We start from the raw sequence: 246,126 nt of genomic DNA, 5'->3' as shown, positions 1-246,126 counted from the left end.
AGAGACCCATGAAGAATTATCTTCTGATAATTTTCACCCCTTGTTTCTACACTTCTGTGGCTCCTGGCAAACTTTCCCATGAGGATACCACTCTATTGGTCTTTCTTATTTTATTTTTTTGGACAGAGAGAGAGGAACGATAGGGCCAGATAGGGACAGACAGACAGGAAGGGAGAAAGATGAGAAGCATCAATTCTTCGTTGTAGCTCCTTAGTTGTTCATTGATTGTTTTCTCATATGTGCCTTGCCTACAGAAAAGTGAATGACCTTGGGCTTCAAGCCAGAGACCTTTGGGCTCAAGCCAGCGACCATGGGGTCATGTCTATGATCCCACGCTCAAGTCAGCAAACCCGTGCTCAAGCTGGCGAGTTCACACTCAAGCTGGATGAGCCCGTTCTCAAGCCAACAACCTTGGGGTTTCAAACCTGGGTCTTCTGTGTCCCAGTCCAATGATCTATCCCCTGTGCCACTGCCTGGTCAGTCTTTATTGGTCATTTTGATTAATCTGACCACTAGAGGCTGGGAGCAAATCCATTCAGTTTGTCTCAAAGAGCATTGAATAAGGCTAGTATCAACAGGATTCCAAGTACTTATAGCAGTTTGAGGCCAACCTGTACTCCTAGGGGTCCAGGCCCAATCCTCTAAACAAATCCCAAAAACCATCAGGATCTACTTCAGCTGCTTCCTAGGTTTTGGGTTTTTTTATATATTTCATTAATTTTAATGGGGTGACATTGATAAATCAGGGTATTTTTTTCAGAGAAAACATCTCCAGGTTATTTTGACATTAGATTATGCTGCATTCCAATGACCCTAGGTTTTGTTTGTTTTTTCTGTGTTTTTTTTTACAGGAACAGAGAGAGAGTCAGAGAGAGGGATAGATAGGGACAGACAGACAGGAACAGAGAGAGATGAGAAGCATCAATCATCAGTTTTTTGTTGGGACTCCTTAATTGTTCATTGATTGCTTTCTCATATGTGCCTTGACTGCGGGCCTTCATTAGACCCAGTAACCACTTGCTCGAGCCAGCAACCTTGTGTCCAAGGTGGTGAGCTTTGCTCAAACCAGGTGAGCCCATACTCAAGCTGGCGACCTCAGGATCTCAAACCTGGGTCCTTCCGCATCCCAGTCCGAAGCTGTATCCACTGTGCCACTACCTGGTCAGGCTAGGTTTTGTTTTTATATTGACTTCTCCCCTTGGCTCGAGGCATTAATCTAGGCACAAGAGGATGTCTTAGCAATTGCACATACCTTGCCATGATCTGCATGGCTGACATCTAGGGCAATTATATTAATCATAACAATGCTGAGCAGTGAGTTGAAGCTGACTGGAATGCCTTCTAGGGCCAATGTGATATCATTGGTCTCTTCAGCTAAATTTAGGGCAAATTTTGTTCTATATCTTCTAATTAGATGGTTCTTATTATAAGAATAACTGCCTGCAGGTTGCATACAGGTAACAAGTAAATTACCTCTGTTGGTCAAATAACTTTTTTATTTTTTATTTTTTTTATTCATTTTAGAGAGGCAAAGGGGAGAGAGCAAGATTAAGAGAGAGAGAGAGAGAGAGAGAGAGAAGAGGGAGGAGCAGGAAGCATCAACTCCCATATGTGCTTTGACCAGGCAAGCCCAGGGTTTTGAACTGCCAACCTCAGTGTTCCAGGTCATCACTTTAGTTTTTAAATATGATATATATGTAAATATATATATATATTTTTATATATATATATATATATATGTTTGCTCACTTATAGTTTGTATTGGGTGTGGAGGACAAGCTGTAAGCAGGTTGGGTCGTTATAGCCTAAGGCTTAGTTGTTGTTGTTGTTTTGTTTTGTTTTTCCACAGAGACAGAGAGAGTCAGAGAGAGGGACAGATAGGGACAGACAGAAACAGAGAGAGATGAGAAGCATCAATCATTAGTTTTTCGTTACTACACCTTAGTTGTTCATTGATTGCTTTCTCATATGTGCCTTGACTGTGGGGCTACAGCAGACCAAGTAACCCCTTGTTCAAGCCAATGACCTTGGGTCCAAGCTGGAGAGCTTTGCTCAAACCAGATGAGCCCGCCCTCAAGCTGGAGACCTTGGGGTCTCGAACCTGGGTCCTCCGCATCCCAGTCCAACGCTCTATCCACTGTGCCACTGCCTGGTCAGGCTAAGGCTTAGTTTTTTTGTTTGTTTGTTTGTTTTTAATTTATTTATTTTTTACAGAGACAGAGAGTGAGTCAGAGAGAGGGATAGACAGACAGGAATGGAGAGATGAGAAGCATCAATCATTAGTTTTTCATTGCGCGTTGTGACACCTTAGTTGTTCATTGATTGCTTTCTCATATGTGCCTTGACCATGGGCCTTCAGCAGACTGAGTAACCCCTTGCTGGAGCCAGCGACCTTGGGTTCAAACTGGTGGGCTTTTGCTCAAACCAGATGAGCCAGCGCTCAAGCTGGCGACCTCGGGGTCTCGAACCTGGGTCCTCCGTATCCCAGTCTGATGCTCTATCCACTGTGCCACCGCCTGGTCAGGCAAGGCTTAGTTTTAAGACTAAGCTTTTCCCCACACCTTTGACTGATTGCATGATGTGGGGTGATGCACTTTCATAAGGAATCCCATTATGCCTCAGATAAGTGACTTTGTATTAGAGACTTCCTTATTTGTATATTGGATTAAAGGTTTTGATTTCTACACTATAAAATGGGGGCAGACCAGGAGCTTGCTCTCTTGGTTCCTGAGATTAGCATTAGAGAGGAGAGCAGAGAGAGGCCACATGGAGGAGGCCAGGAGAAGCAGCCAAGATGGTGGAGTGCTGAGTGAGAAGCCAGTTTGTGCAGTTTGTGCAGAAGGAGATGGGAAACAGAGATGAATAAGGCTGGTGAGCTAGAAACTTTGATTCTAGGAAACTCGGATAAGTCAGTAGGTTTGTGAGCACTGAATGAGTGGGTTTTGGAGCCCAGTGTGTGTTTTTACTTGCCCGCTGAGTGCAAGCTAGGATTAAAGATGATGGCCCACCAGTTCTTGGCTCCATTGTTTCATTACCGTCTGTCCGAGTTTAATGTGAACCTGCATGGGCCAGGCCGCTGTGATGGTGGCTGTGCCTACTGGCTTTGCACCCTCTTTGCAAAAACTCCAAGTAATCAAGGGCACCCTCATTTTATTTTTTTTTATTTATTTATTTTTTTTATTTATTTATTTTTTCTGAAGCTGGAAACGGGGAGAGACAGTCAGACAGACTCCCGCATGCGCCTGACCGGGATCCACCCGGCACGCCCACCAGGGGCGGTGCTCTGCCCACCAGGGGGCGATGCTCTGCCCCTCCGGGGCGTCGCTCTGCCGCGACCAGAGCCACTCTAGAGCCTGGGGCAGAGGCCAAGGAGCCATCCCCAGCACCCGGGCCATCTTTTCTCCAATGGAGCCTTGGCTGCGGGAGGGGAAGAGAGAGACAGAGAGGAAGGGGGGGAGGGGTGGAGAAGCAAATGGATGCTTCTCCTATGTGCCCTGGCCGGGAATCGAACCCGGGTCCCCCGCACGCCAGGCCGACGCTCTACCGCTGAGCCAACCCGCCAGGGCCAAGGGCACCCTCATTTTAGATAGTTCTATGTGTGAGCTGAGGACTCTGTGATCTCGATGGTGCTTCCTTAAACACTTTGATTTCTTATGACCACCACTAAGGTGCAAGCTACTGTTTTTTCAATAGGAGGAAAATCACCTAAGAAGTACATCACCTAAGAAGTACAGTCCCGGGGGGGGTACATGTGGTATACTTGGAAAGAAAGTGTTTATAATTATTGGAGCTGTCCTCCAATATGATTTACATTAGTTGGGGATTGTTGGGCAGATAAAATGTATTATGCTCACTTTGTTAAAGATGGCGCTGCCCACGTGAAGGCCGTTGCCCAGGTGATATTAATGTGTGTCTCTGTGGGTTGTGGGCAGGCAGGATCCTTGTAGCCTGGGGCTTGGTTTTAGGACTAAACCTTTCCCACCCTTTTTGATGTGAGGTGGTACAATCCCATCATGCCCCAGATAAGTGACTTTGTATTAGAGACTTCCCTATTAAAGGTTTGGATTTCTACACTATAAAATAGGGGCAGAATGGGAGCTTGCTCTCTCGGTTCATGGGATTATTACCATGAGAGAGCAGAGAGAGCAGAGCAGAGAGCAGAGAAAGGTCACGTGGAGGAGGCCAGGAGAAGTAGCCAAGATGGCGGAGTGTTGAGTGAGAAGTCAGTTTGTGCAGAGTTTGTGCAGGGAGAAGGAAGGAGATGGGGAACAGAGGTGAGTCAGTCTGGTGAGCTAGAAACCTTTGATTCTAGGAAACTCGGATAAGTCAGTAGCTTTGTGAGCACTGAATGTGAGTGGGTTTTGGAGCCCAGTGTGTGTTTTTACTTGCCCTCCAGGTGCAAGCTAGGATTAAAGAAGATGGCCCATCAGTTTTTGGCTCCGTTGTTTCTTTTTTTTTTTTTTTGCCCCCCCCCTTTTTTTTTTTTTTTAAGATTTTATTTACTCATTATAGAGAGGGGAGAGAGAGAGAGAGAAAGGGGGAGGAGCAGGAAGCATCAACTCCCCTATGTGCCTTGATCAGGCAAGCCCAGGGTATTGAACCGGCAACCTCAGAGTTTCCAGGTTGACGCTCTATCCACTGCGCCACCACAGGTCTGGCTAGAAGAAAGGTTTTATTAAAGGAGGAGACTTATTAAATATGCCAGCCACATATGGCTGACACGGGGCATGGCAGACCCAAATCGTGCATGCCAAGTATATTTCAGAGGCTGGTTATATACCCTTTGACTACATACAGGTTGGGGGGCATGACAGCATGACACAATCATTAACAAGATTATAACATTTGTCTAGGGGATTTACAAAGAATGTTAAAACTTTCAAGGTAATACAATCAAAGACCTTCACAAACCTTTTAATATCTATCTCTCCACCTTTGCCTAGAGGTACATGTTAATCTCAGATTCCAGGAAGGGAGGGAAAGCCAAGATCAGTGTAGGGTGGAATGTAAATTTTGTCTCTAATTGAAAGCAAAAGGGAGTTCTTCAGATAACCTTAATCCTTTCAGAGAACTTAACACCAAATGACCCTAGTTGTCCTTGTAAGTCAGGAGACTTGTATATTCTTTTTTTCCTCCATTTTCTAAAGAAAGGACAGGAAAGCCTGACCTTTTCCTCCTAGAATAGTGTTGGGCAGATAAAATATATTATGCTCACTTTGTTAAAGATGGCGCTGCCCATGTTGAGGCTGTCACCCAGGTGATATTAATGTGTGTTGGGGGCTGGCTGTGGGCAGGCAGAATCCTTGTAGCCTGGGGCTTGGTTTTAGAATTAAGCCTTTCCCACCCTTTTTGATGTGGGGTAGTACAATCCCATCATGCCCCAGATAAGTGACTTTGTATTAGAGACTTCCCTATTTTGTATATTGCATTAAAGGTTTTAATTTCTACACTATAAAATGGGGGCAGAATGGGAGCTTGCTCTCTGGGTTCCTGAGATTAGCATTAGAGAGCAGAGAGGAGAGCAGAGAGGAGAGCAGAGAAAGGCCACGTGGAAGAGGCCAGGAGAAGCAGCCAAGATGGCGGAGTGTTGAGTGAAAGGCCAGTTTGTGCAGTTTGTGCAAGGAGAAGGAAGGAGATGGGGAACAGAGGTGAATAAGTCTGGTGAGCTAGAAACCTTTGATTCTAGGAAACTCAGATAAGTCCGTAGCTTTGTGAGCACTGAATTTGAGTGGGTTTTGGAGCCCAGTGTGTGTTTTTACTTGCCTGCCGGGTGCAAGCTAGGATTAAAGATGACGGCCCATCAGTTTTTGGCTCCGTTGTTTCTTTACCAACTGTCTGAATCCAGTGCGAACCTGCATAGGCTGGGCGGTGGCTATGATAGTGGCCCTGGCCTTGGCTACTGGCTTTACAAATAGCAATATTAATTTTGCAGCTTTTTGGAACCTTACAACAGGGGCACAAGTTGAGAGTGCCTCCATTGTGGCCTACTTGCTGGTTGGTTGGCCTTACGGTTGCTAGTTCAGTTTGAATAATTGAGTCTAGTCTTTGTTTATGGAGAGACTACCTACAGGCAAGCAGTCCAAACTGTCCTGTTTGCCCATGCCACCAGCTGAGTGGCATTCATCTAATCCACTGAATAACTAGTGAGGGCTTTAGGAATTGGAGTGAGAAAAAATATCTAGAAGTGCTAACATGTTTTGCATGGGAGGTGCAAGAAATGGGACATTCTTTGCTATTTTCAACTGGCTTCTTCTTATTAAAGAAGAACAACAATCAACAGTGGTCAGAGCTATGTGGTACTATACAGGAGACCCAGTTAAATGTAGTGTTTGCTAGTTCAGGAGAACCTTACCTGAGTTTCTTCCTTCATGAAGGATCTCTCTGAAAGATGGAAGACCATTGATCTTTCTCCCTCTTTCATGCCTCCCGAGGTCCAGGATGTTTCTTTCCCTGAGCCATACTGTTTACCTCTACCACCAAAAACCCAGTGCATCCCATTCCAGTAGCTGTAAATTCACCTTCTTCCATTCGTGCCTGATTCACACGCAGACCTTTTGTACATAAGGTTAAGGCACAGAAGCGATGACATTTTTCTAAAACTTAAGGAGATGCATTATGTTCCCTATGTGGACTTCCATAGGCCATTATTAAGAGACTAGGAGAGCAATGTACTCAACCTATCTTTTTTTTTTTTACCCTCCCCCATCCCTCTCCCTCTCCTCCCCCCCCATAACCCCCACACTCTTGTCCATGTCTCTGAGTCTCATTTTTATGTCCCACCTATGTATGGAATCATATAGTTCTTAGTTTTTTCTGATTTACTTATTTTGCTCAGTATAATGTTATCAAGGTCCATCCATGTTGTTGTGAATGATCGATGTCATCATTTCTTATGGCTGAGTACTATTCCATAGTATATATGTACCAAAGCTTTTTAATCCACTCGTCCTCTGACGGACACTTGGGCTGTTTCCAGATCTTCGCTATTGTGAACAATGCTGCCATAAACATGGGGGTGCATTTCTTCTTTTATACAGTGCTATGGTGTTCTTGGGGTATATTCCTAACAGTGGGATAGCTGGGTCAAAAGGCAGTTCGATTTTTAATTTTTTGAGGAATCTCCATACTGTTTTCCACAGTGGCTGCACCAATCTGCATTCCCACCAGCAGTGCAGGAGGGTTCCCTTTCCTCCACATCCTCACCAGCACTTATTCTGTGTTGTTTTGTTGATGAGCGCCATTCTGACCGGTGTGAGGTGATATCTCATTGTGGTTTTAATTAGCATTTCTCTAATGATTAGTGATGTTGAGCATTTTTTCATATGCCTATTGGCCATCTGTATGTCCTCTTTGGAGAAGTGTCTATTCATTTCTTTTGCCCATTTTTGGATTGGATTGTTTGTCTTTCTGGTATTAAGTTTTACAAGTTCTTTTTTTTTAAAATATTTTATTTATTGATTTTTTAGAGAGAGAGGAGTGAGAGAGAGAGACAGAGAGAGAGAGAAGGGGGAGGAGCAGGAAGCTTCGACTCCCATATATGCCTTGACCGGGCAAGCCCAAGGTTTCGAACCGGCGACCTCAGTGTTCCAGGTCGACGCTTTATCCCACTGCACCACCAAGTTTACAAGTTCTTTATAAATTTTGGTTATTAACCCCTTATCAGATGCATTGTCAAATATATTCTCCCATTGTGTAGTTTTCTTTTTATTCTGTTCTTTTTTTTTTATTCCTTTTATTTTTATTTTTTTGTATTTTTCTGAAGTGAGAAGAGAGGAGGCAGACAGACAAGACTTCCACATGTGCCCGACCGGGATCCACCCGGCATGCCCACTAGGAGGAAATGCTCTGCCCATCTGTGGCATTTCTCTGTTGTAACCGGAGCCATTCTAGTGCCTGGGGCAGAGGCCATGGAGCCATTCTCAGCGCCCGGGCCAACTTTGCTCCAATGGAGCCTTGGCTGCAGGAGGGGAAGAGAGAGATAAAGAGAAAGGAGAAGGGAAATGGTAGTGAAGCAGATGGCAACTTCTCCCATGTGCCCTGGCTGGGAATCAAACCCGGGACTTCCACATGCCGGGCCGATGCTCTACCACTGAGCCAACAGGGCAGGGCCTTTTTATTATGTTCTTATTGTCTTTAGCTGTGTAGAAGCTTCTTCTTCTTCTTCTTTTTTTTTTAGAGAGGAGAGAGAGAGACAGAGAGAGAGAAGGGGGGAGGAGCTGGAAGCATCTGCTCCCATATGTGCCTTGACCAGTGTTGGGCGGATAAAATGTATTATGCTCACTTTGTCGCCCAGGTGATATTAATGTGTGTTGGGGGCAGGCAGGATCATTGTAGCCTGGGGCTTGGTTTTGGGATTAAGCCTCTCCCACCCGTTTTGATGTGGGGTGGTACAATCCAATCATGCCTCAGAGAAGTGACTGTATTAGAGACTTCCCTATTTTGTATATTGGATTAAGGGTTTGGATTTCTACACTATAAAATGGGGACAGAGCGGGAGCTTGAGCTCTTGGTTCCTGGGATGATTAGCATGAGAGAGCAGAGCAGAGAGGAGAAAGAGGCCACGTGGAGTAGGCCAGGAGAAGCAGCCAAGATGGCGGAGTGCTGAGTGAAAGGCCAGTTTGTGCAGTTTGACGCTGGTGAAGGAAGGAGATGGGGAACTGAGGAAAATAAGGCTGGCGAGCTAGAAACCTTTGATTCTAGGAAACTCGGATAAGTCAGTGGCTTTGTGAGCACTGAATGTGAGTGGGTTTTGGAGCCCAGAGTGTGTGTTTTTACTTGCCCGCCGGGTGCAAGCTAGGATTAAAGACTATGGCCCACCAGTTCTTGGCTCCGTTGTTTCTTTACCGACTGTCCGAATCCAATGCGAACCAGCATGTGCCAGGCGGCTGCTGTGATAGTGGCCCTGGCCCTGCCTGCTGGCTTTACAACCAGGCAAGCCCAGGGTTTCGAACCGGCGACCCCAGCATTTCCAGGTTGACGCTTTATCCACTGCGCCACCACAGGTCAGGCCTGTGCAGAAGCTTTTTAGTTTGATATAGTCCCATTTGTTTGTCCTGTCTTTTATTTCACTTGCCTGTGGAGACAAATCGGCAAATATATTGCTGCGAGAGATGTCAGAGAGCTTACTGCCTATGTTTTCTTCTAAGATGCTTATGGTTTCACGGCTTACATTTAAGTCTTTTTATCCATTTTGAGTTTCTTTTTGTGAATGGTGTAAGTTGGTGGTCTAGTTTCATTTTTTTGCAGGTAGCTTTCCAGTTTTCCCAACACCATTTTTTGAAGAGGCTGTCTTTACTCCATTGTATGCCCTTACCTCCTTTGTCAAATATCAGTTGTCCATAAAGCTATGGGTTTATTTCTGGGTTCTCAGTCAACCTTATTTTTTTTTTTATAATTTTTATTTTATTTATTCATTTTAGAAAGGAGAGAGGGAGAGAGAGAGAGACAGAGAGAGAGAGAGAGAGAAGGGGGAGGAGCAGGAAGCATCAACTCCCATATGTACCTTGACCAGGCAAGCCCAGGGTTTCGAACCGGCGACTTCAGCATTTCCAGGTCGACGTTTTATCCACTGCGCCACCACAGGTCAGGCTCAACCTTATCTTATGCACTAGGACCACATCAGTCCAAACAGGAAAATCCAAAGAGCTAAACCAGAACTAAGTTGAAATCTTAAAAATATATTTTTTTATTGACTGATTTTAGAGAAAGAAGGAGGGGGATAAAGAGAGAGATAGAGAGAATGAAACATCAATCTGTTTGTGTAAGTGCCCTGACCAGGGATCAAATTGGCAACCTCTGTACTTCAGGACAATGTTCTAACCCAGTGGTCTCCAACCTTTTTTGGCCCACGGACCAGTTTAATGTCAGAAAATATTTTCACAAACCGGCCTTTAGGGTGGGATGGATAAATGTATCACGTGACCGAGACAAGCGCCAAGAGTGAGTCTTAGACGGATGTAACAGAGGGAATCTGGTCATTTTTAAAAAATAAAACATCATTCAGACTTAAATATAAATAAAACGGAAATAATGTAAGTTATTCATTCTTTCTCGGCGGACCGGTACCAAATGGCCCACGGACTGGTACCGGTCTGCGGCCCAGGGGTTGGGGACCACTGCTCTTACCAACTGAGCTATCCGACCAGGGCAAGTTTAACTGTTAATGTTCCAACCAGGTCAACCTGCAATTTTCATTAGAGAATATAAAGAAGCATTATGCCCAGGGTAGCACTCTGGATTTTCAATATAGTTTTATAAACTCCTACCCCACCCTCCTTTTGTCCTTATCATTACCTAGGAAGTGGCCAAGAGGAGATGATCTCTTTCTGGGGACAGCCACATTCAGTGACTAAAATACCCAGTATTAAAATGTATGAACTGCCTGACCTGTGTGGCGCAGTGGATAAAGCGTCGACCTGGAAATGCTGAGGTTGCCGGTTCAAAACCCTGGGCTTGCCTGGTCAAGGCACATATGGGAGTTGATGCTTCCTGCTCCCCCCCTTCTCTCTCTCTCTCTCTCTCTCTCTCTCTCTCTCTCCCTCTCTCCTTTCTAAAATGAATAAATAAATACAAAATTTAAAAAATGTATGAACTAGGAAGAGGTGAAGGATATAAAGAAAGTCTTTTGAGATGACTGTGGATAGTAGCACAAAAATTTCTGAGTACCTTGGCCATTAGCCCATTGTTAAGAAGTTTTTGCAATAAAAGGTACACTACTGTCAGATTGCAAATGGTCCAGAAAGCCAAAACAGCCAAAAACATGACAGATTAGAGCTACAAGGGTGTGGCTAGAGTCAGTTGATTAGACTAGACCAGTAACAGCAAAGCTGAAAAAGTGTCAACAGTGGTGAAGCAACACCAATAGCCCTGAGAAAGGGTCAAAAGTCCAATGTAATCAATAAGCCAGGAGTGGGCGGGGGCCACACTCATGCAGTGTGGCCTCATTCTTTGTGAGATAAATGTGTCATCTTTTGTCAGGAGTCCAAGTCTGGCAATCACTGGTAGCCTCTGCATCAGAAACATAGATTCCTGTACCCTGCCCACTCTGTGATGATGGGTGTGGGGCCACATCCAGTACAACGATGGACAGAGGCAGCAATGGTGGCAATCAGGGCGGCACAAAGCTCTGTTAGCAACTTGACTCTAGTCAGTGTCATTGGAATGGCCCCTACCATGGACATCTCCATGAGAGACCAAAGTGGTTGGGTCAGCAGTTGCGATTTGTTTCTACACTTCATATTCCCACAGAGGAGGTGTTTTCAATCTGCCAGTCTGTAGTTTTCCAAGTACAAAAAGGTAGGCCATTAGCAACAGCCAAAGAGTCAATACAAATAAGGTTCATCAAGAGAACTATTGGTCAGAGATAAGAGAGTGGCCTTGAATTCTAATCACTGAGTGTAGTGACCATGTCTACCTTTGGTTCTATTTTTTTTGGGGGGGGGCATGAATGGGTCCTGTATTCTCAGTTTTGTACACATGTAGGATTTGGAATCCTACTCTGGGGTGATTGATAAACACTAAGTTCTTTGGTAAGCAACTACAGGTCCTGGCTTTCTTTTTATTTTATTTTTTATTTTTTTGTATTTTTTATGAAGTTGGAAACGGGGAGGCAGTCAGACAGATTCCCTCATGCGCCCGACCAGGATCCACCCAGCATGCCCACCAGGGGGAGATGCTCTGTCCATCTGGGGTGTTGCTCTGTTGCAACCAGAGCCATTCTAGCGCCTGAGGCAGAGGCCACGGAGCCATTCTCAGTGCCTGGGCCAACTTTGCTCCAATGGAGCCTTGGCTGCGGGAGGGGAAGAGAGAGACAGAGAGGAAGGAGAGGGTGAGGGGTGAAGAAGCAGATGGGCACTTCTCCTGTGTGCCCTGGCCGGGAATCGAACCCGGGACCTCCGCACGCCAGGCCGACGCTCTACCACTGAGCCAACCTTTGGTTCTACATGTTAACACTGAAGTTGAACAGCCACAGCAGATCCAAGACCTCCTAACAGGTTTCAGTGTAGCTCAATCAGTGAATCAGGCCCAGGCATTTAGTGGAAACCCTGAATTGAGACCCCCATTGAGTAAGCAGCTTTGCTTTCAGGTAGAAAAGTCAGAGGAGAAGGCAAATGATAAAGTTTTTTCCAGGGGGATAGCTGCCACTTTACAGCCAAGATGCCACTGGGCCTGAATAGCAGCATTCTTGAATATCTCCTTTCCATTTGACAGCAAGGCTTATTGAGCCCTTCCCACCTTGGTAGTCATTCAGTCCAAGTTGACTCACTCCTAAATGGAAGTATTAGGCTGAGTCACAAAGCCTTTATCAGTCAGTCAGGCATTCAGTTTCATCAAGAGCTCAACAGCAAGCTAAGAGCTGCTTTTCAAAAGGGCTGTATGTGGTAGCTATGTCAGAGATGCTCTAAGTCCAGAACCCCAGGGCACCTCTGGATAGAGGCTGCCTCCTCTTGTCAGAGGCTCCAATTGGAAAAATCATCAGTCCTGTAGACTTGGAGCTCAAACTGTGGCGCCTCAAAGGCACTAGCGCTTCTCTACTTGCAACTCTTCCCAATCAGGAGAATCTCCTCTGGCATTTAGGGAATGAGGGAACACAGATACACATCAATTCCTACTATATATTCAGATATAAAAGTAACAATAAATGAACTGGCCTGAAGGATGCCACCCAGAAGGTCACTTTAGCACTCCTGGGTTCATCCTGCCTGGGCCTCACTGGCTGTATCCAGAAGCCAGCTCCCACATGGGGCTGGGAGAAGGGTGCTGAGCTCTTCCAGCCAACAGAGCCATACAAGCTTGAGTTCCTCTCCATCCCAAAGTTTCCCAGCATACTTGCCAGGCAAATAGACCTTTGGTTTCCCTTGCTGACAGGGAAAACCTGGCCTCTTTCCTAATCACCTTTCTTTTAAAGCAGCTGAAGCTGGGGTAGAGGAGGAGGGATGGACCAAGAGGCAGGAAGGACGGTGACTTGTGTGCCAGAAGCAAGGTGCAGTGACTCTGTTTTAAGCAGTGCAATGGCTGGTGCAGCATTAACATACTTCCAATGTTCCCAGTCCACCCAAAGCTCTTGTAAAGCCAGGAGCCGCCATCGTGGCCATTCACATGCAGGTTCGCATTGGATTCGGACAGTCGGTAAAGAAACCATGGAGCCAAAAACTGGTGGGCCATAGCCTTTAATCTAGCTTGCACCCGGCGGGCAAGTAAAAATACACACTGGGCTCCAAAACCCAGTCACACTCAGTGCTCACAAAGCCACTGACTTATCCGAGTTTCCTAGAATCAAAGGTTTCTAGCTCACCAGCCTTCTTCTCCTCAGTTCCCCATCTCACTCAGCACTCTGCCATCTTGGCTGCTTCTCCTGGCCTCCTCCACGTGGCCTCCTTTAGCTGCTGGCTCTACTCTCTCCACTCTCTCATGCTAACCTCAGGAACCAAGAGCCAAGTCCCGTTCTGCCCCCATTTTATAGTGTAGCTTCACAACCTTTAATCCAATATACAAAATAGGGTAGTCTCTAATACAAAGTCACTTCTCTGAGGCATGATTGGATTGTACCGCCCTACAGCAAAAAGGGTGGGAAAGGCTTAATCCCAAAACCAAGCCCCAGGTTACAATGATCTCCAACACACATTAATATCACCTGGGCGATGGCCTCTTTAACAAAGTGAGCATAATACATTTTATCTGCCCAACAGCTCTATATTAGGCAGCCAAGTTATCATTTGCTCAAGCTTTTGCAGCCTTAGCAACTCTGGCAATCACAACTACATTTTCCAGATGTGGTTGGAGTTCGTCCTTTGGCTGATGACCTTTGAGGAGTCCACCTTAATCTGGGAATTTTCCGTTCCCTTATCAAAATAACATCTCTTAAATTCAACATAGGTGCTTGAGGGAGTTTTCCATGAAGGCAGGGCTGACTGCAAGAAGTTATCTAGATTTCTTTGGGTCTGTTTTTCAACCTTCAGTAGGTTATCTCTCTAGCATTTTTAAACCTAACTTGGGGCAGTAATACTAAATGTCTCCATTATGGTTTTTGCAGGAATTAGTCTGCCTCAGGAAAATATCTCTAAGAAGGTCAAAGCTCCTTATAGCAGTTTGAATGTATTGTAAAAAAAATAATAATAAAACAAAAAACTCTGAGACTTTTTACTGTCATCTCTGGATGGATCTAAGATTAGCATGATAAACTGAGAGAAGAGTTGAGCTGAAGGACAGCCTAGCTGTTGCCATTCTTCAAAAAAAAAAAAAAATTTTTTTTTAAATTTATTCATTTTAGATGTGAAAGACTCCCAATGTGCCTTGACCAAGCAAGCCCAGGGTTTCAAACCTGCGACCTCAGCATTTCAAGTCGATGCTTTAATCCACTGCGCCACCACAGGTCAGGCAGCTGTTTGTTTGTTTTTGTATTTTTCTGAAGTTGGAAACAGGGAGGTGTTGGGCAGATAAAATGTATTATGCTCACTTTGTTAAAGATTACGCTGCCCACGAGGAGGCCGTTGCCCAGGTGATATTAATGTGTGTTGAGAATCCTTGTAGCCTGGGGCTTGGTTTTGGGATTAAGCCTTTCCCACCCTTTTTGATGTGGGGTGGTACAATCCAATCATGCCTCAGAGAAGTGACTTTGTATTAGAGACTTCCCTATTTTGTATATTGGATTAAAGGTTATGAAGCTACACTATAAAATAGGGGCAGAATAGGATCTTGCTCTCTTGGTTCCTGAGATGATCATTAGAGGAGAGAGCAGAGAGGAGAGCAGAGAAAGGCCACGGGGATGTGGCCAGGAGAAGCAGCCAAGATGGCGGAGTGCTGAGTGAGATGCCAGTTTGTGCAGAGTTTGTATCTGGGATAAGGAAGGAGATGGGGAACTGAGGAGAATAAGGCTGGTGAGCTAGAAACCTTTGATTCTAGGAAACTCGGATAAGTCAGTAGCTTTGTGAGCACTGAATGAGTGGGTTTTGGAGCCCAGCGTGTGTTTTTTGCTTGCCCGCCGAGTGCAAGCTAGGATTAAAGACTATGGCCCATCAGTTTTTGGCTCCATTATTTCTTTACCGACTGTCCGAATCCAATGCGAACCTGCATGAGCCGGGCTGCTGTAGTGGTAGCCCTGGCTACTGGCTTTACAGGAGGCAATCAGACAGACTCCTGCATGCGCCCGACCGGGATCCACCTGGCATGCACACCAGGGGGCGATGCTCTGCCCATCTGGAGCATCGCTCTGTTGCAACCAGAGCCATTCTAGCACCTGAGGCAGAGGCCATGGAGCCATCCTCAGCGCCCAGGCCAACTTTGCTCCAATGGAGCCTTGGCTGTGGGAGGGGAAGAGAAAGAGGAAGGAGAGGGGGAGGGGTGGAGAAGCAGATGGGCGCTTCTCCTGTGTGCCCTGGCCGGGAATCAAATCTGGGACTCCTGCACGCCAGGCTGATGCTCTACCACTGAGCCAACCAGCCATGGCCTTAACAAGGTTTCTATGCCCACCCTGTCATCTCCCAAGCCAACTAGCCAAGGTTCTAAAAATCTGCCTGGTTTCTGCCCATAGCAGTTGAGAATTTCCCTTTCATGTTTAATGTAATGCATGTTTCTGCCACTGTTGTCTGACAGAAGGCAACACTTATTAGTTATTACAATAGCATGAACCTGAGGCTGATCTATTATTAACCTCACTTGCCCAACTTGCAAGCTGGCAAGTTAACTTGCCACAATTTCGTGAATGTGGACAGAAGACACAGGCCTCCTAGATCAAGGACAAAAGACTCTGTTACATCAATGGAAAAGTATCAGCACTGTCATACACTTTTTTTTTTTTTTTACAGAGACATTGAGAGAGTCAGACAGGAACAGACAGACAGGTTGAAGAGATGAGAAGCATCAATCATTAGTTTTCCGTTGCACGTTGCGACACCTTAGTTGTTCATTGATTGCTTTCTCATATGTGCCTTGACTTCGGGCCTTCAGCAGACCGAGTAACCCCTTGCTCGAGCCAGCGACCTTGGGTCCAAGCTGGTGAGCTTTTGCTCAAACCAGATGAGCCCGCGCTCAAGCTGGTGACCTCGGGGTCTCAAATCTGGGTCCTTGGCATCCCATTCCGACGCTCCATCCATCAGCATTCAAAAGAAATGTAAATTTTTTTTTTTTAAGTAAAAAGTATGATATGGTAGACCCGTAGGAGTTCCAGGATATGACTACCCCCTTTAAAAAAAATTTTTTTTTAAATTGACCTTAAAATGTTTGCTGAGTACACTTTAATAATACCTTAACTTTCAAGATAGTAAGCATGACAAAATACAGTGAATGCTTTTGCTCCATATGCAGGAGCATTTTCAGTTTAGCCAGTATAGGAAATCCAATAATAGAACAATGCATACAGACAATGAGCTATAACATGCTTAGCAGCCTCTCCTGTTCTGACAGGTTACTATAGATCCGAAATATGTATCCACTGTAGTGTGGACATACGACTGTTTGCCAAATGAAGGTTTATGAGTAACATCCATCTGCCAAGGTTGTCCTGGTAGGGGTCCTTGAGGGTTAACACTAAATGAAGGGGCAGTATAGGACCCCTTGGACAGGATTTCCCAATCTGCCGTGCTACTTCCCGAGAAAGTTGAAACTGTTTACACCGGGCTGCAGCGTTCTGGTGATGAATAGTATGAGACTGACTTGCTCGGTCTGTCATGGTTGCTCTATATAATTTTCTTTTGGGTAGCTTGATCAACAAGGGCATTCCTAGGCCCTGGCCGGTTGGCTCAGTGGTAGAGCCTTGGCCTGGTGTGCAGGATTCCCGGGTTCGATTCCCAGTCCGAGCACACAGAAGAGGCGCCCATCTATTTCTCCACCCCTCCCCCTCTCCTTCCTCTCTGTCTCTCTCTTCCCCTCCCGCAGCGAAGGCTCCATCGGAGCAAAGCCACCCCGGGCACTAAGGATGGCCCCATGGCCTCTGCCTCAGTCGCTAGAATGGCTCTGGTTGCAACAGAGAAACACCCCAGATGGGCAGAGCATTTCCCCCTGGTAGGCATGCCAGGTGGATCCTGGTCAGGTGCATGCGGGAGTCTGACTGCCTCCCCATTTCCATCTTCAGAAAAATACAAAAAATAAAAAGTAAAAGAAAAAATACAATAAAAAAAAATAAAGATATAAAAAAAAGGGCATTCCCTTGTGCTAAAGCTCCAGGGAGCATGAAATGAGCTTGAGTATGTCCTATGAAACATTGAGCTCTATGTTGACATATAAGTCTTTGAAGGAGGAGGAACTGCTGAAATAGTTCATCAGCTTTTGTCCCTAAGACAGCAGTCTTTATAGTGGAAACACCATTAAGTAAATATTTGCTGTCTGTCTATATATTAAAGGGGAAATATGGCAAATGCTGAAAAGCCATGATCTTTGTGCCCCTCCCCTCCCCCACCCCCTCCCTCTACTCCCCCCACCCTGTAACCCCAACTATTTTATCTTAAGTGATATCTTTTCAAATTTTTTTTATTTTTAATTTTTATTTATTTATTTATTTGTATTTTTCTAAAGTTGGAAACGAGGAGGCAGTCAGATAGTTAGGGACAGACACACAGGAACAGAGAGAGATGAGAAGCATCAATCTACCCCAAAAAATTGAAAACATTTATTTGCAAAGATATATGCACCCCTATTTTTTTTTTTTTTTTTTACAGAGACAGAGAGTGTGTCAGAGAGAGGGATAGACAGGGACAGACAGAGAGTAAAGCAACTGATTTGATACTTCTAGCTCCCCGCTCTCTGCAAAATAAAAAAAGAAAATCTTTAAAAAATATATTTGTGATAGCTTACATTTTTTTTTTTTTTTTTTAGAGAGAGAAAGAGAGAGGGATAGAAACAGACAGACAGGAACAGAGACATGAGAAGCATCAATCATTAGTTTTCCGTTGCGCATTGCGACACCTTAGTTGTTCATTGATTGCTTTTCTCATTTGTGCCTTGACCATGGGGCTACAGCAGACCAAGTAACCCCTTGCTTGAGCCAGCGACCTTGGGTCCAAGCTGGTGAGCTTTGCTCAAACCAGATGAGCCCTTGGGTCCAAGCTGGTGAGCTTTGCTCAAACCAGATGAGTCCACGCTCAAGCTGGCAACCTCAAGGTCTCAAACCTGGGTCCTCAGCATCCCAGTCCGATGCTCTATCCATTGCGCCACTGTCTGGTCAGGCTCCTAATACACTTTTAAATCTTCCATCCCCTTGTATTTTAGGAATGTGTTTCTTCAGATTGAGTTTACTTTATTCACAATGCCCAACTTGAAAGCAGTTCTAGTTCAAATAAAACTCCTTTAAAACAGGCTTCCATATAAAGTTCTTTACTTACAGGTGTTCCAATAATAATATTATTTGGGAAGGTTAATGCACTTTATCCGAAGAAAGGGTATATGGAGTTGATGTACTTGTAGATGGTTGGTAATTTTTATAAGTAACTTATTATTAACCTTTGAAGTGCTTTTCTTTGGTAATGGTAATTTCCAATGATTTTGTATCAGTCTACTTTAATTTTGTGTGTGTGTGTGTGTGTGTGTGTGTGTGTGTGTTTTAACACAGAGAGTCAGAGAGAGGGATAGATAGTGACAGACAGGAATGAAGAGAGATGAGAAGTGTTGGGCAGATAAAATGTATTATGCTCACTTTGTTAAAGAGGCCGTTGCCCAGGTGATATTAATGTGTGTTGGGGTGGGCTAAAGGCAGGCAGAATCCTTGTAGCCTGGGGCTTGGTTTTGGGATTAAGCCTTTCCTACCCTTTTTGGTGTAAGGTGGTACAATCCTATCATGCCTCAGAGAAGTGACTTTGTATTAAGAGACTTCCCTATTATGTATATTGGATTAAGGGTTTGGATTTCTACACTATAAAATGGGAACAGAGCGGGAGTTTGGCTCTTGGTTCCTGAGGTTAGCATGAGAGAGCGGAGAGAGTAGAGCCAGCAGCTAAAGGAGGCCATGTGGAGGAGGCCAGGAGAAGCAGCCAAGATGGCGGAGTGCTGAGTGAGATGCCAGTTTGTACAGAGTTTGTATCGGGATAAGGAAGAAGATGGGGAACTGAGGGAAATAAGGCTGGTGAGCTAGAAACCTTTGATTCTAGGAAACTCGGATAAATCAGTAACTTTGTGAGCACTGAATGTGACTGGGTTTTGGAACCCAGTGTGTATTTTTACTTGCCCGCCGGGTGCAAGCTAGATTAAAGACTATGGCCCACCAGTTTTTGGCTCCATGGTTTCTTTACCGACTGTCCGAATCCAATGCGAACCTGCATGGGCCGGGAGGCTGCTCTGATGGTGGCTCTAGCCGTGGCTCCTGGCTTTACAAAAGAAGCATCAAATCATCAGTTTTTCGTTGTGACACCTTAGTTGTTCCTTCATTGCTTTCTCATATATGCCTTGACCACGGGCCTTCAGCAGACCGAGTAACTCTTGCTGGAGCCAGCAACCTTGGGTCCAAGTTGGTAGGCTTTCGTTCAAACCAGATGAGCCTTGGCTCAAGCTGGTGACCTCGAGGTTTTGAACCTGGGTCCTCCCACATCCCAGTCTGACGCTCTGTCCACTGCGCCACCGCCTGGTCAGGCTTGTATCAGTCTACTTTAGATAATCACTGTTTAAATACAAATCTACATTTTATAGTTTCAAGAGTTTTTTGTAGAACATTTACTTTTAGATCTTAAAAATGTTTTAGAGATGTAAAAAAAAACCTTTTATTTTATAGATAAAAATATCAAGGTGAATTTTACAGGTGAAATTGAAATTCTGTGAACTTCATGATGCTTGAGAAGTATTTTAAAAGCTGTTAATAGAAATGACTAATATGTGTATCAGATAAAGCAGTGCTAATGTAATAATTATCCAAATTTAACATGCATAAGCCTCTCCTGGGGAAGTCTGTTAAAATTTTAGATACCAGGCCCTGGCCGGTTGGCTCAGCGGTAGAGTGTCGGCCTGGCGTGCGAGGGTCCCGGGTTTGATTCCCGGCCAGGGCACATAGGAGAAGCGCCCATTTGCTTCTCCACCCCCCCTCTTTCCTATCTGTCTCTCTCTTCCCCTCCCGCAGCCAAGGCTCCATTGGAGCAAAGATGGCCTGGGCGCTGGGGATGGCTCCTTGGCCTCGGCCCCAGGCACTAGAGTGGCTCTAGTCGCGGCAGAGCGACGCCCCGGAGGGGCAGAGCATCGCCCCCTGGTGGGCAGAGCGTAGCCCCTGGTGGGCGTGCCAGGTGGATCCCGGTCAGGCGTATGCGGGAGTCTGTCTGTCTCTCCCCGTTTCCAGCTTCAGAAAAAATACAAAAAAAAAAAAAAAATTTTAGATACCCAGGCCCACGTCCAGAAATAATGATTCACCATGGTTTTAGTAAAAACTGAAATTATGTGTTTTTAACAAGTACCACTAGGTAAGTCTAATTCAGATGATCTGTAAACCAGTTTAACAGATATAGTAGAATAAAACAATACAAAATTCTAGCACCTGGCTCCATTATTGTCACTGGGTGATTGTATAAATCACTGTCTATTCTTTTTTTTTTTTTTTTTTGTATTTTTCTGAAGTGAGAAGTGGGGAGGTAGAGAAAGACTCCTGCATGCACCCAACCAGGATCCAACCAGCATGCCCACCAGGGAGCGATGCTCTGCCCATCTGGGGCGTTGCTCCATTATAATGAAGCCATTCTAGCACCTGAGGCGGAGGCCATGGAGCCATCCTCAGCGCCTGGGCCAACTTTGCTCCAATGGAGCCTTGGCTGCGGGAGGGGAAGAGAGAGAGAGGAAGGAGAAGGGGAATGTGAAGAAGCAAATGGGCGCTTCTCCTGTGTGCCCTGGTTGAGAATCGAACCCAGGACTTCTACACGCTGATGCTTTACCACTGAGCAAGCTGGCCAGGGCCTTCACTGTCTATTCTTTATGAACTAATTAAAAATGTGTTGTTTTTTCCTGTAAGTAGCATTTGACTTTCATGTACAAATATGCCCTCTTCTTATTTCCATAAAATTGTTATGAAATCCAATAAAACCTATCTTGAATTTTAATTGCTGATGTGTCATGCTCTTTTACTACTATAAGGCTGATAAAAGGAGGTGGAGAAGCCGATGGTTGTTTTTCCTGTGTGCCCTGACTGGGAATCGAACCTGGGACATCCACATGCCAGGCTGATGCTCTACTGCTGACCCAAAAGGCCACAGCTGTTTTATTCCAATTGATTTCAAACTTATTTGTATCTCTAGTACAACACCTTGCCCATAATAAGCTATCAATAATTCTACTGAGCATGACCTGTGGTGATGCAATGGATAAAACATCAACCTGGAATGCTAGGGTGGTGGGTTTAAAATCCCAGGCTTACCTGGTCAAGGCACATATGAGAATAAACTACTACAGATTGATGCTTCCCATTCTTCCCCCTCTTCTCTAAAATCAATAAATACAATAATAAAATCTTTAAAAAATAATTTTACTGAACATTTAGGAGACTGAAAATCTTAGTAATGATATTAAAAGGAAATGTCTGAGCAATCAATTTAACAAAAGAAATCAGTTCTTTTTATTTATTCATTTTAGAGAGGAGAGTAAGCGTGTGAGAGAGGGTGGGAGGGAGGGGGAGAGAGAGAGAGAGAAAGAGGAAGGAAGGAAGGAAGGAAGGAAGGAAGGAAGGGAGGGAGGAAGGAAGGAAAAGAAAGAGAGAGAGAGAGAGAGAGAGAGAGAGAGAAAGAAGGGAGAAAGGAAGGGAGGGAGGGAGGGAGGGGCAGGAAGCATCAACTCCCATATGTGCCTTGACCAGACAAGTGTAGGGTTTCGAACTGACGACCTCAGCATTCCAGGTTGATGCTTTATCCACGGCGCCACCGCAGGTCAGGCCACCAATCTTTTAATCTCTTACTAGAGCCCTGGCTCATTGGCTCAGCAGTAAGCATCGGCCTGCAGTTTGAAAGTCCTGGGTTCAATTCCCAGCCAGGGCACACAGAAGTGCCCATCTGCTTCCCCACCCTTCCCCCTCTACTTTCTATCTCTCTCTTCCCCTCCCACAGCCAAGGCTCCACTGGAGCAATGTTGGCCCATGCGCTGAGGACGGCTCCATGGCCTCTGCCTCAGGCACTAGAATGGCTCTGACTGCAGCAGAGCAACGCCCCAGATGGGTAGAGCATTGCCCCCTGGTGGGCATGCCTGTTGGATCCTGGTCGGGTGCATGCAGGAGTCTGACTGCCTCCCCGCTTCTAACTTCAGAAAAATACCAAAAAACAAAAAAACTCTTACTAGATAAAGCTTTTCCTGTTTAAACTGATACACTTACATAAAAGTAATAGATTAAGCATAGGAATGGATACATCAATCAAGAAAAAAAGAAAAAAGAATTCAGGCCTGACCTGTGGTGGTCCAGTGAATAAAGCGCCCACTGGGAATCCTGAGGTCGCCAGTTTGAAACCCCAGGCTTGCCCAGTCAAGGCACATAATATGGGAGTTGATGTTTCCTGCTCCTGTCCCTCTTCTGTCTCTCTCTCTCCCTCCCCTCTCCAAAAAATGAATAAAATCTTAAAAAAAAAAAAAAAAAAAAGCATTCAGGCGGGTAAACACAGCTATGAATAATATAGTACTCCAGAACATATCCAGAATAAAAGAGGATGATCAATGAAGTTTTTTTTGTGCTCAGGTGATACTAAACCAATATACACTAGTAAAAAATATGTTGAGTGTCTACCATGTGCCAGGCACTGTAAGAGATGCTAGATAATGTACCGCATGTATATTATGTACGCAGATAAAGCAAATAGTATGCTCTAATAATTCAGTTTGTTAACTACTTGGGTAATTTAATTATTATTGAAACTATTCTGATTTAAGTTGTCTAGCTTGCTCATACAAGACAGCATTAGAAATTTGATTTTGTTCATCACTGGGTAGAACAATATGGTATCATGGAATATTACCATATGTATTTAATGAGTTCATTAGGTTCTTATGGTACCTAGTCCTGTTTGTGGTTTTTTCTTTAAGATTTCATTTCTTGATTTTAGAGAGAGGAGAGAGAAAAAGGGTGGAGGGGAGGAGAAGCGAGAAGCATAGTAGTTGCTTCTTGTATGTGCTTTGACTGGGTGAGCCCAGGGCCTCAAGCTGGTAACTTCAGCATTCCAGGTCCACTTTGCCACCAGTCAGGCAATACCTAGTCTTAGGCAAGGTAAAATTAGGGAAAAACTATCTCAAAAAGCTTTACCACTTAATTATACAATTTGTTAGCATCGCCTCTGTGTCACACAGAGGACTAAGCACTGAGAACATACGGAATAATAAATAAGTCACAATTCTTTGCAAGGTTCATGTGACCTTTTGGAAGAAGCCAGACATAGAAACAAGAATGACATTATGTATGTTTTCTTCAATGACTGTCATAAAGTGGAGTCTTTCATGTAATGATGGTTTTGGAGGCCAAGACCAGTATTTATGTGTTCATCTTTCTTATACAACCAAGAAATCCTTAGTATTTTAAACACTTTTTTTATTTTTATTTATTTATTTTTTACAGAGACAGAGAGTGAGTCAGAGAGAGGGATAGACAGGGACAGACAGACAGGAATGGAGAGAGATGAAAAGCATCCATCATTAGTTTTTCATTGCGCGTTGCAACACCTGAGTTGTTCATTGATTGCTTTCTCATATATGCCTTGACCACGGGCCTTCAGCAGACCGAGTAACCCCTTGCTGGAGCCAGCGACCTTGGTCCAAGCTGGTGAACTTTTCCTCAAACCAGATGAGCCCGCACTCAAGCTGGCAACCTCGGGGTCTCGAACCCGGGTCCTCTGCATCCCAGTCCGACGCTCTATCCACTGCGCCACCGCCTGGTCAGGCAATCCTTAGTATTTTAATAAATCATATCTGTACTTCACTAATTACACTGAAAAATAATCCCATAAACTGTTTTGGTAATTGATTATATCAATGAAAAATCTCTCATTTCTCATCTGTACCAACATTGTATTCTCAGTGTGTTGCATCTCTGTCCTCAAGCTAGATTGTTCTTTAAACAAATATTTCAGCCCAGATTGTTTCTTCTGCCTGGAATGCTTTACAACAAATTTACAGAAAAATTATCTATTCTCTAAAAACTATCTCATGCAGTTTTCTCAGTTATCAAACAATGTCACATTCTAGTCTGGTAAATATTTTTGCTGTTGTCTTTACCCACCCATGAGAATTATGTTTCCCCTGAGAATAAGCTACTTGAGGATATCAACCATTTTCACTTCTCTTGTATGTCCCACAGGTTTAGCATGAAGAAAGTGCTGAGTAAATTAAATATTTACTGAATTTAAATATTCATTAATTGGTTGTGCCATAAACAAAAATAATACTTCCACATTGTTTCTGAAACTTAATAAAGCAAACATATCAATGGAAGAGTAAATTAATTTTATTGACTGATGAAAAACTAAAGTGATAAGAAGTATGGATAGTAAACAACAACCATTGCATTCAGCTGGAATTCTGTTTTTCTTCTTTTCAATTTTATGCCAAAAGAACAAAAAATTATAGACTGTGAGTAAGCTAGTTGTTTTAAGTATTTCTTCAACAAAAACTGCTTAGCTTTGCAGTTGCACAGCTTTAAATATATACATTTTTCCAAAACCCTGAAAATTTAAACTTTTGTGTTGACCTCAAAGGCTAATGGAATCACCTACACTGGTCGAATTCAGAGTTTCTTTTCCCTTTTCTGCCACCCTGTAAAGAAAAATAGGGCAAATTATTCAGGAAATACCATTTGGGGGGTATTTTCATTTTAAAAATATATAAAACCAAAGGCATTTTTGAATATGAGAATAGAGCAATTTCTTTTTTAGTTTGTTGCAAATTTGAGCAAACTAAGTTATTTTTACAGGGTTATTTTTACAAATGGTTAAAGTAGTTGAAAACAGGTCTATTTCAACTATCTAGAATTAGTAAGATCACTGATATCTTATTTTTTAGAGCTCTTTTAGACTGTCTCAGATTGTTTTTAAAATAAAAATTTTAATCAGTACTAAAACAATTTATTCCATATGATCAGAAAATTTAGTAATTCACTTCATTGCCCTTTTAGGTAATTCAATTTCTAATGCAAGTTTTATCTAGTTGTCTTTTTATCAGACAGCATTAAAAATCTGATTTTGTTCACCATTGAATTAAAAAGTAGATAATACTTTTCATATTGCTCAGTGACATGTATATGTATTTAATCTGCTTCAATTAAAGCTCCATCTGTGGTACTTGACTTGGGTCAAAAAAAGAAATGTAGCTTAAAAGACAAAAAGTATTTTACATTAATTAATGTAACTTTTTTGCCTTGTTCTGATTTAAATAGTAAATACTGCCTGACCGGGCGGTGGCGCAGTGGATAGAGCGTTGGACTAGGATGTGGAAGACGCAGGTTCGAAACCCTGAGGTTGCCAGCTTGAGCACGGGCTCATCTGGTTTGAGGAAAAGCTCACCAGCTTGGACACAAGGTGGCTGGCTCGAGCAAGGGGTTACTCAGTCTGCTGAAGACCCACGGTCAAGGCACATATGAGAAAGCAATCAATAAACAACTAAGGAGTCGCAACGAAAAACTGATGATTGATGCTTCTCATCTCTCTTGCCGTTCTTGTCTGTCTGTCCCTATCTATCCCTCTCTCTGACTCTCCCTTTGTCTCTGTAAAAAAAAAAAAGTAAATACTTGTAGAAATATGGAAAGTACAAAGTTACAAAGAAAAAAATTAAAATCATCTGTAACTACTCTACCCATTTTAACCATAAACAATGGTTTGATCTATTTAATAATTTTTTTTTCCTCCATTTTTATAAACTATGGCAATGGTCCCCAAATTTAGTTGATTATTAGAATCACCTGAGTAGTAATATTTAAAATTCTGATGTCCAGACTGTCACAGATCTATTTATTCACAGTTATCAGGAGTGGGCCAAACTATCTGTAATTCAAAAACTCCCAAGTGATTCTGATGATCAGCTAAGTCTGGGAAATACTTGTCTGTGGAAAATGCATTTCTCAAAATGGTGGTTACATTGTGAGCATATAAAACCCAGGCCCATTAAGTAATGGTGGCAGCCTCTCTTTTGTTTTTTATTATCTTTTTTCTACCTATGACTTTTACTCTTGGTGATCAAAACTTTTTTTTTTTTTTTTTTTTACAGAGTCAGAGTCAGTGAGAGGGATAGATAGGGACAGACAGACGGGAACGTAGAGAGATGAGAAGCATCAATCATCAGTTGGTTTTTTTTCGTTGTGACACCTTTAGTTGTTCATTGATTGCTTTCTCATATGTGCCTTGACTGTGGGCCTTCAGCAGGCTGAGTAACCCCTTGTTCTAGCCAGAAACCTTGGGTTCAAGCTGGTGAGCTTTGCTCAAACCAGATCAGCCCGCACTCAAGCTGGTGACCTCGGGGTCTCGAACCTGTGTCTTCCACATCCCAGTCCAATGCTCTATCCACTGTGCCACCACCTGGTCAGGCAAAACATTTTTTATATCTATCTTTGTTTTTAAAAAAATCAAGTTGAAGAACGCTGTTATTCGCTCTTGACCAAACACAAGTTTTGCAAGGATTCATTCAGAGAAAGTATAAAGAGGTTATGCGGGACTTGAGCTGTGTAATGATATTAAAAACAAGATTTATTTTCTGATAGCAGAAAAATAAAAATGAATTCACCAAAATACTTTCTATAAGGTAGATACCCATTTTACATTGGTATCAATGTTATACAGTTTAAAACTTACCTTCTCAACTAGATTAAGAGATACATACACAAAAAATATTCAAGGCCCTGGCCGGTTGGCTCAGTGGTAGAGTGTCGGCCTGCGATTCCCGGCCAGGGCACACAGGAGAAGCGCCCATCTGCTTCTCCACCCCTCCCCCTCTCCTTCCTCTCTGTCTCTCTCTTCCCCTCCCGCAGCCAAGGCTCCACTGGAACAAAGTTTGCCCAGGCGCTGAAGATGGTTCTGTGGCCTCTGCCTCAGGCACTAGAGTGGCTCTGATTTCGGCAGAGCGATGCCCCAAGATGGGCAGAGCATTGCCCCCTGGTGGGCATGCCGGGTGTATCCTGGTCGGGCGCATGCCGGAGTCTGTCTGACTGCTTCCCCATTTCCAGCTCGGAAAAATACAAAAAATAAAAAATAAAAAAATTCAAGAATAATATTCAAAGCCTCCCACGCAAATTCTCCTTCCTAGACTGATGAGATGTCAAAGCTGGTGCTAAACAACTTTTATGTTCTCTAGGCTACCAGTGGCTTTCAAACTTCTTTGACTATACCCTCACATTAACATGTTTTACATCATGACTTAGACACACATATGTACAAATAAATATATGTGTTTATATATACACACATAGACATACACTGAAACAACGCACTGATATTTTTTACTGCTTCATCAAGAAAAAAATGCTGAATGTCAGCTGGTGAATACAGAAGAAATGATAGAATTAGAAAAATCACTATTTTGCTACCACTAAAATAACTGCTGCAAATATCACCAATGGATGCTAAACCATTGGTAAAAGGATAATCACACAATCTCAAAGTATCATTCCACATATCATTTATTAATTACAAAGGGGAAAATATACTTTTACAATGAAGGCATCTAAAAGATACTGCTGTACCCAAGTGATTAAACTTACTATATAATGGGACAAATGTCATTTTGTGCCTTCCCTTGATATGGCATGTATGCTACATCATCTATGTAGCATAGATATTTTTCTGAAATGCTTTAGTTATTGCTGTATATAACAATATCTAGAAAACCTTAATATTTTCTAATGTAAATTATGTAACGAATATAACATTTTTAAACAAAAACAAAATTATTAACATTTCTGGTGAATAAATTATTAACTAAGAACAAAACAGTACAGCTATTGTCACATAGTATCTGTCCAAATATATTATTTGTGATAAAAACACTTTCAAAATTACCAAAGCATACCTGATATTTGGCTAATTCTGCCTGTAAAACTTTCACTTTAGATCTTTCTTGCTCTAATGCAGCATGAAGTGAAGTCACCTGTAACCAAATATTCCATTTTTTTAAAAAGACTTTGTCTTTTTAGGCGAATATCTTATTCTTTTTTGTTTTAGCTTTGTTTAACCATATACGTATTTTACATTCAATGTCATTTTGTATTAGTTTCAGGTGGACAGCATAGTGGTAAATCATATACTTTACAAAGTTCCCCTTGATATTTCCAGTACCTGCCACCTGGCACCATATATATAATAACCTTAATTATCAGCACTTATTCACAATGATTTTTGACTATTGGGTAAATGAGTAACATAAGAGAACCCCTCCTCACCACCTCAATTTCAATTAGGCATTTTACTTAGCTACATATTAGAGACAGACAGGACAAATTCACTGTTATAAGGCCCCAGAATAAGGATGGGAAGAAGAGAAAGTCAAGTCCAAGAGTAGAATAAGGCCCTGGCTGGTTGGCTCAGTAGAGAGAGCATCAGCCCAGGGTATGGACATCCCAGGCTCAAATCCCAGTCAGGACACACAAGAGAAGCAACCATCTGCTTCTCTTCCCCACCCTCTCTCCTGTCTCTTCCTCTTCTCCTCTCCCAGCCAGTGGCTTGACTGGTTCAAGTGTTCGCCCTGGGCCCTAAGGATAGATCGGATGGTCGAAGCACATCAGCCTCAGGTGTTAAAAACAGCTCGATTTATTCAAGCATTGGCCCCAAATGGGGGTTTCAGGGTGAATCCCAGGCAGGGCACATGTGAGAGTGGGTCTCACTGTCTCCCCTCCTCTTACTTAAAAAAATAGAGTAGGATAAGTTCTGTTTGCCCCTTCTATTCCTATATTCAGAGTCCACATCAACTAAAACACAACCTAATTTTCCTCTATTCTTCAGGACATACCTACCTCCCTTACAAAGTAAATAGACTTTATTCATTTGCTATTACATAGTAATAGTGAATTATAATTTATGTCATTTTCTTTTTTTTCTTTTTTATTAAATTTGTTGGGGTGACATTGGCTAATAAAATTATATAGGTTTCCGTTGTACAATTCTATAATACATGACCTGTATGTTGTATTGTGTATTCACCAAGTCATATCGCTTTCTTGCAGTGTTGGTAGGCTGTATTTCTGTTTAGTCAGGTTTCACAATTCAAGACTAAAAAACAGCCTAAGAATATCAGTCTTATATACAGTTTTCCTTACCTGGATAGTCAGCTCATTCTTGATGCTCTGTGATTCATCAACTTGCAAAAGTATTTCTGCTTTATCTTTCACTGACAAAAAAGGAAAAAGAATAGTATAATCTTTTCAATCACTCATACAGTTTAACACTAGTTTAAGAACCAAGACAGCAATGCAGTCAGGGAAAGATTAATTTTCCTCATACTTAATGATATATTTCTTGACCCTAGAGATAGCTCTTACTTTTCACTTGAAAATTCTGATAATTATCACCACAGTAGTTTTCTTGGAAATTTTACATTTTCTGTAGTGTTAAAAATATTAATTGTACAGATATAATGAAAAAGTTTTCCTATCTGCAGTAATAAGAACAAGGACAAGAAAATAAAAAATTTCACACAGGGAAAAAATAAAATACCTTGACTAATCTTCAAGATTAAAAAAAATTAGAGGCCCTGGCCGGTTTGCTCAGTGGATAGAGTGTAGGCCTGGTGTATGGATGTCCCAGGTTCAATTCCCAGTCAAGGCACACAAGAAAAGTGACCATCTGCTTCTCTCCATCCCTCTCCCCCTTCTCTCCTTCTTCCTCTCCCTCAGCCAGTGGCTCAAAAGGTTCCAGTGTTGGCCCCAGGCTCTGAGGATAACTTGGTTGGTCCGAGTGTATTAACCTTGGGCACTAAAGATAGCTTGGTGATTTAAGCATTGGCCCAGATGGGATGACAGGTGGAACCTGGTTAGGGCACCTGCAGGAGTCTGTCTTACTATCTTCCCTTCTCTCACTCGAAAAAAAAAAAAAGTAGAGTGTTTCTGTTTGTTTTGTTAAATTGTCAGGGTAAGCATACCAGGAGGCCCACAAAAATTATTTTTATCTGATAATTCATATCAATAAAGCACAGTAAAATCAAGGTAGCTCATATGATTATAACTTACCATATCACATCTATGGTCTCAGAACGATTCATTGAGGGGTTTTTTTTCCTCTTTGGGGGAAGCAAGAGATCTGTATTTTGGCCCCTAAAGTTTCCTAAGCATTAAAAATCTCTACATGGCTGACAAATTCCATGGTAATGGCCATTGAATAAAAACTAATTCCTCACAAGCTAAGAGAGACTGAAGAGGAGAAACTATAATAACAGTAAAGGGAGAAATGTTTAAATATTTTGAGTACTGATATCACCACTGCTTGACCAATATAAAACTGTAAATCAAGGGCCCTGGCCAGTGGCTCAGTGGTAGAGCGTCAGCCTGGTGTGTAGGAGTCCCAGGTTCGATTCCCGGCCAGGGCACACAGGAGAAGCACCCATCTGCTTCTCCACCCCACCCCCTCTCTCCTTCCTCTCTCTTTCTTCCCCTCCCGCAGCCAAGGCTCCATTGGAGCAAAGCTGGCCCAGGCGATGAGGATGGCTCCATGGCCTCTGCCTCAGGTGCTAAAATGGCCCTGGTTGCAACAGAGCAACGCCCCAAATGGGCAGAGCATCGCCCCCTGGTGGGCATGCCAGGTGGATCCCGGTCGGGCGCATGTGGGAGTCTGTCTGACTGCCTCCCCGTTTCCAGCTTCAGAAAAATACAAAAAAAAAAACCACCTGTAAATCAAATCTATTTTTCATAGTTTAATATGATATGAAATAAGGTGTAACACTATATCAAGAAGCAAGTCAGTCTGTCAGAATCAACCTGGGAACTGTTATGAATTATACTTTCTACTCCTCCATCTCTAGAATTAAACACACACTAAGAACTAGTGATTTTTAATCACTGTGTAATATTTTAATTACACTAACTTCTCCTATGTTTATTTCAATGACACTGATGTTTTAGAAACAATCTGAACATAACAGGAATTTTGCATTTGCTTAAGCACAATATTGTGAACACAGAAAACTGTACCCACGTACACATTTCAAATACTTACCATCTACCTTAGTTCACTGTGTGTTAAGAACCACACCAACTTTCAAGTCTTCCATAACATAACACACAAGCGATAACCTTCTGAAGCCTACTTCTGCAAGCAAACTAGGTTGTGTTTAATCATTTTAACATATATAAAACTGTTGTACTATTTTTATTTATTTATTTTGTTGTTGTGCTATTTTTATTAGATTCCCATATTTTTTAAATATGTCACTGATAAAAGCTTTTGAGTGTTGTATGCTTCTAACTTCATTTTCCCCATAGACTTTAGGCTTTTCACTGTGTGATTTTGCAAAGGCTGGTGATTTTCAGGAACACGAGTTGCATTAACAAAACTGACTATACTTATATCATAAATGCTAGAGTATATATATATATTCTAATATACTATTCATGTAATGGTCCTATATCAAATGGACTATGGACACTGATTTTTTTTTTTTTTTCATTTTTCTGAAGCTGGAAACGGGGAGAGACAGTCAGACAGACTCCTGCATGCGCCCGACTGGGATCCACCCGGCATGCCCACCATGGGGCGACGCTCTGCCCACCAGGGGGCGATGCTCTGCCCATCCTGGGCGTCGCCATGTTGCGACCAGGGCCACTCTAGCGCCTGAGGCAGAGGCCACAGAGCCATCCCCAGCGCCCGGGCCATCTTTGCTCCAATGGAGCCTTGGCTGCAGGAGGGGAAGAGAGAGACAGAGAGGAAGGAGGGGGGGGGGTGGAGAAGCAAATGGGCGCTTCTCCTGTGTGCCCTGGGCTGGAATCGAACCCGGGTCCTCCGCACGCTAGGCCGACACTCTACCGCTGAGCCAACCGGCCAGGGCCTGGACACTGATTTTATTTACTGGTATTAATCCATTACTGATAATAAACTTTTACCAGTTAATTTTCTCACTTTTTACAATGTTTCTTTAACTAAAGAATATTTATTTTACATATTTAAAAAATCATACATTCGCCCTGGCCGGTTGGCTCGGTGGTAGAGCATCGGCCTGGCGTGCAGAAGTCCTGGGTTCGATTCCCGGCCAGGGCACACAGGGGAAGCGCCCATCTGCTTCTCCACCCCTTCCCCTCTCCTTCCTCTCTGTCTCTCTCTTCCCCACCCGCAGCCAAGGCTCCATTGGAGCAAAGATGGCCCGGGCGCTGGGGATGGCTCCTTGGCCTCTGCCCCAGGCGCTAGAGTGGCTCTGGTCGCGACATAGCGACGCCCCGGAAGGGCAGAGCTTCGCCCCTGGTGGGCGTGCCGGGTGGATCCCGGTCGGGCACATGCGGGAGTCTGTCTGACTGTCTCTCCCCGTTTCCAGCTTCAGAAAAATGGAAAAAAAAAATCATACATTCAATGATACTCATAGTTTATTCAATGAGAATCATACCTTGTAAACAATTACCTTATTTTTATAATTTTATTCATTAGATGATCTACATGAACTCAGTAACATGAACAGATCTAAATGAAACTCAGGATGTTGGTATATAATTGTCCAAATGCCTTTCCTCATTATTCTTTAGAAAATTTATAAAAAATAAATCTGAATCTGTTTCAAGACAACATACTCTGTTCAATTGAACAAGATTTTTGGTTGTTACTCATATTGTCTTGATAACTGCTATTTAATAATATAGTTTAAGTTCTGGTCCAACAATTCCACCCCCAGTATCTTCATATTTGAGACAATGTTTTGGGTCTGGATTATTTATTATTCAAGGTGAGTTTCATAATTTCTTAAGTACTATACAGTACTCAGAACAGCTATATTTGATATTTCATTAATACTTATTAACAGGGAGAATTGTTGATTACTCTTATATAGTCAACTCGGAAGATTTTCTCATGTCCTTCTCTATGTCTTCTTTTATGATTTAATTTCCTTTGAAAAACTTTGTATTAAAAATTAATTTACTCTTTCCTGTCATGAATGGAAGATTTTCATAGAAGTTTCAGGTATTACTAGGTAAATATAATCAGGAATTCAATTGAATTGTGGGGATTTTCATATAACATCAACTTTACTAGTCTTATTATCTCTGCTCAGTTTTGACTGGTTTCTTGGCTTCTTACTGCTGACCTACAGCTAAAAGTTTAGAGCAGCAGAAAATATATAAAGAGCTGGGGATCAGGAAGAGTTGAGGATTAGGTAAACCTAAAATGAGACTGGCCAGGGGGTGGTGCAGTGGATAGAGTGTTGACCTGTGACGCTGAGAACCCAGGTTTGAAACCCCAAGGTCACAGGCTTGAGCGCAGGCTCATCTGGCTTGCGAGTGAGATCATAGGCATGACCCCATGGTCGCTAGCTTGAAGCCCAAGGTCTCGCTGGCTTGAACAAGGGGTCACTTGCTCTTCTGGAGCATGCCCTCCCTCTTCCCGTCAAGGCTCATTTGAGAAAGTAATCAATGAATAACTAAGGTGCCACAACTGTTGTGTTGATGCTTCTCATCTTGTTCTCTGTCTGTTGTCACTGTTCCTCTCTCTTGCTAAAAAAATAATACCCTGGCCTGACCTGTGGTGGCATAGTGGGTAAAGCATCAACCTGGAATGCTGAGGTCACCGGTTCAAAACCCCGGGCTTGCCTAGTCAAGGCACATATGGGAGTTAATGCTTTCTGATTCCCCCCCCCTTCTCTCTCTCTCTCTCTCTCTCTCTCTCTGTCTCCTCTCTCTAGAATGAATAAATAAAATCTAAAAAAAAAAACAAAAAAAGAACAAACCTAAAATGATGGTAGGCCACCTTCTTATCTAATAATTAAAAAGCAGAATCTTGGCCCTGGCCGTTTGGCTCAGTGGTAGAGCATTGGCCTGGCGTGCAGGAGTCCCAGGTTCGATTCCCGGCCAGGGAACACAGGAGAAGCACCCATCTGCTTCTCCACCCCTCCCCCTCTCCTTCCTCTCTGTCTCTCTCTTTCCCTTCCAGTGCAGCCAGGGCTCCACTGGAGCAAAGTTGGCCCGGGCGCTGGGGGTGGCTCTATGGCCTCTGCCTCAGGCACTAGAATGGCTCTGGTTACAACAGAGTAACGCCCCAGATGGGCAGAGCATCGCCCCCTGGTGGGCATGCTGGGTGGATCCCGGTAGGGTGCATGCGGAAGTCTGTCTGACTGCCTAAAAAAAAAAAAAAGGCAGAATCTTTATGCAAATGTTATTCTTGTTTTCCTGCTAAATGTAGTCCCATAATTCATAAGAACTGAAATCTCAAGCTTTCTCTAAAATGAGTAATTGTAAACTTGGATGATTCTTAAGGTGCTGTAAGAGTGACTTATAATAATAAAGGTGTTTTGTTTTTGTTTTTGTTTTTGTTTTTTACAGAGGCAGAGATAGACAGGGACAAACAGACAGGAATGGAGAGAGATGAGAAGCATCAATCATTAGTTTATTGTTGCGCGTTGTGACTTCTTAGTTGTTCATTGATTGCTTTCTCATATGTGCCTTGACCGCAGGCCTTCAGCAGACCGAGTAACCCCTTGCTGGAGCCAGCGACCTTGGGTCCAAGCTGGTGAGCTTTTTGCTCAAGCCAGATGAGCCCGTGCTCAAGCTGGCGACCTTGGGTCTCGAACCTGGGTCCTTCCGCATCCCAGTCCGATGCTCTATCCACTGCGCCACCACCTGGTCAGGCTAAAGGTGTTCTTTTTGTTTGTTTGTTTTTTTACAGAGATGGGGGGGGAGGGATAGGGACAGACAGAAACAGAGAGAGATGAGAAGCATCAATCATCAGTTTTTCAATGCGACACCTTAGTTGTTCATTGATTGCTTTCTCATATGTGCCTTGCCCGTCGGGCTACAGCAGACTGAGTAACCCCTTGCTCAAGCCAGCGACCTTGGGTCCAAGCTGGTGAGCTTTGTTCAAACCAGATGAGCCTGCGCTCAACCTGGCGACCTTGGGGTCTCGAACCTGGGTCCTCTGCATCTCAGTCCGATGCTCTATCCACTGCTCCACAGTCTGTCAGACTGTAATAATAAAGTTACCTGCAACAATCCAGTCTATATCACTTGGGAAAATCTTTCTATTCTGAGTTAATAAATCATATATCTTGAAAAATTATCTTCAAATATTTTTTAAGATTAACTTTTAATTATAAAATCACAAATATCACTTACTTTCACCTTCCTGAAGCATTTTCAATAACTGTGCATTTCTTGCTTTTACTTCTTTATACTTTGCCTAATAGTCAAAGAAAAACAGATTTAATTTTTTAAAGTAAAATGATATAATTAATGAGTCACTATCAATTTATGGAGCTGTGAGTTCTCAGCTTGCTCAAAGACAGAAGTTCCTTTTGAAAGAAACAGGATGGGCCCTGGCTAGTTGTCTCAGTGGTACAGCATCAGCCCAGCATGGGGATGTCTGGGGTTTGATTCCTCTCATCAGGGCACACAGGAGAAGTGACCATCTGCTTCTCCACTCCCTCCCTCCTCTCTTTTTCTCTCTCTTCTCCTCCTGCAGCCAAGGCTCAATCCGTTCTTGAGGAAAGGGAGGGAAAGGGAAGGGGAAGGGGAAAAGGAAGGGAAGGGAAGGGAAAGAAGAGGGTAAAACAGGATGGAGGAAAATGTATTCAGACCTGTCTACTACTTAACTTAAATCCCTGGCATAATAATAGAAATTAATATTACAGATGATTAAAACATTAAGAAGAGAAGGATAAAAAAAAAAGAACGATCAGGGCTGGAACATGATTGTTTTTCTACTATTACATATGCAAGGCCCCAAAAAACACCTGAAATAAATAAAAAGATTTATTTTTAGGAAGGAATAGAGTAATAGGTGAGTTTATAGTTAAAATAAATTGTATAAACAACAAGCGCTAGCAAGCATGTGGAAAAATGGGAACTCTTGTGCACTGTTGATGGGAAAGTAAAATGGTATAGCTGTAATAGAAAACAATTTGGTGGTTTCTCAAAAAGTTAAATGTAGAATTACCTATGACCTAGCAATTCCATCCTTAACTATACAACCAAAAGAATTAAAAGTAGACTCAGATACTTGTACCTCAACGTTCATAGCAGCATTATTCACAATAACCAAAAAGTGGAAATAATGCAAGTATCCACCAACATATGAATAAACAAAATGTAGTACAGATATACAATAGAATATTATTTAGTCATAAAAATAAATGAAATTCTGACACAGCTAAAACATAGGTGAACTTTGAAAACATTATGCTAAGTGAAATGAGCCAGACACAAGAACAAATTTTGTAAGATTCTACTTATAAGTACTCAGGCCTGACCAGGCAGTGGTGCAGTGAATAGAGTGTCAGACTGGGATATGGAGGACCCAGGTTCGAGACCCCGAGGTCACCAGCTTGAGCACAGGTTCATATGGTTTGAGCAAGGCTCACCAGCTTGAGCCCAAGGTTGCTGGCTCGAGCAAGGGGTCACTTGGTCTGTTGTAGCCCCCCTGTCAAGGCACATATGAGAAATCAATCAATGAACTAAGGAGCCGCAAGGAAGAACTGATGTTTCTCATCTCTCTTTCTTCCTGTCTGTCTGTCTGTCTGTCCCTATCTATCCCTCTCTGATTCTCTGTCTCTGCCACACACACACACACACACACACACACACACACACACACAGAAGTACTTAGAATAAGAAAAATCAGAGACTAGAGCTTATAAGGGGAAGAAGAGGCCCTGGCAGGTTGGCTCAGTGGTAGAGCTGGCTCAGTGGTAGAGCGTCGGCCTGGCATGCAGGAATCCCGCGTTCGATTCCCGGCCAGGGCACACAGGAAAAGCGCCCATCTGCTTCTCCACCCCTCCCCCTCTCCTTCCTCTCTGTCCCTCTCTTCCCCTCCTGCAGCCAAGGTTCCACTGGAGCAAAGTTGGCCCAGGCGCTGAGGATGGCTCTATGGCCTCTGCCTCAGGCACTAGAATGGCTCTGGTTGCAACAGAGCAATGCCCCAGATGGGTGGAGCATCGCCCCCTGGTGGGCATGCTGGGTGGATCCCGGTTGGGCACATGCAGGAGTCTGTTTGACTGCCTCCCAGTTTCCAACTTCAGGAAGAAAAAAAAAAAAAAAAGAAAGAAAGAAAGAAAGAAGAAATAGGGAGCTGTTTAATGGGTACAGAGTTTGTATAAAATAATGAAAAAGTTTAGGAAACAGATAGTGGTGATGGCTACACAACATTATGAAGGTAGCTAATTGTACAGTTAGGAATAGTTAAAATGGCATTTTTTTAAAAAAGCTTTATTCAATTTTTAGAGGGGGGTGGGGAGGAGCAGGAAGCATCAACTCCCATATGTGCCTTGGACCAGGCAAGCCTGGGGTTTAAAACTAGCAACCTCAGGGTTCCAGGTTGACACTGATCCCGCTGTGCCACCACAGGTCAGGCTAAAATGGCAAATTTAATGTTATATATTTTTTACCATAAAAATAAATTATCATTCCAATTTTATAACATTAATGAATTAAAAAAACCTAAACAGTATAAACATTATTTCTATCAAACATTAAACAGCCTGACCAAGTGGTGGCACAGTGGATAGAGCATCGGACTGGGATGCAGAGGACCCAGGTTCGAGACCCCGAGGTCGCCAGCTTGAGTGCGGACTCATCTGGTTTGAGCAAAAAGCCCATCAGCTTGAACCCAAGGTCGCTGGCTCCAGCAAAAGTCCTCGGTCTGCTGAAGGCCCGCGGTTAGGGCACATATGAGAGAGCAATCAATGAACAACTAAGGTGTTGCAACGCTCAATGAAAAACTAATGATTGATGCTTCTCATCTCTCTCCGTTCCTGTCTGTCTGTCCCTATCTGTCCCTCTCTCTGACTCACTCTCTGTCTCTGTAAAAATAAATAAATAAATAAATAAATAAATAAGAAACATTAAACATATTTATATATAAGAAAAACAGAAAATGCACAGACTACTAGTTTACAACAGTAAATAAACACAAACCTCCCACTGAGTGATCACATTTTTAAGCTTCTGGATTTCAGCATCTTTCCTTTCAAGTTCCAACTTTAGTCTTTCAATTCTTCCATCTTTCAGAACTACTTCCTGAAGAAAGAAAAACAACTATTTTAGAACTAAGATAGTCTGCTAATTCTTATTTACAATATTCTTTCGTGAAAAGTTTCAGAAGAAAAAAATATTCCAACTTTTTCAATTTTAATTCATTTTCTACAGCAACTTAAAACACTGTTGACTATATTTCCACTTCTAATCAATGATGTAATTGTAATTATGTACAATGCAATCAAATAAGATACGTATAATTAATTTCAAACTATAAATTGGAGTAATATCAGGGCTTTGAAATGACATGTCTATTTTTTTTTAATATTTATTGATTTTTAGGGAGAGGAGGGAGAGAGGGAGAGGGAGAGGGAGAGGGAGAGGGAGAGAGAGAGAGAGAGAGAGAGAGAGAGAGAGAAGGGAGAGGAGCAGGAAGCATCAACTCCCATATGTGCCTTGACCAGGCAAGCCAGGGTTTCAAACCGGTGACCTCAGTGTTCCAGGTCGACGCTTTATCCCACTGCGCCACCACAGGTCAGGCGACGTGTCTATTAATAAACATATTAGAAGTTGGCCCTGGCCAGTTGGCTCAGCGGTAGAGCGTCGGCCTGGCGTGCGGGGGACCCGGGTTCGATTCCAGCCCAGGGCACATAGAGAAGCGCCCATTTGCTTCTCCACCCCCCCTCCTTCCTCTCTGTCTCTCTCTTCCCCTCCCGCAGCCAAGGCTCCATTGGAGCAAAGATGGCCCGGGCGCTGGGGATGACTCCTTGGCCTCTGCCCCAGGTGCTAGAGTGGCTCTGGTCGCAACAGAGCGATGCCCCGGAGGGGCAGAGCATCGCCCCCTGGTGGGCAGAGCTTCGCCCCTTGTGGGCGTGCCGGGTGGATCCCGGTGGGGCGCATGCGGGAGTCTGTCTGACTGTCTCTCCCTATTTCCAGCTTCAGAAAATTAGAGAGAAAAAAAAAAAAAAAAAGTGCCCTGTGGCTTTCAGTCAAGATGACAGCATAAGTAAACCCAGTACTCACCTTTTCCCACAACCACATCAAAATTACAATGAAACTACAGAGCAACCATCTTTCAGAACTGAAATCTAGCTAAACAGAGACCCTATACCTAGGGAATTAAAGAAGCCACATCGAGACAGTTAGGAGGGTAGAGAAACAATGTGCTGGTCCCACACTTGTGTGATGAACAGAAATCTGGAGGGACATCTCGGCTGCGGAGGTCCCTCCTGAGGGGCAAGGCCCCCCAGCTTAGTGTTCCAGTGGCAGGAAGAGAAGTCCCCATAACTTCTGGTTGTAAAAATCAGTAGGGATTGGCCCTGGCCGGTTGGCTCAGTGGTAGAGCGTCGGCCTGGCGTGCAGGAGTCCCGGGTTCGATTCCCGGCCAGGGCACACAGGAGAAGTGCCCATCTGCTTCTCCACCCCTCCCCCTCTCCTTCCTGTCTCTCTCTTCCCCTCTCTCAGCTGAGGCTCCATTGGAGCAAAGTTGGCCCGGGCGCTGGGGATGGCTCTATGGCAGCCGTTCTCAACCTGTGGGTTGCGACCCTGGTGGGGGTCGAACGGCCAAAACACAGGGGTCGCCTAAAGCCATCGGAAATAGATATTTATTTTCTGATGGCTTTAGGCGACCCCTGAATTTTGGTCGTTCGACCCCCGCCAGGGTCGCGACCCACAGGTTGAGAATCGCTGCTCTATGGCCTCTGTCTCAGGTGCTAGAATGGCTCTGGTTGCAACAGAGCATCGCCCCCTGATGGGCATACCAGGTGGATCCCCATTGGGCCCATGTGGGAGTCTGTCTGCCTCCCCATTTCCAACTTCAGAAGAAAAAAATCAGTAGGGATTGAGGCTGAGGTAGACAGAGGGCTGAGGGAGTACCAGGCAGTTCTTTTTTTTTTTTTTTTTTTGTATTTTTCTGAAGCTGGAAACGGGGAGAGACAGTCAGACAGACTCCCGCATGCGCCCGACTGGGATCCACCTGGCACGCCTACCAGGGGCGACGCTCTGCCCACCAGGGGGTGATGCTCTGCCCCTCTGGGGCGTCGCTCTGCCACGACCAGAGCCACTCTAGTGCCTGGGGCAGAGGCCAAGGAGCCATCCCCAGCGCCCGGGCCATCTTTGCTCCAATGGAGCCTTGGCTGCGGGAGGGGAAGGGAGAGACAGAGAGGAAAGCGCGGCGGAGGGGTGGAGAAGCAAATGGGCGCTTCTCCTGTGTGCCCTGGCCGGGAATCGAACCCGGGTCCTCCGCACGCTAGGCCGACGCTCTACCGCTGAGCCAACCGGCCAAGGCCCAGGCAGTTCTTTATAAAGGGCTCCAGCACAGTTACTCTGACTCACTCCCTCTGAGCGCCACTGCTGGGGCAGCAGCTTGACAGGCGCCAGAGACACACAGGGAAAAACTGAATTGACAGCATCAGGATAAGAGCTGGGGGGGAGAGCAGGTTTCTCCCAGACAGAAGCACTTGTAGTGGCCATTATTCCTTAGGTGAGACCACCCCTTTCCCCACATAGCTAGCAGGCAGGCGCCATATCTGAGTTTCCATTAACCTGGGTAATACTGCTGGCCCTACCCTGGTGATTCCCTGAGACCCACCGACCCAACTTTCTAGCCTACCCAAACTGTTTCCAGTGGCTCTTCCATATGAATGCTTTGTCTTGGTTTAGGCTTCAGATTGTCCTATAATCTCTCAAACAAGCAGCATCTGGCCTCAGCATGCCCCATACCTCCCACTGAGTTGGGAGGCCCCAGGCCCAGCACTAGCAGCAGCTTGCCTTGGTTCACAGCCTGGCCTCACCTTGGCACCTCTAAGCCCAGCACAAGTAGCATCCATCTACAGTTTACTTTCTGGCTCATGCCAGGTGGCCCTGGACAGAATGCAGGTGGCAGCTGACCTTGGCCTATACCTCCCAGGAGGCCCCAGAGTCAGCACACCCAGTGAACAGCTTCAGACCGCATAAAAACACCACCACCTAACCACCTCCACAAGCAACACACTCAAGGGGCAGACTCAGGGGACAGCAGAGCCCTTCTGAAATAATTCTGGTTCTGTGGTGTGGGTCCCTGCACAGCTAATCCTCCAAGGTAGTTAATGGTTGCAGCCAGTACTTTCAGCTGATCAACCTGGGGGTAAATCCCTCACACTGATGAGCCAACAGCAAACAAGGCTCAATTACATGAGGATTGTGTACAGAGCCCACATGGGGGGGGGGCATACCTCGAGTGCCCAGCTTTGGTGATCAGGGAGGCTGTGTCACTGGACCCTACAGGACACCTACTACTACATTAGGCCACTCTATCAAACCTGGGAGATGTAGCAGCTCTACCTAAAACACAGAAACAAATACAGGGAGGCTGCCAAAATGAGAAGACAAAGAAACATCTTCTAAATAAGAGAACAAAACTCCAGAAAAAGAACTAAACAAAATGGAGACAAGCAATCTACTAGATGTAGAGTTCAAAACACTGGTTATAAGGATGCTCAATGAACTTAGGAGAAGAACAGTTGAACAGCATAAAAAAAGGACAAGAAAATCATAAAATGTACATGGAAACCATTAAAAAAAAGTCAGAAATAAGGATATGCCAACTGAAATGAAGAATAATTTACAGGGAATCAACAGTAGAGTAGATGAAGCTGAGAAATCAAATGAGCAATTTGGAATATAAGAAAGCAAAAACACTCCTAACAGCAAAATGAAAAAATAATCTAAAAAGTTAGGATAGCATAAGGAGCTTCTGGGACAACTTCAAGTGTATCAACATTCACATCACAGTGGTGCAAGAAGGAAAAGACAGCAAGAAACTGAAAACCTATTTGAAAAAATGATGACAGAAAACTTGCTGAAAGAAATCGACATACAAGTCCAGGAAGTGCAGAGTCCCAAACAAGATGAACCCAAAGAGACCCACACTAAAAATTATCACAATTAAAATGCAAAAGGTTGAAGACAAAGAGAGAATCTTAAAAGCAACAAGAGAAAAGCAGTTAGTTATATACAAGGGAGTTCCCAAAAAACTGTTGGCTTATTTCTCAACAGAAACTTTGCAGACCAGAAGGATTATTCAAAGTGATGAAAAGCAAGGACCTACAACCAAGATTACTCTACCCAGCAAAGCTATCATTTAGAATTAAAGGACAGATAAAGAGCTTCCCAGACAAGAAAAAGCTAAAGGAGTTCATCACCACCAAACAGGTATTATACGAAATGTTAAAGAATTTTAAGAAGATTAAAAATATGAACAATAAAATGGCAATAAATACATATCTATCAATAATTCAATCTAAAAACCAAAATAAGTGAACAAGCAGAACAGATACATACTCACAGATACAGAGAACATATTGACAATTACCAGAAAGGAGGGGAGTTGGGGGGATGGGTAAAAAAGGTGAAGGGATTAAGTACAAATTGGTTGTTACAGAATAGTAATGGGGATGTAAAGTACAGCATAGGGAATATAGTCAATAATACCCTAATTAGTATGTTTAGTGTCAAGTTATGTAATGTCGAACCACTGGGATATACACCTGAAACTAATACAATAATTTATGTCAACTGAAATTGAAAATAAAAATTATCTAAAAAATTAAAAGAAAATCTAGGGAAGTTAGGTAACTAGTAAAAAAAAAGTTTTCTGTGAAAAGTTATTAGTTTATATTTAAGACCTAAAAGAATTGAAAATTTATGGGGGGAAAAAAATAAAAAAAAAAAAGCTTTTCTCTATATCAGCAATTAGCAGGTAGAAGCTGTACCTAGAACAACCATTTTCTCCAAATAGCAATAAAAAAAAAAATCCCCAAGAGCCTGACCGGTGGTGGCACAGTGGATAGAGCATCGACCTGTGATGCTGAGGTCCCAGATTAGAAACCCTGAGGTCGCTGGCTTGAGTGCAGGCTCACCAGCTTGAGTGTGGGGTTGCTGGCTTGAGCCTAAAGGTCGATGTCTTGAAGTCCAAGGTTGCTGGCTTGAGCCCTTGAGCAAGGGGTCAATGGCTCAGCTGGAGACTTCCAGTCAAGGTAGGTATGAGAAGCAATCAATGAACAATTAAAGTGATGCAAGTATGAGTTGCTGCTTCTCATCTTTCCCCCTTTCTCTCTCTCTCTCTCTCAAAAAAAAATAATAAAAGGCTGAATTACAGAACAATGGTAGGTTATAAAACAAAAGGATAACAGAAAAAATCAAGTTAAATCTCTCCATCTTGTACCATATTCCAAAATAAACAAACTTAAATGCAAAAAATCCACTTAAAGTCATACTTTTGATAATAATATAAATTGATTCTATTGATATTTATCTAAGGATGTGAAAACAACTTATTTTAAAAATACTCACTGAGTACCTAACTGCTGCTAGGTGCCAGGTATACAATGGTGAACACAACTGAAAAGATTATTGCTCTGTTGGAACTTGTCTGGTACAGCAGAGAGATGTAACATGAAGAAATGCTACAATTAGAACTGAGGTTTTAAAGCTATAAAGAAAAAGAGCATAGTGACATAAAGAGAATGACGTGGATTATTCCCTCATGGATCAGGGAAGCTCTTTCTAAGGTAATGACACTTAAGATAATCCTTGAGGAATTGATAGGAATTGGCTAAGTAAAAAGTGAACGTAAGAGTTTTACAGGTAGAGGCCCTGGCTGGTTGGCTCAGCGGTAGAGCGTCGGCCTGGCGTGCAGGGGACCCGGGTTTGATTCCCGGCCAGGGCACATAGGAGAAGCGCCCATTTGCTTCTCCACCCCCCCCCCCTTCCTCTCTGTCTCTCTCTTCCCTTCCCGCAGCCAAGGCTCCATTGGAGCAAAGATGGCCCGGGCGCTGGGGATGGCTCCTTGGCCTCTGCCCCAGGTGCTAGAGTGGCTCTGGTCAAGGCAGAGCGACCCCCCAGAGGGGCAGAGCATCGCCTCCTGGTGGGCAGAGCGTCGCCCCTGGTGGGCATGCCGGGTGGATCCCGGTCGGGCGCATGCGGGAGTCTGTCTGACTGTCTCTCCCCATTTCCAGCTTCAGAAAGATACAAAAAAAAAAAAAAAGTTTTACAGGTAGAAAGAACAGTATGTTTCAAGGCCCTAAGGCAAGAAAGAGGCTAGAGAATTTGAAGAAAAAAAGGCCAGTGTGACCTAACTGGTGGTGGCCCAGCAGATAAAGTGTCTACCTTGAACACTGACGTCACCAGTTCGAAATCCTATGGTGGCTGGCTCTGGGAGCAGGCTTGTCAGGACAGGGTCACTGACTTGAACTGGGGGAATTAGTCACACTATCCCAAAGTTCACCAGCTTAAGCCCAAAGGTCGCTGGCTTGAGCAAGGAGTCACTGAATCATCTGAATCCCCCTGGCCAAGGCACATATGAGAAAGCAATCAATAAACTAAGGTGTCGCAACTGAGTTGATGCTTCTCATCTCTCTCCCTTCCTGTCTGCCTGTCCTTCCATTTCTCGCTCTCTTTAGAAAAAGAAATTTATCTTAGAAGTGAGGGGAAAAGTATCTATCAGCATTCACTAAAATTTATTACAACAAAAAAATGGACATCAATTTAAATGCTCAACTGTAGAATATGGCTAAATATATGGTAAATTTATAAAACCATAAACTCTGAAATCACTAAAAATGATAATATAAACTATAATGTATTAACATGATCCCAAAATTATAATGCTACATGCCAAGGAAAAATGCTAGAAGGACATAAAACAAAATTTTAATAACTCTCTTAGGATATATTATTAAAATTTTTCACTTCATTGAAATTTTTCTTTTATCAAAACTGTCTTCTACTGAGTACATAACATAATCATTTAATAATATAAAATATCATTTTAATTCTGAAAAATGAAACCACCTAAGTATTAAAATAGTATCTAGATGAATATCATCTTAGGAAAGCCTTTCTGAACATGGTATCAGAGAGAAAAGTAAAAGGATTGATAAATTTAACTTGATGAAAACTCTCTAAAAATATTGTGACAAAAATAAAAAGATAAATGAAAATCTGGAAATAGGTCACAACCCATATGACGATATATGAGCAAAAAAACATGAAAAAGAATATAATCTCAATAGTGAGCAAGAAATGTTATATCACACTGGCACATTAAAAGATTTTTTTTCTCAATGTAACTAAAAATTCGTTATTAAAAACTCAATTATTTAATATTTAAGAATTATTACTTTTTTTGTATTCATTTTAGAGAGGGGAGGTAGGGGGAGGAGCAAGAAGCATCAACTCCCATATGTGCCTGACCAGGCAAACCCAGGGTTTTGAACCAGCGACCACAGTGTTCCACGCTGATGCTTTATCCACTGTACCACCACAGGCCAGGCTAAGAATTATTATTTAATGACCTGGAACACTCACCACTTGCATTTAACTAAAAAGTAGTCTGTATAAGTTTCTATATTACTAGGAGGGAAAGTGCATAGCCATAGAAAAGTAGGGCCACAACAAAATACAGAAACAAACTTCTTGAAATGTGAAATATTTTTTTAAAAATTACTGATAGAAATCTACTAAACTGATTTCAAAACCTGTTAAGTGAGTTGACACTCTCAGTCTGAAAAGCACAGCCTGAGGACTTTAAATGTCAGGTCAAGGACACTGTAAGTCCTCGTTTAAGGTCATGAATAAGTTCTGCAACTTGAGTGAAAAGGTGTTTAACAAAACCAATTTTAGCCTGACCTGTGGTGGCACAGTGGATAAAACGTCGACCTGGAACACCTGAGGTCGCCGGTTCGAAACCCTGTACTTGCCTGGTCATGGCACATATGGGAGTTGATGTTTCCTGCTCTTCCCCCCCTTCTCTCTCTCTCTCTCTCTCTCCTCTCTAAAATGAATAAATAAAAAATTTTAAAAAAACAAAATTTATATGAAAAAGAGTTAAGTTCCTACAGAATCATATAAATGTTAAAATGAAGTAACATTGCATGAAACCACGTTATTCAAGGGCTTGCTATACTGATTAAAGTTTAAGGACACAAAAAAATAAAAGATTTGAAAAGTATTTCAAAAATTAAAATCCCAAGTCTTGAAAAACAAAAGTGCAAAGGGAAGTTTAGAGTCTAGCTATTTAGATAAAATGATAAAACCAGAAACAATAATGATGGAAATCAAGCCAAACACTTGGTTTAGAGAGTAGATGATGAGCTTGAGTTTGCATATAGTGAATATAAGGTACCCACAAACTAAAAGAGTGAAATGTGTCATTATGGCAATTAATAAAACAGAGACCTGAAGGCCATAAAAGTCAGTGGGTTTAAGAGTGGATGATTTTATCCATTGCCAGTGAAGTTGTGGAGAAATCATCCTGCTGATAGAAGACAATGTTAATAGCACATCAAGAGCAACACAGATGTTTATATTCTTTGACTCAACTACAGTTTTTAAGAATTTATTCCAAGAAAATATCAGGTGACAAATTCTAAACAATTAAAATGTTCAATAATAAGGTATGGACCAATCAAATTACAGCATGTTGAGCCTGACCAGGCGGTGGCACAGTGAATAGAGCGTCAGACTGGGATGCGGAAGGACCCAGGTTCGAGACCCCAAGGTTGCCAGTTTGAGCACGGGCTCATCTGGCTTGAGCAAAAAGCTCACTAGCATGGACCCAAGGTCACTGGCTCGAGCAAGGGGTTACTTGGTCTGCTGAAGACCCACGGTCAAGGCACATATGAGAAAGCAATCAATGAACAACTAAGATGTCTCAACGAAAAAGTGATGATTGATGCGTCTCATCTCTCTCCACTCTTGTCTGTCTGTCCCTATCTATCCCTCTATCTGACTCTCTCTGTCCCTGTAAAAAAAATAAAAATAAAAAAAATTAAAGCATGTTGATTTGACAGAGTACATGGTTTATAGAAGGGCTAAAAAACTATATTGCTTACTGTTAGTTAGAATTATTCTTAAATACCTATACAAGTGGCATTTTCCTAGGAAGGAAGTATTCAAAAATGAAACCAAAAGTTGTGCTAAGAATGGCTAACTTTGGGTTGAATTATTTTTCACCTCTAAATATTCCTGGCATAATAATGTACAGTAAAAAAAGATTTTAACCTTGACAAAAAAAGAGCTTTCTTTCTCTGAGAAAGCAATATAGTAGGGAACAGAAAGAGATAAAAAAAGAGAAGCAAGGCCCTGGCCAGTTTGCTCAGTGGTAGAGTGTCAGCCTGGTGTGCAGGAGTCCCGGGTTCGATTCCCGGCCAGGGCATACAGAGAGGCGTCTATCTGCTTCTCCACCCCTCCCCCTCTCCTTCCTCTCTGTCTCTCTCTTCTCCTCCTGCAGCTAAGGCTCCATTGGAGCAAAGTTGGCCCGGGCGTTGAGGATGGCTCCGTGGCCTCTGCCTCAGGCACTAGAATGGCTCTGATTGTGGCAGAGCGACGCCCTAGATGGGCAGAGCATAGCCCCCTGGTGGGCATGCCGGGTGGATCCTGGTCGGGCGTATGCGGGAGTCTGTCTGCCTGCCTCCCGTTTCCAGCTTCGGAAAAATACAAAAAAAAAAAAAAAAAAAAAAGGAGAAGCAGAATTATTTTTAAACGGCCTCAACCTTTCCTTCCATTATACTCAGTAACATAGTATTAGAAAAATCTTAATTATTTAAATTATAAATTATGAAATTTTTCACATATGCAAAAAAAAATTTTTTTTTTTTTGCTTTTGAAGCTGGAAACGGGGAGAGACAGTGAGACAGACTCCGGCATGCGACCGACTGGGATCCACCCCGCGCGCCCACCAGGGGCGAGGCTCTGCCCACCAGGGGGCGATGCTCTGCCCCTCCGGGGCATCGCTCTCTCACGACCAGAGCCACTCTAGCGCCTGGGGCAGAGGCCAAGGAGCCATCCCCAGAGCCCGGGCCATCTTTGCTCCAATGAAGCCTTGGCTGCGGGAGGGGAAGAGAGAGACAGAGAGGAAGGAGGGGGGGTGGAGAAGCAAATGGGTGCTTCTCCTATGTGCCCTGGCCGGGAATCGAACCTGGGTCCCCTGCACGCCAGGCCAACACTCTACCGCTGAGCCAACCGGCCAAGGCAAAAAAAATACTTTTTAATGATACAGGTAAGGTAAAAGAAAAAGTAATACAATATACAGATTAGGAATTTGAACACTGAAAACACTATGGAAGGCTCTCAAATAATTAAGAGTAGAATTACCATATGACCCAACAACTTTTCTTCTGGGTATATATGCACCCCTATTTTTTTTTTTTTTTTACAGAGACAGAGAGAGTGTCAGAGAGAGGGATAGACAGGGACAGACAGACAGGAACGGAAAGATGAGAAGCATCAATCATTAGTTTTTCGTTGCGACACCTTAGTTGTTCATTGATTGCTTTCTCATATGTGCCTTGACCATGGAGCCACAGCAGACTGAGTAACCCCTCGCTCGAGCCAGTGACCTTGGGCTCAAGCTGGTGACCTCAGGGACTCGAACTTGGGTCCTCCGCATCCCAGTCCGACGCTCTATCCACTGCACCACTCCTGGTCAGGCTGCACCCCTATCTTCACCACAGCATTGCTGATGGTGGCCAAGACATAGAAACAACCGACTGTCCTTTAATAGATGACTGGATAAAGATGTGGTACCTATATACAATGTAATACTATTCAACCATAAGATGAAATACTGCCATTTGTGACAACATGGGTGGATCTTGAGAATATCATGCTAAGCGAAATAAACCAGATAGAAAAAGTCAAGAACTGTATCATTTCACTTTATGTGGGATATAAAATGGAAACAAATGAACATACTAAAAAAACAAAAACTCACAGGCACAAACACCAGTATAGTGGTTATCAGAAAGAAGGGGGATGGGAAAGGTACTACAGGATAAAGTGGATCAAACATATGGGGACAGAAGTAAATTTGACTTTGGGTGATGGGCACAAAATGCAATATACAGATGATGTATCATAAAACTATATACTTAAAACCTATAATTTTTTTTTTAATACAGGGACAGAGATAGAGTCAGAGAGAGGGATAGATAGGGACAGACAGACAGGAAAGGAGAGATGAGAAGCATCAATCATTAGTTTTTCTTTTTGAAACCTTAGTTGTTCATTTATTGCTTTCTCATATATGCCTTGACTGCGGGCCTTCAGCAGACCGAGTAACCCCTTGCTCAAGCCAGCGACCTTGTGTCCAACCTGGTGAGCTTTTGCTCAAGCCAGATAAGCCCGTGCTCAAGCTGACAACCTCAGGGTCTCAAACCTGGGTCCTCCACATCCCAGTCCAACGCTCTATCACTGCGCCACTGCCTGGTCAGGCGAAAACCTATAAAATTTTTTTTTTTTTTCTGAAGCTGGAAACGGGGAGAGACAGTCAGACAGACTCCCGCATGCGCCCGACCAAGATCCACCCGGCACACCCACCAGGGGGCGATGCTCTGCCCCTCCAGGACGTAGCTCTGTCACGACCAGAGCCACTCTAGCGCCTGGGGCAGAGGCCAAGGAGCCACCCCCAGCACCCAGGCCATCTTTGCTCCAATGGAGCCTTGGCTGCGGGAGGGGAAGAGAGAGACAGAGAGAAAGGAGGGGTGGGGTGGAGAAGCAAATGGGCGCCTTTCCTATGTGCCCTGGCCAGGAATCGAACCCGGGTCCCCTGCACGCCAGGCCGACGCTCTACCGCTGAGCCAACCGGCCAGGGCCAAAACCTATAAATTTTTATTAACCAATGTCACTCCAATAAATTTAATGAAAAAAAATTGAACATTACTAATACTTTGGCACCCCCCATGTGCCTCTCCCTAGTCATATCCCTATACCTCTCCTCCCAAGGATATCCACTATGACAAACTATGTTTTGTCATTCAATTCCTATTAGTCTTTTTTTTTTTTTTCTTCTGTATTTTTCTGAAGCTGGAAACAGGGAGAGACAGTCAAGACAGACTCCTGCATGCGCCCGACCGGGATCCATCCGGCACGCCCACCAGGAGGCAATGCTCTGCCCCTCTGGGGCGTCGCTCTGTTGTGACCAGAGCCATTCTAGCGCCTGGGACAGAGGCTGAGGAGCCATCCCCAGAGCCCGGGCCATCTTTGCTCCAGTGGAGCCTCGCTGCGGGAGGGGAAGAGAGAGAGAGGAAGGAGAGGGGAAGGGTGGAGAAGCAGATGGGCGCCTCTCCTGTGTGCCCTGGCCGGGAATCAAACCCGGGACCTCTGCACGCCAGGCCAACGCTTTACCACTGAGCCAACCGGCCAGGGCCTGTTAGTCTTTTAATATATGATATATATATTCCTAAAATATAAACTAAATTTTCTACTTTTAGTTTCTATAAACAACATCAAACTGTTATTTGGTGATTGATTTTTTTTTAAAATATTTTTTATTTATTCATTTTAGAGAGTAGAGAGAGACAGACAGAAAGGAGGAGCAGGAAACATCAACTCCCATATGTGCCTTGACCAGGCAAGCCCAGGGTTTTGAACCGGCGACCTCAGTGTTTCCAGGTCGACACTTTATCCACTGCGCCACCACAGGTCAGGCCTGGTGATTGATTTTTTAAATTTTTCTTTTTTCTGAAATGTTGGGAACGGGGAGGCAGTCAGACAGACTCCTGCATGCGCCCAACCGGGATCCACCCGGCATGCCCACCAGGGGGCGATGCTCTGCCCATCTGGGGCGTTGCTCTGCCGCAATCAGAGCCATTCTAGAGCCTGAGGCAGAGGCCATGCAGCCATCCTCAGCGCCCAGGCCAACTTTGCTCCAATGGAGCCTTGGCTGTGGGAGGGGAAGAGAGAGACAGAGAGGAAGGAGAGGGGGAGGGGTGGAGAAGCAGATGGGCGCTTCTCCTGCGTGCCCTGGCTGGGAATCGAACCCGGGACTCCTGCACGCCAGGCCAATGCTGTACCACTGAGCAAACTGGCCAGGCCTGGTGATTGATTTTTTTAATTAAACATTACATTTTTTATATTCATCCATGGTACTAAGTATAGCTGTCAATCATTTTATTAATTTTATTACAAAAACAGTTGAGTTTTCAATATATTTTTTTTTTTTTGTATTTTTTCTGAAGCTGGAAACGGGGAGGCAGTCAGACAATCTCCCGCATGCGCCCAACCAGGATCCACCCGGCACGCTCACCAGGGGGCGATGCTCTGCCCATCGGGGCGTCGCTCTGGCCACTCTAGCGCCTGGAACAGAGGCCAAGGAGCCATCCCCAGCGCCCGGGCCATCTTTTGCCCCAATGGAGCCTCGGCTGCGGGAGGGGAAGAGAGAGACAGAGAGGAAGGAGAGGGGGAGGGGTGGAGAAGCAGATGGGCGCTTCTCCTCTGTGCCCTGGCCGGGAATCGAACCCGGGACTTCCGCATGCCAGGCCGACGCTCTACCACTGAGCCAACCGGCCAGGGCTCAACATTCTTCTTGAACATGGCTCCATGGTTTAATCTACAGTAGAATTTCTAAAACAGTCTGCCAATCATCTTTAACTTTTTTTTTTTTTTTGAGAGGCAGGGAGACAGGAACATCAAGCTGTTCCTGTTATGTCCTTGACCAGAGAATCGAACCAGCAACCTCCATGCTCTTGGATGACACTCCAAGCAACAGAGCTATGTAGCCGGAGCTTTTTTTTTTTTTTTTTTAAATCAGAGAGACAGAGAGAGAATGGGAGAGAGAAAGGAGGAAGGGAAGCATTCATCTGTTGTTCCATTTAGTCGTGCATTCACTGGTTGCTTCCTGTGTGTGCCCTGACCAGGGATTGAACCTGCAACCTTGTTGTTTCGGGACAATGCTCTTAAGTGACTGAGCTAACTGGCCGGGGCCCATCAGCCTTAACTTTAAAAGTTAATGCCAAATTGTTTTTCCAAATGGTTATACCAATTTACAATATCACTAGTAGTATGTTACTGTTCTATATCCATTACAATACTATCATCTAATTTGTATTTCCAGCCCTCCCCTTCATTTGGATTTTCATTGGCACTGTAGAAATTAATATTACCATATATAACTTTGTTCTATACTCAAAAGCCTTAAAAATTCTTTACTCTCTACTCACTAAATCATAAATCAGGCCTTTAAATCCCCAATAATCTTTTCCAACCTACTTTACCAAACTTATCTGACACTATTCTTCTCTATGATCCTTCTGTTTTAATTAAACTAGTTTATTTCACTGCCTCAATTCTTTTACTCATAGCACTCCAGTTTTCTTCTCACTTACCTCTTTATGTTCAAATTATACTGTCTTTTAAACGCTTAATTCAAAAGCTATTTTCTTCTAAGAAAGCCACCTCTAATCTCCATTCATGTGAATTACTATCACACTTTATCAGTATACCCTTTATTGAACTTACCGTTTTCTACCTTGTACAAAAATAATGTATTAAATGTGTACTGTGTCCTATAAAACAACAGCAGGTGTTCAATTTGTTGAGCAATTAAATTAATCAGTCTTAGGAAACAGGTAACATCCATTGAAGAAAGTGAGAAGATGGGAAACAGGCTTTTAGAATTAGGAACAGCCACTGTAGGAATTTGTCAAAGTCAGAAAGAGATAAATCAAAAAGACTATTAAGTAGAAATAAGAATACAGTCAAGGGCCCTGGCCGGTTGGCTCAGTGATAGAGCGTCGGCCTGGCGTGCAGGAGTCCCGGGTTAGATTCCCGGCCAGGGCACACAGGAGAAGCGCCCATCTGCTTCTCCACCCCTCCCCCTCTCTTTCCTCTTGGTCTCTCTCTTCCCCTCCTGCAGCCAAGGCGCCACTGGAGCAAGGTTGGCCTGGGCGCTGGGGATGGCTCTATGGCCTCTGCCTCAGGCGCTAGAATAGAATGGCTCTGGTTGCGGCAGAGCAACATCCCAGATGGGCAGAGCATCGCCCCCTGGAGGGCGTGCCAGGTGGATCCTGGTCGGGCGCGTGCGGGAGTCTGCCTGCCTCCCCGTTTCCAGCTTCAGAAAAATACACACACACACACACACACAAAAGAATACAGTCAAAGTTAACACTGATTTTTAGAACAGAACATTAGCACTGTTTTTCAGCAATAACTGACAGCCCAAGAATAAATGCTGCATATTGACAAGCAGGAAATAAAAGAAAATCAAGGAAGGGAAAGTGTCCACATATAAGGTAAAGAACAGGTTAATAGTTTAAGAGAAAGTAAGAAGACTAGAGGTAATGGTGAGAAACAGAATGATGCAGACTGCTGACCATATTTGACTTGCAGGCCATAATCTGCAACCCCTGCACCACAGGATAAAAGTCTAACTTACTTTTCACATAAAAATACCTTTATAATCTAAATGCAATCTATTTCTCTAGTCATAGTATTTAACGTAACTCTGTACTTAGACACAGAATTTTTCAGCTTCCTAAATATTCAATCTAACTAAGGCCTTTCATAACTCTGGGTCTTTATTTCCTTAGGCTTTCTCCATTTTTTTTTTTTTCAGGGACAGAGAGAGAGTCAGAGAGAGGGATAGATAGGGACAGACAGACAGGAATGGAGAGAGATGAGAAGCATCAATCATCAGTTTTTCGTTACAACACCTAAGTTGTTCATTGATTCCTTTCTCATATGTGCCCTGACCAGGGGCCTTCAGCAGACCGAGTAACTCCTTGCTTGAGCCAGAGACCTTGGGTCCAAGCTGGTGAGCTTTTTGCTCAAGCCAGATGAGCCCATGCTCAAGCTGGCAACCTCGGGGTCTTGAACCTGGGTCCTTCTGCATCCCAATCCAATGCTCTTTCCACTGCGCCACCGTCTGGTCAGGCAGGCTTTCTCCATTTTTGAGTTCATAGTTATTTGTCATTCAAAGGCCATTCCAAATGTCATTTCTTTATATACTTTTGACAATTCACCTGAGTGATCTATTACATTTTCTATTGAAAACCTCTTTATTATTCATCTCTCTTTTTATAGGTCTACCTCCTCCAATCCCCACTAATGGAAAGGACAATCTTTTATCCATCTTGGTATTCCTACTTCCCTACACTGGAGCCTAACAGTACCTAGCATATAGGACAAGCTCAATATATATTCATCAATGAAGGAAGTACTTCACACTTTTTTTTTATTCATTTTAGAGAGGAGAGAGAGAAAGGAGGAGGAGCAGGAAGCATCAACTCCCATATGTGCCTTGACTAGACAAGTGCAAGGTTTCAAACCGGTGACCTCAGTGTTCCAGGTTGATGCTTTATCTACTGCGCCACTATAGGTCAGGCCACACTTTTTAATATAAATTTCTATGACTAAGACAAATCATAAAGCTATAACTTAACAGAATACTGGATTCCACTGCTTATGTTTTTTAAAAAAGAAAAAAATGTATTTTAATTTTACTGTGATTTTAAGAGAATTTTCTATTTTACATGCCTGATTGTGTTCATGAGCTGCGCAATTATCTGTTCCATTATATTCTGAAAGCTGTTCTCTTCTTTTTTCTCTAATAAGAATTTTATGAACATCATCTTCCAGTCTATTGAAGAATCCTCCATCATGTGATAAAGTCTGAGAAGAACTCAATTCCTGTCAAAAATGAATTATGATTTACTATCATTCAACATGGAAGTGTATGCATTTAATTAATCTAGTCAGCCACCACTAGAAGGAAAATGAAAAAAAAAAAAAGGATAAGAGACAATCAACCAGCTAATTCTTTTCTTTCTCCAGAAGATAAACAGTAGAGACAGATTTTGAAATGTTTGCTTATTTTTGAGCTGGGTACTACTTGACTTAAAAACATTTTTTAATCCGTCTACCATACAATTTACCCATTTAATGTGCATAATTCAATGGTTTGAAATATGTTCAGAGTTGTACAACCATAACCACAATCAATTTTATGATAGTTTTATCACCCCAAAAAGAAACCCTGAATTTATTAGTGGTTGTTCTCCATTTCCTCCTAATACCTTCTACCTCCCTCAGTTATCTCCTGGGCAAGACTAATCTACTTACTGTCTGTATAGATTTGCTTAATCTGGACATCTGATATAAATAAAATCATATAACATGCGGTCTTTTGTAACTTGGCTTCTTTCATGTAGAGTCAGAGAGAGGGATAGATAGGGACAGACAGACAGGAACGGAGAGAGATGAGAAGCATCAATCATTAGTTTTTCGTTGAGATACCTTAGTTGTTCATTGATTGCTTTCTCATATGTGCCTTGACCGTGGGGCCACAGCAGACCGAGTAACCCCTTGCTCGAATGACCTTGGGTCCAAGCTGGTGAGTTTTGCTCAAAATAAATGAGCCCTCACTCAAGCTGGCGACCTCGTGGTCTTGAACCTGGGTCTTCCGCATCCCAGTCCAACATTCTATCCACTGTGCCACCGCCTGGTCAGGCTGGCAAAATGTTTTCAAGGTTCATCTCTATTATAGCATGTATCACTACTTCATTCCTTATTGCCAAATAATATCCTATTAATAGATACACCACATTTTATTTCTTCATTCATTGGCTAATGAACATTTGGGCTGTTTTCATTTTTGGCTCTTAAGAATAATGCTGTTATAAATATTCATAAACATGTTTTCAAGTCTCCTAACTATAATATATACTTCAAAGTAGAATTGCTGAGACATATGGTAACTATTTTTTTTAATTTTTAAAAATTTTTATTTATTGATTTTAATCAGAGAGGAAGGAAGAGAGAGAGAAAAAGAGACAGAAACAATCCTGTATATGCCCTGACTGGGGATGGAACTTGGTAACTCTGTTTAATCTTTTGAGAAATTGCCAGATGATTTTTCAAAGCAGCCACACCATCTTACAATCATACCAACAGTGTATGAAAATCCTAGCTTCTTGAGTCCTAACAACATTTGTTATTATCTGTCTTTCTTAATTATAGCCACTGGAGTAAGTGTGGAGAGGTACTTCACTGTAGTTTTGAATTGCATTTCTCTGATGCATCATTCAAGTGCTTATTGCACATTTGCATATCTTTTTGAAAATATGTCCACTCATATTTTTGGATCCTTTGCCCTCTTCCTATTTTTATTTTTTTCCTAATTCATTTTTACAATTATACTTTTATTTTTTAACTTAATTTACTGGATGACATTAGTTCACGAAACCATACAGACTTCAACTGTACAACTCAATAAACACCATCTGCACACAGCATGGTAGGTTCATCACCCCAAGCAAAGTTTCTGTCCATCCCCATTTTCCCTGCCTATGCCCACTTCTACTTAGCCCCCACCCCCTTTCTCTCTGGCTTTCACCACACACTGTTGTCTGTGTCTCTGTGTTATGTATGTATGTTCTTTTGCTAATCCTTTTACTTTCTTTCATACTGTCCCCAACAGCTGTCAGTCTGTTCCTTGTATCCATGCCTGTTTCTATTTTATCAGTTTGTTTTGTTCATTAGATTCCACATATAAGCAAGATAATATGGTACTTGTTTTTCTTTGGTTTATTTCACTTAACATAATAATCTCCAGGTCAATCCATGCTGTCACAAAAGGTCAGATTTCCTTCTTTTTTACAGCCACATGGTATTCCATTGTGTAAATGTACCACAACTTTTCTTATCCATTCATCTACTGATGGGCACTCGGGCTGTTTCCAGATCTTTGGCTACTGTAAACAACACTGCAATAAACATAGAGGTGCACATTATTCTTTCAAATTGGTGTTTCGGGTTTCTTTGGCTATATTCCCAGAAGTGAGATTGCTCCTTTGCCCACTTTTTAATTGGATTGCTTTTAATTTTTTTTATTTTTATTTTTGAGTTCTGAGAGTTCTTTATATATTCTGTATACAAGTCTCTTATTAAATATGATCAGCAAATATTTTCTTCCATTCTGTAGGTTGTCTTTTCACATTCTTGATGGTAGTATCCTTTGTATTACAAAAGTTTTAAATTTTGACGAAGTCCAATTTATCCAAGAAACAACTGCATAACTCAAGGTCACAAAGATTTACTCCTATATTTTCTTCTAAGAGCTTTATAGTTTCAGTCTTACATTTAGGTTTGTAATTCATTTTCAGTTTTTTCTTTGTGCATGGTCAGAAGGGGTCCAAATTTATTCTTTTGCATGTAGATTACCGGCATTGTATGTTGAGATTCTTTCTCCACCAAATTCTTTTGGGATCCTTGTTCAAAGTCAGTTGAACATAAATATACTGCTCAAAAAATACAGGATATTTCAATTTGAATATGAAGTGATAAAATATCTCCTAATTCTTGTGAGCAATGTATAAGAGTTTCTTTTCTAGACTCTCAAAAATGTCAACCAATATGGCTACCATTACGCATACCACATGCTTGATTATTTTAGCTTAAAATTGCTCAATCTTTTATAATACATTTAAAAATAATTTTACATAAGTTATATACATCAATGATAGATAAAATCTTATCATAATCTACTCAATTACATAAATCACAAAATTTACATATTTTCCAAGAAAAGCAGCATTGTCTTTCCCACTTTCTTGTCAGAGACTGAAGAAAATAAATGTTTCTCTCCCTCTCACTGGTTTTATCTATATCTTACATTCTTGAGCTATAATACTCCTAATTTTATCCATCTTAATTGAATTTGTGAGCAAATGACCCAAGAGTTCAATGATTGTTCATTCTTCCCCCTTGACACTGTTAGAAAGTGTTTGGGGGAAAATATATATATCAGTGCTTAATACATGTACAAATAACATTAAAAATCTTGGTACAGCACTTTTTATTTTCCAAAAAACTTAACACATCACTTTATTTGAATCTCATCGACACTATAAGAGGTTAATATAACAAGAATTTTTTTCCCACAAAATAATAATCATGGCCTCAGCAAAGTTAAATACCTAGCCCATGAGTCATTTTATTGCAAAGTGGTATAGCTATAACTCTAAATCTACTGTTTAAAAAAATAATTCCAGTATATTCCAGGAAGATTTCATTTCAAAGCAATAAATATAATATCCTTAAAACACTGTTGAGCTTCTGTGGAAGAAATAGCATGATAATGGGAAGTAATCAGCCTCTGGATTTCATGTCCCTAAAGACTGCAGTTCCACAACATAGAAAGAGAGGCACAATTACTGGAACAAACTGACAGCTGTCAGAGGGGAGGGGGCTTGGGGAACAGGGTGAAAGAAAGTAAAGGAATTAAGCAAAAATATATATACATTTATATATACATATACATATACATATATATACATATATATACATATATATATATATAAATAAAACACAATACATAGACACAGACAACAGCGTGGTGACAGCCAGAGGAAAAGGGAGTGGGAGTAGGTAGAGGAGGGCAAAGGGGGGGATATATGATATGTGGATAAAAAGAGAATTTGTTTGGCCCTGGCCGGTTGGCTCAGTGGTAGAGCGTCGGCCTGGCGTGCAGGAATCCTGGGTTCGATTCCTAGCCAGGGCACACAGGAGAGGCGCCCATCTGCTTCTCTACCCCTCCCCCTTCCTTCCTCTCTGTCTCTCTCTTCCCCTCCCACAGCCAAGGCTCCACTGGAGCAAAGTTTGCCCAGGTGCTGAGGATGGCTCTGTGGCCTCTGCCTCAGGCGCTAGAATGGCTCTGGTTGCGACAGAGCGACGCCCCAGATGGGCAGAGCATTGCCCCCTGGTGGGTGTGCCGGGTGGATCCCAGTCGGGCGCATGCGGGAGTCTGTCTGGCTGCCTCCCTGTTTCCGGCTTCAGAAAAATACAAAAAAAAAAAAGAGAATTTGCTTTGGGTAATGGGCGCATGATGCAATATGCAGAGGATGTTTTCTTGAGTTGTACACTTGAAACTTGTATGATTTTGTGAATCAATGTCACCCCAATAAATTCAATTAAAAAAAAAAGCCTGACCAGGCGGTGGCGCAGTGGATAGAGCATCGGACTGGGATGTGGAAGACCCAAGTTCTAGACCCCAAAGTCACCAGCTTGAGCGCGGACTCATCTGGTTTGAGCAAGGCTCACCAGCTTGAGCCCAAGGTCACTGGCTCGAGCAAAGGATCACTCGGTCTGCTGTAGCCCCCCAGGTCAAGGCACATATGAGAAATCAATCAATGAACAACTAAGGAACCGCAATGAAGAATTGATGTTTCTCATCTCATCTCCCTTCCTGTCTGTTTGTCCCTCTCTCTGTCTCTGCCACACACAAAAAAATAAATAAAATCACGAAGCCAGAGTACACAATTATTGCATTAAAAAAAAGACTGCAGTTCCAGCAGTATCCTGCCCTTTTTTTATTTTTTACAGGGACAGAGAGAGAGTCAGAGAGAGAGAGGGATAGACAGGGACAGACAGACAGGAATGGAGAGAGATGAGAAGCATCAATCATCAGTTTTTCATTGCGACACCTTAGTTGTTCATTGATTGCTCTCTCATATGTGCCTTGACCGGGGGCCTTCAGCAGACCCAGTAACTCCTTGCTGGAGCCAGCAACCTTGGGTCCAAGCTGGTGAACCTTGCTCAAACCAGATAAGCTCGCACTCAAGCTGGCGACCTCGGGGTCTCGAACCTGGGTCCTTCCGCATCCCATTCCAACGCTCTATCCACTGCGCCACTGCCTGGTCAGTATCCTGCTTTTTTGATAGCTGCTACCATTAGCAGCATGTTTATTCCAAAGGATACTTTTTTTTTGAGTCTTATTTGATGAATCATAAAATTTCCTTTAAGTCTAAGAATATAATCTTTCAAAAGATACCTTGACAAAAGACTAAAGGAAAAAGAAGCACCCTCCCCCCCAACATACACCCCAAGAGGAAAAAGACAAAAATGTGGCAAACATAAGAACACAAATTTTAAATTTAATGTCTAGCCAATTCAATTTCAATTTACCTCAAATTTTGAACACTTACTGTATGCCAAGCGTATAATGAAAATGACAGCATATGGTGGTTCTGTAAGTATAGCCCGATAGATCATTGGAACATAACTGAGAGTCTAGACAAAAGCTTTTACATTTATAGTAAATCTATTTTTTTTAGAGTAAATCTATTTTTAATGTGTAAGGTACTTCATTAAGAAAGCAAAACTGTTTTCAACAAATTGTGCTAGGACTAGATTTATACATGCCAAAAGGTGAATATGGGCTCTTTCTTCATAACATATGCAGATATTAACTCAAAAATGGATCAAAGAGAGGATTCTGGGAAGATAGCAGAGTAAGAAGCACCAGTAATCTACAGTGTGTCCGTAAAGTCATGGTGCACTTTTGACCCATCACAGGAAAGCAACAAAAGACAATAGAAACGTGAAATCTGCACCAAATAAAAGGAAAACTCTCCCAACTTCATACCTATTCAATGCAGTTCGATGTGAGCTCATGCACAGATTTTTTACCGCTCCTTAGGTAGCTATCTTGTATAGCATCTACAGACTCATCACTGACTGACGGCCTACCAGAATGGGGTTTCTCCACCAAACTGCTGGTTTCCTTCAACTACTTATCCCACCGAGTATTATTCCTATGTGGTGGCACTTCATTATAAACGCGCCGACATTCACGTTGCACTTTTGTCACGGATTCTAATTTAGTGAACCACAGAACACACTGAACTTTCCTCTGTACCATCCACATCTCAACTGGCATGGCCATGGGCTGCTCTGCTGTATATATGGTGTTACGTCATCATCTGCGCATGCGCAGATGTTGGCACATCATCCAGCAGAAACTGGGAGGGTTTTCCTATTATTTGGTGCAGATTTCACATATCTATCGTCTTTTGTTGCTTTCCTGTGACCAGTCAAAAGTGTACCATGACATGACGAACACACTGTACTTCCCCACCTACACAACAACTGTAATGGCAGAATCTGTCTGATATGAACTATTTTGGGACTCTGAATTCTAATGAAGACTTGCAATATCCAGGGGAAGTCTTAGATGGTAAACTGCAATTAATTTCAATCAATATCAGCTCTGAGCATAGTAACAGTTATGATTCACTACCTCATTCATGTAATAGGCAGCTATGTGCATGTTCTAGAGCAGCTTGCTCATGGGAGCTAGGGTGGGCAAAAATAAATTAAAAAAGTAATTGTGGCCTGACCAGGCGGTGGCACAGTGGACAGAGCGTCAGACTGGGATGAGGAGGACCCAGGTTCGAGACCTCGAGGTCGCCAGCTTGAGCGCGGGCTCATCTGGTTTAAGCAAAAAGCCCACCACCTTGAACCCAGGGTCGCTGGCTCCAGCAAGGGGTTACTCGGTCTGCTGAAGGCCTGCGGTACAGCACATATGAGAAAGCAATCAATGAACAACTAAGGTTGTCGCAGTGAAAAACTGATGATTGATTCTTCTCATCTCTCTCCGTTCCTGTCTGTCTGTCCCTATCTATCCCTCTCACTGACTCTGACTCTGTAAAAAAAAAAAAAAAAAGTAATTGTGCTCTGGTCACTGACTGCTGCTTCTGATCAGAGCTCAGAAGTGCAGACAAAGAGACAGGAGGCAGGCAGGTGTTTTTGTCGTACCCCCTCCCCATTATTGCAAAAGTCCCATTCACTCCAGCTGAAGTGACTTCCAGTAGATTTAAAGGGCTAGGGTCCTTTTATATGTATTTTCCGATGGCTTTAGGCGAACCCTGTGTTTTGGTCGTTCAACCCCCACCGAGGTCCCGATCCACAGGTTGAGAACCGCTGACCTAGAGGGTATTATGCTAAGTGAAATAAGCCAGTCAGAGAAAGACATATACCATATAATATCACTCATATATGGAATCTAATGAACAAAATGAACAAACAAGAAAATACAGACAGGCCCTGGCCGGTTGGCTCAGCGGTAGAGTGTTGGCCTGGCGTGCAGGGGACATGGGTTCGATTCCTGGCCAGGGCACATAGGAGAAGCACCCATTTGCTTCTCCACCCCTCCCCCTCTCCTTCCTCTCTGTCTCTTCCCCTCCGGCAGCCGAGGCTCCATTGGAGCAAAGATGGCCCGGGCGCTGGGGATGGCTCCTTGGCCTCTGCCCCAGGCGCTAGAGTGGCTCTGGTCGCGACAGAGCGATGCCCCGGAGGGGCAGAGCATCGCCCCCTGGTGGGCAGAGCATCGCCCCTGGTGGGTGTGTGGGGTGGATCCCGGTCGGGTGCATGCGGGAGTCTGTCTGACTGTGTCTCCCCGTTTCCAGCTTCAAAAAAATACAAAAAAAAAAAAAAAAAAAAAAGAAGTCACAAGGGAAATAAGATACTTAGAGGCAAATAAAAACCAAAACATTGGCCCTGGCCGGTTGGCTCAGCGGTAGAGCGTTGGCCTGGCGTTCAGGGGACCCAGGTTCGATTCCCGGCCAGGGCACATGGGAGAGGCGTCCATTTGCTTCTCCCCCCCCCCCTTCCTCTCTGTCTCTCTCTTCCCCTCCCGCAGCCGAGGCTCCATTGGAGCAAAGACAGCCTGGGCGCTGGGGATGGCTCCTCGGCCTCTGCCCCAGGCGCTGGAGTGGCTCTGGTCGCAATGGAGCGACGCCCCAGAGGGGCAGAGCATCGCCCCCTGGTGGGCGTGCCGGGTGGATCCTGGTCGGGCGCATGCGGGAGTCTGTCTGACTGTCTCTCCCCATTTCCAGCTTCAGATTAAAAAAAAAAAAAAAAAAAAAAGATAAATTATAAAAACAAAACATTGAATTACATAGAAGAAAACATAGGCATTAAACTATGTACCTTGACCATAGAGAACATTTTCATGAATTAGACCCAAAAGGCAAGGGAAGTAAAGGCAAAAATAAATGAATGGAATTATATTAAACTAAAAAGTTTCTTCAAAGCAAAAGAAACCAACAACAAAACAAAAAGGCAGCCAACCACATGGGAGATGATATTCACATGTAACAGCTCTGATAAGGTTTAATATCCAAAAATATAAAGAACTCACAAAACTCCGCAATTAACAAGCAAACAATCCAATTAAAAAATGGGGACCTGTGGTGGCACAGTGGATAAAGCGTCAACCTGGAAACACTGAGTTTGCCGGTTCAAAACCCTGGGCTTGCCTGGTCAAGGCGCATATGGGAGTTGATGCCTTCTGCTCCTCCCCCCTTCTCTCTCTCTCTCTTTCCTCTCTATAATGAATAAATAAAATCTAAAAAAAAAAAACAAAAAAATGGGGAGAGGATCTGAACAGACACTTCTCCCATGAAGACGTACAAACAAATTCATATATGAAAAGATGCTCATCTTCACTAGCTATTAGAGAAAGGCAAATCAAAACGACAATCAGATACCCCTCACACCTGTTAGATTGGCTATTATCAACAAGACAGGTAATAGATGTTGGAGATGTTGTGGAGAAAAAGGAACCCTATTCACTGCTGGTGGGAATGTAAACTGATACAGCCATTATGGAAGAAAGTATGGTGGTTCCTTAGAAAATTAAGAATAGAACTACCACATGACCCAGCAATTCCTCTACTGATTATTTGCCAAAGAAACCTAAAAAAATTGGTATGCAAGGACACATGCACCCTCATGTTCATCGCAGCATTATTCATGGTGACCAACACATGGAAACAACCCACGTGTCCATCAACAGAAAACTGGATAAAGAAGATGTGGTACATATATACAATGAAATATTACTCAGCCAGAAGAAGTGATGACATCGGATCATTTACAACAACATGGATGGACCTTGAGACCATTATACTAAAAGGAATAAGTAAATCAGAAAAAGCTAAGACCTATATGATTTCACACATCAGTGGGATATAAAACTGAGACTCACTGGCATGAATAAAAGTGAAGTGGTTACCAAGAGGAGGGGGGTGGGAAGAGGCGAGTAAAGAGGGACAAATATACGGTGATAAAAAATTATTTGACTTTGGGTGATGGGCACACAACACAATCAAAGTTCAAATGCTACAGAAATGTATATCTGAAACCTATGTGCTCTTATAAAGAAAAAACAATGAAACCAAAAGTTGGTTCTTCAAGCAGGCTGATTGCTTTCAGCAGGGGAGAGCTAAAAGTATATGTCAGATGTTAGTGGTGGAGGGATTGAATAAAAAAAAGAAAAAACTCAAGGACGCAAAAAAACAGTGTCATGACTAAGGGGTGGAGGAAGGTGTTGGAGTGTACGGGGGGATAAACAGTGATGAACAGAGACCTGACTTGGGGTAGTGAATACACACTACAGTGTACAGATGATGCGTTGTAGAATTGGGCACCTGAAACCCGTATAATTTTGTTAACCCAATAGTTTAATAAAAAAATAAAGTTGGTTGTTCAAAAAGATCAATAAAATTGACAAATCTTTAGCTATATAGACAAAAAAAGAGACTCAATTTACAAAAATCAAAAATAAAAATGGTTCTACAGAAATTCTGATTGTACAGAAATAAGGACTGTGAGAGTACTATGAACTGTATGTCAAATAAATTGGATAACCAAAATGAAACAGTTTAATTCCTAGAAACACAAAACCTACCAAGACTATATTCCTAATAACAGAAAATCTGAACAGAACTATAACTAGTAATGAGATTGAATTAGTAATCAAGTTTACCAATGAAGAAAAGCCCAGGACCTGTGGCTTCCCTGGTGAATTCTACCAAACATTTAAAGAATACAAGAGAACCACAGACAATACCCCTTATATAAATATCAATGCAAAATCAATAAAATACTAGCAAACAGAATTCAGCAGAATACTGAAAGCAAACACTCTGTCCAAGTTAACCCAGTAACATGCAAACTGCAAAATGCTTTATCTATATCTGCCATTTCTCTTTTGCCACACTTGGCTGCTTTGAACTTATTCCAAGAGGAAATCTAAATGACGTTCTTCTTGTTTGTTCGTTTTAAAGACAGAGGGAGGGAGGAAGGGAAGGAGAGAGGAAGAAAGAAACATAGATTCATTGTTCCACTTACTTATACAACCATTAGTTGGTTCTTATACCTGCCCTGACCTGGGATTGAACCCTAGCCAGCTGAGCTACCAAGCCAGGGCTTAATGGTGTTCTTTAAATGAGCTCTTATATTAAAGATGATATAGCATGTGTGGTAAATCTACTTTCTCCTCTTCCCTGGGGTAGGTCCTGATGGAGTCAAGTCTTGAACTTGACTTTAAAAAATTACTTAATAAGAAGCCCTTACAATGCAATTACTACTATGCTATATGCATGAGCCACTCTCACAGAACTCATAATCTACTGACAAAAACTACCACATACAATAACAATTATTAAGCATTCTTCTTTACACATCAGCAATGGCAAATACCTGTAAGCAAGCAGCCACATACTCCTCTTTTATAAATGACAAACATAATTAACTGATAGTGGCCCATTTTCTTACTGAGCAAGTATGCAGTCTCAGAATTCTTCTCAATGCAAAGCTTCGTGAAGGCCCTAACAATATGCTTGAACTAGCAGAAAAAAATAAGAAATCTGTGTGCCTCTATTATAAAAGCTGTAAAAATACACAGAAGCAGCAGACAAAACAATAAGGCTAGGATGGTTTTAGTGAGAAGGCAGAACATTCACTCATTATCCAACATTCACTTATATTACCTACCATGTGACAGAAATTAGGACTACCAGGGAAACTAAATCAACAAGATATAGTCCCATACTTCCAAGAACTCAATTTCTAGTGAAAGAGCAAAACAACAATAAAATAGGCTGGGTTTTTGTTTTTTCCAGAGACAGAGAGTCAGATAGAGGGATAGACAGGACACACAGACAGGAACGGAGAAAGATGAGAAGCATCAATCATCAGTTTTTCGTTGCGAGACCTCGGGGTCTTGAACCTGGGTCCTCTGCATCCCAGTCCGACACTCTATCCACTGCGCCACTGCCTGGTCAGGCAAAATAGGCTGTTGAAGACTATGAAGTATACACAAGGTATCCCAGGCATCTAAATAATACCATGATCAGAAAAAGCTTCCATGAAAAAGTACCTGTTTGGCTAACTTCTGAAGCATAGTCAGCCAAATAAAAATTTTAAAGCTATTGAATGGTACTAGGACAGGAATTAAGAAGGCCAGATAAAAGTGGAACTAAATAGAAAGGAGTTGCTATGAGATACTTAACCTAGAACTGACATTTAGAAAGGCAACACATTAAAATTAAAAACAAACAAAACAATGTTAAGGACCAAATAATGCTCTTTAAAAGGCATGGTCGCCTGACCAGGCGGTGGCGCAGTGGATAGAGCGTCGGACTGGGATGCAGAGGACCCAGGTTCAAGACCCCGAGGTCGCCAGCTTGAGCGCGGGCTCATCTGGTTTGAGCAAAAGCCCACCAGCTTGAACCCAAGGTTGCTGGCTCCAGCAGGGGGTTACTTGGTCTGCTGAAGGCCCGCGGTCAAGGCACATATGAGAAAGCAATCAATGAACAACTAAGGTGTTGCATCGTGCAATGAAAAACTAATGATTGATGCTTCTCATCTCTCTCCGTTCCTGTCTGTCTGTCCCTGTCTATCCCTCTCTCTGACTGTCTCTGTAAAAAAAAAATTAATTAATTAAAAAAAAAAAAAGGGCATGGTCACCCTTGGCCAGGTGGCTCAGTGGATACATCATCGTCCTGGTTCACCAAGGTCACAGGTTAAATCCCCAGTCAAGGCCCATACAAGAAGCAATCAGTATACAACTAAATGAAACAACTAAGTAAAACAATAAGTTGATGCTTCTCTAATATTAATAAAAAATAAATAAAAGGTGTGGTCAGTTGAGGTTTTTAAGAGGTATATACAAGTTATCTACTCTATTATTCAGCGTACTTGTCTAGAATTCTCTTAGGATGTTTTTCACCACACTGAGTAAAGGGTAGGGGACTGGTGTAGCAGTGGCAACCAACAGCTCCTGAACATTTAATGAAGAAAAACTGTTTTCCTCCTCTCTCCTGCAAATGTAATTTTTATTCTAATTGTTTCAGGGTGAGAGAAATTACAAAGAACTGGGACTGGAAAAAAAGTACTGAGACTAATAACACACAGTCATGAATTGTGTAGAGTGGAGAAAGGAAAAAAGGAATGATGAAATTAACCTGAGAACAAGTTTGGCTAGCAATCAGACGAATGAACAGGCAATTCAAGTAATCCTAGTCTCCCAGCAATAACTTAAAAAATATTTTCTCTTTTGAATTTTATCCAGTAAACAACTGATTTAAGAGGGGATGGGAAGATTGTATATCATTCTCCACAGAGGTTACAAATTTTAGATACCCATGAAAAAAACATCTCCTGATATTAGTGAAATGTTAAAGATGAAAAGAATTTAGTCAGTTATTCAGCATGAAATATAACAAAGACAGGAATATTTTTTAAGAGAAAACATTTCATTTTAGAGTTGAAATCAGAATATTTTTCAGATTTCTTTTTTTAAATCTCAAAAAAAACGGCTTTCCTAAATTACTAAAGCAACGGCTTAGCCATTTAAATAAATATTCTGGTCCCTGAAAGTAATTAATACCTCTAGTGAAAATGAAACATAACCTTGGTTAGTGTCAAGAATAATATGAATTTCATTTTCTTCTGACTGATTTCTTAACACATTGTTGACTGGCAATTTTACACAGAAGCATGTTACCAGCTATTTTTTCGTAATTGAGTATGAAAGTAAAACAAGCTAAATAAACTTCAGTATACTTTATTTATACATAATGAACTTAAATGAAACTTTGTACATATCTGCTACATATTATATTTTATACATATATATTTTAGTATTTTTTTGGTGTGGTATAGCAATCACCTACGGGTAATGGTACGCAACATGTTTTACAAATATATCTGGTTTCGCTGTGCTTTCCTTTTGAAACACATACTTTACACGTTCTAGTTGGATTAAACACGACGAAGAAAGATTTTACAGTATCCTTGATATGTATGTTCACACTGCGAGCATTTAGAAGATAGTCCAAGTTTAGATGGCTCAACACTGATTTGTTTTTGTTTACCGTACCTTTGATTTTGTGATCTCACGCTTGGAGGAGTGGGAAGGAGTCCGCATGAGAATATAGAACGGTCTGCTGTTTTTTGAATTTCACCCTTCAGGGTGAAGAGTCACAAATACAATAATCCTGTATTACCCTGAGTTTCAAAAATTGAAATAGTGCCAACACGAGTTAACTCGTGAACGGTCAACAATGTGTTAAAATAGTTATGTAGAAAATAAATTGGCTTTGGCCAGTTGGCTCAGTGGTAGAGCGTCGGCCTGGCGTGCGGAAGTCCCGGGTTCGATTCCCGGCCAGGGCACACAGGAGAGGCGCCTATCTGCTTCTCCACCCCTCCCCCTCTCCTTCTTCTCTGTCTCTCTCTTCCCCTCCCACAGCCGAGGCTCCATTGGAGCAAAAGATGGCCCGGGCGCTGGGGATGGCTCCTTGGCCTCTGCCCCAGGCGCTAGAGTGGCTCTGGTCGCAGCAGAGCGACGCCCCGGATGGGCAGAGCATCGCCCCCTGGTGGGCGTGCCGCGTGGATCCCGGTCGGGGCCATGCGGGAGTCTGTCTGACTGCCTCCCCGTTTCCAGCTTCAGAAAGATACAAAAAATAAAAATAAAAAAATTTATAATTATACTGCATTTACAAAGGTAAAAAATATCTTTTTTTTTTTTTTTTGCTATGACAGAGAGGGACAGATAGGAACAGACAGGCAGGAAGGGAGAGAGATGAAAAGCACCAATTCTTTGTTGTGGCTCCTCAGTTGTTCATTGACTGCTTTCTCATATGTGCCTTGACTGGAGGGCTACAGTAGAGCCAGTGACCCCTTGCTCAAGCCAGTGACCTCAGGCTCCAGCCAGCAAACTTGTGCTCAAGTTTGCTGGCTTGAGCCTGCCAACTCCGCACTCAAGCTGGTGAGCCTGTGTTCAAGCCAGCGACCTCGGGGTTTCGAACCTGGATCTTTTGCATCCCAGTTGATGCTCTATCCACTGTGCCACCACCTGGTGAGGCAGGTAGAAAATGTCCTAATCATTAGAATTATTCAAAGTGAATTTTATTACATATTAAGTTACTTAATAATAGAAAACAATTAGAACATAGCTCTAAAATAATGAAAGACAAAATATATGCTATGTCATATACCTACGGTTGTTTAAATACAATTCAGATTAAGTATGTATACTAAATAGATGAAATCTTGGTCATTCTGCCATTATTTTTTTCTTATTTTTAATAAAAAAAAAATTTAAGTCTTTATTCATTTTTTAGAGAGGAGAGAGCAAGAGAAAGGGGAAGGAGCAGGAAGCATCAACACCCATATATGCCTTGACCAGGCAAGCCCAGAGTTTTGAACTGGCAACCTCAGCATTCCAGGCCGACGCTTTATCCACTGCGCCACCAAAGGCCAGGGTTTATTTTCTTCTTTCAAATCAGGAAAGAAAAAGCAAGCATGGAAAAGGTTATATATATTATTTTTCCTCCACTAACAGTTGGGGATAGTTTCTTAGGAACAGGTATACCATTTGTATCTGATTGCTGATTCACATAAAGTGAACCCCGTTAAATCAGCGGATTTTTTTTTTTTTTTGGTATTTTTCCAAAGCTGGAAACGGAGGCAGTCAGACAGACTTCCGCATGCGCCCGACCGAGATCCACCCGGCATGCCCACCAGGGGGCGATGCTCTGCCCATCTTGGGGCGTCGCTCTGCAGCAATCAGAGCCATTCTAGCGCCTGAGGCAGAGGCCACAGAGCCATCCTCAGCACCCAGGCCAACTTTGCTCCAGTGGAGCCTTGGCTGCGGGAGGGGAAGAGAGACAGAGAGGAAGGAGAGGGGGAGGGGTGGAGAAGCAGATGGGCGCCTCTCCTGTGTGCCCTGGCCGAGAATCGAACCCGGGACTCCTGCACACCAGGCTGACGCTCTACCGCTGAGCCAACCAGCCAGGGCAATCAGTGGATTTTTAAAAACTGGAATTAATCCAAAAAAATGTTTTCCACTTTCAAACATAAAATTAATACTCAGTATATATTTGTGGTCATTTAAATTTAATATAAGAAATAGTGACAGTGGCTTGTAAATCACTTCAAAAGAATTTCTAGCATTTGTTTTACCAACAAATCAATTCTGTGTTTGCATGAATAGTTAAGGACATTATTAATATAGTCACGGAGTTGTTTAGATGCTGTTTTCATATTCATGAATTTAATTTCCCTGACTTGTCAAGCAAACGCTTGAAACAACAAAAAAATTATCAAAAACCACACATGTATTCTAAAGTGAAACCAAGGGTATCTGGCCATTTGAAAAAAATCAAGTAATGGAATTACTGACACGGTAACACATATAATAGAATAAAACTTTCCAATTATTACCTAAAGGCGGCAAAAGAACTCTTAACAATTTTTAATACTGTCCTCAGTATTAAAGGATATTTTATAGTAGTTTCATTTCCCAATTCTACAAGGTATGTAAATACCTTTTGTTTTTTTAGATTTATTCATTTTTATTAGAGAGAGAGAGAGGGGAGAGAGAGAGGGAAGGAGAGATAGAGAGAGAACAGGGGGAGGAACAGGAAGCATCAACTCCCATATGTGCCTTGACCAGGCAACCCTAGGGTTTTGAACCGGCGACGTCAGCATTCCAGGTCGACGCTTTATCCACTGCACCACCACAGGTCAGGCCGTAAATACCTTTTTAAAGCTTTATGGAGCGGCCCTGGCCAGTTGGCTCAGTGGTAGAGCGTCGGCCTGGCGTGGGGGAGTCCCGGGTTCGATTCCCGGCCAGGGCACACAGGAGAGGTGCCCATCTGCTTCTCCACCCCTCCCCCTCTCCTTCTCCACCCCTCCCCCTCTCCTTCCTCTCTGTCTCTCTCTTCCCCTCCCGCAAGGCTCCAGTGGAGCAAAATTTGCCCAGGCACTGAGGATGGCTCTGTGGCCTCTGCCTCAGGCACTAGAATGGCTCTGATTGCGGCAGAGCGACGCCCTAGATGGGCAGAGCATCGCCCCCTGGTGGGCGTGCCGGGTGGATCCCAGTCGGGCGCATGCGGGAGTCTGACTGCCTCCCCGTTTCCAACCTCAGAAAAATACAATAAAATAAAGCTTTATGGGGTCTTTATTTTTTTTTTATGTTTTTTTTTTATGGGGTCTTTAAAAAAAAGATTAACCAGTAATACTAGAAAGTTATGACTGCCCTACCCTCTAATGGTGAATGGTAAGAAAAGTGTATAATCACGTTAATCTTATCCATGAGTATAAACTATATAATCACAATTTATCTGATACTTTCTATAATTCCAAAATATCTTGAGACATGGTTTCAGAATTTTTAAATAAAGATTAAAACCCAGACTATTTCACTAAAATTTTAACTTACATGTCAAACATTTTGGCTCACAGGCACACACAAATTAGGATGCTAAAGCTAAACAATATATTCCATGCAAATAATCATATTTTTATTCTATAACAATGTATTTTATATCCTTATAATTGTCAGAAACATGACTGAGTTTACTCATGAAAAATATATGAACTGTCCCTTAAATGGCTATGTCTCAAAGAAGACTTACTGCTAAAGTATCATTCTTAAAATCAAGTGTTTTCTAAAATGAAGATGGTGACAACACTTACCTCTGTCTTTTTACTAATGTGATCTGTAAAAAAAAAAAAAAGACAGTTCACTGAAGGAAAGTAACATACAAAAATATTTTAGTATGTAAAAAATATTTAAACAAAATAATTGAAAAGAATTTCAAAATTATAATAAGTTTCAGAAGTCATTTTGGGGTTGCCTAAGACTCATCAGATTTACTTTTCAAGGGATAAGATGTTAAAATCCAGTATACATTAATTATTCATTTGTTCAGCTTAGGGACTAGGTCTTGCATCCCTGTAACTGCCACCTACAACAATGGGTATTACATTTTTTTTTTTTTTTTTTGTATTTTTCTGAAGCTGGAAACGGGGAGAGACAGTCAGACAGACTCCCGCATGAGCCCGACCAGGATCCACCCAGCACGCCCACCAGGGGGCGACGCTCTGCCCACCAGGGGGCGATGCTCTGCCCCTCCGGGGCATCGCTCTGTCGCGACCAGAGCCACTCTAGCGCCTGGGGCAGAGGCCAAGGAGCCATCCCCAGTTCCCAGGCCATCTTTGCTCCAAAGGAGCCTCGGCTGCGGGAGGGGAAGAGAGAGACAGAGAGGAAGGAGAGGGGGAGGGGTGTAGAAGCAGATGGGCGCTTCTCCTGTGTGCCGTGGCCAGGAATTGAACCCGGGACCCCTTGCATGCCAGGCCGACGCTCTACCACTGAGCCAACTGGCCAGGGCCAGGTATTAAATTTTTAAACATTTGAATTCTACATCACTTAAATTTTTGGTTTCATATAATATTTTTGGAAGGAAAAGAACCTGAGGGAGTACAAATATGTCTAAAATCTAATCACAGGATAGTATGACTGCAAAACTATACACATTACTCTGCTTTTGTGGAATAAAATAACAAGTTGAATAGTAATTTGTATCCTTTAAAACTATTAGCTAGTTTTTATTTTTATTATTTTTTAAGATTTTATTTATTTATTCATTTTCAAGAGGAGAGAGAGAGAAAGAGAGAGAGATAAGGGAGGAGCAGGAAGCATCAACTCCCATATGTGCCTTGACCAGGCAAGCCCAGGGTTTTGAACCAGCGACCTCAGCATTCCAGGTCGATGCTTTATCCACTGCGCCACCACAGGTCAGGCCTAGTTTTTATTTTTAAAAATACATAATACTTTGATATAAAAATTCTAAAAATTTATGTATACCTATCAAATGAATACAAAAAAAGAGAAAAATCACTGACATAGTAACAACATAGCATTTGTAAAAAGGAATTACAGGCCCTGGCCAGTTGGCTCAGTGGTAGAGCATCGGCCTGGCGTGCAGGAGTCCCGGGTTCGATTCCCGGCCAGGGCACACAGGAGACGTGCCCATCTGCTTTTCCACCCCTCCCCTTCTCCTTCCTCTCTGTCTCTCTTCCCCTCCCGCAGCGAGGCTCCATTGGAGCAAAGATGGCCCGGGCGCTGGGGATGGCTCCTTAGCCTCTGCCCCAGGCGCTAGAGTGGCTCTGGTCGCAACAGAGCGACGCCCCGGAGGGGCAGAGCATCGCCCCCTGATGGGCAGAGCGTCGCCCCCTGGTGGGCGTGCCGGGTGGATCCCAGTCGGGTGCATGCGGGAGTCTGTCTGACTGTCTCTCCCCGTTTCCAGCTTCAGGGGAAAAAAAAAAAAAAAAAGGAATTACAGATCGAGGAAAAGAAAGACATAAGGGAATCTACATAGATAAAAGGCTGAATGAATCTAAAGTACAAATGGGGAGGCCCTGGCCGACTGGCTCAGCAGTAGAGCATTGGCTTGGCATGTGGAAGTCCCAGGTTCGATTCCCCGCCAGGACACACAGGAGAAGTGTCCATCTGCTTCTCCACCCTTGCCCCTCTCCTTTTTCTCTCTCTCTCTTCCCCTCCCGCAGCCAAGGCTCCACTGGAGCAAAGTTGGCCTGGGCACTATAGATGGCTCCATGGCCTCCGCCTCAGGTAATAGAATGGCTCTGATTGCAGCAGAGCACTGCCCCATAGTGGGCATGACGAGTGGATCCTGGTCAGGTGCATGCGGGAGTCTGTTTCTGCCCCCCCACGCTCCACTTCTCACTTTGGAAAAATACAAAATAAAGTATTTCCAATAGGGAGCAAGCGTTTTCTATTTAAATTGAAAATGACCAGGATATCTAATATTTAATAATGCTTCTTCTGGATAGCAGAAGTTTTCCATTCTCAAGGACTAATAATGAAATAAAATAGGTTTCTTATGATTGAGAATCTAAAAGCTGAACCAGTTCTCTAAAGCACTCATTGATCAGAATCGAGTCCATAAACATAGTAAATGTCAAAATGACAAGTTTCAGGTCTAACTACCAAATTCTGGTGGGTCACACATTCTATTCGCATGTTCTACTTAGCATATAATGTGATACCAGAACTTGAGGTACAATGTGTTAATCAAGTCTTGTATAGTTTCCCTTTAACAGTATCATACTGATGTCTTTCTCAATCCATCTAATAAATTTATATAATACTTAATAAATCAAACATGGAAAATAAATCAAAAAGTTTTAAAAACATTCTTTTCATGTTTCTGTTTAGTTCTTAATGAAATATCTTACATAAAACTTTCTTACTAAAACTAGGAATTTTATTTTAACACACATCTGTTCTTTTAATCCCAAAACAAAGCAACTTTCTTGATTCTTAAATGGAAGCAATATAATCCTCTAAATTTATTCCTAACTTCATAGATTCACTTGCTTTTTTTTTTTTTTTAGCAAGAGAGACAGAGACAGCGAGACAGAGAGAGGGACAGATAGGCAGGAAGGGAGAGAGATGAAAAGCATCAATTCTTTGTTGCAGCACCTTAGTTGTTCATTGATTGCTTTCTCATATTTGCCTTGATAGGGGGGCATTGTGGGAGGAGGCAACAGCAGAGTGAGTAACCCTTGCTCAAGCCAGCAACCTTGGGCTTCAAGCCAGCAACCATGGAGGCACATCTATGATCCCAGGCTCAAGCTGGTGAGCCTGTGCTCAAGCCAGGTGAGTCCACAATCAAGCCAGCGACCTCAGGGTTTTGAACCTGGGTCCTCTGTGTCCCAGTCTGATGCTCACTCCACTGTGCCACAGCCTGGTCAGGCCAGATAGACTTTCTTTTGAATACAGTAAAGTAGGGTTTTTCTGAGATTACTGGTATGGTATTATCAATGCTCACAGAACAAATACCCAATGTATCAAGGCTAAATTCATATGAATCAATTGGGCTGCACAAACAGCTGTCCATTTGGTATTAGCACAGTGCTGTTTAAAAAATTTTTTTCTGCCCTGGCCGGTTTGCTCAGCAGTAGAGCGTCGGCCTGGCGTGCGGGGGACCCGGGTTCGATTCCCGGCCAGGGCACATAAGAGAAGCGCCCATTTGCTTCTCCACCCCCCCCCCCTTCCTCTCTGTCTCTCTCTTCTCCTCCCGCAGCCAAGGCTCCATTGGAGCAAAGATGGCCCGGGCACTGGGGATGGCTCCTTGGCCTCTGCCCCAGGCACTAGAGTGGATCTGGTCGCGGCAGAGCATCGCCCCCTGGTGGGCAGAGTGTAGCCCCTGGTGGGCGTGCCGGGTGGATCCCGGTCGGGCGCATGCGGGAGTCTGTCTGACTGTCTCTCCCTGTTTCCAGCTTCAGAAAAATACAAAAAAAAAAAAAAATTTTTTTCTGACTGTGCTGTCTAATATGGAAACTACTAGTCACATATGGCTACTAAGCATTTGAAATGTGGCTAATGCTGCTAAGAAATTTTTTTTTTAGTTCCTTTTTACTAATTTGTATTTAGGTTGCCACACATGAACCATGGCTACAATATAATACAGTACAGATCTAGGGCTCTCACCATTTCCAACATCAAAACTAAAGTGTTTTGTGGCCTGTCTAAATTTAGTGGATGGTGTCATTTCCTGTCTTCCCTTTTTGATAAAAATAAACACAGCCTGACCGGGTGGTGGCGCAGTGGATAGAGCGTAGGACTGGGATGCCGAGGACCCAGGTTCAAGACCCTGGGGTTGCCAGCATGAGCGCAGACTCATCTGGTTTGAGCAAAGGCTCGCCAGCTTGGACCCAGGGTCGCTGGCTTGAGCAGGGGGTTGCTCGGTCTGCTGAGGGCTCGTGGTCAGGGCGCATGTAAGAGGGCAATCAATGAGCAACTGGGGTGTCGCAATGCGCAACGAAAAACTGATGATTGGTCTGACCTGTGGTGGCGCAGTGGATAAAGCGTCGACCTGGAAATGCTGAGGTTGCCGGTTCGAAACCCTGGGCTTGCCTGGTCAAGGCACATATGGGAGTTGATGCTTCCAGCTCCTCCCCCCATTCTCTCTCTCTCTGTCTCTCCTCTCTCTCTCCCTCTCCTCTCTAAAATGAATAATAAAAAAAATAAAATAAAAAATAAAATGAAAAACTGATGATTGATGCTTCTCATCTCTCTCCGTTCCTGTCTGTCTATCCCTCTCTCTGACCCTCTCTGTCCCTGTAAAAACAAAACAAAACAAAAAAACAACAACAAAAAAAACCCCACAAATGATATTATAAAGAGTTTCCTGATAATAAGTTTCACTCTAAAAATTTGTATTTTAGTTTTCTAAGATGTAGTTACAGATAACTTGAGGAGGTTAACCAATAATGGATAAAATTTGAAGATACTATTCCTAATCTAGTTTAAACCAAATTATGTATAAGGACAATAATATGTTTCATGATGACTTAAAAACTACAAATGGATATTTTTATTTTCAGTGAGTTTTAGAAAAGGGACAAATTCAGAAATACAAAAAGATCAATTCTAGTTTTATGGGGTTTACTAATTGATTTTAAATAACTTTAACCCCCCCAATGGTTTATTTCTAAACATGCTTACATTCTACATTCTAGGTAGCAAATTAACAAAATCATTTTTACTTATTTTTAAAATTAGAAAGAAACTTACAACTTAAGTATACAAACACTCAGAATAGTTACTCTAGCATAACAAAATTCACACATATATTACCTTCAGATTGAAAATCTTTTAGTGATACAGTGAGAGGTTTGTCTTTTCCCTGATGATTCTTTCTTTTATCTTTTTTATTCATAACCTTTGATTGAGTTGAAGCATTTTCGGCATTTTCATATTCCTGAAAAGTATTTCAACAAGCATTAAGTTTAGTTTACACTAGTAAAATCAATTAACCAACAGGTAATATATATTTATTAGTTTTCTTTTTAAAGATAAAAGGCAAATTAAAAAAACACACAAAAGCCTGACCAGGCAATGGCGCAGTGGATAGAGCGTCAGACTGGGATGCGGAGGACTCGGGTTCGAGGCCCTGAGGTCGCCAGCTTGAGCGTGGGCTCACCTGGTTTGAGCAAAAAGTTCACCATTTTGGAGCCAAGGTCGATGGCTCGAGCAAGGGGTTACTTGGTCTGCTGAAGGCCCACAGTCAAGGCACATATGAGAAAGCAATCAGTAAACAACTAAGGTGTCGCAATGAAAAACTAATGATTGATGCTTCTCATCTCTCTCTGTTCCTGTCTGTCTGTCCCTGTCTATCCCTCTCTCTGTAAAAAACAAACAAAAAACTTAGGTTAGCCAGCTTGTATAAAACAAGACTGACCTGTTTAATTTTAATTTTTTTAGGATACATGTTTAATTATATACTCAATCTCTTGCCTCTTTTTTTTCAAGTGAGAGGAGGGGCAATAAGAGACAGACAGACAGACTCCCACATGCACCCCAACCGAGATCCACTTGGCAACCCGCATCTGGGGCCGATACTCTGTCCATTTTGGGCCATGCTTGCAACTGAGCTATTTTTAGCACCTGAGGTGGAGGCTCCACGGAGCCATTGTCAGCACCTGGAACCAATGTGCTCAAAGCATTCAAGCCACGGCTGCAGGAGAGAAAGAGAAAGAGAAAGAGAAAGAGAAAGAGAAAGAGAAAGAGAAAGAGAAAGAGAAAGAGAAAGAGAAAAAGAAAGAGAAAGAGAAAGAAGGGGGAGGAGGAAGGGTGGAGAAGCAGATGGTCACTTCTCCTGTGTGCCCTGAACAAGAATTGAACCTGGCAGATATACACACCAGGCCAACTCTCTATCACTGAGCCAACTGGGCAGGGCAAATCTCTTTCCTTTTAAACAGTAAAATAAAAACAAAAAGCTATACCTTGATCTATAACCCCTCCTTCTTCTTCTTCTTCTAACCCACCCTCTTCTTCGACATTTCTGGACCAAACTTTATCTACATTCAATTTGCTTTCTCATCACCCACCCACAACTCCTGAAATCTGACTTCTGCTGTTGTCTTATACTAAAATTAATGTCAACTTCCTTTTAAATGCCAAAGCCACAAGACATTACTTTTCAAGTATTTGTTTTTTTAATACATTTCTTACTACCACTTCTTTTCTATTTTTCTTTTTTTGTTTCGTGTGTGTGTGTGTGTGTGTGTGTGTGTGTGTGAGAGAGAGATTTATTTTTTTCTGACTACTTTTGAGTTTCCTTCACTGGCTTCTCTTTTCCCATCTCTGTTCTTAGAAATGTAACTTCTGACCCTGGCTGGTTGGCTCAGCAGTTAGAGTGTTCGCTCGGCATGTGGAAGTCCCAGGTTCGATTCCCAGTCAGGGAACACAGGAGAAATGCCCATCTGCTTCTCCACCCTTCCCCTCTATCTCTCTCTTTCCCTCCCGCAGCCAAGGCTCCATTGAAGCAAAGTAGGCCAGGGCACTGAGGACAGCTCCATGGCTAGAATGGCTCCAGCAGAAACAGAGTAACACCTCAGATGGGCAGAACACTGTTCCCTGGTGGGCATGCCGAGTGGATCCCAGTTGGGTGCATGCAGGAATCTGTCTGACTGCCTCCCTGCTTCTAACTTCAGAAAAATACAAAAAAATAAAATAAAATAAAAAACTACTATTCACCATTATGTCCTCCTAATGTATTCTTATGCTTTATACCCAGTGTTCTTCAAATCAAAGTTTACAGTTCTATATATACAATGATTTCTGTATATACAGACAACTCAACTGGGATGTTCAATAACCTTCTCCAATTCTCTAGTAAGGACTGATTCTGTACTAAGTACCTTGTTTAATGTCATCATTATCTACAGTGTAGATTCTACACAACCATCTAGGTCAGAAACCTCAGTCATCCTTGCCTATTCTTTTCTACACACTTTATATCCAATTAGTCAATTTGTCTTGTTGAATTTATCTCCTAAAGCTCTCTTTCCTTTAATATTTTATTTATTTATTTTTAGTGAGAGAGAGACACACACACAAAGACAGACAGGAAGGGAGAAAGATGAGAAGCATCAGTTGTAGCTGTGGCACTTCAGTTGTTCATTGATTGCTTCTCTCATATGTGCCTTGACTGGGGCCTCCAGCTTGCTCAAGCCAGCGACTTTAGGCCTCAAGCCAGCAACCTTTGGACTCAAGTCAGCGACCCTATGCTGAATGAAGTTGGTGAGCCTGCCCTCAAGCCAGCAACCTCAGGGTTTCGAACCTGGGACTTCAGTTTCCCAGTTTGGAACTCTATCCACTGCATCACCACCAGTCAGACCTAAAGCTCTCTTAAATCTATTCTCTTTTCCTTGTACCTTCTGTCATTTCCTCTAGTTTTTTTTTTTTTTTTTTTGCTTGATACTGCAATACTCTCTAATTATAGCCCCTCAATCCATCTTCTACACTGCTACAGTGTGATTTTCTAAAATGAAAACCCGAAATCTAAAAGTTAAAAATATTTAATAGTTCTCTGCATATGTATAAAACCTGATTTTCCTAAGTCTGCTACACAAGGTTCTTTATACCTTATTCTTCTGGTAGTATCTCTAGCAACTCTAAGTCCCTAAATTATATGCTACATTCTTTCACAGGTACACATCTTGTATACTTGCCACTCCTTCCCTGAGATTGCCAACTTTCCTCTTACCCACCCTGTGCACACCTAATACACTTAGTAAGACCCTCTTTTTTTTTTCCCTGAGGTTAGAACCAGAGAGGCAGTCAGACTCCCACATGCGCCTGACCAGGATTCACCCAGCATGCCCACCAGGGGGCAATGCTATGCCCATCTGGGGCGTTGCTCTGTTGCTGCCGGAGCCATTCTAGTGCCTGAGGTAAAGGCCATAGAGCCGTCCTCAGTGCCCAGGCCAACTTTGCTCCAATGGAGCCTTGGCTGCGGGAGGGGAAGAGAGAGACAGAGAGGAAGGAGAAGGGGAGGGGTGGAGAAGCAGATGGTCGCTTCCCCTGTATGCCCTGACTGGGAATCGAACCCAGGACTTCCACATGCTGGGCCAATGCTCTACTGCTGAACCAACCAGCCAGGGTCAAGACCCCCTTTTAAGAATCCTTTCCACCTGACCAGGCGGTGGTGCAGTGGATAGAGCGTCAGACTGGGATGCCAAGAACCCAGGTTCGAGACCATGAGGTCGCCAGCTTGAGCGCGGGCTCATCTGGTTTGAGCAAAAGCTGACCAGCTTGGACCCAAGGTCACTGGCTCAAGCAAGGATTTACTCGGTCTGCTGAAGGCCCATGGTCAAGGCACATATGAGAAAGCAATCAATGAACAACTAAGGTGTCGCAATGAAAAACTAATGACTGATGCTTCTCATCTCTTCATTCCTGCCTGTCTGTCCCTGTCTATCCCTCTCTCTCTCTGTCTCTGAAAAAAATAAAATTAAATTAAAAAAAAAGAAAAAAGAATCCTTTCCTGCCTGACCAGGTGGTGGCACAGTAAACACAGTATCGAACTGGGACACAGAGGACCCAGGTTTGAAACCCCAAGGTCACCAGCTTCAGTGCAGGCTCACCAGCTTGAGCATGGGGTCACTGGCGTGAGCATCGGATCATAGACATGACCCCACATTTGTGGCCTGAGCAAGGGGTCACTCACTCTGCTGTAGCCCCAATGGTCAAGGCATGTATGAGAAAGCAATCAATGATCTAAAGAGCTGCAATAAAGAATTGATGCTTCTCATCTCTCTCCCTTCCTGTCTGTCCCTATCTGTCCCTCCTTCTGTTACAAAAATAAAAAATCCTTTCCTAAAACCTACCCTTATCAAGGCACAGAATATTCTATCTTTCTGAATTCCCACTGCACTCAATACTATACAATATAAATATATGCATGTCTGCCTATACTAAACTCAAGGGCTGGGACCAGGTCTTAATCTTTGTATTGTGTGCCAAGCACATTTTGACTATTCAAAAATTATCTAGCCTTACCGGGCGGTGGCTCAGTGGGCAGAGCATTGGCCTGGGATGCTGAGGACCCAGGTTTGAAACTCTAAGGTCGCCAGCTTGAGCGTGGGCTCATCCAGCTTGAGCATGGGGTTGCTGGCTTGAGCGTGGGATCCTAGATATGATCTCATGGTCACTGGCTTAGGCTCAAAGGTCGCTGGCTTAAAGACCAAGGTCCCTGGATTGAGTAAGGAGTCACAAACTCTGCTGTAGCCCCCCAGTCAAGGAACATATGAGAGAGCAATCAATAAACAATAAAGGTGTCACAAGGAAGAAATGATGCTTCTCATCTCTCTCCCTTCCTGTCTGCCTGTCCCTGTCACTCTCTATCTCACTAAGATATATGTATATATCTGGTAAATGATACAAGAGTAGAAAATGCCATCCCAAACTTTAGTTATAATAAAAAATCCGCCTGACCAGGCGGTGGCGCAGTGGATAGAGTGTCAGACTGGGACACAGAGGACCCAGGTTCGAGACCCCAAGGTCGCCAGCTTGAGCGTGGGCTCATCTGGTTTGAGCAAAAAACTCACCAGCTTGGACCCAAGGTCTCTGGCTCAAGCAAGGGGTTTCTCGGTCTGCTAAAGGCCCTTGGTCAAGGCACATATGAGAAAGCAATCAATGAACAACTAAGGTGTCACAACGAAAAACTAATGATTGATGCTTCTCATCTCTCTCCGTTCCTGTCTGTCTGTCCCTGTCTGTCTATACCTCTCTCTCTCTGTAAAAATAAATAAATAAATAAATAAATAAAAGTCAAATATCCTAAAAAAAAAAAAATTAGCTCCAAACTGAGCAAGTCAGAAGGATTTTTGCAGCACCTTTGTTGTTCAGTGATTGCTTTCTCATAAGTGCCTTGACTGGGGAGCTCCAGCCATGCCAGTGACCCCTTGCTCAAGTGAGTGACCTTGAGCTTAAGCCAGCCACCTTCGGCTTCAAGCCAGTGACCTTTGGGCTCAAGCCAGTCAAGTCTATGATCGCAACCTCAGGGTTTCAAATCTGGGTCCATCAGCATCCCAGGCTAATGCTCTATCTTCACCACCACCTTGTCAGGCTGAATTACAGTTATTCTTGATTTTCAGGATAACAGAAATAGAGACATGAAAAATGAAATACATATAGTGTACAAAAGACCACTTTACTGGCTTTCTTCCTCCTCCAATGAATAAATAGCAAACTACTGTAAATTTTAATTACTCTATCTTGTTGTGTGAAAGAGTTAGTGTACAATGACATAGTCTAAAAGCCCTTAAGCATGCCAGAAGCCATTTATGATTAACCACTGAGTAATCACAGGTTGAATAAACTTAACGGATCAGAAAAATCTCGACTTGTGGTGGCGCAGTGGATAAAGCATCGTCCTAGAACACTGAGGTCTTCAGTTTGAAACCCTAGGCTTGCCTGGTGAAGGCACATATGGGAGTTGATGCTTCCTGCCACTCCCCTCTTCTCTCTCTCCTCTCTAAAATAAATAATTAAATAAAGTCTTTAAATTTTTAAAAAATCCCAATACATGTAAAGAACTAAAGTTAAATAATATGAAGATAATATAAATGCTCAATTTAAATATAGAAACTGGAAACAAACACTGCCTTTTACTTAAACGTTCCTAAAAGATGCAGAATGTATTTCAGCACACAGCCTAATGTCCCTTAGTGACAAATGCTGAGTTTACAACTCCAAATTATCAGAAATGTCCTCCCACTTACTTAATTGTAATATATCTCCAGCAGAGGGTCTCTTAATGAATGCTCCTGTACTCATACTTACCTTAACACTGTTAAATCTACTTATTTTCTTAAAATTTTAATTTTATTTAGCAAGAGAGAGAGAGGGACAGACAGGGAAAGACAGGAAGAGAGAGAGATGAGAAGCATCAATTCTTTGTTGTGACACCTTAGTTGTTTTGATTGCTTTCTCGTATGTGCCTTGATGGGGGGGCGGGGGAGGGCTCCAGCAGAGCCAGTGACTTTGAGCTCAAGCCAGCAATCATGGGGTCATGTCTATGATCCCATGCTCAAGCCCACGCTCAAGCCAGAGATCCTGAGCTCAAGCTGGTGAGCCTGCACTCAAGCTGGCAATGTTCTCAGCATCCCACGCCCATGCTCTATCCACTGTGCCACTACTTGGTCAGGCAAATCGCCTTATTTTCTATGTTCATTTAAAATAAATTCAAATAAATCATCAGCTGTTAATTTAATTTTCTCTCTTCCCTTCATGTTGAATGGAGGAACTTTTTAAACTAAACATTTCCAAGCAACAGAAAAAACTAAGTCCACATGTTTCTGTTGTCTTTCAAACCCTGAGGAGGAATCTTATTATGAAAACTTCCTTACAATATTTTGTTACAATAATGAATTTTTAGGAAAAAGTTTAAAGAGAATTTTAATGCAAAATTCAGGAAGGTTGATCCTAAATTTTAGCCACTTAAACCCAATCTAGCTAAATAAATAAATGTGTAAATACCTTTTTGTGTTCTTCATATTCTAATTTACTTAGCAACAATGCCTTCTCAAGATCTGCTTCAAACATTTCAGATGTCAGCTAAAAAAAAAAAAAAGTTTTGCAATAGATAGCATTATGCAACAAAACAACCATGATAATATATACAGTAAATATAAACAAATAAATTAAAAAACAGTCTGGGTTCTCCAAAGTTATTTATCCATGCCAAAGCAAGGAATCATATATATATATTATATATATATTATATATTATATATATATAATATATATATATTTTTTTGTATTTTTCTGAAGCTGGAAACAGGGAGAGACAGTCAGACAGACTCCCGCATGCGCCCAACCGGGATTCACCAGGCACGCCCACCAGGGGCTACGCTCTGCCCACCAGGGGGTGATGCTCTGCTGCTACCAGATCCACTCTAGCGCCTGGGGCAGAGGCCAGAGAGCCATCCCCAGTGCCCGGGCCATCTTTGCTCCAATGGAGCCTTGGCTGCGGGAGGGGAAGAGAGAGACAGAGAGGAAGGAGGGGGGGCTGGAGAAGCAAATGGGCGCTTCTCCTATGTGCCCTGGCCGGGAATCGAACCCAGGTCCCCCACACGCCAGGCCGACACTCTACCGCTGAGCCAACTGGCCAGGGCCAGAATCCTATATTTTATAGAACATACTGAAGCAAAAACTTCCAATTTTTTTTTTTTTTTTTGCATTTTTCTGAAGCTGGAAACAGGGAGAGACAGTCAGACTCCCGCATGCGCCCCACCGGGATCCACCCGGCACGCCCACCATGGGGCGACACTCTGCCCACCAGGGGGGCGATGCTCTGCCCATCCTGGGCGTGGCCATGTTGCGGCCAGAGCCACTCTAGCGCCTGAGGCAGAGGCCACAGAGCCATCCCCAGAGCCCGGGCCATCTTTGCTCCAATGGAGCCTTGGCTGTGGGAGGGGAAGAGAGAGACAGAGAGGAAGGCGCGGTGGAGGGGTGGAGAAGCAAATGGGCGCTTCTCCTGTGTGCCCTCGCTGGAATCGAACCCGGGTCCTCCACACGCTAGGCCGACGCTCTACCGCTGAGCCAACTGGCCAGGGCTAAAAACTTCCAATTTTTGAGATTTCTATTTTCCCGTTCATAGTCAATAATTTGTTGTATATCACATAATCCTTTTACTTCAATTTTAAAAAATCTTACAAAGAATTTAACATTGTAATGGACGTCAAAGGCAGTATCCAGATTCAGGACACCAAAGATAAAACAGTAATTATTATTTAAAATTATAATACTAAAAAATATTAAAAATTCTAAAACACATCATTTCTTTAATATAGACTAATTCACAGGTATAGAATTTTTTCTGTTCTTTTTTTTTTCTACAGAGACAGAGAGAGAGTCAGAGAGAGGGATAGACCAGAACGGAGAGATGAGAAGCATCAATCATTAGTTTTTCATTGCGCATTGCAACACCTTAGTTGTTCATTGATTGCTTTCTCATATGTGCCTTGACTGTGGGGCTACAGCAGACCAAGTAACCCCTTGGTCAAGCCAGCGACCTTGGGTCCAAGCTGGTGAGCTTTTGCTCAAACCAGATGAGCCCACGCTCAAGCTGGCGACCTTGGGGTCTTGAACCTGGGTCCTTGGCATCCCAGTCCGACGATCTATCCACTGCGCCACCACCTGGTCAGGCAAAACAGGTATAGAATCTTTAAAGAAGGTGCCCTGGCCGGTTGGCTCAGTGGTAAGAGCGTCGGCCTGGCGTGCAGGAGTCCCAGGTTTGATTCCTGGCCAGGGCACACAGGAGAAGTGCCCATCTGCTTCTCCACCCCTCCCCCTCTCCTTCCTCTCTGTCTCTCTCTTCCCCTCCCGCAGCCGAGGCTCCATTGGAGCAAAGATGGCCCGGGCGCTGAGGATGGCTCTGTGGAGGCGCTAGAATGGCTATGGATACAACAGAGCGACGCCCCAGAGGGGCAGAGCATCGCCCCCTGGTGGGCATGCCAGGTGGATCCCGATCGGGCGCATGAGGGAGTCTGTCCTCTGTTTGACTGCCTCCCCATTTCCAGCTTCAGAAAAATGCAAAAAAAAAAAAAAAAGAATCTTTAATGAAGGTGACCAAATGTATATGCTTGATGTTACAGAATAATTACAGTGAATCCTTTTACTCCTATCCTTTTATTACTTTTAAATGATTGCCCTATCTTTAAAGTCACCTAATATTATAAAACAAAATTATTTTTCTGTAATCTATATCTTTTTTTTTTTAAGTGAGAGGAGGGGAGATAGTGGGACAGACTCCCACAGGTGTCCTGACCAGGATCCACCTAGCAACCCCATCTGGAGTTGACGCTTGGACCAACCAAGCTATCATCAGTGCCCAGGGCCAGCGCTCGAACCAATAGAGCCACTGACTGTGGGAGGAGAAGAAGAAGAGAAGAGGGAAAGGGAGGAGGAGAGAAGCAGATGGCCTGAGTGCTTCTCCTGAGTGCCCCGACCAGGTATCAAACTGGGACGACCATACATCAGGCTGACACTCCATCCACTGAGCCAGCTGGCCAGGGCATGTAATCTTTATCTTTTGGTTCCTCTTAACTACCACACAATTGTACCTTAACGTCTTACAATCTAGCTTCCACCACTCTCTAATCAAGTAACTCTCCAAGAATTAATTTTCCTAATTGCTACAATAGTTGGATGGGACTTTGGGTGGTCCAGCATTGGTGATGAAGTGTATCTGCAGCTAAATATAGGATAGTTTCAATATGACAAAATAAACATCTTGAATTTGTGTGCATGTATTCGTCAACCTATGCATCTTAGATAATAAAAGCATAAATTTAATGGGCATCTAGTTTTTTCTGTCCAGAATCCCTTCTTTTATTCTTTTGAATAACTATACTTCATTCCAGTGTCACATGATTCTAGCAGGACAGCCAATCATATAGTCCTGTCTACCACCTACCACCATATCCACCATAGACATCCAAGTTATCATTATCAACAACAGGGAGCCAACTTTTTGACCTCCTGGGAATTAAATTTGAGAACACACACAAGTGGAGTTCAATCATCTGATGACAGCCCTCTAAAAGTGGATGCTCATACCTGAACACCCCATAACTCCTTAGTTTCCATCTTTCTTAAGGCCTAGATGTTTACCTCTTATTTCAAATCTGTGAAGAGCCCTGGAGGGCTCCAGCTGAGCCAGTGACCTTGGGCTCCAAGCCAGTGACCATTAGATCATGTCTATAATCCCACACTCAAGCCAGAGACCCCACACTCAAGCTGGTGAACCTGCACTCCAGCCTGATGAGCCCGCATTCAGACCTTGGGGTTCTGAACCTGGGTCCTGTGTCTCAAGTCGATGCTCTATCCACTGCACCACCATTGGTCAGATTCTTTTTCATATTAACTCATAGAACTTAGATATTAGGATAACTGATTCTAATATCATGATACAAAATGAATGGGACTTTTAGAATAAAAAACATGTGCTCTCTCCAGTATCTGATTCTTTTTTTTTTTTTTTTAAACGAGGAAAGAGAGAGAAAAGGACAGCTAGTACCAGACAGATAGGAGGGGGGAGAGATGAGAAGTATCAACTCCAGTGGTGGGATTAAAATAATTTAACAACCAGTTCTCTGCCCTAATGACTTGTTTTAAGTACAAAAAAAACAATATACTGAAAGGTAGTTTATTATTTCATGCATTTAATACTTAAGAACAACAAAAGAGGTATGTAAAACTAGATTATAAGAGTTTTAAAATGTTAATAAAAAATATTAAATAATACCTGACCAAAAAAAAACAATAAAACTGTTATTTAAGATATTTCCATATTGTCTATTGATTGGCATCCTCACTTGCAATTTTTTTCACCTATGGACAGAATGAACATTACTACAGGTCCTTAGAATACACTGTTGCGCAGATGAACCTTTAAAAAGAGTAAGGAAAGTAAATTTGTGATTTCCACATTAGGTGGCTGCCCTGGCGCCCACTTTAGAGAGAACCTTGACTACAAATGCCATTTTAACAACGGCTTCACCAAACTCAACAAAAAACTAGGTATCAGTTCTGCCAAACCAGTGTGAACCAGCTGAAAATCCCACCAATCAACTCATAGTTACGGCACTTTAGTTGTTCACTGATTGCTATCTCTTATGTGCCTTGACCAGGGGGCTCCAGCTGAGCCAGTGACCCCTTCCTTGCTCAAGCCAATAACCTTGGGTTCAAGCCAGTGACCTTGGGCTTCAAGCCAGTAACTTTTGGCTCAAGCCAGAGACCATGGGTTCATGTCTATGATCTCATTCTCAAACTGGTGACCCTGTGCTCTAGCTGGTGAGCCTGCACTCAAGCCAGCTACCTGGGGTTTCAAACCGGGGTCCTCAGCATCCCAAGTCAACACTCTATCCACTGCACCATCACTTGGTCAGGCCCCAGCATCTGATTCTAAATGTAGCAGTTTAGAGCTTAAATTACTTTTAATTATTAACACAAACTAGTGTATACAAGGAAATTAAGTAGAAAAAATTATTTTAAATTCAATTAAAATTTTTGAAAACTAGAAAAAAATCCTCCAAAAATGTCAATATATGATCAATTAGCCAATAAAGACCTATAGAGAGCCTGACCAGGCAGTGGCACAGTGGATAGAGCCTTGGACTGGGATGCGGAAGACCCAGGTTTGAGACCCCGAGGTTGCCAGCTTGAGCGTGGGCTCATCTGGTTTGAGCAAAAGCTCACCAGCTTGGACCCAAGGTCGATGGCTCGAGCAAGGGGTTACTCGGTCTGCTCAAGGCACATATGAGAAAGCATATGAACTAAGGTGTCACAACGAAAAACTGATGATTAATGCTTCTCATCTCTCTCCGTTCCTATCTGTCTATCCCTATCTATCCCTCTCTCTGACTCTGTAAAAAAACAAAAACAAACAAAAAAAACACCCTGAAATAAGACCTATAGAGAAACTTGTATGCATTTTGACTTGTAGGGCTTTAAAGAAGCAGCATTAATTTGGTGTTACCTTCAAAGAATTGTTCTACTCCACTGGGGGACAGAAGACTGAACATGCAGGAGGTATAGAAAACAGAATGTGATATTAAAAGTGCTACAAAAGTTAAGGGGAAAAAGATAAACCACAAACAGAATTCAGAGAAGCACATGGAAAAGAAACTAATTTAAGCTGGTCCCTAAAGGATATAGTTTGGACAGGTAGAAAAAATAATAGATGAATTTTAGGAGGAAAGCCACGTGAACAAAGGTATGATATTAAGAACAGATATACAAGATGAGGCAAAGCAGGTTTACAGTTGTTTGTAAGGAATATAATAATATATAATAACAAGAATAAACTGTTTTGTGTACTTACAACCAACAGTAAACTTACTTTTTCCCTACTCTGTACTATGAGATACCAAGGAAAGAGATACCTGATAAAAGGTAAATTCTATACAATACAAAAAATGTGGAACCCTGGCCGACTGGCTTAGTGGTAGAGGGTCAGCCTGGCATGTGGAAGTCCCTCCTGGTCAGAGCACACAGAGTGGCCATCTGCTTCTCCACCCTTCCAACCCTCTTCCCCTCCTACAGCCATGGCTCAAATGGTTCAAGCAAGTTTGCCCCAGGTGCTGAGGATGGCTCTATGGCCTCACCTCAGGTGCTAAAATAGCTCGGTTGCTGAGCAATGGAGCAATGGCCCCAGATGGGCAGAGCACTGCTTGGTAGGGGGCTTGCTGGGTGGATCCCAGCCAGGGAGCATGCAGGAGTCTGTCTGACTCCCCACTTCTCAATTATAAAAAAAAAAAGAAAGAAATGTGGAAAAAACAGTCTCTGGGACATCACACAGGTAGATAATTTAAATTCCCATTCCACCCATGCAACCTTTGGCGAGTTATGTAACTCGTGAATCTGTTTCTTCATATTTACATTAAAAATATAGAAATATCAACCTTGCAGGGTAGTTTCAAAGATTTATAGCTATAATATGTGTACAGTACCTAGCCTAGTGCCTGTGTGACACAGAGTTACACACAGTAGATTAGAATTGCCCTTCTCTATATTGGACAACAGTAGCAGGTAAGATAGCATAGGTAGAACAGAATTAGATTATAGACCTTCCCTAAAAATTAAGGATTCAGGGCAGATGAAAGAGGAATGCTGATAGAAGTAATTTTAAAGAAATAAGCCAAATATTAGAAGAATGAGAAATTAGAATCAATGTGCCTGGCAAAACCACTGTAATCTCAGCATATAGAAACCTGGACCAGAACACAGCAGTGCAGAAAATAAAGAATGCTGGCCGTATCTTAGAAAAGAATGACCAAGGTATGGAACTGATGGAATATAAAGCATGAAACAAGAAGAAACCAAAAATTTCTGACCCTAGTTAACAGAAAGAATGGTAACACAAGATTAAATCATTTAAGAGAAAAAAAGCAGAATTGCAAATTCTCTAAACACATCATAATTAGAGAATTATGGTAAGATTGTGGTAAATACAGGTGTCAATCTAATCAGTACACGTGGAGGTAGAACTAGAGAGAGAGAGAAAAGACTGAGAAGTACCAAGGCAAGAACATGCAAATAAAACCATGATTTTTTTAAGTGTCATATTTAAGTTTGCAAATTGAAACTTCCTATTTTGTTTATACTTATGAGAGGAGGAGGAAAGGGAAAAAAAGAGAAAAGAGTAGGCACTAAAACTCCTTCAGGATTGAAGACATATGTATGTAGCCAAGATGGAGTACTTCACATCCCTTTCCTCTTGGCTTCTGTTATTGCCTCCTACTACCCATCTAGGAGTATAACATTTTTTTCTATTGAAACAAATTTATAGCTCAAGGGTTTATGATCAGTTAAAGAGTATAAACAATCTATGAAAAACAGGAAGAATCATAATATTTTGGAACTAGAGTTAAAAAATAATTTGTAAGCCTAAGTAACATAATCTTACCCATTTTATTTTTTGTTATTTATTGATTTTAGAGAGAAAGAGAAGGGAAAGGGGAAGAAGGACAAGAAGAAGAGGGGAAAGATGAGGGGAGAGGGAGCATTCATTTATTGTTCCACTTAGTTTGTTTCATTGATTGCTTCCTGTATGTGCCCTGACCAGGGGATCAAACCCTCAACTTGGCATTTCAGGTTGATGCTCTAACCGAGTTAACTAGCCAGGGCCACAAACTTACCCATTTTAAGTCCAAGCAAAACAATTTCCAAATGAAGAGTTAATCTTCATTTCTCATAGGCAACATGAGGACAGGGTTATTATAAACAAACACAAAACATCATTCTGAAGACATTTAATACTTGAAGCCAACTGTTTAGCGATAGTGCCTTGTTGTACTCTCTGATTTTCAAAGTGTGGCCCATGTATCTTTCACTAATTTGGAAAGCAGAATTATTTTCCCTAAAATCTTCTCATAATATTATTGAACATTATGATTTTACAGATTGTCAGTGCTGTACAAAATCTACATCTATGTGTTCACACTAATTATTAGGTTCACTTCACCTCAGCTAATGAACCTTCATGTCTTTGAGTGATGTTTACATTTATTAAATGTGATTTTTGCGGCATGCTTTATTATATCTCCAAAGTAATAAACATGGTTGAACGATTCACTGAAGAACTAAACATAGTAATGAAAACAGAACTGTAAATAATGTAACTTATAGGCCCTGGCTGGTTGGCTCAGTGGTAGAGCATCAGCCTGGCGTGCAGGAGTCCAGGGTTCGATTCCCGGTCAGGGCATACAGGAGAAGCGCCCATCTGCTTCTCCATCCCTCCCCCTCTCCTTCCTCTCTGTCTCTCTCTTCCCCTCCCGCAACCGAGGCTCCATTGGAACAAAGTTGGCCCGGGCGCTGAGGATGGCTCCATGGCATCTGCCTCAGGCACTAGAATGGCTCTGGTCGCAATGAAGCAACACCCCAGATGGGCAGAGCATCGCCCCCTGGTGGGTATGCTGGGTGGATCCTGATCGGGCGCAGCGGGAGTCTGTCTGACTGCCTCCCCGTTTCCAACTTCAGAAAAATACAAAAAATAAATAATAATAATGTAACTTATAAAAACATCATAAATTTTAAAATAAATAGGACTCATATAGTGAATACAGAATGTAAACCTGTATGTCATTAAAATATCATATAAGCAGCTGAAAGAAAAATTATAAATAGAAAGTTAAGATGGTGAATATCTAAAATTTTAATTTACTGAGTTATCAATTTTTTTCCTAGCCATGAAACACAGGCAAGATCATGGTCTGAAGATGTAGCTTTTGTTTTACTTTCAAAGCAATGACTCATAAGAGTCACTCCAGAACAAGTATCAAGTAATTGCTTTCCAGAAAAGTGATGAATATTATTGCTAAAGAAAGAGCCAAAAAGCACAGAGGATTTGAATTTGCCCTCCTTATAGGGAAACCAAGTGAAAGTCAAACTACTGCCAAGGAATTCATTATACCAAGGGACTTAGTATTAATGACAAATATCACGTTCACAAACATAAAACAGAACAAGCTATGGGCAAATGCCGTTATCAGATGGCCTGGAAAACATACATGAAAGAACAATTACTACTGTGCTCATGCTAGCAAGATAAGTCACTTCAGAGTTGGACAAAACCAGTGATGTACAGAGTTTGACTCAATACAGTGAGAGAAAAGAAACATACAATAAAACTTTATCTGCTTATCATTGAAAACCCATAAGAGACTTTTCTATTAAGTTAATTATTTGTGAGCCATGATGTAGAATTAAAAAAGAACACTGGAATCAGTAATATCAATGTATCATGAATAAAAGAGGTTATGCCTAAATAACACCTGTAAAGATTGATTTCTAGACAACAGGTATTAGTGAACAGTATGCATCTTAACCTGGATTCAGTATTAAAAGAAACAGTAGAAATTATTATTTTTTTAGCAGGGAAGGGGAGGGAGAAAGATGAGAAGCACCATCTCATACGTGCAGCACTTTAGTTGTTCATTGATTGTATCCCATACGTGCCTTGACGCGAGGCTCAAGCTGAGCCAGTGACCCTTTGCTCAAGTTAGCGAGCTTGGGCTTAGGTCAACAAGCTTGGGCTTTAAGCCAGCAAGCTTTGGGCCCAAGCCAGCAATCATAGGATCATGTCTATGATTCCACACTCATGCTGGCAACTCCATGCTCAAGCTGGTGCACCTACGCTCTAGCTAGCAATGTCAGGGTTTCTAACCTGGGTTCTCAGCGTCCCAGGTTAATACTCTATTCCAGAGGTCCCCAAACTTTTTACACAGGGGGCCAGTTCACTGTCCCTCAGACTGTTGGGCCAGACTATAAAAAATACTATGAACAAATCCCTATGCACATTGCACATCTTATTTTAAAATAAAAAAACAAAATGGGAACAAATACAATATTTAAAATAAAGAACAAGTAAATTTAAATCAACAAACTAACCAGTATTTCTAATGGGAACTATGCTCCTCTCACTGACCACCATGAAAGAGGTGCCCCTTCCGGAAGTGTGGCGGGGGCCGGATAAATGGCCTCAAGGGGCCGCATGCAGCCCGCGGGCCCTGGTTTGGGGACCTCTGCTCTATTCATTGCATCACCACCTGGTCAGGTGGTATTTTTGAGACTTGTTTGGAGGTTCTAGCAGGGGAGCACAGCTACTCGTATACCCTTGACCGAAGAACGGTCCTCTCCTCTAGCGGGGAAGGTCGTCCTCTTCGACCGAGCGCGCAGCTTCGGGAGGGACGCACATGGAGCGGTGAGGGAGGAAGGGGACACCCGCCTAGCCAGCCAGATCAGCCGAATCAACCCTGGCGATCAATGGGGTGACAGATGTCGCAGCCAGATCGCCCTCACATCCAGGTGGTATTTTTTTTTTTTTTTTTTTTTCATTTTTCTGAAGCTGGAAACAGGGAGAGACAGTCAGACAGACTCCCGCATGCGCCCGACCGGGATCCACCCGGCACGCCCACCATGGGGCAATGGCTCTGCCCACCAGGGGGCGATGCTCTGCCCATCCTGGGCGTCGCCATATTGCGACCAGAGCCACTCTAGCGCCTGGGGCAGAGGCCACAGAGCCATCCCCAGCGCCCGGGCCATCTTTGCTCCAATGGAGCCTTGGCTGCGGGAGGGGAAGAGAGAGACAGAGAGGAAAGTGCGGCGGAGGGGTGGAGAAGCAAATGGGCGCTTCTCCTGTGTGCCCTGGCCGGGAATCGAACCCGGGTCCTCCGCACGCTAGGCCGACGCTCTACCGCTGAGCCAACCGGCCAGGGCCCCAGGTGGTATTTTTAACAAGAGACTTATGGCCCTACAAATTAATTTTTTACTTGAAATAATTTAATCCTGTTGTTCTATCTTCCCTATCTCTCCCTCATCTGTAAAAAGGTAGATGAGTCAAAAACTTTCAAAATAACTTTGAATTGTCAAAACTAACAAAAATAAATGTTATCCATCTTTTTCTAGTACATGAAAAACAGAATCTCTTATTAAAAGCAGCAATAATATATGAATTAGGCCCTGGCCAGTTGGCTCAGCAGTAGAGCGTCATCCTGGAGTGTGGAAGTCCCAGGTTCAAATCCCGGTCAGGGCACACAGGAGAAGCACCCATCTGCTTCTCCACCCTTCTCCCACTTCTTCCTCTCTATCTCTCTCTTCCCCTCCCACAGCCAAGGCTCCACTGGAGCAAAGTTGGCCCAGGCTCTATGGCCTCCGCCTCAGACGCTAGAATGGCTCCAGCTGCAACAGAGCAATGCCCCAGATGAGCAGAGCATCGCCCCCTGATGGGCATGCTGGGTGGATCCTGGTCAGGCGCATGCAGGAGTCTGTCTGACTGCCTCCCTGCTTTTTACTTCGGAAAAATACAAAAAAATAAAATAAAATAATAGCCTGACCAGGCAGTGGCACAGTGGATAGAGCGTTGGACTGGGATGCCAAGGATCCAGGTTTGAGACCCCGATGTCGCCAGCTTGAGCACGGGCTCATCTGGTTTGAGCAAAAGCTCACCAGCTTGGACCCAAGGTCGCTGGCTCGAGCAAGGGGTTACTTGGTCTGCTGAAGGCCCGCGGTCAAGGCACATATGAGAAAGCAATCAATGAACAACTAAGGCGTTGCAATGTGCAACGAAAAACTAATGATCGATGCTTCTCATCTCTCCATTCCTGTCTGTCTGTCCCTGTCTACCCATCTCTCTGACTCTGTCTCTGTAAAAAAAAAAAAATTAATTAAAAAAATATGTATATATGAATTAATCCATTATAAAAAGCTCCTCAACATGAATAGACACTTCTCCCAGGAAGAGATACAAATGGCCAACAGATATATGAAAAGATGCTCAGCTTCATTAGTTATTAGGGAAATGCAAATCAAAACTACAATGAGATACCACCTCACCCCTGTTAGATTAGCTATTATCAACAAGACGGGTAATAGCAAATGTTGGAGAGGCTGTGGAGAAAAAGGAACCCTCATTCACTGTTGGTGGGAATGTAAAGTAGTACAACCATTATGGAGGAAAGTATGGTGGTTCCTCAAAAAACTGCAAATAGAACTACCTTATGACCCAGCAATCCCTCTACTGGGTATATACCCCAAAACCTCAGAAACATTGATACGTGAAGACACATGTAGCCCCATGTTCATTGCAGCACTGTTCACAGTGGCCAAGACATGGAAACAACCAAAAACCCCTTCAATAGAAGACTGGATAAAGAAGATGTGGCACATATACACTATGGAATACTACTCAGCCATAAGAAATGATGACATCAGATCATTTACAGCAAAATGGTGGGATCTTGATAACATTATAAGGAGTGAAATAAGTAAATCAGAAAAAAACAAGAACTACATGATTCCATACATTGGTGGAACATAAAAATGAGACTAAGAGACATAGACAAGAGTGTGGTGGTTACCAGGGGTGGGGGGAGGAAGGACAGGGGGAGAGTTAGGGGGAGGGGGAGGGGCACAGAGAACTAGATAGAGGGTGGCGAAGGACAATCTGACTTTGGGCGAGGGGTATGCAACATAATTTAATGACAAAATAACCTAGACATGTTTTCTTTGAATATATGTACCCTGATTTATTAATGTCATCCCATTACCATTAATAAAAATTTATTTAAAAAAAAAAAAAAAAAAAAAAAGCTCCTCAGAACAGTAGTGTTACAGACTCAGATGCAATGTCATCTTTAAAATGCACACATTCATTAAAAATGAAAGCAAGGCCCTGGCTGGTTGGCTCAGCGGTAGAGCGTCAGCCTGGCATGCGGGGGACTCGGGTTCGATTCCCGGCCAGGGCACATAGGAGAAGCGCCCATTTGCTTCTCCACCCTTCCTCTCTGTCTCTCTCTTCCCCTCCTGCAGCCAAGGCTCCATTGGAGCAAAGATGGCCCAGGCGCTGGGGATGGCTCCTTGGCCTCTGCCCCAGGCGCTAGAGTGGCTCTGGTCTGGTCGCGGCAGAGCGACGCCCCGGAGGGGCAGAGCATCGCCCCTGGTGAGTGTGCCGGGTGGATCCCGGTCGGGTGCATGCGGGAGTCTGTCTGACTGTCTCTCCCCGTTTCCAGCTTCAGAAAAATACAAAAAAAAAAAAAAAAAAAAAAAAAAAAAAGAAAGCAAAACTATTCTTACAGGGATCATTCATGGATGGACTTGGGAGTCCTTTAAACAAGTAAGTCAGAAAAAGCTAAGAAGTATATGATCTCACACATAGGTGGGACATAAAACTGACACTCATGAACATAGATAAATGTGAAGTGGTTACCAGTAGGAGGGGAGTAAAGGGGGACAACATATTTTTGTCTCTGTGTGATGGGCACACCACACAATCAATAGTTAAAATGCTATAGAAATGTTTACCTGAAATTCAGTATGTACTCTTATTGATCATTGTCACCCCATTAAATTAAATTTCTAAATAAAAGAAATTAAGAAAAAAAAAAAGAAGAGCAAAATAATTTGATTTGCTTAGCTGTACCTGCTCATCTCTTTGTCTCCACTCCTCCTGCCAATTTTCTTCTCGTGAATTCTTCTGTACTGGGTTTGGCAAAGAAAGCTCATGCTGAGCATTACAAGTGGCATGGGAGGATTTCTGGGGAATTTTCTTAAAAGCAAGATTCCTGAGCTATGAAACAAACAAAGAATACATTAAATTCAAGTTTACTAATCCTGAGACACTAATGAGTTTTTGAAAGTTAAGAAACCAACAATATTTTTACATTTCTAAATACTATTCCAAATGCTATTTGTGTTTTTTGTAATCTTTGTAGAATATTAATTTTGCCAGCATTTGAGATGTTGGCAGACTTCTAGTTAAAATTAATTGTACTCTTATTATACCATCATTTTAATGATTCTGCTTTACTAAGGGGAATAAGTTTATAGGAGTAGAAAATTCAATGCGTACTTTTAAAATGCAAAACAATAGAATTCAAAAGATTATAAAGTTTGATAGCTTATACAATTCTAGCAACCACTTTGCTAGTCCTCAAGAGACATAATAAAACTAATCTGAGACACAGAAATTAAAACAAGAGAAAAATGCTGAGAGGCTGTTAAATTGTATTTCCCCAAAAGAATGTGTTATAGCCTAACCCTTGATAGCTGCGCTTGTGACCTTATTTGGAAATAGGATCTTTGCAGATGTTATCAAGTTAAAATAAGGTCATACTGAATTAGGGTAGGTCCTAATCCAAAATGACCGCTATTTTAAGAAGAGGTGAAAAACAAAGATACACAAAAGAGAATGTCAAGCAAGTAACAACAGAGCGAAGAACTGAAGTGATGCAGCTGCAAGCCAAGGATTGATGGCTACGACAAGAAGCTAGGAAGAGGCAAGGAAGGATTCTACTTTGAGACTTGGAGAGAACATAGCCCTTGTTAACAACTTGATTTAGACCTCTAGCCTCTAGAACCATTAGAAAATAGATTTGTTAGGAAATAAATAAATTTAAACCACCTAGTTTGTGATACTTTGTTATGACAGCCTTAGAAAACTAATAAAGAGGCTTTTAAATCAAGCACAAACAATTTTAACTAATAATATGTGGTTCTGCAAAAGACAGTGATGAGATACAAACACCTCTTTAAAGTAGCTGGTTTCTGCTACAGAAAGGACATGTAGGAGGAGGTGAAACACTAGCAAGCAGACTTTTGCTTTACTTTACAGAAAGTAAACATGGACAGAACAGTCATGAAGGTAGAAAGGGAGAATCCTTAGGTTCATTCTCAGTTACATATTTTCTTATTCTCTAATGCAGTGTCTATAATCACTGGGTCTATAATCTTCATACAACATCAGGGTGGTTGACTTTCACAGACAGGTATGAAATTTCTGGCAAACTGGCACCAGTCAGTGAACAGGCAGTTGAAAACCGCTGCTCTAATGTAAACCACATTATTACCTTATTTTCTGTTCTCCCACATCATCATTAATTGGAAAAATAAGTGGTGGGCAATAAAAAGTTCTAAAAGACTGGACCTCTGAAAGAATACATATGGCGAGGAAAGTGTCTTCTTTTAAATAACTTTAAAAGTTATTCTCTGTATGGAAGCATTTGTGTGTGTGTGTGTGTGTGTGTGTGTGTGTGCGTGCAGAGACAAGAGTCAGAGAGAGGGACAGATAGGGACAGACAGACAGGAAGGGGGAGAGATGAGAAACATCAATTCTTTGTTGCGGTTCCTTAGTTGTTCATTGATTGCTTATATGTGCCTTGACCAGGGGCTACAGCAGACCAAGTGACCCCTTGCTCGAGCCAGCAACCTTGGGCTCAAGCTGGTGAACCTTGTTCAAACCAGATGAGCCCGTGCTCAAACTGGCGACCTCAGGGTCTTGAACCTGGGTCCTCTGCACCCCAGTCCAATGCTCTATCCACTGCGCCACCGCCTGATCAGGCTGCATGGAAGCATTTTAAAGAGATATTCAGAAAGCAATGGTGATGAATATGTAATAGAAACAAACTGAAAAGGCATTTTTTCTAAGTCTTGGGACATTATAAAATGAGTATGTGGGAAAACACTACTGTTACTCTTTCTCTCATGAAATGATTCTGAAAAAAGTCCTTGTATATCCTTCTATTAAAAGACAAACACAGAAGTGTTTTCTAGCATTTATTTTAAAAACAAATGGGCACAGGCCCTGGCCAGTTGGCTCAGTAGTAGAGCATCGGCCTGGCATGCAGAAGTCCTGGGTTCGATTCCTGACCAGGGCACACAGGAGAAGCGCCCATCTGCTTCTCCACCCCTCCCCCTCTCCTTTCTCTGTCTCTCTCTTCCCCTCCCACAGCCAAAGCTCCATTGGAGCAAAGTTGGCCCAGGCGCTGAGGATGGCTCTGTGGCCTCTGCCTCAGGCGCTAAAATGGCTCTGGTTGCAATGGAGCGACGCCCCAGATGGGCAGAGCATCGCCCTCTGGTGGGAGTGCCGGGTGGATCCTGATCGGGCGCATGCGGGAATCTGTCTGCCTCCCCGTTTCCAACTTCAGAAAAAAACAAACAAACCAAAAAAACAAATGGGCACATTAAGTGTTGATCATGTAATTCAGGCTAAGAACATCTAGTGCAGGGGTCGGGAACCTGTGGTTCTTTTGATGGCTACATCTGACTTGCAGATAAATCTTTAATAAAAATAATAATAACGTTAAAAATATAAAACATTCTCATGTATTACAATCCATTCATTTCCTACGGCTCATGTTCATGGTTGTGGGTGGCTGGAGCCAATCACAGCTGTTCTCCGGGACAACACCAAATTTTTATTGGATAATGCGTAATGTACACAAGTCGTTGTATGGCTCTCATGGAATTACATTTTAAAATATGTGGCATTCATGGCTCTTTTAGCCAAAAAGATTCCCGAACCCTAATCTAGGAGTTAGGGGCCTGCCATGTACTTATTACTCTAAAGAAATAAATGACTATCAAATGCATAAAAATGGACTTTCAGGATAGTCATAGGATTATTGTCTATAATATACTGCTCACAAAAAATTAGGGAATATTTCAAAATAAATATGAAGCTATAAAATATCCCAATTTTTGTGAGCAGTATAGTTAAAAAAAAAGGAAAACCACCTAAATATTTATGATAAGGGTTCAATTAAAGTATGATATAGCTATATAATTAAATAATGTGGAGCCATTTAAAATAATGTGAATCTTTGGAAAAACGCTTATGGCTAATTAGAAAAAAAAACAAAAGTCTATTATCATGTCACCTCATTAAATTTAATTTTCTAAAAAAAGGTCGATTATATAATCCCATTTTTGTTTATGTAAAATATGAATAAAGATGTATGTGTATTTACATGTGTATACATTCATACAAACTTATACACATACATAGAAGAAACATACCAAAATATTAATTGGTTATATCTCTGGTTATATTTATAAATGGCCTTTTTTGCTTTTAAGACTTCCTTACCTTTGGGCCCTGGCAGTTGGCTCAGAGATAGAGCATTAGGCCAGCATGTGGAAGTCCGGGTTTGATTCCCAGCCAGGGCACACAGGAGAAGTGCCCACCTGCTTCTCCAACCGTCCCCCATCCTTTCTCTCTTATCTCTCTCTTCTCCTCCCGCAGCCAAGGCTCCATTGGAGCAAAGTTGGCCAGGGCACTGAGGATGGCTCCATGGCCTCTGTCTCAGGCACTAGAATGGCTCCAGTTGCAATGGAGCAATGGCCCAGATGGGCAGAGCATTGCCCCCTGGTGGGCATGCCTGGTGGATTCTGGTTGGGCGCCTGTGGGAATCTGTCTCTCTGCCTCCCTGCTTCTCATTTTAGAAAAATACAAAAAGACTTCCTTACCTTTTGGAATGAGCACATTAAGCTTCCATAGTCAGAAAAAGATTAAATCATTTAAAAAATATTCATTACATTGACTTTAAACATACACAAATTTACATCCATTCATTCAAGTCCTATTTACCAAGTGCCTATGAACCAAGTGCTATAGATACATGGGTGAACAAGACAACCAATCCTCATGATGCTTACAGTCTTTTGGGAAAGCAGACACAAATAAATATAATTGTTACCTCATTTGCTTCACTCTGCTGCTGTTCTTTCTTTTTTCTTCTTTTCTCTCTCTTTTTCTCATTTGTAGTTGATTTGCTTGTTTGAGACTTTCCAGTATTCCGGCCTTTGCCTTTTCCAGGCTCAGAATCAGAGCCACTGCCGCTATCCACTTGCAACAGTGCAAAACGAGAAGCAGTAGTGGGAACAGAACTAAGAACTGCGGAGGCCATTGTAAATATTTTTCTTCTAATATACTTCTGTCAAATAAAATACTTCTGTCAAGAATAATTTCTGTGGAGGGACAGAAGGCAGGTGAGTAAATGTATTCTGTAAAGTTTCTTCATTAATTGAGAGTAATAATAAATTATTATATACAAGCATTTCTCTGGACAAAGTATATACTAATATTTGGATTCATACCCACAGTCCTGTGGGCAATAACATACTTTTTAACTTAAAAACAACATAGAAAATAGAAAAATGATATATTGAGATTTCACAGACTAGTGTAAGACTACCACCAATACAATGTATTCATTTTTCCATGGTATTCAAAAATTCACGGTTTTCCTTTCTATAACTATACTGCTGTAATTAATATATACATATTTATGGAAAACATCTTTTTTTTTTTTAGCAAGACAGGACAGACAGGAAGGGAAAGAGATGAGAAGCATCAACTTGTCATTGTGGCACTTCAGTTGTTCATTGATGCTTTCTCATATGTGCCTGGACCAGGGGCTTCAGCCAAGCTAATGATCCCTTGCTCAAGCCAGTGACCTTGGGCTTCAAGCTAGCGACCTCTGGGATCAAACAAGCAACCATGGGATCATGTCTAGGAACCCATGCTTAAGCCAGTGACTCTGCGCTCAAGCTAGTGTTGAAGATGCTCAAACCAGCAACCTCAGGGTTTTGAACCTGGGTCCTCAGTGTTCCAGGTGGATGCTCTATGCACTGCACCACTGCCTGGTCAGGCTGGAGAAAATCCTAATCAATATGGTTTAAAATAAAAAAGTATACATTTATCCTCAACTTCCAAAACAAGATAAATAGGAATAGAAAAGGACAGTCTTATATACAAAATGCTGCCTTACGTTTAAGCCTAGAGACTGCTATTAAGTCACTAAGTCACAGAATTGAGAGCAAAATAAGAGAACTCTACCAAAGAAAACTTTTTAAAATCACCTTCTACATTATCTTTTAGTTCACTAGTCATTATAGTAGTTGGAGAGTTAGGACCTGAACCTAGACATGCTGAACCTGATTCTGCAAATTCAAAAGAAGCTTTGTAACTAGTTAGAAGGACTAAGTATTCTTTCAATTCAAAAGGTAAAAGACTTTCTTAAGAAACTGAGAAACTCAGAAATATGTTCGTTTCTACTTTAAAATAAATCAAGTACACAACTGAACAAAATATTGTTTTTAAAAAATAACAACACTCCAAGTACCCAGCACTAACATTAACCCACCCCATGATTCTCCCCAACTGCATACTCTCACTCAACATGTCCAGAGGTAACTATTATCCTGACTTTTTATTGCTTATTCATTTTTCTTTAGTTTTATCCTGTCTCAACTCAGAGTACTCATACATAAACAAGCTACTATCACTCCCACAATATCCTCTTGTTTACATGAGTCCACCCTATTCAGTGTGGGAGGGAACTATGCAAAAGTACAAATACTAAGAGGTGGGAAATATTAAGGTCTATTTTGAAAGCTAAAAGCACACTATAGTTTGTATTTTTTTCAGGAAGAAATAAAAATGAGAAGCATGTGTTTCACCTTCCATCTTAACCTAAGAATCCAGGAAATTACTTGAAAATCTTTCAATTTTTTGGTTAAACAATGAGAAAATCAAAATAAGAGCTGATATTTGAAGATATCATCTAGTAGCTATTAAATAAGAGTATTTTTATTAATATACCATCTTAAGACCTATTACTCCTATGCTCAGAAATATGCACAGCAAGGTAAAAGACTACAATACACAGAGATGAAACTGCACTGATAAATTATGATATATTTTTAGGTTTAAATCTTCCCTGCAAGCACAATAATTGTTTGTGTTTTTAAGACTATTCATTTTAGAAAGGGGAGAGAGAAAAGGGGGGAGAAGCAGGAAGCATCAACTCCCTATGTGCCTTGACCAGGCAAGTCCAGGGTTTTGAACCAGCGACCTCAGCATTCCAGGTCAATGCTTTATCCACTGTGTCACCACAGGTCAGGCCAAGCACAAGAATTGAAGTGGTACAAAAAAAAAAAAAAAATACTACTACAGAATTAAATTCCAGACTCAAAAATATTATGGAAAACATTAATTCTGTTCAACTTCAACATGCCATTCTAAGATCCTATACATTTTAGTTGCTTTTAACATTTTAGGTACAATAACTCAACAAAGTTGTTCAACAACCTTTTTTTTTTTTTTTTTTTTTGGAAAAGGACGGGAGATAAGAGACAGACTCCTGCATGCACCCTGACCTGGATCTACCTGGCAACCCCCAACTAGAGCTGATGCTCAAATCAATCAAGCTATTTTTAGCACCTGGGCCACACTTGGACTAACTAAGCTATCCTCAGCATCTGAGGCCATCACTTGAACCAACTGAGCCACTGGCTACAAGAGGGGAAGAGGGCAAGAAAGGGGAGAGAGGAGAGGAAGAGAAACAGATGGTCACTTTCTATGTGTGTCCTGACCCAGGATTGAACCTGGGATATCAACATACTGGGCCAACACTCTATCCATGAGTCAACCAGACAGGGGTGTTCAACAACTATTACATTTAATTTTAACTAGTGGAACTATAAATTGCATGTGGTAGCTGTTCACAAATACTCACTGGCCCTCCCTGAAGGAGAATTGTTTATCATTCTCCTGCTGAATGCAGGCATGACAATGTGACTGACTTTGGCCAGTGAAACATAAGCTTTAAAAGCCAGAACAGGGTTCACCATATTCTCTTTTCCCTGATTTTGTGATTGTGGAAGCATATCTTGAAACAGAGTCTCCACCTGTCAAGTCTGATGGAGTGTGAAACCACAAGGAACAAAGTCTCCTTTACTAACCTGTGGATAAAGGGTGAGATAAAAGTAGGTTTACAGTTGAGTATGCAAAACACAAAACTTATTCTTATATTATTTTTTTTTATATTTTATTTATTTATTTATTTATTTTTTACAGAGACAGAGAGTGAGTCAGAGAGAGGGATAGACAGGGACAGACAGACAGGAACAGAGAGAGATGAGAAGCATCAATTATTAGTTTTTCATTGCGCGTTGCAACACCTTAGTTGTTCATTGATTGCTTTTTCATATGTGCCTTGACCACAGGCCTTCAGCAGACCGAATAACCCCTTGCTGGAGCCAGTGACCTTGGGTTCAAGCTGGTGGGCTTTTTCCTCAAACCAGATGAGCCTGCACTCAAGTTGGCAACCTCAGGGTCTCGAACCTGGGTCCTCTGCATCCCAGTCCAACGCTCTATCCACTGCGCCACCGCCTGGTCAGGCTCTTATATTATTATTATTGTATTATTTTCCATACGAATAACTATAAACCTACTTTTGCCCTACCCTATATGTAGCTTGAGCAAGAAAGCAACTGTACTTAAGCAGCTGAGATTTTCAGGTTGTTAGTGGATTATAACCTAGCTTTGCCATGACTAATATATTACAAAAATAAATTTCTTTTCCATTCTAAGACATATCAAAACCATGAATTTCAGAGGTGGATTGTTCTACATGAGCTAAACGTTCACAGATGTCTGTTCTAAAACATTTCTCTAAAGCTCACAGAAATTTTCTGTGGCATAGGGCAAAGCTTCCTTACCAATGTATACTCAGATAGTTTCCCTCTGTCTGTGGAGCAGCCAAGAAAACCCTGGAGAATGCAGAGACTCTGGGCCAGTCACCACCAGATGCAAGCAGCCTTATGTGATGCTCCCCAGAGAACAACCCATGCATATCCTGCTCTGTAGTTATTTGTCAACTGTGACAGGGGAAGTGTTCAAGCCCCTAGAAATCTACTTCATCAGACAGCTGCAGAATGCACTGTTGCCTTTCATGGTAGACAGGTTATTGGGACTGTTAGAAAAGTCTGTATTCTAAATATCCAAAATACAGGAGCAGCAACTGCTGTCAGGAGTGGGGAAGCACAGAATCTTTAGTGAGCAAGGTTTCAAGCAATGGCCTGAAATCTCTACATTCACAAATATCAAACATTTCCCAGTGACATGCCTTTTTAATAGCATAAAATCTAGCTGCAAGGTGACTGCTCAAACAATGCATATGCTTTCTGCAAAGAAGAGTTTTCTCATTATTTTCAATTCTTGAAGTTGGAAAGTCAAATCAAATTTTAATTCCTTTCATTTTATCAAAAGAAATTTTATACTATATTATTAAATTCTGATGAGAAAGATTTCACGTTCTTTAAAAATAATTCCAATTGTTATAAACTATTGAATGGTCACACAACAAAAGAATAGTCTGTTTTTATTACCTGCTCATCCAAACAAAATTTCAACGGAAAGTCAATATGAAGAAAGCATTACTTAAAAACTTGTTTCAGGCCTGACCAGGCGGTGGCGCAGTGGATAGGGCGTCGGACTGGGATGCGGAAGACCCAGGTTCGAGACCCCGAGATCACCAGCTTGAGCGCGGGCTCATCTGGTTTGAGCAAAGCTCATCAGCTTGGACCCAGGTCACTGGCTCAAGCAAGGGATTACTTGGTCTGCTGTAACCCCACGGTCAAGACACATATGAGAAAGCAATCAATGAACAACTAAGGTGTCGCAGTGAAAAAACTAATGATTGATGCTTCTCATCTCTCTCCGTTCCCGTCTGTCTGTCCCTAACTATCCCTCTCTCTGACTCTCAAAAAAAAAAAAAAAAGTTTGTATCAGGAATTATATATTCTTATTTCATAGGTAAATTTTACTTTAAAAGTTATGTTCACAGAAGCAAGCACAATTTTCTCATCAAAAATCTTGGAATGAGGCCCTGGCCGGTTGGCTCAGTGGTGGAGCGTCGGTCTAGCGTGCGGGGGACCCGGGTTCGGTTCCCGGCCAGGACACATGGGAGAGGCACCCATTTGCTTCTCCACCCCTCCCCCTCTCCTTCCTCTCTGTCTCTCTCTTCCCCTCCCGCAGCCAAGGCTCCATTGGGGCGGGGATGGCCCCGGGTGCTGGGGATGGCTCCTTGGCCTCTGCCCCAGGCGCTAGAGTGGCTCTGGTCATGGCAGAGTGACGCCCCGGAGGGGCAGAGCATCGCCCCCTGGTGGGCAGAGCGTCACCCCTGGTGGGCATGCCGGGTGGATCCCCGTCGGGTGCATGCGTGAGTCTGTCTGACTGTCTCTCCCCGTTTCCAGCTTCAGAAAAATACAAAAAAAAAAAAAAATCTTGGAATGATTCTGAAGTTTTTTGTTTGTTTTTTAGAGAGGCATGGGGAGGGGACAGAAGGAATAGACAGGAAGGAGGAGAGATGAGAAGCATTAACTCGTAGTTGCAGCACTTTAGTTGTTCATTGATTGCTTTCTTGTATGTGCCTTGACCAAGGGGCTCCAGCAGAGCCAGTGACCCCTTGCTCAAGCCAACAACCTTGGGCTTCAAGCTAGTGACCATGGAATCATCTTTGATTCCATGCTCAAGCAAGCAACGCCATGCTCAATCTGGTGAGCCCGCGTTCAAGTCAGCGACCATGGAGTTTTGAACCTGGGTTCTCAGCACCTCAGGCTGATATTCTATCCACTGCCCCACTGCCTGGTCAGGCCTGAAGTTCTTTATAAATCAATATTCAGTATTTTTCTAAAGTATTTTGCTTTACCTGTCCTAATCATATACATACTATAATGAAAATGTAACAATTTTTCCCACCCAGTTCTATACAGACACTGTAGATCTCCTCCCACTTCGGGGGCAATGGGATACCTGTAGTCCTTTGTGTTAATAAAGCAGAAATCAAACCACACAAAACCACTAGACAAGAATGCTGACCTGGGGCAAGAATGCCTGAACATGCCTGACCAGGTGGTGGCACAGTGGATAAAGCATCAATTGTGAGCCCCTGGACAACTTACTAGACTAGATCTATGATTCTTCATCTGTGAAACTGGGTCAAGAGTGCCCAGCTCACTGAATTGTTAAGATTAAATGAGTTAAGTACTTTATACACATTAATAGGACAGTAGCCAGTTCAGCAAAAGCACTCAAATATAAACATCTACTGGTATTCTTACTCTAATGAACTAAAATGTACTTTTCGATCCTATGAGGCATAGAAGAACTGGCATAAACTATTTAAAAATTTGGCTAAGCATATCTGACTCCATTGCTAAAATGTTTTGAAACTTAAATCAACATCTAGCCATTTTAAAAGCTAAGGCTTTAATCTTTGAAATGAAAGAATTGTTAGGCATTAAGTGTTGAACAGTGAGCCACTGTAAAGAGTCCAAGACCTGAAGATTATACTTAATATACTGCAGAAGAAAAACAGCCATCTACCTGAAACACAAGGGAATCACAGTAGAGACTATGGCTTAAACAATGGGCATACAACGGACAAATAATATTTCCTGAATGAATGGAAAAAAATATATACAAAGACAGTGAGAACATTAGAATACTGTTAAACCGAGAAAATGAGAAGCATCCAAAAGAATTACTTTTCTAAAGAGGTAGCTACCTATACCTACACCTCAGTAACCCATATATTAAAATACTCTTTTAACTTCTGAAAAGGCAGAATGCAGAGAGGGAAATGCTCACTTTTATAATAGTCATCTTTTGTTTCATCAGGAGAGCAAAAAAGAATAGAATAGTGGCAGCCACTTGCACTATGTATAATAGTAAATATTAAAGAACAGCTCTACTTAGCAACTGCGGGAGTAGATGGGACAACTGGAAGAGTTCAATCATCTGTGCTACATACTGCACATGATAAATAGCCAACCCATTATCTACCTCAATAGCCATGAAATAAATCTATGTACCATATTCAAAAGTATGTTAACCAGTATTTCAGAAGGGAAAAATAGAAATTTTGAATAAAAAAGGGAATAAAAATATAAAAAATGTTGAATACATGAATTTGTCTTATATATACGTATGTATGTATATATGCATATACCAAAAAAGAAGAAAATGCACGGGACAGTTCTGCTTATTTTCCTTTCTAGAGTTTTCACTATTTCCCCAAATATTCTATAATGACCATATTTCTTCTACTAAAAAAAAAAATCTCATCTTGAAAAGGAAAACCAGTCATTTATACCCAATTTCAAAGAGGTAAACATGATGTAATCAATATAATATTGATTTTCCTGCCCTGTGCCAAAAATAGAAAGGGCAACTCCAGGTTAGAAATGACAAATGAGATGCCTTTGGTTTTTAATGTTAGTGATGCATAAGACAAATGACAGAAAGCAACTGTCAAAGACTGATTATGTTGCATGTTTTTTTTTGTTTTAAAAGAGAAGTAATTTTATTTTTTGACAGAGAGACACAGAGAGGGACAAGTAGGGACAGAAAGACAAGAAGGAAGAGAGACGAGAAGCATCAATTCTTTGTGGCAGCTCCTTAGTTGTTCATTGATTGCTTTCTCATATGTGCTTTGACCGGGGGCTACAGCAGAGTAAGTGACCCCTTGGTTCAAGCCAGCGACCTTGGGCTCAAGCCAGCGACATTGAGTTTCAAGCCAGCGAGCTTTTGGGCTCAAACCAGCAAGCTCAGGAGTTTTGATCCTGGGTCCTCTGCGTCCCAGTTCGATGCTCTATCCACTGTGCCACCGCCTGGTCAAGCTGTTTGCATGTTTTTGAAAATAATACCTTCATTAAAAATTTTTTCAAAATTTGTAAAATAATAGTTATACAAACCAGGAATTCATTTTATTTTAAACCCTAAAAAGAAAAAGGAATAAATAGGCAGACTATGACAACATCAGGTTTTTCAAATATACTTCAGGAAATGACTAGGGTTAATATTTCTTTAATTTTGTGTCATAAAATTCTTGTTTCCATCTACAGTCATATTTAACAGACATTAGGACTGATTCATATAGAGCTCTTCTCTCTCTCACTGCTATTTTCCCTTTTGTTATCTCTCTCAGTCTTTACTATCTGACATTTATATACATTTAAATGATACAGATTTAACTAAAGAATACAATGCTAAAAGTCAAGTGGACATTCCCTAATCTACCTACATAGGTCAGTCCCTGAATGTGGTGGCTAGTGCCATTTATTAAAGAAACACTTACATAATACCGAAATACTATACAAATTAGGTTTTAGTCTAGAAACCTCACAATTACTTATGTTTCCCCTATTCCCTTTGAGTCTTCTTTTTAAAAGCAATTTAATGCTTGCCCTGTAGTGGTGCAGTGGATAGTGCAATGGACCTGGAAGACTGAGATCACCAGTTCAAAATCCTGGGCTTGCCTGGTCAAGGCACATAAAACAATCAGTAACAAAAGTGAAGCAACTATGAGATACCTCTCATTCCCCGACCCCTCTTATCATCTCTCTATAAAAATTAATAAATAAGAAATATTTTTTAATTTTTATCAATTGATTTTTAGATAGAGGGGAGAGAGAGAAAGAGGGGAGCAGAAGCAGGAAGCATCAACTCATAGTAGTTGCTTCCCATATGTGCTTTGACCAGGCAAGCCAAGGATTTTGAACCAGCAACCTTAGCATTCCAGGTCCACGTTTTATCCACTGCACCACCACAGGTCAGGCAATAAATAAAAATCTTTAAAAAAAAATAATTTAAAAGCCACTTTAAATAGTTAAGAAAATATTAAATTCACAAGATAATTAAAAAATAAGACCCTGGTTGGTGGGCCTGGCGTATGAATGTCCCAGGTTCGACTCCTGGTCAGGACACACAGGAGAATAACCATCTGCTTCTCCACCCCTCCTCGCCCCTTCTCTCTCTCTTCCTTTTCTGCAGTCATGGCTCAATTGGTTCTAGCACATCTGCCCCTGTGCACTAAGGATGGCTCCGTGGAACCTTTGCCTCAGGCACTAAAAAACAGCTCCATTGAGAGCATGGGCCCCAGACCAGTTGCTGGATAGATCCTAGTCAGGGTGCATACAGGAGTCGACCTCCCCTCCTCTCATTTGGAAAAGAATAATAAATGAATAAATGAAAAATAAATAGTTCAGGCCAAAATGCACAAGAGACAAGTTCACACATATAAAATATGCAGACAGCTCATCACATATAATAGTTAATAATTTCTACTACCATTAGAAAAACTATTGCCTGACCTGTGGTGGCAGTGGATAGAGAGCATCGACCTGGAATGCTGAGGTCAAATCCCCAGGCTTGCCGGGTCATGGCACACATGAGAAGCTACTACTACTAGTTGTTGCTTCCCATCCCCCCCCCCCCCCCCGTCTCGCTCTCTCTCCTCTCCCTAAAATCAATAAGTAAAACTAAAAATAAAGTAGAATATTTTTTTTTAAAAGAAAAACTATCTAGTCCTCTTTTTTTGACATTACAGGAATGTCAAGTTATAGAAAAAGCCCTGGCCGGTTGGCTCAGCGGTAGAGCGTCGGCCTAGCGTGCGGAGGACCCGGGTTCGATTCCCGGCCAGGGCACATAGGAGAAGCGCCCATTTGCTTCTCCACCCCTCCGCCGAGCTTTCCTCTCTGTCTCTCTCTTCCCCTCCCGCAGCCAAGGCTCCATTGGAGCAAAAATGGCCCGGGCGCTGGGGATGGCTCTGTGGCCTCTGCCTCAGGCGCTAGAGTGGCTCTGGTCGCAACATGGCGACGCCCAGGATGGGCAGAGCATCGCCCCCTGGTGGGCAGAGCAGCGCCCCTGGTGGGCGTGCCTGGTGGATCCCGGTCGGGCGCATGCGGGAGTCTGTCAGACTGTCTCTCCCTGTTTCCAGCTTCAGAAAAATGAAAAAAAAAAAAAAAGTTATAGAAAAGTCTCCATTTTATATATGCTCAATACACCAATTATTTGACTTATTAACTATAGCATATGTTAAAGCTATAATTATATGTTAAAGCATATAGAGAAGAGCTCTATATGAATCAATCCTAATGTCTGTTAAATATGACTGTAGATGGAAACAATTTTTTTTTTTTTTTTTGTATTTTTCCGAAGCTAGAAACGGGGAGACAGACTCCCACATGCGCCCAACCGGGATCCACCCGGCACGCCCACCAGGGGGCGACGCTCTGCCCACCAGGGGGCGATGCTCTGCCCATCCTGGGCGTCGCCATGTTGCGACCAGAGCCACTCTAGCGCCTGAGGCAGAGGCCACAGAGCCATCCCCAGCGCCCGGGAAAGAGAGAGACAGAAAGGAAGGAGAGGGGGAGGGGTGGAGAAGCAGATGGGCGCTTCTCCTGTGTGCCCTGGCCGGGAATTGAACCCGGGACTTCTGCACGCCAGGCCGACGCTCTACCACTGAGCTAACCGGCCAAGGCTAGAAACAATAATTTTATGACACAAAATTGAAGAAATATTAACCCTAGTCATTTTCTGAAGTATATTTGAAAAACCTGATGTTGTCATAGTCTGCCTATTTATTCCTTTTTTAACTATCCTTCCTCAGGTTTTTTGTGGTTTTTTTACAGACAGAGAGAAAGTCGGAGAGAGGGATAGATAGGGACAGACAGACAGGAACGGAGAGAGATGAGAAGCATCACAACCAACGAACGCCGAATGTGTACCAAAATTGCTCCCAAAACAATTACTGCATAAAAACCCCATCAACTTTATGGGTTTGCCTTAAATTCCATTTTTTCTTCATCAACACTGCCTCCCCTTTCCAATCTGCAGCGACTCATTTCTATGGGCTGAAAAATCGAAGCAAAAAGTACAAACAGGTACGCAGAGAGAGTAGTACCTCAGGGACTGTCCCATCAATAAAGCACCTGTGTTGTCCTTTGTCCCAATATTCTTTTGGTCAACTTATGGGTTCTTGCTTTTAGTCCACAGAGTGAGACCACTATTTGCTTGGAATCTTACAGGTAAGTCTGCCTTAACCATTTATGACCATTAGGAATCCCTCCCGTGTATGAGGATTTGACTAATACCAACTCCAGTGTTATAAACCTGTTGAGGAAAAAAACACCACTGCATATCCACAAATTAAAGATGTTTAACATCTTATCTTGCCATAAAGTTTCCCTCATATTTTTATAGCTGCAAGCCACATTTATGAAAGTAGTGACTCTGGTAACAATCACAAGCCTATTTACTACCTAAATAGACAATACCAAATGGTGGAGCAAAAGTCCCACCGGCTTTTCTCTAAAGAAAGTCGGCCTTTCAGTAGCGCATCTCATGGAAGCTGTAGCACCTACTCCACAGTCAATTCTGGCTAAGAATTCAAAATCTAAAAGAAAGTGGGAAAAGAAGACAATTCAGGCCAGTTTTGTCGCTATTCTTCCACCAAGCACCCTGAAGTCTAGCGAGTTCACGAAATTCGGATAGACTGCTTGTTCCAAGTAACAGCAAAAAAATTTTAAAAAAATTTTAAAAAAGACTAAACAGCCTTCTCATTGACTTTCCAAAAGTTAGATGCGAGGAGGAAGAGGGCTTTCCTGAAAAAGTAATTCACTCTGTACCTCATTCATGAAGGAAAGCCAAATTCCACCCACAGGCTGTACCGATGCTCCAAAACTTATTCGCACAAAGTACGCAGAGAAAGAAATAGGGCCGGGCGACCCCTTTATAAAGCGAGCAAATCGGCTTCAAAACCTGCAAGTGAGGAATACCGACTTGTGTCGCCGCTCCAGAAATTTCCGAGCGCGAGGTCCGCGGCGAGGAGGGGGCGGCGGCACCTGTCACTCGGCGGCTGGCGGCCGCGGCGGCCCCGAGGCCCGGAGGGACCTGCGGAGGCGAAGCCGCGTCCCCGGCCCCGGCGCAAGTCTCTCCGCCGGCCCCGAACCCTGCGCCGAGCGTCGGGACCGCGGCCCTCGAGAAGGAGCGGCCCTCCCGCGCACTCTGCCCTGCGGCTCCGGCCGGCGGGGCCCGTTACCTCAGGCCGAGTCCCGCAGCGCCGAGCCTGTGGCGCGCAGAGCGGCGCGGCCGAGCCTCCACCGCCACCTCAGGGGGCCTGCCGGGGACCCCCACGCCCGGGCCCGCCCTCCGCGTACTCACCGGGCCTCCCCGGTCGCTGGCTCGGCCCTCTTCTCCCTCCTCCCTGGCCGGCGCGGCTTGGGCGGCTCTCCGGGCGGCCGCCCTGGGCGTTGGGATAGGGATGGGTCAAGGGGCGGGGGCGGGCTCGCGTCGGGCGGGGGTCGCGCGGCGGTCCCGCGAGCGGGCGCCGGGCACTAACGGGCCCCGGGGTGCCGGGCCGGGCAGGCAGGCTGGGCGGACGGCGGCGGAGAGCGCGCTGCAGGCGGCGGTGAGGGGCGGGGAGAGCGCGGCTGCGAGCCGAGGGCGGGAGGGAAGTCCCGACGGCGGGGGCGCTGTGCGAGCCGCGGGGCGGGGCGGGGGCGGGGCCTGGCGCGCCGGCCGCCGCGCGCGAGGTTTTGTTTATTTTCTCGGTAGGTTGCGGCGCTGGCGCGTGGACGGAGGTTCGCAGTGACGCGAGCGCCTCGGGGAAGAGGACCAGAACCACCTGCTGGAGAAGGGGAGCTACGGGGGCCGGGCAGGGTCCAAACGTCTCACATAGGCGGCGGCGCCGCCACGGTCTTCGGGGTCACGGGGAAGAGAAGGGCTTTCCCGGAGCGGGTGGAAGGAGGGAGGCCTCTGGAAAGTGTAGGACTCCAGGCCGCTTTCCCGCAGGTCAGCGAGTTCACCTGCCTGGCGGAGAGTAGTTAGAGGACCCGTGAGTCGGAAAGGGCCATGGCACCCCGTGCCCAGGGTTCCCCGCCACTCAGGTCTCCCATCTCCAGTTACTGAAGTAGGAATGGTCTCGCAAGTCAAGCTTTGACTAGCGTACAGCATCAGATCTCTGTAAAGAAAATAACGAACATTGCTCACTTCTCTGGGGAGTTAGCAACACTTTGACATTATCTCCCTTGGTGCCCTATCAGATAGTGGTATTCTCATTTTACAAGCCAAATGAAGTGACTTACCCAAAGCCTCACCCTGATAAATGGCAGAGCCGGAATCCAGCTGTAGTGACTTCAGATTCTGTGCTGCTTACCATTGCATCACATTATATCTCCCGAAATCACTTTGATTCAACTAACAGGAGAGACACCCAACTTAGAGGTAAGATGCTGCTGGGGAACAGAGAGGAGTCGAAGATGTTATCCTTTCCTTCAGAGAGTAAGGGATGAAACAGATAAAACATAATAAAAGACACACCATGATAGGTGCTATGTGAAAAATGTAGAATACTGCAGAAGATCAAAGAACTGCTGGTATCTTTGTGGGTGATCAGAAAAGAAAGGCAGTATGGAGAAGGCCTTTGGCATTGACCGCGAAAGATGAGGAAGGTTTTGCAGCAAGAAGGGATAGCTTGAAAACATACGAAGGTACTCAATGGAAGTGTTCGGGAGAAAGCAAATGGTAAGACTCGAGGGTGTGTTGAGAGGTGGTAGAGACAAAATATGGGGCCTGGGATGCCAACTAGAAGAATTCGTATTTAATTCAGTGTTTTAAGTTTTTGTGGTTTAAAAGTTTGGGGGAAGGAAAACACAGCTTCTCTTTGATCTGTGAATGGATACTGAAATTAGAAGTCAGAAAACTGCCAGGGAGACCTGCAATAGGCCAGGTAAAAAGTAATGATGAGTCTGAATTAAAATAAGGGCAGGAGGAATTTAAGAGCATGGTTCAAAGATGATGTGATGTGGGAGCAGAATCTACAGAATCTGACAATTGGCTAATTGAATTTATAGCAAGAGAGGATTGCATGAAAACATAATATGAAGGAAGAAGATAAAAATCAGAGTGAAGACATTTTGAGTTTGTAGATAATTATAAAAACTAGAAAAAACACCATTGGAGATAGGAGTAGAAACTGCTTTTTAAGAGATCCATTTAGATTTGACCATTTAAAAGTTTTGAAAGGTTATCAAGACAGCCAAAGAGAAGTGGACACTAATAAGTTAGCCATAAAAGTTTTGAAATATGGGAAAGAGGGTTGTATTAGAAAATAGACTGAGAAGTTTTCAGCCTAGCAGTGATATCACTGCATGGGAAAAGAAGGAAACAGGGCAGAATCTTGAAGAACATCCTCTTAGGAACCTTGTTACTCAGCATGTTCAATAGCCCAGAGGTACTGGCATCGCCAGGGAGTTTGTTAGGTGGAATCTCAGCCCCCTCTGCTAAATTAGCATCTTTAATTTATCTAGAACCCCAAGTGATTTGTATCACATTAAAGTTGGAGAAGCTCTGCCTGACCAGGTGGTGGCGCAGTGGATAGAGTGTCGGACTGGGATGCTGAGGACCCAGGTTCGAGACCCCGAGGTCACCAGCTTGAGAGCGGGCTCATCTGGTTTGAGCAAAAATCTCACCAGCTTGGACCCAAGGTCACTGACTCAAGCAAGGGGTTACTCGGTCTGCTGAAGGCCCACGGTCAAGGCACATATGAGAAAGTAATCAATGAACAACTAAGATGTCTCAATGAAAAACTGATGATTGATGCTTCTCATCTCTCTCTGTTCCTGTCTGTCTGTCCCTATCTATCTATCTATCTATCTCTCTGTCTCAGAAAAAAAAAAAGTTTGAGAAGCTCTGACTTGATGAGAGAAGCCAGCAAAGAAAGAAGGAGGAGGGAGTGGTAGGGGAACCAAGGTAATGCAAAATCTCCAAAGCAAGGTAGATTGGTGATTCACAAAGGTAGGGCGAGTGTTCATGACAAGATCCCAGACTACAAAGGTTGAAGAGGTTGAAAAGCGCAAGAAAGGAAGGAAGGTATGTTTGAATTGTGTGATTAGGTGTGTGGTCATTATGACCATGTCCTACCTGAAAGCTTGGAAACTGCCCTTTTGTGATGAGAGACAGCCTAGGAACCTAACCCTCCCTGCCCAGTACCCACCAGTGTACTGTATAGGACATAATGAAGTAGGGTTATGGACTTGATAGCAGGACTAAGTCAAAATTCTTTTCTAGTTGCTTCTATTTTCTTGGTGAAATAAGCAAGATTGTTCTTGGCAAATTGCTAATAGTTCATAATTTATTCTCCCCTTCTTCCTGGGCACACAGACTGCTTCCCCCCCCCCCCCCAGTCGTCTTTATTCAGCCCCTTTCCGTTAGGTAGGGTCAAGTATAAAGTTGTTGCTAGTGGAATGTGAACAGAAATGACATCTGCCACTGCGGGGCCAGCATGTCACCATCATGTGTGTTTCCTTTCTGCCAGCAGGATTATGCAGGTGACTACAAACCTCCGAGATTTAAAGGTGCCTAGATGGAGAGCTGACCACTGACCTGAAACACCCACTTGGATTATTATGTGAGCAAGATATAAAATTCTACTGAGCTGGAGTCATGACATTTGGAAGTCTATTTGTTACAGCAATTTAGCCAGCTCTAGCTAAAGTACTCATTAACTTTAAGTGTGGGAGACTGCAAGCTGACAGGGTCCTTGCAGTTTAGATTTTTGGGGGACAGAGGTGTGGGGGACTGGCAGTAAGCTGACAGGGTCCTTGCTGCCCATCCCCCCACCTCACTTGCTTGCTTAAGTTTCTAAAGGCTAAGCTCTTCCCCACATCTCCATGTTGGCTGTGAAGCTGAGAGGTTGTGGTCCCATCTCCACAACCTCTGATTGATTAGGTTGCTAGAGGCAATTTACATGCCCTTCCTCTCACCCTTTGCTTGTTCCATGTTGGTTGATTTCAGTTATGCATGGTGGGGGATTCCTGTTTAAGTCTTAAATGAATTCCTGTTTATGTTTTAAGAGAATTCCTGTTTATGCCTCAGATGTGACTTTGTATTGGAGACTTCCTTATCTGCATACCGCTCTGCACTATATAATAAAGTGGGGGGGGGGGTACTTTGCTTTGGCTTGCTATCAGCTTGCAGAGGCCTCTCAGATCCCATCCTTTTTCTCTGAGTTTATTTCTTCATTCTACACGGTTCTTTCTCACCGTGCTGGTCCACCCCAAATAAGGAAGGGGGAGTTTGAGAGGAGGGAGGAGAAAAGAAGAGAGATGAAATAGCAGTCTATGAGTGTGGGAGGGGGAGCTGACTAGGGAGACATAGTAAGGTTTCCAGGCCTGCTTGAGTAGTCCTGAATTTATAGTGAGGCCAGCCAATATGGTTGTGTGTTTTTCTCCAGCCTTATTCAGTTGCTTGTGTGCAGGCACTGAAGGGGCGGTTTTGTGTTAACCAGCACTGAAATTTGGCCAAGCAAGTATGATGGGGAGAGATGAGCAAAGGAGTTGGGGGCAGAAGCAAAGGAGGCATTTAATTTCAGGTGCAGTAAGAAGTATGGCTCTGAGAGGGGTGGGGAACTGTGAAAAGATGGTAGGGTACATAGATTGGTGTTTCTGAACAGGTTGAAGACTTGTTGGAGTTTAGGTACTATAGGGAATGACCTGAAAACATAAAGAGATGGGTTGGAAGAAAGGAGGCTTGAAATTAAAATTAGAAGAGATCTTCACCAGGTAGCTAAATTGGTTACTAACTTAGAGCATCGTCCCGATATGCCAAGGTTGCAAGTTCGATTCCCAGTCAGGACACATGCAAAAGTCAACCAATGACAGCAAGAATGGGTGGAACAACAAATCAGTGTTTCTCTCTCGCTGTGTGCGTATGTCCCTTCCTTGCTCTCTAAAAATCAACAAGTAAAATTAAAAAACAAAAGTAGAAAAGGGGCTGTAGTTATAAGTAATGTTAAGATGTAGGGAATGATTGTTAAAGTGGGGAGCTGAAATAACAGGGCACAAATCATTTGATAGTAAAGGTTAAGGAATTGAGAAGTAAGGATTATCCACAGAAGTGATAGTACCATTGGAGTAGTGAGTAGCATTAGAAAGAGTAATAATAAGCCTAGTTCTAAAATCTTCAAATAATGAGGGGTTGAATTATCTGAATTAGGGCATTCAAGTCCATCAGTGATTCAGTATGTTCCACTCTTGCAGATAAGAGTTTTCATTTAAACAGGCACTTTAAAGGTTTATATTACTAATGTCAGGTTTCTAATTGCTTCTCTTTGACCTCTCAGATTACAGATGGTACTGCTTTAAGAGGAAATGCCCATATGTCTGTATTATAAAACAAACACATGCCAGACAGACTTCCTAGTTTAAATGACTGCTTTAAAATGTGTCATAGACAACTGTGTTCTACCTCCGACAAGTTATCTTCAAATAAATGTCAAAGTGATGCTGGGTTTGCCACATCAAATAATGTGTGGTAAATGTTCAAAATCTCCATGAAAACTTCAGGTGTAACTTAATAAACAGGGACTGACTAGAGACCTGACGTTAAAAATAACAAGAGTACCTGTAGTTCAGAAAATGATGTATCAGCCTGACCTGTGGTGGCACAGTGGATAGATAAAGCACCAACCTGGAAATGCTGAGGTCGCCGGTTCGAAACCCTGGGCTTGCCTGGTCAAGGCACATATGGGAGTTGATGCTTCCTGCTCCTCCCCCCCTTCTCTCTCGCCTCTCTCTCTCCTTTCTAAAAAATGAATAAATAAATAAAATAAATTAAAAAAAAGAAAATGATGTATCATGTTTTAGAGCAGGGGTCCCCAAACTATGGCCCGCAGGCCACTTGTGGCCCCCTGAGGCCATTTATCCGGCCCCCCGCCGCACTTCTGGAAGGGGCACCTCTTTCATTGGTGGTCAGTGAGAGGAGCATAGTTCCCATTTAAATACTGGTCAGTTTGTTGATTTAAATTTACTTGTTTTTTATTTTAAATATTTGTTCCCGTTTTGTTTTTTTTACTTTAAAATAAGATATGTGCAGTGTGCATAGGGATTTGTTCATAGTTTTTTTTATAGTCCGGCCCTCCAATGGTCTGAGGGACAGTGAACTGGCCCCCCTGTGTAAAAAGTTTGGGGACCCCTGTTTTAGAGCATAGGGATTCAGACTGCTAGGGGTTGAATCATAGCACCTATCTCGTGGGGTTATGGAAAAGAAGAAATATGTGATATATATAATACATATAAGCATTTAAAAGACTGCTTAGCACATATAAGCACTCAATAGAGTATTCTATTATTGTACTCCATTCCATGCTGCCTTAACTCAGGGAGGTTTACTCTCTGGAGCGGGGAGCTTGGACACCAGGCAGAGCTGAGGACAGGGATGACTCACACCACAGAAAAGCAGAATTAAATGAAGATGTACATACTGAATTGTGAACCATATACCCCCTAGCTCATTCTCAAATTAAGATTCTAGGATGTTGGGATCTTGTCAGGAAATTGGAAGCTTCCTTTGAGGAGTGGGGAAAGCAGCTGGTCTAAGAGAAAAGGCTTACAAATATTACTTTGAGGATAGACTTACAGAATGTGGCTTGTCACCTATCTCTTTATAGTGAAGCCAAAAGTAGAACCCTGTCCATACCAACAGAGGCTCTAGTCAGCTTTTATAATCTCATTCTTAAATGTGGGTATATAGTCAAGGATCTCCAGCTATTTGAAGAAACTCTCTCACACGAAAGCCTCAAATGAACAAACAGGAGAGAGAGAAAGAGAGAAAAGAAGGAAATAAAAATTTATTTTAAAGTAACCAAAGAAACAGCCAATGCAGAGAGCAGAAAAAGAAGTCAAAATGAAAAGACTTCTCAAAAGTTTTATCTCACAGACGCTAATGAAGCTAATGGAGGGAGGCATTCCACCAACAGTCGGGTGTAAACCAAGAAACAAAAACACGTAGGGCAGTGGTTCTCAAAGTGTGCGCCATAGAAGATTTCCAGGTGCGCCCCATGGTATTCCAGAGAAATATGTGCTTGTTGGGGACCAAAAAGCCAACAGGGTTTTTCGAGTTTAGATTTTTGGGGGACAGAGGTGTGAGGAATTGGCTATAAACCGACAGTCTGCCCAACCCCCCACCTCACTTGCCTGATTAGGTTACAGAGGCTGTTAAGCTGTGGTGCTGGATTGTTTACACTAACCCCATGTTCCCCAGAAAGACTGGAGACAAGTTTCTTCTATCCTTTGTTTGGTGTAAAGTTAAGATGATATGTATGGTGGGGGTTTTCTGCACTCAACACAATTAAGAGTAAAAAGAGAGGAATTCTTCAATGTATTGATGAGGAAATGAGAGTTTGCCTTTCAAATATATGCCCAAACATTGAAGAAATCACTAGGACACATCAGGCTCATGTTTCTCATAAACACAAGAATGAAATTACTTAACACATTTGCACCGGGACCTGCTGAATTTACTAACTCTTACTAAGAATGTTTCTCTATATATAAAAAGATAACATTTTTGTCGGTTTTTTTATTTTTTAACCCCTTTTTACAAACTCTAAAAGGCATAACTTAAAAAATGTTTTTTAATGTCAGAATAAATTTAATTTTGTCATATTTATTTTGTTTAATTACTATAAAAGCATGCTTGGACTTTATATTTTTTTCTTTAATATTTGACTTATTATTATAACATTTATCAGAAATTTGTGTATAATATGCCTACAATTATTTGTAGGTTTTTTTGGGGGGTTTTCTTTATAGGTTTTTTGGTTTTTTTTACAGAGACAGAGAGTCAGAGAGAGGGATAGATAGGGACAGACAGACAGGAACGGAGAGATGAGAAGCATCAATCATTAGTTTTTCATTGTGTATTGCGACACCTTAGTTGTTCATTGATTGCTTTCTCATATGTGCCTTGACCGCCAGCCTTCAGCAGACTGAGTAACCCCTTGCTCTAGCCACTGACCTTGGGTGCAAGCTGGTGAGCTTTTGCTCAAACCAGATGTGCCCTCTCTCAAGCTGGCGACCTCGGGGTCGTGAACCTGGGTCCTTGGCATCCCAGTCCAACGCTCTATCCACTGCGCCACTGCCTGGTCAGGCTTTTGTAGGGTTTTAAATGCACCCAACTTCAAAAAGTTTGAGAACCACTGACATAGGGCCTGGTGAACAGGAACTCCAACAAGAATAAAAGGGAGTAAAGGGATGAAGGTAAAGGGAAGTCCAGGATGACAGCTCTGTAGCAGGTCTGCAGAAAACTAAGCAACCCGAGAAAGAGATTAGAAACTCCAGGGAGGCCCTGGCCGGTTGGCTCAGTGGTAGAGCGTTGGCCTGGCATGCAGAAGTCCCGGGTTCGATTCCCGGCCAGGGCACACAGGAGAAGCGCCCATCTGCTTCTCCACCCCTCCCCCTCTCCTTCCTCTCTGTCTCTCTCTTCCCCTCCCGCAGCGAGGCTCCATTGGAGCAAAGATGGCCCAGGCGCTGGGGATGGCTCCTTGACCTCTGCCCCAGGCGCTAGAGTGGCTCTGGTTGCAACAGAGTGACGCCCCGGAGGGGCAGAGCATCGCCCCCTGGTGGGAGTGCTGGGTAGGTCCCGGTTGGGCACATACGGGAGTCTGTCTGACTGTCTCTCCCCGTTTCCAGCTTCAGAAAAATACAAAAAAAAAAAAAAAAAGAAACTCCAGGGAAAACAAAATATTTGTGGTGGATTTGTGATTACTTAAGAATATTTGATGTTACCTCACTGGAGATGTCTACTTCCCTGCCCTGTTGATTTCAGACCTGGCAGTGTGAATTACAGTCGCCAATGAAATAGAAGGACAAGTGAATATGTCACTTCCAGGCAGAGGCTTTAGGAGCCATGTCTGTGCCCCTGCCACAAGATGGGCAATGTTCAGATAGGGGCTGCCTAGGCCAGCTGAGGCCCAAGTGAAGACACCATAGAGCAGAACTACAAGCTGACCTGCCATTGAACATGCAGTTTGAATAAGTAAACCTTTATTGTTGTAGGCTGCTGGGGGTTTTGCAGCCATTTGTTAATATGGCATAATTAACCTCTCCTGACCAATATAACAGGATGCTGTGGACAATCAGACATTAAAATATACACAAAAAATACTGAACATCATATAAACAGATTGGGAAATTAGCAAATAGCATAAAATGGCTAACACTGAAAAAGACATGGCAGTAGAAATGTGCTTTTTAGAAGTGTGGAATTAAATAGGAGAACATAAGTTTTCTTTTGGGAAGCAGGCATCAGTGATGACAGATGGAGCAGGGCCTTCTTTTTATTATGAGCCTTGTAACTACTTGACGCAGAAACTATATACATTGTCACCTTTTTAAAAAATTAAAATTATCTTAAAAAAATTAGTCTGACCTGTGGTGGCGCAGTGGATGAAGTGTAGACCTGGAACACTGAGGTCGCCGGTTTGAAACCCTGCACTCGCCTGGTCAAGGCACATATGGGAGTTGATGCTTCCTGCTCCTCCCCCCTTTCTCTCTCTCTCTCTTTCTCTCTCTCTCTCCCTCATTCTCACTCTCACCTCTAAAATGAATAAATAAAAACTAAAAAAATTATCTTAAAAAAATTAATGGTGAGAGGAGGGAAAGTTGTAGTATTGTTTTTAATTCAGCCACAGTAATAATATCTAAGTAGAACTAATTCTTTTTAAAAATTTATTGATTGAGTTGAGAGAGAGGAAAGGGGAGAGAGAAAAAGAGAAACATTGATTTGTTGTTCCACTTATTTATGCATCAATTGGTTGAGTCTTATATGTGCCCTGAGTGGGCGTCAAACCCACAACCTTGGGGTATCAGAACAATGCCTCTAACCAAATGAGCTACCAGGCCAGGGCCAATAGAAGTAATTCTTTTTCCTGTTTGTTTAAGTGAGAGGAGGGGAGATAGTGACACAGACTCCCATATGCGCCTTACCAGGATCCACCCAGTAACTCCTATCTGGGGCCAGTGCTTGAATCAACTGAGAAATTTTTAGTACCTGAGGCTGGTGCTTAGACCAACCGAGTTATCCTCAGTGCCCAGGACCTATGCTAGAACCAGTCAAGCCACTGGCTGTGAGAAGGGAAGAGGGAGAGAATGGGGAGAGGGAGCAGTGGAGAAACAGATGGTCACTTCTCCTGTGTATACCCTGACTGGGAATTGAACCAAGGACATCCATATGCCAGACTGACCGACGCTCAATCCAGTGAGCCAACCTGCCAAGGCCAAAGTATTTTTTTATTTTTATTTTTTGGTGACAGAGACAGAGAGAGGGACAGATAGGGACAGACAGGAAAGGAGAGAGATGAAAACCATCGATTCTTCATTGCAGCACCTTAGTTGTTCATTGATTGCTTTCTCATATGTGCCTTGACCCGGAGGTTACAGCAGACCAAGTGATCCCTTGCTCAAGCCACCAGCCTTGGGCTCAAGCTAGTGAGCCTTGCTCAAACCAGATGAGCCTGCACTTAAGCTGGTGACCTTGGGGTTTCAAACCTGGGTCCTCTGCGTCCCAGTCTGATGCTCTATGCACTGTGCCACCGCCTGGTCATGCCAAAGTAATTCTTGATTAGTACTTTAAAAAAACCTTTTTCAAGAAAATTGAATCAATCAAGGCTAAACTTTTTCATTCTACCTTCACACTGTCCACTGTAAAACAGAAAAGTTAATTTTGCTTTTCAAGTATTTTGACACAGCTGCCTCCTTCCCTTGCTCCTACTGTGGTGTTATTTGTAATACACTATTTATATGAAGTCAAGTGTTACTAACTTGAATTTGAAAATGACCTACATAAATATAGAATTATTATGAAAGGCTATTTTATACTTTCAAAAATAATTAGACCAAGAAGAAAAGAAAAACACTCGCATTTTCCTCAGGAGCCTTGCAGTTATCAAAATTGATGTTATATATAGATAAATAGATGTGTATATAGATAACATGTATACATTATTTGCAAATATATAATTATACTTAATGTTTTTCACTCTCTTCTGTTATCTTGTACATCATTTGTACTATTGTGGCTGAAGATAAAGGATTTAGGGTAGCAAAAATAAACCAGCCCAATTAACCGTACAGATTAACTGCAGCAGGCTCTCCATAGCCATTCATTTCTTCAGTCTGTCCCTTTGTGAGCTGAGCCACCTTCCTATCGTCCCCTCCAGCCCTCCCGTATATCCAGCACTAATTCAGTATTCAGCAGATAACTTACTTAGAGTCCACAACACACTAAGATAATACGATAAACTGCTTGCAGTTCCCTGAGCATGTGATGTTGTCTGCCACTTCTTACTTGGCAATGGGGTTTCTTGATCTAAAATAAAGTTCTGTCCATTTCTATCACAAGTTTCGACACGTAAGCACATGTTTATTTGGCGCATGTGTGCCTCTCTATTTTTATCACTTAATGTATACATACTGATGTAGCAAATTAACTAAAACAAAGTTGATTCACGTTAGTCTTATGTATGAAGTGATAGTGTACCCATGGCTACTGATAAAGTTCATTTACGCCACTGTAATTTTTATGAATTTCAACAAGGAAGAAATGCTACAGAAGCATGTCTGTCGCATCTACCATATTCCCCGGACTTAGCACCCTCCGACTATCACTTGTTTTTGTCCTTACAAAACTTTTTGAAGGGCAAAAAATTCAAAAATGAAGATATCAAACAAGCACTGGTTCAATTTTTCGCATCAAAAGATAAAACATTTTACAAAAATGGGATATACAAATTGCCCTCACGCTGGCAGAAATTATTAATAATAATGACAATTATGTTATTTAATAAAGTTTATCTATGGTAAGAAAAATCTATATTTTTTATTCCAAAAATGGACAGAACTTTCCGGTAGACCTTATATATTATTCCTCATATTCTTATACCTTCTGAAAGCCAACTTGTCCATTAAGACACAAGGGCCACCTACTTAGGGAATCCTTCCCTTATCCCTAAAAGTCAAAAAGTCAAAAGTCCTTCCTCCATATCCCCGTAATACCCTCTATATTTTTAACCAGTCATTATATTCTCCTTTATATTTTGAACCCCATTAAAGCAGAAACCTGGACTGTTTTACTCTCTGGTATGTCGCTTCAGTGCCAGGCTCACCGTATACATTCAAATGGGTAAAATGTTATCTGTCTTTCCTCAACATTAAAAGAAATTAAAGATGTTCTGAATAAATGGAAAGACAGCCCATGTTCACAGGTTGAAAAACTTCATATGTTGAGATGGCAATAGGCTCCAAATTAGAGTTACAGATTCAGTGCAATTCCTTTTAAACTTGCAACAGGCCTGAGATGTGCCAGGGCTTTAGTAGCAATGCTTGCTGGTGGATGGGTCTGTGATTTATTAAACTTTTTCCTTTAGCATTTAGCACTTAGCATGAGACCTAGCACTAGAAATTTGTTGAATAAATTACTTTCTCTGTATTACCATTAATCTTTAAAATATATAGCTTTGAGAAATATAAAGTATCCTCATATTACAGAAACGGGGTGCTGAAGGTTGTTCCCTTTGTGTTTACCTGAGATAGGGACAGACAGACAGGAAGAGAGATGAGAAGCATCAATTCATAGTTGCGGCAACTTAGTTCATTGATTGCTTCTCATATGTGCCTTGACCCGGGGTGGGGGGCTACAGCACAGCCAATGACCGCTTGCTCAAGCCAGCGTCTTTGGGCTCAAGCCAGCAACCATAGGGTCATGTCTATGATCCCATGCTCAGGCCAGCGGCCCTGTGCTCAAGCTGGTGAGCCTGAGCTCAAGCCGGTGACCTCAGGGTTTTGAACCTGGGTCCTCTGCATCCCAGTCTGACACTATCCACTGTGCCACCAGCTGGAGAGGCTAGAAATAATTCTTAAAGGAGTAATCTTAAAATAAGCACCTCAATAGTCCTGGCAAATTGTCTCAGTGATAGAGCGTCGGCCTGGCATGTGGATGTCCCGGGTTTGATTCCTGGTCAGGGAACATAGGAGAAATGACCCTCTGCTTCTCCACCCTTCCCCCTTTATTTTCTCTCTAACTCCCCTCCCGCAGCCAAGGCTCCACCGGAGCAAGGTGACCCGGGCGCTGAGGATGGCACCATTGCCTCCCCTAAGGCGCTAAGATGGCTCTAGTTGCAACAAAACAACAGCCCCAGATGGGCAGAGCATCACCCCCCAGTGGGCTTTCCAAGTGGATCCTGGTCAGGTGCATGCGGGAGACTGTCTCTCTGCCTCCCTGCTTCTCACTTAAGAAAAATACAAATAAATAAATAAGCAGCTAGAAATTTATCAACAGCAAAAAAGTTGATATTTCTGCATATTAAGTCAGTTTTGTTTTGTTTCTTTTGTATTTTTCCAAAGTTAGAAGCGGGGAGGCATTCAGAAAGACTTCCGCATGCACCTGACTGGGATCCACCTGGCATGCCCACCAGGGGGCGATGCGCTGCCCATTTGGGGCATTGCTCCGTTGTGGCCAGAGCCATTCTAGCATCTGAGAAAGAGGCCATGGAGCCAACCCTCAGCACTTGGGCCATCTTTGCTCCAAAGAAGCCTTGTATGCGGGAGGGGAAGAGAGATAGAGAAGTAGGAGAGGGGGAAGGGTGGAGAAGCAGATAGGCGCTTCTTCTATGTGCCCTGACCAGGAACTGAACCTAGGACTTCCTCACCCTGGACTGACGCTCTACCATTGAGCCAAGTGGCCAGAGCCTTAAGTCAGTTTTTATGGAGAAACATTACCTAAGTGCCTCGTTTAATAGTGTGATTCTAACCCAAATATACTAGCCACCAAAAACAAATTGTGATCAATATATAAAAGTTAGTTGTGGAGGGGGGGGATGCATTCAAGGCAACACTAGAATATAAACACAATAAAAAAAGTTAGTTGTATTTCTGTACACTAGCAGTGAATAATATGAAACTGAAATTACAAAACAAGTCCACTTAAAATAGCATCAAAAGGAATAAAATATTTAGAAATAAATTTAATCAAAGAAGCATTAAAACATGCACTGAAGCCCTGGCCGGTTGGCTCAGTGGTAGAGCGTCAGCCTGGCGTGCAGAAGTCCCGGGTTCGATTCCCGACCAGGGCACACAGGAGAAGCGCCCATCTGCTTCTCCACCCCTCCCCCTCTCCTTCCTCTCTGTCTCTCTCTTCCCCTCCTGCAGCCGAGGCTCCATTGAAGCAAAGATGGCCCAGGCGCTGGGGATGGCTCCTTGGCTTCTGCCCCAGGCGCTAGAGTGGCTCTGGTTGCAAGAGAGCGACGCCCCAGAGGGGCAGGGCATCGCCCCCTGGTGGGCAGAGCGTCGCCCCCCTGGTGGGCGTGCCGGGTGGATCCCGGTCGGGCGCATGCGGGAGTCTGACTGTCTCTCCCTGTTTCCAGCTTCAGAAAAATACAAAAACAAAACAAAACAAAAAAAACACCATACACTGAAAACAAAAATCATGGTTAAAAAAGTTAAAGATGTTCTGAATAAATGGAAAGACAGCCGATGTTCACAAGTTGAAAGACTTCACAATATGGTATTGTTGAGATGGCAGGAGACTCCAAATTAGAGTTATAGATTCAATGCAATTCCGATCAAAATTTCAGCAGGTGTGAGATGTGCCAGGGCTTTGGTAGCAATGGTACATTCTGCCAAGCCTGAGGCTCATCAGCGCCTCCCCCTGGAGACCACTGCAGTCAGCCAGCCCCTGCTCCACTGTAATCATGTGCAACGGAAAGGCAGTGATCTAAAATGCCTATATTTCAGAGGTGAGACAACAGGACTCAGTGGAAGGTGCTACTCAGGCGCTGGAGAACTATAACATAAGAGGAGAACATTACAGCCCTTTTGAAGGAGTTTGACAAGAAGTACAACCCCAGCTGACACTGCATCATGGGGAGGAACTCTGGTAGTTACGTGACACACAAAACCAAACACTTCATCCTCTTTTTTTCTGGGCCAAGTGGTCATTCTTCTGTTCAAACATACAATAGTTAAAGCATGAACTGTGCCATACACCCAGTGATCAATCCATCTGAATACAAGAACTGCAGCCTAGATGACAACACACTGAAATCTGCAGCCTTGCCTAAAGGAACACCCTGATCTTGAAACTTTATTGTGTTGTTTTCTACATGGCATTTGCTGCTCATTGGTGTGGTTATAAAATAGCGAAACAACTTGTATTTGTATTTATTTTCTAAGCCATACCTTTCTGCCCATGTTTTTCTCCTTAAAATCCATTCCTTTTCAAAATATATAAATCTGTTGGAAAGAAAAAGAATTCCAACGGCTCTTTTGCAGAAATGGATAAGCTATTTCTAAAATTCATATGGAAACTCAAGGGACCCCAAATGCCAAAACAATATTGAAAAAAACAAATCTGATAGTCTGACACTTTCCTACTTCAAATTTTACTACAAAGCTACAGTAATCAAGATAGTGTGGTACTGGCATAAGCACAGACATGAGCCAATGGAATAGAATCAAGAGTCCAAAAACAAACCGCAACATCTGTGGTCATCTGGTTTTCAACAGGGGTGCCAAAACAACTCAATAAAGAAAATACAGCCTGACCAGGCGGTGGCGCAGTGGATAGAGCATTGGAATGGGATGCGGAAGACCCTGGTTCGAGACCCTGAGGTCACCAGCTTGAGAGCAGGCTCATCTGGTTTGAGCAAAAAGCTCACCAGCTTCAACCCAAGGTCACTGGCTCGAGCAAGGGTTTACTCAGTCTGCTGAAGGCCCGCGGTCAAGGCACATATGAGAAAGCAATCAATGAACTAAGATGTCACAATGAAAAACTGATGATTGATGCTTCTCATCTCTCTCCATTCCCGTTTGTCTCTGTTTATCCCTCTCTCTGACTCTGTCTCTGGGGGAAAAAAAAAAAGAAAGAAAATACCATTTTTCTTCTACAAACAGTGCCAGAACAACTGGATTAGCACATGGGATAAAGTGACGTTAAACATGTACCTCACTTTATATACAAAAATTAATCCAGCCTGACCAGTGGTAGCACAGTGGATAGAACATCAACCTGGCATGTTGAGGACCCAAGTTCAAAACCCCAAGGACACCAGCTTGAGCACAGGATCATCAACACTATCCCAGGGTCGCTGGCTTGAGCAAGGGATCACTGGCTTGGCTTGAGTCCCCTAGTCAAGGCACATATAAGAAGCAATCAATGAACAACTAGTGACGCAACTATGAGGTGATGCTTCTTATCTCCCTTCCTGCATTTCTCTTCCTTTCTCTCAATAAAAAAAAAATTAATTCCAAATGGTCCCAAGACATAAATATGAGCTAAAACTATAAAACTCTTAGAAGAAAATATAGGTATAAATCTGCATAATCATGGATTAAGTAATGGTTTTTTAATTTTTTTAAATGGGTTTTAGAGAGGGAGACAGAAATATCAATTTCTTGCTCCACTTATTTATGCATTCATTAGTTGATTTTTAAAAATTTTTCCATTGATTTGAGAGAGAGAGAGGAGAAGAGAGAGAAAAAGAGAGTGAGAGAGAGAGAGAAGCATCAACTTGTTTCACTTAGTTTTGTACTCATTGATTGCTTCTCGTACATGCCCTGACAGGAGATTGAACTTGCAACCTTGGTGAACCAGTCCAATGCTCTAATCAGCTGAGCTATCTGGCCAGGGCAATAATGGTTTTTTAGATATGACAACTAACACACAAGCAAAAGAAAAAAAAATTAGATTATAACAAATATAAAAACTCTTGCAATGCAAAAGACATCAAAAAAGTGAAAAAACAACCCACAGAATGAGAGAAAACATTTGCAAATTACATATATAAGGTACTTGTATTAGGATATATAAAGAGGCCCTGGCTGTTTAGCTCAGTGGTAGAGTGTCGGCCCAACATGTAGAAGTCCTAGGTTTGATTCCCGGTCAGGGCACACAGAAGTGACCATCTGGCCCTGGCCGGTTGGCTCAGTGGTAGAGCGTCGGCCTGGCGTGCAGAAGTCCTGGGTTTGATTCCTGACCAGGGCACATAGGAGAAGCGCCCATCTGCTTATCCACCCCGCCCCCTCTCCTTCCTCTCTGTCTCTCTCTTCCCCTCCTGCAGCCGAGGCTCCATTGGAGCAAAGATGGCCCAGGCGCTGGGGATGGCTCCTTGGCCTCTGCCCCAGGCGCTGGAGTGGCTCTGGTCACAACAGAGCGACGCCCCGGAGGGGCAGAGCATCGCCCCTTGGTGGGCATGCCAGGTGGATCCCGGTCGGGCGCATGCGGGAGTCTGTCTGACTGTCTCTCCCTGTTTCCAGCTTCAGAAAAATACAAAAAAAAAAAAAAAAAAAGAAGTGACCATCTGCTTCTCTACCCTTTCCCCTTCCCTCTCTCTCTTCCCACAACTATGGTTCGATTAGTTCAAGCAAGTTGGTCCCAGGTGCTGAGGATGGCTCCATGGCATCACCTCAGGTGCTAAAAATAGCTCAGTTGCCGAGCAATGGAGTAGTCCAGATGGGCAGAGCATCGCCTGGTAGGGGACTTGCTGGGTGGATCCCAGTCAAGGTGCATGCGGGAGTTTGTCTGTCTGCCTCTTTGCCTCTGTACCTCACTTAATTTAAAAAAGAGAGAGACAGAATACATAATAAACTCTTACAACTCAAGTTTGACCTGGCCAATTAAACTGGAACAATCAGGTCTTTACATATAGTTTCCCTTTTTTATGGGAGATAGTGAACTTTGTAATAAACCTTACTAAGAGAGGACCTCAGTACCACTGAAAGTAACTTCTTTCAGGAAAACTGTAATTAGTATTCTTCCTCTCTATTTGTTCACAATCCAGTAGAATACTTTTGATTGTAGATTCCATTACTCTTCAAGTCTTGGCCTTCTTTTTGATTACTTGGCTGTGCAGGTCATAGGTACTTTGCTCTAACAAATTATTCCTTAATATTGGCAGGTACTTGCAAACTAAAGGGAATATGCTTATCTCAGAAGGCTTGTAAGGGAGAGACCACCATGGTAATGTCAGATTTAATTCTAATATACTTGTATGTAGTAGCTAAGAGAATCAAATGCCAAAGACTGACTTTACTGTTAATTTGATCATATAGCTATACATGTACAAAAACAAAAAACTTACTGTTTTACAGTTCCCTTGAGGGAAAAAACAGTTTTCAATATCTTTGTGCTTACCTCATGGAAACCATTCTTCTTGGTTTTAAGAAAATTTGTTTTCTAGCAAGAGTTCACCAATAACTCACAAATGTAATTGTTACTAGGGAAATAAGTAAAAAATAACCAAAAACTCATGGTTAAAAACCCACTGAAAACATTGTTTAATTCATAACTCAAAGAATTAGTTAAGAAGCACTTCTCATGGCTCTAAAAATATTCAACCAAGTCTTTGAAATATCTTTTTTTTTTTTTTTTTCTTTTTTCTGAAGCTGGAAACGGGGAGAGACAGTCAGACAGACTCCCGCATGCGCCCAACCGGGATCCACCCGGCACGCCCACCAGGGGCGACGCTCTGCCCACCAGGGGGCGATGCTCTGCTCCTCCAGGGCGTCGCTCTGCCGCGACCAGAGCCACTCTAGCACCTGGGGCAGAGGCCAAGGAGCCATCCCCAGCGCCTGGGCCATCTTTGCTCCAATGGAGCCTTGGCTGCGGGAGGGGAAGAGAGAGACAGAGAGGAAGAAGGGGGGGTGGAGAAGCAAATGGGCGCTTCACCTATGTGCCCTGGCTGGGAATCGAACCCGGGTCCCCCGCACGCCAGGCCGACGCTCTACCACTGAGCCAACCGGCCAGGGCCACTTTGAAATATCTTATGAGAATAGAATTCACATAAAACTTCCCAGAGACATAGCAAACTAAAACTCTTGAGAATTTGTTAAAGTTTTACTTTTTTTTTTTTTTAAGTCAGAGGAGAGGAGATAGTGAGACAGACTCCTGCATGTGCTCTGATGGGGATCCACCCAGCAACCCCTGTCTGGGGCCAATGCTCGAATCAACTAAGCTATTCTCAGTGCCCGGGGCTGACACTCGGACCAACCAAGCCACTGGCTGCAAAAGAGGAAGAGACAGAGAAGGGGAAGAAGGAGGAGAAAAGCAGATGGTTGCTTCTCTTGTATGCCTTGATCAGGAATTGAATTGAACCCAGGACATCCACATGCTGGGCCAACACTCTATCCATGGAGCAAACCTGACAGGACCATAAAAATTTTGATATACGTAAAGTAAGCAATCTCTTATGTGCTGAAAAGTTATCTCATTTTGACATCCAACTCTATAGAAACCTACTTAAAATTCTATCATAAATATATACTTTAGTTTTCACCGTGCCTTTTTTTTTTTTTTTTTATCTAAAAATCTAGGATGATGAGAGAAGGGGATGGGATTGCAGAAGGCAGACTCACGGTACTGTTGCATTTCTTTTCTTTAATTTTTTTATTTTTATTTTTATTTTTTATTTATTCATTTTAGAGAGGAGAGGGAGAGAAAGAGAGAGAGAGAAGGGGGGAGGAGCTGGAAGCATCAACTCCCATATGTGCCTTGACCAGGCAAGCTCAGGGTTTCGAACCGGCAACCTCAGCATTTCCAGGTCGACCCTTTATCCACTGCGCCACCACAGGTCAGGCTTCACCGTGCTTTTATGTATTTATTTGATAAAGCAAAAGGCTATATACCATTAGTAAAAATAGCAGTTTCCCTCCCAATTAATTTACTTTGATTTCATTTGAAAAATAAAATTTTGATTTTAAATGCAAATGAATGATTCATAACTTTTATTTTAAAGGTCTGTTTGGTATTTTAGAAAATATCATTTAATATATTCCATTAATAAGATTTTAACCTGGGTCATTCTGGTCATGTTCCAGTCACCTGGTGCTAGCTGGGAAATGGTCCAGTGCAACAGAGAGGATTAGTTCCAAGTTTCAAATGAACAATTCAGATGCTGCCCAACCCCCAGGTGATGGGAATTTCAAAAGGCGATTGGCCCTCAGTATAAAAATACCTTGCCTTGTTCCCACTCTTCCCATCTAGAAAAAAGAAATCATGCTAGAAAGTAAGACTTTAGCAATTTTTATACTTATTAATGATCAGAATTATAAATCAGTTGAATTCAGATTAACTCCTCACTCCTTGTCAGAGTGGATAGCGAAATACCACTGCAGGCCACAAACAATAAGTAACATGAATTCAGCCTCTCAGGGCCAGCCAGTAGCTGGTTTGTGATCATGAATGGAAGTCTTTTATCCAGAGGTTTTTCAGTAGAAAAAATCAGGGATACTCTAGTAGAGAGAAAAATTAAGCAAAAGGGTTAAGTAGTGTTTTATAAAGATAAATTCTGTCAATGCCAACAATGTTTGTTTTGGCATGTTATTTGTGGTTGGTTCTTCAGTGGTAAAACCACTTAAGTCCTATTTTCTTTCCTCTACTACGTTATGGCTGTTGGAATTTATCCAAAATTGTATCTTATAATTCTCTTATTGAATGGCTCTACAATTTCCATTCAAATTCTGCCTAGAGGAGCTTCTTTTCATATAATTCTCAATTAATAGTAGTCACAGGACAAGGAACCAGTATAAAAACCATAATGTATATATATTTTCAAATGGCAAAATCAATGCTACATAGGAGTATTCTTTAGGGCAGGGGTCCCCAAACTTTTTACACAGGGGGCCAGTTCACTGTCCCTCAGACCGTTGGAGGGCTGGACTATAAAAAAAACTGAACAAATTCCTATGCACACTGCACATATCTTATTTTAAAGTAAAAAAACAAAACGGGAACAAATAAAATATTTAAAATAAAGAACAAGTAAATTTAAATCAACAAACTGACCAATATTTCAATGGGAACTATGCTCCTTTCACTGACCACCAATGAAAGAGGTGCCCTTCCAGAAGTGCGGCGGGGGCTGGATAAATGGCCTCAAGGGGCCGCATGTGGCCCGCGGGCCGTAGTTTGGGGACCCCTGCTTTAGGGTTTAGAGATAGCCAGAGATTGAAGTTGTTTCAGTGGTGTTGCCAGAGAAATGAAATGCATTTGCTCAAAATATTTTTGCAAGTTCTTTGCTGTTCTATAAAATGCTTTAAAATAAACCTCTTTTGTCTCCTATCAGAACTATTTAACTCCTGGTACATTGTGGGGAATGAGGGTAAGTAAAACTATAATTTGCATATAATTTGTTGTTGGTAATTGAAGAGAGGGTTGGGGTCAGAGGAGTGGTTACTTTAAAAGACTCTTGAGATTAAATAAATTCTAACATTTACCACTTTGGACTTGAAAAATTATACCTTGCTTTGTATATACTTTAATAAGCTTGAAAACAAAAAATATTAATATTATTCATAATATATGAATATTCATATATTATTTTAAAATACATTTCTTTTGTTTTAGTTTAGCTTTAAATTTCCAAAATAAAAGTATATATATATATTTTTTTTATATTTAATTTTCCACACTTTTGTTACAAATGGTTTTGTTCTCTGAGAATATAAGGATCTTGCTCATTATAACAAAGTATGTGAGATTGTTGTATTTTTATTTTAAAGTACTATGGAGATAACTCAATAGAGCTGTGTTTAATGATTTATCAGTAGAATCTAATACCTAAGCATAGGTCAATATATCTGGGTTCAATTAAATTACGTTGCTAACATTTCAAATAATGGCATTTCTCTTAATTCACTGTGGAAATTCCTAGAAAAAATATAAAGAGACAAATAACTGCAGAATATCAAAAGCCAACATTGTAACATCAAATTTTTCTGGGCTTTCTATAATTTCTCTTGTTCTAATTACCTCCATGTTGAAGTATTCTTGGTGTCAACATGAAGGTAATAAAAACTAAATACCATTCCAGTATGTGGTGTCATGTATGTATGCACTGTATTCCAAGAGCAAGGAATGGAAGCAGTCAGGCAATAAGGGCGCATTGTTTGTAGAGAATTTAAAAACAACAAAACTTATGAAAGGTCATCTTGCTTTTTATTTTCAGGATCAAGGTCAACAATAACAGTGATAAAATACTTCTCCCTATTGGAGTCTCCTACTACCCCACCCTATGAACACTACTGACACATGAGCTCAAAAATACAATATACCCAAAGCATTTGAGATATTTATTGTAGAAGGCTCTCATTCCCACATTTATTTTCAATTTTTGACAATATAAATGTAGCCTGACCAGGCAGTGGTGCATGGGATAGAGCGTAGGACTGGGACGTAGAGGACCCAGGTTCGAAACCCTGATGTCGCTAGTTTGAGCATGGGCCATCTGGTTTGAGCAAGGCTCACCAGCTTGAGCCCAAGGTCACTGGCTTGAGCAAGGGGTCACTCAGTCTGCTGTAGTCCTCCGGTCAAGGCACATATGAGAAAACAATCAATGAACAACTAAGGTGCTACAACAAAAAAATTGATGCTTCTCATCTCTCTCCCTTCCAGTCTGTCCCTATCTCTGTCTCTGTCTCTGTCACACACACACACACACACACACACACACACACACACACACACATAGACACACAAATACATACAGTGTGTCCGTAAAGTCATGGTGCACTTTTGACCTGTCACAGGAAAGCAACAAAAGACGATAGAAATGTGAAATCTGCACCAAATAAAAGGAAAACTCTCCCAGTTTCATACCTATTCAGTGCAGTTCAATGTGGGCTCCATTTGTTGCCACAATTTGTACCCCGTAAAACAGAAACGTTTAACACTTTATGAACTGTATGTAGTCTTGTTTAGGTGTAATTGTCGAGCACACGCACGCACAGATTTTTTAGGACTCCTTAGGTAGCTATCCCGTATAGCCTCTACAGACTCGTCACTGATGGCCTACAGAACGGGGTTTCCCCACCAAACTGCTGGTTTCCTTCAACTGCTTATCCCACCGAGTAATGTTATTCCTATGTGGTGGCGCTTCATTATAAATGCGCCGATATTCAAGTTGCACTTTGGTCACGGATTCGAATTTAGCGAGCCACAGAACACACTGAACTTTCCTCTGTGCCGTCCACATCTCAACTGGCATGGCCATGGGCTGCCCCGCTGTATACACGGTGTTACGTCGTCATCTGCGCATGCGCACATGCTGCCACATCATCCTACAGAAACTGGGTTTTTCTTTTATTTGGTGCAGATTTCACATTTCTGTCATCTTTTGTTGTTTTCCTGTGACTGGTCAAAAGTGCACCATGACTTTACGGACACACTGTACATATATAAAGTACCTTCAGTACTATGAAGGTGGCTTGCCACTTGCGATAACTTTAAATGTAAAGTATACAGCCTGACCGGGTGGTGGTGCAGTGGATAGAGCATCGGACTGGGATGCAGAGAACCCAGGTTCAAGGCCCTGAGGTAACCAGCTTGAGCGAGGGCTCATCTGGTTTGAGCCGAAGCTCACCAGCTTGAGCCCAAGGTCGCTGGCTTGAGCAAGGGGTTACTCGGTCTGCTGAAGGCCCGCGGTCAAGGCACGTTTGAGAGAGTAATCAATGAACAACTAAGGTGTTGCAATGCGCAACGAAAAACTAATGGTTGATGCTTCTCATTTCTCTGTTCCTATCTGTCCCTCTCTCTCTGATAAAAAATAATAATAATAAATAAATAAATGTAAAGTATACAAAAATGAATATTTTTTAAAATTCCAGTGAGGTTGAGAGAATTGTGGATATGAGCTTATAGATATAGTGGACATTGAGCATTCAGCTATAGATAATCTGGTGTTTTAAAAAGTCACAAGTATGTGCCTAAGGACATAACTGAAAAAGCAAAATACCTCACACTTGCATTTAATACACGAGTTTGTGTTGACTATAGAACCAAACCCGCTAAGGATTTGACTCATTCTAAGACTTAGTATAAGACCTTTCTTTTTTCTTCATATAAGATACCCATTCTCAAATAAGAATTTATCACTTTATCGACCTGGACTAATACAAACAAGCCAAATGATCGTGGCAATCAAGTCCACATTATTGAAGACCACATGTATTTTTGTTGACACCCTGGACCCTAAGTTCATGAACATATAAAGAATTGTGGGAGCTCCCCCCCAAAAAGGAACAAAAAACAATTAGCGAAATAAAATAAACATTAAAGCACAAAAGCACCTCCACTGATTGATGTTCTTACTGCCCATAGTTACCCAATGGAACATACTTCCACTGTTACCTATAACACTCTGGAGTCAGGGAAAGAGCTAGTACTTTTCAGACACTAACATGTTTTCTTTCAAATGCTCTGGTGTAGGTAGGGAAAATACCCATAACAAAAAAAATGAAAACTATAAACATTTTATATATATGCAAAAAGGCAAACACAATGACAAAATGTTTAAAAGAAAGCATATGAAATAGAAAGTAAAATTTATTAGTAGTATATGTAAAAAAATTTTTTTAGTTGTCTTAGGCAGATGCCTTCATTTTTCTTTGTGAGAGTACTTACTAAACTAGAATGAAAAGAAGTTTATTTCCAGAATATATTATTTACACCTGTGTGTTTGTGTGTTTATATGAACTCTGTCATAGCATATAAAGGATATATATGTTTAACTAGAAGGAAGGAAAAAACTTATCTGTTATTTAGAAGTCAGTTCACATTTGCATTATTAAATCTAATCATTGTTGGTTGGACATAAATTTTCTTTTTTTGTTGGTGAGGCAGCTTTCAGAAAATATGTTTATATTTCCACTGGTAAAACGAATATGTGTCCATTTCTTGGGCAAGCAGGATCCCAGCATCAGAATACATTCTTGCATTAATTATTTCTAAATTATTGCTTAATCTTATAAGGAATTTACAATTGAAACCTTCCATTAATAAGTATGTATTTATTAATAAATATATAATTATGCTTTGTTAAGGCCCTGACCTTTTGCCATTTATATATATATACCTTATGTATGATATACATTAAATATATATCACACAAATCAAAGGAAACTAGGCAACTCACTTAAAACCAGAATCTGACTTCTTATAGTCCCTGTTAAAAATAAAATTTCCAAGGTCATTTGTAAGTTCATTGTTGAAGCAGTTTCTCATCAGGCCAATGTTATATACTGTGGTTCAGTCCCAGGTAAGTCCACAGAAGCCTATTTAACCCTTAATTTAAAGAAATTTTGGTACCATACTTAAGAGATAGAGAAACTATTTATCATTTTAGAAGTTTGTTTGGGTTTGGTTTTCTTTTCCTACAGGAATTTGTTTTTAGCTGTGGGACCAAGGAACCCTACTCCCGAAGTTCTAGAAGCTAAAAAAGGAACCACTAAGTCTTTGAGCACCAAGTTACAGTTTGGGTCTTAAGTAAGATGATCAGGTCAACAGTAATAGAGAATGAGACAAAAGAAAAATTGAGTAACAGCATCAGATAAGAAAAAATGGAGTCAGCAAGGAAGTGGGTGACTAATTGAGTAGGCATTCATAAGTAAGGGTGGTTTTGCTACTGTCCCACCCAAAGATTAATTAATTTAAGAAACAAGTTTATTTTACAAGTGAAAGTTTAGAAAAATAACATTAGTTTAAAAAGTAATAAAATACCTCTCTAGTCATTATAAGGTGATATTTTCTGTGATTGAAAAATATGATGCAGAAGTACAAACTGTATTTAATGTTGGGCAAATCAGTGTTTAGTTCTTAATTTCAAACAAAGGTTATATTATATATAACAAGGGTTAGGTGAGAGGAGGGGAGATAGTGAGGCAGACTCCCACATGTGCCCTGACCAGGATCCACCTGGCAACCCCATTTAGGGCTGATGCTCAAATACCAAGCTATTTTTAGTGCCTGAGGCCTATGCACTCCGACTAACTGAGCTATCCTCAGCGCCAGGGACCATGCTCCAACCAATTGAGCCACTGGCTGAGGGAGGGGAAGAGGAGGGAAGTGGGAAAGGGAGGGGAAGAGGAGAGAAGGGGGAGAGGGAGGTGAAGAGAAGCAGATGGTTACTATTCCTGTGTGCCCTGACCAGGAATCAAACCCGAGATGTCCATACTATGGGCTGATGCTCTATTCACTGAGCCACTGGCCAGAGCCCAAAACATTTTTGAAGAAAAGTTTTTGTTTACATATGTACAGCCTCAATGTAATATGTCCTGTGTACAAAGCCTGACTAAGTAAGTAGAGAAAAATCTCAGATTAAGCCCATCATATTATTAGCTAAAGCTCCTCTGCCTAGACTTCAAGCTTTATGGGTGTACTCCCTATGACCAAGTATCTTCCCTTGAAATGTTAGAATGCTTCAGTGTTATTCTCGTGTTTCCCTAGAACTGCACCCATTTCTCCCATTTTTAGTATCATAAAGAGAGATATGTTGAATAGATAGGGCAGGAGAGAAATGAAAACTTATATTCCGTAATATTAAAAAACCAATAATATAACATTCTAAAAATGATTCCAGAAAAAGAACAGAGACCATGTATTAAAAAATCAATACTGATCACTTAACCTCTGTGGGCTCTGAGGACCATAAATTAACCTTAATCCACAAGCCTCACCAGCTGCCTTAGCCCACAGACTGCATTTTGGCACAGATTTTCAGCTGTGTCAATATATATGCAGTAGGTGACTTTCCTTCTGACATCAGCAATAATTAACTGGATCTTTTTAAAATAACAAAAATATACTTGTATTTGAAAATAATAACATAAACTTATAAGATATAATTACTGCAAGTATAACATACTTATATAATAATATACTTGTATATAATAATATACATTTGACAAGTAGTATAGTTTATTCTACTCCTAGTCCTATTCTTCAAATATGCCTGGGAAAGAATTTTAGACAAATTTACAAGTGGAAATATTTAAATGTTCCATTACTTGATAGTATTGGAAAATGTGTGTTTGGCTATTATGGAAAAGCAAATTAAAACTCCCCAAATGTACTATAGAAGATATATACATGTATATAATATACAAAAGGATTAGGGATTCCTTCTTCTCCTTCCTTTTTCCTGAGGGAACAGTTAGTGAGCTTAAGCTTTCATTTTTAACAGGTTAGAAAAAGGAATTTAGCACACATACTGAATTAAAAGTTCTATTAGTAACTAAATTTTTAAGTTATTTAGTTTCCTAGCTACTTCAATAGAATCAGCAGTCATAGATCCAGCCCCAACTCCAAAACTAGACCGTCGTATTGATAGTTCCACGGCAGAAATCTGACGTAACTCTTTGCGACATAACTTTACAGGCATGACACCATGAAGCTGTCCCACAATTCCCATTGGCTGAATTTGGGGTGATGGTTGACTAGGAGGTTTTGCAAACTGATTTTCATCTATTTCTGCTTTATCCTCATCACTTAACAAATGCCCACTAGTGGGTGCTAAAGAGCTATAAATTGGAGGTAATTCTGGGCCATCTTCCCAGAGCTTCTGAGTATTTGGCTGTGTTCTTGAGCTGCTTGCCAAACTGTCTAATTCTCTTTCCCTCCCACTTAATTTCATACTTTCAGTTCTGGATACCCATATTAATTCTTCTGAAACTATGCCTGCTTCTTCTGAGTTCGGGATTCCACCTCCATCATCATGATCTAAAAGTAACACAAAGAGCAAAAAAAAATTATAGAGATTTCCTCAAAAGCAGGTAGTTTAGTCATGATATCTTTACATAATTACATTATCACTTAATATAAATTGTCTTTCAGCTTTTTTTGTTAAATGATTTCTTAAACAAATAGAAGTGTGAGTAAGGATTATTATTTTACATGTGACTAAGAATTTCATTCTTGGAACAAAGTTGAGAAATAGTCTGCTAGTGACTTCCCTGGAAACCTCGCTGGCACCCTTCCACACCTGCCCTCCACGGGGCTTGCCACTGGTGATCACATTCCAATTCCTGCCTAAGCGAAGCCAGCATTACAGAATATTGTCTCTGCCCCCTATCTGCAGCGATTCTCTGGGACTTGGCATTTTATGTGTGAAAATCTAGTGTTGGTTAGTACTCCTAGCATGGTTCTGCTCTCTGAGAATACTCTGGGGTTCTACTATCAAAATGGAGATGGGAGCATAGCCCCTCCATGGGGGACACCCTGCTGGAACAAAGCTTGAAGTCCTGAAATCATAGAACCATCTAATAACTAAAGATAAAAGCGTACCTAACGGGAAGTCCATATAGGTACTGGACCTAATGTAATGAATGAAAAATGCCAACTTTAAAATATGTTGGCACTTGATTAGTATAGGTCTGGTCCTACAAATACCAAGTTTAAAAACAGAAGTTGCACAATGGCAGCTCCCAAGACAAATCTGGCCCACAGACAGGTTTTACTTAGCCTATAAAATAATACATCACCCACAATTTAAAAATTAGAAAGTCTCATATAAAATATAGACTTCCAACAGTTCTAGAAGAAAAGAACAACTTCTGAGCTAGCAGCAGTGATTGGAGCAGAGTGCCCCTGCAAGCAATGCACAGTCCCACTCGGTTTGGCTTCCCTGGCTCCTGCAGGAATGTTAGTTTGTGATTGCTGCTTTAAATCAGAATTGATTTCCTAGCTTTCAAAATTCTCTCACAAAAAACCTAAACTAGCAAATGACATATATCCTGATAGGGAACTAGCAGATCCTCACAAAGCTGAACACAGAAAATGGCTCCAAGGTTTGCTGAGCTACTGGCAAGGGCAAAGGTGCTTTATCTTTCATTCCTGGTCCAGTATTCTCGGATAAAAGTTGTCTTAGGATAGAAATATTTTGCAAACATACAAATACAGCCAAAAAGACTAAACCTTCTGATTTTCAATGTAGTAATGCAGAGGTACTTACTAATATAATTTAAAAATTTACTTAAAATACTGCCTGCAGTATATAGCTGAACATTTTATTTGAAACACTGCCTATAAAAAATTAAAATGTAAACAGATGTTAAGTGGAAACAGAACAATCAGCATAAGGTCAATTTAACTTAAACCACTTTCATATTTGAGATATCCAACATTAGACACCTAGCGTTTAAATGACCCATGTTTATACTACTGTGTCTACTAGACATCTCTTAAAATGACTGTATGGTATATGGTAGTATTGAATTTAAGATGCTTAGATGTTGGAACTTAATAGAACAATTCCAGGACAGATAATACTTAGCAGAAGTTAGTATCTGATTGAATGTTTACTTTATTATTTATATACCTAAAACTCTAAGTAAGTTAAATAATCTTGGAGATGTAAAGTGATAATTGTACCTATCTGACCAACTTTTTTGGGATGGCTAGTCTTTTTTTTTTTTTTTTTTTTTCCTTCTTTATTCTCTTCTGAAGCTGGAAACGGGGAGAGACAGTCAGACAGACTCCCGCATGTGCCCAACCGGGATCCACCCGGCACGCCCACCAGGGGCGATGCTCTGCCTCTCCGGGGCGTCATTCTGCCACGACCAGAGCCACTCCAGCGCCTGGGGCAGAGGCCAAAGAGCCATCCCCAGCGCCCGGGCCATCTTTGCTCCAATGGAGCCTTGGCTGCGGGAGGGGAAGAGAGAGACAGAGAGGAAGGAGGGGAGGGTAGAGAAGCAAATGGGCGCTTCTCCTATGTGCCCTGGCCGGGAATTGAACCCAGGTCCCCCGCACGCCAGGCCGACGCTCTACCGCTGAGCCAACTGGCCAGGGCTGGGATAGCTAGTCTTGATAATAATTATTTCAGCTAATTTGCTATTTTACCTAGAAACATCTTAAGTACTTTTAATTTTTGGCTATAAAAAGTGATTATAGCCTGACCAGGCAGGCAGTGGCGCAGTGGACAGAGCGTTGGACTGGGATGAGGAGGACCCAGGTTTGAGACCCTGAGGTCGCCAGCTTGAGTGCGGGCTCATCTGGTTCGAGCAAAGCTCACCAGCTTGGACCCAAGGTCGCTGGCTTGAGCAAGGGGTTACTCGGTCTGCTGAAGGTCCATGGTCAAGGCACATATGAGAAAGCAATCAATGAACAGCCAAGGTTGTGGATTCAATCCCCAGTCAGGGCATATATAAGAATCAACCAATGAGCGCATAAATAAGTGGAACAACAAAATGATGTTTCTCTTTCTCTGTCTTTTTTTTTTCTCTCTCTCTCTCCCTCCCTCTACCTGCTTGACTCCTTTAAGTTTTAATTCCTTCATCTAAAAATAGAGTTAGTAGACACTGACCTACCTTGAGTTTGAGGGTGAAATGCAACTACTTGTGAAAATAAGTGTAAATTATAAATATCATAAATATAGGTAGCATTAGAACCACTTTTCTAATATACTACTGAGTTTAAAAATTTTAAACTATGTTAATTCTGCTTGCATTCTATATTAAACATATAAACTTCATTACACATACAGATGATTTTTCACTAGTCTTTTGTTGTACCCATCTTTAAGCAACTGTCTCTACGGATACAAAATAGGTATGTTCTAAAAGGCTATAAAATCAAATTTTCATAAGCCACACTTAAAGTATTAGAAGAATATTTTCTCTAAAGGAAGGTCAATCCTTTTATTAAATGTAGAATATATTCTTTTAGAAATACTGATTTCTCTGTAATTGGTGGGCTAAAAGATGGTATATTACATGGCACTTTTTACATTTGCAAAAGTGTTTCTCATGTTTTAGCATTTCATTTAGGAAGGTGTTTCTTTGGGGTTTTTTGGACAGAGAAAGAGAAAGAGTCAGAAAGAGGGACAGATGGGGCAGACAGACAGGAAGGGAGAGAAATGAGAAGCATCAATTCTTCGTTGAGGCATCTTTAGTTGTTTATTGATTGCTTTCTCATATGTGCTTTGACCCAGGGGCTACAGCAGAGCCAGTGACCCCTTGCTCAAGCCAGCGACCTTGGGCTCAAGCTAGCAACCATGGGGTCAGGCCTATAATCCCAGGCCCAAGCCAGTGAACCTGTGCTCAAGCTGGTGAGACCACACTCAAGCTGGATGAGCCCGCGCTCAAGCGAGCAACCTCAGGGTTCAAGCCTGGGTCCTCTGTGTCCCAATCTGACACTCTTATCCACTGCGCCACCACCTAGTCAGGCAGAAGGTGCTACTTCTACATCTCTACATATAATTAGGCAAAAAAAAATCTGTGTCTCAACAATGGATTCTATTATATTTTTAAGTTTCTAGCGGTCATGATATGAAAAAGATGTGACTGATCTGAGAACTACATATAATATTATTTAACGATTACTTTAATTATTCTCTACTTATTTTACATATTTTGTGTGATAATCAGAAGGCTTAATTTACTATAAAATAGGAAAACAATAGCTATCTTAGATTATAGGGTTATTTTAAGTTATGGAATACAAAAGCCCATGGCACACAGGCAATACATGTAGTTTCCTTCACACATCCATTCATTCACTTTTCCTGTAGTTCTTTTTTTAAAATCATTTATGCAAGTGAAGTTGTAAGTAATCATATAGCCACTTAAATATTCCCCTTTTTATTTATTTTCATTTACTTATTGATTTTAAAAAGAGAGGAAGGGAAAGAGAGAGAGAAAGGGAGCGAGAAAGACAAACATCAATCTGTTCCTGTATGTGCCCTGACCAGGGATCGAACCTGCAACCTCTGTATATAAGGACCATGCTGTGACCAACTGAATTATCCTGCTAGGGAATCCTGTGGTTCTTTTCTATACATAGAGAAACTAGTTTTGACTATACATAGAGAACTAGTTTCTCTATAAATAGAGAACTAGTTTTGTTAACAGAGTCAAATAGAAGTTAAAAATCTAATCCTAAATAACCAGATCAGGCTGACTTTACCAAATGCTAGAAAACAGTATTAGCATGACAAGAAGCACTAAATGTCTTACGTTCAGATGGTACTAGTTGCCTCTGAACTGCTTCTCCTGACAGTTCCTTAAGTTTCTTCTTAAGATCTCTACTGGTTTTCTTATAGAAATAAAGGTCTTTTTCCAGCTGTTGGATTTTATCTTCATATGTTTTTAAAGTTTCCATAATGCCTTCCCCATCTTGCTCTGAAAAACAGAAATTTACATTTAAAATCAACTTAAAATAAATGATTGAAAGTTATGTTCTAATATATATAGTTGTGTTGTAACATATGTTACAATGTATCTGTTACCTGAATGGATTTGCTTTCAACTACATTTTGGAGTCTTCTGCCTATAAAATTTTTCAAAGTAGGATTGATGCCTTAGTCATCTTCTCTACCCTACCCCCTACCAACTACCACATTTTTATGATTCATAAGCCCTTCCTGAATAGCTACTAACTAGATTTTTTCCTAGAATAACAGGTTTTCTTTTTCTATGAAAAGTTCACATTTGGAACTCTGTCCCTCAGCTGCATCAATATCATAAAGTTTGTGTTTATCATAAAGCCTGAAGTTTATAGGCCCAGAAAATACACAACCAAAAAAACCTCACCTAAACAAAACAAAACACAATAGTCTGCCAAACAAAATAAGCTAGAAAGATTAAATTACATAGGAAACCACCATAAAAAAGGGGAAATAGCGTAAGTTCTAGTTTACGCTACACTATAACTTAAAACTTTAATATTTATGAATGTCTAAAACTGTTCCCACCTGACCAGGCGGTGGCACAGTAGATAGAGCGTAGGGCTGGGACGCAGAGGACCCAGATTTTGAGACCCTGAGGTCGCCAGCTTGAGTGCGGGCTCATCGGGTTTGAGCAAGGCTCACCAGCTTGAGCCCAAGGTTGCTGGCTTGAGCAACGGGTCACTCGGTCTGCTGTAGCTCCCCACCCCCTTCAAGGCACATATGAGAAAGCAATCAATGAACAACTAAGGAACCACAACGAAGAACTGATGTTTCTCATCTCTCTCCCTTCCTGCCTGCCCCTCTCTCTGACTTTCTGTCTCTGCCACTAAATAAATAAATAAATAAAACTGTTCCCATTGGGTTATGTTCTAAAACCAGTAAAATTCAGTAACCTTCAAAAAATACAGATTTTCAGACCTACTCTTTCCTATTGGTCAATTTAGAAAATGGTCCTACTGGTTTGTAATTTTCTTTTGTTATAATTGGCTGTTTTGTACAATTTGATCTAAGTTTATTTGTATATTCACAGGGCGGAGCAAAACTAGGTTTACAGTTGTTTGTATGGAAAATAATACAATAATTAATCATTAAAACTTTTGCATACTTAATTGTAAACCTACTTCTGCCCCACCTTATACATTAAAAATTCTAATAAAAATGACTTTTAGAACCTTAAGGCAGAACTAAAATACAGTTAAATGATACGACGTATAGCATTTTGTCAAGAAAATCCTGTTATCAGGCCACTGGATGCCAATTAAGTGGTTACAGAATTAACTTAGAGGCAAATTGCCTCAGCCCTCAAATTCATGTATTTCCCAATTTTCTGCTTCCTCGGGTTGCTTCTTCCAGACCCTTTAAACTCATTTCAAGCCATAGATTCATAAGAATCAAGACTAAGCAGATAAGCAGCCTGGATTGAAGTGTTACCAGTATTGGCTGGCAGTGATTTTGTTGTCATAGCAACTGTTTGTGTACCAGCTATATGCTCAGGTAATGTGAGGACTGAATGCTATGACAACTCTTTCCACAGCAGAGCTGATGGTTGAATTATTGTGCACTGATAACAGTATGTGTACATCAATGGCAGGCTAGTTTTGACCTAAGATATAACCATAATGTATAAAAATTATAATCAACTGAAAATTATAACAAAAACATAACTAGAAATCTGACAGAGGCTATCACTTTAATTTTATAAAGGGAAAGTAATTTAAATATCAAGGTACTATATCATTAGGAGAGAGAAATTTTTCAGCTGTACACCACAAAGCCAGAAGTCATCCCACATCTCTTCATAAAAACCAGACCAACAACAAACTAACAGGATTGCAGCAGTTCTCTTGTGTAGCGCTAGACAAGAACAAGGGTTGGCATTTCAAGCATGAGTAGCCTGACATCAAAGGCAGTTATCCCAACATATGCTAACCAAAACATGGAAAGCACAAAAACATGTAAAAGTAATAACTATGTATATATGTTGGACTTTGAAGTGATCATATGCTATTCCATCTTCCTTCCCAAACCCCTCTCCTACACATCACCTATACAGAACTGACAACAGGGCAGGAACCTTGGAAATGATGTAACAGCAACTGCATTTTTTGCTCGTGTTCCTTTTGCTGGAAGGTCAGTTTCCGGTCACACTGCAATTTCAGATGTTCCAGTGCAGACTCCAACTCACGAACCACATTATCCCATTCCAGAATCTTCATTTTGAGTTCTTTATTCTGTAACTGTAGTTTTCGTTCAGCTTCTCGCAAATTAACCACCTAGCAAATATATTTTTTGACCTTTTAAGTATGTCTTAAGTAACCCAATACAATAATTAATCTACTTCTGCTAGACTATATAAGATGAACTTCCTTAATCACCATGGAGCCAGGCAAATGCTTGATAACATACCCACCAAAATAACCTAACAGCCTTTTGCATTTATTTGGTTCTGAATTAGTAGCAATTTTATTTAAGTATTGTTGCTCTACTAATTATCCCTTCAACATTTCTTAGACATTTATAATCTTTTAATTAACATTTATAGTTCTATTATTCTACTTCTCTAATAAGATACTGAGAAGCTAAAGACTTGTAACAGCTAAATAATTCTGTGTTAAGTCCAAATGAATGTTTTAATAAGTGACAGATTTTTTTAAAAATCCAAACACAGAGTTTGATTTTAGATTGTGCATTTAGTCCATTAGGTTCCTCTCTGCATTGGTACGAAGTAAAAATGTGTGTCACAGAGTTTAATAATATAATGACCTTTTTAGAAAAATAATCATTTCTATAACTGATTCTCAGGACCACAAAATCCACTGACATTGGCCTGGATGCTCTGGGTTAAGAATACTTGATCTAAGAGCACCACAAAAGAGTTATCTATAGCAAAACCTTAGACAGTATTCCACCATTTTTCTGCCCTCCACACAGACAGCAATAGGATGCAATCTCATCAATAACAGTAGCTTACTACTGACAGTAATTATCCATGAGGAAGGTTGTGTGTAACATTTCTACTAATTTTTCATCTTTATGTCACTTGTCTAACAGAATTAGAACTTTATTTTAAAACTTCAGTGTTTTGTCCATTAATCGTCTAGTACTCCCTTAAATTGCATACACTTTTCAGAGAAAAAAGTTATCAATTTAACACTTCATAGTATACATCTTAAGACAGTGGTTCTCAAAGTGTACACCAGGGCACACTGGCGCGCCCTAGGAGATTTCCAGGTGCGCCCTATAGTATTCCAGAGAAATATGTGTCTGTTGGGGACCAGAAAACCAACAGGGATTTTGGAGTTTAGATTTTGGGTGGACAGAGGTGTGGGGAATTGGCTATAAACCGACAGTCTGCCCAACCCCCCACCTCACTTGCCTGATTAGGTTGCAAAAGGCTGTTAAGCTGTGGTGCTGGATTGTTTACACTACCCCCCATGTTCCCCGGAAAGACTGGAGGCAAGTTTCTTCTATCCTTTGTTTGGTGTAAAGTTAAGTTATGATATGTATGGTGGGGGTTTTCTGCATTCAACACAAGAGTAAAAAGAGAGGAATTCTTCAATGTATTGACAAGAAAATGAGAGTCTGCCTTTCAAATATATGCCCAAACATTGAAGAAATCGCTAGGACATATCAGGCTCATGCTTCTCATAAACACAAGAATGAAAAAACTTAACACATTTGTACCGGGACCTGCCAAATTTACTAAATCTTACTAAGAATGTCTCTCTCTATATAAAAAGATAACTTTTTTGTCATTTTTTAATTTTTTAATCCCTCTTTTTTATGAATTCTAAAAAGCATAACTCAAAAAATGTAACATAAAAATGTTTTTTAATCTCAAAATAAATTTAATTTTGTCATATTTATTTCATTTAATTACCATAAAAGCATACTTGGACTTTATTTTTTTCTTTAATATTTGACTTAATTATTATAACATTTCTCAGAAATTTGTATATAGTGCGCCTATAATTATTTATAGGATTTTGAATGCACCCCAACTTCAAAAAGTTTGAGAACCACTGTCTTAAGAAAATGCATTAGAGAAAAGATGGATATAATTCCCCATGGTATGAAATATCTCTGGATCAGTAAGTTGTCAAATACATATAAAAAATAACTAATGTTAAGCATATTCAGGATAATGCTAAAATCTATTACTATATGCCAGCGATGCACTACTTCATCTCCATATCAGTCACAGGTCATGATGAAAAAGTAGGTCTTGGCCAGCTTGCTCAGTGAATAGAGCGTCAGCCCAGTGTATGAACATCCTGGGTTCGATTCCAGGTTAGGGCACACAGGAGAAGCTCCCAATCTGCTTCTTTCTCCCTCCCTTTTCCCTTTCTCTTTTCCCCTCCCACAGCTCGATTGGTTCAAGCTTCAGCCCTGGATGCTGAGGATAGCTCACTAGTCCAAGGTGTCAGCCTCAAGCACTAAAAACTGTTCGGTTGATTTGAGCACTGGCCCAAGATGAAGATTGCTGGGTGGATCCTGGTCGGGCACACATGCAGTAATCTGTCTCACTATCTCCCCTCTTCTCACTTAAAAAAAAAGTAAATGTCCCCCTATCCAATAGCAACGAAGGAAAGAGAGCTCAAACTTGGAGGCCTTGACTTTTCAAGAATGCTGATTAACAATATCCAAATTTAGAAACCATCATGATAGTAGGGACTGGTCCTTGCTGGTTGGCTCAGCGGTAGAGCATCTGCCCGGCATGTGGAAGTCCCAGGTTCGATTCTGATTAGGACATACAGGAGAAGAGCCCATCTGCTTCTCCACCCATCCTCCTCTCCTTTCTGTCTCTCTCTTCTCCTCCCACAGCCAAGGCTCCACTGGAGCAAAGTTAGCCCGGGCGCTGGGGATGGCTCCATGGCCTCCACCTCAGGCACTAGAATGGCTCCGACCGCAACAGATCATCTCCCCCTGGTGGGCATGCCAGGTGGATCCCGGTTGGGCACATGCAGGAGTCTGTCTGTCTGACTGCCTCCCCACTTCTAACTTCGGGGGGGGGGGGGAGTAGTGACTGAGGAATATAGCTCAAATTCTTTGATTTTAAAAACTATTTTAAAAACTCTTCTTCAAAAGGACCTTCAATTTTAAGAACCACACTAAGACCTACATACTTGGATAATCACAAAACTTTCAGATGACAACACACAGTAGTACTATAAAGAGACATCATGCTTAAATCTGGAGTTACACCGTCAAATCTTTTAAGCCTTTCAATTTCCTTAAAAATTCTAAATAAACGTGAGATATGTAAGCACCCTGGCCCTTCTTTAGAGGAATATCCTCTATGCCTCAAAAACTAACCTTACTGAAATATCTGAAAAGGAGAGCTCTAATCTCAGTAGGGGTCAAGCCAATCAGTTTTTCCAAGACGTTTGCTTCACTATGAGAGAGGTTTTGAAATGAAGCTCTGAGTGAGTTCTGGCGACTCTGGATACTTTCATTCTTGTATTCAATTGCAGCTTCCAAAGCTTCAATCCCTTCTTCAAGTTGGAAAAGAACATGTTCTTCCTAAATACAATACAACAGAAATCACTCATTTTAAATGAAATAGTAAAGCTTGGACTTTGTCATATACTAAAGTCTTACTATGCTGCATTAAGTCCTCATTTAATGTTGATAGATTCTTGGAAACTGCAAATTTAAGCAAAACAATGTATAACAAAACCAGTTTTGCCATACGCTAATTGATATGAACAAGAATAAAGTTCCTATGACATACAGTTGGACACAAAAAAGTCGCTAAACCTCTAAATAAAGACCCAAAACACTTCTAATATTAAACATTAAAATAAATGTGAGTTACACATACATTTAAGATACAATAAAAATAAATAAGATCGTGATTTTCCAACCCACTGATTCCATTTCAGAGTCACAGTGGCCAGAATATGTCCCTGAAAATCAGAGTACAAGGTGGGAACCAATCCTGGGAAGGACGCCCTTCCATTGCAGGGCACACTCACACCTACAGCCACTCACTCAGGCTGGGACAGTTTAGACACATGTATTCATCTAATATGCACAGCTTTGGGATGTGGGAGAAACAAGTCCGCAGAGAAGAACCTCACAGACATGGGGAGAATGTGAGAACTATACATAGAGAGTGGCCCTGGCCTGGAATCGATTTTTGCCCCTATCAACATTCTTACAAAATTACTTTGAACAAAATGATGTTATTCAAGAACCTGCTGTATTTGAGTCTACTGGACATTACCTTTCTTCCACTAAACTTTAAGAAAGGAATGTTTATTGAAAGGCTGCTATGCTATACAATGCACTGTATACACATATATAACATAATCACTGAATCCCTGCAATAAACCTATGTAGTAAAATGGAAGAGGCAGAAGCTTAAGTGAGTTATGAAACTTCCCAAGGTTGTAGAGCAAATGCTGATCTCCAAGGGGCATACTCAAAGCCTCAGCCCCTAGGATTAGCAATTTTGTCATATATCTCCCTCCCTAGCTCCTAAAGTGTGTATTGTGTGTCAGTGAGATGTGTAGACCCCCTGATGTTTCTTCAAGGATCTATTAAAACAGTATATTTCTAGGAGGGAAAGAAGAAATAGATTAAGAATAAATTAAGAACTAGTAATGAGTCAAAGGGAAAAACAGCATGGTATTAAAAAAAAGAGGATTTAAGGACATGAAACATTTCATAAAATTTCTAGGAAATGTCACTGTAGGGAAAATATAGGCATTAAAAATGGTGGCAGTGGCCATGGCCAGTTTGCTCAGCAGTAGAGTGTTGGCTCAGCGTGTGGATGTCCTGGGTTTGATTTCCAGCCAGGGTACACAGGAAAAGCGCCCATCTACTTCTCCACTGCCCACCCTCAACCCCCAACCTTTCTCTCTGTCTCTGTCTTCTCCTCCTGCAGCCAAGGCTCTACTGGAGCAAAGATGGCCGGGTGTTGAGGATGGCTCCATGACTTCTGCCTCAGGTGCCAGAATGGCTCCAGTTGCAACGGAGCATCGCCCCTTAGTGGGCTTGCTGGGTGGATCCCAGTCAGGTGCATGGCGGAGTCTGCCTGTCTCCCCGCTTCTCACTTCAGAAAAATACAAAAAATAAAAATAAAATGGTGACAGCATAACAACATTTTTTTCATATGCCAGAGAAGATTTACTTTGTAGAAAAAAAAATATGATGAGTAAGAAAATCTAGCAGTTGATTTAACTATCAGAATAAAACGTTATTTGGGGGGAAGAAGCCAAATGTCTGGTATTTCGAACTTGCTGAGACCTGGATATACATATCTGTATATCTGTACATGTGGTGGTGGTCACTCCACTTAAGATGCTTGAGGGCAGAGTATCTTGTCTATATTCAGTCCTGATTGCCTAGCACAGTATATAACACACAGTTTAAACTTAGTGTCTACTGAATGAGTTAATGAAGGAAGAAGAGAAAAAATATTTTCATTATGTCTTGGTTACATGACTGAAGTATTTCTTTCCACCCCTCTCCCCAGCATTTCAAGGAAAACAATGTATTTCTAATCCACCTAAAGAATAGAGTGACTTCCAGAACTACTTTTCTAAAATTAAGGGAAATGGTATGTAACCAGAAAATACATTTAAATTATCCAAAGAACATACTTGATTTAGGAATGCAGTGATTATACAGGGGTGGGCAAAAGTAGGTTTACAGTTGTGAGTACATGAAACAGTTTATTCTTGTATTATTATTCAGCATTGTATGTTGTTTTATAACTGTAAACCTAGTTTTGCCCACCCCTGTATTTTTACCAAAAAACAAATGTGGAAAGTTTAGTTCCTACAGTTTTGGATCAAAGCATCAAAATACAGTGTGTCCGTAAAGTCATGGTGCACTTTTGATAGGTCACTGGAAAGCAACAAAAGATGATAGGAAAAAAAAAAAAGAGAAAGAAAAAAAAAAGATGATAGAAATGTGAAATCTGCACCAAATAAAAGGAAAACCTTCCCAGTTTCTGTAGGATGATGTGGCAGCATCTGCGCATGCGCAGATGATGACGTAATACCGTGTATACAGAGGAGCAGCCCACAGATGTGGACGGTACAGAGGAAAGTTCAGTGTGTTCTGTGGCTTGCTAAATTCAAATCCGTGACCAAAGTACAATGTGAATATCAGCGTGTTTATAACGAAGCGCCGCCACATAGGAATAACATTACTCGGTGGGATAAGCAGTTGAAGGAAACCGGCAGTTTGGTGGAGAAACCGCGTTCTGGTAGGCCATCAGTCAGTGACGAGTCTGTAGAGGCTATACGGGACAGCTACCTAAGGAGCCCTAAAAAATCTGTGCGTGCCTGACCTGTGGTGGTGCAGTGGATAACGTGTCGACCTGGAATTGCTGAGGTCGCTGGTTCAAAACCCTGGGCTTGCCTGGTCAAGGCACATATGGGAGTTGATGCTTCCAGCTCCTCTCCCCTTCTCTCTCTCTCTCTCTCTCTCCTCTCTAAAAATAAATAAAGAAGAAAAAAAAAATCTGTGCGTGAGTCCACATTGAACTGTACTGAATAGGTATGAAACTAGGAGAGTTTTCCTTTTATTTGGTGCAGATTTCACATTTCTATCGTCTTTTGTTGCTTTCCTGTGACCGGTCAAAAGTGCACCATGACTTTACAGACACACTGTATTATTATAAGGTAGTACAGCGAGTATGGACCCCTGAGACTAGCCTGCTGCAGAGAGGCTGCAGTGAGTAAATATTTGTGGTTCCCTCTAACCCAGCCAAAGGTACAGCCTGACAAAGTGAGTGACAATAGGAAACTGTCCCAGAATGAAATTTGCCATAACTCAAACTGTATATTACCGAGAACTGACTATCCTGTATTGCAGAGCACTTTTTAAAACTTTATTGTGTACCAAAGGAGCGTGTTAAAATGCAGGTTTCTCATTCAGCAGGCTCTGCATTTCTAACAGGCTCCCTGGTGATCCTGTTGCTGCTGGTCCAGCGATCAGTGATCTGAGAGTGGTCTCCAAACCTTTTAGATCACACATTCCAATCAGTAAAAAAAGAAAACAAAAGCTTTTGAGCAAGCACTACATATATGTATATTTTTCAATAAGTTATATGTACCTTCTAATCCTAAAACATGAAATTTAAAATTTAAAATATGAAATAAACAGATATAATAGTTCTTATATTTTTTCCTATACCTCAATTAAGGCAACTGCTCTGCATTATTAGAAAAACAAGTAATTAAAAAAAATACTAGTTTATGGATTTTCTCGATTTTACCAAAGGAAGTGATTTGCTTATATTAAATTCTTTTTGTGTGTGTGTGTGTGTGTGTGACAGAGACAGAGAGAGGGGCAGACAGGGACAAATAGACAGGAAGGGAGAGAGATAAGAAGCATCAATTCTTCCTTGCAGCTCCTTAGTTGTTCATTGATTGCTTTCTCATAGGTGCCTTGACTCAGGGCTCCGGCAGAGCAAGTGACCCCTTGCTCAAGCCAGTGACCTTTGGGTCCTGTCTGTGATCCCATGCTCAAGCCAGCAACCCCGCTCTCAAGCTCGTGACCTCAGAATTTCAAACCTGGGTCCTCCGCGTCCCAGTCCAACACTCTATCCACTGCACCACCGCCTGGTCAGGCGCTTAGTATATTAAATGGTATAGTGATCTAAAATCTATCACTTTCCTATGAAGTAATACAGTTAGAAAAATATTTTGATTTATTGTGAAAAGAAAATAATTCTAAGCAAGTTTAAAGTCCTCAAAATAGCAAACCTCTCCACCTAGATTTTGTTGTCTTGTATCACATAAGCATCTCTTGTTCCCTTCTATCTGCTATTGGTGGATCTATTTGGTAATAATAAGCTTGGACTGACAAATGAGAAGAGCAGAGCCCACTTCAGAACTACACTAAGGAGAAGCAACCGTCTGGAAGAGTGGGGCAGAGAAGCCCCCATGACTAATGGAATTCCACCAACTGCTGGAGGCTCATCACTCCCTCACACCAACCCACAGTGACTGCTAAATAGGTAGTATGCACACTCCTCTATTTTACCACAAAACCCTACGTTTAAAATCATATAATTCCACATGGGAAAGAAACCAAATGTTTCTTTCCTTTTTTGAGAGAGAAACAGGATGGGAGAGTGATGAGAAGCATCTACTCATAGTTATGTCACTTTAGTTGTTCATTGATTGCTTCTCATATGTGCCTTGATGGGGGGGGGGGGGTCTCCAGCAGAGCCAGCAACCCCTTGCTCAAGCCAGCAACACTGGGATCATGTTGATTAATCGATGCTTTACCTTTCTGCAAACGTAATTTGCTCATTCCCATCTCTATGTTTTATTTAATAGTGTTATATCTAAAATGTCCTTTTCTATATTGATCAATATAGTATATTGTTTTTCATAATCTAGCTCAAGATGCCAATCTACCAAGGTTGCCTTAATATGTCCCCTCAAATGACCACTGCATTGCTTTATGTAAATAATGTGGTAAGTATGGCTTTATTATATTTTCTGTAACTTGCTTTTTTATGTTCTTCAGGGTTTATGTTCTTAGAGCAGGGGTCCCCAAACTACGGCCTGCTGGCTGCATGCAGCCCCCTGAGGCCATTTATCTGGCCCCCACCGCACTTCCGGAAGGGGCACCTCTTTCATTGGTGGTCAGTGAGAGGAGCATAGTTCCCATTGAAATATTGGTCAGTTTGTTGATTTAAATTTACTTGTTCTTTATTTTAAATATTGTATTTGTTCCTGTTTTGTTTTTTTACTTTAAAATAAGATATGTGCAGTGTGCATAGGGATTTGTTCATAGTTTTTTTTATAGTCCGGCCCTCCAACAGTCTGAGGGACAGTGAACTGGCCCCCTGTGTAAAAAGTCTGGGGACCCCTGGTTTAGAGTTTTGTCATCCTTCTGTCTCCTTTCTCTAGATAAGAGTATGAATTTCTCAACAAAAGCATAATGCCTTTTGCTGTTTTTTGTTTCTTCCACAGGGCCCAGTAAGAGTCCTGAGCAGGCGAGAATTCCTTAAATATGTATTTCTATGTTTTGCTGTGTCTTAGGCTTTCATACCTTCACATTTACAAGCTTGGGCTCCAATTTAAATAGTCTCGGGAGGACAGTCTGATTCTGTGCTCCTCTGCATGGCCACCTGAGTTGTTATAAAACAGGGCAGCAGAGGCTCATAATGCCACATCACCCTCAATCAACTTAGTCTTCAGTACCTTTCATCAACTCAGTGAGCAATAATCTAACATGAAATCCTTTCTCCTGTCCCTTTTTTTTTTGTGACAGAGACAGGGAGAGTCAGACAGAGGGACAGACAGACAGGAAGGGAGAGATGAGAAGCATCAATTCTTCATTGCAGCTCCTTAGTTGTTCATTGATTGTTTTCTCATATGTGCCTTGACCAGAGGGCTATAGCAGAGCAAGCTCGAGCCAGCGACCTCGGGCTCAAGCCAGTAACCTTGGGCTTCAAGCCAGCAAACATGGGGCTCAAGCCAGCGACCAGAGGGTCATGTCTATGATCCCACACTCAAGCCAGTGCAGGGGGGATGAGCTTACGCTCAAGCCAGCGACCTCAGGGCTTCGTACCTGGGCCCTCTGTACCCAGTCTGACACTCTATCCACTGCACCACCGCGAGGTCAGGTTTTCCTATTCTTTCTTAACCAGCCCCCTTAACTACCCTCTGGGTCCAATCTAAAACACTACAAGATTCAGGAAAGTGCACATTTCCCAGCTACTCACTTTCTCTTAGCAATTTTCTCTTGCTTTGGTAATGACAGGACACCAACAATAAATATTCGCAGAGAAAATTCTGGCTCAAAAATTCATCTTTGTCTGATCAAGTAAGGTACAGGTACCACTGCCAACTGGATAAAATTCTGAAAAAAGACAGTCTGGGGTAATTTGATAGCCAATAAATGAGATCTTTTACATAATTAAAAAATTAAAGGAGAAGAGCTATATGAGCCCTTAAATGAAAACTAACTAAAGGGAATTCTTACTGGGATTTGAATTTTATGCATGTACCTGGAAGGAATGTGCTTCTGAACTCTTCTCAACCAAGGTAACAGAAAGAATTAACCTTATGCCCTAGGCACCCATTGTAAGTAATGAATTACCTACTATCATTCAAGCAAGATGCACAGAGAGAATAAAGGTGCCCTCTTTGGAAAAAATAAGAGGAATAGTCTCTTCAAATCATTGTTTTGATTTCAGATGAGAAACCTGGCTGAGGAAGGCCAGACTCGTGGAGCGTGTTAGTCTCGCCATCCCTGGCAATCCAGGAAGGGGCCCCGTGTGTGGTGCCAGGTAAACTCATTACAGCTGACAAAGTCTCAAGGAAACAAAGTTCACCAGATTTACCACGTTTATGTTTAAGTGATAAGACAGAGGAAATCATCCAAGTGAGCCATCATACAGCACTTCCAGTTCCAAAGAGTACTGACTTACTTCAGGAGACAACACGCTACCATTTTTAACTTTCTCATCCACACTGTTTCTTCGTCTCTGTAGCTGATCTCTTTCATTCTGTAGGGCTTGAACTTGTTCTGAAATCTTTATTTTCTCCTCAGCTGTGCTGCTCTGGAGCTGCACATTCTTTTCTGACAACTCTTGGTCCAAAAGGTTCAGGCGAGTTGATATTTTCAAACTGTCCATGTTTAAGGCCTAAAAAGACAATCAGTAAGACCCAAGAAAGTTACTAGAAATCCAGACTGCATATTATTAGGAAAAAAATGAGAGAAATTACAAAATGAATATATTTTTAGCTTTTATATTACTGTTTTCTCCATGGATAAGGCAACTTCATTTTCTAAAATCTTGAGTTGAATGACTTTTTTTTTTAAAGCTTTTTTTTTTTAAATTTTATTTATTCATTTTAGAGAGGAGAGAGAAAAGGAGAGAGAGAGACAGAGAGGGAGAGAGAGAGAGGAGAGAGAGACAGAGAGAGAAGGTGGGGAGGAGCTGGAAGCATCAATTCCCATATGTGCCTTGACCAGGCAAGCCCAGGGTTTCGAACCGGCGACCTCAGCATTTCCAGGTCGACGCTTTATCCACTGTGCCACCACAGGTCAAGCTGAATGCCTTTTTTTTTAATGAAAATTCAAACAATGAATTTAGCCTGAGCAAGTGGTGGTGCAGTGGACAGGGCATCGACCTCACATGCTGAGGTCCCAGGTTTGAAACCCCAAGGTTGCTGGCTTGAGCATAGGATCTTTAGTGAAGCCTAAGGTCACTGGCTCAGCTGGAGCCCTCTGGTCAAGGCACATATGAGAAGACATCAGTGAATAACTAAGGTGCCGTAACTATGAGTCAATGCCTCTCATCTTTCTCTCTTCCTGTCTGTTCTGTCTCTAAAAAAACAAAACAAAACAAAAAGGAATTCATTTAATACCAAGTATTACTTGGCCACACCAGGCTACACAACATAGGTTTTAAAAGGCAGTATTTTTTTATTATAAATATTTTTTTTTTTAGGTGAGAGGAGGATAATGAGGCAGACTCTCGCATGCACCCTGATTGGGATCCACCTGGCAACCCCGTCTAGGGCCAGTGCCTGAGTGCTGAGCTATTTTTAGCACCTGAGGCTGATGCACTTCAACGAAGCTATTCTCAGCGCCAAGGGCCAGACTTGACCCAATTGATCCACTGGCTATGGGAGGGGAAGAAGGAGAGAGGGGGAGAGGGGCAGGGGAGAAGCAGATGGTCCCTTCTGCAGTGTGCCCTGACCAGGAATTAAACCTGGGACATCCATATGCCAAGCCAATGCTCTATCCACTGAGCAACTAGCCAGGGCCTTATTATTTTCTTTTATTTTTTTAAAGACTGACTTTATTCTTTTTAGACAAGAGCGAGAGAGAGAAGTGGGGAAGATCAGGAAGCATCAATTCCCATATGTGCCTTGACCAGTCAAGCCCAAGGTTTCAAACTGGTGACCTCAGTATTCCAGCTCAACACTTGATTCACTGCACCACCACAGGTCAGGCATATTTTCTAAATTGAACTTTTCTTCTTTGGCCTATTTATACAGTAGAACTAATTATATTAAAATTTCCTAGAGCCTGAGATTTGGTTTGTTATTATTTAAATGTTTGTTTCTACTAGTTTCATTCTGGTCAGAAAATATGGCCAATTAGATTTATGGAGATCTTCATTATGGACTAAATTAATTTTTAAAATATTTTTCATCAATGTAATTTTACATACTACCATAAGGTTTATAATTTTTTTAAAAAGCCATCCCCTATGCTACCCTTTCACCTGAGTCCTATTCCCCAAAAACAACCATCTTCAATGTTGTAGCTATTTCTTCTGGTGTTCATGTTCATGTTTCTAAATAATAGTTATCAACTTTAGATACTGTCTACTACTAACTGCTGATTATGGGAGATAAGGATTTAGCACTCTGATGCCTTCTCCTTCCTACTTCTCCCTCTATTCTCCCAATATGTATAACAGTTTTTCATTAAGTCAATATTCAGTTTACATGACCATGTGAATATTGTTTATATCTGAACACTCTACTAAAAAATGATTATACAGCCATCTGATACAACTTTTTATTTATATCTTACAACTAATTCTTCTCCAGTAGAACTATAAAATTCCTCTCAACACAATTTTTTCATTTGATGAAACTTAAATCAGGAAATATTGTTATGCCCTTCTTTTCTGGAAACACTTTGCCTGGAACATCCATATTCTGGCCACACTGGACAAGTTGTCCTGGGACTTTCCTTTGCTATTATCCTGGGAATTTTTGTGTTGGATCATATTTTCAGTCCTGAGTCTTTCATAGTTTATTCCCTCTTTTTTTGTGGAGTACATCTTCTAGTTGTTTCCTGAGACAAGCTAGAAGGGAGATACCTTTTTCACCTGAAAATGTCCTTATTCTTTCTTCAAATACAATGTCTGGTCTTCGTGACTGGCTTCTTTCACTTCACATGTTTTCAGGGTTCTCCATGTTGTAACATGTATCACTACTTCACTCCTTTCTGTTACCGAATAATCCACTGTAAGGCTATACCACATTTTGTTTATCCATTCAGTTGATGGTCATATAGATTGTTTTCATATTTTGGCTCTTATGAACAATGCTGTTATGAGCACTCATGCACAAGTTTTTGTGTGGATAAATTTTTACTTCTCTTGGATATATACCTATGAGTCATTGCAGGGTCATGTGGCAATTCTTGTTTAATCTTTTGAGGAACTGCAAAATAGTTACCTGAAGCAACTGAACCACTTTACCATCCCACCAGCAGAGTACGAAAGTTCCAATTCCTTCATATCTTTGCCAACATTTATTATCTATTTTTCAGATTATAGCCATCCTCGTGGGTGTGAAGTGGTATCTCATTGAAATTTTGATTTGAATTTCCCTGATGGCTAAGGATGTTGAGCAGCTTGTCATGTGCTTATTGGTCATTTGTATATCTTCTTTGGAGAAATGTGTTTGATCTTTTGCCCATTTTATTTGGATTTTCTTTATATTATATTATTGAGTTGTAAGAGTTCTTTATATGTTCTAAATAAAGTCCCTTATCAGAAATATGACTTGCAAATATTTCCCCCTCTTCTGTGGGTTCTTTTTTCACTTTTTTAGTGGTGTCCTTTGCATCACAAATGTTTTTAATTTTGATGAAGTCCAATTTAGCTAATGTTTCTTTAGTTGTGTGTGCTTTATGTGTAATGTAAGAAACCACTGCTTAACCCGAGGTCACAAAGTTTTGTTTTCTTCTAAAGTTTTCTAGTTTTAGCTCCTATATTTAGGTCTTTGACTGATTTTGTAGTTGAATTCATATATGGTATGATACAGTTTTTCAACTATTATGTTCCTTGTGTAAAATGCATATGATCAATTCTTGTAAATATTTCTTAAACACTGAAAAAAGATATAATCTTTTCATGCCTTTTGTTTAGAAAAGAACCCAGTATTATAAGTCTCAAGTTTCCCTTCTGTTTCATTAACACAATCTTCAAAGAATCAATTTTGCTTTGATCTACTGTGTTTCATTTATTTGTACTCTCTACTTTTCTCAGTACATTCTTGATCCTATATATTACATCTTGTTGAAAGTATAAAATATGGTTTCATTTTTTTTCTGTATCATGGAATGAACTTATTTCCAGAAAAAAATATTTTCCTCCTCATTCCTTTTTGTTTTTTTCCTCTTTTGTGATACAGAACGTATCATAAAGGTCCTAGGTTATTTTTTTCTATTTACTCACTTGATATTTTAATTTGGTAATCCCATTTGCATGTTTTGAGGGGCAGCTTTTAAAACTTCATCCTGACAGCCAGCGTGATCATGTTACCTGGATATAATACCAGCCACTAGAGTGGCTGGAGGAGGTGCCTCTACCCCTATGTCTAGAAGCCTGGTGCTAGTTATCTGTCCACATGTTTGGGGAATGGAGAACAGAGCAGAGGTAAGTATAGGTCCCTATCCCGGTCTAGTTGATATACTGAAGTGGAAAGGTTAAGAACATGCCGACTCAGATCCTACTGATCTAGATTCTGGCTGAAAGGCACATCTAATAAAGAGGCAGGTCACTGATCCTCTGTTCCTTGATTCAATATACAGACTGACCTCAAACTCAAGGCCTGCTAGAGGCAAAGGTGTGGACAAATGTCCTTTTCAAGTCTGGGGCAAGCCAGCTTCATTTTTAGATTCTGTTGTTGCTGTTGCTAAAGCTGAAGATATGCAAAGATATATCAAAAAATGTATGTCATGGTCCTTCTGTTCTCTTCCCAATCATTCTTTTTTCAAAACTTGAAATTGAGGCAAACTCCTTCATGAAACCACTTCTTTGGCTATAAAATCCAAGTCCTCCAACAAAAATTTTTGTAAAGGTCCCCAAGTGTTTATAATTTGAAAAATAAACATGGGGGTGTAAAGGGTATAAAGAGAGACAAATACAAGGTGATGGAAAATGATTTGAGCTTTGGGTGAGGGGTATACAACATAATGAACAGTTCCAATGCTATAAAAATGATTACCTGAAACTTATGTACTCTTATTGATCAATTTGTCATCCTGTTAAATTTAATTTTCTAAATAAAAATTTAAAAAATAAAAAGAATAAATCATTACAGAAAAATAAAAAATCTTTTATAGAAACCCTTCAAACCTCTAACTTTGGGTAGCAGTGATAGCTACATCATTTTCAAGTCTCATTTTCCAGATTACCAATGTTCAGTATATAGCATCAAACAGTACAATTTATTTTGAAAATATCCACTAAAGTTAGTAATAGAGGTTTCCAGTGGAAATGGAGAGTTATTGCTTACTTGTTACAGAGTTTCTGTTTAGGATAATAAAAAGTTTTAGAAATAGAGAATAGTGATTGTTGTACAACACTGTGAATATAATTAATACAACTGAACTGTACATTTAAAATTGGTCAAAACAGTCAATTTTAAGTTATATATATTTTACTATTTTAAAATACTGAAAAAGTTAATAATACATAAATCACACTTGGCAGAACATTGAACATTTTACTTAAAATTTGCAATAGATTTTAGGTGTAGCCATTAGATAAGCCATAATAAGCAAAATACACTAAAAATCAGAAGAAGAGTTTTCTTCTGATTTCTGACTTCACAGTGGCTTACTTCTTAGAGGAAAAATCCTAACTTTATATGACTTACAATGAGAATGAAAGAGTGTACTAAATGGAATACCTGACTAGATCTCAACTTCTTATTTTCCAGGTGGCTCTTCTCCTGTAACAGGGCCTCCTTCTTAGAAACTATGGCCTCCCGTTTCTTTAGGTCTTCTTCCAGCTCCTCTAATTCTTGGCGTTGGTTCAGAACTTTCTCTATTTCTTCATCTAACCATTTCTTTTGCTCATCCAATTTCTACATTAAAATTCCAAAGAAATGTTATTTGTTATCCTTCTGCCATAAAACTTACATGGTAATATAATTTCAGATTGACTGAAACACCTAAATGAACATTTAAAAACTACTAGTAAAAGTAACAATATAGTGTTCCTGTCTAAAACTGTCTAGAAATATGTGGTTCCAGTTAACATCTTGCTGTGTTGTTTAATAAGGAATTAAAATGTACTCCCCAGATATGTTAGAGTGTGAGAGTTTTTAGGCTGACCAAGAAAGGGCTGACAATTTTCTTTACCTATATTAGGAGTTAGTTCTGCGAACACATTGGGGATCCTTTTCTGTCATAAAGGTGCATACCTCCATCACAGCACCTACCCTCCCGGTTGCTCTACAGTCTGTCTCCATAACTTGAGATCTTTGATTGGTTGTGGGGCTGTACTTTTCACCTTGGTATTCCCAAAGCCTGGCCCATGATTGGCTTTCAATAAAATGTTAAATGACTGAATAAATGCCTGATCCAATCAACTAAGCAATAAAGTGAATAAATGAATACACACAGTGGAAGACACTGATGATGGACCATGAAAATCCATTCTGCACAGTATCCAATCAACACCAAATAATTATACAATAAAATACAGTCAGGAAGATTTCCAAACCAAATATCTTAATATTCTCTTGAACTAAGGATGCCCAGAAACAAGAACAAAAATATGAATGGAATATGACTGTCCAAGATGAACTCCACCAAGCACTCATCTGCACCGTGTTCACAGTAATGAAGCAATGCCAACTAAACAACAAATAATGGATAACAAATCAATACAGTACTATTTTCCAGTTCTTCTCAAACTTGATATTAAAAAATGGTTCCTAGAAATCTGCATTAAAACAAGGAGACAGTAAATATGAATGAGAAAACAAGAGCAAGGTGTCCACAGCAAAGTAAGTCCAGAGCTATGTCTTCCATCCAGACCTAGAGAGTATGGTCCTATAGCACTATCACATCCAAACCATACTGAAGCCTAAAACAGTAGCTCTACAAGTTTTAGGAACAGAAAGGATAACCCAGAGCAACTACAGAAATACTTTAGTTTTGTTATGTCCAGCTATCATATATAAGGCCTTATGAAGTCTAGCATAGCAATTAAATATATTCTACAAACATTCCTTGACTATGAGTTTGCAAGATGAACAACAGAGCTTTTGTAAGCTCCATCCTAAAAGGAGAGAAACAAAAAATTATTGTTGATAATTAATGCTAATTCCTAGGTACCGTGTAAGCAAAAATGGAGGGATTGGTTTTGTCTGGAAAATGGAAGAAATGTCAATGCCAGCCCTGCAGAGGTAGTAATACTTAGCTGTGCTTTGAAGAATGTGTAGGAGTCTGCTAACATAATACAGATTCTTTTAAGGAAACCATAAAAAATGGATTTCTCTGCATTTGATATAAAAGTTATGATTTATGTAATTCACTGTATCTTAGTTTTACGAAAATTTCTTGACTTGTCTTTTCTCTTTTTATAGAAAAAGTTCCTATCATACAGTTCCAATCTTAAATTCTTTCCTCTTATAAAGGAACTTTGTATCAAATCACTGTCCTGTTACAAGCTCTCTGAATACTCATATTAACATAATCTTGTCCTGGTTTAGAGTCAAATTCTGAAAAACGGGTGTTTGTTTTACAATATTAAAAAACATGAAGTTTATTTTTTAACTCAACAGTCAGTACAAATGAAAGGAAGCTTTTTATTGTATTTCTTTAAAATTTAGATCCTTAATGTTTTGAAAAACAACTCTCACTATTATGTGCATTCCTACCTCTCCTACCTCCTCCCCCACGCCCTCTCCACCCAGAAATGCTCTCTAACCAATTTCTAAAATACACTAGTAAAATAAAGAACTGGGAATACAGTAAGTCCTCCCTTTACATCATTGGTAGGTTCTGAAATTTTAAGCAAAACTATAATATATATATATACACACACACACACACACACACACACACACACACACACACCAATTTACCATTGGCTGATTGATATAAACAAAAGTTAAGTTCCTAAGGCATCTCATCAGCATTATAACAAAATTATATTGAATGAAATGACATTATTGGAGGACCTGCTGTACATTCATGAACTAAATTTTACTATTAAAGTATAACATTTAAGAAAAGAGAATAAATTTTCCAGAATCAAGGTGATGTATATGCATTTGAGTATAATTACAATTTTTTTTTTTTGTAATTGTAAACGGGGAGAGACAGTCAGACAGACTCCCACATGCGCCCGACCGGGATCCACCCGGCACGCCCACCAGGGGCGATGCTCTGCCCACCAGGGGGCGATACTCTGCCCCTCCGGGGCGTCGCTCTGCTGCGACCAGAGCCACTCTAGCGCCTGGGGCAGAGGCCAAGGAGCCATCCCCAGCGCCCGGGCCATCTTTGCTTCAATGGAGCCTTGGCTGCGGGAGGGGAAGAGAGAGACAGAGAGGAAGGAGGGGGGGTGGAGAAGCAAATGGGCGCTTCTCCTATGTGCCCTGGCTGGGAATCGAACCCGGGACTTATGCACGCCAGGCCGATGCTCTACCGCTGAGCCAACTGGCCAGGGCCGAGTATAATTACAATTTTAAGTATAGTATTTTTCTGTATGATTTTTAGAACTGACATTTTAAATTTACATAAAATTAAAATTTTGTTTCTTTAAAGTTTGATATTTATGAATTTCATTTTTAAAATGTAGCACTAAAACAACAGCTTTTTAATATAGTATATATGGTGCATATAAAATGAATGGAAAGCTATGATTTTTAGAAATACATGATTCCATGGGAATAAACAATCTAGTCAACATGGATTTCATGTTTACAATGAAATCCACAGCATTCAAATAAACCCATTTCTACAGAAATAATAATACAGTATTTTTCTGGATGAGAAAATAACTTTTTCCCCCCCAAAGTGAGAACTGGGGAGAAGCAGACTGACTCCCGCATGCACCTGACAGGGATCCACCCGACATGCCCACCAGGGGGCGATGCTCTGCTGCAACCAAAGCCATTCTAGAGCCTGAGGCAGAGGCCATGGAGCTGTCCTCAGTGTCCAGGCCAACTTTGCTCCAATGGAGCCTTGGCTGAAGGAGGGGAAGAGAGAGATAGAGAAAGGAGAGAAGGAAGAGTGGAGAAGCAGATGGGCGCTTCTCCTGTGTGTCCTGGCCAGGAATTGAACCCAAGACTTCCACATGCCAAGCCGATGCGCTATTACTGAGCTAACCGGCCAGGGCGAGAAAATAATTTTTTAAAAACAGAAATGTTCCAGAAGAAATATTAGACATTTTACCCTCAAGTGGCAAAATCTAATGTTTGAAGATTTTATTCAGTGTTCACCACTTTTTACCTGCGTTTAGAAAATCATCAAATAGAAGACCAAAAAGCACTAAATAGAATTGACAAACCTGGAGTTGATCTGTAGTTCCAAACGAACCTTTTCTCCTTTTTATCTTAAATGCATCAAGGTCCCCAGCTTTCAGTTTTAGACTTTCTTCTGCTTCTAACTTCAGTTCCTGTTAGAAACAGAAGTCAGAAACACCTTACGGTTTTTACTATGTGACCATCATTAAATATTTATGAAATAATCATCTTAACATTTACTTTCTCAGTTGCAAAAGAAAGAAAGTGAGGAGATGAAGGTTGGGGCTGTTTGAGAAGAAAATAACATTAATTCCTCACTGAAGCAATAAAACTCACAGCAAAAATCAGGGTTTGGCCCTGGCTGGTTAGCTCAGTCTGTTAAGAGTATCGTCCCAAAACAAGGTGGTGGGCACACATGGGAAGCAACCATGCTTCTCACGCACAACTGAGTGGAACAACATATGAATGTTTCCCTTCCTCCTCTCCTCTCTTTTCCTTCCTCTGTCTCTCTAATAACCAATCAATCAATAAAAAGTAAACCCTGGCCAGAAACCTCGGTTGGTTAGAGCATCATCCCAAAGCACAGAGGTTGCCAGTTCAATCCCTGGTCAGGGCACATACAGAAATGGCTCGATGTTCCTGTTTCTGTCTCTCCCTGCCTCTCTCTAAATAAAAAATAAGTAAAAGAAAATTTAAAAACTGAGTTTTCTAACAAAACTAAGGTTTCTTTTTCCATTCTTTCCCAGTGTTACACATTAACATAACATGGATGAATATAAAAATTATAAATGTGCTTTTCTCTTGTGCCTTTCTGAGCCCATGTCCCTCAGTCTACTCAAAGCACCCATCTGCCATAGGGATATTAGAATTTATGACAATAGAAATGTAAAAAGAAAAGTATTAGTCCATTTCTGGCTTTCAAATACCAGATTCTGCAGCATGAGAATAGCCTTACAAGACAGATCATGGTCCTGTGACAAGTATTTTCCAAATTCCATCCACATCTTAAGAGTCACGTCAAGAGGCCCAATATTCACAGTGCTCTCCTGAGGTTTAGAGAAGATGCCGCTTTCACCACTACAGTTAGCAGGAATCAGAAAGGAGGCCATGAACCAAAGTGGGACAGTTCACATTCTGTCCCTTACTGGTTATGACAGATATACAGAAAATTGAAAGGGTTTAGAAATTTTTATAGCAATTTGACAGTTTTATGTCTATTGAATCTAATTATTAAAAGATGGACTTTTGGCCCTGGCCGGTTGGCTCAGTGGTAGAGCGTCGGCCTGGCGTGCAGAAGTCCCGGGTTCGATTCCCGGCCAGGGCACACAGGAGAAGCACCCATCAGCTTCTCCACCCCTCCCCCTCTCCTTCCTCTCTGTCTCTCTCTTCCCCTCCCGCAGCCAAGGCTCCATTGGAGCAAAGATGGCCCGGGCGCTGGGGATGGCTCCTTGGCCTCTGCCCCAGGCGCTAGAGTGGCTCTGGTCGTGGCAGAGCCTCGCCCCTGGTGGGCGTGCCGGGTGGATCCCGGTCGGGCGCATGCGGGAGTCTGTCTGACTGTCTCTACCCGTTTCCAGCTTCAGAAAAGTACAAAAAAAAAAAAAAAAAATTAAAAATTTAAAAGATGGACTTTTATAATATATTGCAATTTTTGTTTCATTTTTCTACTAGTTCATGTTTTTGAAAAAATATTGGGCTATGATAAACTAATAATAAAATAAAAATTGTACCTTTTCCACAGGTAATTTCAGAAGTACTGATATAAAGGAAGTAAAATGGAAGTGTACCATTTTCAAACCCTGGGAACAGCAGAAAGAAGAAAAGAAATAATAAGAAAGACATGTGTCCCCATTTTCCTCTCTTAAGTTGGCCCCAAAAGGGGGTGACAATGTATCACTGAGGGCAGAGGGAGAGTGTAGACTGCAGGGCAGGGGCCCCACAGCCATGTGGGATTGCCCAACCTCGCAGAAAGAGCAAAGTCCAGTAGGAAAGAGACTGACTGGACCCCTTGGCCTCAGGTGACATGGACCCTGAGCTGAGAGCCAATGGAACTCAGTGATCATGGAGAATTGACCCCCAAATGATGGTGAAAACAGACCACAAGGTTACCAAGCTATGTAGAAGACCGAGTAGGCTCAATAGGGATTTATAATGCCATTAGGAGATGAGATGAAGTCAAAGCACCTTCATGCTCCAAGCTGACAGCAAGATAAGAGTAGGAGTCACACCAGCCATGGGTTTCATCATCAGGGGCCAGCAGGCAAAGGTGGACAACGGAGAACAGATTTCAGCTAGTCACATCCAAGGACCAACTGAAAGTTAGGGGCCACTTCCCCCTCAACTGCATAGGATGTAATAAAAAGCTATATACCCAGCTACCACATATAGTGAATTCCATCTTAGGGAGAGAAGCACAGGGTGTAAGAGGCTAAGGGACCGAATGTTCTTATTCAAGAGTGTTGAGAATTATTTAAAGGAAATGTTTAAGTTATCAGAAAAGTTTACAGACATTCGGTTAGTTCCCACCACATTTCCAGCAATTATCACAACATGAATTGGGTGGGGATCTCATAAAGAACACAGGTATGCTAGAGACTAAATTTTCTCTGCATTATGAGTGAATTTGGACCCTATAATATTTACTACCCATCAATTTTCATGCTTCCCTAGATCTAGTTCATAGTTATAGCTTATCCCCTGTCATAGTCACAGCAACTTCAGGATGCTTAAAGGCACCTTATACTTGCAGCTCTCTACTCTTCCTATTCCTCCACATATGCTTTAAAAGAATACTGCGGTAGGTATAATTCCTTCCACACGTTGCAGTAGATATTGTTGCCTTTATTTTATATTGTAATCCCTGTTACAATATTAAAATAATTGTCTTCCAGGTACTATGTTAGCCTTTTTACATCTACTTAAGTACCCCACTTAATCCTCATAATAATCCTATTGCCAGGGACTACTACAAACTATAGATTTGGAAATTTGTGCTTAAATAAATAAAAGCCCAAGATCACATTTATGGCCCACAATTCCAGGGGTTCCCATACCTTTATATCTCGTCTCATCCATGGACTTCAGTTAAGAACTGCAGCTTTAAGGAAAACCTGTACAGAAGTCATAGAATTGACTAGTCAATTCCATATAGTCTGGAAGTGGCTTAGTTGAGTAAAAAATGGAAAAACCGGTGTGTCAGTTAGCTCCAAACACAGGACAAGATGAACTTCAGGACTGAGCAGATTTTTCTGTTAGTGTATGAAGTAGTACAAACTTCACTATATCTTTGGGGCAGACTGATCCTTTTTCTGGAATACTCGTTCTATCCCTTAAATGGGTCATTTCCCTAGAATGTGAAATATGGCTAAAGGAACAAAACTGTCCTATATAACAATGTAAAAAATTTAAGTTGCAGGCAGAATTGCATTTCAGCAGTCTATGCACTCTGACCAGAAGTTTTTTTATCTTTCCTAAGCATAGATTTAAAGCAAGGGTCCCCAAATTTTTTACACAGGGGCCAGTTTACTGTCCCTCAGACTGTTGGAGGGCCACCACATACAGTGCTCCTCTCACTGACCACCAATGAAAGAGGTGCCCCTTCCGGGCGGCAGGGGGCCGGATAAATGGCCTCGGGGCCCGTGGGCCATGGTTTGGGGACACCTGATTTAGAGAGTTCTATGTCTTAATTTAAGCCCTCCGTGGCCTGAGGGATGAGAAGCTGAGAACCAAAGGTCCTAAAACTGTCAGGCAGGTCTGATCTTCACATTGAAGGACTGTAACAAAGAGACTAGGTTGTTGGCAGCAGAAATGAGAACCGAACAAATTCAAAATGTTCAGAAGATATAATCTATGGGATTTAGTGTTTCAGTGGATATGGGTGAAAAGCAAGAAGAAAGAGTCAAGGATGACTGCCAAATTTCTAGCTTACCCAACTGAATAGCCTGACATATAATGTTAAGTACATTGGAAAACTATATTTTCTACCCCATGAAGGACACAGGGAGTAAGGAGATTAGTAAGGAAAATCATAAATTCACCTACAGGATAACCTAATGAAGATAGTAATTGTTAGATGTGAATCCAAATCTCAAAGAGCAAATCTGAGATTGAGTTTGGGAGCTGTCAGAATTTAAATGCAGCCAAGGCAAAAGATGAGGTCACTCAAGACAGAGTATAGAAGATAAGAGGGCACTGGCTGGGGCCTTGAGAAATTCCCAGGTGAAAAGGACTGACAGTGTAGGATGTGCTAGTAAAGGCAAGAACAAGCAATCAATCAGAAAAAACAAGGAGAAAATAATGTCAAAGCAGAGGGTAAAATATTTCAAGACGAAGGGAGTAATGAAATGTGCTAGATGCAACTGAGGTGTTAAGACAAGGACTTTAATAACAGAAAGTACTAGTGAACTCAGAGCTCTGAGATGGATGGTAGAGCTTGGAGCCAGAAGTCAGACTGGGGAGGATAAGAAAATGAATGGAAGCAGAGAAAATAGATAGAAATGTAGTAACCTTTTCCAAGAAGTAGTTATAAAGGAGAGGAGAGAGGGTAGTATGAAACTGAAGAAGGATAATTTTAGGACGAGAAAAAAAATCTAGGTTGTTTAAAGAAAGATTGTAGGAAAAGGAAAAGTTGAACATATAAAGGAGGAAGAATTAAATGAGTTAAAGCTTAACGTAAGTGCTTAGCATAGTACTGATTGAGAGTAAATAACTCAATAAATGTTAACTACTGCCATAATAATAATTATCATTAAGAATAAGTATCTCAAGGAAATTAAGAAAGCAATTCCATTTACAATAACATCTAAAAGAATAAAATATCTAGGAATAAAATTAACCAAGGAAGTAAATACTAGTACACCAATTATAAAACATTGCTAAAAGAAATTAAAGACCTAAACAAATGCTCATTGATAGGAAAACATTATGTTGTCATGATTCAATACTACATTAAAAGATCTACAGATTCAATGCAATCCATATCAAAATTCCAACGGCCTTTTTTGCGGAAATGGAAAAGTTGATCCTTAAATTCATATGGACTCGCAAGGGGCCTCCAATAGCCAAAACAATCTTGAAAAGGAAGAACAAAGTTGAAAAACTACCCAATTTTGAAACATACTACAAAGTCACAGTAATCAAAAACAGTTATGGCACTGGCATGAGGACAGACGTATAGACAAATGTAATAGAACTGAGAGTTAAGAAATAAATCCATTTGACCTGTGGTGGCACAATGGATAAAGCATCCACCTGGAACACTGAGGTCGCCAGTTTAAAACCCCAGCTCTCCCTGGTCAAGGCACATATGGGAGTTAATGCTTCCTGCTCCTCCTCTCCTCTTTCTTTATTTCTCTCTCTCTAAAATGAATAAAGTCTTTAAAAAAATTTTTTTAACAAATAAAAAACAAAGACTTTTTAAAAAATGAATGAAATCCATAAATCTAAGCTCACTGACTTTTGACCAGGGTATCAAGTACATTTAATGGGAAAAGAATACAAGGACCTTCCAGTTATGACAGTTTCATTCCTACTATAGTGACGTAACCTTAATTTTGGTTTAAGTTGAAACACACTCTAGCCTAAGTCACTTACCTATCTTTACACAGTTGTAAAATCATAATCTAAAACATAAAACACAACTAAGCTGGCCCTGGCTGGTTGGCTCAGTGGTAGAGTGTCAGCCTGGTGTGTGGAAGTCCTGGGTTTGATTCCCAGTCAGAATATACAAGAGAAGTGACCATCTGCTTCTACTCCCCTCTCCTTTTTTTTTTTTTTTACAGGGACAGAGAGAGAGAGAGAGAGAGTCAGAAGAGGGACAGACAGGGACAGACAGACAGGAACAGAGAGAGATGAGAAGCATCAATCATCAGTTTCTCGTTGCGACACCTTAGTTGTTCATTGCTTGCTTTCCCACATGTGCCCTGACCATGGGCCTTCAGCTGACCGAGTATCCCCTTGCTCGAGCCAGCAACCCTGGGTCCAAGCTGGTGAGCTTTTTGCTCAAGCCAGATGAGCCTGCAGTCAAGCTGGCGACCTCGGGGTCCCGAACCTCGGTCCTCCGCATCCCAGTCCGACGCTCTATCCACTGTGCCACAGCCTGGTCAGGCCCCTCTCCTATCTTTTTATCTCTTCCCCTCCCACACCCATGGCTCTAATGGTTCGAGCAAAGTTGGCCTCCGGATGGCTCCATGGCCTCGCCTCAGGTGCTAAAATAGCTTGCTTGCTTGAACAACAGAGCAGTGGCCCCAGATGGGCAGAGCATCGCCCCACAGGGGGACTGCTGGGTGGATCCTGGTCGGGAACATGCATGAGTCTGTCTCTCTGCTTCCCTGACTCTCAATTAAAAAAACAAAACAAAACAAAAAAACACAACTAAGCCACAGAAAAAGGAAAAGGACATAAATATACTGTACTGTACACTGTACTGCATATTCTCCTGCTGCATGCAACAAAACTAGTTTGCCCACATAGTCCATAAGTATGATGCTAATGGTGTAAGCTGAAACACGTCTCAACTTTTTAAAGTTTTTATGGGAGCGAGTGTTATAAACTCAAAATATTATATGTCAAGACTGTTGTAACCCGAGGACTCCTGTAATCTCTTCAACAGATAGTGCTAGACCAACTGGATATCCACACACAAAAGAATTAAGTTGGACCTCTATTTCACACAATATACAAAAATTAACTAAATATGGGTCAATGACCTATTAAATATTAGAGCTAATGCCATAAAATTCTTTAAAAAGAAACATAGATAGGCCCTGGCCGGTTGGCTCAGTGGTAGAGCGTCGGCCTAGTGTGCAGGAGTCCCGGGTTCGATTCCCGGCCAGGGCACACAGGAGAAGCGCCCATCTGCTTCTCCACCCCTCCCCCTCTCTGTCTCTCTCTTCCCCTCCCGCAGCGAGGCTCCACTGGAGCAAAGATGGCCCGGGTGCTGGGGATGGCTCTGTGACCTCTGCCTCAGGCGCTAGAATGGCTCTGGATGCAACAGAGCGACGCCCCAGAGGAGCAGAACATCGCCCCCTGGTGGGCATGCCGGGTGGATCCCGGTTGGGTGCATGCGGGAGTCTGTCTGACTGCCTCCCGTTTGCAGCTTCGGAAAAATGAAAAAAAAAAAAAAAAAAAGAAACATAGATGTAAATCTTCATGATCTTAGATTTGGCAATGGATTCTTGGACATGACACCAAAGGCACAAGTTACAAAATAAAAAAATTAATTGAACTTCATAAAAACTAAAAACGTTGCTGCATCAAATATCATCAAGAAAGTTTAAAGACAACCTGTAGAATGGGATAAAATATTGGAAGTCATATATCTGATAGAGTTTAATGTCCAGAATATATAAAGAACTATAACTCAATAACAAAAGATAAATCCAATCAAAAGTAGACAAAGATTCCTTCCATCGCCATTCATCCCCCATACCCTCTTCTACCTCCTGCAGCACCCCCTTCCCTTCTGGCAATCACCATGCTGTTGAGAGTCCATGAGGGGTGGTTTTTGGGTTTTTTTGCTTAATTCCTTCACCTTTTCACCTTAATTTTATTAACCAATGTCATTCCAATAAATTCAATAAAATTTTTTAAAATAAAAATAGGCCCTGGCTGGTTGGCTCAGTGGTAGAGTGTTGGCCCAGAGTGTGGGTGTCCCAGGTTCAATTCCCAGTCAGGGCACAGAGGAGAAGCAACCATCTGCTTCTCCAACCCTCTCCATCACCCTTCTCTCTCTCTCTTCCCCTCCTGCTACCGTGGCTCAGTTGGAGCAAGTTGGCCTGGGGCACTAAGGATGGCTCTCTGATCTCGCCTCAGGCACTAAAATAGCTCAGTTGCCGAGCAATGGAGCAGTGCCCGGTAGGGGGCTAGCCGGGTAGATCCCAGTTGAGGCGCATGCGCGTCTGTCTCTCTGCCTCCCTACTTTTCACTTAAGGAAAAAAATAGGTTGGAATAGGAACAACAAAAAAAAAAGAGACAAAGAACTTGTATAAAACTTTTTTCCATGGCAATAGCACATGAAAAGATGCTGAATATTATTAGTCATTTGGGAAGTGCAAATCAAAACCACAATGAAATACCATGTCACACATACTTGGATGTCTATAAAAAACAACAACAAAAAATAACAAGTGTTGGTGAAGGTGTGGAGAAATTGGAACCCTGATAACATTTCTGGTGAGAATGTAAAATGGTGCTGCTTCTATTGAAAACAATGCTTCCTCAAAAAAGCTAAATGTAGATTTACCATATGACCTAGCAATTCTACTCCTAGGTATTTCAATATCAAAGGAATTGAAAGCAGAGACTTGAGCAATTACTTGTATCCCAATGTTTACTGCAGCATTATTCACAATAGCCAAAGGTGAAAACAATCGGATGTCTTATCAACAAATGAATGTATAAACAAAATGTGGTATATGCATACAATGGAATATTACTCAGCTATAAAAAGCAATGAGGTTCTGATACATGCTAGAATGTAGATGAATCCTGAAAATATGTTAAGTAAAATAAACCAGACATAGGACAAATACAGTTATAATTCCACTTTTATGAAATATCTAGAATAGGAAATTTCATAGAGACATAAGTAGATTAGAAGTTACTAGGGGCTGAGGGCAAGGAGGAGATGGTAAGTAATTAATGGTTCCAGAATGTCTGTTTAAAATGATAAAGAAGTTTTGGAAATAGATGGTGATGGGCGCACAATTCTGTGAATGTAATTAATGCCACTGAACTGTACAAATGGACATAGTTAATATATTTTATGTTATATATATTTTACCACAACTTATAAAAATTAACTGCAATATACCAAAACCCACTGAATTGTATACTTTAAATCACTTTTTTAAATTTTTTTTATTTTTTTTACAGGGACAGAGAGTCAGAGAGAATGACAGATAGGGACAGACAGACAGGAACGATGAGAAGCATCAATCATCAGTTTTTCATTGCGACACCTTAGTTGTTCATTGAGTGATTTCTCATATGTGCCTTGACCAGGGGGCTACAGCAGACCGAGTGACCCCTTGCCTGAGCCGGCAACCCTGGGTCCAAGCTGGTGAGCTTTGCTCAAACCAGATAAGCCCGGACTCAAGCTGGCGACCTCGGAGTCTCGAACCTGGGTCCTTCCGCAACCCAGTCCGACACTCTATCCACTGCGCCACCGCCTGGCCAGGCTGAATTGTATACTTTAAATGGGTGAACTGTATGATATGTAAAGTGTATCTCAATAAAGCTGTTAAAAAAAAAAGAATCGGCCCTGGCCGGTTGGCTCAGTGGTAGAGCGTCGGCCTGGCGTGTAGGAGTCCCGGGTTTGATTCCCAGCCAGGGCACACAGGAGAAGCGCCCATCTGCTTCTCCACCCCTCCCCCTCTCCTTCCTCTCTGTTTCTCTCTTCCCTTCCTGCAGCCAAGGCTCCACTGGAGCAAAGTTTGCCCGGGTGCTGAGGATGGCTCTGTGGCCTCTGCCTCAGGCGCTAGAATGGCTCTGATTGCGACAGAGCAACGCCCCAAGATAGGCAGAGCACTGCCCCCTGGTGGGCGTGCCAGGTGGATCCCAGTTGGGTGCATGCAGGAGTCTGTCTGACTGCCTCCCCGGTTCCAGCTTTGGAAAAATACAAAAAAAAAAAAAAAAAAAAAAGAATCAGTAACTTGACTTAAACGCTATTTTTAAGTTCCCTCTAATCACTAAATTGTAAAATTTTTTTAAGATCTGAGAATAGATTATATTCCATAATTATTCCAAAATTAAATATCTAGGAAATCTCCAATTATGTTCCAAGTTTTGGGGTTTGGCTTAACATTTCAACAGAAGAGAATGGTATATAGTACTAGATAAGTGTCATTGTTGTTGTTATGATCACAATCATCCTCCTCTTTCTTAGATGAAGGCCATCATAGATATGAATAAACACTCAGAGAGGCTAAGTGATTTTCTCAATAAATGATCCAGCCAGATAATAAGAGCTGAAATTTGAACCTATGCTGGCCTAGCTCCAAAGCCCAGGCTGATACCATCCCAATCCATTCTACAGAACTGTTGGATGTACAGGTGTGATCACTCTTCTGCTCACTATAAATGAAATGGTACCATTTTACCTTGTACTTTTTTCCCTGCCGCCACATGGATAATGCATTTCAAAGCACTTTGAAAATGGGAAATCCTATTTAAATGTTAGAAGTTATTTAGAAAGTTGGCTTTAAGTGTTTTTGACAGTTGCAACTAAAATCAAGGCCCTAGTTTGAAAAATTTTATCACTGAACTTTCTTTTGTAAAGTCAAAGCCTTCAAGACAGTATTCAGAATTCAATAAATAGGTTTTACTCTGTAGATGAACAAAGCTTTAAAGAGAATGAGAACAGCAGCCAAGGACAGGACAAGGTTAGATATCTCATAAACCAAATAAATCAAAACCTTGACTTCCTAAGCTTTGAGCCATCTAGCATTTTATATTATGCTTAGCAGGGAAGTATGACAATGTTACTTTGATTTTTTGTTGATCCCGCTTAATTTCTGTATCCAGTTGCTTCCTTTTTTCATTTTCTTCTTGAAGTCTTTTTTGTAGCTGTACTTTTTGATATTTCATGTGGTCTACACTCTGCTCTAGTTCATTAGCTCGTTTCTCATTTTGGATAGAAAGTGATGCCAACTTCTTACTGTTTTCTTGCTTCTTCTGTAAGACCTGGAATCATATGGAATATTTCAAAAGAAAAAATTGCATCTCTCACAAACTTCAAGTAAACTTATACTTTTCATTCAATGACAGGAAAGGCACTTTGCCTAGATTTTAATTATTTTTTATTTTTGATAGGTTCACAATTGTTTTCAACAGTTCTACTTTTACAGTTGGGCAACCACCGTGACTTTGACCAGATATAAACAATGACGAGAATTCCTAATGCTGATAACAATAAAATTAATCTTGTTGCTTTTTATTAATATTTTAATTTAAAATATTATATGTACACGGTAAAAATTAAAACAATACAAAACTAAATTTATATTTAATTTTTATAGTAATTGCAATGCTGGAGCAAAATGATAAAACTAGCACTTTGGTGACTTTCCCACATCAATACAAGTACTGAAAATCTTGTTTAAAGGTGAGATAGGTTGCCATTGTCTTTTGTACTTACTGCAGATGCTCAAAAGTATACCAGTTAGCATTAAAATATTAACATACCATATAACTATATACATCTAAGACATAAAGAATACAATTTCAGAATTTTTAAATTCAAAAAAATTATTTTACAAACAAATAACTTCATTATACAAAAATAAACCCTAGTATTTCGATCTTTTAAATGGTATATGTTAAAATAATGAAAGCTGATATTGTCATTACAACAATGTGACACCGAATTATAGTTACTTTACCTTTCTAAACCTTAGCTTGTTCATTTATAAAGTAGGGTAAAAATACCCACTTAAAAGGATTAAATTATGATTAACACATACAAAACAACTGGTATGTATGTCACACTTTGTAGGCATCTAGCAACTGTCAAATTCATCTTCCTCCTCACCCCCACCACCATCCTCTTCATCTTCATCATCCCCTCCCCCATCAGTAGTGCATGGATAGGTCAAGGCACAGAAATGTCTAAAACCACACTGGGATCTTGCTTTGGTCCTCTGCTATATGAGATGTTTCTTTTGAACTTAAGTTCTGTATCTTTCCTTATCAGTACACTTAGCAGAAAAGAATATGGAACAAGAAACTTGGAAACAAAAGGAACATGGTAATTCATAGGCCCTATTAATAATCTTTTATTTAATTTTTTTATAAAAGAATTTTTTTTTTATAAAATGAATTTTAGGGCACACATGTGCCCATCTGGGGCTGATGCTCAAATCAAACGAGCTATCCTCAGCACCCAGGGTCGATGCTCAGACCAATCAAGCCACTCACTCACTGGCTGTGAGAAGGAAAGAGAGAGAGAAGGGAGAGATGGAGGGAAGAGAAGCAGATAGTTGCTTCTCTTTTGTGCCCTGACCGAGGATTAAGCCTAGGATGTCCGCATGCTGGGCCAACGCTCTATCCACTGAGCTAACCAGCTAGGGCCTCATTTAATCTTTTAATCTCAAACATTATAATTGTGTAAGATATAGAGCACAAAAATAATCTTTGCTAAATCCATAAACAAGGCTTAAACAGTAGATGTAGAAGATAAATAACCTCCTTAGAAAAACAGTAATTCTGGTTATTACATATTGAGTATAAGAATTATAATCAGGGTCCTGGCCGGTTAGTTCAGTCTGTCAGAGCCTCATCCTAAAAGGCCACGGTTACAGGTTCAATCCTGGTCAGAGAATAAACATGAAACAACCAATGAATGTATAAGTAAGAGGAACAACAAATGAATGCGTTTCTCTCTTCCTCTCTCTTTTTCTCTCTCCTCCCCCCTCTTCTCCTCTCTCTGTCTTTCTAAACTCAATCAATAAAAGAAAACTTTAAAAAAAACCATAATCAGAATTGAAGCTAGGATGTAAAACTATGAAATTACAAATAAAATTTTTAAATAAACACAAAGAAAATATCTTGCTTTGTTCTACTGCTTTGTTAAAATGCGTACTTCATTAGGCATCACAGCCTTAATTAAAAGGGTCAAGGAGGAAGGCCCTGCCAGGTAGCTCAGTTGATTAAAGCACTGTCCCCATACACCGAGGTTGTGGGTTTGACTCCTGGTCAGGTCCCTTCCCTACAAGCATCAACCAAAAAATGCATTAATGAGTGGAACAAATTGATGTTTCCTCTATCTTTCCCCTTTCTCTCTCTAAAATTGACTAATAATTTAAAAAAAAACTTTATAAAGGGTCAAACAAAAAAGAATTGATTCCAAGACTCTCTGAGGTGAACTGCTAAGTGAAAAGTATTCGAAGGCAGTGGACAGTGTCCACATTCTCCTTTTCTCAGTGCATATACTTTCAAGTCATTACTTTAACTTGGTGCTGACTTGAGGCTACTTGGGTAAAAAACTTCAGTGGTGATGTCCAGATGTTTGAAATGTCATTACAAAACGCTAGGAGGAGGGATCCTGGAGGGCTGTTCACCTCTGCATTCCCACGTAAACTAGGACCTGGCACACAGGAGGTATGCAGTGAATACTTACTTCCTTGAAAGAAAGTAACTGGAACAGTTTTAAAAATAAAGAATACTCTGAATAGATTACCTACAACTCCATTCTACCCACAGTGGAAATGGTAGAAAGCAATGAATTATAAATGAAAAGTAAAAAAGCATTCTAGCAAACTCATTATAATCAGACCGCACCAAAAGCAAATGAGAATGGCTTCATTACACAAAATCTCTGTAAAAAAAAAAAAAATCTCTGTAATGAAAAAGTTCTCATACAGCTGTATATTGAACTGTAGCTATTTCTAAGGTTATATCTATTATAAATCCAGCATAGGAAATTAAGAATAAGATAAAGTACCCAAAGTTATTAACCTTTCTTCAACCATCCAGTTATGGTTTGAGAAGAATGAAATAGCCATCATTTTTGTTGGCTATCTACAAAGTGCCATACATACACCAGATTTTTTTTTTTAATATATGCAAGACAGAGACAGAGAGAGAGATACACAGAGGGAGAGATAGGAGCAGAGACACAGAAAGGGAGACAAGAAGCATCAATTCTTCATGGCAGCACCTTATTCATTGATTGCTTTCTCATATGTGCCTTTATGGGGGGGGGGGTTAGCCAAGGCAGTGACCCCTTGCTCATCCAGCAACCTTGGACTTCAAGCCAGCAACCTTTAAACTCAAGCCAGTGACCATGGGTCATGTCTATAATCCCACACTCAAGCCGGTGACTCCGCACTCAAGCCAGCGACCTTGGAGTTTCAAACCTGGGTCCTCTGCATCCCAGGCCAATACTCTATCCACTGCACCACCACCTGGTCAGGCAGTATCCAGATATTTTATATTTATTAATTAAGCATTGATCTTTTGTCCTTCAGAAAAAGAAACTATTTCTGTAGTTACATTTATTCTGACCTCAGGTTTTTGATAAAAATATTAGAATAATATACCTCTTGAATGCAGAAATATATTACAGATCAAAATTATGTAAACCTACCAGCATTCTGAAAAAGAGAAGTTGCATTCTAGTTTGTCTTGCTGGTAAAAACTGAATCCTATTTCTTTCCTAACTAGGTACAAGAATCCTCAAAAGCAGAAAGCTTTAAATAGGTTTCTCAATTACATTCTAAAATTACCTGGACTTTCAGCTTTGCAGCATCCATCTTTTTACGGAACTCCCTCTGTAATTTTACTTTCAAAGCAACATCAGAAAGATCTTTGTTTTCCAGTTCTTGTAGCTGCTTTTCTGTCTCAATTAATTCCACTTTCGCCTGTTCTGCTTCGTTCGCAAGTTTTGTTACTCTCAGAGAATACTGTTTGCTTACAGACTTGGCATCATTACCTTCACCATAATAATAATAGTAATAACAATTATAAATTATATTTTTTAAAAACTAAGTAAAACATCAGAAACATAAAAATGCTCTACTCTTAAATCCAGCTGGGCACTGTGACTATTTAAGATATCACATTAAAAACCCACGTGCCCCACCCATTCCCATCAAACACAACTTGCCACCTGGCCTCTTAGTAATTAGTTCCTTAAGGACTGTTTCCATCTGGTGCCACTCAATCTTCATACTGGTCTTTTTTGTGTTTTAGTGTCATGTTTTAGATTTTCTGAATGTGTAGTTTAGCTCTGCTGGCATCAAAATCTAGTTAATAAGTATATTTGGGATGACTCTGGCCGCTTATTTACTACAGTTCAACTTCTTGTTACCCATAATCTGTCTTTGATTTTTTATTTTACTATTAGAAAAAATTTTCAACATACGAAAAGAAAGGAAATAATACAACTAACCCCCATCACCCCAATTCAGGAATTATCAAGATTTTGTTACAGTTGCTTCATCATTTTTGCTTAAAGCAGGCGTCCCCAAACTATGGCCCGCAGGCCACATGCGGCCCCCTGAGGCCATTTATCCGGCCCCCGCTGCGCTTCCAGAAGGGGCACCTCTTTCATTGGTGTTCAGTGAGAGGAGCACTGTATGTGGCGGCCCTCCAACGGTCTGAGGGACAGTGAATTGGCCCCCTGTGTAAAAAGTTTGGGGACCCCTGGTAAAGCCTTGGCTGGTTAGCTCAGTCTGTTAGAGCAGTGGTCCCCAACCATTTTTGGGCCACGGACCGGTTTAATGTCAGAAAATATTTTCACAGACCGGCCTTTAGGGTGGGATGGATAAATGTATCACGTGACCGAGACAAGTGTCAAGAGTGAGTCTTAGATGGCTGTAACAGAGAGAATCTGGTCATTTTTTAAAAATAAAACATCGTTCAGACTTAAACATAAATAAAACGGAAATAATGTAAGTTATCTATTCTTTCTCTGAGGACCGGTACCAAATGGCCCACGAACCAGTACCGGTCTGCGGCCCAGGGTTGGGGACCACTGTGCCAGAGCATTGTCCTGAAATGCCAAGGATGTAGGTTCGATTCCTGTCGGGGCACATACAGGAAGCAAACTAATGATAGACAACTAAATAGAGTGACAAATGAATGTTTCTCTCTCTCTCCCTTCCTCTCTGTTTCTCTTAAATCAATCAATAAATAACTTTTTTAAAAGGAAATACTTTTTTATTTAAATAAAAATAGGCCCTGGCCGGTTGGCTCAGTGGTAGAGCATCGGCCTGGCGTGTGGAAGTCCCGGTTCAATTCCCAGTCAGGGCACATAGGAGAGGTGCCCATCTACTTCTCCACCCTTCCTCCTCTCCTTTATCTCTCTCTCTCTTCCCTTCCAAAGCCAAGGCTCCACTGGAGCAAAGCTGGCCCGGGCACTGAGGATGGCTCCATGGCCTCCACCTCAGGCACTAGAATGGCTCCAGTTGCAATGGAGCAACACCCCAGATGGGCAGAGCATTGCCCCCTAGTGGGCTTGCTGGGTGGATCCCGGTCAGGCACATCCGGGAGTCTGTCTCTCTGCCTCCCTGCTTCTCACTTCAGAAAAATATAAATAAATAAATAAATAAATAAATAAATAAATAAATAAATAAATGGGGGAAAAGGTAAATAAAATTGCTTAAAAATTATAAAGCAATCCCAGATGTTATATCTCACCTATATATATTTCAATGGACATCTATACAAAATATGAACATAACCAAAAAGTCATAATCACACCAACAATATTAATACCCACCAGTCCCTATTAAAACTTCCTCCATTGTTTCAAAGTGTCAAAATTGGTTTGTTTCAATCATGACCCAAACAAGGTCCATGATACATCTGATTGATCTGATTGTTACATCTTCTAAGAGCCTTTTTTTTTCTTTTTTGAGAGAGGCAGGGAGAGAAAGAGACAGGAACATAGAGCTGCTCCTGTGTGTGCCCTGACCGGGGAATCAAACCAGCCATCTCCATGCTCCAATGACACTACAACCAACCAAGCTATCCGGCCAGGGCTTAGCTTTTATTGATTTTTAGAGAGACAGAAAGAGGAAAGGAGAGATAGGGAAGAGGTAAGGGAAGCATTCATTTGTTGTTCTACTCAGTCGTGCAATCTTTGGTTGTTTCCTGTGTGTGCCCTGACCAAGGATTGAATCCACAACTTTGTCATTTCAGAATGACGCTCTTAACCAATTGAGCTAACTAGCCAGGGCAAGAACATTTTAATCTAGAGCTGGACCCCTCCTTTTTCATTCCATTGAACTTGTTAAAGATGAATTCTTTTTAAATGCTTTTCTTATTATAATATTTAGAACACAGAGAAAAGTGGAATAAGATATTTCTATATCTATTTTCATTCAGAACCCAGCTACTGAACCTAAAAACTTGGTTTTGATTGGTTCTGAATAGTCACCTGTCCCTGAACTAGACTAGCAAACTCGTGGCAGTGGGAAGTAAGAGTCCAGAGCTCACGGGATGAATAATCGCCAGGGACAGTTACACTAAAAATCTCTTAAGGTTTTAATAAAAAGTAGCTATTGAACCAAATGTACTGTGAATTGTCTTCTGGCTCTACAACTCTGTCATTATTTGACTAACTGTAAAATACACACGACTACTATATTTCAATGAATCTAAACCCAAAAAAGTATTCAATACACCAATATTTTATAACAACTAAGAAAGAAGGTACAGTGCCAATTAACCAATGACATGATAAAATTATAAGGTACATCTTGATTTCAGAGATATTAAAATGTAGAAATGTGTATTAGAATTGATGTCATACAGCATAGTCAGTTATTAGTGTTGGCTGAAGTATAACAGTTGCCATTTGGGAGAAATCTTCAGAGGCACCTCTGAAAAGTAAGCACACATTGACCCGTTTGCTAGTCACCATCTCTAAGGGTCCTTAAGACAGCTCCAAGTAACACTTCGTTCTAATGACTAAGAAGAGGCCTTCTCTGTGTAAGTTCAGGTATCCTCTATATTAAGGCTTTTTTAGTGATATATTCCATGATGGGATAACCTATCTGAAAGAAAATCATTCATTCCAGAAGGGTAAATATCCTCAATTTCCACAGGCAGTGCCCTGAAATCTTGGAGAAGCTATTTAAATCCAGTTCCTGGATACTCCTAAGAGAGATCACTGGCACTGATGCTGCCTGTAAGGAAAGAGCATGATCAAATTCAATCAGCCATCTGGGATACCGGAGCTGGGACAATACCTAGCACACGCACCACTACGAATGAGGAAGGAAAATGCTCTGGGACAGCAACTAGGGAGAGGCGGTTAAGAAAGGAGGGCCAGCAGCCAGAAGGCAGGTATGCAGGAAAGAAGGAGGAAGTGGGAAGGAGGTTCCCTTTGCTGGCAGAGAGTTGGACCTACCACAATTCATGGCATTTGGGTGTGATTATAGCCTTGGATTGAAGAAAAGAAAGATAATATTTCTTTCAGTTCCCCTAAATGTGAACAGAGAGTTGTTTTTCATTGGAGTTGGGGAAAGGAAATGCTAATGTCTCTTATTTCTTCAATTCTTAATTGAATTTCAAAGCAGTCAAGACTCATACTTTGAGTGCATTGGGAGAGGGGCACAAAAAGCTTGAGCCATGCTTTTCAGGGCAAGCCCAATGCAGCTGAGGCTGAGGAGAGGAAGTGGTGCATATCCCCGTCCTGGCAGACACCGGGGACCAAGGGGAAGAGCTAAAAGCTTGGCTTACTCAAGAAAACAGCTCTCAAGAACATATTCTTACATCTTCAGAGAAATGAAAATTAACTACATTTAAAATATAAAGTTTATGATTACTGTTAAAAATGAACTATCAAAGAAAATAAAGATTAATAATTTAAAATAAATATTAGAATGAGTTAGGAAACACCTCAGACATATTCCCAGATGCCTAATATAATGTTTCTTTCAAAGTGGCAAAAAAACAGCTTCAACACAGCACAGAATTCATACTGGTTAGAACAATTTGTAGATGAATCCCACTACAACAATATTCTGTAATATTGGCGCTAGAATACAACTTGTTATACCAAATTCCAGGCTACAATGGCTAGTCCTAAGCATCAAAAACTAAAGAAAATGTTACATCAGGGACAATTTTAGAAGCTTTTGCTTCTTATATAAACTGGTTTACAGGATACTATTACCTGTTTTCATTAATTCTTTAATCAGATCTTCCTTCATATTGATGTTAATTGTCAGTTCTCTAATTTTTTGTTTAGCTTCAGTAAGTATGAGTTCTGAATTCTTTAATTTTTGCAAATTCAACTCTTGACTCTCCTGGAGACATTCAATCTTTAAATCTTTAAAATAAAAGAAACAAAGCTGAGAAATAAAACTATCTGCTTATAAAATATCCAACAGAAGTAGAATTAAAAAAGCCAAGTGAACAGAGAAGCAATCTGGAAGAAATCAGAGGAAGGGACAAACTAAGACAGTGCAGGTGAAGAGAGGGAAAAATACAGGACAATTGGGGCTTTAGTTTTGATACAGTTTTTCACTGCCCTTATATGTTCTGCAATTTGAATTTTTAATTAGAGTTAAAGGTATAAAATATCCAGGTGGGTAGAGTTGAATTTTTTTCCTATTAACTTTTAGTCTTACTGTAACCAAAGAATGTAGTCTATATCAGACTACTAGAGTGTAGGCCAGCACTGTTTGTTATTTTCTTACCCCAGAACCTAAATCAACTATGTCACTGTTCAGTTTAGCTGATCTTTTTTTTTCATAGCGAGATTTGCCCAGTGAAGAAGTTAGTGCACCAATTTATATTGTGGCTTAAGTTTCTTACCTGGTTGTAAACCAGTAACAAACAGTTCAAGAATGGCAATCTGACTAGTACTTATCTATTTTACTTACTCATTTTTAAATTGATTTCAGCTTTGTGACATACAGGTAATGGTTTGTTAAACATTACATGCACATGCTCTTTAAAAAGGCTATTTTCCCTGACCTGTGGTGGTGCAGTGGATAAAACGTCGACCTGGAAATGCTGAGGTCGCCGGTTCGAAACCCTGGGCTTGCCTGGTCAAGGCACATATGGGAGTTGATGCTTCCAGCTCCTCCCCCCTTCTCTCTCTCGCTGTCTCTCTCTCCTCTCTCTCTCTCTCTCTCTCTCTCCCTCTCCTCTCTAAAATGAATAAATTAAAAAAATTTTTTTAAAAGGCTATTTTCATAGAGTAGTACTTATCATGTTACTTACATTCTCTATACTTTTATTTTTTGTGCTTTTACCACTCATAGGCCAAGATAAATAAGTTACAGTGTCCTACTATAGTTTTTGGAACATAAACATTTTATGCTGTTATGCATCAAATAATGCGTATTCAAATATTATGAGCACCCATGGACTACGGCTCCAATGCCAAGGGTACATCACTAATGGAAGGCCTGGGTGACAGGGAAGCAGGAAAGCAGGCACCTAGTAGTCACACAAGAAGTATTTTAAAGCAGTCAAGAGTACAATGCATACCAACTTAGGTTTGAATGTAAACCTCCATTCTGAGAGATTTAGCCTACAATCTAGCCAGAATTGACTGGTGGAAATTTTTTTTTTTTATTAAGAAGTAAAGAGGAATAAAAATTAGAGACAGAACAGAGAACATAAAGGAAGTTCTACCAACCAGGAAAACACTCCCAGCAAGTTCCCATCTTTAAGAATTCCTAGATGTTTCTTAACTTACTGACTAAAGAAAAAGGGAAGGGTCTTATAAACGTTAGATGTAAATTACTTAAGAAAGTCTGTGTACCTTCATCCTCCAGACTTGACTTCTCTGTTTGATCGTGAGTATCATTCACCTCAACAAGAGAACAAACAGTGCCTGGTTTCTGAGTCCATGAACGGCTTCTAAAAAAAGAAAGATCAGGATCAAAGGTAACTTGTCAGTTAGTGTTTGCTAATCTGCTCTCAAATTAGTTTCCCCAAAAAGTGACAGTGATGTTAAAAGAATCATTAATTATACAAAATAAACAGAATTTTACTAATATTCCCACCCATGTTGCAGCCAGTGGGAAATACACTGTTGCCACAGTGGGAAAAGAATCAGGAAATCCAAAACCAGTCTCTCTGAAAATTAAAACCCAACAACTATAAAAGCTCTAAAAGCAAAAATATTTTTTAATTATAAGACTGATGACTGGTGTTCAAACACTGGTTTCATAATACATTTGTTGACAGTACATTTAGCAAAAACTACCTTCTGCTTTTAAATAGAAAAGATACATTTGAATGAGAAAAACATCTATATACACTTATTGCATCATAAAATTATTAGATCTGTCTGTATTTAACATACCTAAATTCAGCTTTCTGTGGGCCTTCTGATCCTTCATCATCACTGTTATCAGAAAACTGGCAGTGGAGGACTTTATCTTGTTCTTCTATGTGACAGAGGAGTATCTGACTTCGTGTTCGAAATCCAGCAACTACTCGATCCAGAGAGTGTACAGAAGGACTTGTGTAGACCTTACAAGTGATTCACCCACCCAACAATAATAAAAAAGTGATTTTTAAAATGTCTATTTTATTTTATTAGTCAAAATGTTTTTAAGAGGCTATTAAATAAGTACTCTTAAAATATCATCACTGAAAGTATGCATTGCCTCTCAATGATGTTGATATTCATTTCACAATAAATATTGTTTGTTCTGCCTCATGGACACATACTTCTTTCAGAATTATACAGCTCTTCTTCTGAAAAGTTCTTCTATCCTCAACTATAGCTTAATGGAAAATAGTATCCAAAGATGAAACCAAGGAGAGGCACAAGGGAAAACATCCCAGCTCTTAAACAGCACAGGCACTCCCCGGTGAATGCGAAGCCCGCTTAGTGCAAAAAGAGGCAACTGTTTTGCAGCCCAGCAATCTTCCCAGTTTCGAACACTTGGAGAATCATAGTGTTGCTTCAGGCTCTGCGTCCCCCGCCAACCCAAATCCACCAAAGGAAGAAATCCAGAGCCATCACCACCACTCCCTCTGCTAAGGCAAATATTCTCAATTTGGAAATCCAAATGTTTTTACACTACATGTAGTGATTAGGCATAGTTGAATTAATACTCTAGTGACATACTTAGTATGTATCATAGGATAATTAGATGTTTATGAGCTAGTCTGAGAACTTTCTATATTATAACATGCTTAAGTTCTCAAAAACTGAGAACCTTAAGTTCTCAAAAAATGAGCTTGGAAAACAACAATGAATTAGAAATTGCCTTTATACTTTTATTCTAGTTTCTGTAACCAAGTATTTCTTTTCACCACCTCTCTGTAATCAAATTTCAAAGTAATTTTGCAAAAATGGTAAGTAATAAAATCTTAGAGGAGACATTCAATTTATTAATATAAATTATTATAAGCTATCAAAATCATAATATATAGTGAAATGTGTATATCACAAGGTGTTCAAGATTCACTTGACATAAGATTCCTCATGTATCCCCTCCCGGAAATGCTTACCTGATTCTTTGGTATCTGATTTTTGTGCCTCAACTGTTGGTCACCTTATAAGACCATCTGTCACATCAGCACCATGATGGATAGGGGATTAAGCTTCCTAGGTGACCTCCCAATTATGGAGTTTGGGGGAGGAACTATTTACAGAAGAACCAACTCAAGAAGTATTTTTCTAACCAGTACAATGTACCCGGGTTGGCCATTTGCCTCACACCTGACAGACACCAAGACTTCTCTTTGTCAGGGTGGTGGGGGAGAGGGATTATTTCAGTAGCAAATAAAATTTTTTTTTGTTCAGAGTCAAATTTTGTTCTCTGAGATTCTAACTGATTTTAAAACTACTACTTATAAAGAAAAGAAATGACTCAGCTTAATATAATAAACACCAAATAAACTCTGCTATAATGAGTAACATTTAGCAAATTAATTCTTTAACAGTCATTCTACCCAACACAATGGTTCCTTGACCTTTCCAGGATCGTAAAGCCTTCTATAATCTGGTCTCTTCCTACCTATGTACTGGGTCCTGCTTCCCACAGTTGCTTCCATAGTTCCCGGTTGGAGATATTTTAGCATTTTCAACCATACCCCAATAGTACTGATCACATGTAAATATTCAAATAAGCTAACTAATAATTCAGGTAACAGAGGTGTATCCAATTAGAAGTCTATTTTTTTTAACCATTTTTCCCCCAGAATTACATAGCCACAGGGCTAGAGAGAATTTTAAGGTTACTGAGTTCAACTATCCATTCCATGTTTGACTCTCATCTAAAATATTGCAAATTACCATTTAACCTGCTGACACACATACACTGGGGGGCCCTCACAAGACCTCTCAGATCATCTTTAGCAGTTCTCACTAATAAACTCCTCTCTTTATTCCCTTAGCACTTCTCATTGGTCCCAATTCTAAAGTCAAAGTCTCACAGTAATGATAAACATTCAAATATTTGAAAAGTCATCATGTCCCCTCTGAATCAGACTAAATCTAGAGGTACTTCAGAGTCTCCCCAACATCCTCAGCAACTTGATGTTTTTCTAAAAATAATCTAATGTGATTTAAAGTGCTGTACCCAGACCTGAATGTAACATGCTAAATGCCCATATGATAAGAGAATCTCCTCTCATCAGTGATGCACTTGATTTTGTTTCATCTCATTCACCAGATTGTGGCTTCCATATATTTAACTCTGTAGTTTCAATTGAGAGTTCTGCAAGATTCATGAGACTTTATGTGTCATTTTTTTGTTTTTTTTTGTTTTTTTTTTTTTGTATTTTTCTGAAGCTGGAAAGGGGAGAGACAGTCAGACAGACTCCCGCATGCGCCCGACCGGGATCCACCCGGCATGCCCACCAGGGGCGAGGCTCTGCCCACCAGGGGGCGATGCTCTGCCCCTTCGGGGCATCGCTGTGTCGCGACCAGAGCCACTCTAGCGCCTGGGCAGAGGCCAAGGAGCCATCCCCAGCGCCAGGGCCATCTTTGCTCCAATGGAGCCTTGGCTGCGGGAGGGGAAGAGAGAGACAGAGAGGAAGGAGGGGGTGGGGGGTGGAGAAGCAAATGGGCACTTCTCCTATGTGCCCTGGCCGGGAATCGAACCCGGGTCCCCCGCACGCCTGGCCGACGCTCTACCGCTGAGCCAACCGGCCAGGGCGTGTGTCATTTTTGCTACCGTACAGTTGGTGTATTCTATGGAAGGAGTCCCTTAGCTAGAAAAGAAACTTGGTCAAAGTTCACCCAAATCTCCTGTGTTTTGCTGTGTTCACTCTTCACCATGAGCAACTATGTGTGCAAGTAATTTTAAAATAGCAAAAAAAATTATTTTTTGAGAAGAAATGGCCTTTACCATGAGAGCTAAAATCCTAATAAAGACTGAAAAGACTATTTAACCTATAGCGTGGAATTATGCACAGAAATTTTATGACTCACAAAAAAGTAATTCATTCATGAAAAAAAAAAGATTTTACAAATATTCCACTTTTATGAATCTGTGGAGATTCCAGAAGGTTTTAAAATATATCCCTTTAACTACATCAGACTAAGAAACTTTTGCACAGCAAGAGAAACTGACAACAAAATAAACAGACAGCCAACTAAATGGGAGATGATATTTTCAAACAACAGCTCAGATAAGGGCCTAATATCCAAAATACACAAAGAACTCACAAAACTCAGCAACAAATAAGCAAACAATCCAATAAAAAAATGGGAAGAGGACATGTACAGACACTTCTCCCAGGAAGAAATACAAATGGCCAATTGATATATGAAAAGATGCTCATCTTCACTAGCTATTAGAGAAATGCAAATCAAAACTACAGTGAGATACCACCTCACACCTGTTAGATTAGCTATTATCAATAAGACAGGTAATAACAAGTGTTGGAGAAGCTGTGGAGAAAAAGGAACCCTGATTCACTGTTGGTGGGAATGTAAAGTAGTACAACCACTATGGAAGAAAGTATGGTGGTTCCTCAAAAAATTAAGAATAGAACTACCAAATGATCCAGCAATACCTCTACTGGGTATTGCCGGGGTCCAGCCCCGGGGGGGATCCAGGGGTCCCACAGGAGGAGACGGCGTCGGCGAAAATCGAGTGAGAGAGCCGAATTCTTTTCTTTCTCTTTATTCTCTGGTTAGCATTTACTGCCAGGCATCTCTCTCAAATGCTAGTATAGGTCCCTTTTTATACACACACTAAGTTACAATTACATGGTGTTAATTATTGCTTCTGTTTCACTATGTTTACATGTTTCCGGATAAAGTTAATTTATATCTATAAATTACAAACCAGGTAGCAAATCATTCAAAGTACAAAATAGTGCACTTGCATAGCGATAATAACATCGGTAAAAGCTTTTAAAGTATTAGTACTAATAGTTAACTAACTTTACTGCTGTTGTGAGTCAAGGGGCAGAGAGAGATTAGCAGACGAAATCATTAAGGACTAACAATGGACCACTGCTTGCTCAGGTAAATGGCTTTGAGTTTAAGCAGTGTCCTACTTTTTCTCACAAGATTCTAAAAGGCTTGCCTATAAAGAAATTGACATAACATTAAGAGTAGCTTTCACCCAAAGATATACAGAGTGCACTTGCAAGATAGCCTAGTAGCAACATAATTTCAGAAGACATTAACTGTTATTATTTCTATGGATTCCCCTACATTTCTCTCATTATCAAAAAATCTTGGAAAGCATATAAATCTCATGAGAACATCTCATTGAGAAAGCCTAGCAATTGCCTTTAGTCAAAAGACAATTCTCTTAGTAAAACATTCTTTTCTTGCTGACTGCGCTCTCATCCTAGGCCACACAATGGGCCATTCTACTATACCTTACCTAAGATACTATTGTCTAGTCAAATATTTATTATATTTAAACACTAATTAAGTTCTGACTCTATTCTTCTTAGAGTGTACCACTATCTGCAGATCAAATACGCAAGAAGAAAGGAATTTTTCTTTACTCCATCACATGAAAAGGCTAGGGAGGAAAAATGTTGAATTAAGTGAAGGCCGAAAGGTGCTCTGTGCACAGCCACGGCCTCCTACCCATTCACAAGTCACAATCTATTCTTTCTAACATGATTAAGAAGGAATTCTCCTACAAACTTAACGCTTTACGAGGGATATCATAGCCAGCCTCTTATGTCTATGAGCCCAGTTCAAGGGGCTTATAGGCCTTTCTGTGGAACTCACACCCTCTGTCTCATTTCCAAAGAAATTACTACAAATCTACAGGGAAAGCACGGTACTATTATCCCTGTGCCATAAATAATAGCACACACCCAGAAGAGGGGGGATATAAGGCCAGATTAATTCAAAAAGTCAAAGGGGGAAGTATCGTTGTGTCTCTCCTTTGGGTGACTTCGTCAACCCGCAGCCATTGGTCTTCTCTGCTGTGACTTTGTCAATCAGCAGTTTTTGATCTTCTTCTGCTGTGACCTTGTCAGCCAGCAGTTGTGGGTCTTCTCCTGCTGTGACCTTGTCAGCCAGCAGTTGTTGATCGGCTCCCAACAGGGTATATACCCCCAAAACTCAAAAACACTGGTACGTAAAGACACATGCAGACCTATGTTCACTGCAGCATTGTTCATGGTGGCCAAGACATGGAAACAACCAAAAAGCCCTTCAATAGATGACTGGATAAAGAAAATATGGGACATATATACTATGGAATACTACTCAGCCATAAGAAATGATGACATTGGATCATTTACAACAACATGGATGGACCTAGATAACATTATACTGAGTAAATCAGAAAAAACTAAAAACCGTATGATTCCATACATAGGTGGGACACAAAATTGAGACTCATGGACATGGACAAGACTGCGGTGGTTACCAGGGGGAAGAAAAGGGAGGAGAGGGAGGGGGTGGTGGGAGGGGAAGGGGCATAAAGAAAACCAAATAGAAGGTGATGGAGGACAATTGGACTTTGGGTGATGGGTATACAACATAATCAAATGTCAAAATGATTTGGAGATGTTTTCTCTGAATCTATGTACTGTAATTGATCAATGTCAGCCCATTAAAATTAATTGTCTAAATAAAAATTTTTAAAAATATCCCTTAAAAACATTTTGGTTGGTTTTCTTAGTGTACAATTATATCAAGTCCTGAACGTGATACTGTCAACCTCTTGCTTTTTTTTCTTTCCATGATACCATATTTCATCAAATCTACAATGCAAACAACTGCAAGACACACTATTTTTATATCACCAAGAAAGATAAAAAGCTGTCAAACTATGAAATGCTATCAATTGTAAAAACATATCCTGCCATTAAAGAGGATAAAATGTGGAAAAAAACAAGGTAAGTCTTACAAACAATGAAATATGGTAGATTTTCATCAGCATTTGTAATATACTAAACCTAAGTAATGACTGGGAGCACCTTTGTAATTTTTTTCTTTCCAAAGTGCCTTTTCAGTATGTATAGCACTGGCTTTTGTCCTTAATTATATCATATGTCAATGTTAAGAAAGTTAGAAACCTCTATTATATTTTAATTTAAATCAAGATGCAATTTTGCATTTTATTTATTTTTTTACTTTATTTTTCTGAAGTAAGAAGTGGGGAGGCAGACAGACTTCCGCATGCATCAGACTGGGATCCACCCGGCATGCCCACTAGGAGACAATGTTCTGCCCATCTGGGGCGTTGCTCTGTTGCAACTGGAGCCATTCTAGTGCCTGAGGCAAGGCTATGGAGCCATCCTCAGTGCCCAGGCCAACTTTGCTCCTATGGAGCCTTGGCTGCGGGAGGGGAAGAGAGAGATAAAGAGAAAGGAGAGGGGGGAAGGGTGGAGAAGCAGATGGGCGCCTCTCCTATGTACCCTGGCCGAGAATTGAACCTGGGACTTCAACACACCAGGCCGACGCTCTACCACTGAGCCAACTGGCCAAGGCCAATTTTGCTTTTTTTTTTTTTTTTTTTTTTTGTATTTTTCCGAAACTGGAAACGGGGAGAGACAGTCAGACAGACTCCCGCATGCGCCCGACCAGGATCCACCCGGCACGCCCACCAGGGGGCGACGCTCTGCCCCTCCGGGGCGTCGCTCTGTCGTGACCAGAGCCACTCTAGCGCCTGGGGCAGAGGCCAAGGAGCCATCCCCAGCGCCCCGGCCATCTTTGCTCCAATGGAGCCTTGGCTGCGGGAGGGGAAGAGAGAGACAGAGAGGAAGGAGAGGGGGAGGGGTGGAGAAGCAGATGGGTGCTTCTCCTGTGTGACCGGCCGGGAATCGAACCCAGGACCCCTTGCACGCCAGGCCGACGCTCTACCACTGAGCCAACCGGCCAGGGCCAATTTTGCATTTTATCAGGTGAGTTTCTGGCATCTACTGAAACAAATGAGTTTTTCTTTTTTTATATATATTAATTTGGCACATGATGTTAGTACAGTACACCATTTGGTTGTGAAGGGCAATTTCTTTAGGATTTCCACATGAGTAGACATGTCCTATAATTTCATTTTGGTGTTTACCTTTTCAGATTAAGAAATAGTTGAAAACAAATGTGCAACAACAGGAAAAAATACACAATGGTATATGCCCTTAAATATTATTCACATTAAAAATCATATTATAGAATAATATTTAACAACTGTCAGTGTTTGTGATATCTTGAGAAAAGCTAGCAACAAAAGGATATGTATAAACATAACATAATACTTCTAAAATAAATCTTTTCATTATTTCCAATATGTATAAACAAGCATAAAAAATAAAATCAAACTCTGTCTATAACCAATTTTAAAATCAATTAAGCAATTTTCCCCATTTCTTTTTAAAGTATTTTAAGTTGACGTATATCTCTTAACAGACTATTTTTACTTCCAGAAAATATTAGAGCTCAACTCTAAAAGAAAAAAAATTAGGCATGACCAAGTGGTGGTGCAGTAGATAGAGCATCAGCCTGGGACTCAGAGGACCCAGGTTCAAAACCACAAGGTTGGCCCTGGCCGGTTGGCTCAGCGGTAGAGCGTCGGCCTGAAATGCGGGGGACCCGGGTTCGATTCCCGGCCAGGGCACATAGGAGAAGCGCCCATTTGCTTCTCCACCCCCACTCCCTCCTTCCTCTCTGTCTCTCTATTCCCCTCCCGCAGCCAAGGCTCCATTGGAGCAAAGATGGCCCGGGCGCTGGGGATGGCTCCTTGGCCTCTGCCCCAGGCGCTAGAGTGGCTCTGGTAGCGGCAGAGCGACGCCCCGGAGGGGCAGAGCATTGCCTCCTGGTGGGCAAAGCATCGCCCCTGGTGGGCGTGCCGGGTGGATCCCGGTCGGGCGCATGTGGGAGTCTGTCTGACTGTCTCTCCCCGTTTCCAGCTTCAGAAAAGTACAAAAAAAAAAAAAAAAACCCACAAGGTTGCCAGCTTGAGCACGGGTTTGCCAGTTTAAGCATAGGATCACAGACATGACCTCATAGTTGCTGGCTTGAGCCCAAAGGTTTCTGGCTTGAAGCCCAAGGTTGCTGGCTTGAGCCCAAGGTCACTGGCTTGAGCCCAAAGTTGCTAGCTTGAGCAAGGGGTCACTGGCTCTGCTGGAACCCCCCAGTCAAGGCACATATGAGGAAGCAATCAATGAACAACTAAGGTGCTGAAACAAAGAATTGATGCTTCTCATCTATCTCCCTTCCTGTCTGTCCTTCTCTTTCTGTTTTGCTAAAAACAAAAACAAAAACAAAAACAAAAAAAATGAGGACTAGAAAATACTAGCTGGACTTCTACCAAGGAGACAGAAATCCAGGAGGAAATGAAAGGATATTTCACGTTAAGCCTCTTTGGCTTAATTTAGCTAGTTTTGGTATCTAATATGAGACATTCCCCTCACACTTAACACAATGTAATGGTAAACAGGACTTGAACAAGGCTTGCCATCCTGTGTCTTCCCCATGCCAGCCTGCCTTTTCATGTCTACTGCAAAAGAGGTGGCCACGATTTCTGGACACACAGTAGGAGCAAGAGAACTCTCAAAACTGCTGCTCATATGACCTTTGCATCTTCTTCGTTTTTTTCCTTTCTTATAGTAACTAGAAGTGTTCTTTTCGAGATACAAAGAAAATTTTAAAAACAAAACAAAACTAAGAATTTACTAATTTGAAACAATTCTAGACATCTGCTTCATGTCTAATCAAACAATTACAGATAAGAACAGAAGGGGCCTACCCTTCTCAGGAGCCCATGGAGCTCTACCTCCTCAGAGAATTTGTGTGTGTATTTTTACCAGGCATGAATGTCTGGTAAAAATAAAAAACAGAGACTAAGAAAGAAAGAGGGTAACTTCTGTAACAGGAAAAAAAACATGTTATTTAAAAAAATAAAATAGACAGAAACAGAAAATAATTCCACAAAAATAGCCAATAGTAAAAAAATAAATAAATACAGAATACTTGATATATAAGTATCTTAAGTTGAAATAATAGATTTGAAAAGTAGATCATGTAAAGAATTTATCTTTCTTCCTAAATGTTCGATGAGAAGTTATCCTGTATTCAAACATAAGGAAAATGTCACTGACTCTACAAAGTAAAACTGAAATTAATAACAATGATTTGAATTTTAAAATCCAACCACTCAAAACTGAAAATCGTCAATTTTGATGTTATCAGGTAAAGATAACATCTGCCTTATTCAGTCTGAGATGCTGAGCCTGGGACATATAGTAAAGGCACCCCATGGACACATACTGAATGTGCCAGGCACTTTTAAAGTTACCATCTCATGTAAACGCTCCATATACTCCATGCTCCCCCTTTCTGACAAATAAGGAAGCTTGGGCTCACACACATTAGTCATACATAGGCCTATATAATAGAGCTGGTGTTCACACCCAAGCCTGCCTGATTGCAAAGACTATGATACCACACATATTATTTACCCTTTGATGTAACCATCACATAGATCTCAAACAAACCATTTCCCTTCATAAAATTAATATAGAGAAACCGAAATTCATGAACATGTTAATGTCTTTTCCTTAGTGGAGGTACTTGATTTTTCCAGAGAAATGTATGTGCATAAATTTACTACACACAAACATTCATAAATAAAATTTAAAACAGACCCTGGCCAGCTGGCTCAGAGGTCAAGTGTCGACCTGAGTGTGGATGTCCCAGTTTGATTCCCAGTCAGGGCACACAGGATCTGAATCTCCAACCCTACCTCTCCTCTTTCTCTCTCTCTCCCTCTCTCCCCTTCCCGCAGACATGGCTTGAATGGTTTGAGCAAGTTGACCCAGGGTGCTGAGGATGGCTCCATTGCCTTGCCTTAGGTGCTAAAATAGTTTAGTTGCCAAGGAACAGAGCAGTATCCCCAGATAAACACAGCATCAGCCCCAACAGGGATTGCAGGGTAGATCCCAGTTGGGGTGCATGTGGGAGTCTGTTTCTCTGCCTCCCTACCTCTCACTTAAAAAAAAAGTTCACACTGATCTTTATACAGTCTTGGTATGTGAACTTGGTAAGACTGAGTAGTATATAAAAGTCATTTTGAAAACAATAAGACAAACCAAATATACTAGGTCAAATACCCTCCAACCTCATCTCAACTTGGTGTGGTTAAAGAAAAAAAAAATGCATGAAGGTATCAGAGTTGATCATGCCTGAAAATATGATGGCAAAGGATAGCTTTTCCTCCTTGATGAACGTAAATTTTATCTTCAATTATTCCTTCCAAATATAACTATATTCTATTTGTTAATATTTTTATTAAAAAGTATATGATTAAAGAAAGAGAATATACAAGTCTATAAAACCAAATAGTACCTACTGAGACTGTTCAAATACACTGTAATATTATATTACATATAATATTTTTAAGATCTCAAAATAAGAGATCAATGTTTAGACTTTACCTTTCTCGCATCTGATCTTGCTGGAACATAAATATAATGCCCCAAACGAGTATCAAACGGCACAGTAGACGGTCTCTTTTCGGGTATCCTGACACCTGGCCCGTCTCCACAAGTTTCCTTAGCTGAAGAAGTCATCAACTGGTTCAGTTTTGCTAGTTCTTCACTCAGTTGATCCACAAGAAGTTGTTGTTCTATTATTTTTTCACTCTATGTAGAAGAGAGATGAGAATTTTAAAAATAGGGATCCTCCACACATGTATAGGTATCAATAAAAAATAAACTGTAACTGTACATCGGCCAAAATCACAACTACCTTTACAGTACAGTTAGACCTCATTTATCCAAAGACTAGCCTTCTGGTGTTCACAAGTATCTAGGACTGCTCTGAGTGATAAACACTTTTGAAAAGTAAGCAGCACCAAACACAGCATAGAATTAAATACTAAAAGAAAAAAAAAAAGACCCCATTCACTGTGATTGGTTGATTTGTCAACCTGAAGCACTCTGATTAGCTGATCTTTATAAAAGTATGGACTTTCTGAGTGAAATCCTAGAAGTAACAAGAGACAAGAAAGTTGAAAAGTGGAGGTAGAACCGCAGATAGCAGAGGTGGCAGCAAAAGAGAAAGTGGCTGCAGGTGCAATGAAGTTTCTGAAAGCCTTCACTCAGTGGGAAAGAAAGCCCAATGCACAGAGATAGAAGACAAGCAACTGATAGTCCTGGGAGAAAATGAACTTGGAAATCAAAGGCCAGATAGATACACTGTATACGGGGGCAGGGAACGGGAACTCTGCCTGTGTATGGAGTTTAGCTGTTTACATTATCCCCTAAATAAAATTTTAAAATATATCGTATCCAGAAAGCTCTAACATCAATCTTTGTTTTATAAGCACAAAATCATGTAAGCAAAAATCATGTTAAGATGTCCTTCATCTTAACATTTCACATGTACCAAAAATGTTTAAAAAGGAAAAAAGAACTGAAGTTTCATTGTGTGTTAAAATGCTGAGCTATAAAAATGCAACCTTATTTAAAAGTCATGCATACAGATAATTAAAATTTACAACAAAATGGCATATAAATTGAGGGTGGGTGTTAAATGGAGTCTATACACTGGAATAAAGGTAAAAATACCAATTAATATTAGACTTTACTAAGGAAAGGGTACATAGTATACTTTCTTGGACAGCCATTACAAAAAGAGTTCAAGTATAACTTCTAAGCTAATGAAGTAAAAATTAAAAAATACACAATCCAAAAAAAACGGTAAGAGGAGAAAATGAAACAGAGCAGATAGCAATGAAGGGATTATAACCAAAATATAACTATGTTATATTCATTAATGAACTAAGTAATTCAATTAAAATATAAAGACTGTCAGAGAAGTCTATAAAATTATTTAACCTGCTGCTTACAAGAAACAGAACTAAAATAGTTTAAAATTATTTAACCTGCTCCTTACAAGAAACAGAAAGGTTAACAATAAGATGAAAGAAGAGACACCATTAACATGACCAACTTTTTTACAATGAAAAGGAGGACAAAAATAAATTGAAGAAAATATCGTAAATAAAAGAAACATTTTATTCATTGCAACAATAATACACTATAATGATAAATGCATAAAAAACAGTTGTAATATTTTATATTGTAATTATGCTTACATGCCTATTAATTTTTAATAATAATTGTAAGAAAAAAGTACTTATTTAGATACAAATACGTCACATCACACGCAATGGATCGACTTTGCATCAATCGAATACAGACATTTACAGGTTAGTCTTCCAATATCAAAAAGGAGGACATGTAGGAGGACACTTTTCAAGAGGATGGCACGTACAAAAGAACGACTGTCCTCTCTAAAGGAGGACGATTGGTCACCTTAGAAACCATGTAAATGTTAATCACAAGATAGCTGGCTTAGGTAAACTCATATCAAAGTGAACTTTAAGGCAAAAATCATGACAAGAGATAAAAAGAAGGGAAAATTATTTTTTTAAAAGGTCAACACACTAGAATGATGTAATAATTCTACATTTCTATGTACTTAAACTTTCAATATATAATGCAAAAATTGTCAGTAGTTCATGGAGAAGAAAAATTCAAAATCACAGTGGGAAATTTTAACATCACTCTAAATTGCTGATGTAGGCCCTGGCCAGTTGGCTCAGTGGTAGAGCGTCGGCCTGGCGTGTGGGAGTCCCAGGTTCGATTCCCGGCCAGGGCACACAGGAGAAGCGCCCATCTGCTTCTCCACCCCTCCCCTTCTCCTTCCTCTCTGTCTCTCTCTTCCCCTCCTGCAGCCAGGGCTCCACTGGAGCAAAGTTGGCCTGGGCGCTGAGGATGGCTCTGTGGCCTCTGCCTCAGGCGCTGGAATGGCTCTGGTTGCAGCAGAGCAACGCCCCAGATGGGCAGAGCGTCGCCCCCTGGTGGGCATGCCGGGTGGATCCCGGTCGGGCGCATGCGGGAGTCTGTCTGACTGCCTTCCCGTTTCCAACTTCAGAGACTGATGTAACAAAAAGACCCCAACAAATGAGTAAAAATATAGATTTGAATAATGGGATTAACAGAATTAACAGCACCCAATGATTGCAGAATATACATTCTTTTCAAGTACATCGGTATTATCTATAAAAACCGTCCTCATACTGAGCCATAAAGGAAGTTTCAACATGTTCAAAGGACTGAAATCATAGGGACCACAATGCAATTAAGCTAAAAATTAACTTTTAAAAATCCTCCATGTGTTGGAAATAACCCACAGGTCAAAGAAAAAAAGTCACAATAAAAATTAGGAATTACTGGGGGCTGGGGAAGGGGAGTAAAGAGGGACAAGTATGTGGTGACAGAGTGATTTGACTTTGGGTGATGAGTACACAATACAACCAACAGTTCAAATATTATAGAGATATTTACCTGAAATCTATGTACTCTTTTTAAATTCATTTTAGAGAGAAGGGGGGGGGGAGAGAGAGACAGAGAAAGAGAGAGAGAGAGAGAGAGAGAGAGAGAGAGAGAGAAAGAAAGGGGGGAGGAGCAGGAAGCATCAACTCCCATATGTGCTTTGACCAAACAAGTGCAGGGTTTCAAACCAGGGACCTCAGCGTTTCAGGTCGATGCTTTATCCACTGCGCCACCACAGGTCAGGCAATTTACGTACTCTTATTCATCAATGTCACCCTATTAAATTTTCTAAATAAAATAAATAAATAAGGGAATATTTTGAGCTGAATGTGGAATGCAGGTAAAGACAAGCTTAGATTAAGAGTGGCTGGATGTGCTCAAACTGTCTGTGTAGACAATGTGGTCTATGTTGGACATCTGCCTCCCTTCTGGCAGTCTGAAATTTTAGTACATGCTGGGAAGAGAGTGCCTTATTGACTAGCCTTCAATAAAAACTGTAGGCACTAAGTCTGTTTCTTTCTTTAAATTATTTTAAAATTGATTTGAGAGAGAGAGAGAGAGAGAGAGAAAGACAGGAACATTGATCTGTTCCTGTATGTGCCCTGACTAGGGATCGAACTAGGTCAGCACTTGAGTCTCTTTTGAGTTTCCCTGGTAAACAAATTTTCTCACGTGTTGTCACAGTCATTGATGGAGGAATTAAGCATACTCATGTGACTCCACTGGGAGACAACTCCAGACTTTGCTCTATGTGCCTTTTTTTTCTCTTTGCTCATCATGGCTCTCCTTTCACTATAATAAATCTTAGCCATGACTATGACTATATGCTGAGTCCCCTTGGTGATCATCCAACCTGGGGGTGGTCTTGGGGACCCCAGACACAACAATACATTGTAACCAAGAAAGAAAAAAAGTTTATTCCAGGAATGCAAGACTGGTTTAAAACTAGAACTATTGATATCAATATAATTAACCACATTAACAAAATAAGAGAAAATTCACGATAAAGGAAAAATATTTGATAAAAGTCAATAGCCAGTCATAATAAAAACTCTCAGCAAAGAAATTTTCCTTGGTTTGATAAGAGATAAAAAATATCCACAGCTAGCATGATACTTAATACTGAAAACTATTCCTCTATGATTGGAAACAAGACAAGGAGGCTTGCTATCACCACCTGTATCCAATCCTCTATTGAAGATTTCAGCCAATGACGAATGGTAAGAAAAAGAAATAAAGGGTTTAAGGATTACACAGGAAGAAATAAAACTATCATCATCTGCAGATGATACAATTATAATTAAAAATCCAAAAGAATTTACAGAAATATTAGAATTAAAATGTAAATTTAGTAAGGTTGCTGGGTATATCAAAATACAAAAATCAATACATTTACACATACCAACAACAATTAAGAAAATGAAATTTTAAATGAGATACCACCTCACACCAGTCAGAATGGCACTTGACAAAACAACACATGATAGGTGCTGGCGAGGATGTGGAGAAAGGGGAACCCTCCTGCACTGCTAGTGGGAATGCAGACTGGTGCAGCCACTGTGGAAAACAGTATGGAAATTCCTCAAAAATAAAAATGGAACTGCCTTTTGACCCAGCCATCCCACTTATAGGAATATATCCCAAGAACACCATATCACTGACTCAAAAAAAAAAAAGCACCCCCATGTTTATGACAGCATTGTTCACAATAGCGAAGATCTGGAAACAGCCCAAGTGTCCGTCAGTGGACGAGTGGGTTAAAAAGCTGTGGTACATATATACAATAAAATACTATGAGGCCATGAAAAAGAAGGAAATATTACCTTTTGCAACAACATGGATGGACCTGGAAACTATTATGTTAAGTGAAATAAGCCAGACAGAGAAAGAAAAATATCATATGACCTCACTCATTTGAGGAATCCAAGAAACAATGTGAACTGAGGAACGGAATAGAGACAGAGGAGGGATCAAAGGGACCAGAGGGAAAGAGGACAGAGGGAAAGGGGATGATAGGATGGGATAAACCTGAAGGGAAGAGGGGAGAAAGATGTTGGGAAGGGGGGAAAAAAGAAAAGAAAAAGAAAATGAAATTTTTAAAAGACTTTAGTCACATAAAAAAACCAAGTGCCTAGGAATGAGTCTAACAAAAGGTGTGCAGTACTTCTGCACGCGCGCGCGCACACACATACAAAACATTATTGAGGAAAACCAAATGAAACCTAAATAAATGAAGAAAAACACCATGTGCATGACTCACAAACAAAAGATGTCAATTTTTTTCCAAATGGACCTATAAATTTAACACAATCTCAACCAAAATCACAAAAAGTTGTAGTTTTTTTCTTGGGGGGGGGCCTTAACAGCTGATTCTAAAATTTATATGGGACAACCAAGACAGTCTTAGAGTCTTAGAGGCTAGGGGAACAAAGCAAAAAGCCTTGCTCTACTAAATAACTAGACTTATATTGAACCTGCAATAAACAAGAAATGAGATATCAGCTCAAGGATAGACACAAACCAAGGATACAACAGAAGTTCCAGAAACAGACAATAAATTCAGGTATGAATGACCCTGACTAATCATAAAGATAGCATTCAGAACAGTGGTGAAAGGATGGTCTTTTCAATAAATGGTGATAGGACAGACGGACACATACACGGAAGAAAAAACTGACATTTACTTTATCCCGTATTGCAAAAATCAATTACAGAAGTACTGTAGAGCTAAATGTTAAAGTCAAAACAATAAGTTCCTAGAAGATAATATAGAAAACACCCTCCAAAGAAAGGCTTTTCAGAGCACAAACATCAGTAACCATAAAAAAAAAAGATTGTTGAATTTGATTGCAATATGTCTTTTCATCAAAAGACGTCATATAGAATAAAAAGCCAGAGAAGGGAAAAAATATTTCAAACCGTTTAATTGACAAAAAGCTCACACCAAGAATACATAGGGTGGACAAAAGTAGAGTTTCAGTTCTACGAAAAAATATATAATACAAGAATAAAACTGATGCAAGAATAAACTGTGTTTTCTGTACTCAAAACTGTACACCTACTTTGCCCACCCCTGTATAACAAACTTCTGCAAATTAAAAGACAGAGTCCAACAGAAAAACAAGCAAGAAACTTGAGGATTTTGCAAAAAAAAGATAACCAAATAGCCAAAACCATGAAAAAGTGCTCACCTTCAAGTCATCAGGCAAATGCAAATTTAACCACAAGATGACAGTACTATACACTTACCTGATTGTCTAAGGTTTAAAAATTAACAATAAATGTTGGGGTGATCATTTCATAAATTATATAAATGTCTAATCACTATGTTGTACACCTGAAATAATACCGTATGTCAACTGTAATTGAAAAATAATTTTTAAAAACCAACAAAATGTTGGTAAGCATGTGGAGTAGCAAGAATGCTTTTTTTTTTTTTTAAGAAATTAAACTTACTGGAGTGATATTGGTCCATATGAACACATAGGTTTCAGGTGTATATCTCTATAATATGTGAACTATTCACTGCATTGTGTGCCCATCACACAAAGTCAAATCACTTTCTGTCACCATATATCTGGCCCTCCCCTCCCCCCTGCTCCCTCCGGTAACCACCTCACTTTTGTCTATGCCTATGAGTCAGTCTGTATCCCACATGTAATTGAAATCATATATGATAGTTCTTAGCTTTTTCTGGTTGACTTATTTCACTTATCATAATATTCTCAGGGTCCATCCATGTTGTCACAAATGGCAGTATTTCATTATTTCTTATAGCTGAGTAGTGTTCCATCATATATATGTACTGCATTCTTTTTTTATCCAATCCTCTATCGAGGGACACTGGTTGTTTCCATGTCTTGGCCACCGTGAATAATGAGGAATGCTTACACAGGGCTGGTGCCAGTATAAATTGGAAAACAGTTTGGTATTATTTACTTAAATTGAAAATTCACCTACCCTATGATCTAGGCACAAACCTGAAAGAAATGTATGTGTGTGTACACCCAGAGATGTGTCTATGAATATTCATGGAGAAAAAATGTTCATCAACACTAGAACAGAAAAATTGTGATATATTCATACATTGAAATTCATAGAGCTATAAAACTAAACAAACTACCGTTACACACAACAACATGGATAAATCAAAAGAAACAAAATACTCAATAAAACATCGAGATATTAAAGAACATACATGAATGATTAAATTTACAAAAAATCCAAAAAAACTGTCAAGTTCAGGGAGTCATAGCAAGACCACAAAGCTAAGCGAGGAAATGACTACTATCAAAGGAGAGTTGCTCGCTCTGAGAAAAGGGGATGAAGGACTCCTCAGGGGCTGACAGTTTGCTATTTCTTGGCCTGGTGGTAGTCACCTGGCTGTTCTCTTTTTTGAAAAATCACTGAACAATACAGTTTGTTTTGTATATGCTTTATGTTTTTTAAAATTATTACAGAGTTAGAAGGGTTAAAAAAGAAAACAAAAAATAATGTCGAATCAAAATCTAATTTTTGCTGGCTCTGATTATTTCTCAGGGGGTTAGTTACTCCCTGGTAGAAAACTTACTAAGACTTTATATGAAATTTACTGTGGGGGAATCAGAGGAGGTTTCACAGCCAGAACATATATTTAGGGACATAGTGTGTTACTCTGCAGACATATCCATGTTAAGAACAGAAAAGCTAAAACAGAGATTTTGAAAGATTTAACCAAAGTTAACAAGTAAATCACTGATGAAATATAAAAGGATAATCGAATAAATTTAAAAGCTTAACATAAATGTTTACCATCCAACTCTTTTTTTAATATGTGACTTTTATTTTCAATTTCAGCATTACTTATTATGACAACAGAAGCCCTTCAGAGCAAAGGAACTGCTGGAACTGTGTGCTGGCCCAGTGAATACTTCCAGCAACCCCATGCTCAAGCTGAATGAGCCCATGCTCAAGTTGGGGACCTTGGGGTTTGGAACCTTGGTCCTCTGTGTCCCAGTCTGATGCTCTATCCACTGCGTCACCGCCTGGTCAGGCACAAATATTCTTTATTTAAACAACCAAATGCATTTTTTTATTAAGTGAGAGGAGGGAAGGTGGAGAGACACACTTCCACATGTGCCCTGACTGGGATCCACCCTGCAAGCACCCTATGGGGCGATGCTCTGCCCATCTGGAGCTGTTGCCCCACATAACTGGCCCAGTTACGTGATTTTATAGATGACAAACATGGAATTTCCAAAGAGGGTAGAAATAACGCTGCACCAAAGACTGCACACTCTTGTTCATCAAAATATAAGATTCACTTCCTCCCAGCAAATAACATAGAACTGGAATTTCTGCAGCTGGTGGCAACCAGACACTATTTGCTCCTTAAGGGACTTAAGAGTGGGCTCACTCCAGTGACAGGGCCACAAAAGCACTGTATTATTTTCATCACTACCGACTGTCCAGCTTTGACAATATCATACTGCCTATTCACCTTAGCAAACAATGGAAGGGAAAAGTATGAAGAAAAAAATAATGTAAGTTAAGCTAACAATAAAAACATTTTCCCTTAGCACCGATTTAGGGAAAAAACTGTAATAATTCTTCTAGGTACCTGTATTTAGAGCTCTTCAACTGAAACCTATTTTTGTAAATATCTGCATTTATGGTTTTTTTGTTTTTGTTTTTGTTTTTTTTTGTATTTTTCTGAAGTTGGAAACGGGGAGACAGACAGACTCCCACATGCGCTGAACCGGGATCCACCCGGCACGCCCACCAGGGGGCGACGCTCTGCCCATCTGGGGCGCCACTCCACTGCATCCAGAGCCACTCTAGCGCCCAAGGCAGAGGCCACAGAGCCATCCCCAGCGCCCAGGCCAACCCGGCTCCAATGGAGCCCTGGCTGCAGGAGGGGAAGAGAGAGACAGAGAGGAAGGAGAGGGGGAGGGGTGGAGAAGCAGATGGGCACTTCTCCTGTGTGCCCTGGCCAGGAATTGAGCCCAGGACTCCGGCACGCCAGGCCGACGCTCTACCACTGAGCCAACCGGCCAGGGCCTGCATTTATCATTTAAATGCTACTGTATTTAGTTAGGTACTAGTCCAACTAATTCTATAGAGCTAAATGCATTAAGAATCTCTACCTGCAATCTATTCACTTTTTGTGCTTCTTTCAAAGATACAACATATCCTTTGTTTTCCTGCATCACCATTTGCAATTGATTCTTGACTTTCGTGACCTCCTGATCCTTCTGATTTAATGCTACTTCAGCAGCAGCCAGAGTACGCTGGGAGGAGGGAAAGAAAGCATGAGAGATTCACCATGGAAAATACTCAAGAGAGAGTACACATAATAACACAAAAGCAGTGATCTAATGGCACCTTGATAATGTCTGAAAATTTTTCTTACGCTATTTATTTTCAATGTATTTTCTGGCTTCCTTATAAGAAAGGCAGAAACAGTTGAGAGGACCTATCATTGCTATAATACAAGAATTATCATAAAGATTAGAAGATTCTCCTGATTTTCATTTCTTGCCGATTAAAATGAAAACCAGTTATTCAGGTTCTGGAGTACATTCAATAAAATTATTACAAGTTTGCTGGAATTGCCATGGGATTTTAATGTGGGTTCTTAAAAAGAAAAGGTCACATTGCCAAAGTGACCTTCAGAATATGAGAATGCATTTGAGCCCTGGCCTGTTAGCTCAATCGGTTAAGAGCATCATCCTGAAACAACAAGGTTGCAGATTTGATCCCCGGTCAGGGCAGCACACAACGGAAGCAACCGATGAATGCATGACTGAATGGAACAAGGAATGTTTCCCTTCCCTTCTTTCTCTTTTCTCTCTCCCTTCCTCTCTCTGCCTCTAAAAAAATCAACCCTGGCCGGATAGCTCAGTTGTTTGAAGCACTGCCCCAGTGCAGAGGTTGCTGGTTCAATTCCCCAGTCAGGGCACAAATAGGAGTAGCTTGATGTTCCTGTCTCTCTTGCTTCCTGCCTCTCTCAAAGAAAAATAAAATGCATATATGGGCCCTGGCTGGTTGGCTCAGTGATAGAGCATCAGTCTGGCATGTGGATGTCCTGGGTTTGAGTCCTGGTCAGGGCACACAGAAGCAGCAACCATCTGCTTCTCCACCCCTCCCCCTTCTTCCTCTCTCCTCTCCTGTAGCCATGGCTTGATTAGTTCAAGCAAGTTGGCCCCAGTACTGAGGATGGCTCCATGGCCTCTACCTCAGGCACTAAAAATAGCTCAGCTGCTGAGCAACAGAGCAACAGCTCCAGATGGGCAAAGCATCACCTTATAGAGTGCTTGCCGGGTGGATCCCAGTCAGGGAGCATGTGGAAGTCTGTCTCTCTGCCTTCTCTCCTCTCACTTCATATAAAAAAATGCATTTGGATGTTTAAATAAAGAATATTTGTGCCTGACCAGGTAGTGGCGCAGAGGATAGAGCATCGGACTGGGACACAGAGGACTCAGGTTCAAAACCCTGAGGTCGCCAGCTTGAGCGCAGGCTCACTCAATTTGAGTATGGGCTCACCAGCTTGAGCACAGGCTCACCAGCTTGAGCACGGGGTCACTGGCTTGAGCATGGAATCACAGGCATGACCCCATGGTCACTGGCTTAAACCCAAAGGTCCGCTGGCTTAAAGCCCAAGGTCTCTGGCTTGAGCAAGGAGTCACTTGCTCTGCTATAGCCCCCCAGTTAAGGCAGATACAAGAAAGCAATCAATGAACAACTAAGGAGCTGCAACAAAGAATTGATGTTTCTCATCTCTCCCCCTTCCTGTTTGTCCCTATCTGTGCCTCTCTCTGACTCTCTTGCTGTCTCTGTCAAAAAAAAAAAAAAGAATATTTGCTGACTACAAACTTTCTCTAAGAAGATATGAATTTTGAAAACCTATGAAAATATAATAGTTTCCTAAGTTTCTAGTGAATTATGTCTATTTTAAAATAAATTGGAATATGCAGTAATGCTTTTAAAATAATCTTAAAAGAAAATTAATACTTGTCAAAAGTCTACTTCATGCTAGATTGTGACTTAATATTTTTAAAATATCTCTCTGAACAAACGTATTCTTTTTCAGGAAGAAACTAAAGCTGGCTGACACTGAAACCTCTTCCCAAAATGAGTCAGTGGATAAACCAAACTCCTGACATTCAACCCCAGGGTCTATGTGGATCCAAAACCTAAGCTACAGGAAAAGACAAGAACGTGTGGTTGGTTTATAAAAACAAGAGTTCACTTTACAAATAAGATTTTACTCACAAAAAAGCAGAGTACGTGTGCACCTCCTCAGGCAGCGGCACGGAGGGAGCTAGGCCCCGGCACTGGGCCCCAGGGACTGAGGCCAGCCTCGACTTCGCCACAGGCTGACAACAGGGTTTCGTGCAAGCCCTTCTCTTCTCTGCTTGGGATCCTCAAATGACCAAGTGAGCGGGAACACATGACCCTGATGGTCCTTATAACCCTATATGTTTATATAACCTCTGTGACTTCTCTCGTATAAAACAAGCTATAACTGTAAGTCTCAGTAGTTAATATTTCCATCGGCAGAGGCGGATTTAACGGCGGGCATACCAGGTGCACACCCTGGGCCCCAACTTCTGAAGGGCCCCACAAAACTCCAACTTTACACTTTTTTCTAATGATACCAAGTTTGGTTTCATATGTGCAAATTTAACATTAATAGTACATAATATTTTTATTTATTTAAAAATATGGTTAACATGTATTTTTATTTTCCCTGTCTTCTTTCCTTTTTTTAAGGGGCCCAATATTCTGCACCCGGGGCCTCAACCAACCTTAATCTGCCTCTATCGGCAATCAGTATTTCATTTGAGAAGCTTACAACTGCTCTCCCTGTACTGCATATACTTTTACATATACTTTAAAACTGCAATTTTAGTTTATTATTTATTTTAAAATATTTAACTGTTGATTGATTATGTTAATATTCAGTTCTATTCTTATATTCAATATTAGGAATAAAAAAGCAGCAAAGTCTCTTAAGAGGTATTTATGAGGGGATGTGGTGTTCCAATAATTGACTAATGGTGATAATCAAGGTTATAACTTTATCTGAAAGTTTTGAAAAGGAGATAGTAATTCAAGGTGACACTTCCCTAGCAATTCACTATTATTCCATTTGTAAGAAGGCACACAATCTCACCTTAGCTAGGAAACTTTTAAAAAGAACTTACCTGCTTGCCTAACAGACTCAAGGAAGCAGGCTGAGCAAAGAGAATAGCTGTGCTTCTCTCCCCACAGACCCACCATCTCCCTAAGCAGATGAGTTCATCAAGATGCCTTCACAGTGACCCCGGGTATGTGGCCCTACATGACTACTGGGTTCAATCCTTTAGCTGCCACTGATGTATAACCTAGGCACAGGCAGGTAAAAAATAAATAAAAGGTGATAACAAGCTAAACTTTGTGAGGCTTACTAAAGTCATCCTCATCACTTTATGGGAATTAATGCTTTAAAAATCTTCACAACAACCTTACACGGTGGTTATTATTATCATTTCTGTTTTATAGATGGAGAAACTGAAGCACAGAGAGGTCAAGTGCTTTCCCAAGGTCACACAGCTAGTAAGCAGAGAAGCCAGGGTTCCACCCTTGGGTATTTGGTACTCATGTTCTTAACTACTGTGTTATTCTGCCTCTCACAGAAAATAAGAACAAAAATAGAAGTTTTAAAAGAATTTTTTGAAGAAACATCACAGGGAAATGATACCTATCATTTCTCTAGTTACTTTTCAGTGGTATCCAATGATAACTTGTCTTGCAAGACTGTAGACCCCAAAAAAGTAATCAGTTTTTTAAAACTGGGAAACACTGAATGCTACATCATTCACTTTGAGATTCATTAGCACTTTCAAAGTTCTAAGAAACCTGCTTGATTTTTGCAACCTAGCATTCCCCAAAACAACAGGACTGTGGTACTCTTTTCCATTAAGATTGTGAATATTCTGGGGAAGTCTTAATCTAGAGTACATAATCTAGAGAAGTTTAAATGTTAGCTCTCCGAGTAGCAGGTTTTATGAACTTCCAATTTCAGCCACCTTAGAGGCATAAAGGAAAAACACTCCCTATCACCAACTCTTATGTGTCCCAAAATTTGAGCTTCCGATGACCTGTTTCTCAGATCAATGAGAAAGGATAAATTAAGGCCTGCTCTACCTGGGAAAAAGACAGGGCAGAAGCAGTCTTAAAAACAAAAAAACAAAACAAACAAACATCTGCCTGACCTGTGGTGGTGCAGTGGATAAAGCATTGACCTGGAATACTGAGGTCACCAGTTTGGAGCCCTGGACTTGCCCAGTCAAGGCACACACGAGAAGCAACCACTATGAGTTGATACTTCCTTCTCCTCTCTCCTTTTTCTTTCTAATAAATAAAAATTTTTAAAAAACTGTTTAAAAAATCCATAATTTTAAAAGTATTGCTTTAAATGATAGTTAAATATCAAAAGTTTTGTAACAGAGCAGCAGTTCTAATGGTGTATGCAATCAAGATTTTCAGCATGTCTCTTAGATCCTCTCAGGGTGTCCATGAGGTCAAAATTATTGTCCTAATAATACTGAGACAATATTTGCCTTTCTCACCTCATTGATATTTGCACTGGTGATACAAAAACAATGATGGGTAAAAATGTTGGCTCTTAGCACAAATAAACGAAGTGTCACCAAACTGCACTAGTAGTCCCTGTATTCTTCACTGCCATGTGCTCAAAATACAAATGACAGTTTTATTCAAGAATATCTTGATGAAGCAATAAAATTATCTTATTAAATCTCAACCCTTGCATGTTTTTTAGTATTTTAAAGATAGTATTTATTCTAGAGAGAGGAGAGAGAGAGAGAGACAGGACAGGTAGGAGTAGGAAGCACCAACTCGTAGTTGTTTCTTGTCTGTGCCTTGACCAGGCAAGCCCAGGGTTTCAAACCAGCAACCTCAGCATTCCTGGTCCATGTTTTATCCACTGTGTCACCACAGGTCAGGCTTTCTTTAGTATTCTATGCGACAAAATTGAAGGTATGCATAAAGCAGTACTGCTACATATCAAAAGGCAACAGCTGTCTTTGTCAAACAACTTCATGCAGTTGTGAGTTGCAAGCTAAACTTACCATTTTTTTTCATAGGGTACTGTTTTCACTCGTAAGAATGACAAACTACGGCTATTCACACAGGTATATGCCGAACATTTTCTCAAAATTGAGAACCAACATTTTCAAGGAAAACAATTAACAATATTTGTTGCAAATGATAACACTCAAGTTTCATACAAAAATTAGAACTTAGGAAAACATTTCTGCTACTGTGAGAATGACCAGAGGACAGCTTCCAGTACTTCAAGACTTTGCTGGTGAGATCAGTGGTAACAGTAATAAATGTAATTTTTTTTTGTTTTGTTTTGTTTTTAGTTTTATTTATTCATTTTAGAGAGGAGAGAGAAAGGGAGAGAGAGAGACAGCGAGGGAGAGAGAGAGGAGAGAGAGAAGGTGGGAAGGAGCTGGAAGCATCAACTCCCATATGTGCCTTGACCAGGCAAGCCCAGGGTTTCGAACCGGCAACCTTAGCATTTCCAGGTCGATGCTTTATCCACTGCACCACCACAGGTCAGGCATAAATGTAATTTTTTTATGTTGTGTAAAAATATGTGTCAACACCTGCAAGGTGTCTGCATAATGTAGTAAGCAAATATTTTCCAAATGACCAAGGTATGATTCAAATTCAGGTGTACATAAAAGATCCATTAAAGCACAAGATAAGGACCAGTAAATTTTAATGTTTAGATCTTTCCTTTCCTTTTCTTTTCTTTTAGCTAGAGAGAGAGAGCGCCAAGAGAGATGCAAAGCACCAACTTGTAGTAGTGGTACTTTAGTTTTTCACTGATTGCTTCTCATACATGCCTTGACCAGGGGGTTCCAGCTAAGCCAGTGACCCCTTGCTTAAGCCAGTAACCATGGGATCATGTCAATGACCCCACGCTCAAGCCAGATGAGCCTGCACTCAAGCTGGCAACCTCGGGGCTTCGACCTTGGGGCCTCAGTGTTCTAGGTCGGGGTTCTATCCACTGCACCACCACTGCTCAGGCATGTACAGATCTTAATGTAACAAAATAGTGTCAAATCCCACATTGCAAGTAATCTTTAGGAAATTTATATTAGTTGAGTTTTGGTATAATTTTAAAGAAGAATAGCCACAATTATCTTAAAAATGCATTCATATTCCTCCTCCCAACTACAAATCTATATGAGGCCAAATTTTCTTTGTATATTTCAATTAAAACAACATAATTCAACAGTGATTACTGAAGCAGATATGAAAATCCACCTGTCTTCTATTAAGCCAAATATTAAAGAGATGTACAAAAATGTAAAACAATTTCACTCTTAATTTTTTGTTTCTGAAAATACTGTTTCATGAAAAAATGTTCTGTATATTACCATGTGATTACTATTAATTTTGAATATATTAATAGTTTACATTCTAATATGGTAAATATCAATAAATACAATGAGGGAACTCAATTTTAAGAAATCTGTAAACAAAAAGTTCAATAACAGTTATAATAAAAAATAGCATAACTGGCTTTTTCTAATACATATAAAAGGATATTTAAGAAAGATTTCTAACTAGACAGCTATGTCTTTAACTATTTTTCTATTTTTAATTGTTTTCTTATTTTAAAAAACTACAGAATGTCCATTTGCCCTACAAATTGCAAACTCCACAGAAGCAGAACTAGGTATGTCTTGCTTTCTACTATTTCTCCTGTGACACATAATTTTCACCAAATAAATGTTTTTTGAATGAAAAGTGAGGAAATCAGCCCTGGCTGGATAGCTCAGTTGGTTAGAGCATCGTCCTGAAGCACAGAGGTCGCCAGTTTGATCCCTGGTCAGGGCACATACAAGAATAGATTGATGTTCCTGTCTCTCTCTCTCACTCTTTTCCCTTCTCTAAAACAAAATCAATAAAAATTAAAAAAAAAAAAAGAAAGTCTGGCCCTGGCCGGTTGGCTCAGTGGTAGAGCATCAGCCTGGCGTGCTGAAGTCCCGGGTTCGATTCCCAGCCAGGGCACACAGGAGAGGCGCCCGTCTGCTTCTCTATCCTTCCCCCTCTCCTTCCTCTCTGTCTCTCTTCCCCTCCCACAGCCAAGGCTCCATTGGAGCAAAGATGGCCCGGGCGCTGGGGATGGCTCCTTGGCCTCTGCCCCAGGCACTAGAGTGGCTCTGGTTGCGACAGAGCGACGCCCCAGATGGGCAGAGCATTGCCCCCTGGTGGGCGTGCTGGGTGGATCCTGGTCGGGCGCATGCGGGAGTCTGTCTGACTGCCTCCCCGTTTCCAGCTTCAGAAAAATACAAAAAAAAAAAAGAAAAGAAAGTCTTAAAAAAATGAGGAAATCTATGTCTGAATTCAATATACATACATGCAATAGGCATATATGTACATACCTACATTTCTTAAATATTATCAAATATGATGATGTGTTTGTTTAAAAACATTAGTACTCCAAATACAAGGGGGAAGTATTTTTTTTCTTTAAAGAACCATAGACTAGACCTGGAATGCTGAGGTCACCAGTTCAAAACCCTGGGCTTGCCTGGTCAAGACACATATGGGAGTTGATGCTTCCTGCTCCCCCCCCCCCTTCTATCTCTCTCTCTTTCTTTCTTCTCTAAAATGAATAAATAAAAATAATTAAAAAAAAAAACATAAACCAATAGAGGGATAAAACTCAGTAAAGTATAACTTGATTTTGTTTCTGAAACTGTGTTTCCTTCCATCTTCTCAATTTAAAGACCAGGTCCACAAGATAGTACTTAATAAATATTACAAATTAAACCCATTTTACAGAAGAAAAAAGGAGGAGTCAAAGAACCTATGATTTATGAGGAGAAAGCAAGAGGAAAAGGAAGAAACAGAGCAAAGGCAAATGAGATTTTTACATATAATCCTTTTTAAATTTTTCTGAAGTTCCACAATGGCTCTCACTTGCCCCAAATAAATGTCCTTAAACAAGTTATTTTATAAAAGCAGCGTCTAAGTACCTGGGATTTCTTCAGCGCTCGTGTCAGCTGGACCACATGCTGTGGTCCCTCTTCCCAGTTGTCAAGGCCTCGGCCTCCTCTGAACGAGGTGAAAATCGCCTTCCTGGCCTCCTGAATCATGTTAAACCACTCCTGCAGTTTGTGTTGCTGCTTTTGGTTCAGTCTGACAGCATCTTTTAACTCCACCAGGAAGGTGAAGGCTTCCTCTATACAATTTTGGTACCCTAGACATTCTCCTTGGAGCTGAGCTACCTGCTCCTCAAGAGAAAAGATCTTGTTTTTATCAGGAGTCCCCTCTCGATGGACTTGACTGGTTTGGCTGATACTACCAGCCTGCTGGCTTTGCAAAGCTTCTCGAAGCAACTTAATCTCAAATTGCATTTCGTCCATTCGGTCTGACTCAGGACTGAAGTTTAAGGTGGGTTTGTTTCTGATGTTGCGTGCTCTGTTGGCGTATTTGAGAGAATTTAAGGATTCGTCAAAATCCATGGAAGATGGGCTGACACAAGTGATCATGACAGTCTTGGCACTGCCTCCCAGGGAATCTTTCAGAAGCCGGGTAATTTTAGCATCCCTGTATGGAACATGTGAACCCTTTCTGCGTGGGTCCCCAAGAGCACTTATTACATTTCCTAGAGCCAGCAACCCACTGTTGATCTGAATGGATTCTTTGAAGCGTTCACCAGTATTTCCTGTTTTCGTTACTCTTTCTGATCCAGCCAAATCCACAAAGTGAAACTTTGAGACGATATGCTGACGGGAACACCTTGATCCATCTTCAGGTGCCTCTGTATTTTTTTCAGCTTGACAAATGCTGATTGTAAAAATGGCATGTGATCTACTGGAGTGTGCGTTCATTTGGGTGGTACCTGTGTGCCTGGCGGCATTCCCCATCTCCAGGAGGCTCAGCACTTCATCTGCGCTCTCCACCTGGCATTCCTTGGCCCCAACAATCACTTAAAATGGCAATTTGTAAAATCAAGTTTTAATCAAAATCCAGTATAGCTAAATGAACCACACAACAGTTATCATTTTCTAGACTGCTCAGCTAAGAGAGTCCCTTTATAAAAATCAATAGTGTTTCAAACAAAAGTAACAGCAGCAATATTAAATAATTGTAGATCATCTCCCAAAGGGACATTTTATAGAGAGCACTTATTCTGATGTTTAAATTCAAACATAACATACTGTATATATTTTTTAACAATCTGGTTCCTTTGCAGTCACACATCATGCTCAATTCTTTAAAATAGCTGACAAAAGAAAAACTATTCCAGGATCTGATTTCTAGCTTAATGGATTAATTAAAAGGTAACAGATTAATTAAACATATAACTCAAAAGAATAAGTAATAGATTCATTTTTTAAAATTAGTTTCTTTTGAGTTTTGTTGCCATTCAAGCTTTCCTTAGGTTTAAGGTTTTTTGATATTGTGGAGTCACAACCAATGATAGATGAAAATTTCAGTATAAGTAAAGTTATTCATTTTAAAACCAGGTATTCCTTACATGATATTAGAGTACAAGGTAAACAAATGAAGTGGCAATTCAAAACAAGAAGAAAGTTTCTATTTCAACAAAAGAATAAGAACCAAAAAATAACTTAAGCTTACTATTACACACAGCATTTGTTTATATCCAAAAATGTTTCAAAATGGAGTAGGTAGACTTGGGATTTAAATCACAGCAGTAGTAAAACTCCTAATTCAGAGCTCAAATTATAGTGATGTACTTTCTTTTTAATCAAATCCTGTCATGCCACTGTTTCTTTGAAAAATAATCATTTTGCTTCTATTATTCCATCATGACACTTTTAACAACCTGGTTCATTTAAACTTCTAAAGTACCTGTACTACAATGTTAAAATATCAGCAATTATAAATTATGACAATATAACTGTAAACATAGCATAATTTTTATAAAAATTTTCTGACATTAGGCTATATAGCTTAGTAACACCTATGGTTCTTAAACTGAGATACAAATCACCTAGGAGCTTTATATAGAAATAAAAAAGTACCAATGGCCAGGCCCCATCCACTAATTCATGAGAATCTCTAAAAAGTGGAGCCCAGAAACCACTGTTTTTTTAAAAGCTTCTAAAGGTGATGCTAATTGTGCAGCATTCCAGTTGGATACCAACCACTGCTTCATACAAAGGAACTAAATAAATACGTTAAACAAATACATTTTAGTTGAGTAGACCATTATATAAGACACATGGTGGCCCTGGCGCATTGGCTCAGTGGTAGAGCGTCGGTGTGGTGTATGGATGTCCTGGGTTCAATTCCCAGTCAGGGCACATAGGAGAAGCGACCATCTGCTTCTTCACCCTTCTCCCTCCTCTCTCTCCCTCTCTCTCTTCTCCTCCCACAGCCATGGCTTGATTGATTCCAGCACATTGGCCTAGGCACTGAGGATGGCTCCATGAAGCCTCTACCTCAGGTGCTAAAAATAGCTCAGTTGCAAGCATGGCCCTGGATAAGCAGAGCATCAGCCCCAGACTGGGGATGCTGGGTGTAACCCAGTCACGGTGCATGAGGGAGTCTATCTCTCCTCCTCTCACTTGGAAAAGAAGAAGAAGAAATAAAAAGATACATGGCAATTTGTCTTAAGACAATTTATTATATCCTTCCAAAATTTCTGAAGTATTGATATTAGTTATGGAATATTTTGATCTCTATGTTTATCAAATTTATGACAGGGTTTACTTCTGTATTGTGAGAGGATTCTAAAATAAATATATTTTTTAATTTTTAATAAAAGATAAAAATATTAAGTAATGATATTTTATAAGAAAGATACAGAAGCTCAAAACACCAGTCTGAATTTTGTCCAGAAAAAAATACACTGTATTGAATTATAATAAACTACTATGCATGCTTTCTAAAAAACAAAACAAAAAAAACCATTTCTTCACAAACATCCAAGAATACCAGGGCTGTCAGGACAGGACCTCTAAGGAGGTAGGCTTTACTGCCCCCTGCAGGCTGCTGTTTGAATGATAAGAGCCATCTTACTTTCCTAGCTGCACAGAAATTCCCCCAAGGAGTCACTACTACTCTGGCAGGACCCTTTGTCTCCTGGAAGGTGTTATAAGTGTATTTTCTAGGAGAAGAAGACATCCAAGAACAGTTGTTTGTTATTAATAATAGTGAAAATCTGGAAACAGCCTAAATGCTCAACAATGGAACAAACAGTAGTCAAATAAGTAATAATTCATTCAAAGACAAATTACCACATGACCACATAGAGTCACAAGGTTGAAAACTACTAATGACATGTGAAAATGCTCACAATATAAATACTAAGTGAAAAAATAAGATGCAATACTATATATATGGGGATTGCAAATCCATTTAAAAAATTATATGTTCATAGAAAAAGAAATCAAGAAGAAAACACACCAAAAAGCAAAGTTGCTATTTCTGGGTTCTGGGATCAAAGATGATCTTTCTTCCTTATACTTTTCTATGTTTTCAAAATGTTCTATGCTAAACATGTTGCCTTTTAAATAAAAACAAACAAACATGAAGTACTAGTCTTTAAAATACTTGTACTTTAACTCTCTCCTTCTAACCTTTTCCCATTTCCAAACAAATGAATGGATATTATTATTTTTTTTTTTTAGCAAGAGACAGACACACAGACAGGAAGGGAGAGAGATGAGAGGCATCAACTCATAGTGCTTTCACTTTTAGTTGTTCATTGATTGCTTCTCATACGTACCTTGACCAGGCGGCTCCAGCTCAGCCAGTGACCCCTTGCTCAAGATAGCAATGTTGGGCCTCAAGCCAGTGACCTTGAGCTTCAAGCTAGCAACGTTTGGGCTCAAGCCAGTGACCACGGGGTCATGTCTATGATCCTACGCTTTAAGCCAGTGATCCCACACTCAAGCTAGTGACCTCGAAGTTTTGAACCTGGGTCCTCAGCATCCCAAGTCGATGCTCTATCTCAGGGGTCCCCAAACTTTTTACATAGGGGGCCAGTTCACTGTCCCTCAGTCCGTTGGAGGGCCGGACTATAAAAAAAAAACTATGAACAAATCCCTATGCTCACTGCACATATCTTATTTTAAAGTAAAAAAACAAAATGGGAACAAATACAATATTTAAAATAAAGAACACGCCTGACCTGTGGTGGCGCAGTGAATAAAGCATCAACCTGGAAATGCTGAGGTTGCCGGTTCAAAACCCTGGGCTTGCCTGGTCAAGGCACATATGGGAGTTGATACTTCCAGCTCTTCCCCTCTTCTCTCTCTCCCCTACCTCTCTAAAATGAATAAATAAAATCTTTAAAAATAAAATAAAATAAAATAAAGAACAAGTAAATTTAAATCAACAAACTGACCAGTATTTCAATGGGAACTATGGGCCTGCTTTTGGCTAATGAGATAGTCAATGTGCTCCTCTCACTGACCACCAGTGAAAGAGGTGCCCCTTCCAGAAATGTGGCGGGGGCCGGATAAATGGCCTCATGGGGCCGCAGTTTGGGGACCCCTGCTCTATCTACTGCACCACCACCCGTCAGGCTGGATTAATATTAAATGAGATTAATGGGTGCTAAGCACAGAATGTCAGATCATGAGAAACACAACAAAGGACAGGTAAATGCAAATATGGAGAAGCAAACACATAAACTCTTTACACTAAAAAAGTAAATAGGAAGCAGCAGGTGTGCTGGGACAAAAATCAAAGGAAAGCTCTGGATCAATGTGGACGAATACCAAAGAAAGAAGCCATCCTCAATCTAGGGATAACTGAGAGAGACAAAAGTTCAAAAACTAATTTAGGCTCTTTCACAGTCTCACTTTAGGTCAGTGGGGGTGGGTGTTATTAGAGGAACTAAGTACCAACTTGAATTACAACTTAATAATTTCATCTGACCCACCAGTTGAACTTCTACTTTTCACCTGGGTGACTTAACTGATAAGGTCTTCAATTTTAAACAAATTCATTTGCTTCTCTTTGTTTCTATAGCTTCTTTGGAATGTTTCCAAGAACTGAATTAAATCATATCTATTTGTAAAGAAGGCTGTCAAGTAAGTACCTGTGTTTCCTTTTTCATCTTCTCGGATGTGAAGATCTTTCATAGATGTCTCCAATTCTAGAAGATCTCTTAGGTCTTCTTTGTATACTTCTATGTAAGACACTTTTACTTTAAAGTTAGTGCTAAGATTTTCAGAAGTCTTCTGAAATATTTCTTGGATTGCTCGAGGAATGATACCCTTTTGACCCTCCACAATGGAAGCTGAAAATTTAGAAAAAGCACATATAAAACTTAAAATATAAGAAAAGTGACAACATAAAATTTACAATCAATACATTTATTTTCTTTCAATTTTATTATAAATTTTTTAAAACTGTAACTATAAAATTCATAGGTAAAAGTTTTTACATGTATGCCCTTATCCAAATTCATTCATACACTCATTCAACAGATATTTATTTAGTACTTTCTATGTGCCAGGCAATCTTCTAGGACCCTGAAACCACTACTGAAAAAAACAGAATAAAAAACATCCCTGCCCCTGTGGGACTGTACTAAGGAAAAACAGACAATAGCAAAAAAGGATAACTAATAAGTGAATTAAATGGTATATTAAAAGTGATAGGTATGCCCTACAACTTGAGCACAGAGTCACTGGCTTGAGTGTGGGATCACAGACATTAACCCATGGTTGCTGGCTTGAGCCCAAAGGTCGCTGGCTTGAAGCCCAAGGTCGCTGGCTTCAATCCAAGGTTGCTTGCTTGAGCAAGGGGTCACTCGCTCTGCTGTAACCCCCCCAGTCAAGGCACATTTGAGAAAGGAGTCAATGAACAACTAAGGTGCCGCAATGAAGGATTGATGCTTCTCATCTTTCTCCCTTCCTATCTGTCTGTCCCAATCAGTCCCTCTCTCTGACTCTCTCTCTGTCTGTGTCAAAAAAAAAAAAAAAAAAAAAAGCCTGACCAGGCGGATCAGTAGATAGAGCGTGCAGTAGATAGAGCGTCGGACTGGGATGCGGAAGGATCCAGGTTCGAGACCCCAAGGTCGCCAGCTTGAGCACGGGCTCATCTGGTCTGAGCAAAAAGCTCACCGGCTTGGACCCAAGGTCGCTGGGCTCCAGCAAGGGGTTACTCGGTCTGCTGAAGGCCCACGGTCAAGGCACATATGAGAAAGCAATCAATGAACAACTAAGAAGTCACAACGCGGAACGAGAAATTAATGATTGATGCTTCTCATCTCTCTCCGTTCCTGTCTGTCTGTCCCTGTCTATCTCTGCTTCTGTAAAAAAAAAAAAAAAAAAAGAAAGAAAGAAAATTGATAGATATGCCCAGATAAAAAAATTTGAACCTCTATTAAATTGGGCTGCCTTTCACCTAATTTAAGATGCAATACTGCCATCCTGTGGCAAACAAAGGAAGCTGTAGGTTTTCCAATACATGGGAGAAAGTGCACATTCCTTTTTCGACAGCTTCTAGGAACTATCCAATAGTATTTATAAACTATACTATATATCAGCCTTCTGGATTAGCCAGTACATATAGCTGATCATGCCCCACTTCAACAGATAACAAAACAGCACAAAAATTCAAAAGACATCAAAAAGCTCTATTTCAAATTATATTTATAATAAAGCTTCAATACATATTTTGGTAACCTAAACACCACATTTCAATGTTAAGGCTTATAAGAAAAATAAACTATTTCATAGAGAAAACTTGTAAGTTTTATACCTTAACAGCCATCATTTAGTTATTATATGCTATTTAAAGAGTACAGAAATAAAAGTTTTTAGAGATTATGCCTGATAAAAGTCAGTACATCAAAATGTTCTGAAAAGTAGAAAAAAATTAGTATTAGTTTAAATAAGCATCATGGCCAGGCCAGTTGGCTCAGCAGTAGAGCATCGGCCCAGTGTATAGAAGTCCCGAGTTTGATTCCAGCTCAGGGCACACAGAAAAAGTGACCATCTACTTCTCCACACCTCCCTCTCCCCCTTCTCTCTCTCTCTCTCTCTTCCACTCCCGCAGCCATGCCTCAAATGGTCAAGCAAGTTGGCCCCAGGCACTGAGGATGGCTCCATAGCCTCCCCAGGTGCTGAAATATGGTTGCTGAGCAACAGAGCAGCAGCCTCAGATGGGCAGAGCATCGCCCTGCTGGGGGCTTGCCAGGTGGATCCCAGTTGGGGTGTATGCAGGAGTCTGTCTCTCTGCCTCCCCGCCTTTCACTTAATTAAAAAAAAAAGTGTCTCAAAATTCAAATAATATGAGAATCTTACCAACATGGCCTCCTCCAATGGTGTATGTCTTCCCAGATCCAGTTTGTCCATAGGCAAAAACAGTTGCATTATAGCCTTCAATGAGTGACAACACAAGTGGCTTTATGCACGTATTATAAACTTCATCTTGAGTGGAGTTTTTGCCAAAAACAAAATCAAAAGTAAAGACTCTATCTCTCCCAATGATAATTTGCTGGGTGTTTGGAATAACTCTCACACAAACTTGATGCTTATGAAGAATTTCTTTGCAAAGCAGAGGTCTAATTCTTACAGCAACTTTTATTGGTATTTCTTCCATGGCAGCTTAGATTTTACTAAATCAATTTTCTACTTAATATTCAGTGTCTAGCGTGAGAAGCATCCATTTTACATAAGATCTGGACTCCTGCATATCAAAATAAAAACAAAATTTAATTATTGACTCCTCTATCCTAATAAACAAATCATCTAAAGCAAAGTCAACTACAGTAGGTTTTGTTCCAACATAAGACAGTTATAAAGAGTAAATCTGTCTTGCAAAAGAACCTGTATAATTTATAGATAAAACAATATGATGTCTGGATTTGCTGTAAAATAATCTAGGGAGTGGAGCCCATGAGACGGTAAATGACGAAACTAAATGATAAGCACAAAGAAGTCCATTCTGTCCTTCTTTCTGTAATGATAATGTTTCCCTACTCATTAATCTAAATTTTGAATAACTGGGGAGTGATAGTTAGAAAATTAAGGCAAGGAAATAACTGGGTAATTGTACACGTGTTAAAAGCAAATCCTTGCACCAGGATAGCTATATATTAAAAAACAACATCTCTTCTTTGCCACAAATATTATAAACAAATTCATGACATAATTTTAAGGATTTTCATAAGTCAATATAAATTTTAAAGTAATTTTTTATTCAATAATAATCAATACTAACAGAAAAACTACTTCTTTTTAGAAGTTAAATTTAAGGGGTGACACTGGTCCATAGGAACACATAGGTTTCAGGTGTACATGTTAGTTATTCATTGTGTTGTGTGCCCATCACCCAAGGTCAAACCACTTTCCGTCACCATATATTTGGCCCCCTTTTATTCCTATTACTTTCACCCCTCTGGTAACCACTTACTTTTGTCTACGTACATGGGTCTCAGAAAAACTACTTTTCTACTCCTAAATTATGTTATACTTATTTCTGGAGATCTCTGGTGGAATTAATACATTAAAAATTAAATTGGTAGCTACACTTACAACTACACTTAGAATGAACAATCTGAAAAATAAATTAAGAAAACAATTCCATTTACATTAGCATCAAAAAATAAGATATTTAGGAATACATTTTTAAATAAAGTTTAAAATCGATACTTTAAAAACTACAAAATATTGCTGAATTAAAGTAAAGAAGATCTAAATAAATAAAAAAATATTTAATGTTCCTGGATTGGAAAGAAACACAACTCCTATGACAACCCACTGACTTCATTGTAGAAAGTGGCAAGCTAATCCTAAAATTCATATGGAAAGTCAAGGGACACAGAATAACGAAAACAATAGTAAAAAAGAACAAAACTGGAGGACATACTTCCCCAATATTAAAAACAAGAAACACTGGTCAGGGCACACAGGAGAAGTGACCATCTGCTTCTCCACCCCTCCCCCTTCTCTCTCTCTCTCTCTCTCTCTCTCTCTCTCTGTCTTCCCCCTCCTGCAGCCATGGCTTGGTTTAGCAAGTTGGCCCCTGATGTTGAAAATGGCTCCATGGCCTCGCCTCCGGCACCAAAATACTTGGTTGCCGAGCAGTGGAGCAGCAGCCCATGATGGGAAGAACATCAGCCCCAGACAGGGGTTGCCAGATGGATCCCAGTACGTGCCGGAGTCTGTCTGTCCACCTCCCTGTCTCTCACTTGACTTAAAAAATAAACAAACAAAAAAACAAGCAACATTAATCAAGACAGTCTGGTGCAGGCAAAAGCCAGACTTAGAGATCAGTGGAAAAGAATCAAGAATCCAGAAATAAGCCACCTCACTTATAGGCAATTAATTCTTAACAAGCATACCAACACAATTCAATGGAGAAAGTCTTTTCAACAAATGGTCATGGGATAACTGGATATCCACTCTCATAAATTTGACATTGGACTTCTACCTCATATATACAAAAGTTCATTCAAAATAGTTCATAGACCTAAATGTAAGGGTTGCAACTATACAATTCTTAAAAAAAATATATGGGTTACTCTTCCTGATGCTGGATGTGGCAATGGTTTCTCAGATATAACACCAAAAGCAAGAGTAATTAGCAATAAAAGGAAAAATAGATAAAATATACTTAAAGTTAAAAATTCTATGCCTCAAAAGACACCATTCAAGGAAGTGAAAAGACAACTCATTGAATGGGAGAAAATATTTGCAAGTCATATATCTAATAAAGGACTGTATCTAGACTATATAAAGAACTAGGACAACTCCATAGAAAGAGTAAAACCCAATTTTAAAATGGGCAAAGGCTCTAAAAACACAATTCTTCAAAGAAAATATTAAAATGGCCAATAAGCAGAGGCAAAGATTCTCAACATTAGCTATCAGAGAAATACAATAAAAAACACAATGAGGTAGAGAAAGCAATCAATGATCTAAGGTGCTGCAAGAATTGATGCTTCTCATCTCCCTCTCTTCCTTTCTGTCTGTCCCTATCTGTCCCTCTCTGTCTCTGTCACACTCACACACACACAAAGAGATACCATTTCACACCGCTACAAAACTACAATAGAAAAGACAGGCCATAAGTGTTAGGAAGAATGTAGAGACTACAGAACCCTCATATACTCCTGATGGGAATGTAAAACGATGCAGCTGCCTTGGAAAGCAGTCTGGCAGTTCCTCAATAAGTTAAAGAGAGAGTTATCATTTGACCTAGAAATGCTACTCTTAGGTGTATACCAAACAGAAATGAAAACATGATTGCATAAAAACTTGTACAGTATACAAATATTGTCTTAGTAGGATAAAAGGTTTAAAAATTTAGCGACTGCTTGACCAGGTGGTGGTGTAATCTGTAATGGATAGAGCATCGACCTGGGACGCTGAGGACCCAGGTTGGAAACTCCAAGGTTGTGGGCTTGAGCACAGGTTCATCCAGCTTGAGCATGAGCTCACCAGCTTGAGCGTGGGATCATACACATGACCCCATGGTCGCTAGCTTGAGCAAGGGGTCACGAGCTCCACTGGAGTCCCCCAGTCAAGCATGTATGAGAAAGCAATCAATGAACAACTAAACCACAACTACAAGTTGATGTTTCTCATCTCTCCTCTCCTATCTCTGTCTCTCTCACCTGCTAAAATAAATAAATAAAATGTAACAAGTAATCTATGATAATGTTTAGTGCAGATGATAAAAAATAATCAGTTTGGGAGAGTGCAAGTCTTGAACAATATCATTAAGTAACCTAGCAGACTAATGAAGTACAATAACATTTTCAGTATTATGTGCTATGGAAATGTAAATTAAGACATTTTTAATATTCACTAGCCTTTTAAAAAATTTTGCAGCAGTATTGTACATTTGTAACTGTGAATGGATAGTCTGAAAAGAATAACAATGACAAAAAAAATTTACATCACTCTACTAAGAGTCCACTGAAAGTAAAAAAATATCAGCTCCCTAGGGCTGTAAAATCCCAAAACTTGGGAGTCAGCAGATTATTTTTAATGGCCTCTAAAGAGATACAACTAATCTTGTCAGTTTTATTCATTCTACTGAAATTCAGCACTGAAAAAATAAATACTCATATGAATCTTTTCTTGGATCCTAAAGGACTCAACAATCATTTGGTAGTGAAAACTTTTCCAAAGAAATTGCAGACATGCTGTGTTGAGTTGGTTTCTTCAAATGTCTTTAAACACCTACATTAGAAGTTTTCATCACAGATTCTTTTTTGTTGTTGCTGTTATGCCATCACATCAAAACAAGCCATGGTCTGTGTTAAGCCAAGCCTAACTACTTCCAATGAAATTGCTAATAAAAAGTGCTAAGTGTAATTGGGATATTTTCCTTTTCTTGGTTTTTGTAACAGGAATTTGGCTACAAAATCAGGGGCCCAAAAACACATACATGGCTTGCAAGAAATTAATATACAATTTTTTTTTTTTTTCCTGAAGCTGGAAACGGGGAGGCAGTCAGACAGACTCCTGCATGAGCCCGACCGGGATCCAGCCAGTATGCCCACCAGGGGGCGATGCTCTGCCCATCCGGGGCATAGCTCTGTTGCGACCAGAGCCACTCTAGCGCCTGAGGCAGAGGTCATGGAGCCATCCCCAGCGCCCGGGCCATCTTTGCTCCAATGGAACCTCGGCTGCAGAAGGGGAAGAGAGAGACAGAGAGGAAGGAGAGGGGGAGGGGGTGGGGTGGAGAATCAGATGGGCGCTTCTCCTGTGTGCCCTGGCCGGGAATCGAACCCGGACTTCTGCACGCCAGGCCAACGCTCTGCCACTGAGCCAACCGGCCAAGGCCGCACTTTAGCTCTGGCTGGGTAGCTCAGTTGGTTAGAGGCAGTCCCTGATACCATATGCCAACGTTGCAGGTTTCATCCCCAATCAGAGCACATGCAAGAATCAACCAATGAGCCTGGCCTGTGGTACTGCAGTGAATAGAGCCTGGACCTGGAATGCTGAGGTCACTGGTTTGAAACCTTGGACGTGATGTGAAACAAATACGAACTGATATATTTCTTGCTTCCCCCTGCCCCTCTCTCTGTAAAATCAATAAATAAAATCTTGAGGGGGGGGCTGGCTCAATGGATAGAGTGTCCACCCAGCATATGGATTTCCTGGTTAATTTTCCGTCAGGGCACACAGAAGTGATCATCTGCTTCTCTTCCCTTACCTCTCCCCTTCTCTCCCTTTTCCCCTCCGGTAGCCAGTGGCTCAATTGGTTGTAGCCTGGCCCCACAGGGTGCTCAGGATAGCTCAGTTAGTCAAAGCATATCAGCCTCAGCTCTAAAAATAGCTTGGAACTGGAGCAACAGCCCCAGATGGGGTTGCCAGGTGGATTCCGGTGGGGCGCATGCAGGAGTCAGCCTATCACCCCTCCTCTCACCTAATAAAACAAAAACAAAAACACAGAATCAAATCAACCAATGAATGCATAAGTAAGTGAAACAAATCGGTTTCTCTCACCCTTTTCTCTCTCTCTCAAATCAATCAATAAATTTAAAACAAAAATTTTTAATCCAGAGCACTTAAACTTCTTCAGCTTCTGGTCAATTAGTCATCTGAAGCATATATATTATGTCATCATTAAAGGTAAAGAAAGATGAAAGCTGACTGGCTAGTAATACTTAGGCATACTCATGGAAGTTTGAAATCTGAGCAAAGGCAAGAGAAATATCTGATCATTGTTGCCATATCATTAACCACAAATAAGAGTTTCCAAATACTGCTGCCATCCTGTGGCCTTGGTTTTACATAAGTAGTGGGCGTCTAAAAATTGTGGCTTGTTAATATTTCCATAAGAAATTACCCAGCAAACAGACAATGAAAAGCATAAGATCTCAGTAAAGGCTCCAAATACATAAAGAACTAGATGGAGTAGGCAGTAATAAGGGAAAAACATAAAAGATTTAAAAACTTGAAGAGAGTTGTGTTATTTGAAAGGTGTTTTAAAGAAAGACTTGGGCATCTATCTTTATCAATTAACAACTACCTCTGCAGGAGGGGCTATCGGACTTCTACAACACTTCAACTGCATAAGTGCCAACAACCGCGATGAAAAAAAGGCGGCCTGCTACAAAACAAAACCCCCAAAGTGGTTGGGCTTTCCTATTCCTTCCAAATCCCGCAGATGGAAGTACGAACACCAGAAATACACAAGGACCGAACTCAGTGCGGCTCGGACCCGCGCACCCCTATTCCCCCCGCCCTTCTCAGGGCACCCAACTTTCTCTGGCCGCTCTGCAGGGGTCCCAGCAACCCTGGGGCGCCCTCGTCGGCGCCCCAACGCCCCCCAAACCCACCCACGGCGGCTTCGGAGCGCCCCTCTTCCGGCCCGCGCCCCTCTTTTCAACGGCGGGCCTGGCGCGCGGCAGGTGGGAGAACTGCAGGGTGCCACGACACACGCGACCCCGCCAGCCTGGCCGCCCGGCTCGCCGCGCACTGACCAGCGAGAGAAAGCCCGGGTCTCCGGCGGCGAGCGCAGCGCAGAACTAACTCCTCTGTTTCCCTCTACCGCGCCGCCGCCGCCGCCGCCGTCCGCGCCTTTTGTTGTCACGAGTTCTCACGGCAACCGGTAAAGCCCGACGCCAATGCACTCTCTCCGGTCCCGGCGTCACGCTGCGCGTCGAACCCCGCCCCGGTCCCAGCCACGCCCCTTCTCATCAAGCCCCGCCCCTTGCCCTACCGAGGCCAGTCAAGCCCCCCCCCCACCATGTCCGGCCTCGGGGAACTTACCGCCCGGCTCACGAAGGCCTACCTCCCAGCGTTGCTAAAAAGCCAACACCGCGGGGGACCCATCTCAGACTGCTGAGCCAAAATAGCTCTCCAAGGATTGGTAAAAATGAGTGTGATATATAAGATTTATATTGCGTTTTCAATATTTTAGCTACCAATTCAGTTTATTCTTATTGAAGTCAAGTTCGCATAACATAAAATGAACTTTTTGAACTATGCTCTTCAGTGATATTTTAGACGTTTACAATGCAACCATCAACTCTATTCCAAAACATTTTCATCACCCCAGAAGGGAAACCCTGCACCAGTTAGTAGCCACTCCCATTCCTTTTACCCCAACCCCTGGCAACCAGTAATCTGCTGTCTCTATGGATGTACCTGTTCTTGACATTTTGTATTCACAGAATCATACAATTTGTGGCCTTTTATTTGTCTTTTTTTGCTAAACAATGTTTTCCAGGTTCACCCATGTTTTAGCATGTATCAGTACTATTCTGTTTTATGGCTGAATAATATTCAATTATATGGACATACCACATTTATTATTTATTCATTCATAAATTGATGGACATGTGGGCTGTTTCTATTATTTGGCTATTATGAATAAAAATTCTGCTATAAACGTTCATGGTGAAGTATTTGTCTAATGTCAGTTTTCAGATAGACTTAGAAGTGGAATTGCTGAGTCGTGGTAATTCTGTTTAACTTTTCCAATTTAGTTTTAAAAGCCCCAGTGCCGTCTGACCTGTGGTGGTGCAGTGGGCAAAGTGTTGACCCGGAATGCTGAGGTCGCTGGTTTGAAACCCTAGGCTTGCCTGGTCAAGGTACATATGGGAGTTGATGCTTTCTGCCCCACCCACCTTTCTCTCTCTCTCTGTCCTCTCTAAAATGAATGAATAAAATCTAAATTAAGAAAAAGAAAAAAAAAAGCTTCAGTGCCTCCCATTTTTGGTAGCACAATGTAAGCATCTTCAAACAGCATTCCTTCTCTCATGAAATTTAGGAGTGAAGATAAAAAAAGAGCTACTTAATTATTAAATTAAGTTATTCTGAACTTTAAAAATTCAAATATATGAATTTGTTAGTTATATTACATTTTTAGAACTCTTAAAGTTGTACTTCAGGACAGTAAATTGTTATGTCAACCTGGACTACTGACAAAGCTTCAATGAATAACAATAACAATGTAGATTTGAGAATTACAAGGAAGGCTCAGCAGCAGGACTCAGGAAGCCACACTGTTCACAGAAGAGGTCAGCAAATGCCTAACAGGATTGGAATGGGACATTTCCTGTTGCCCCAAAATTGGTGTCTTGACTTCAAAGTTAAAGAGAAGGGGTCACTCAAGTTTCCCCATATTGCACAGTGAACACAAATCGTGTCTCCCTCTCTCTCTCTCCCTCTCTCTCTCTATTACACACACACACACACACACACACACACACACACACACACACACACACACACAAGATTTACAGCAGATCAAAGATAATTCCACTCCAATCCCAATCCTCTCTTCTTTGAAAGTCCTTTAAGGACTTCAGTGCTAAGGGAGAGAGTCATGTGGGGTAGTGAATAGAGGATTCACAAGCAAGAGGCTTCCCTCCTAAGTCAAAGGAGTGTTGGTCAAATAAGTTTTTAAAATATGATATTTTTTTTTTGTATTTTTCTTGAAGTTGGAAACCAGGAGGCAGTCAGACAGGCTCCCGCATGCGCCCGACAGGGATCCACCCGGCATGCCCACCAGGGGGCAATGCTCTGCCCATCTGGGGCGTTGCTCTGTCGCAACCAGAGCCATTCTAGCACCTGAGGCAGAGGCCATGGAGCCATCCTCAGCTCCTGAGCCAACTTTGCTCCAATGGAGCCTTGGCTGCAGGAGGGGAAGAGAGAGAGAGAAAGGAAGGAGAGGGGGAGGGATGGAGAAGCAGATGGGCACCTCTCCTGTGTGCCCTGGCTGGGAATCGAACCTGGGACTCCTGCATGCCAGGCTGACGCTCTACTGTTAATCCAAATTCGGAGGGACCGAAATATGGAAGACAGGAACAAGGTCCATCGTTTACACATCAAAGCTTTATTGTCTAGCTTAGCCAAGCAGCTGGAACTCCGACAGAAATCTGACGGAGTGCGCGCCGGCCCTTTGTTCTACTTAGTTTTTATAGTTTTGTAAGTGGGAAGTACAGAAGCAAAAATTGCAATTAGGAGCCCCTTACCGCTATTGGTTATAGTCATATGTCCTTTAACATGATAGGACCACGTTCAATTTGCAAACCACACATCATTTTGGAGAAAACAAAATTTACAAGTCAACACAATGGTAGAAAGATGTCTCATTACATATTAAAGGATTTCCTATATTATCTAGTGTTTATCTGCTATCTCTCTGTCCAGAGTCACACACGCATTTACATAGGAGAGGTAGTTTCAGTGGGGACAAATGCCCGCAAATGGCTCATTGCTATAAGAAAAGGTTTATTTTGGCTTTTCTCTTCCTGTACCTGGCTAGCCATTCACCCCTTTCCCCACAGGTGTGGTGGAATGTCTGGGAATCCATGTTTTCCTCCCCTTGCATTTACAATACAATGCCAAGGGCCATCCTGGTTATGCCAAACACACAGTACAGAGACTATTTCTCACAATTTCTCTGCACACCTTAACCCAAATTAATAAAATGTTCTCCAAGCCTCCTAAAATATTAATATTAATTCTGTAGCCTTTGGTACTTTACAACACCTGCGGGTGAAATGGCTCAGTGGCTCCTCACTACCACTGAGCCAACCGGCCAGGGCCTAAAATATGATTTTTTAATGTTTGCTTGCTTATAGCTTGCATTTAGGGGCTGGGCAGCACCAGGTATATGTGGTCTATGAAATGGCAAATTACATTCCTGCTTGGGAAGAGCCATTGTTTTGTTAATGTTTGCTGGAGAAGAGGTTTTCGCTCCAGAAAGTTTTGAAAAGAGAGCAGAAGAGGCCGAAAGAAGCCATATTTGCAGAGTAAAAGCAGAGAGAATGCAGAGTGCTGAAGAAGAAGCCAGTTTGTGCACAGACAGAAGATGTACAGATGAGGAACCAGAGGTGAGGGGCTTTGTGAGCTCCACTCAGACAGGTGAGGCCTTTGATTCTAGGAAAAACTAGAGAAAATTCACTTGGTTGTGGAATCGGAGAATGTGTCAGGGCTTTGGGAGACCTGAGTGAAAAGGGAGTGTTTTCCCTGTGTGTTTGCTTGCTGGCCAGTGTGAGACTTGAATAAAGGAATGGCCCACCATTTTTTGTTTCCACTGTTTCTTTACCATCTGCCGGAATTCAATGAGAACCTGCATGTGAATGGCCACGATGGCGGCGGCCTCTGGCCTTACAGGAGGCTTTAAGAGTAACCTGGAGACCTGACCAGGCAGTGGCGCAGTGGATAGAGTGTCAGACTGGGACGCAGAGGACCCAGGTTTGAAACCCCAAGGTATTTGGCTTGAGCATGGGCTCACCAGCTTGAGCACGGGGTTACTAGCTTGAGTGTAGGATCATAGACATGACCCCATAGTCGCTGGCTTGAGCCCAAAGGTCACTGGCTTGAGCCCAAGGTTGCTGGCTTAAGCAAGGGGTCACTTGCTCTGCTATAGCCCCCCAGTCAAGGCACATATGAGAAAGCAATCAATGAACAACTAAGATGCTACAACAAAGAATTGATGCTTCTCACCTCTCTCCCTTCCTGTCTGTCCCTATCTGTCCCTCTCTCTGTCTCTGTCTCTGTCACACACACACAAAAAAAGTGACCTGGAGAGCCTGAGAGAGCAGCACCAAGAATAAATTGGCCCTGGCCTTCAGGTTGGACATTCAAGAAGTGGAAGAGGGTTGATTAGCTTCTGTGCCTCTGTAGAGGAAACCAAAGCAATTGAATGGCAGCACAGAGAGGACCCTGAGTGGAGCAGCCTGCACTCCCACCATCTGTCAAGGCTAGAACCTGCCTCCAATCATGCCCTCACAAATCCATCTTCCTCACCTGCTATAATGATCTATTTAGGACACAAGTTTGACCCTAAATCAGTCCTTTGCCTATAGCATTTCTGTAACATCATAGAGAATATTCCTTCTTAGCATCTGGAATGACAAATCTATGTATGGAGAGACATAATTTTGCTGTGAAGATGCTTTGCAATATTGCCTATGCCCAGGTGGAAGCTAAGCCTCCTGGGTTTAATTTGGTTGGTACTCAGGCTTCAAAAAGAGGATGGTATTGTTCATGTGAGAACCAGGACAAGAACTATGTGACTGTTCTTGAGAAGAAATGAGGAAGGTAGAGGAAGGGGAAGGTGTTGGGAAGAGGCTGAGTCAGAGGAAAAGGAGGATAGTTGATAAGGTAATTCCAGGGAGAATGGAAATCACTAGTAATGGCGATCTTTAGGTTGTATGCCGTGAGGTATGCAATGTGAACCCCTTCCTTTCTCTCTGCTGCAAAATCTTCAGGAAAGTCTACATAGCTAACCAAAACATTTGTGACAGAGGATTGTTTCACAGGAACTTAAAGATATGCCAATCCCAGGGTCCAGTCCAGTGTTAAATAATACCAAAGCCTAACCCAGGGGTCGGGAACCTATGGCTTGCGAGCCAGATGTGGCTCTTTTGATGGCTGCATCTGGCTTGCAGACAAATCTTTAATAAAAAAATAATGTTAAAAATATAAAACATTCTCATGTATTACAATCCATTCATTTCCTACCACTCATGTTCATGATTGCGGGTGGCTGGAGCTAATCACAGCTATCCTCTGGGACAACACCAAATTTTTATTGGATAATGTGTAACATACATGGGTCGTTGTATGGCTTTCATGGAATTACATTTTAAAATGTGTGGCATTCATGGCTCTCTCAGCCAAAAAGGTTCCCAACCCCTGGCCTAACCAATGTGGCCCTAGAAGGCTAAGGGTTAAAAAAAGCTTAAGTCCAGCTTGACCAGGTGGTGGTGTGGATGCTGAGGAACCAGGTTCAAATCCCTGAGATTGCTGGCTTGAGTGCGGGCTCATCAGATTGAGTTTAAGTTGCTGGCTGAGCCCAAAGGTCACTGGCTTGAGCAAGGGGTTACTGCCTGGGTTGCAGCCCCCAAGTCAAGGCGCATATGAGAAAGCAATCAATGAATAACTAAGGTGCCGCAACTATGAGTTGATGCTTCTCATCTCTCTCCTTTCCCTCCCTTCCTGTCTGTATGTCCCTGTCTGTCCCTCCATCTCTCTCACTGTTTCTTGCTAAAAAAATTTTAAAAAAAGAAAGAAAGCTGAAGCCTGGCTTGCATGTCAATGTTTTACTTCACTAATAAAACAAACAATGCAAATTAAAATGATAAACCATTTTCACCTATTAAACTGTCAACAACTTACCACGATGTAATATCTGCAAGTGAGACAGACATGTTTATACATAATCCCACCTCTTGTCATCTGTCCTAAAATAACAGAGATATCGATAAAGGATCATGATCAGTCATTTCATTATGCTATTATTTGTAATAGCAAAAACCTGGAAGTTACATATATGGTCGATGAAAGGGATTGACAAATTAACAATAGTACATTTATAAGAGACAATATTAAAAAAAAGAGAGACAATATTATGTTCTCATTGAAATTCATGTTTATAAAAATTTGGTGTAAGAGAATGCTTACAATTAAGGATACAAACAGTATATGGATTTCTCACCTGAAGAACTGGGATAAAAATCATCTCTACTTCCTAGAGTGGTTATAAAGTTTGAAAGGAGGAAATAATTGTAAAGCACACAGAACAGTAAGTACTTAAAAGTTATTAGGTAGCTAGCCCTGGCCGGTTGGCTCAGCGGTAGAGCGTCGGCCTGGCGTGCAATAGTCCCGGGTTCGATTCCCGGCCAGGGCACACAGGAGAAACGCCCATCTGCTTCTCCACCCCTCCCCCCCTCCCCCTATCCTTCCTCTCTGTCTCTCTCTTCCCCTCCCGCAGCCAAGGCTCCATTGGAGCAAAGATGGCCCGGGCACTGAGGATGGTTCTATGGCCTCTGCCTCAGGTGCTAGAATGGCTCTGGATGCAACAGAGCGATGCCCCAGAGGGGCAGAGCATCGCCCCCTGGTGGGCACGCCGGGTGGATCCTGGTCGGGCGCATGCGGGAGTCTATCTGACTGCCTCCCCGTTTCCAGCTTCGGAAAAATGAAAAAAAAAAAAAGTTATTAGGTAGATAAAATGATAATTTTCTCAACTGTTCAAAGGAGAGATACACATATAAAAAATACAAGAAATTGGGGCTGAGGGTACATAATGTGGTGTGTAGAAGGTGTTATATCGAGTTGTACACTTGAAACCTGTATAGTTTGGCAAACCAAGTCAACTCAATTTTTTTTTAAAATACAAAATAGTAAAAATATTCAGCGAAACTCACCAAAATGATAACCATCAACACTGAGTTAAAGTTCATTTTCTAAAATTTTTATTGAATTTATTGGGCTGACATTGGCTAATAAGACTATATAGGTTTCTTTTTTTTGTGTGTGGCAGAGACAGAAAGTCAGAGAGAGGGAAAGATAGGGACAGACAGACAGGAAGGGAGAGAGATGAGAAACGTCAATTCTTCGTTGCAGCTCCTTAGTTGTTCATTGATTAATTTCTCTTATGTGCCTTGACTGGGGGACTATAGCAGACCAAGTGACCTGCTTGCTTGAACCTGCGACCTTGGGCTCAAGCTGGTGAGCCTTGCTCAAACCAGATGAGCCCGCGCTCAAGCTGGCGACCTTGGGGTCTCGAACCTGGGTCCTCCACATCCCAGTCTGACGCTCTATCCACTGCTCCACCGCCTGGTCAGGCATAGGTTTTTTTAAAAAATATATTTTTAATTAATTCTTTTAGAGAATGGAAAGAGAGAGAGAGAAAAAAAAAGGGGAGGAGGAGCAGGAAGCATCAACTCCCATATGTGCCTTGATCAGGCAAGCCTCAGGTTTCGAACTAGCAGCCTCAGTGTTCCAGGTCAATGCTTTATACTAGTGGTCCCCAACGTTTTTTGGGCCATGGACCAGTTTAATGTCAGAAAATATTTTCACGGACTGGCCTTTAGGGTGGGACGAATAAATGCACAAAATAAAATTATGCGACCGACGTAAAAACTGTGGTATTTTTAAATATAATTGTCGAACTTACTATATTTATTGGGCTAAGTTAAAGGAGGAATGAGCATGTCCTCATTATTCAGGCTGTATTTAAATTTGTATTCTGACAACGTTTCATGTCTGACATCAATATGTAATATGATATGTTCAGGCTCGCTACCAATCATGAACCTACGACAATAAAAATAAACATGAATCCACTGTGTACTCATATGCAACTTTATTAGAAGCGTCCTCTTAACATCGCACCAACAACATAACATGAGTAGCATCCTCTCTGCCTCCAAACACTTTCCAGTCGCTATGGTAACATTTAAACATGCCTTAAAAATAAGATACAACACAAAACAAATATAAAGTGCATGAAAAAGACAACTCACCATTGTTATGAATATTGTAAGTGAAGGGTTATTTATTATAATGTTTATATAGAATGAGAGATAGTAGCCTCTCAACAACCATAACGCTAAATCAGTGGGAGCCCTGAGCTTGTTTCTCTGCAACGAGACGGTCCCACCTAGGGGTAATGGGAGACAATGACACCGAAGTGTGTTGCTTATGTCCAGTCTATTCCGTAATTTTGTTTTGGTTGCTGTCACTGCAGAAAATTCCGCTTCACACAAATAGAATGTCGGAAATGGCAACAGGGTTTTTCGTGTGTTTGTGGCGATCTCGGGGTATTCTGCCATGACTTTAATCCAGAACACCGGCAGAGTTGTAGTCTCGAACATATTTTTAAGGCCGCCGTCATTTGCCATCTCCAGTAGTTGATCCTCTTCTTGGATAGACACGCTGGATTCACCTGGTTTGTTGACAAATGGATCACGGGTTCATTCCTTGGCAATTCGTGGGTCTTTTGTGGTTGGGAAGTAGTGTTCAAAGTCTTTTAAAAGCAAATACAGGTGATCGTGCACCAGCCGGGACAATGAAGGCTTGGGCTCAGTCTCTTCCAAAATTCCCACAAATGTTTGAAACATGTCAAATATGCCCTTATTCACGCATCATCCCCACAAATCCAGTTTGGCTTTAAATGCAGCTACTTTATCTGCCAACTTGAAGACAGTTGTCATTTTCCCCTAAAGTGACCGATTGAGTTCATTGAGGAGGTTAAATATGTCGCACAAGTAAGCGAGTTTTGTGACCCATTCCTCGTCACTGAAATGTGCTCCTAGCGGTGACTCTTTTTCTGAGAGAAATCTCTGCAGCGGCTCTTGTAATTCAAACACTCTGGCCAGGGACCTCCCTCAGGATAACCATCTTATTTCTGTGTATAAGAAAAGGTGTCTGTGCTCCGCGTTCACTTCCTCACAAAGCTGCTTGAACAGGTGTGAGTGAAGGGCGTGTGCTTTGATATGGTTAATAACTTTAATCACATCATTCAATACGCTGTTAAGTTCCGGTGGTATATTTCAGCTAGCCAGCATTTCCCTGTGAATGACACAGTGCGTAGACTCGCATTCAGGTGCAACCTCCTTAATCCAAGTAAAACCAGACATCTTTCTGGTCATGGTAGCAGCTCCATCTGTGCATATGCCGACACAAAAAGACCATTTCAGCCTGACCAGGCGGTGGCACAGTGGATAGAGCGTCGGACTGGGATGCGGAAGGACCCAGGTTCGAGACCCCAAGGTCACCAGCTTGAGTGTGGGCTCATCTGGCTTGAGCAAAAAGCTCACCAGCTTGGACCCAAGGTCACTGGCTCCAGCAAGGAGTTATTCGGTCTTCTGAAGGCCCCCGGTCAAGGCACTTATGAGAAAGTAATCAATGAACAACCAAGGTGTCACAATGAAAAACTGATGATTGATGCTTCTCATCTCTCTCCATCCCTGTCTGTCTGTCCCTATCTATCCCTCTCTCTGACTCTCTCTCTCTGTCCCTGTAAAAAAAAAAAAAAAAAAAAAAAAGACCATTTCAGTTTTCCTAATATATAGTCATCCAGCAATTTAAATAGTTCTGCAGCTGTGGTTTTGGTTGGCAATGATAGTGCACAAAACATATCCTCATGCACATCCTCTTGATAAAGATAACGCATGTAAACAAGTAGCATTGCCTTGTTGTCAATATCTGTAGATTCGTCAACCTGGAGAGCGTACCACAGTGATTTATTAATCCTTTCCAACAATTGTGATTCAATTTCCTCAATGCGCCGTGTGACTGTGGTAGCCGAAAGAGGCATCTGTGCTATCTTTTTAACTGCAGCCTCTCCTAGAAGTTCAAGACAAATGTCTTTAGTGGCTGGAAGGATCGATTCTTTGTTGTTGTTTTTTTGTATTTTTCTGAAGTTGGAAACTGGGAGGCAGTCAGACAGACTCCCACACGTGCCCGACTGGGATCCACCCGGCACGCCCACCAGTGGGCGATACTCTGCCCATCCGGGGGTCGCTCCATTGCAACCAGAGCCATTCTAGCGCCTGAGGCAGAGGCCATAGAGCCATCCTCAGCGCCCGGGCCAACTTTGCTCCAATGGAGCCTTGGCTGCGGGAGGGGAAGAGAGAGACAGAGAAGGAGAGGGGGAGGGGTAGAGAAGCAGATGGACGCTTATCCTGTGTGCCCTGGTCAGGAATCAAACCCGGGACTCCTGCACGCCAGGCCGACGCTCTACCACTGAGCCAACCAGCCAGGGCCAAGGATCAATTCTTCACCAATGGTGAATGAGTTCTTAGCCTTAGCAATACGATTAGCCACCAAGTATGTTGCTCTCAGTGCACTTGTATTTATTGATGTAGTGGCCACCAGTAATTGTTTCTGTCCTTCTTGTTCATGCTTTTTTCTTTCGAAATACTCAGCAGGCTTGTCTTTTAAAGTAGGATGCCTGGTCTCCAAGTGGCAAAGCAGGTTTTTTTTGTTGTTTTTTTTTGTATTTTTTCTGAAGCTGGAAACGGGGAGAGACAGTCAGACAGACTCCCGCATGCGCCCGACCGGGATCCACCCGGCACGCCCACCATGGGGCGACGCTCTGCCCACCAGGGGCGATGCTCTGCCCCTCCGGGGGGTCGCTCTGCCACAACCAGAGCCACTCTAGCGCTTGGGGCAGAGGCCAAGGAGCCATCCCCAGCGCCCGGGCCATCTTTGCTCCAATGGAGCCTTGGCTGCGGGAGGGGAAGAGAGAGACAGAGAGGAAGGAGGGGGTGGGGGTGGAGAAGCAAATGGGCGCTTCTCCTATGTGCCCTGGCTGGGAATCGAACCCGGGTCCCCTGCACGCCAGGCCGACGCTCTACCGCTGAGCCAACCGGCCAGGGCCGGCAAAGCAGTTTTGAAGGTTTCATTGCCTCATTACTTAGCCAGTCACCACATATTATGCAGAGCGGCCTTGGTGCGCGAGAATCACCAGTTGTGATAAATCCACACTTCAAGTAGGACTCCTGGTATTGTCTGTTAAATGAAGCCTTCTTTTTCTTCGAGGTCGTAGGTTCTTCTTCTGTCTCCTCACTGGCCCTTTTCCACTTTGCAAAAAAACTTTCAATGGAATTTTGTTTTTCACTCATTTCGCTAGTTTATGGGTTTAATTTTAGTGGCAACATATCACGTGACCAAGACAAGCGTCAGGAATGAGTCTTAGACGGATGTAACAGAGGGAATCTGGTCATTTTTTAAAAATAAAACATCGTTCAGACTTAAATGTAAATAAAACGGAAATAATGTAAGTTATTTATTCTTTCTCTGCGGACCGGTACCAAATGGCCCATGGACCGGTATCGTCCACGGCCCAGGGGTTGGGGACCACTGCTTTATACACTATGCCACCATAGGTTAGGCTATAGGTTTCAATTAAAGGTCATTTTAAAAATTGAATCAATTAGGGCCTTGGTTCCAAGAACAGAAACCAACTCTGGCTTACTTAAGAAAAAAAGAAAAACTTGTTTGAAAAGTTTATCATTAGGGTGCTTTAGCTTACAAGTAATAGAAACCCCAAATCAAATTATCTTAAATAAGAAAATATATTTCAGTTCATATAACTCAAAATGAAATGTAGAAAATTATGTCTTAGATTCTATGAAATAGAACATATCCTTACATATTCATGAATTCATTTAATTTGCATCAATTCTGTTGCATCAATTAATTCATTCCTGTACCAATACCATGCTGCTTTAATTACTATAACTTTCTGATATATTTTGCTATTAGATAGGGCAAGCCCTTCCTTATTGTTGTAAGTTTTCTTAGCTATTCTTGGCATTTATCTTCCTAAAGAACTTTTGAATTAATTTGAAAATTTCCAGAAGAAAGTTCCATTGATATTTTATTGAGATTGCATTTAATTTTTTCCTAACTTATAGTACATTATTTTTATAGACATAAAGGACAACTTTTAAAAAGTAAGAACTTCAATGGCTCATTATGATAAAGTCCAATCTTCTTGACATGGCATACAAGACCTTCTATATTCTACTTTTTGCCTACCTTTCTAGACTTATCCCTGCTATTTCTTGCCTTTTATGAGCGGAGACCATGGATAATTTATTTTTATGTCTCCATTGTTGAGCAGTCAGTGTTTAATACACAGTAAATACTAAGCTCATTGCATAGATTCAATAAATGTTTATGGAAATAAAAATTTAAAAACAAAAACAAGTAATTTGCTCAATTTGGCAAGTGGCAGAGGAAATCTGAAGTCTATGTGTGTCCTATGACAAAGTCAACACTACCTCCCCAAAGACTGTGCTGAGCTATATAGCCTTCTACATAATGCCTCTCCCTTTCCTTTCTTTCCCTTCCCGCCTCCTCTCAGTTTATTTGCTCAAATCAAGATCCAAACATGGTCCTCATGTAGCATTTGGTTGATATGCTCCTTAATTATCTTTTAAACAGTAACAATTTTCCCCACGTTTATGAAAATTGTGAAAAAATACACATAACATAAAATTTACCATCTTAACCATTTTTAAGTACTATATGCGGTTCGGTACTGTTAAGTGCATTCACATTGTGTAACCAATCTCCAGAACTCTTATCTTAAAAACCTAAAACTCGCCTGACCAGGTGGTGGCGCAGTGAATAGAGCGTCAGACTGGGATGTGGAAGGACCCAGGTTCGAGACCCCGAGGTTGCCAGCTTGAGCGCGGGCTCATCTGGCTTGAGCCAAAAAAAAAAAAGCTCACCAGCTTGGACCCAAGGTCACTGGCTCGAGCAAGGGGTTACTGCTCGGTCTGCTGAAGGCCCACGGTCAAGGCACATATGAGAAAGCAATCAATGAACAACTAAGGAGTCCCAACGAAAAACTGATGATTGATGCTTCTCATCTCTCTCCATTCCTGTCTGTCTGTCCCTATCTATCCCTCTCTCTGACTCTCTCTCTGTCCCTGTAAAAATAAATAAAAATTAAAAAAAAAAATTAAAAAAAAAACAAAAAAACCCCTAAAACTCAATATTCTAAAGTTAAACAACAATTCCCCATTCACCCTGTTCCCCAGCTCCTGGCAACCACCATTGTATTTTCCATCACTATGAATTTGACTATGCTAGGCACTTCAAATAGTGGAATCATACACTATTTGTCCTTTTGTGACTAGCTTATTTCACTTAGCCTTATGTCCTCAAGGTTCATCCATGTTGTAGCCTTTGTCACAATTTCCTTTTTAAAGGCTGAATAATATTCCATTGTGTGGAATAATATCCACATTTTGTTTATCCATTCATCACTTATGGGGCACTTGTGTTGCTTCCAACTTGTGACTGTTATAAATAATGCTGCTATGAACAAAGGTATACAAATATCTCTTTAAGATCTTTCACTTCTTTTGGATATACCCCAAAGTGGAATGTCTGAATCATATGGTAATCTTATTTGTTATTTTTTGAGGAACTGCCATACTATTTTCTTTTTTTTTTTTTCTGCATTTTTCTGAAGCTGGAAACGGGGAGAGATAGACAGACTCCCGCATGCACCCGTCCGGGATCCACCTGGCACGCCCACCAGGGGGCGACGCTCTGCCCACCAGGGGGCAACGCTCTGCCCCTCCGGGGCGTCGCTCTGTTGCGACCAGAGCCACTCTAGCGCCTGGGGCAGAGGCTGAGGAGCCATCCCCAGCGCCCGGGCCATCCTTGCTCCAATGGAGCATCGGCTGCGGGAGGGGAAGAGAGAGACAGAGAGGAAGGAGAGGGGGAGGGGTGGAGAAGTAGATGGGCGCTTCTCTGTGTGCCCTGGTGGGAATCGAACCCGGGACTTCTGCACGCCAGGCCGACGCTCTACCACTGAGCCAACCGGCCAGGGCCTGCCATACTATTTTCATAGTGGCTATACTATTTTACATTTCCACCAACAGTTGCACAGGGTTCCAATTTCTCTATATCCTTGCCAATCTCAACCATTTTGTTTTGTTTTTTAAACTATTTGTTGAAGAAACTATGTCATTTGTCCTTTAGAATGTCTCACATTCTAGATTTGGCAACTTGTATCTTTCTGTTGTCATTTAACCTGTTCCTCTATTTCCTACATTTCCTGTAAACCGGTAGTTAGATCTAGATTCTTGATTAGATTCAAGTTCAATTTTTCTGGCAAGAATCATTCACAAATGAGACTGTGTACTTCTTATTACAACACACCAGCAGGCACATAATGTTTGCATATCCAACTTTTAGAGATGTTATGATTAGTAATGAGAGATGTAAATGTGTGTGAGAACTATACCTAGATCTATATATCTTTAAAAACGTATTCATAAAACAATGAACTGAGACTGTTGGTCTAAAAAAAAAAGAGAATAATAGTGAATTCGGGTGCTTTCAGCCTAATCCATCCATAAAATAGTTCCCCATCAATATTTTACCTTGTGATTTCAACAGCCATTGATGATGATTTTCCAGATCTATTCTTTCATTTGGGATTACAGAATGGTAATGTTGTCATTTTAATATTCCTTTTTGCATTTATTAGCTGAAATTATTCTATAAAGAAGAACTTTCTCTCCATCAGATTGTCCTGAAATGCAGTTAATATAGAAATGGCAGGATATGTACTTGATTTTTCCCCTTTATTTATTGATTTTGAGAATAATGGATTGGTCAACCAACAGTGTTTCTTTCTTTCTTTCTTTCTTTCTTTCTTCCTTTCTTTCTTTCTTTCTTTCTTTCTTTTTTTTTTTGGATTATGGGGTTTATGGTGTGATTATAAACCCACAGATTTTTTGGTTTTCAAATACCATCTTTATTCCTCAAAGTAAGTATGTCTAGACTTCTTATTAAATACCATTGTGACCTGTTGTTTATTTTTATTATAACTCAGGCTTTATCAGTTATTGAGCCTTAATAATTGAACTCCATTCATGCAACCAAAGAATACTGATTAATTTATGTGCCAACCAACCCTTAGTTTATCCTGAGAATGTCAAACTAGAAATGGTGAAAGAAGGGAGAGAGTTATTAGGTTTTTTCCACCTCCAGATAGCAAATTGGGTTAGTTCTTTTCTTGAACCAACTCAGAGTGTAGCCTTATCCTTTTCCTCGCTCTTCTTTAGCAGTTCCCAACTTGAAATGATCCCTACCTACTGAAAAATTCTGACCACACAAAGATGTAGAAGACAAGGTTGTTTGGGCTGCATAGCATCCCTTTTCCTTTCTATACCTGCTTATAACTGCTCTATTGCTCCAAAAACTGCCCCTGCTCCACTTCACAGGCAGGCCAATTACTTGGCCCTGGCCCCAGGCCAGAGCAGGGGCAGGGGTGGTGGGTGAGGAGGTGTGTGGGGAAGCTAGGAATCAAGCCAGGCTCATCAGCCACACCCCAGATTCTTGTTTGGGCTGTTAGCAAAGATTTGGAGCAAAAAGAAATACAAGATACGGTGTCTGGGCATGACTAAGGCCAGCGCTCTCCCTGCATTTACTCTTGTTTTAATCATTACATTTCCTTTTTCATTAAGCTAGTTTCAGTCTAGCTTTTTTCAGTTAAAACTTAAATTTCCTTAACCCAAAGGAAGGAATCAAGACAGAAAGGAAACAGAAAAGAAGGAATGTAGTGCGTGAGAAGAGAAACTTCAATGAATGCCACAATAATATATTTGTTCAAACTTCCAATTGCTTTAACTAGTGAATTTATATCTGAAAGGAATTTTACAAGTGATGTAGTCTCACCATACATTTATTGGTTTTATACTCAATAGTCCTGAGTCAGACAAAAATTATTTTGGCATATAATTTATTCATACCTGTGTTAGGGTTCTCCAGAGAAATAGAACCAATAAAATACAGAGAGAAATAGAGACAGATCTATCTATCTATCTATGGACTTATCTATAGATCTATCTATCTATCTATCTATTTATCTATAGATCTATCTATCTATAGATCTCTACCCATCCATCTAGAGAGATAATAAAAGAAATTTCTTTTAAGGAATTGACTCACATGATTGCAGGAACTAGCAAGTCTGAGATCTGTAGGGCAGGCCAACAAACTGGAAATTTGGATAAAAGTTGATGTTATAGTCTTCAGTCTAAGATCTGCAGGGCAGGCCAGCAAGTGGGAAATTCAAGCAGGGTTTCTATGTTTTAGTCTTGGTGCAGAGTTGTTTCTTCTGGAAAACTCTGTCTTTGCTTGTAAGGCCTTCAACTGATTAGGTGAGTCCCATGTTCTGGAGTTTAACTGCTTTATTCAAGTGAATTGCTTGTAAATGTTAATCATATCTAAAAAATATCTTCACAGCAACATCTGAAATGGTGTTTGATCAAACAACTGGGCACCACAGTCTAGACAAGCTGACACATAAAATTAACCACCATAATCCCATCCTACTTCATCTTATAAATGATTTGAGATATGCATACATTCTATAAAATGGCATAAAAAGAAAATTGAAACCAGAACTAGAAAATCAGAGTCAAATGATCCCATTTCATAGGTAAATTAAATAAGCATAGAGATTTTTAACTGATTTGTTCCAAAGTTGATGACAGAACCAAGGCAGTGAGCATACAGTGATTCCCTTAGTGGGGCCCAGACCCATGGATCTTGACTCTGGACATTTTACACTGTGGAGAACTCACAGGTACGAATTCTGAACTTCCTTACTTTAAAAGTCATTACCTCCCATGGTTTGGCAACAAATTTAATGAATGAGCAAATTAAAATATCGATTAGGCCATGGCAGCCTACTTTGTTCCCAACCAATGCACAAGCGCCAGAAAGGGTTGGTGGTGACAATGATGAACTTCTACCTGAGCTCTCTGTACTTTCAGAAAACAGTGACATTAAGAAACTCCCTACCCTTTTATGTTCTGGGAAACAGTTTACCTAAAAGGACCATCCTTCTCTATGTGACTTAGGTATGACTGTTGACTTCTTCTCATGTCTCCCTCATTCACCTTTCATCAGGCCAAATGCACATCTTTTTTCTTTTGCCTAAAACTGCTGATAAGGCCAGACACAGACTCTGTAATTTCTCATTCTTTGTCACATGAATGATTAGCTGAGAGCAGAATTGTTTGCCTGAAACTAGCTAGACACAGGTATAAACATTTTTTGTTCAGTGAACTGACTGAGACCTCTTCTGATTAAAAACAACCTAACCTGTAATCCCACCTCCGGAACACCTGTAACTTGTCTGCTTTTCCCTATAAAAGACTAGGGTAATGCCACCCTGCCAAGAGATTTTAACTTTGGATCTGGGGTACTCTTCATATTGCAATAGACTGAATAAGATCAATTTCCTTACTTGTTCAGGTTTTGTTTTAGACAATAGCATCCACCAAAGGGCTGAGAATCAAAAACCAAAATGAAAACAAAGAAGAAAATAAAAGAAAGGATGGAAGGGAGAGAAGAAGGGAAGGAAGGAAAGAAAGAGGAAGAAAGGAGAGAAAAACGTAATTAAAGTCCACTGAAAGAGATGGGTCACATCTCTTTCACAAGTTAAAGGAAGGTGTAGTTGCCTCAAAGTTGAGTCCTAAATCATAGACTGTGGCTCATTTAACCTGTGCCTCCTCTCCAGATTGTTAGACCAATACCCATTCAGCTCCAGATTGTTAAACCAATACCCATTCAGCTCCAGATTGTTAGACCAATACCCATTCAGCTCCAGATTGTTAAACCAATACCCATTCAGCTCCAGATTGTTAGACCAATACCCATTCAGCTCCAGATTGTTAGACCAATACCCATTCAGCTCCAGATTGTTAAACCAATACCCATTCAGCTCCAGATTGTTAAACCAATACCCATTCAGCTTCAGGGAGGGGACACAATGAAGGAGCGCAGTGGAAGAGTTCTGAATTGAACTGAATGAAATGTATTAATTTTTTTTAATGCTAATTAGGGGAAAGTTAAGGTTGAGAAAGAAACAAAAGCAGCCCCTACCAAAAGCTGGCCTGGCTATGCCATGTTAGTCCCCCATTGAACATGATCTCACAGAATACCAACATCAGATAATCGGTCACTAGAGACCATGAAAAAGTGAGACAAAATAAGGCCACTTGATAATTTTATCTAAGCACAGATGAAAACAAAGCCACTGTGTCATACACACTGTACCAAACATCCTTTTATCTCGGTGAAATTGATTGACTGCTGCTTCTTTACCACTTTCAGCTTTTTCCTTGTTCTAGTCTGCCTTCCAGTGATAGAAATGTCCATTTTCAAACAGCATCCAATCAAGAGAAAATCTTGCTTCCTTAGGGCCTCCCCCAAGTCATCCTCTTACTGAGAGGCCCCATGCTGCAACAAGTAATTAACTGCACCTGTGTACTTTGGTTGGAGGGCACTAACATGGCACTGTTGGCTAAATTACTTGAGTTTGTAGAGGAAGGCAAATGATTGGATGGCCAAAGAGCACAAGTTATTGAAACTGAGTCAACAAGGAATTAGAACTAATGTTTACTCTCTGCTAGGGAACTGGTTTATTGCTAGTGAATAAAAGTCCTCTATGAATGGAGAGCTGTGATCAGGTGGCTCCAGGAGCTGAGCACATTTTCATTAATTGTCTTTGGGAGGGTGTGCAGAATGCATCAATACAACCAGAACAACTTCCTGATCCTACTTTTACATTCTCATCTTCCAGAACTTCAGGAGCTGGATCCATGTTCATTATGTTTCCCAGACCCCCCTGAAATTCATCAAGAAAATAGTATCCATATATAAGGCCCATAAAACCAAGAATATTAGAATTAGAACATTATTATTTTGTAATCCCTAGTGAAATAATAGACCTGGAAAATAATCACCAATGGCTGCTAAAACTATGAGGCAAAATGTTATTTAAATTCTTAGTCTGTATCAGGTATGAAAATTACAAAGTCCATGTTTGGTGATGAAAACTTACTTTCCCAATGTAAGGTATTTTCCCCACTGAGGAAGAAAGAAGGGCTTAGCCACCAAATGCAGAATAGCAAAAGCTTTATTTAGTGGAGCACATCCCAGACGAGGTTCCCTGGTCCGCAAAATGTGCCAGAGAAGTCGCACGGATTCTCCCGCTGGGGTGTGTGTGTGTGGGGGGGGTAATTTATAGCATCAGGTAGGGTGGTCGGGTTGATATGATGTGGCGAAATTTCATTGGCTGACAAACAGTCGTTCTTTTTCAAAAGGTTCTTGGGAAGTTTCTCTTGGTGTGCATGGGTGTGGGGGGTTCCAGCCAAAGTTCCCGGGCCTGGTTCCTCACGTGACCTTCCCTCATTGCCAAACGACCTCACATTCGACCTTTTATGTTAGATAAGGGCACCGCTATTCATTTGGCTACTTCCTGCTGGTTAGGGGAGTTGTAGGGAGGAGAGGTCGGAAGGTGGTGGCTCTGAGGGGAGTCGTGTATGTGGGTATAGGAACATCTGGTTGACTGTGACTCGAGAAACCTCATGGATGTGGTCCTGTAAGGATTTAAAAAAGAGGAATAAATATGAGTAATATGCTGATAAGTAGAAGAGGACCTAGGATAGGGGCAGCCCAGGTGAGGATGGGTGGCTGCCACCAGGACTTAAGTGGGTTGTAGGAGGAGAGGTCCTTGTGCAGTTTCTCTTGTAGATGATTGAGGACCCCGATGCTTTCTTCCATTGGGCCAGTCTCATTGAACAGCATTGCTTCCTGCTTTAGCTCACTCTGGTTGCAGGTTCCCGGTGGGAGGGACAGGAGCAAAAGGAGGATCACCCAACCTTTCGGTGAGCTGGAGACAGGTGGGGCCCAGTGGTTCCGACTGCCGGCAGTCCTGCATGGGGACAAGCTTG

The 246,126-nt window shown here is 41.3% G+C and overlaps 2 protein-coding genes, 2 non-coding genes and 1 pseudogene across 11 annotated transcripts; 2 read left to right on the top strand and 3 right to left on the bottom strand.

Annotated features, from left to right (window-relative positions):
- Positions 1 to 24,352: 24,352 nt before the first annotated feature.
- Positions 24,353 to 112,371, bottom strand: GKAP1 (G kinase anchoring protein 1). 5 transcript variants are annotated; one of them, XM_066367900.1, is made up of 12 exons: positions 112,119 to 112,364; positions 100,024 to 100,294; positions 95,970 to 96,116; positions 83,025 to 83,102; positions 76,335 to 76,458; positions 71,366 to 71,388; positions 54,289 to 54,445; positions 37,940 to 38,037; positions 35,144 to 35,207; positions 29,162 to 29,232; positions 27,919 to 27,996; positions 24,353 to 24,678 (listed from the first exon to the last, which is right to left on the bottom strand). In XM_066367900.1, exons 2-12 carry the CDS (start codon positions 100,231 to 100,233, stop codon positions 24,631 to 24,633), a joined length of 1,098 nt encoding a protein of 365 aa, XP_066223997.1. In that variant the 5' UTR covers positions 100,234 to 100,294; positions 112,119 to 112,364; the 3' UTR covers positions 24,353 to 24,630. The 5 variants fall into 5 exon arrangements, with proteins under 5 accessions (XP_066223997.1, XP_066224000.1, XP_066223998.1 ...); XM_066367903.1 differs by lacking the exon at positions 95,970 to 96,116 and having other exon boundaries at positions 112,119 to 112,371; XM_066367901.1 differs by lacking the exon at positions 83,025 to 83,102 and having other exon boundaries at positions 112,119 to 112,366.
- Positions 51,257 to 51,332, bottom strand: TRNAA-GGC (transfer RNA alanine (anticodon GGC)). The gene has a single exon. It is a non-coding gene; the product is annotated as a tRNA-Ala (tRNA).
- Positions 112,372 to 126,483: 14,112 nt separating the features above from the next.
- Positions 126,484 to 126,764, top strand: LOC136391311 (dynein light chain 1, cytoplasmic-like; annotated as a pseudogene).
- Positions 126,765 to 136,623: 9,859 nt separating this feature from the next.
- KIF27 (kinesin family member 27) lies at positions 136,624 to 226,732 on the bottom strand. Of its 4 annotated transcripts, none has more exons than XM_066367896.1 (17): positions 226,582 to 226,732; positions 220,442 to 220,826; positions 218,227 to 218,427; positions 213,179 to 214,134; positions 196,224 to 196,430; positions 185,713 to 185,882; positions 185,167 to 185,264; positions 183,565 to 183,720; positions 179,165 to 179,370; positions 175,425 to 175,622; positions 164,987 to 165,094; positions 161,373 to 161,549; positions 156,134 to 156,349; positions 149,041 to 149,247; positions 145,799 to 145,997; positions 143,513 to 143,677; positions 136,624 to 139,280 (listed from the first exon to the last, which is right to left on the bottom strand). In XM_066367896.1, exons 2-17 carry the CDS (start codon positions 220,737 to 220,739, stop codon positions 138,796 to 138,798), a joined length of 4,047 nt encoding a protein of 1,348 aa, XP_066223993.1. In that variant the 5' UTR covers positions 220,740 to 220,826; positions 226,582 to 226,732; the 3' UTR covers positions 136,624 to 138,795. The 4 variants fall into 4 exon arrangements, with proteins under 4 accessions (XP_066223993.1, XP_066223994.1, XP_066223995.1 ...); XM_066367897.1 differs by lacking the exon at positions 226,582 to 226,732 and adding an exon at positions 226,438 to 226,497; XM_066367898.1 differs by lacking the exon at positions 149,041 to 149,247.
- On the top strand, positions 193,330 to 193,405 carry TRNAF-GAA (transfer RNA phenylalanine (anticodon GAA)). The gene has a single exon. It is a non-coding gene; the product is annotated as a tRNA-Phe (tRNA).
- Positions 226,733 to 246,126: the final 19,394 nt, after the last annotated feature.

The sequence above is a fragment of the Saccopteryx leptura genome, chromosome 2 (genome assembly GCF_036850995.1).
Source record: "Saccopteryx leptura isolate mSacLep1 chromosome 2, mSacLep1_pri_phased_curated, whole genome shotgun sequence".
NCBI classification, from domain to species: Eukaryota; Metazoa; Chordata; class Mammalia; order Chiroptera; family Emballonuridae; genus Saccopteryx; species Saccopteryx leptura.
This window is presented reverse-complemented; position numbering and strand designations above follow the sequence as displayed.

Excerpts from the sequence above, each read along its gene's own strand:
- GKAP1 (XM_066367900.1), bottom strand. The coding sequence starts at position 100,233 with ATGGCCTCCGCAGTTCTTAGTTCTGTTCCCACTACTGCTTCTCGTTTT. Across the intron at positions 71,389-76,334 it reads AAAAGATTTTCAATCTGAAG|ATCACATTAGTAAAAAGACA; the intron begins GTAATATATGTG and ends TTTTTTTTACAG. Across the intron at positions 38,038-54,288 it reads TCATGAACACAATCAGGCAT|TAGTTCTGAAAGATGGAAGA; the intron begins GTAAAATAGAAA and ends TTCTTCAGGAAG.
- KIF27 (XM_066367896.1), bottom strand. The coding sequence starts at position 220,739 with ATGGAAGAAATACCAATAAAAGTTGCTGTAAGAATTAGACCTCTGCTT. Across the intron at positions 196,431-213,178 it reads GAGCGCTGAAGAAATCCCAG|AGTGAAAAAATAATAGAACA; the intron begins GTACTTAGACGC and ends TCTTCTACATAG. Across the intron at positions 165,095-175,424 it reads GGGATCAACAAAAAATCAAA|GAACTGAAGTTAGAAGCAGA; the intron begins GTAACATTGTCA and ends TGTTTCTAACAG.